Below are 288358 nucleotides of genomic sequence, written 5' to 3' on the forward strand. Positions count from 1 at the left end.
TCGTTTTTGAGCACAGCATCCTCGAAGCTTCCCTGCATCTTTTGGGTCCGTTTACTTTCCACGCATCTCCCAACATGCCGCGTTGTGACACAACCATCATTATTGCCAGCAAACTCTCTTCCCAAATAAAAAGCGAAAATCTCGATTGTTTTTTTTTAATTATCACGCTCGTTTTACTACCTTCTTAAATGACGTCGCAGACAATATCAGAACTGCACAGAAAATGACCAATTAGGTTGTCATGCACGCACAAAAAAAAAAAACGCACACACGTTTAGTGACGAGCAATAAACGCAACAAGACAAAGCGTTTATCCTGACGACGTTGGAGCGCGCCTGCTTTTGCCAAGCATCACGGCCGCGGCAGTGACAGCGTTAAAAAGCGGAGTCTCCACCTCTTATGTAAATACGGGTGACAGATGCGCCTCAAGGCAGGGAGAGCTGCAGCTGAATGAGGGCCACTTGTCGTCCCGGACGTGCGGTCGCGCTCAAGACGAAGGAGGCGTGGGCCGCTCTCGCCTTGTGTTCGCCTCGGATCGAGTGCGGGGAAGGGAGGGTGGCGAGAGGCGGCTGGCTACCTTTGGATGGAATCATGTCGCGAGCGCTCGGCCTTGCGACGCCAGCATCAGTGTAATCCACGGCGGCGATAAGCAGCACAAAGGCACGCAGAAATGGGTGGACAGATAACGCGAAATGCTTTGTACGGTAAGGAATCATCGTTGAGCGCTGCTTTGATGCTATCACGAGAGCGTTTGCTGTCAGGTAGCGCACAAACGCCTTCACCATAACGCTCAAAATGGGGCTCCCGGAGTGGAGATTCCCGTTTGCTATCAAAGGCTGGTAAGGTGATTGAAACTGTTAAATATTGTGTTTGCCAAGTTGTGGTGTTCCCCCTACGCCTTGTGATGGGTATCGAGTTCCCCTTCATAAAGAAGCAAAACCCAGCTGTGCTTTGGGAGCTGAATATTTTTGTATCACAGAATAATAGCGTTAACTCGCGTTAACGTTACGCAAGATTACTAAACTGAACTAGCCTTATTGCAAAATTACAAGTGGAGGGAGGAAAAGCAGAAGTAGCCCCCACCAATGATCCCAAAAAAAAGATATATTTTATGCGAAGTTTTTTTTTTAATTTTTTTTCCAAAGATCACTTCCTCAAAAGCACAAGATTATCAAAGGTTTGGAAAGATATATCACAGATTTCAAACACGTAAGGCTGACAGAAAATACAAAGATGTGCAAAGTTGTCATCTGGACAATTCTAGTATATGCCTGCTTTGAATAATATAAAACGTTCTGTTTAGATAAACCTTTTTTTTAATTTATTTTTAATATTTCTAATATGCCTTAATGTTGATGTAGTAATATGTGGCTGGTCCTGTACATAAGTGACTTGTGGAAGTTAGAATTGTCATAGTAAGCATTTTACATTTTTTTTGCTGGTCTGTCAGTTGTCATCCATTGATGCCCAGCCAATGTTGTTTCTCCTTTTTTTTTTCAAGCCAAACCAAATATCTGTAATCTTCAGTCCACCTTTGTATTTTTTTTTTTTTACATTTATTTATTAATTAATTTTTTTGTCCGCGCTTCCGGCATCCATTCATCTCCATCCACGGGGGCTGGACATATTGTGGCATCATCAAATGCTGTATAACTCAAAACCACAACAATTTTTCCCACATATCTGTGTTTGAATAACATGAATTCAAATGCAAAATAAGCAATATCATGTCATTTACAAAGCTTAAAATGATTATATATACACCTGTAATACAGTATTGTATGCATCTGTTTTAGCGCGTTTGCACTTTTGTCACGCGCCACCTTATTGCCACTTTGTTATCAACAACAAGGTAGTGTGGATAATATTTGTAATTTGTCCAAATTGAAGTAAAAAAGAGGCGGGTCGACTTAGACACAAGGTCGACCTGTACACAGACACTTTGAAGAGTGTAAAATCAAAAACATTTTGGTTTGAGTAACATTTTTCATTTAAGCAAATGATTGCTTGTGTGTTGCTGCCGCGTGACATGAGTATTGATTACCAGAACTGGGCAATCAATCGCCTAATAGCTGAAGGTGGGTGATGGGTTAATTTGGCAGTGGCTTGCCCAGCTCTATTAACTAACTAGTCGGGAAAAAAAAAATAATGAAACCATGGAAATTGAAGGTGTTTCCAAACTTTATACTAATACTTTCATCAAATGTCTAAAAATGTTGTTTTTTAATGTTACAGGAGCATCATAATTTTCACTTTTGTATTCCTGAACTACTGTTTTTGAAATTTAGATAGAATACTTATTTTCCAAATTTACCGAGAGCCACAGCAGAAGGCTGAAAGCGCCACATATGAGTCTGTGCCATGGCTTGCCGACCTCTGGCCTAGCCAGAACCCCTTGTAGCCTTTGAATATTTACAAGACCTAATCATTCTAATTGCAGCCCCAACATTAATCCGATTAGTTAAAGAAGGACAGACTAAGACCGAGGAGGATATAGCACCTTCTCACTGGAATCGAGGTCAAGCACCTGAGTAAAATCCTGTGTCAGTGCTGTATGCAGTGTTGGGCATGTTACTTCAAAACTGTAATGAATTATTTATTACTGATTAGTCATTTCAAAGTAATTAGTTATATTACAATATTACTGTATTTGAAATGTAATGCATTACACTACTATTGCATTACTTATATATGTGTGTGTGTGTGTGTGTGTGTGTGTATATGTATAATGTGTGTTCGTGTGTGTGTAATCCACTAAGCAGGAATTTGCATACACACTTGGAGACTTGTTCGTCACATTGAATGTTATTGTATGATCACATTGTTATGAGATATCAAGGAGGCAAAATCAATGTGAAATTGAAATTATTAGACCCACTAAATAGTCAGTCAAGGAATGTACCTTAGGTTATTGTTCTTGCTTTATGCATCTTTGTCCATCCATTTCCTTGCATTTAGTACGTGAGCAAGAACAAGGAATACAGAAGTTCAATCAGCGTGCAACAGTTGCAGGGGTGTGACAGAAACATATGTCTCAAGGTCAGATGGCGCTTTGGCGAGCAAGTGTCACTGTCATACAAATGTGACTTCTGCCTTTTGGCAGCACATCAACTTTATCAAAGTGTAAATGGAGGATCCCCTCGCAGGATGTAGATATACACACCAATGCGCACTGAAAATAGCACAGACTTACATGTTACCCTTTTGTTTGTTAGACATCTGTGCAAAGTTGTCTTTCGTTTTGAACCTTAGGTCACATTTATGGCAGCACACATTCTTCACAACTGCAAAACCAGCATCATTGTGATACATTGCGTAGCAGAGTCAATGTATTATTGATTATCGTTGTTGTATAATCCAAGTAATGGTGACAGTACTGGAACAGCTGGAGAGCTGTAGCTTTACTTAATGACATCTTATAGACGTCATCATCTCCACTGACTTAACCTTTCCCGACCACATCATGATTTCAATTATTCAAGTCACTCGACAGTTGGATTATCACAATATTCAGGAAGAAAATCACACAATAAGTAATAAATACAATGTATTTATTTTAACAGTGTTCAATTTAAAGATAACCACATGACAAAAAGAATTACATGTATTAGATGCTGACTATAAGCTGCACCTGATTATAAGCCACACCAAGAAAAATTGAACAGAAAATCTACATTTGTCTTGTATAGGTTGCAAAGTAATGTAAACCGCAGGTTGTAACACGGATGTTACATGGAAGTTTTTCAATTTTTTGTTTTTATTGAAAACCTTTTTTCAAACTGCCTGGCTCTAGCAAGATCATGCCTTCAACACAAACGGAACATGACTGCATGTTTAGAAATAAGAGCAGCACCAATATATTTTCGACATAACCCAGGCGCACTCCAATTGTTTGAATACTGGACCAACACAACATTAACATGCCCAATGAAAGCCCACCAGAAGTTAATCATCTTCCTCTTCAATGTCTGCACTAAATCGATTCAAATTGATGTCCAAAAAAACTTTTGTTGCGCGCCCAGGAGTCACAGCTGGTTTTGTTCGTTTTCATAATGGCTGCTTTCACAGAATCCGGTGGAAAGTGCTCCCTGGTGGCTAGTAAAAAAAAAAAAAAAAAAAAAAAAAAAACCTCCAAAAACTGCAGAGTGGAACACGCTTCCTTGTGGCTAGTAAAAAAAAAAAACAAAACTACAGGTACATCGCTAGGTTCAACGCATGCGAGAAGAAATGCCGTGGCTTACAACCCAAATTTGACGGTACATTTTAAAAATGAACACAACAAAAATAATTACAAGCAGTTTTAATGTTGAACCTCATTAAAAGGTGAGTGGTACATTATCTACTTCTGGGAGTGATGTTCCTTCGAATTTCTTATCTTGAATTTTCTCTTGTTACTTGAGACAATATTTTCCCACCGAGGCATTTCATAAGCTGAATTTTTCCTAACAAGGTATTCGTAAGTAGAGGTACCACTGTATTCATGTACAAACCTGCTGGACCACATAGATACAGTTATAACAATGTTCATGCATGCAAAGATAGTACAACATAGTTCCAAAGAGGTCAAATCCAGACAACGCATATCAGCCGCTTCTATTTTTATTGACTGTTTTTGTGGCCTTTATTTTAGTATACTCTTGTTATTCTTTGTTGCTGCCTAAGTGTCTGCTTGTAACGGTTGCCAGATCAACAGATATTTCCATATGATATGGCATGAATTACAATACTCAAGGTCTGAGGTTGAACAATAAATCAAATTAATTGGTATAACCTATTTTACATAAAAATATATTTTTAAAAACATCTTAAAATAAATGTTTGTCGGGTTCATTACTTTGTTGGTACAAATGATAGTTTCCAGAGTCATTGAAAAACAAAATCTTATCATTTTTGGCCAATATCGCCCAGCCCAAGATCAAATAGATATGATAGTTAATCGAGATTCTTCTTTATTGTCTGAATGTGTTCATAGAAGTAACGCAGCAAAGGTGTGGATGCAGCAAAAGAAAAGGCAAGAGGCTTGATATCCATTTATTACAATACATTTTATACTTGACCAAAAAATAGTGTCATAGAATAAAGTGTTCAACATGAAAGGATGAATGCGTAAAAAGCTATGATGCTATATTCAAGTTGTTAAGTTTTGATACTTCAAACAAATATTACATTTTTAAATGAAATAACTCCTTGTCATTAGAATCTAAAACATATTGAAATATTTTTGGGAAATTATTATGTATAATTGCCCAGCCCTAGTACACCATAATGATGAGCAATACAACAGATTGATGGAATGATTATTTTTAATGCATATATATATATATATATATATATATATATATACATGCAAACATACATGTAAACCCGGATAAAAACTTAATATTGGCTTACTGGCTCTTTAAAAGAACAAACATTGTAGTTGTTTAATGTTCCCCTTCACTATCCACCTGGATGGGGAAGAAGCACGTTTTTTTGTCAAATGTGAAAATAGGTTGCACATATACCCAATTGCAGATAAAGATAATGAGAAAGTCGACTTGGTCACCAGTCAGGGCTGTCTATGACTGCTTGACACTGAGGTTACATTCACATTGAAGGATGTGATGTGTTCATACTGCAAATGCAACCCATATTAACATCAGATTTTTGCAGATTTTTATTTATCTGCAAAGAAAGAGGCCCAAATTTGGATTAAAAAAAATCTGAATTGTGCATTCACATCATGGGGAAGATAATCTGATGCGTTGCATATGATTAAAACAAAACAATTGCGCAAAGCCTGTGATAGCTTGCTAAAATAGTCAGCTCATTTATAGTATAAGCTGGCTCTCATTTGCATTCTAAGGCGACCGCCATAGCTACAATCAGTTTTGCAAGTGTCTGAAAAGTCTTGAAAAAATGTTTTTTGACATTACAAAATAGATCAAAACAACAACAAAAGATGTTTGTTTTCAATAGAAGAGCTTGAAAACGTATATTGTTTTTGTCCTGTAATAACAAAAGGCTTGTTTTGACTGGATCCGATTGCGGCACAAGACCTCTAGCTACAAGGGGTTGCTAAGGAACATGAATTCACACATAGCAGCTGCGCCTCTTTCGAACTGGGTAATGCATTCAGCTCAATTTGCCTTGGACCAGGTGCCTCAAATTCAATTGCTCTCCTGTGGCTCTGCCAAAGACAAAAGACCACATTAATGCCTTTTGTGGATACCCGTGCTGGATGAAATAGTGCAAGGGTCCTTACTAAATAAATACAACTAGAAGGACAAGTTTAGAATCAAAGTGAAAGCTTGCCAAGCAATTTGATGGTCATCGGGATATATCAGACATCTGTCCCTGTCACTTTCAGCTGTTTCACGCTCAAAACACACATCTACTGTATATACAAAGTAGGCTCTGTTAAAGTCAGTCCTTAAAAGCCAAACGTAATTTTGGTCCGTATGTTGACCCGTACATGTTAACATTATATTTCATTTCCAAGCGTTTTAAGATTTGATGAAGCGCCATAGTTTATGGCACGCAAAGCGCTTCAAATGTCTTGAGTGGGATAGATCTTGAGCCCTGTAGAAAATTAACCACTCAATGTGAGATCGGGAATTATAATACTGTTGGTAAATATGCAATTAGTTACTGTACGTATCAAAGCAATATGGCTAATAATCTGAAGCTGGGGTGTCAAAGTCAAATGGGCAGGGGATCAAATGGAAACAAATAACTACAAGCAGTTATTTGATGCAGTATAGGTATAAATGTACTACATTGATTTGATTGTTTTGTCTTTTGCCTCCAGAATCCCTCGGAGGCCCCTTCCCTTCAACATCCCACCGCTGTCACCACAAATCCAAGAGATGCCTGCCTATCCAGTGTGGTAGCATTGGTGGGCCCCTTCCAGTCAGCCCACTTCTCTTCCACCCTAATGCTAAGGGTTCCCAAATTGTCATGGACATTGCCCAGAAGATGGTCAAAAGGCAGGGGAGTTTTTGCAATGCCATCACCTTCAGCAACAGGCCCATAGCCCTGTATGAGCAAGTCCGCCTCAAGGTAGTCAGATTCATTCATTATTTAGTTTGATGAGAGGTCTGTTAGCAACTAAGTGGCCTAACGGTAGAGTGTCTGCCCAAATACTGGGAGCTCTAGCCTTCGATCTCTGACAGTTATAGCAAAGACTCTAAAAAAATGGAAACCTTGCCTGACATTCAGCATTAAGGGTTAGAATTGGTGGGTTTGATCACCAAGTAATTTCTGAGTGCAACACTGCTACTGGTAAAATCACATACTATGTGTTGGTGCTCTGGCATCAGAGTTGTCCTTGTTCATTTGAATGTTTCGTTGTATCTAGCTGACGGAACATTCAATAAAAAAAAAAAAAAAAACATCTTTCATTGTTCCTTCTAAGCTGGTATTACAAATATCTGGGAAGCTGGTGTTACAAATGCCAGGGAAAATAACCACTGTTGATTTTAACTTCATTATTATTTTCAGTTAGTTGAAATGCTGTGAAATTAAACTTTTGTAAGTTGTTGTATGAACCTTTTACCAGTAGAGGGTGGTAACTGCACCGCCAATGAGTCAAACGCGACCACACAGAAGTGTGTGTGATAAATCATTGGTACTATAACTGTTATACAATGCTTAATTTCATTGTAATGTTAATTCTGCTACAATTTCTACAGTACCATGGAAGTTACTGTAGAATCAGTAATCACGGGGAACTGGTGCCCTACGTGTTGCTTTACGAAAATAATACACGGAAGCAGAGTTTACACTCAAAGTATTAATTAATTACAAAAGCAGTCTAGGAAACATCTACCCAAACTTCATTTTATAGTTTTCCTCCTCGCTCTCCTTCTGGCCAGGCAATCTCTCAATCAGCTCACGGGCACTCCTACAAGACAAGTGATTGCATGATGATTGAGAGATTGCCTGGCCCGTCTTCTTCAAGAAACTCACGCGCGCATGTGACAACTCGAACGCGGGGCAGAAGAAGAGGAAGGACGGCAAATGAAAGAAAGTGTTGGGGAAAATGTTAACTAGACTGCTTTTGCAATAAATATGAATTTCAAGCGTAAACTCTGATTGTTATCATGTTCGGTCACTGTACCACCCTGACAGATGAAGGGGTGGTGGTGGGGTTCTACCTTGCGGTTTTCAGTTTTTGCGGGGGGATATCCGAACTACGTAGTGCCTTGTTTAGAGTTAGGATTCTGTTCACAACTTCTGATTAAAACAATTTCTTTATGAGTTTCAACATAAATTGTTTAAATGGGCAGATGCCCAAAGTAGTAGTAGTATGTAGGTAATAGTCTTTAGTTTTGAAATTGAATGAAAACATTTTTTTCAAATAACATGGTCAATAATTAAAAGGCATTTAAAAGCATTTTTGTTATGCCACCCTGGTTCTTATTATTCAACACATTGAATTGACCTACCCAGTCGCATTAATGATAATCAGGCTCTCTTGTGGTGTGAATGGTAAAAATGGAATGATAAAGGTTGGCCATTTGTTAAAGACACTCCAATTGAACTCAGACCAAACCAAGATCACCTAATGATATTGGAATGAAACTCATGTCAAACCGCTCAGGTTCAGTTGTCTTCTATTATCTGACTAACTTCGTGGTCCACTTATACACCACTGACTTCAAAACATGTTTTCCCCCCAGATTACTAAAAAACAGTGTTGTTGGAGTGGAGCGCTGCGTCTGGGGTTCACCTCCAAAGATCCCTGCAGGATAAACCCAGACAACCTGCCAAAATATGCCTGCCCAGACTTGGTATCTCAAAGCGGCTTCTGGGCGAAGGCGCTACCTGAAGAGTTTGCTAATGAGGGGAATATTATCGCCTTTTGGGTTGACAAGAAAGGCCGTGTTTTCTACCGCATAAACGAGTCCAGTCCCATGCTGTTTTTCAGCGGAGTCCGAACCACTGATCCCCTCTGGGCTCTAATTGATGTTTATGGTCTGACCCGTGGAGTGCAGCTGCTAGGTAAGATCTGTGTTACCAATAAGAACGTAAGGCCAAAATACTGTACACCAATCCGACGTGGGCCACGTGAAACCGACGCCTACCTTTTGTGGCGTTGGCCTCACCGTCGACACTTGTCACTGCAAAAATTAGGTTAAACGATATCTCTTCTGCGCATGCATGAGAAGTAATACCCCTCCCACAATCGGCCGCATTAGCCACTATTCCTCATTTTTATAAAATGCCAACTGAAGAGGTGTTTATGTGGGCAGAAGAGAAATCTAAAACAATGCATACGTGAAGTCTTACCTGGTTTATTCAGTTGCGTCTTCATGTCTTCCCATAGTGTCACTTAGTAATTTCATAGAATTCCAGGCCAAAATGCACAATAGTTACAGTCATCAACTTGCTCTTCGGTCGAGACAGACATTGTACATCAAATTGAGGAGGAACAGAGCGAAATTTTCATGCTTTGCTTACTGCATTCATCCACTTTGTTTCTTCCCTGTGCACTGATTGACAAGCCAATCAGAATCACCAATTGTCACTACAGTCCGACACTGATTCAATTTCAGTGTTTTTTTGTTTTTGTTTTTGTTTTTGTTTTTTTTAAACTGACAGTTGGTGTGACCGCCCAGACTCTTCCAGATTTTCAACGTCGGATTGGTGTAACAGGGCCCAGATACAAATCGTTTACAAGACTTTTTTTTTTTTTACTTTTTGTACATTTTTGTTGTCTTTCAAAATTTAAAGTTTTATACCTCATCCTGGTGAGATTTGCACTCATCTAAAAAGTAGGCATGCACCAAAATTAAAATGTTTGTTTGAAACCAAAAACCAAAAATGAGAAACACTTGGCTGAAATCTGAAATGCCCAAAGAAATTACAGTAATATTCCAATTTCTAGAACATTGTCATTTTCATGTTTCAAACAATAATTTCTTCAAGAATGATTATGAAAATATTTTTTGCACTGACCAAATGGTGAGCAAGTTAATTGGCATCCAGTACCTGGTAAACTTTTCTGATTCTCAGCCACTTTTTGACGCATACGTAGTCGGCATCATATTTTCCAAGAATAGTCCTAAAAAGCCCCTCTGCAATCTCCTTCATTGGTTATGAAATGGAACACTGGCAGATGAGGCATTCACATTTTGAATGCCATCAAGAAAAAAATATGGCTCTTGCCAGCCAATATGGATCACCTGAGTGCTGAGTGCACCTGAATTCATGCCTCATGCAGCCACAACAGTGTTTACCATCAGTGAAATGAAGTTGTTTGTTAGTGCCTTGAATTGGTGATTGTGATTTCATTGCAATAGAAAGGTTCGGCAAGTCATTACTCCGCAAGTTGACATGATGCAGGGAAAAGCTTAAAATAAGTGTACCCAGGCATTTGTGTCCATATATTATTTGAAAAGGTAAGATTTATTTTCAATTTGGCTATTTCACCGTGTTTTTGGAATGTTTTATTCTCATACAGAGCATCAACAAGAACCAATAGTCTAAATAAGCAGGTATTTGGGACAAGAAAATATTATTTGAGCAGTTTTTTCAACCAAGGTACTTAAATAAGTCGAGGATTCGTATCAACCTTAGTTTACGTTTACGACAGTTGAACTGTACCTGCGTCCAAAAAAAGACGAAATAGGAGTGATCCAGACTGCCCCTAAATGTAAACATTTTTTTGACTACTATAGAATTTGAGAACCTCTGACTAAAGCTTTCATCCACTCAACTAAGTGCGACCAATAACTCTAGCTGTTTTTTTTTCCTCCAATTTTTATTTAAAGCTTATATAGATTATAAAAAGTTACGATCGGCACATTGCCGGACGGGTTAGCACGCCTCACAGTTCAGGGACCTTGGGTTCGATTTCGGCCTTTGTGGAGTTTGCATGTACCCCCTGTGCCTGTATGGGTTTGCTTTGGGTACTCATGTTTCCTCCAACATTCCCCAAAACATGCATGCTAGTTATATTGGCCACTCTAAATTGCCCTTAGGTGTGTTTGTGAGCATGAATGTTTGCTTGCCTCTATATGCACTGCGATCAACCGGCAGCCAGTTCTGTCCCCTGCCTCATGCCCAAATACAGTTGGGATAGGCACCAGCAAGTGAGCGACCCTCGCCAAGTCAAATTTATTTATAAAGCACATTTAAAAAAGACCGTAGTCAACCAAAGTGCTGTACTATAAAATAAAAGTGCAAACAGAAACATAAAAAAAAACACTTAAACACATAACTCACGAACAGGCTAAGACACAGATAAGACAGCACTTCAGGGATGTCAGCTTTCAAGGCGTAATAAAAGCAAGTAAGAAGTGCGTATAGTGAAGTCGTGAGGATAAGTGGCTAAATAAAGTGTCTCAGGTAGATGCCTCAAGCAAGGTGGTTCTCCTCAAGATTATCACAATGCATGAAGATTTGCCGGATATGGGCACAGCTGTCCCTGACTATTTGTTTACACTTGTCACAAAAGTGACACCGACAGCTTGCAAGCCCGGGCCATTCATTATGAACATATCAGATGAGCAAAACCACCTTTGAAGAAAATGTCATTTGTCTTGTATTTCACAGGGCTTTACTCAAAAGCAAAAAAATGCAATTAAGATAGACAAGAATGCTATTCCTAATTTCAGATTTGGATTAAACCAGTGAGCCTTACTCTTTTTTTCAAAAACAAAAAAACAGACTGACATCTATTGACCAACAGCGGGTGAGGTTCGCAACTCAAATTCCATCAGTATACAAAAGCCAAACCATACAAACAAAGAAAAATCAAATGCAGGCTAGTGGTTTGGGACCAGTGGATCAAACCATTTTGAACACAACTAATATCACTGGGAGTTGATCGCAAATGATCACATATGCTCATTAAAATTTACGAGATCTGCACTTTCCAAAAAAAACAAAACAGTTATAAGACTAGATAGACTGTTTGAATCATTTTGGAAGGAGACAATGTTCATGGCACAAAATTTCAAGCATGGTTGAATTGACAAACCGCACGTCTTTTAAATGTTAACTGACCTGTTGAGGCTTCTAAGTGCCCAGAAAAGAAGCAGTGTGAGTAGAAAGCTAAGCGTTATTGAACAATAACTTTCAATCAGGTACGGTCCAGCTACCGAATCTCTTGATACTAATTTTCACAAAAATGAAACACATTAAAGTCACAATTTTCATTTGAAAACCTAAAGCTTAATTTGATTTCGTTAGTGATTTTCTTTCCCCATCATGCTCTTGGTAGAAACCTACAAAAGGGAGTAGAAGCTTCTGGCAACAGCTCCTCTACAGTATACAGGTGATGCAGTAGTAAAAAACAAAAATGAAAAGAAAACAATCTAAAAACAAGGAGAGAATGCACCAGATTGTGTGCATTGCAATCTCATACATACAGTAGATAAGTAATATAAAAACAATGTTATTATACCTGATAGGTGGCTTGGTGGTGCAGTGGTTAGCACGTCCGCCTCACAGTTGAGGGACCCGAGTACAAATCTGCCTCGCTTTGGCCTCCCTGTGGGGAGTTTGCATGTTCCCCCTGAGCCCGTGTGGGCTCCTGCCACTGCACTCCGGCCGGCTTCCTGACACACTTCAAAGACATGCGTGGCAGGTGCGTTGGATGTCCTTTAGTGTGATAGGGTGTGTGAATGGTTGTTTGTCTCTGTGTACCCCGCAATTGGCTGGCAAAGAGTTCAGGATGTTCCCCGCCTACTGCCAAAGTCATCTGGGATAGGCACCGGCAAGCAGGCGACCCTTGTGAGGATACCACTAATCAAAGGATCCCGACCAAGCAATGTTGGACCATGCAGCTCCAGTCGCTGTGCAAGTGGTTTTACATTTTCATGGGTGAATCTCGGCTGTTTTGACCTAGTAAAAATTGGATTAAAAATGATCAAGAATTTGAATTACAGATACAACAAATGCCCACATGTTTGTCAACTATCGAGTCACCATAAAAGGAAGAAAATGATTGGTTATTAGACACTGGTGTACTATTCAAATTTTGGAACTTGTTCTATTACTTGACTTGAAAAAAGTAGTACGTTCTAAGGTTGGCTCTTGTTTGTTTGCTTATTTTGCCTGCACACAAAAATAAAACAAGTCCTGGCATTACATTGGCAAATGACGTCCATTCTCCAGATGACAAATGGGACGGCGTATTTTCCCTCCCTCTTTGTTTGACTATTGTATGTGTGAGAAGCCCAATGCTCAAAAGCCTATAGGTTTCAAAAGCCATCCAACCCGGTGAGGGAATGTGCCAAGAATAAAGAACATCGCAAGCATCTAGGACAAATTCCTCTCTGACAACATCCCTCTTTTTCACTACCCCTCCTCCGCTTGTCATATTCTATCACCTTCTCTCCTGCTATGGTGGGTACATCTAATTCCTAGCCTGGTAAATGGACTAAACGTTGTCTCCAATGTGTTTTTTTGTGTCTTCCCTACAGCTGAGATAAACATAGCTAGGCCATTTCTTCTACATTTGCTCTCTGATGTTGTATGAGCGGTCCTATCTTATTTGAAATCTCCCTATAGCTCCTGTTTTATTTTATCTTCACCTTTTGCTGAGATCAGATAAAACCCTCCTGAGACGTTGGATAAAGATAACCCCATTGTGCATGTTTGCGTGCGCACGTGACACAGTAAATCCCCTCGCTCACCCAGCTCTAACATTGGCTCACACTCCTGGCATGTTTCATCTGCCTTGGCAAGCAGATCTACTAAGCCAACCTCCCGCTCTAACCAACTCATGTTAGCTTGCCATTCCCTAATCAAAAACATTTACAGTGTGAGCCAAAGTGTGTTTGGGCCAAGATCGACATGCTGCATTTTTCCTCCATCAACCTCAACCCTTGTGTCTATGTGTCAATGCTTACAATGGATTTAGCACGCCAGGTGGTTTATTCTTTTAATCAAAGGGGGGCCCGTTAAAAAAAAACAAAAAAAACCACACGTTTAATTCTTATCCCAATGTAAAGCATCCTCCGATTGAACTCGTCAATTCAGTTTTGTTCAATCCATAGTGATACATTAAACTTTAACACCCTAAGTTTATCCCATTTTCTAGATCACATGCTCCTGAAAACAGAACATGTTCACACGATCATGATACTGAGAAGTTGCATAATCCCAACTATTTTTTATTTACAGCTATTAGTTATGTTAATGGTTGATTTAAAAGGAGCCAGAGGCCCATAGTCCAAAGAGATTGTATTGGCTAAAACCGCAGGTGCACCACCATTGATAGGCAGCAGCTGGTGAAGCTACAAAAAAAAAAAAAAAACACACATGTATGCATACATTTCCAAGTGTTTTGTGTTGTTTTAATACTAGTGCATGACATGTCTTTCTTTATACAGTCATTTTTAGTAAACAAAAAAAAACACGCACTCACAAGCAAAGCGAATTACATAGGCAAAGCAGGGTTTTCTTTCTTCCTTTTATGGTGACATCTCAGTTGAGAAACGTGCGCAGGCCACTTCTTTAGGGACAGTGAGGAGGAGATAGAAACACTGCCTGTTAGTTTTCTTCTTTAAAATAAGGTTTTATGCTTCTTCAGTGGAAGAAGATAGTTGATTCCTTTGGCAAGAACCTTAAGGTACTTTTGGAGCAGGACTGAAAGGCGTTCATGATTGAAGACATTTTCGATCTTTTCCATTTTCAACCAAATTTATACTGGATGTCTCCTCAAAAATGTCTTAACGACTTGAAAATGTAATGCAAATCATCAGTCGGGGGGTGAAACGTGGATCACAGGTTTAGGGTGGAACACCTTACATGATTACGTTGATTCATCTTGTAATTTTCTGGCTTTAAGGCAAATATGGCACAGTACGAGACTTAATGATATTTTGTCAGTTATATCAACAAGTCTGGGTAAAGTGCTACACATGCATATTTCGTCAGATTTTGTAAGATGACCTTATTGCTTTGCACTTTTAGAATTGACAATCTAGCAAGTGCATCTCTGTAAAGCTGTCAACAGGCCCCAGTGCCTCGTCTCGAATGTCATTTCACCAATGAGTTAGCATTTATATCGATAAAGCGACCAATAAACGCCATGATGTGACCCTTCAGCACAACATCAAACAGAAGCCATATATATATTTATATATATAGTCGGCCCCCGGCTTACGAGCACCCTGATTTACGAACAATTCGCCTTACGAGTGTGGATCAGGGAGAATTTTGTCCTCCGCTTACGAACAAACCTCTCGCCTTACGAGCAATTCAACATGCCGGCCATTGAGTATATAGATATGTTCTCGTTTAATTGCGTCAGTAAAATCAACAGTAGCGACAGCATTAATCATCAGTAGATGCTTGGGGCAGTAACGTGAACGCTATTGCTCTTACAACGTCACACTGACTGTCTCACTCACGGTGTCTAAATATATTACCATTTAAGTGTAGTGTTTGTACAGCTAAGGGGAAAAACAGCTGACATGAAATTAAATGTGCCGATTGCAGGACAAAGAATTGTCATTGGTTTAAATGTGTGTTTTTTTTAAAATTAATTGTCAATACATTCCAACCGTTTAAAAAAAAAAGTGCGAATAATTATCAGTCAGTCACGGAGATGCGAATATGCTATTGGTCGATTAAGGTCACCCGGTCTCACTCACGGAGATGCTATTGGCCGGCGTCACACGTCAATCACAGAAATGCCGATATGCTATTGGCCGAACGCCTTTATCTAGCTTGATGGGACAGGATGGAAGTAAGGAGAGAAAATTAGTGAAAAACGGAATGTTGTGAAGACTTTGCAAACTTTATCTGTTAGACATAGCTTCTAAAATTACTAGCAGCGGTAAAGAAAGAAATAAGAGGATGATGTTTTAGTATCTGCGTGATTTGCACCCTGACTGAAAGAGTTACTGTAACACTGTAAGAGCAATAGCATTTCTATCGCCGTGTTGACTTTGAGGTAGGGCTCTGTCCCCCTCTGCTTACACCCAGCTCAAGTCTCGTCGTTTTAAAGGTAAAAGCTATTTATCCATTGTAATTATTATGTAATGTAAGTGTACAGCAGATTATGTCACTTGATTTTAATATATGTATACAGTGTGTCGTTTTTACCTAAGGCTTCGGCGCGCGTTGCACGCATTCACTAATTAACATGGGTTTGGATTGCCCGCTATACGAGCAATCCGAGATACGAGCGTAGCCGCTGAACGGATTAAGTTCGTAACCCGGGGGCCCACTGTATATATATATATATATATATATATATATATATATATATATATGTATATATATATATATATATGTATGTATATATGTATATATATATATATATGTATATATATTTGTGTATGTATATATATATATATATATATATGTATATATATATATATATATATATATATATATATATATATATATATATATATATATTTGTGTATGTGTGTATATATATATATATATATATATATATATATGTATACACACAACATAACAAGCAGATTACCATGTCATCCGAACATAGTCAAATAATCCAAATGTAATTCATAATTCATCATCACCTCCAGGGTCTGTTTAGTGAGTCTTTAAGTCTACTGCTGTCTTCCACTGCAGGGGCAACAGCTATTTGTTCAGGATAAACTTTTTTTTTTAGACAAAAAAAGGGTAAATTTTTGAAATGCCTTTTGAGTCATCCTGTATTCTTAATTGGTAATTCAAACAAAAAATGTTTTGCTCACTCAGTGCCATCACGTTTACCTACCGTTGATGACTCGTCACAGTCACGAACATGAAGTCTGCAACATGATAGAGCTGAAATTTCCAATTGCTAATTTGTGAATTAATGTAAATCAAATATGAAAAAGATTAAACCTTAACAGTATCATTGTAAAGTTCTACACATATATTTGCAAGTCCCCCAATGTTAATGTGTTAAGAGAAATAATAGACAAAATTATATTGAACCATTAAATTATCATCAAATTTTTTATTTATCATGCAGCCAAACTTATTTTGAATAGAATATTCAAGATATATATATATATATTTTTTTTTTTCTGGTCACCATGAGGCCATCCATATATGTGTGTGTATATGTGTGTATTCCTCGGATCTTTTTTTTGGGGGGTGTTTTTGACCAAGTAAAGAAAAAATGTTTGGGATTTTACAAATACCACAATACTCAAAAGATGCCCTACATGGGAAATACAGAATGCACTTATTACGTTCAAATCACAACTGGGATTCCCATTCAACAGCAGAGTTTCATGTTATTTGCTGTAGTTCGAAAATGTATTGGGTTCAACTACTTTCAAACAACAATGCCCCATTGGAGTCTGTGTCATTATTGGGGTGGCATGTTTTCGTAGCAGCTGTTTACAGACGAGTGTGTTGCCCCACGACTCTGGTAATTGAAGCCAAGAGCTTTATCTGCAGTCAGACTCTTATGTCCGGGTCAGATAGAGGCACCCAAACCCGGCCAGCAGTGAGAGGCACTCCAGAGACAGACAGGCCTCCTGCCCGTTGACTTGCCTCCGTTGCTCACAGAAGAGGATTCTTCTTCCTATCTACCTATCCTTCAACTAAGATGGGTTAAGAGGTCACCTCTTCTGGTACATACGTAAATAAGCCAAGTTTTCTTTGTCTTTCTCTGTATAGCAGGCTAAGTTTAACTCCACCACTAGAGAGGAAGTAGAGGAGGGTCCATACAGATTGTTATTTTTAGCAATCACGTCACATTCTCGGATGAGCAACTTTATCGCCGCTGGAGTAGTGCCCGTGTGTTTGTGCTTATGTTCTTGGCCACACTAGATGATATTTCGCTTTTTTGTATTTTTGACTAACACAAACACATGCACTCGCTCACGATTGGCATTACAGATTTTTACAGATTCAGCACTACTTAAAGCCATCCATTCATTTATCCATTTTCTACACCACTTGAAATCGTCGGAGTTACTGTTGCGTTTGAGCCTTCTCCATGTGACTTGGGTACTTGAATTGGTATAGAACAATCCCGCAAGGCAAATTTATCTCATCTGCTTTTCCGCTTCTCTTTTCAGACAGTGAGATTGTTCCTCCTGACTGCTTGCGCCCACGCTCTTTCACAACAGTGCGCTCCTCCTCTCTCTGCCGCGAAGCAGATGACTCCCGTCTCTCAGTTAGCCTGTGTGACCTCAACCTTCAGCGGGAGGATGGCGGCAACTCCAATAATCACCCACACCATCACGCGCTCCACCTGGCGTCAACCTCCTCTGCCTGTCCTATCCCTCAGAACTCCCTCAACCTACAGCAATCATCTTTGCTGCCGTCCATCCTAGAGAACGATCTCTATTTTCACCAATTGCGTGGTGCACATATAAAGACTCTGGATGAACAGACTGTGGCGAGATCAGAGCATTCGCGGGAGGAGCGCACCCTAGTTTTTACCAACCGCCCCTTACAAACAGGAGAGTGTGTGTACATCAAAGTAACCAAGTCCAGTCCAGCCCGCTCAGGCTCCTTGTCCTATGGCGTGACGTCATGTGACCCAGCTGTCCTGCGCCCCAGTGATCTGCCATATAATCCAGAGGCTCTAGTTGACAGAAAAGAGTTTTGGGCAGTGTGTCGCGTACCCACCCCTCTGCAAAGCAGTGACATCCTAGGATTCCTGGTCAACCAAGAAGGGGAGGTCATCTTAAGCCACAACGGCACCGATGTTGGCATGCAGGTCTGCGTGGACAACTCGCGCCCACTTTGGATGTTCTTTGGTCTACATGGTGCTGTCACTCAACTGAGAATTCTGGGTAAGTTGCAACCTCTAACATTGGTATACAGGGGTCTTAGTGATGAATGTGCAGACAACGTCACGAACCTTGGAGGACTACTCTGCAGGTTTTTTGTATTGCTGGTCATGGCATTAAACTAGTGATAGCAGTAACCGTGAGGACTTGGCCAATTCGAGTCTAACTGCTGAGAAAAAATGGAAATCAGTGATGCCAGTCTGCTTGTTAACTACTGTTAACAAGTGCCTTGCCCCAGACGAGCCATAATCCCCACCACCCTACCTCAAAAGAACAGTCTATGCTGGGCGAGAAAAAATAAGCAAAAAAAACAAACACAAAAAACCCTTCCCACTCATTCAATGTCTGCCCCACGGGTCAGACTATTGAAATTCACTCCGCTACGCTGTACACTTGTTCAAGCTCCAAACTTGCGCATCATTTATTTACTGCCATTGATTGGGTGCTAAGTGCTGCAGTGACGTTGTGCCAATGCAGACAATCCTAATGACCAGCGGCTATTGGAAAGTCATTTGTAATATGGAAAAGCAAAACCACAGAACGTTTTTACACACAATTATTATTTGTAGAGCAAGCAAGCAGAGATGATGATATGCTGTGGGGGGTGGGGGGGTTACATGCATACATCCATGGGAGAATGTCTCATTTTTGTCTGTGGTGACATCATCTCACCTGTTAAACATGACATGAGCTTTCATCAGTCCCTCTAATTATCCAATGGTACCTCTACTTAGGAATGTCTCGTTAAAAAAAAACAAATCAAGTTATCAAACGCCTCGGTGGAAAAATATTGGCAACATCGTTGGCATATAATATGAGGCACGAGACACCAGCGCTCGCTCCACCAAGACTGTAAACTAATACATTATCACAACCTGTGATGTCTAACGTATTTGTTACAGTTTGTGAACTATTTTTATCATGTATCCTCCGTAACTGCTGCAGTTTGTTTTTTCTCCGTGTCCTCGGCGCTGCCTCTCTTGACCAACGTCATCCACTTTTTCTCTCAGTGGAGTCGATCTTTGAGTCACATTGTAGTCCATGTAGTGTCTAGCCATTTTCGAATCACACACGCAGTTAGCCACGTTCCTTTTGAGCCATTCGGAGTTCAAGATGCGGATTTTGTTCTTTCCTGCTTGAACGATGTTCAAATCCAAGCCAAACGTTTAATTTCTCATTTTTGCCCAAGCGGCCAAATGCTAAATTTACTGTTTATCAAAACTCCATATTAATGAGTTGCTTTATTGTCCCTGAGGTTACAATGAAAACCGAGCAAGCTTGCTGCCACCGTCCACCAAAACTGAAGAAGTTTGTTATGTCTTGAGTCTGACATATGTCACTCCCAATATTTCTGTTGGCTGATTTTGGCCTTGGGCCACATTGACCGGGCCCCATGGCTGTCTACTGAGAGCGCACTACGGTTTTGGTGGCTTGTCACTTAAACGCTCACGGGCCGGCCCTATTTGAGTTGCAGTTAGAGAAATTATGTTGGGCTTTGGCAAAGCTTTTGCATGATGCAAAATGTTAACAACAGAATTGCCTGGGTAACATAATTAGTAGTCATAATCATAATACTATTATTCAGGATATTATTTATAGATTATTATGCTCACAATTATTTTCAGCCTGCAGTGCTCCACTCACGCCAGCAGATGGGCACTGGCCCCAAATGCAGAGAGGCCACTGTTATTTACATATTAAAAAGTGGCTCTTCTTCTGAAACGTTACGAAATGACTAAGTCTGAGGAATCAAGGAAATCCATTATCACTGTAATATACTTTTGTCTTGAGATCCTCCACCTCCCCATGCCAACCAAAGCTAAATGCAAGAATCTAACTATATCGTGACATTTTTTATTAACTAATGGGTTATTCACTTAGGGACATGTTACATTCATCCCAAAAGTTACATTTTTGCTTAAGCACTGGCCATAGCAGCTTGCCAATTTTTTCTGTGTGCATTTCAGTCATTTATTGAAAAAAGAAAAAAAAACTTGGCAAAACACCAAATCAAACACAGAGGGATAATACAGTAGGTCTCTTTTCAGCAATTAGCTTGGACTCCTCAACTAACTACATTCTTTAAATTCCAACATAGAACTTTTCTTGCCTGATGCTGATATATTGCCTTTTGTTGACAGGATCCCAATCAAGATTTCAATAAAGTTGAAATGAAGCCAGATTGAGGGATGCTAATCTTGCTTCTGTATAGGGGACGAAATTAAGTATTCATTACAAAGACTTCATGAAGTCATGCTTTGTCTTATTGCCATAAGCAGATATGCAGTGGGCCCCCATGTTACAAGATTAATCCGTTCTGCGGTTGGGCTCATAAGGCAAACTCAACGCATGGCGGGTCATCCAAACCGATGTTAAATAGCTACTGCATTTAAAACCCCAGGTAAAAACATCAAATTTGTACATACATATTAAAAATTGGTACCAAAATAGTATAGTAAGTGCTAGGTATATATAATATACATGTATACAATCAGAAAACATCCTAAATAAAAAATATAGAAAGGATGTATTTACCTTTTCAGTGCCGCTTGTTATGCCCATATTCCCTCGTGAGAGGAGCCGAGCCTAGCCTAGCCTTCTTCGTATTGATTATCTCCAGTTTCGACCAATAGCATCTCCGTGAGGACCAGCATTGAAGTGAAGCGTTTCATGGAGGCATTGACGGCAAGAGAAAAGAAGTGCAATTACCTGTAAATGCCTGCAGGTGGAGACAAAACAACACAAATACAGCCAACCCACTAGGGTCATGACAGTTGTTTTTGTCGCAAAGCTGGGAAAATACCTTAAAGAGGGGACAAAAAAACTCAGTGTTCCACATCGCAACATGAAAAAAAACATAGGACAGGGACGCTGTTACCGGGATTCCACTGTATTTCGCCCCTACTGTTGCGTTTGTTTTGCCATTGCCACAATTTTGAATAGTTCAACTGACAGTCATGTTTAACAGTGACACAGGAAAAAAACGTCTACAGTGTGCCAAATAAATGCAATTAAGATCTGTGAATGACTGGATGAAGGTAATATTCAGCGATGAATAAAGAATCTTCATCGATGCTGACACTTCCGACACGCAAGGCGTTGCGAGCTCCACATAGCAAATCAGTGTTCATTGTCTTGCTCAAGAACATTTCGACATCATCAGCAGGGTCGGGGATCATACTCATGACGCTCCAATTGGGAGATGAACACTGTATATCACTGCATTTCCACATTGCCACCAGCGCGGAGGATCAAACCCTAGACTGTACCGATGGGAGAGGAACATTCTTCTTGATGAGCCTTGACGCCTCATCTTTATCTTCACATCTTCAACAGACGTTTCTGCTTTACCGCATGCACACATGCACCTTACAACTCCTGCACGCTGCACATTGCAGGAATGCTTCTAACAACATCTGCACTACCTACGAAGGCGTTCGACCGCGTCCCTCGGATAGGTTCTGTGGCGGGTGCTTCGCGAGTACAAGGTACCAAACTACTCAATAAGGGCTGTTCGGTCCCTGTACCACGATGTCACAGTTCAGTCCACATATCTGGCAGCAAGTCGAGTCTGTTGCCAATGGGGGTTAGACCACCCATGGCTGCCCTTTGTAACCGATTGTATTCTTTATCTTTATGGACAGAGTTTCGAGGTGCAGTCAAAATATTGAGGGATTCCTTATCTTTATGGACAGAGTTTCTAGGTGCAGTTGAAACATTGAGGGAGTTTGGTTTGGGAGTCACGTGATGTGATGTGATGTGGTGCTGTTGGCTTCTTCAGGCTGTGACCTCCAGGCAAAGCTCTCCACTGGTCAATCTACCTTCCTGCCCTCACCTAATGTCACGTGCTGTGGTTCATGACCGAAAAACGAGATCCTGGATAGAAGCTGCCGATATAAGCATTCTTCGCAGGTTGTCTGGGCTCTCGCTTAGAGATAGTGTGAGAAGCTCCGTCACCCGGGAGCAACTCAAGTTTGAGTCGCTGCTCCAACACGTTGAGAGGAGCTAGTTGAGGTGTTCCCGGACATGCAGGAGGGACTATGTCTCTCAGCTAGCCTGGGAACGCCTGGGGATCCCCCCGGAGGAGCTGAAGTGGCCGTGGAGAGGAAAGTCTTGATTTCTCTGTTCAGGTTGCTGCCCCTGCGACCCGACCCTGGATAAGCGGAGGATAATGGATAGATGGATGGACTTAAAAAAATGTACGTCCCCTATCTAATCAATTCATGTTTTCCACCCATGTTTTATTGCAAGTCTCACTTGCTAAATTTGGATAATTTTCTGTATTATCCACGAGGAAAGAACTTTTGCTGCATTGTATGTCCCCAATTGTTTCCCCAAAACAACCTTAAATATTACCTATCATTCCTCTGTTAAGACTTGTGCACACTTACTGAGCGGACATGTGATGATAGCAAATCAACAACTTGCATTCTTACTAGTGATCTGGGCAGCAGTCTCATTTTTCTAAGCCACCTATTGCAGCCTTACTGCCTTACGTTTTTTATCTACGCTGTCTCTGATCACCTCAATCAACAGCATTGCTTGTCATTCATGCATTGGTACAAGTGAGAGTTCACTAAGAATCTGTCAGGGTTTGACTCAAGGTTCTGTGTCATGCTCAAGGACAGATTTGACACCATTGGAGAAGGAGGTGTTGAAGATCTTTTTCCATCTGAGTAACTAGCTCTTTCCTTTGTATTGCATTATCTGTTTTGCCAGCAGCAAAATGTCAGTGCACAGGCTGAACTTGTAGTTTCTATAGCAATTTTACTAGGACTACTGGACACTGCTAACATCATCTTATCGTATTCCTTTTATCCTATGTAGGCTCCACTCATGTAGGAGATACACGGGCCGGGTCAAACCTCAGTTCGCCCTCCTCATCACCGCATATTCCAAGTGGCCTCGGCAGCAGCAGCAGCTCGGATCCCGTCCTCAATGGAGGCATGTTTTCGACTGTTAACTGCAGCTCAGCTGGTGGTAGGTCAACCTATAACGGCCGGTACAGAAGCAGGGAGTCATTTGGTGCTTGGGGACCTAGATAAATTCCATATCAAATAGTAAGCAGATGACATTCTGAAGTAGTAAGAAACAAATGTGCTGCTTCATCAACTGTCTGATAAGCGCACTAAACAAACAGGAAACACATTCACCACATTTCATAGTGTCACCAGAGAAAATTGCATGGACAGAATTCAATTTTGAATTTTTTGTTGAGTTTGTTGACAGTTTATCAAGTATAAAGATAGCATTAACATTCATCAAAATGTTAGCACAACGACCAGTCACCAATTGACTTTTTTTCACCAATTGCAATTTTTTTTCTTTGTGTCTGTCAAAGGATTCTCTCCTCAGTTTGGAGCAACTTGACTCACTGACTGAACATAGCATAATAATGCTAAATCTATTGAATAAATATTGAACAATTACAGTAAAAAATGTAACCTAAAACCTGCAAAGATATTTACTTTATAATCGTGTGTGCCCTATTTATGAAAATGTATTAAAATAGACCCATTCACTGGTATTGCGCCTGATAATATGGCAAGCCATTTTGGCCATTTTATTATGGTCCATGTTTTGAAAAGTTTAGCGAAAAACAATTATTGATTTTTGATGAGATACATTGTTAGACACTTCTCAGCCATATCACCCATCTCTACTTGTAATTTTTGAGCTTATGGTCCTCTTTTTTTTTACATCTACAACAATACTGAAATTGAACATATCATACCATATTTCTGCTTTTGCTCAGGAACAACCCCGGATTCTCCAGTTAGCCTGACTAAGTCGCCTACGTTCCCATCAGACCGCGGTCCTCGTTCTGATGAGTGCTCAATCTGTTATGAGAACGCAGTGGACACAGTCATCTATGCCTGTGGGCACATGTGTCTTTGCTATAACTGTGGCCTGAAGCTCAAGAAAATGTCCAACGCCAGCTGTCCCATCTGCAGACGACACATCAAAGACATTATCAAAACCTACCGAAGTACATAAGCGCACACGATGGGACAGCGAAGTCCCCGAGACGAGGGATGTGTTCAAGGGAAAATCGTGATACTTTGATAGTATAGTTCATGTTTTATCGGTTGAGTCTGAATCTTAACTAATTCAGGTACAGCACTGCTCATAGGTGGCTCATGGAGAGGCAGCAGTACATGCCACAAATGCGTCCATTGACCTCAGCAATTGAAAGACCTCATAATCAAGGGGAACCACTTCGATTTTTATCAAAGATTTCATCGTCCAGCCATGCTGCTACGATGCAAGGACTGTGCTGAAACAAGTTTCCCCTGGGCTGAATGTTCCAACAATTCTTTCAGGACATGACACAGAACTCAGTCAACAGCATGTGTACAGTATGTCCCACTGGGCCAGTGAAAAGAAGCACACTCACATTTAAGTCATCTCACTATGGCACAAGTCAACTTAATGTATTGTTTAGCTCCAAGTGGAAATAGATGAGATGAGTAAGTGCAGTACCGCACTGATGAAATCAAAAACCGTTGCTATTGTGCTGCTATTCATTGAATGGCGTGATTATAAACGGTGATGACGAAGTAGAGTCTGCCTCTTGTAACTTGTTAAATCTACTGTAATCTTGTGGTAGTTCTACTTCAAATGTTGGTTGTAAGTCTGGTGGTTGTGCTAGCTAGCTGCTCGCTCTACAATGTAGTCTGTTGCACTGAAATCAGCATCTTCATGGGAATACCCCATTACGGTGAGACGATGAAAGGACAGTCATGGGTCTAAGCAATCAGCAGACTCAGCAGCTCACAATTCATAAAAAAAATATAACAGGGATTAGATTCTCAGGGCCAGTTATTTTTTGGGGTTTTGTTCTATGATGTAAAGACTAGTTTCCCAAACTCTCGTCATAACCATGCCTGATGCACTGTGAGTAATCCTGACATTTACAGCTCTTCAAAAATAGCTCTGGAAGAACACGTGAAGTCAGGGGATTGTTGCCATGGTATTAGAAGGCAGTACAGTTATGACACAGCTGCCTTAACGACCATTTGTTACAAATACATGTATCTACAAGGAAAATGACCAAAAAAACAATCCTGCTGTGTGACACAAAGCGGTCACATTTTTTACTCAGTGGACGGGGATAAAAAAAGCACCCAAAACATTATTTTTATAAATTCCCATGAGTTCCCATATTAACATGTCTTTTCATCTTTCAAACTTTTCATTAGCGGCAAAGAGCCCTTGTAGACATTAAGTTCCCAGACAGGTTGAATCATTTGAATGATTCCTCCCCCACATTTACATCCTGATTTCTCCTTGTCAGATCGTAAATGCCTCTCTAAGCTTTGCTGCTATTGCATTTGTCAGCTGTCCATTATCGCTAAAATTATGTCGATTAGGGTTGGGCACTGACAATTGGGAATTGAGAAGATCGACTTCCAGTTCTCCCTGAACCGTTCAGATTTTGATAACCGGCAGACCGAGCCACGGTAGGGAACGCTCGGGCCGCGGCGCCGACCGAGAGGAGCAGCAAGCGGAGATTAGCTCCGCCGTGCTCGGCTCTGGGCAGCCCACGACAAAGAGCGAAGAAATATATGTGCGCAAAGCTTTTTCCATGGATCTCCCAAAGCGATGACGCTCGCCCAAAACCTGCCATTGTGGCAGTAACCCTTCATGGAGACGTGAGTTGCTGGCCCCGGCTGGCGACTCGCCTAACTGCTGCGGATCAAAGTGAGAATTGGCCAAGTAAATTAAGAAACTCAAATTAAAAATTTTCACTGGAGCACTTTATCCAAACAGCATCTCAAGAGTATGGCAGGACAATGCTGCTTTAATCTCAACTAATCCACTTTAACGGAACTCATGAATTCAACTCTAACGTCTGTATGTTGTTATATCTTTCTTACGAACGTCAAACGATCCGATATAAAATCGCATGGCGATAACTCCTGCCCATGCTTCGCGAAGAAGCGCAACAACATGTCACCTCCCAGGACCCGCTCGGCTGCCCAACAACATGCCTGAGATAAATTAGCGTGCCAGAAAACCTCTTAGCTGCCCACCAAACATGCCTTACATAAAATACATGAATGAGCGTCAGCCTGCATAGATGTTGCAGTAATGAGGAATTTACATTTTATGGTTACATACAGCAGACTGCTTTGATGATTAAATTTCCTTGAATGGCCTTTATATGTAGCTTTATATTTATCAAGTATGATTTGCATGGCTGGCACTGCAGCTTTCGCCCACATACCAAAAACACGCATGTTTGACACTCCAAATCACTCATAAGTGCGATTGTGAGAGTGAATGTTTTTTTCGTGTTCCCTGCGATTGGCTGGCAGCCAGTTCAGGGTGTCCCTGGCAGACTGCTAAAAAGACATGGGATAGGCACCAGCAACCCTAGTGAGGATAGGCGGCTTCTTTTTTTTTATTTAAGTAAAAATAAAATTAAAAAAAGGCCATATAAATATTGCTAGTGGTTTAAAAAATAGGTTTTAACTCCTTTGAGTAGCTTGTAAAGTTTAGATAAAAAGTAAAGTTAATCAAATTAAAGAACATAAAACTTCATATGATTTGTTAAAATACATGATTAGTTCCCTTTTTTCCCCGAAATAATTTAAAATCCTGAAAACCGAAATGGAATAAAAGAATCCGAATTGTCCAAATGCAAACAATGCCCAACCCTATTGATAATCGTTGGCATGGTTCACACATCCCTCCACTCTTTATATTATGTAACTGCTTGAAGTGTTGTATCACATTTGAATGTTAATTTATGTACTTAGAATAAGCAATGACTGTATTTTCTGTTATTTATTTTTTTATTGTTGTGGTCCAATTTTAGAAAAATGTTATTTCTAGGATTGTATGAATGTATTTTTTCATGAATCGTTGGATTAATAGAATAAGCCTTTGTTTTCTTGATTTCAACATGAAATTTTAAATGTATTCTAGTTTTGTAATAGCACAAATGGTTTGCTGTACACTGCCGCATTATAGTACACAGAGTTGCAGGATATAAGATAATAGCTTTTATTATATATACAGTATATTGAATCCATTCTACAGTTCTTAGAAAGCCATCAATGTGTATCACTCGTTTTGTGGCGATAAATGTCAATTTAGTAAGCGCTTTATTGTGAATTTGGAAATGATCAGGCCCGTATTTCCGTCATGGTACATTTTACATTGTGAGCCACGTGTACACTTAGTCATTTGTAAGTTAATTTGCATTGAATTACTATGTTTGTTTTTTTTTGTTTTTTTCAACACATTGAAGCGACTCATTACTTTTGGTACCGTTTTAGCTAGCTAACTTTTTTCAATTTGTATTGACTTTTGAATTCAAAAATTTCAAATGGCTCCTTGATTGTTGCTGACCTTGTAATGTGTTCTTTATCTATCATTGAAGGGAGGGAGAGCTAAATCCTCCGACTTGTTTTCTTGATTATGTTTTGTGGATTTGCAGTATTTTACACAGCTACAACTTTTGTGTTTTGCGCGCACATGCACATATTTTTACAACACCACAATTCGAGATTATTTAGTATAGATTTTGTGTTGTGTGACTGATCTGTTACCTCATGTCAAGTTCAGGACCAATTGTAGTTGAGCAGCCGTAAGTGTGCATCTTTATTCATCTCGGTTTTACCATAGTTATGACAGCGCAGCATTCTGAAGTATTTGGTAAATCTCCAGTTTCCTTCAATTTTAGTTCATATATTGTTAAGATGTATTCTGTGAGTCAGATGATTGTGTTCAATAAACTTTCTGTGTGTGAAAAATGTGTGTTTTGTATGTGTTTGTTGGAAAGGAGTTGAAGTGCAATGCAGTTCTGAGTAGTAGTAGTTCTCTGTCCTAAAACAGACCCAGAATGCATAATTCAATGAAACATTTTGCTGAATTAGTAACTTTCTCTGATTGGCTGTTGGCCAGGAAACGCAAGAATTTTTTTAAGCTAGAACTTTCATAATTCTCTAATTAGAGACGTTTTTTTTACAAATTAAACCTCAGTAAAACTTTGTTTTACTTGTAGTGTATGTGACAGATGAAATTTAGACAAATGTCGATGAAACCGTCTTCTATAGTGGCCAGGCAATTATAAATGAGAATGAACATCAACCCAATTTAATTTCATGTAAAACATGATATTGCCATCCAGTGGACATGATTGTTAAATGCATTTCTGTCCCCTGCATATCTCAAATGTGTAGTATTACACATGATGGTATTATAGCCCAGGATTAAACACCTTAGCTGGTTTTATGTTGTGTTACACTTATATCACTGTGTCGTGTTTCAATTGCAGTGTAACTGGCACCGCAGAAATTGTGTTAACTTTAAATGTCAGTACTAAAACAGAAAAGAACTAGTGTGAGTGTAGACCAAAGTAGTCCAGCACCTGACGGATGACAGACCAGAAAAAAAAGTAAAATGTCACTTTCCAAATGGTGGCAGAAGGTTGGGCAAAAATACACTGACGGACTAATGGTTACTACTTCGTCTGGCCTGAAAAAAATGACGGACCGGCGATGACAGAAAGGGGGCGGCGCTCTGACGAATTACAAATGTTGGACCAGCAAAAAAAAAAAAAAAAAAAGTTGCCCACTTCTGTAAATGACCCTAAAAAATAAATCAAATATAAGAAGGGGATTTTTGCTAATTATTCCCCAGCCCCCGACTACTGATTGCAGCAAGTTACACACAGTGGCGTCCCAGAAAATTTCTCAGTCTTTCATTATTACATATTGTCAATTCACTGACTAACCTCACCATGCAGCAAAGCCTACGGAAACCATGGCACAAGCACAAGAGCAGCGATGTATTCCAAGTCCAGACTTGAGGGACTGTCCTTCTGTTGTCTATTGACAGCAATGGTAGGACTTGGTCACCAAACAAAAAAACTGTATTTATTGCACCCTTTTCTAATGTTCATTAAACTCAAGATGCTTAAATTGTGTGCCACTTTCGCATTACTTGGCATTACTACTATTCAAATTGAGGGTGGACTTGCAGTTTCATTGCGTCCAATGTGATGTGATCAGTTAGTTCATGTATTAGACGTGATGAGACTTTGTGGAAAAACTATTGACAAGCTGAATCTTGTCAGTAAAAATGAAGAGTGCAAACGCAGGGTTCAAAGCATGGGATAAAAGGTAAATAGTATTTACTAAATACTGTATGGTGAATGTGTTTATGTTGTTGAAATGTTTAGTTTTAAGAAAAATATTATAAGGATAAATGTCAACATAAATGCAATCCATACAGTTTATGCACATTTGCCTGACCATTATTAATTAAAAATATCTTGAAAAGTGTGTGTGTGTGTGTGTGTGTGTGTGAGTGTGTATATATATATTTTTCATATATATATATATATATATTTTTTTTTTTTTTTCAGAAAAAAACTAAGGATAAATGTCAACATAAATGCAATACATACAGTTTATGCAGATTTACCTGGCCATTATTAATTAAAAATATCTTGAAAAGTGTGTGTGTGTGTGTATATATATATATATATATATATATATATATATATATATATATATATATATATATATATATATATATATATATATATATATATATATATTTTTTTTTTTTTTTTTTTTTTTGGGGGGGGGGGGGTGACCCTGCCAAATATAAATGAACCAATAGTCATTTGATTTTATATACTGTAGTTGTGGGCTGCGCCATTGGTGAATATGGAATTTGTTGTCCTGCATGTTTTCGATGCTGCTCTCATAAACACACCTGATTCAAATGATCAGGATTGTTTTCAAACTCCAGCAGAGCTTGCTGATGAGCTTATAATTTGAATCAGGTGAGTTTAAGACGGATGCATCGAAAACATTTCAATAGCACTTTGACAAAAACAATATGTTATTGCAGGTTGTATTGCAATCCGTATATCCTCTGCTTCGACCATAGATGCCGAATGGCTTCAAAGTGATTGGCTCGTAGGAAGACACAGTAAACTGATAAATGCTCAGAAGTACATCTGACCTACTTAAAAAATTCAACCAACATGAGGAAGTGGTTTTCGACAGTCTTGTGTGAGGGAAAGAAGTGATTTGAATAATAATCCTGTGAGAAGAGTCATCCAGACAAGTGCTAAAAAGGGTCCTGGAAAAATTCAGTTTTATAACCGTTACATTTACAACATTGATATCCAATCATGAAAAGCTAAGCCGAAATCAGCGGGAAGGTTGTGAAACTTTCACTGGTTCAAGAGAGACATCTACAGGATAACGTTTGACATGGTCACTTTTTAGTGGGCTTGGTTCTGAATCATACTCAACAAAAGAAATTGACGCAACACTTGCACTTGCTTTTGCTCCCATTTTTCATGAGATGAGGACAGACATCCCAGGTTTTTTGTTTTTTAATCCATGAAAACAAAAGAATTTCGGAAACCTTCGCAAACCTGCCAAAATATGTTTGCAAGCACTTCTTTGCTGAGATATTCCACCCGACTCGCAAATTTCAGATTTGTTCCAATGAAGCCCCAGAGCCGCCGACAAGCTGTCACCTTGTTGATGGAAATGAAAACATCTCATATTGTAATATACTACTGTATATACAATTAGATGTATTACAATTGCAATAGATATATAAAACTGTAATTCCCCAAATATAAGACGCACCTGTGTGTAAGACACACCCTTAATTTTGGGGTCAAATTCTGGTATTTTCTATGTTACCATGTATAAGGCGCACCCAAAGTTGAGCAGCATCCGTGTTTTGCCACGTTTATGATTGTGTATTTGTGCCAAAAGACCACAATTAATAAACAAGTCAAGTGGATTACCTTTCCATGGGCTCTAACGCTTAGTTGAATCAGCAGGAGACATCATTGTTTTTCTCTCTGAATTAGTAATATTCATGCGTGTGAAAAAGAATGGACTCGGACCTTGGTTCAGTCTGCTGGCTTCTTTTATTGAAAATAATGCTGTAACAATCTCAGTTAACATGAGCTGCTGTTAGCTGCCACAGGCACTTCCTGTTAACAGTCAATCGACTTCAACCCGAAGCTCGAAATTATTGCAAGTAATAATATGGTCCATATAAAAATGCACATCTTGTGCACCAAAACTCAGCTTATGCGGCTGACAATTCTTCCTTGAATGTTGTTAAAAAAAAACAAAATCTAATTCTTACGTTACAATTTATAAGACACACCCATAGTTTTGACCATTTTTGGGAAAAAAAAAAGTACATCTTATAATTGCGGTATATTTTAATATACTTGAATCGCACATGCCATACTGAACGGAAGAGACTCAGAAAACCAGTCAGCTCCGGCTTTCACCACTTACCATGCAATGCAAAATTCTCCAAGACTTGATCCGTGAACCGTTGGTCCAGTTTTCTTCGATGCAAAACTTCTCTTCTACCAGTGTGGCATTCGCTATGAGAGTCTCCGTTGCCTCAGCTGAAGAAATGAAGCTTCAATATATGACTAACTGCCAAGTTGCTGGCAAGCGGCAGGAACTGGAACATTGCCGTGAATGCTGACCGGGATGTTTTCTCCACCAGATCTACACCCCCAACCCCAATTCATAAACTGCACACAGTTATTATATAGGGATTGCAAATGCACATGCAAAATCAATATGAATCAATCAATAAGCATCTTGGAAAAAGAAAAGTGCTCTCTAACAGATTTAGTCAACTTTGTGAATATAGTAATAAACATACCTTGACTGAAGCTTTGAAGCCAGAATAGACAAGCTATTCTCATGAAACTGCCAGCATAAATACAGCTAATTAGGAAATGATGTCTAATAAAGTTTAATGAACTGGCAACTCTCCTACAAGCCAATTCTGAGTTTGTAACTTTATATAGACAACATTTAGGTGTTACTGATCTAACATCTAAAAACTTCTCAACTGATGAGAATGCGCAACACACTTCAAACACTGTAGTTAGTACCTGCTGCGAATTTGTTGAACATCAAAGGGAATGTTTTCATTTATATCATTATTTATTCATGAGTTCAGCATGCTTTTTTTTTTTTTTGTATTTCCTGGACTGTGATGTGATGAACGTTTGTAGTTTGATTATGAATATTGTCGGCATCTGTACATCTCTTAAACAACTTTTCAGGAAATTTAAAAAAAAAATAAAAAATCATGTTTTTTGAGCTTTTAACATCCTGTGCAAGTAAACTCCACCACTTTAAATTGGTCAAGAAAGAGTAAAAAACAAAAAAAAAATCATGTTTTTTGAGCTTTTAACATCCTGTGCAAGTAAACTCCACCACTTTAAATTGGTCAATAAAGAGTAAAAATAAAAAAGCCACATGGGAGCTGACCCCTCCTGCAGTTAAGGGGGGGGGGGCAAATTCCAAATACCTGAGGTCAAAATGATTCTAAATTTATCAATCCTTCCATTATCTTCCTCTTTATCCTGGGTCAGGTAGCGGGGTCAGCAGCTTGAGCAGGGTAGCCCAGACTTCTCTCTCCCCAGCCACTTGTCCAGCTATTCCGGGAGGATCCCCAGACGTCCCCTGGCCAGCCGAGAGACATAGTCTCTCCAGCGTGTCCTGGGTGGTCCCCGGGGAATCCTCCCTGTGGGACATGCCCGGAACACACAAGGGAGGCGTCTCGGGGGCACCCTAACCAGATGCCTGAACCACCTCAAGCATCTCCTCTCAACGTGGAAGAGCTGCTCGACCTTCGTAGGTCATAGGTGAGGGCAGGAAAGTTGGATCAACCTGTAAATAGAGAGTTTCGCCTTTCGCCTCAGCTCTTTATTCACGACAGACCAGTACAAAGCCGCACTGATCCTCCTGTTGATCTCCCGTTCCATCCTATCCTCATTGATGAACAAGACCTAAGATACTGACACTCCCCCCGAGTGGACCCCGCATCCCCGACCCGGAGAAGGCACCCATTTCCAACTGAGGATCATGGTCTTAGATTTGGAGGTGCTGATCTTCATCCCGGCCACTTGAAGGTCACAGCCTGGGGGATCCAACGGAACCACATATTCCGCAAATCGCAGAGATGCAATTGAGACTCCTAAACCGGACCCCTTCAACGCTTCGGCTGCGTCTAGAGATTCTGTCCATAAAGGTAATGAACAGAGTCGGTGACAAAAGGCAGCCTTGGCAGAGGCCAAGCCCCACTAGAAACGGGTTCCACTTACTGCCGGCAATGTGGACTAAACTGGTGGAATAGGAACCGAACAGTACAGATCAGGGTGTTCTGTACTCCGTACCTCCAAAGTACACCTTATAGGACTCACCGAGGGACGCGGTCAAACGACTTTTCCAAGTCCACACACATGTAGACCGCACCGTCGAGGATTCTGCTGAGGTTGTAAAGCTGGTCCACTGTTCCACAGCCAGGACGAAAACCAAGCTGCTCCTTCAGAGTCCACCACCTAACTATTATAAAAACATTGCCATTGAAAATAACTTTTTGCAACTCCCTGTTCTTCATAGGAAACAAAAAACACAGAAAAATACAGCCCTTAGCCCGATATTTTTTTTTTTCGTGGCGATTTTCCCCGAGCAACCTTCTTCTGTAGATTATGTGTAAAGATGAGACCGAAAAGTACACAGTGCTGCACTGACTTCTGTTAGATGCATACACTGGCCTTCGTTTAACATTGTTACAGTTTTGTATTCAACCAAACCACTTGCAAGCGAACTAAGAGGGATTTGGTTGTTTTTATATCTATACTTTCAATAAATCTACACTTTCAATAGATATACAAGCAGAAGAATTGCGCTACAAAAGTAATGTATGTACTGCAATGCATTACTTTTTGCTGCTACTGTACAAGGTAGTGTAAGGTATTACACACAAAAATCGAGTAATATTCTACCCGGTGAAAATCACAATGTGCATTACAATGCATGATAATAAAACAAACAAAAAAACTCTCCTAAACCCTTTCAATGTATAATATTAATTGAAGCATTTGATAACAAGAATGCAGCTCATTTGGTTGGCTTGAGATATTGTTGGTATGCAGAGAACTTTGTGTACGTTGTTTTATTTGTACGTTTTTATTACTGTATTTTTCGCACTCTAGGGTGCACCTAAAAGCCTTCAATTTTCTCAAAAGCTGACAGTGCGCCTTATAATCCAGTGTGCCTTATACAGCATATAAACTGCGAGTTTTCATTTTTGAGGGACAAAAAAATAATAAAATAACTTAATCACCATGTCAATTCTTCATTTTTTACCAGTTATAAATGTATTTTTTACAATTAATTTTTTTATACCACCATGTGTGAAATTTTTATATGCTATACTGTATATGTTCCATTTATGAAGCAATTTATATGTGGACAAGGCACAAAAACCGCATGTTTCTGTAAAAGAAAGCAATTGATCAATTCCAGGAACTTTTTAAATCAACAAAATAATATATTTGAAGGTTTTTTTTTTGCAATTTGATTAAAAAAAACCTAAAACCACCTAAAAGCCTTCAATTTTCTCAAAAGCTGACAGTGCGCCTTATAATCCAGTGTGCCTTATACAGCATATAAACTGCGAGTTTTCATTTTTGAGGGACAAAAAAATAATAAAATAACTTAATCACCATGTCAATTCTTCATTTTTTACCAGTTATAAATGTATTTTTTACAATTAATTTTTTTATACCACCATGTGTGAAATTTTTATATGCTATACTGTATATGTTCCATTTATGAAGCAATTTATATGTGGACAAGGCACAAAAACCGCATGTTTCTGTAAAAGAAAGCAATTGATCAATTCCAGGAACTTTTTAAATCAACAAAATAATATATTTGAAGGTTTTTTTTTTTGCAATTTGATTAAAAAAAAATTAAGTTTAATATTGAACTGACTCATAATCGAGGTCTTTGAAACTCTTGATTCATCTTGGCACTGATCTAAATGGTCCATTAATATAATCAAGAGGTATTTTTCTCCATTCTTCAGATAGTACTTTCCACAAATCATCTTTATTCTTCATTTCTGATTATCTATTAATAAAGATTGATTGGTTTATCTGATTGATTTCCTTTAGCGCCAGCTCCATCTAGTAGATGCATAACGCAACCCCAGCCACTACTGTAGCTTCTATTCCATGCGCCTTATAATGCGGTGCGCCTTATATGTGAAAACAGCTTAAACTATGCCGTATATCGAAGGTGCGGAAAATATGATACTTAAGTTTAGTTTAAGGTCATTGCACTGGATCTTTAATGAACTACATTGAGATGGCCAAATCCATATTTCCAGGTATGTTGGTGTCATGCTGCAATAAACACAAATGAGTCTATCAGCAACTCTGTCAATAAATATATGAAGGCAACAAACACGTGAAGAAATGCATAAACAATCAAGATAACACGTTTAATCTTTTTGGGGCGATGCAAGATACAATGTAAACATGTACAAGATACAAAAAAGGCAAATGACTTGTCAAAAGTGAAATGGTAGATAAGAAAATGGCATTTTTCAAAGAATTGCGCAAATGCAGAATGTTTCCAATCCCAAGGGGCCACTCTGAGCTTCGTTTTTTATTTATTTATTTATTTTTTATTAATGCCTTTTAGAGGGTTGGACGATCCTCATGACAGACCAAGCTAATTGTTTTGACACCTGATGACTCACTACTGGATGATTCATTGGCATTTACAAAAGCATTTAGTTTTCAGCCAAAATTTTAGGGGTTTAGAACGCAGCTGCATAATTATGCTTAAAACGGCACGCACACACACACACACACACACACACACACACACACACACACACACACACACACACACACACACACACACCAGAACGCACCTGCTGAATCCAACGCAAAGGGCGAGGGTGCATGTTAGTTCGTATCAAAATGTAAGCTTTTTAAAACTGCAAATGCAACAATAGCCTCCACATTCCAGGAGTCACTCAATTTCAGTCACATTTGAGCACTCATTTCTCGCACTAAATAGTTTGTGATGTAGCACCGGCCAAAGGTCACCACACTATTCTTGTGAAGGAACCTTTTACCGCCGAAGAGCATTGTTGATCAAGATAAACTGTAGTGTTCATTCGAGAGTGGAATTTGGGTGTTTAATGCCTGGACACGGCTGCTTTCTGTCACGCAAACATCTCTTTTTTTATGGCTGATGAAGATTTCACACGTGAATCATGCAAGATGGGGTAAAATTCCCCCCCAGCTTTCGTTGGCCCAATTTCCAAGAAACAAAAAATGTTCAACTGTTCAGAACAAAAATAACAATCTGCTATTTACCTCTAATCCAAACTGCCACACTTGTATAACTTCTTAGAACGCTTACGCCTCATACTACTGTCAACAATTTTTTCATTTGATATATTTTGATCCATTTCAGTCTCTTTTCTTGTCTTAACTTTCCTACATGCGAGAACACAAGCTATTCACATGCTAGATTCACCTGTTCTTAAATTCTGTGGTTGGAAAATGAGCGCTGTTGTGTCAGCTCCATCAATCCATTCCTCCAGATCCTTTTCAGGGTCGCAACAGCTCACCAGAAAGCTGGAGCCAACTCCAATTCAACCCATCAGTTGTTTGTATATACCGTAATTCCCCAAATATAAGAGAGGAAAAAAAATAAAGGCCAAAAGTATGGTTGAGTCTTATAAAATGTAACTTAAAAATGTGATTTTTTTTTTTATTTGACACCATCAGCCGAGGTAGCATTATTTTTAATAAAACAAGCAAGAAGAATCAACCAACGTCCGAGTCCATTCTTGTTCACGCACAGGAATATGACTAAAACGGAGAGGCTCATGTAAAAATGAGGATGTAACCAGCTCACTCAATTAAGACTGCACCGGTTAGAAAACACGGAAAGGTATTCCATTTGACTCGTTTATTAATCGCGGTCTTTTGGCATACAGTGTACACACGATCATAAACTTGGTGAAACATAGATGCTTCTCATTTTGGGGTATTTATGGGAACTCGAACCATGTTGCGAGGAAAAGGAATAACAACAGCTGCGAGCGCATTTAAGGTTACACTGACCGCTCACAATGTGGGATATTTGAAACACACTTAACCTAACGCGCAACAGATGTATAACTTACGGATATGAACACAAGAAAATAAGAAGCGTTTGCAAAAGATGATTGATTCTGTCTTGCTATAGTTTTCACATTGCTGCCATAGGGTTGCTGCGTCTTATTCATGGTAACAGAAAATACCAGAATTTGACCCCAAAATTAAGTGTGATTTATACACAGTTGTGTCTTATATTAGGGGAATTATGGTAGTCATAATATTCTTTTTTTTTTCCACAGCTAGCAAAACTGATTATCAATACCACCTTGTTTCTATCCAACTCATATTCTCAAAACTCTACTCGACTCAATGTTCCAATCTTTACAACACAATCCATCTCGTCAGACAAATCTACTCTCTCAAATATCTCAATCATTTTACACCAGGCTAGGCTTGATTGTATCAAAAAGTATGGCACATAAGGAGGAAAACCACAGAGTGGCACGTAACACTGGCCAAATCATCAAATCAGCAGCTAATGGTTGCAAATAAGATGCGCCATCCATTTTGAAACAAACAACAGCCGAGGGAACACGCACGATGATACCAGTGTCAAGCTCAAGAAATATTTTGGGAAACTTATTTACACGGGAAATCGGCAACAAAGACCCATTCTGCCATTGGGATGTGTGCGTCTAACATGTCTTAGTTATATATACGGTGGTATTTCTACTTAGGAATACCTCGTTACGAAAAATTCAGCTTACGAAATGCCTCAGCGGAAAAATAATGTCCAGATACGAAAGGCAACATTGTTGGCTATGAGACACGAGACACCGGTGCTCATGCCAACATGATTGTCATGTAATACGTTATTATAACCTGTGATGTCTACCGTTGTTAGTCTGGCCTATAATTTATAAATATGCCAGTTTGCCCACGAGATGGTTTTTTTTGCATTGACGTTTACTGTGGTCTTTCACTTTTCATTTTTACTCGTTTCATCCATGCTTTCCGCCAACAATTTACACCGTAGAACTGACAAACATAATATTGACTTTAGCTATGGCTAACATCGTACACATTCACATAAAAACATGTGTAAGATACCTTTTTGGGCTGTCGTGGTTGACTTTAGCATTGTTAGCTCGTCAGTAGCACTTTATCATCTCACAGCAAGCACTTTGCATGACCCCAAACCAAACTTAAGTAAACTTACATGCTCAAAGTAATCCAAAAAATACATATTATTACTCCTGTGGACTTGTAAATGATTACTGGATCACTGGAAATGTAAAATAAAAACGTACAAATATAAATGTCCTAAAAGGTGTCTCTCGCTGCACTCATCACCAGCACCACCTCAAGGCAAACAAGTGAACTGCATTCATATTGTCAACTGCTACAATGAATATGATTAATTTAAAGGGATGGTTTAGGAGCGCTTTTTTTCTTCTTAATTCTGTACAAGATACATCTTGATTATTATGCACTAATATAATTCTAACATGTACTCATTGCCGTTTTTGATGCATCTTTATAATGTAATAATTTTCATGAAAAGGATATAGGAGCGTGGGGGCGCGGTGGGGCGGGCTTGGAACGGATTCAGATATTTAAAAACGGCTCTATTTATGAAAGATTAATGTTAAAAATATACTCCCGTAACGAATTAATCTCGTAAGTAGAAGCACCACTGTACTGATTTTGAGCTCAGAACCTTTGTTGTGGTGATTTGAGGAGAAAAATAGTTTTTAGTCTGAGTGAAACACAATCCTCATCACTTTTAGATCATTCTTACTACACTGCAGACCATTTTATATTGGTTAGATTGTATTTGTTTTGCAATTGGTGATCACAAAAACTATTTTGAAATTCAAAATGTTCTAGGACTTTCTTTTCAGAGTCAGGTTTATTTGCCCTCTTCTCCCTAGCGCTAAAATGACAAATACTCGGCTGAAGGTGCTTTGCTTTTACGGGTGCACTGCTGAAAGAATCCAATGTTGGTATGGCTGTTTAGGAACCAACTGTAAATGTCAATTGAGCCATCCACGAATGTAATGAGCAAAAACACAGGAAAAGTTGATGGGTTGGGCGTAACATATGCACAAATATCAAAATTTCATCCAGGCACAAAGTTGACAGCTCAGAGGAAGCCACGAATCTCTATCCCCGGAGAAGACTTAGATGGCAACTACAAAATAATACAATAGCATTCCATCTTATCTTTTTCTCCATTGGCAGTTCCAAGAAAGCTGAGTAGAGACTCTCATATTAATGGTGTAATGTCATCAAGGTACAAGAATATAAGGTGTCACATTTTGCTTTGGTCCAATTAGCATGAGCAAGATTTTTCATTTGATGAGAATGGGATGTTTTTGCCACGTTTGCTATTTTAGACAAAGATTTGATAGTCGGAACTGTGTCCTTCTTGTTGTTATTTTCTAGACCTGTAGTCATTCCTCCACACATTCCTATTGCACATTTTATCTTGACCCCACACACACCAATTACACTAAGTACAAAAACATAAAACAATTCCCCTGCAATCAGCCAAGTAAATTCAAATTAATAAAATAAAAGACAAAAAAATGGCATACATTAGCAAAAATGTTCATGCGTAATGCACATTCACATAATGCCTTCGTCTTGTTATGCTGCCTTATGGCAAGGGAGGATTTGCTTTGAATAATTGGTCCATAAGTTACTTTTTATCCATTGCCACAATGCAAATGAAGCCCCAACCCCAACTTTAGAATGTGTGATTACGTAATTTAGTGTGGCTAATGAAGCTGATTGTCAAACAGACATGAAACAGTTTACAATAAATAAATAGCTCAATCAGGCATTATGTAAATTACAACAAAGATGAAAGAAGTGCCCATGGTTTGTCGTTGTAGCACACAGAAAAACAAAACAAACAAACAAAAAAAGAACATCTCCTGGTTAGTGTGAGGACAAGATTTGAGGAGAAAAAAAAAAAAAAAACTTTTCAATGACACATGAGATCTCCGTTTCACAATGTTACTGCACCTGTACAGCGTATTTATTGTCACAAAGAGGATCTTGTGTTAACACATTTCGAGGCGAGGAAAAACATAAATAATTTCAACTAGTAGCTATGCTGAGTGTTGGCTGCATCTTAAAACGAATGCCCAGTAATAACAAAACCAAACAAAAAAATGCTTTCATGTGCACTCATCAACAAAACAAAACCACTTCAGTCCTCGTTACTGTAAGTGTGCATTCACATTTAAAATAAAATAAAGCATACATCGCATTGCCAAAATAGATAACTGCAATCTAGCAGATGGGTTTTTAATAATACTGTCCCGCAGAATAGAATTAATAATAAAGTTAGCAGTGTTCATTAGAAAATGTATTTCAGCAGTCTTGAACATCAGCCATTTGAGCTGTGAAAACTCTTAAATGCAGAGTCTGAAAATGTTATTTTCCATGTTAGTTTTTTGGAGGGAAGGGCATTACAACTGTAAAAATAGTGAGTGTACCCTACGCTCAACAAATGTGACATCTAAATTGATAGTACTGTTTGGGAATTATTTTTTTGCTGTAACAGTTAGTACACCCATATGTTGAAACTCTGGATAAAATTACACAAATAAATATGATCATAATTTCTTGCTTGCTAATATAGTTATTACATTACCGAATCGAAAAAAAGTTTGGTATACGTTTAGGGTTGAAAAATTAATAATGTGTCAAGAGCTCACTGAAAAAAATGGCATTAAAGCACTTGAGGCAAGTAATGTCAGTGGTCAAATAGTTGTGTTGGAGCACCGTTTATTCTTGTCAGTGATGTCAGTATTTCTTTCCATCATTGACGACTACACAATCTATTTGTATTATCAAGTTGTTCCAGGTTTCTAATGTTTTTCAGTTAAAACAGTTATTTTACGTACTTAGTGGAACACTTTTGATTACTCGTGGCATAAATAAAGAATACGTGGTACGTTCACATTTTGGGCTTAATGCGATGTAAGGGCTCATGTTCTTGGAATTTAATTATTTCACAATAATTCCAGTCTTTAATAAACGCATCCGCAGTAACAGTAGTGTCATCCAGTGAAAGATAGATGAAAAACAGTAAAGCAAATTAATACTTGTAAGCGCTTGGGAAACGATCGGTTCTTGTAAAGCTATAAATTACTCCCCAAAATGGTTATTTCTTTCTACAATGTAAAATACGTTTGTGACCTAACAGATGATTTTTACTGTAACCCATCCATCTGTCCATCCATCCATCTTTCAATCCTCCCTTCCTCATGGGGGCGCTGGAGCCTATCCCAGTTATCTTCGGCCAGTAGGCAGCGTAAACCCTGAACGGTTTGCCAGCCAATCGCAGCGAACACATAGAACAGCAGCCATTCACACTCCTAAAAACTCTCAAAAACTCACCTAAGGGCAGTTTGGAGTGTCCAATACACCTGCCGTGCATGAGTTTGTGAATGTGGCAGGAAACAGGAGTGGCTGGAGAAAACCCAAGCTAGCAAGGCTCACACAGAAAGGCCGGAGCCAAAATCGAAACTTGTGAGGTCTTCCACTTCCACTTTTTTGTTTGTTTGTTTTACCCATTCCACTACGTTTAGCATAAAGACGCAACTGATTATTGGTATGACTATACTTTGCCATGAATTAGATGATTGTGTGTTTTGCAATTGTTTTATAATATAAGCAGTTGGCAGATGAGAGATGTCACAAGAGAGCAGAAATAATTATCTAAGGAAGACATCAAACTAAAGACATTCGCACACAAAAGAACACCAACACATACGATTATTCTTTGCTTGATTAGCAGAACTTGAAATGATGTTGTCGGCCAATCAAATGTGTCAGTTTTTCTTAGGAGCCCAATTCATAACTTGACGTTGGAGCCACTAAGTGGCGGCGTTCCAAGACATATGGCACATTTAAAGATTTGATGGTGCAGCAGTTTTCCATCCACCGTTTAGTACTGCCATTTAAGGTGAAATACAAAAGGCACTTGACCATCACAACCTGTGATAGAAATATAGAAAACCACTTTTCATCTTATGTTTTAAGGTGGTCCTTGACAAATATGGCCAATCCTTCGCTTTGTCTCCCAGGTAAAATACTTTCACACTCCAATTCACATATATTTTAGTAAGCCAGCACTTGTGTCTTTCAGTCTGTTCTTTATAAGTGGCTATATCGAAGAACGTATTGCTTGTGGGAGACCGTTAGAAACATTCTTCGGGGACGACGTCACCCACTTCCTCAGGGACATCAAAAAGAAAAGGGGTGAGTGAAATAGGTGGCCTTTCATTTCTTGCGCTCTAGGTAGTTGGATGGGACCCAGCCTTTACGGGGAAGCAAGCTATCCTGCACCTGGCAGTACCACCAACCATTGGGGTTTCTCTCTAAGACCTCAAGACAGGTGCCCTCGGTGAATCCCATAGTCTCTTCGTCGCCACGGTAATCTGCGATGGAGACGTACAAATCCCTGCCAAGGTTATTTTTGATGAGCTGGCTTTTCTCTATGGGTTTGGGACGAACTGTGGACACGGGAATACCGTTGCGCTGACCAAATCGACCGAGAGGGTCCTGGACATTGCTTGAGCCGAACCCGCTCACGGAGGACCCGAGGTTGGGGCGCTCGGCAGGTCTCGTCTGACTCTCAACCACCACGTGTGGCCGCACGGTGCTGAATGAGGCGTTTCGGTGGACACCGAGTGTGGCGGAACCTGAGCCGTAGTGATCACTCCTGCCCAGGGAGTCGTTTCGTCTCAGAGATCCTGTCATGTAATGCGTGTCCTTAGTTGGCTGCGTTGACGTTACGAATACAGACTGAGGCCTTACTGCCACTTGCCGTACCCCGTTCCTCATCCGTACACTTCCGTTAACCACCCCAGATGGCTTTGAGAAGCCGCCAGGAGGCTTGGAAGGAATGGGTGGAGTGTTCCTCCTCAGTCCTTGATGCTGCTGGGTCAGACCCTGAATATTGACGTTATTTCGAGCCGTGACATGCTTTTCGTTTTTCTCAAGGCTATCGGACTTACTACCACCACTCCCATGTCCTTCTGACTCTCGCCTCGCAGCATCAGCGGCTCGCTTGACGGGTTCCAGAAAGTATGAGGGAGCCCAACCCTCCTCGGAACTCCAGCGCACGTACCACCAACCGCTCTCTTGCTTCTCCAGAACCTCAACCTCCACCCCGGCTGGAAAGCTGATCTCAGACTCTTGGACTTTCTGGTAGGCGTCCACAGAGCGGTAGAGACAGGAGCCCTCTATGTCAGAGTCTCCGTAGCTACTTTTGGAGTACGCAATATCTGATGTACTGCGTGAACACATAGATTCCTCAGATGAAATTACAGAGGCTGTGTCCGAGTCTTCCCCGCGAGGAGGCTTGGATCCATGCCGTAAGTGACTTGTGGGCCTCAACTGCCGTCTTAGCGAACTGATGTCCATCCTCTCAGGACTCTGGGGCTCTGATTTAGTCAGGAGGGGTTTAGGTCTGACAGAAGGCTTAGGCCGAGTAGAAGGGCTCTGACCTATTCGCTGCTCCACATCCTGACATTTCTTGGAACCTCGATTCAAGTCGTCTGATGAAGAATGGGGACTGTTCTCTCGGGACAGGTAGTGAATGTCTCTATTTCTACCAAGAGTCTGACTTCTTCTATTCATCTCTGGGGCCGTTAGTTTTGCAGGGTGACCAGGCAATGGTGAAGACCCAGAGGGCTTGCGTGGAACTGTAGAGGAATGGTAGGTCCTTGGATAGTTGGTCTCGCTTGACACTTCGACTGTTTTCCCTTCTATCCCACTGCTAGGGCGAAAGCCATCGTTTTCATAGATACATTCCTCTTTAGAATCTTCAGCAAGAGATCGAAACGAGGCCCTTCGATGGGTGAAAACTGGTGATTTCTTGCAAACGGGAGGGGAAGCTTTACTTGAAGGTGGGGAACTGCGATACTTGTTGCTGACTACATTGCTGATCTTAACATCCAGGGAACGCTCATCTTTGAGAGAATCTGTATCTGATTCGCCTTCACATCCCACTGCAGGAACATCATATTCAGGTTCCTCGTACACAGATCTTTTCATCGAGTCTGATACTTTAGGAGCGGTTGTGGTATGAGGGGTAGCATCCTCAGAATCGTTCTTTTTCACAGGCGGGGCTGGGGGTGGGACTTTGGGCCTGGTCAAGGTGCTGGTTCGACGGCTGATGTTTGGCTTCTTGCGCTTGTCAATGTAGGAGCATGGTGCCCAGCCCTCCATCTCTCCGATCTGCACATACCACCAACCTCCAGGGTTCTTCTCTATTACCTACAGAACAAGGGAAAAACACTTTATTAGTACTGTACGCCCCGCATGGTAATGTATCCTCTAATGGACCACAGTTTTCCACATTTGCATTGGCACTGTGTGTATGTGCCTGGTGCGTGTTCACCTACAAACACTTGCTTTGAAGTGTGTGAACATAAAACTACTAAAAGATGCACCAGCCTTTTCAAATCTCCAGAACGGATTTCTTTTGTTTTTACCAACGATTACACTGATGAAATGGTGACAATCTTTTGACATTTCATTCTCTGCAAGGCATGTTTGAAAGCGTGTCCTGTGTTTAAGGAAAAAAAGCAATATGACCAAGCTTCTACTATCATCATATCCTGATATAGCAAGTGCTGAATACAATTACTAGAAATGTATTTTCAATCAATAAATAATCTATTGGATCAACAAGATAAAACATTACATCTTGTTCAATCCAGGGACGATCTAATCTAATCTGAGGTTTCTCACCATATACAATCAAACATTTCCAAATTTTTCCCAGTATTTATTTATTCATTTTTTTGGATGGCAGGGGTGTTTTGGTTATGGTTTAATTTTTATGTTGTTTTTTTTTCTCCAGCGCAATGAAAGTCAATTCTAGGCAAATTTTGAAAACTGTATTTGTGTGCCAATCTCTCATGAATAGTGAGGTTTGCAGCACAGTAAATAAACGGGTTGCTTAATTTTCATCTTTTCTTTTCATCTGTTTTTTTTTTTTTTTTTAACTTGCCGATCTGTAATGTGCGCAGAAATCCTGATCTGGCATGATTATTTAGTCAGGGGCAATTTACCCTAGTCAGTACAGTGCAAAATGTGTGTTTTTTTTTTTTTATGACAAACAAAATTTTTCTCTCCATCATTTTGATGGAGAGAAAAACGCTGTTTTCCCTATGCACAAGAACAGAGCGAGGTATGGATTTCACCAGAAAACATTGAACTACAGTACACAATTATCAGTTTATAGATACCCGGTCTACGTTGAATTGATCACTCTTCAAGGTATGTCTTGAAATTAAAATTGTTTAGTGTACCCCCCACCACACACACACAAACGTGCATATGCAATTGATTAAACTACTCTGTCTATAAGTTTAACAACCACCGTATCATCCAAAATCAATGAGCTCATTTGAGTGATATGTGATGTGCCTATGGCCTCTCACATCAGCCTTTTGTCCTCCGCGGAAGCTGATGCCATCAGAAATGGAGGACTGGAAATCTGCGATGGTGTAATACTCCGCTTCCACAGCAGGTGGCTCTGGCGGCTTAGGTAACTGCAACCCCTTGAAAGCAAAGCATAAACTTATCTTTAGAAGAAATAAGACGACACTTCGTTTATTAATGTATTCCAAGTGAATTAAAAAAAAACATAACACGAATATTTTCACTAAGATGACTTGGGGCAGTAGGCAGGGGACACCCTGAACTGGTTGCCAGCCAATTGCAGGGCACACAGAGACAAAAGACCATTCACGCACCAAATTATACCTGAGGACAATTTACTGTGTTTAATACACCTACCATGCAAGTTTTTGGAGTGTGGGTGGAAGCCGGAGTGCCTGGCGGGAACTCATGCGGGCTTGGGGAGAGCAAGCAAACGCCACACAGGAAGGCTGGAGCGAAATCTATTTAAACTCAGGTCCCTGAACTGTGAGTGGGAGGTGCTAACCACTGCACTACTAAGCCACCCACCAAATAACACATTTCCACTTAATTAAGATTTACATTTTTAATCTTTTTTTTTTTTAACCTTAAATTTGAATTGTGCTTACTGAAACATTTTAGACAAATCTCTCAACATAAATGTTGATCTAGAAGATGAATTTGCTGGCTGAAAACACATTTGCATCTGTTTTGTTAAAATGTGATCAGTACAAACAGCAACTATATCAGGCTTTTGGCATCAAATTGTCTAAGCTAATTGATGTCTATTACTTTATGCCGTACTGGATATTATATAATATTTTGAATTTGGCCTTCTTATTGTGTTCCTGGGGTGTTTTATAGTCATGCAGAGCATCAACAATGGCGATTGGCTTATTTCTTGTATGTGTTCATGGAAACAAAATTCGTGGAGACAAAAAAAAAAGAAAAAAAGTGGGATCCAGGTCAGAAAAACATGCCTCCAACATATTTTTTGATCCGATACTTAAATTACTTGATGAATCCTTTCAACCCTACCCTGCACCAAAGACCCAAACCAAATTTCGAACTCTACAGTACGAGGCAGGTGTGTTAGCCAGTACAAGCAAGAATTTAACCCGACAGGAAAGCAAGTTTGTGAGATGCCTTACCAAATTGGTCTCTCTCCTTGGAGGAGGTTTTTGCCTCAAATTGGGAGACCCTAAAAAATATTCAGAATGATTAAAATGACTCAAAGTTCTTAACGCCTTTCACTACCGTTGGCACAATGCATCCCACAGCTTTTCAGAAAGTGGAAGTGGCTTTTCCAAACACAACAAGCAAGCCAGTGCTGGGGCCCATTGTCAAAAAGCTAGCTTGCGTTGTACATTGTTTCCACAATTAACCATGTAGTACTAAGGAAATATAGTGATAGTTTGTGCTATTTATCTGTGTTACTATAGATTACGCTGATTACCTTGTAGGTGTTTGTTAATAATTTTCACCTCACGTTTTCTGTCCAAGTATCGTTGTCTCTGAGATATACAGTGTCTGTTTTATTTCTTGGTGGGAGAATGAATCCCGGTGGTATATATAGGTGTAATGTCTATTTATACGTGCAATTGTTGGGTTTTGGCAACAAAGTAAGTTCCACTTCTATGACACGTTTTTTGTGCAAGTATCAATTTCTATGAGAACTACAGTTCCAATGGTATTTTCATATATATGAATAATATCCTACTATAGACCTAAACTATGGAATTGGGAATTTTTTAACAAATTTTCCAAGTATCCTCGGCTTATAAATAAGTAATACATGCCATAAGTTTTATTTTTTGGGGAAAAAAACCCCCCAAAAGAATCGGTAGTGAAAGGGTTAAACAACATTCACTATAGAAGCAAACATTTAACTTGAATCTATTTTTAGTTGGAGAGCAAAAAGATATCCAGAGCACAAAAGCATTATAATCTCCTAGGTTTTTTTTCATTAGGGAGAGAACAAATATGGCTTACATACATAGTCAAACCCCATAGAGAAAGAAAATGAATTAAGATAAATGCTAATATTCACAAATTCGGACTATCAAATCCCACATTGCAGGGTTTTTGGTTTTTTTTTGGTGAGGGGACAATATTGAACATACTGACCGTGTTCAACTCTGTGCGGCGCTACTCTGGCAATGGCTGGGGAACCCGGTTCGCCTCTCGCTTTGGCTTCATTCCGGGCAGAGCTTGCGGCTGCTATTCCAAGACACGGACTGTTGGTATCGCGGCCCGCGCTCAACCTCCTGCCCGTCTCAGCATTGATCTCAGCGCTAAAGGGCATGGGCAAGCTGATCTCGCTCTTCGAGATGTGGCGCTCTGGTGTGCTGTTACCCTCGCCGTCTGTCTGGATGTCCTTTTCGCTGACGGATTTCTTTTGTAAAAGACTGCTGATCTCCATGATGTTACCAATGATCTCTACAGGGCCTGACAGCGTTTTCTTGCGAGGGGAGAAGTCTTCTTTCAGCTTTTTCAAGTAGGAGGCAGGCGCCCAACCTTCTTTCCCTAAATATCTGAGCACAAAAGTATAGCTTTAGTGCAAGTGAAAGGGCCGCACACAAATAAATAGAGCAAGTTATTGTCTCATAAAAGTGTAATGTTTTGAGAATAAAGTCGAAATATTATTAGACAAAAAAATGAGTATTAAACTAGTGACTAACAGCTGCTGTAATTCTCTGGGCCAGTGATTCTCAAAGTGGGGTTTGTGGCCTGTCCATGAAATAGTTTGGGTGTTTTGGAACTGATTTAGTTTATCTTTTAACAGTTACAGATTTGTGTCTTGTTTGGCTTAGTCTTTGGTTTTTGGCGCTGCCTCTGTCTGCCGTTGAGAATGCATTTTGTGGTGGGGAGGGACGGTGTGGCTTCAGTTGGGAGTAGTTGCTGTCGGTGCGCACGTGTTGTTCCTTCTCTTTGGGACATCTGGCCCACGAATGTCTGTGAGTTGTGTTTTCTTTGATGGAATGTTGTCATTTATGCTAACATGCCCAAAATGTGTCGTTTGTTGGTCCAACTTGTGACTGTAGATGACATGCTAGTTAATGTTAGTTTTTATCTTCGGCATGTAATATAGTGTTGCCTGGTATGTGTTTAGCTCTTTAGCATTTTTGTTTGTGTTAGGTATTTCCTTTTGATAAATGTTAGCATGTGCAAATATTCACAACTCTTCAATAAAGCAATCAATGGAACCACTTTAATAATTTTTTTTAAAATGTAATAATTTTTAAACTTGTCAAAATGCCTTTTGTGCCTAAAATTGCTTGGTAATGAGTCGAACTTGAAAAGCTAGAGCGGCATTTTGTTTTATTTTTGAAATCTCTCCAGATGCTAAGTTTCTATCTAAGCCTGACACAGACTTCAATGCAGACAGTTGCTTGACTCAGAGGTATTGCAGCAACTCCTGAGCATCTGTCTTGTTGCACAAAGCGTGCAGTAAGACATGCAAACAAAAAAGCAGTTTGGAATAGCACTACATACATACTGTCGTTGATTTGCCACATATACGCCCAGAACCTTGTAAATCAGGGGTTTCCAACCACCAGTCCACGACCCGTGGATCAATTGGCACTGGGTCGCATGAGCCGCACCGGAAATAATGAACTATTTCCGTTTGATGTATTATCCGAGCCTATGATTAATTTTGACAAACCGGACATATTCTTTTGGATTCATTTTGGTCACTTGAGCACAAACATTTTACTCACAAAAAAGTACAAATGTAAGAAACAGATGCCTTTGGGAAAGGGAATAAGCTCAGTCAAGAGACAGGTGATGAGCCTACAACTTTGAAGAAAAAGAAAGCTTTTATCAGGGAACACCAGGAGTCCTACTTGAAAGAATGAATACTCGTGGTAAGGAAGTGCTACTTCCCAGCCAAAATGGATCCACAAACTGGCAAGGAATGGATTCACAACCTAATTGTTACCAGGTGAATCTAGCATGGTCGTGCAAGATGATGAGCTCGCAAATGATGGCATACCTTGACGCTATGTTTGAGATGATGTCTTGATGTCCCATCTATGAGAAACAAGCTGAAGCCTCCCATTAATTTGGCGTGTCTGACGAATTCATATTTTATGTGCACATATTTTTTTGTGTGTACGCCATTCCCCGTCGATGCTAAAATTATCATGTGTTGAATGGGCTGTCCCCTTGTTGGCGCTAAAATCCAAAGCGTTGACACCGCCCCCCCTCAATAAAATTTGAACCGGTCTGTGCTGATAAAAAGGTTGGGGACCCCTGTTGTACATTACTATTGTGATGTACATGTACTGTACATGTAGACAACCAAAGTAATGTGAGTATCTATTGCTGCTATTGGACCAACGCGTCACAACTCACAGTTTGGTGATTTTCCAGTATTTTTATTTTTTTTTATCCAATAGTATGAGTGATCAATCCACATATGAAGGTGTCATTTTACAAGTCATTGACAAATCTATGGAAAATTATTTTACGAACCAATACTGATGTTTGAATAAACGGCTCCTCCGTGAGCAGATTCGGCTCATTTGGGAGTCTCTTGAAAAGTGGATATTTTGCAGATAGAAAGAGTCCGACCAATGGCAGCCATATGTGGAAATCTTTTTGCTTACTTTACATTGCCAAGTTGTACTCACCTAATGTACCACCAGCCTTCTAGGTTCTTTTGAATAACCTCCACGGTGACCCCTTTCTCGAAGCTGACTTCATCCTTCCCTTCACTGGTATATGGCTGGACGGTTACATATTTCTCTTCTAAAGACAAATAGACGTGAAGTGAGAAGAGAAAAAAGGGAGAAAGCGAGATAAAATTTTGTATTTAAGGGGGTTTGTCAACCACCATGTTTTCATTACTTAATTAGGTTTTTATGCCCTGACCAAACAGTATTTTGATTAATTTTGGATTTGTGGGATACAAATTAAGCAGTATAATCTATCCGTTTTTATCCATCTTAGGGGTGGCATTTTGCCTTGTATGTGAATATCACATGACCAAACTCAGAAAACAGTGCATAACAAGAGTCCTGAGCAACTGTGATGTGATTTTCAGTCTACAGCACTTGGAAAAATGGCTGCCCGTTGAGATGATATAAAACGAGTGGATTTTGTTGCTTAATTCATATTTCACAAATGCTACCCTAACCCTGTTTAGTTTATTAGGACAGATTATGTTTACCATTTTTCCTTTCTATTTCAACATATTGTGATGACACAATCTATTTTATGCTGTCCTTAAAAAAGGTAAACATACCCTTTCCCAGCAATCACTCCTGTGTCTGACTGATGCAGCACTCGTCTGACCTAATATGAACACATTTTTTTTTTTTTTTATCAGCAAATATTCTATGCTCAGTGTACCCCTAATATTGTTAGAAATCGCCTTGAGACAACACATCTTGCAGCATGACGCTCTTGAAAGGTTTTTTGATGCAATTTGAGATGACAGATGGAAGATTTCTCAGGGAAATAGAACTCATCTCTGAAGGGTGTTTTTCTTGGGTAAGGAATGTAACGACAAATTTATTATTCCTCATCATGTAACTTTGCATGCGGTCAAGTTCAGTAATGCACATCACATCAGACTGGGCATGGAGTTGGGTTCTCAAAGAAAAGCGTGAAGATGAGAAGCATGCAGGGGGATGAAGTATCTGCAGATGAATGGAGAATAATAATTGACATAGCTTCTGCACAAATCTACGTCATCAATATGTAAGTGTGTCTACTATAATTGTGCTTTTTAGGTGAGAGTATACTGCATTTTTATTTTAGGCCTTGTCAGTTGCTCGCTTCCCCATATATAGGTGAGGTTGAGAGACTTTGTTTTGATTTTTGTTTGTCACAATCATGTTTACATGCAGTCATATTCGGAATAAGGTTTTCTTAATGTCAAAATTCGAGATTCTGAAACTTTTGGGATACAGTGTCCCCTCGCTGCTCCGCGTTTCACCTTTTGCACCCTCAGTGCTTCGCGTTTTTTTTTTTTTTCATTTAAAAAAAACAGGTATATTGCGGAGAGATGCTCTGTTCCCTGCATGCCAAACACGAGTTAACTGTAACTGCACATGCCACGACTCTTCGGCCATCGACCTAGAGCAGTACACGTATTTACTTAAGTTCTAAATTATTACACCGTATACAGTAATTGTACAGTTATTCTCATTTCCATCCCTTGTCTGCAGTCACGTAAAATGGAGGGTCAAAGTTGCCCTTGGAGTAATGGCCCTCAGACGTCTAACTTAAGAGGAGCCTATAGCTGACCAAACATGATAACAGGCAGTTTGCACTTGAAATTCCAAATTATTAACAACACTGACCCCGCCTGAGCAGAAAAGACACTGCCCATTCTCTCGGCATTGTGTGTTAAGTCACACTCTGCCTCTCAATCCTATTACTGCTACAACTCTCTGTTGCTGTTGTTGTTTCGTGGTGGTGGCCATCTTGAGAATGACGTTATGAAGGGGGAGTGGCAGACACGGGTAAGAGGTGCAACTTCAGTCAACAAACTTTCACTTCATGGTTAGAAAAGGCGGTGACAAAAAAATCTCACGTTCCATAAGAAATTAAACCCCCAATGCGACAAAGGTGAGATTTCATCATTTATATGCATATATTTAACTATGAAAAGCCTTTAATATCATGATAATGGGCCCCTTAAGCAATCATTTCTCCCCTTGTTCCAAAAGTGTGGCTTTATCCTGGGTCCAGGTGTGTTATTCCTTGAAGAAATCAATATTCAAATTAGGCCAACTAAGTAGCAATGTAATGGGTGTGGATTTTACTATTGCAAGTGTACACCCTCATCCTTCAAATTTTAAAAGGGTTATTGTATTGCATGTAAGCGCAGTAAATAATTACACAAACTCTACGAATGGCTAGATCCCCACACAGAGCAACGGAGAGAGCTGAGTGGGTCCTGACAGGGATTCTATAAATCTGATTAGGAAACTGCGGTCAGTAATGGCTCTCTGTGATTATACAACGCAACTTGCCAAGCACAGGCAGAGTGGCTCTCATTGTACCTTAGAAGCTTGAAGCTTAGAAGCAGGAAGATAAAACAGCTTTATAGATTTACTCAGTAGAAAACCAAGATGCCAATCAAGGTCAATGAACTGGTTTCTGTGCATGTGATCTGGAATAGAATTTTTTTTTTTTTTGTGGGACGAGCTCTTATTTTACTGTCAAGGTTTAAACTTCTTGTCCTATTTGCAGAACAAGTGATTTGTTTTCATGTTTCTTCTTTGTCAGAAGAGCTAAATCAAACTGTGCCTCAAAATGCCAGCAGAGATGTAAAAGTGCATTCACCCATCTTATCACTAACCCTGCAATTCATTATCATACTAAACAGTTGTGCCCCCATTCACAAAGCATAGGCGAGACAAAGAGGTGAAGGACAAGACAATGAATGATCGGAATAACCAATCATCAGAATAATGACTTTGCATTTTTCTGATTTGTCCTTTTTCACAAAATGACTTTTGTTTGCCAAATAGTCACTTCCGTATGCTTTTGGACACACTTAAGGTTTTCCATTCCTTTCCACACATCTTAGCGCGAATTCCCTCTTGATCCCATGTGAATTGAATGTCACATCAGGAGGACTAACTGACCATAAGTGACCTCAATCACACAGAGGGCATGCAATGTCTCTCACAGGTTAATGGTCTGAATTCGTCATCATCGCCTGTCATAATGCTCTTAAATAGGAAAACTCTGATGTTAGCAAGGTGACATTGATGCGTTTCTCAGCAGTCAATGTTTATCAGTGTTTTTATGAGAAAGTGTAGGGTTTCAATGTTATCGTTTTCTTCCCAATGCATTTGAATTGTTGTCAAATATCTGTGGCTACTGATGGGCTGGACGAGTCTCAAGCCCACATGAATAAGATGAGGTTGACTGTAAAGTAAGTAAGAGAGAACCATTGGAGAGGGGAGCAAATTAAGATTAGTATGCTTCTTTCTACACTTTTCAGAACATTATATGTGATTATTTCCACCAGCAGGATCTGTTTATCCTGTACTGATCTGAGGGGTTGCAACTAACAATTATTTTAATAATACATTAATTTGCTGAATATTTTGTAGAGCAATCAATGAATTAAAAAAAAAAAAACATGTATGATTTTCATCCCTTCATTAAAGTATTTTTTTCAAATGGATATTTCTGGGGGTTTTTTTGTATTATTATTTGGTTGCTTGATTGTTCCTTAATGTCAGAAAATCTGAAAAAAAAATACAGATCGTAGTTTTCCAAGGTAAACGCAGACATTTGCAAATGTCCACACTGCTTTCATGTAGGATTAAAGGAATGGAAGGATATTTCTAGTTGAGAGGCTGTAAGACTTTTCAGACAATTTTTGGTCTTCAACGAATGAATTATTATAAACAATGAATTTGGTAATCAATTAGTTATGCCTAAATTGATTAATCTTTACGCCTCTGTTGATTTACATATTTATTAAGGGACGTGGAGAGGGAAGAGTTTGGTACATCAACATTTCTGCACTGATTGTGATGTACAATGCATGTGTACACAAGATTCATACATGTGGTTTTTTTTTTGTGGGTACAATGTTATCTGGATGTAGCCATAAGCTGGGTTTCAGTAATAATGTCTTTGTGCATGAGACTCCAGGTCATAAACCTCAAAAAAAGTCTGCAATCTCTGCTTGTTGGTCGAATTGATAATTAGCATGTCTGATTTTCCATATCAACTCAGACCTTCCTATATAAAGTTTGCATGTTTTTCAAAAGTTGATTTTTTGCAAGCACGTCAGGTTCATTAAAGACTCTAAATTGTGCAATGGTGTGAAGGTGAGTGTGAATGGTTACTTTGTCTCTGCCCTAGGTTTGATTGTTTACCTGTAACAGGTGCTTTGTTGAAAATAAAAACATTTCACAGGAGGTTTGAGAACCACCGATGTACAGCTTGTGTGCTCCGTGGATTTACACAAGTCAGTGTAGCAGTTAAAGCATTTGCATGTGAGTGGCCACTGTGTCTAAAAATTCACCTCTGCTCTGTTGGCGGTTGACAATACCCCCAAGTGTCCATCGACGATCAAGCCTCTTGAGGTGGGCCTTGCGTCTTTTAGTCACTGATGAAGAGGATGGTGATGATGATGATGAGAAAACAAAAGGAGCGGGTAAGGAAACAAAACAAGAAATGTGGTGTTAGTAGGCGGGCAAATCAAGAATGAAGTCAGCTAATCTATTTCAAATCCAAGTTCAAAGTTGTCAGTCAAACGAGGTTAGCAACTGAAATATGTGGTTAACATTTGGGTTCACCCACTGTAAAAACATTTGTATAAAAAAATAACACAAAGTGGGTCTTTTTTTTATTGACCTTACTGTTACGAGAGTTAAGCAGCAGTATTTATACAGCGATTATACAAGCACAACAAATTTCACGATGATTCATATCAATAAAACTGTATTTTATTATCTTCTTATTTTCTCAAAAACTCTACTTTCACTTCAATCAAAATTAAGAAATATGACTAGAGTCAATCTGAAAATAATTCACAATGGTACCTGATTTCAACAGCACAGACAACAATTAATCGAGCTGTATTTGACAGTATAGTAAATTCAAAGTTTTCGTGACAAGAGACGTTCATTAGAAGAGGTACCACTACATATTGTATCCACACATATTGTACAATGCAGTGTGGTGTACAGGATAAACTATGTACCCTATTTTTCGGACTATAAGCCGGGACATTTTCCTCATGTTTTGAGCCCTGCGGTTTATAGTCCAGTGCGGCTTATCTGTGTTTTTTTTTGTTTTGTTTGTTTATTTTTGTTTGTTTTTGCTAGCCAACCAGCAAGCAAATGTGTGTATCTGTTTGAGGTGTCAATTTATGGAACAACTATCAAATATAATCAATGGCTGTGCTCAAAAAGAGTTAAAACAATATATATATATATATATATATATATATATATATATATATATATATATATATATATATATATATATATATATATATACTGTATATATATATAAATTTAATAAGAGAATGTATACAATTGGGGGTAAATTTGTGATGTGTATATTTTACATAGAGTACACAGTATATGTGATTTTATGTATTTATGATGGTATATGATTTGTGTAAAATGTGTTATGTTCACTAAAATAAACTATCAAAAAGGGAGACAAAAAAAGATGCTATTTAAGTATTGATTTTGAACTGATATTTAACAGATCGTTCATCCATCCATTTTCTATAAATATGTTTGGACTAAAATTCAGGCAAGTTCATTCTGTTAAAGAGAAGATGTTGCTGTTTGCAGATAATTACAAAAAAGAAAACAACTAAAAAGTTATAAACTTCATATACTTTATTTTTGTATAAAGATCTGATGTTATTCACTGTGGCTTACAGTCCAGTGCGGCTTATTCGTGACAAAAATCATTTTTTTTGGCTCATATTTTGCTGCCGCGGCTTATATACCGGTGCACCTTATAGTCCGGAAAATACGGTATATTTCACATCCATCCTCACATGCAAATGACTTTCTTTAGATTCAGAGCAAGGGGAACATATGACAGAGTGCATAGCTCATCCCAACATGAGCCCTTTCACGATGATGCAACTGCTGTCATTTTCATGGTTCCTAATTTGCAAATGAAAGTGTGGCTGTGCATTTCGCTGTGTGGTTCAATCTTCCTCTCAACCAAAACTTGAAATGTGAAATAACGTTGCATATTGCTCACAATAAACACAGAATGATTCTTGTCCTCATTGTGTTGTGTTTGTTTCTTTCCACATACCCTCTCCTGTCCTGGAGGTGCCTAAATCCAAATCGTCTCTTGTTCCACTTTGTGAATCAAGATAGGTGGCAGGCACCCAGCCTTGCTCCTCTGCTGTGCTGACAAACCACCAACCTTTATAGAGATGAAAAAAAAAATAATGATGTAATATCTGAAAATGGGATTAATTTGCAATCTCGCTGCATAGTGTGATGGAATCTTCCAGAGGTGGGCACGTCAGCACTGGCGGACTGTCCATCAGTCCGCTGCCAACGGACGCCCGTTTTACCGATCGACAGACAAATGACGGGAAGGCTAAAAAGGAAAAAAAAAAGGGGGCTTAAAAATGTTGGAATTACAATTTTCATCTGTCGTTTTAATCGTCAGGATAAGCATTACATCAGATGTCCGTCAGCCCACCATGTCCCTATTCACTTATTGAAATAATTCAACTGACTTACATGTTTATCGGCAATATTGCTGCATCTTTAGAGTACAAACAGCAATAAGCCTGCGGTCAGTGTGACAATCGTCACTTTACAGAACCACCAAGCCATGGACAAATCCACTGGAATAGACTGGGTTGGTTCAGTTCACTACTGAAAGATGTTGACTTTATTTGAGATTTCTTTGTAGTTGCTCCCTTTCTTAGTCCTGGTCAACTCATACTGTACACAATCTCTCCGATCAAAAAGTTAAAAGTAACATTTAGAATTAAGTGTTAAGAGACTTTTTGTGTTAAATTTGCTTTTTAAATGTATTTTACATAAAGAAATTGCTTAAATGTAGCCTTCTCGTGGTGGCAGAAAGTTAGGTAAAAATACACCGACGGCCTGACAATCACAATTTTGTCTGGCTTGAAAAAATGACACAATGACGATGAGTGAAAGGGGGCGGCGCTTTGGACAAGAAAAACAATGTAAGTTGCCCACCTTTTTTATCCGTCTTAAAGTTTTGTCTGATGGAATTTATGATCTGTATTATTGCAAGTTTGATGCAGGATAAGTATGGCCAGTAATGTGACAATCACAAACAAACTGAGTCTTTTGAACAGTTCTTAACTGTGTATAGTGCCATATACTGGAGGTGTCAGTGTGGTTTTTAGTTCAGGAATAAGCACAAAAAAAGTCACACAGGGACCGAGTGGAGAAAGAAAAGAGGGGCAATGGTGGAGCAGAGTAGCTGCCGAAGAGATGGTGTAGAAAGATGTGTCAAGATTTTGTCAAACCATTTCAGATGCAATGAACACACGTATGCTAGCCAATTTGTGTAAAGTGTTTGTATCTTTATATTTACTTGTGTTTCAGATGCCACTAAACTATTATGCAGAAAACTCATTTTTTCACAAAAAGCATCCCCCCCCCCTTATTTTGTCCAAAATAACTTTTGTGTCACTAAAGTTAGCTACTTTCACATGGTGATTATGAAAGAACGGAATAAGGCAGAATCTTACTTTCTTTTTCTAACTAGAGATTGAATCCATTCTTTATTGAGACATAACAGACAATATTCCGTCGGCCTTGAAAATAGCTCAATTGACAGGCAAATTAAGGTTTGCCTTTTCAGATAACATTTATCACTGAAAGATTTAAACGCAAACCGCCTGCATGTTCCTACTTGAATGCTCTAAGAACTTTGGGTCATGGTGGAGGAACATCAGTTTTTTTCCAAAAGCACTTAAATTACACACAGTGTATATTTGCTATTGATTCTGAGCAAAATTTGCCATATTTGCACATGGCACAAGGACACCCTAGGCTGCAGTTCCATGATTGACTCGGTGGTCATGTCATCAGATTTGCAGCCGCATGTTTTGGTCAGCTGTCATCTGATCACCACATAGTGGTGTGTTGATTCAGATGGTAGAGGAGGATGCGGGTCAGACCTGGCAGACCCAAGCGTATCGTGAGGTTTTGCTGGGAACGTCTGGCAGAGTGCCTGGTCAGAAGGAAATTCAACTTCAATTTCTGCCAATTCCCAGAGAGGTAGGGACAGGCTTAGTCGGAATGGACCATGTTCCGTCCGCGCAACCTTTGTTCAGGCGGCCGACCAGAGTTGTGGCTGTAAGGTGGTCGGTGTCTGCCGTGGCAGTAATCGGCGAACCCACTGGTAGACACCAGTTAACCAACTGGCCAAGCGGAGTGTTTTTGGTGGACGCCGAAGCAAATACTGAGGTGTGGAAAGAGTTCTGAGAAGCAATAGAAATCAACTTCCTATCGGCTGTGAGGAAATTTTGGGCCACCATCTGAATTCTCAGGGGGGGGGAGCCGTGCACCATTAAAACTATGTACAGTGGAGATGGTGAGCTGCTGACCTCAACGCAGGACATTGCGAGCCAGTAAGCAGAATGCTTCAAAGACCTCCTCAGTTCCACTGACACGTCTTCCATTGAGGAAGCAGAGTTTGGAAACTCCGAGGTGGGCTCTCCTATATCTGGGGCTGAAGTCATGAGGTGGTCAAAAACTCCTTGGTGGCAAGGCCCTGGGAGCGGATGAGATGAGTCCGGGGTTCCTAAAGGCAGCTCTAATAAACGTATTAATATGAAGCTAGCCAAGCCAAATATAAATACAAGAAAAAGCTGACTTGGCTCCATCCAGATGCAGTGTTTCACAACAAATGACAACAGCTGTGTCATTCCTTTATCATTCTGCTTATTTGCAATTAAGCTTTTTACCTAAAACCATTAGCTGGACAGTATGGGTAGTGTATTTTTTCCCCTCCGGTTGACCTATATCATCAGTGTGATTTGTATGAACGACCTTCGTCCCACCGTTGCTGGGTGTGAATGCAAACTTGCGGGCTACACGCAAGAATTTAGGATGCGAAACGTTTGACTATTGTAACATTCCTAACATTAGTTATCATCTGGCAGCCCTCATGGGCTACAGGTTGGAAGCTTTAAAATATTATGCGTATCATTACAGGGAGTTTGCAGCCTAAAGCACTTCCACTACATTACCACTAGCAAAAAAAAATAATAGTATAGCGCACATCAAAAACCAAAAGGAGCTAATATACAGTTCTACGCGTTATTATTGCAGACTCGTCTCATGGTGAAGATACAACCACATTGGGGTCATTAAAAATATGAAACCCTACCAATAATAAAGAATGATTTTGACAACCTTATACTAGTGGCAGGATAAGCATACTCAAGGCTCGGGAGTCTCACGATCCCCGTGAGATAGGCTTGAGACTGGATAGCTGGCTTGGTTAAGGAACACAGAGTGGCAAGGGAGTTTCGACAACCAACAACCTGTATTAATTGTAATGGTTCAGCATTGTGTTTCTCCTTTGTAATTTTGTGTCACCAGGAATGCTTAATGGGTTGATTTTTTTCCCCCCTTTTAGGTGCAGAGCACACAAAGAAAACCAAATTTAACATATCTTCACACTGCAATATGTCATACTAATGAGCCCTTTGAGAGAAGCTTTCATCGAGGGGCATCTTCAGGAACTAATAAATGTAGGCCATGCTAATAAGTGTGGGAGACAGCTTTTGTACTAAGCCATTGGAAGGAAAGACAGAAGACCAATGGTGTGCTGGAGCATTACACAGACTTCCCTTCCCATTTGGGGATCATTATCTTGTTTCTTGCTCATGTTTTTCAACAACATATGACAGAAATATGTCACAAGGGAAGACCGAGCGGTGAATATTTCAACTTCTAACTAGGACAAAGTCCTCTAGTGTAATGCAGGCCGTTTTGCAAAGAAAGCAGAAAGGAGAAATAATCGGAACATAGAACATAAACACAGTTTCGTTTTGATGCCAAACATCACATCATATTAGCGACTAAGGAGGCTTCATGTTAAAGAACTGTAATAGTTAGGTATGAAACAGTTTGTTAAAACTCAGTTTGTGAACTGAAACATAAACATATGAGCCACGATTGGTCATTACCTGAGCCTTGCGCCACAGTTACGTCATTTTCAGTCAACAGCAAGTGGTAAAATGGCTACCATCAGAGATGAATAAAAATGGGTTGATTTTGCTGCTTCATTCTCATTCCAAAAACGCAGTGTTAATTACAGTACTGTATTTGGAATACTGAGGTCACATATTATATTAAGAACATATTATTGTAAAGACATTTATTGACTTGACTTTTTTTTTTTTTTTTGCACCAGATCAAATTCAAAGGGCTTTTTTTAAGTTCAGGTTTATAAGACAGAGGTTAACTTTTTTCTGTATTAATAGTAGATCAGAAGAATTAAGAGCAAGCAAAATATATTGCCCATGATATTATTGTGAAAGTTTCTTTTACACAGTGCAGCCTTACATCATTGCAATTCTCTTAAAATCAAAAACAAAAATCTATTGGGCAAATGTGGTCATTCGCTTTCTCTCTGAATCAGAGGATAGGATTCAGTCATGTCTGTGGCTGCATCTGAGGAGACATAACATACAGTCTCCTGTCCCAGCAAGAAATTTATGAGCAAGATGTACTGAAAGTCCATGTCCCGAGCCTGGAAATGATTTGCCGTATGACAAGACTGCCATTGGAGGAGCAGCAATTTAACAAACTATATGTAGGCTTATGCAACTTCGTGACTAAAACATAAGTAAAGTCAAGCAACAACCTCATGACACCGTCAAGTTGAGCGAATGTTCATTGTACTAGTGACAAAATGTTAAACATCACTAATGCCCCAACCACCTACATTACTTGAGAGCTGATAAAAGTTTGCCCAATTTTTGATATTCAACTAAGCATTCAGTTCTTTCATGTTCCTACCCCGCACCAAAGCTACAATAAAGAATTATGAAAATTACACGGTTAGTATTACACAGGCGGTATGTGTAGCAACATTTCAAAAACTGCTGTATCTGCCAAAAGATCATGGCCGCATTTGCAATTGCTTTAAATGTATTTGGATAAGAAGTGCAAACAGCTATACAGTATTTCTTTTAACTGTTTATGAGCGTCTACACATACCATATTCCACGGTGATGATGTCTATCCATAAGTGTTCTGTGATGCAAGTGCAGATTTCTTAGGTTTAAAAAAAAAAAAAAATAGCCCATTGTGCCTACTTTTAGTAAAAATGTTAAAACAGCACTTGAAACATTTACATTCCATTCACATTAGAAGTCAGGTTTGTTTTTGTAGTGTGAATGGCTACATTAAAAGATTGGATTTTACCAATTTGGAAATGGGCATCAAATCGTGTGAATCTAACTTTTAATTAACCCCAGATCATTTATGTGTCTGATTTATGCAAGATTCCAGGTTGCTGTAATTGTTGGGGAGGGAGCAACCATCAAAGTTTGTACAGAAGAAATACTGTAGCAGCAGAAAAAGCAAACATTCCTCAGTTGACAATCCTCACAAAAACTTGACATACATAATTTGCGAAGCAATAAAACATCCCTAAAATAAATCTGGTAGACTGTGGGCAGTTTTTGGGGGATAGCATAAGAGTGGCCTGTCAACACAATTGGTCCAGCCCAGGCTGTTGAATTAAACGACTGTTCTTCAAAGGTTTGTAGCGTGTAGTGTATATTCTTTGCTCTGCAGCAAAAGAAACAATACCATATGTTTTCATCCACAACATACATTCGGGCTGAACAGTGAATTGCATTTGCAAAGTAATCGCAAAGACTGCTCTTTGAGTTGTCAAGAGGTCAAATATTCGTACCAAAAGACAGATGTAAAAATGTTTAATGATGAGACATCCCTGAGTGGTAATGCCCGCTGGTCCCTATTTGTTCTTGAAAAATAGAATGTCATTCGTATGCATTATCTACCTATTAGTGTTTATCTGTCTATATCATAAATTGAGTGAGTAATTAAATCCACATTAACATGTTTCACGAAACAAAATATAGTGTTCCCTCGTTTACCATGGTTAATGGGGACCGACAACCGCCCACGGTGAAATACGTGAATTAGGACACCCCTCCCTCCAGGAATTTTTGTGCGTGTATATGTGGGACTTTTTAAGAAGAGAAATGTATTCATACTTTATATATTTGAGGAAAAGATGACTTGGCGCACACATATTTACTTAAATCTTTAATTATCAAATCTCATACCATAACTGTACTGTTATCCGCTCCCGTTTCCATCCCTTGACCGTAGCTGGGGAACATTGACGTAGGCGATAACATGATAACAGGGAAGCAGAGTTTACATTCCAATTCCAATGTATTCCTATGTCTTTACCTTAGTATCTTATGATGCATAATAGATAAGTTTACTATGTTGTTATGGATGGCATGTTCAATAATATATTCAAAAAGGACCCTGCTAATCAAATCACAATCTTTCAATGTGTGTGTGTGTGTGTGTGTGTGTGTGTATGGGGGGGGGGGGGGGGTAAATCACAACGAGATTATTTAACATAATCGTTCAGCTCTAATCTATATCATGGTTCTATAATCATTCTATCCATCATTCGTTTTGCTCAAGGTCATGGGGAGCAGCAGACTATAGCTGACTATAGCTGAAAGGCAGACAACAACCCAGGATGCTTGCCAAGCAAGCCTTACATTTTTTTTTTTTTTTTTTTAGAGCAGCTCACAAATAATGCGATTCACAGCCAGGAGAGGAGACACAAGCAGACTTTCCTTCTCACCCACAAATTAAACTTCATTCTTTCACTATGTTGTAAGAGTGTGTTGACACTGAACCGAAGCAGCTGTGACTTTTGTCTCAAAACAAAATTAGTTGTTCATCCCAACCCATGTCATTTGTTCCATCTAGCTGTGTTGCATCTAGCAGGGTAAAACGAAAAGACAACAGGGTAAAAATTGATTTTAGCATCGTCTATAGCTGCTTCAAAGATATAACACTCCTTCTCATAACACATTGAAAAACCTAAGCTCTCAGATCAACAAAAAGACTATCAGCACGCATGTACAAATGCCAAAAGATGCAAGGGTCTAAGGATGACGACGGTGCGTTCTTTGAAAGGGGAAAGTGATTGTTTCCCAAATAAATATGCTTGTTTTGAAATTGTGATCAACTCATCATCACCATTCGTGCTCAAGTTCCCAGACAATCACCAAAATTCAGAGATCCACGCTTTGTGAACAGCTGTGGTGCGTGTGTGTGATGGCTCTTTGTCAACGCTGCTTTTAGGATTTAAAATGTGGCGACTAAGATTTGCATCTATGGCCTGAAAAAAATAAAACAAATGATGCAGGCACTCAAATCTCAAGAGAAATCAATCAGAATTTGCACCCCAAAAAACTGCCAAAGATCTACCAGACATATTCATCTTTAAAAACTCTTACAGAAGGAAACTAAAGGAGACAAAGAAATATGATGCCTACATAAATGAAGTCATTCTCGAGAATACATTAACTTCTCCAACAAAGCCACATCAGATGCAGCACTTTCCCGGTGCAGCTGCTTTACTCTGTCAAGTTTCCATCCTCTTATGTGAGTCAAAACAAAAGATAGAAACAACAGAGACTGGGTTCATTGTTCTTCAAACATCACAAGCAGAGGATGACTCAGAATCCTAGATATAAACATCATCACTCAAAAACGGTGATTGTACATCTTGCAGTGAAAAGAAGTGAAAACTATAGATAAAAAATATACAGTAAATTCCTTAATCAAACGGGGCCTTCATCAGGTATCACTCTGTGTCATCCCGCAGTGTTTGACATGATCTGTTAGTGAACCAACCCAAAAAATACGCTATGAAGGTCTGTAAAAACTTCGCTTCCTCTTTCCCAGAGCAATGTCTGCTGGATGTCTTATTTTTTTCCAGTACCGGCATAGTGAGAACTAAAGATTTATTTTCAGGAGGAAAATACAACAGCAGCAGTTGTTTGGAAAATATTTTGGACTTGAGTCAATGGAGTAAGCAAGCCTAATACCAGCCTACAGTAAGACACATTTATGTTTGACCCTGTTGCAGCCAATGTCAGAGGAAGCACACCTGAGAAATCTCATTAAAAAAAAAAAAAAAAGAGACGGATGACACCATGACTAAAGAAAGGGAGGTTTCAGAGGCTCTCAGATCTTTTACTTTCAATGTGCAAAATAGAGTGCATATTTCATGCATGGGCAGATCACCACCAAATAAATTGAGCAATCTTGGTTGAGAAAACGTTCTGCACAGTTTGAAATAAAAACACTACTGGATGACAAAATTATTGACCTTCACAATGGAGAGTAGACTGGAACATATGCGAGGAAGAAAATTCTTATGCCTCACTATACTCTAGACCAGTGGTTCTTAACCTGGGTTCGATCGAACCCTAGGGGCTCGGTGAGTCGGTCTCAGGGGTTCGGTGGAGCCTCCGCCGCAGAGGTCCACCCCTCAGTCTAGTCTGCAGTTAGTGGGCACAGTCATTGAAAGCGTCCTGCTCTGAGATTTGAGTGAGACCACCTCCTCAGTCGGGACCACACACCGGAATTAGCCAGTTATCTCCCGAGCGCCGATCCAGGCAAATAAGCTCCTGCGGCCGGCGATCGACCGGACTCACTCAAATGATATTTTATTTTTTTACTAAAGAAGGGTTCAGTGAATGAGCATATGAAACTGTGGGATTCGGTGCCTCCAACAAGGTTAAGAACCATTGCTCTAGACTATGTAAACACTAACTTCATGTTTAATACCAATAATAATAGCAATTTAGTTGGTTTGCAGTCAAGAAAGAAGCAACATCTACGACTAAATTCTATTAGGCCAATACAGACATTAAATATGAAACACGAGACTGCAACATGACATGGATATATACATTCAAAGTAGAGTACTCACCACTTTCACTCTTCTCAATCACGTCCACCGTCTCACCGGCCTTGAGGCTGATCTCAGAGTTCTCCTGTCGCTCATAGTTGGCCACAGCCACATACTGCTCCAGTACCATAGGCTCCAAGCTGTCAATCCCTGAGTGGAAGAAAGACGCCGTCAACCGCACTCTTCCAATACCCGCTGCGTCCAAATGGACTCCTGCCTCTGTGCACCCGGTGAGCTGCCATCAGCCGACCCCTGCACTCTGTCACCGCGTTTCCTCCCCGGCCGAGCGCAAGATGAGCTTTTGATTGGACCGCATAGTTCCAAATCTTTAGCCATATGGCTGACGCTATCCCCGGCCAATTGCCAAGCACTAAAGTGCATCAGAGGGAATCAAAACAATACGAGCAAATCCAGCGGAGCTGTTTCTACCTGTTGCATCTTGCACCTAGAGTGGACTCATGACCCAAACCGGATTTACACTCAAATCAAGAGGAGAAAATGTAAGCCAAGCGGTCTTGTGGGGAACCCTAACTAGAGAATGGAAAATCAACAGTGCGGTTGCGAGGAAAGGCCTCCCCTCTTCTGCCGTCAGGAGCCAGTCCTGTACAGGGAGGGGAGCGAACAAACCAATCATGTTAGTCGACAATGCTGGCCTTAAATAGAAACATATGAGTGGACTCCGGGCGGGGGAGAGGGACAAGTAAAGAGACTGGGTCTGGGTTTATGTGAAACAAAAGAAAATATTCTTTTGTTTCTGTTTTCAACTATTTGCTAACCTTTTCACTCAGAGTTTACATAAATGATGTTCGTAATGCACTGACGTGTGTTAATGAGTTAAAGAGTTTTCAAAACTAAACATCAGTGATACATGGGTTGTAGTGATGGAGGACAAGTTTATTTTCAATACGTTCTCAAAATGTACACATTGAAACATACAATTCCCACAGGGCTATTTTGCATATATGACAACTTGGTAAGATGTCAAGTAGCAAATCAGTAAAACTGAAATAATTTTGTATTTAGAAATGTATTTCTATATATAATGTTAAGTGTATAGCCATTACATCAATGTTGCTCAAACTACATTAACTTGTGCTTATCAAGTACAATTTCAAATTGTTATAAAAAGTCATCGTTACTAGGAAATATGCTGCTGTCTTTATATGGAAGAGTACATTTGACACACACATTCAACGTCAAGGCTTTTAAATGAGCTTAGCTCAATTTCAAGTGTGATTATCCTGTGAAAAGTTTATAGTGACAATGTGTAAGACCATTTTTCATTAAAAATTAATGAATTAAATTATATTATTTCCAAAACTTACTTTCAAATAAATGTGTTCTTTACAACCAACAGTGTGTTTGAAATTAAACTGTAGGTAGTTATCATTAAATGATATTACATGGGGGGTGGCACTCCTCCGGAGGTCACCATGTCTGTTATAGGTACAGACAGCCGGAGGAGTGTGTGTTGCTACATTTACCGTAATGCCATAAAGCTTTCACGGAGGGTGGCGAAAAATTACACATACTCCCTTGAAAGTAAGCAATTCTTTTAAATTCTTTCAATGCTGAAAGTGTGCCTAAGTTAGGTCAAAGAAATATTTGTCGCTTTTGAGAGAATAAGAATGAGAAGAAATTTGATTGGACAAGAGCGATTAGAAACGAAGGGATGCTGTTTGTTTTAAAGCCTCACGTTGTGATTGTTCACTTGTTTACTAGCTCTCTGTATTATTCACACTATTCCTAAAAAGCTTTTCTCATTGAAACCTATTGGTTGTCATTTCTAGCCATTAATATTTCACTGTTAGGAACAAGGATTCTTGAATATTTTTTTAAACCTTAAGACTAATCCCGAGTTGATCTCTTCCGAGTAAATTTTGGTTTGTACTTTTACCTTTTCTGCACATTTGACCATTTTTGTTGTGACTTTGTTTTCGAGTCGTACTCCAGCTGACTTCACCCCCTTGTTGCCTTGTATTTACTGGGCTAAAGACTCGACACTTTTTGTCTCACTTTGATTTGCACTTTGTGATTTTAGTTGTACTTTGGCATTCTTGGGAGTTTTTGCTCTACACTTGTCGTATGCCTTTTGTTTAATAAAACTTTTGCTACTGAATTCTAGTCGAGTGTCTGGTTTGGGTCCTTATTTCGCTCATGTACCGCGGTTATTTGTGACACGACACGTTTGTTGAGATAGTGACACTGCATCAGCAAAACAGCAAGTCATTTTGAACACTTTAGGTAAAACAATTTTAAAATAAACAGCTCCGAGAGGAATCAATATTATCGGAGGGGCACAAATTGAGTCCAAGAACCGTAGAGCACTCACTACCCCAAATCACAAAACTACAAAACCCGTGAAGAAAATATGCACCCTTGCTATTCAAATACATTTAAAAAATAAAATAAAAGAGCCCGGTCCTTCCAAAGAAAGTCAACAGTTTCAGAATGAAATGCTCCAAGCTGCTGATTGCTTTAAAACTTTAACAATGGGTCGTATGGATGCGAAGGCAGAGGAACACAATAAAAACATGCAGTTAAGAGAGACGTTTTAGATATATGAGACAATAACAATGTCTAGAATGTATGAGCAGAAGCAAAACAGGCCCTGGCGATGCCCTGGCGATGCCTGGGACAAAGAAAATTCAAAAACAACATTCTATGCAGACATTTAGCCAGTTTCTTAATCTATTATCCAACTCTGAGAGTTTCAGTGATTAATGATGAATAATTTATCTATATTGTGGTGACCATAAAAAAGGGTGAACCCAGTAGAGAATATCAATGGGCTTGCTACTCAAAAATACCCTCCTACTGAGAAGACGTAAGATGAAATAGCAACCACCAAGGAACACGTAGCCGCTGACATTTGAATCAGAGTAAGACTTAATTAAAAATCTTTGACTTGACCGGATAGTTTGAATAGTAATTTTTAATGTGCTTGTTTCACTGTATGTTGGTCCTTACAATTGGATGAGAATGGAGATCAACAGAGCCATTCAGCTGGTACTCTTTGGGGGAAAGCTTTGCTGTGTGAAATCAAAAATGCTGTGTGCATGTTTCTTTCCTCTGTTCAGCCAGAATAGTTGGAGTGTCAAAGGTCCCTGACATAGGTGCCTGGCTCAGGATTACATTAATCCTGAAAATGTTTATTAGGGTTTGGGTCAAGTGAATATGCTTTGACAAAATCTTGAACTACACTTTGAAATCAAGTCGGTTTTATTTACGAATGTTGCAGAGGGGGTCTAGTAAAACAATCCTCAGACAACCAGTCAAAGTGAACCCAAGAACTTGCATTGCGCACCAGGGCACATTTATGGCTTCCCGAAACAACGGGGGAAGACGAGTACTGTATAATGGGTAACTAAGGGTCCAGGCCACCCAAATGTAAAAATGAAATGCATAAAATAATTGTGATTTATTTAAATATGCCAAACGCACCCTAAGAAGAGTGAGATCACATACTGTATTGTGCTTGCTGTAGACCAGAGCAGATCTAGACAAATTCGGGTCCGTCCACCACATCCTGCCATTTCATAGCCACCAAGCTGCCCTTGCAGTATCATGAAGTCAAAATAAATACACCAATGTGCTACGGTGTCTATAATGTTGCAAAGTTAGTGATTTTTTTTTTTTCAATTTAGTGACTTTTCTGAGCCCCGCTGCAGCTATTTATCAAAACGAACTAGTGACAACACCAACAGTCCTCATGCTCAACATTCTTAGCGGCAAAATACAATGCAAAAATACAATGCAAAAATTCCATATGATTGTCCTTAGTGGGTGTATTTTATTTCATTGTGCCATGACTGCCAATGATTTTGTATCTACTGTACCAGTTTCTACCTGCTTTGCAATCTGATTATCTGTCTGCCTAATGAGCTACTACTTGATGAACAGATGGTTTGACTAAATGTCAGCACGTTTTAAAAACGTAAATTGTTGATTGAATGATATATATGTATATGCAATGTTAATGACTGCTTCTAACTAAGGCTACACAATTAATCGAGTTTTAATCGCGATCATGATATTGGCTGCCATTAACCTGATCCACTGCGATATTAACATTTAAAAAGTCAAACCAAGAAGACTTGATTATATACTGTTTGTTTTTTTTGAAAAAAGGGCAATAAATAGACATGTTTTACCAAACATGATGAATAATTGTGATTAATAATCGTGATCTCAATACTGACCGAAACAGTTGTGATTATTATTTTGGCCATAATCGTGCAGCCCTACTTCAAACTAATTCCTAATTATAACAATGTATCAGCTTTATACAACAAGACAATTTAACATATTTATTAAAGTGTTCAATTATTTTGAACACAGTTAAAGATTAGCAAGTTGGCATGACCCACAAACATTACAGTTTCTTATGTGACCGTTTGGGGAATTAATTGCACACGCCTATTGTAAAACAAATATATATGCCGAAGTAGCCAACCATTTTGGAGAACTCGTGCATAGGCATGTTTAATTTGACCGGATGAGTGAAAGGAGAGGCTGACCACAGTGCATGTAAAGTGGATGTCTTGAGAAGGCTGAGGACTGAAAAGAAACAGGGGGGAAAAAAAAGTGGGATGCAGCTGACAGGGCACACTCACATAAACACAGTTGAGCATGCGTTCAACAGTCAGTACGTTCACATGCTGATATTTAAATTTGAATTGGGCTTTATTTAGTATTCTCTTCTTGATTCCATTCAATTGAGCAAGGCTGAATTAAATTATTTAAGATGGATGTATACCAACTTTCACTTTGAAACTGGGTGGTGGATTGTAGCTATATATTGTCCGTCACCAATTCTCATTTTTCAGTCGTTATTGTACCATATTTCTTCGTATACAAGTCGAGTTTTCTTTTCCCTCATTTTCAACCCCAGTGTTGCAGGGCTCGACTTATACCTGCATAACTCAAAACCAGACCAATTTTTCCCACATAGCTGTGTTTGAGTAACATTAATCTGAATGTGAAATAAGTAATATATCATATACACCACTAATTCGATATAGTATGTATCCATTTTCGTGCGTTTGTGCTTTAAATTGTACCATCGTCAAGCGCCGCCTGTCTCTTTGTCTAATTGTCTCTTTGTTGTTAACAACGAGACTGTGTGGATAATTTTTCTGGCGGATTTCGACCCATTATGAAAAGGAAAATACGGCTTGGCTTGTGTGTTCAAGACAAAGAATGTGATAGCAGTGGCATGGCACGCGTGGATGTGCATGTGGGAGGAGATACACATTCAAGAGCAACCAATCCACGCGCTGATCTCACCACATTCTTCACTTGGGTAAAGAAGTCATCAGCAAAGCATTTCTGAAGACCTCAATTTCATACAAATTTGACGAGTCTAAAGAATACTACTCATGGGAGAGTCACGAGGATGTTTGTGCAAATATGGGAGGAGCTATTTGGCGTGTCAAATAGTGATGATGACTTTGAGGGCTTTGTGACAAATTCATATTCACTCTGTGAAAAAATAAAGCATTGACACTTCAAATTGTTTAATTTTTGCAACATTATTTCAGCATTTGCGTCTACACGCACATCACCTTGCACTTGTCTCTTTCCACCCCACCTCCTCCATAATTACAACAATATGTTATTCGATATGAAGAAATGCGTCTCAAGTACCATAGTTGTCATTTTAATAACATGCACGCCATGTGTTTTAATTGTTATTTAATTGTTAATTGTTTAATAATTGGAGAGCCAGGATATGTGCAACCACTAAAGTCAGGAGTAGACTTATACTCGTGTTTTTGTAAAATTCACCCAAATTGAAATGAAAAAAAAGAGGGAAGTCGAATTAGACACAAGGTCGAATTGTACACGGAGAAATACGGTACTTTAGCTTACAAGTCCTGAGCCTCTAACTGCTGTAGTGTGAATTCAGTGAGGATCCACAAATGAGTACCTGGAATTTATCTTTAGCCAAGGCCTTGCCAGATCTGTCCTCTTCTCCATTACTTGCTATCGTATTCAAGATGCAATACAAATCCTGCAGTAGAAACTGCAGAATACACAGAGAAAGGCTGTGCCAGATTTATGCAAGTAAAACAAAACAAACAAAAAAAAAATCTACGTTTGTTTGGATTGCGTTTTAATTCCTCACAAAAACTAGACCATTTCAGTAAGAGGTAGTTTTGTGTTAGTTGAATTAAACAGGGATAAAATGCTCACTTGTGTCATGCAAACGTACTGATTTGACAAAGACACACAAAGCTACCTGACGCCTCTTTCCTTGGGCTGTCGGTAATGCCGTACATCCATACTGCAGATGTAAAAGAGAACGGAAAAAAAGCACAGATTATTCAGTGTGACAGAAAGAGGACTGCCATAAAATGGTCAAGCACAAGTTAAGCACACCTATTAAACAAAAGGTCCCTTTGCTTGGACCTCAAGCGAGCTGAGAGTTGGGTGTTTGTTTTGCCCCCCTTACAGAAACTAACAGCATTCTGGAAATGCTGTGCTGACAAATGATTTGTGGTACAGTATATGTCCAAAAACCAAAAAGTTTACAAAAAAAGTATCAGTGCCATTGTGTTATTCCTGTGGGTAATTCAGCAACGTCACTTCAGGTCCAATGGGATAAAGAAAATATGACTGCACTGGGTAAGCAGGCAACTATACAAATGCCGATCAATGGCATATATTAACTAATTAACCATCATTTTTTAGTACACCATAATAGAACGTGTGTATAAATTTGAGTGCAGTATTAGCGAACAAATATAATTCCAATCATTATAAAAAGCCAATGTTGATGTTTGAATTGTGTGTAATCAAATGATTTTCAGTTGTTTTTTTTTCCCCTTTAAACTTCATCTGAGAATATTTTGTAATCAAATTATTATCAACATCTTAATCCAAGAAAGGTCCCACTATGTCACAAAAACTCCTCTCACAGAGAGTTCAGACTAAGACAGGCGGTACTTAACGGCCTAAAATAAATTTCCTTCGGGCCAACTGGGCCATTGCTCTTCTTTGGCCGGTCACGGTTCCACCATTGATTTTCAATGGAGCCAACACAGTGAAGAGGCATGGTGGCCACAAGATGCTCGCATAATTGGCAACAAACCAATCAGAGGATAGATAAAATTTACCTGTCTTAAAGGGGAAGCCAAAGTGCTTGGTTTCTAACAACAAGATTTACCTCTCCAAAGCAGCAATCACCCAACAGGGTGTTGGAGACATTTTCACAAGGTCTAAGATTTACGTTACGTTGTGAGCTGTCCTGGGGGAAGCACTAGCAATTCTTGTTCGCACCAGCAGAAGCCTAATGCATAAATTATTTGTTGCATGTTTTATTCATAACCAGTTTCATTTACTACTGAGTTCCCATGGGTTGACTTGTCAAAAATTAACAAATGAATGAACAAATACATAAATAAAGAAATAAAACTTTCAGAAGCTCTTCACATTTCTGCCAACTTTGGAATGCTGAATTTTGTTAAAACAAGAGTCGAATGTTAGCGTTTTTAATCGTATTTTTTCAGTTGTCTGCGGACAGTGACTAAAACAGTAATAGCAGCCGAACCACTTTTCACAAGCCACCTGAGCCATTAGAGCTTTTGGTTCATGTTAGCAACAGTGGGAGATTATGAAACTGGACTCAGGTCGCTCACTCAATAAAGCCCAAGCATGTTCACAGGCTTGCAGACAAGCTCAATATGTGATTGATATTACTGTATTATTATTCTTATTCAACCCTGCTCACTATGTTTTTGAACTAAATATATACATATGCAGGCATACGCATCGATATTACCGGTACTCACGCTGCCCTTAACTGACAAGTCATTGTTCTCGTCATGCAAGTCATGGTTCCATGAAACCAAAATTCCCTCATTAGCACAAATCATCTGCCACATGCACAACCACAAAGTGCAAAAAAAAAAAGCTTAATTAACTCGATAAGGCCTTTTTTTTTTTGCGATTCCTTGACTTGGAGCTCACACGCTGATTTGCATTTCCTGGCTAAGAGCCAATCAGAGTTACTGACAACACTTGGCATACAGAGGATAGGGACAAACAAAAAGATTGTCTTTGCATCTGCAAGGTTGTGAAGCACTGTTAACATTTGACTTCAATTCCACTTGCAACATTAAGTGGGCATCTGTGGTGAAGGTAATATTTTTGGGACCAGTATTTGGAGTAATACATTACAAAAGTAATGGTATTAGTGTAATGCATTGCTTTTTGATGTAACAAGGTAGGGGTAAGGCATTACACACAAACAGCTAGTAATATGTTACTCAGGACAAATGACAATGCATGTTACAATGTATAGTAATATACAGGCCCAAAAAAAAAATGCTTCTAAACCCTTTAAGTTTCCACTAATAATTGAAGCAGTTGATAACATGAATGCAGTTTATTTGGCTGCCTTAAGATAGCGCTTGTCTGTTGTTGGTATGCAGAGAACTTAGTTTAGGTCGTTTTATTTGTACATATTCATTTTACATTTTCAGCAATCTAAGCATGTAAGTTTACTTAAGTTTAGTTTAAGGTCATTCCACTGGATGTTTAATGAGCATAACAAACTACATTTAGAACGGCAAATTTCAAATACAATAATATTATATAGTAACTCATTTCTTTGGCATGACAGTAATGAGTAATAAAGTCTTTAGCAAAAGTCGATACAGATATGATTATCTTATTTCATTCGAACAAATGTAGAGCCTTTCTCCTCGCTCCTTTGTCCACCTCCCCGCCCTTGATGAAAATTCTGATGGGAGGTTCGAGCATTAAAACAGCGGAGTGAGCATTTCGGAATGTGCAATTAAAAACATGAGATGAGCCCATTGATTGCTTGCGCATATCGTCACTTCCCGTCGGTACACAAGGGTCCTTCCTTGCAATCCCAGAAAGCTTTGCTCCACTATACGCAAGTGATTTATTCATTCAAACGGTATGTAAAATTATGCTTAATTCCGAACTTGTCTTTTTTCTATACACATATCTGCATTTCACTTCATTAAATCATGTTTGTGGACTGTACAACAAACAAAGTGGTCCCAGCCATGTTAGGCAAGCATTAACAGGCAAAAGTGTGGTATGTAAAACTTGCACATTGCAACTTTTTTCAACATCTGATGAAATGGGCATCCAGCGGGGACAGACTGATGGATAGTCCGCCGGTAACAACGAACTTCCCAACCCTGGATAATGTCACTAAACTAAATTGTGCTGTATGAAGTCAGCCAATGTCGCAATATTCTTAACTTCAAAATAAATGATTTTATGTCAAAATACAAGCATTTCTGTCCATATATTATTTGGTATGGTAACGTCTCACCACATTTGGCGGTGTGTTTTACTGCCATGCGGCGCAGTTATGAGCAGTGGAGTGGACAATTCCTGTGCCCTACATTGCCAAAAATAAAACCCAAAAATCTCGTGGTTTTTAAATCTTGCGAGATCTCGCCTTAGCCGTACTGATGAATATTTGATCATAGGGCAGATTTCATTGCTGCCTAAATATCTGCAGGGAAAAAAAAAAATCACGTCAAAAAAGCTGTGGGGGACATATAGGAGCGGCTTATAATCCGCAACATCATGTTTGGGACCTTAAACACAATTCTATTGCTATTTTTAACCAAGCAGGGCAGATCTGTGGAAGAGTGGTTAGCATGCTCGCCTCGCAGTTCTGAGTGCAAAGCCATTTCGCTCAGGCCTTCCTGTGTGTAGTTTGCATGTTCTCCCCGAGCCTGCGCAGTGTGTGACGGGTGCATTGGACAACCTAAATTGTCCTTTGGTGTGAGTGGTTGCCTGAATGCTAGTTCACCCCTCTGTGCCTGCGATTGCGTGACAACCACTTCAGGGTGTCCCGTAGATGGCTGGGATAGGTACCAGCAGTCCTGCGACCTTAATCAGGTGAAGCGGCAAAAATCCAATTCATGGCTTGTCGGCTAACCTTGTCAAGTGATCCAAAAAAAGGAAAAAAAAATAAGATAGCAGATTTGATCAGGCACATATGGAATTTGTTAAAGGTCTTACGACGGGCAGAATCTAATTGAGTGACGAAACAATGTTTAGCTGGTGGAGTCAACAGAGAAAAAAGAATTTATGGCCGAATGTCATACTATAAATGTTCCTGTGACAAATGACATTAGGGTTTAAACACAGAATCAGTGGGCAGACTGGTTGTCTATTGTATGCATCTAATCTATGTGTCCGCCTCTTGCTATGGCAAACAAAGAATGGTTGAAAAGTGTCAACAGTATGGATGCTCACTCTTCCACCATTGTCAACAATATTAGTCATTTTTACGATGTGCACAAACACAAGCATCAATCCATATGTTTGTGCATTTTTGATATCTCTTATCTGGCTCAGTGTCATGTGCAGAGCTGGATCCTATCCCAGCTGATTTGGAGAAACGGCAAATTACACAATGGACCGGTGCCAATCACCAGCCACATACAGCAAAATGCATTCATTTAAAGGTACATATTCCTGCCTCTTGGCCTAGCTAGAATATGCTCTAGCTTCCAGGTGTATCCTGAATGAGATAAGATGTATGGAAAACGGATGGATTCCCCCAGGGTTGCCAAACCCAGATGCTTACATATCTGTTTGTTATTTTTTCCTCCCACTTCATCTGCCTTGACGGGCAACTGCAGCGTGCAGCGGGAACCTTCTCTGACTGTGTCTCTTACGCGAGTTCTCTTCAGCTGCTTCTTTTTTTCTTCCGACTACATAATCCTGCTCCCATCATTTTTTTTGTAATTAATGGTAGACTATGTAGCTACCTCCAAAATGGGAGCAGGGTGGGATGTTTGATTGTTTGTCTTTGTGTGCCCTGCAATTGGATGGTGAGCAGTTCAGGGTGTACCTCACCTACTACCCAAAGCCAACTGGAATAGGCTCCAGCCCGCCTGCAACCCTTGTGAGGACAAAGCGGTTAAGATGATGGATGTATGGATGGATAGATAAAGTCATTTAATGTTAGTAACGCTCGTAGATACTGTTCACTTAGTGGAGGGCAATGTGCAGTCAAATTTGCATCTGACAAATCAGATGAAAGCCTAATAATTCATATGAAACGTATTGCACATCTTTGTGATATAAATATTGTGCACGGCATTACTGCGATATTTTTACAATATATTATGCAACCTAATATACTGCAGGCAGTTTCCAAATCCGGGTAAATACAAAGCGTTGCATGAGGAATACTGTCTGTCTTAAAACTTCGTCAAATGAATAGGAGCATTCATACTGAGAATTTTATACGTGAACAATCCCGACCTGGGTTAACAGTGACTACCAATGTTAACCTACATGACGACGGTGGAAATTCACCTACTGTATTTGTGCAAATCAAGTCACCTCTGTGCCAGCCAGTGGAATCATTACTCATTGTAATAAATTCAATCGGTGGTTTAAAAAAAGTGTATTGCTAAATTTAACTTACTCTACATAAGATATCGTACATTTTCTTATTTAACATGGTGAATTTACTGCATATGGTTTTTGGTAGTAACTCAAAAGATCGCATTGGACTACAATCAGACTTAATTACCATCCAAGACAGGCCGTTCAAATATTCTACAACTAAGCAGTACCTAGAGGGTAACAGAGCGTAAATCAGAAATCATACATCATTTGCCGTTTAACATGGTGAATTTGCGAGTCGTATTGGACATGGCATGAACATGGGTTTCTTATTAACTTACAGATTACACTGGAATTTGTGACAATCCATTAATATTAAAAAGTATAGTTTGAACTTCAAGCTAGGCGGCATAAGAAATGTTATGAAAAAAAATTGAGTCAGGATATGTTCTTTTAAAATCCCACAAGTAATTAAATGATTAGTGTCTCACATGCAGTAGACAGAGTAGATTAAATCAATGATATTTAGAAAATCAATTCACAAGTCCTGATACCACAGTTTCAGCAAATCATGTGTCTGGATTTGAGCAAATGCCAGATTTATTTTTATTTTCAGAATATTTGACTTCTGACATCTGGAAGGGAGCACGAACAGATCAGACAGTCCCCACCCTGGTGTACTGCGCACAACTAGTATTTCCAAAACAAAAACACAAACCCAGTGTCTCACATTGGCATAAATAAAAGCAGTTAAATTTCAAATGACATCATGGATAAAAGACACAAAGCAGATAATCAAGATGCATTTGATCCAGCATATAAAGTTCTTGAATCTGACAGCGCCAAAGAATTGTGACGGAAAACAGGTGACTTACCCGACTTGCGCTTGGAGCCGTAGTCCCTGAAGGAAAAGCAACACAAAAGCGACATGGTTAGTGACAGCAAATGCCGCTTGGTTAACAATTTGTGCTGTCACTTGAAGAGGACATTTCTATAAACAACAAGGATTGATCGTTGGGTTAGCGCACTGTACCAACACATGCATTCACTGTCCTGCATGTATCCAGGGAGAAGGAGGGTGGGGGGGGGGGGGGGGGGGGGGGGGTGACTTGTGCCACCCGCCTGAACTCTTTACAACGTACACGATTAGTCATGTGACACCAAAGCAGTTTCATCCAACATTATGTTCCTTCTCTCGCTGCGTTTCAAAGGAGACAACCCCTCACCACATTAGAAACAAGGAGGACCCATGCTTAATGGCTGCTAATGGGATTACAGCACGTGGATAAGCTACAGACTGAAATGTGTGGCGTTTGCTTTGCTAAGGCTTCCTGCTTCTTGCTTTGTCAATGGTAACTTTTAGACTTGGGCAGCATAATTGAGTTAAGGGATGGAGGAAGTGCGCTTCTATTTATAGAAGCAAAGACCCTGCAATCTGTCTATTGTCACTCCCCATTTACTCAGAGTACATTTCTTTGAAGCAGCCCCCATTGGTCTATCAAAAACCCCATCTCACATTAAAAGAAGTCATGCCATCTTTCTACAGTAAAGATGAATATGTGAAATTAAAGAAGAATGTCAAAACATTTCGGATTAGGCCAACCTCTAATTGGAGTTTTTAGGGGAATCATATCTTAAGATAAGCAAATATTGTGCATTATAGGGACTAAACACATACTTAATATTCCATATGCAAATACTTTAATTCAATTTAATATACAAAAATTTACAGTAAGTACCATATTTCTCACATTACAAGTCAAATTCCCCCCCATTTTCAACCCCAACTTATAACGGCATAACTCGAAACAGACCCATTTTTTTCCACATATCTGTGTTTGAATAACAATGCAAATGCAAAATAATTGCCTCTTTGTTGTCAGCAACGAGGCTGCGTTGACAATTTTTTTCAGCGGACTTTGACGCATTATGAAAAGGAAAAGTCAGAAATAAATATTCAGCTGTGTTAAAAAATAGCTTCAAGTCGTTTTATTGTTGCAAAATTAGTTTCGCACATTGCGTCGCATTTGTCTTGTTTCCGCCCCCCCCAAACCGCATCTATATGTTATTTGATATACAATGAAGAAAACATAGCATGATGTTGTTATTCTAATAACACACACCATGTGTTATAATTGGACAGCCATGATCTATGGTCAGGAGTAGAATTATAATCGCGTTTTTGTAAAATATACCCAAATTGAAGTTAAAAAAAAAACTGGTGGGGGCGGTGCTATTTAAACGTGAGGTGAACTTGTACTCTGAGAAATATGGAGATTTCAAGCAAAAAATAAAAATATAAAATATATTTAAAAAACGAAAAAATTTAAACAAATTCTTGTGAGGAGCTGACTGTACGAAAAAACAATCAGTGATTAATCGGCTATTAAATCATTGTTAGTGGCGGCCAAAATGAGTAACATTTCATGTTTAGCAACACTCCATTCATGAGGAAGCCAACAGAGCACATTGACAGTGACTCATCGATATGGTTACGTAGAAACTCATTAAAGCAAGGATGCATGATGAAAATAAAATAAAATGGCATACTATGGCTCTGAAAATAATTATTGTGTTTTCAGACCAGTTTAAAAATGAGTCATTTACAAATGTTCCATTTTTTTTGTGGCAAATGTTGTTTTATTAAAAAAAAAAAAAGTGTACACTGTATAACAAAGGTAGGTTCTCCCTTCATCCATCATTCTTACCCCACAGCAGAAGAATAGACCCTTTATAGTGACCTCTCCTCCCATCCTTGTGTGCTAGCAACAAGACTATGCTTCATTGTCAGAAAAGAGGGACAAATAGGGATCAGGACATGACCCCTTCCCTCATTCATCCATCTCAAGCCACATTTGACATGTGACCTCAAACCGATGGGTAAGAGCCAGAATTCTTGTAAACTGCTGCAACCTTTGATATACTCCAAGGCAACATGAATTTCAAAATGGAAATTTTAATGTATGAAGAACCCCCCCCTTCCCCATACTGGCATATTCTCTTGTGTAGTACATTAGCTGCTGTTGTTGCAAGTGGCTCAGTCAGGCTTCTACCCCCCAAACGGTGACAGTAAATGGTTTCCTGCATCAACAAGTGGAAGAGTAAATAATATTCTTTCTTTGTTCATATATTATTTATTCTATGAATTGTTCATATTATTACGATGCACCAATCAGAGCAGCACTCTTTGTTGTATACATGAGTACTGGCATTCTGTTCTATTCTATTTTATATAGATAAATATGAAATCTACAGTTTAACACCGAAACTAATCGGCTGCCATCAAATGTTTCAGATTCCTATTCATGTTAAATTTATATGATCATTTTGTCAGTGTCAAGACAGTCAGACGTCGACATGGAAACAAAAAATTTTATATATAATGATGCATACCTAGCACTAAGAAAAAAAGTGGATCTATGGGTTGGTTGTGATTTTTCTGCCATCTGCTGGAAGAGCTTTTAATGTTTCTGTGTGTCCCCATTGAGATATGGGATAGATATTGTACATGAACAAATATATACTGTTTTTAATAAAAAAAAATAATTTAAAAAATCGGATTAAGTCAAGTTGGCTAATAGACCACAGCATTAATGATGATGTTGCTGTACACATGGTATTACAATTTGTAATTTTCAGTTCTAAATGCCTAATTTGTACTCATGAGCATTTTTCAACATAAAATCAAATAAGACTTAAACCATCAATTCGTGAATTCACCATTGTTCCCGCACCCAAAATTTTTTATTTTACCTATGCTGAAAAACTCATATCTGCATGACACCAATTGTAAGAAAAACTACCATTTGAATCATACTTTATTGTTTCACCACTTTTTTATGTAGATATGTAGATATTTTATGTCTTTATGTAGATGTTATGTGGAGGACTGGAGGTCAATACTCTGACACACCACCAAAAGTGAAGGAGGGGCATTGCTCATGAACTAGGCAAACCTCTCTTCCCTAATCAGTGGGGACAAACCATTTTATACCCCTATAGTCCAAAAATTAGCAACCACACAAAGTTACGATTGTCCTCAAAAGCAGGGGTCCCAAACCTTTTTCTCACCACGGACTGGTCAATGATTGAGATTTTTATTGTGGAACGGGAGGTGGTCCTCACCATTATCGACAAGCTAATGGGAGCCCTCAGCTTGCTTGAGGCTCGGAAATACTTTTGAGGCTTCCGCCCCAAAATGTACAAAAATTTAGACAAATTACATTGATTAAATCAATCACATAACTGAAGTATATGATATGGTTCAATATAAAAGGCCACAGACTGGCGGTTGGGCACCTTTGCTCAAACGGCTCGCTGGCAGTGACTTACTTGCCAGTCAAATGCAGGGCACACAAGAGACAATCACTCACACTCATCTAAGGGTGATTTGATGTGTCCAGTTTGTTACACCCAGTTACATCCAGTTTGTTAAATTTGCCCGACACAAAACGTGAACTCGACACATACACAAAAATAACAAAGGACCCACAGGGTCAAAACAAGTTAACCTGCCGTGCATGCATTTTGGGATTATGGGAAGAAACCGGAGTACCCGGAGAAAACCCACATGGGCATGGGGAGAACATGCAAACTCCACCCAGGAAGGCTGGACACAAACGAGAGACCTCAAAACTGTGAGACGGACGAACTAGCCGCTCTTTCATGCGTTGCCCTTCATGATTTAGGAATAATCAGATAATCTTACAGCAGCTTTCTCCTTGAGACACGAACCAAAGTCAAAACCGTGAGTGCGGTGAATGGTAACAATGCATTTCAGGGATGTCTGTGCATAGTTCATGGTTCCATTTGTAAAAGGTAAACGGAGTGGGTTTATACAGTGCTGTTGAAACCATATGGGGTTCAAATTGCAAAGCTTCACTTCCGGTTAAGCTGTAGTATTTTTCTCCGCTGATAGGGGTCGCTTCTGCTCAATGCTGATAGTGAGCTGGAAAGTGTGAATGTCATCTGCAGAGGCATGTTTTGTCCAAGTGGTTAATGGTTTTTAAGTGGCTTCTTGTGTGAATCTGGCACATGACTCCTTTTTTGCAATCATTTCATGCCATGTCATGAAAATGAAATTTATGGGACTCCCAAGGCCTCTTTAAAAATATTCCTGAATGAGGGTATTGTTTGTTTCAGTATGATCTTGTCAGAAAAGTATCCCTGAGTACAAAATTCTTTCATGTGACCATAGTATCACGTCTGAACAGTAAAACTTATTTTTGCATGATTGCACAGTTGGCCTTACTCAAACTGGCTAACTCCTTGAGTAAAACCAGCTACTGGACTCTGATCAGGAGCAGATTTTTTTTTTTTTTTTTTTTAGGATCATAGCATAAAAAGGAAGAATGAAAGGTGAGATTGACACCACAGTAAAGCCCCACGATCAAGGCTAGTGTAAAGTGGAATCATCTAAAAAAAATTGATGATAATAGAACAGTAAAAATAAGTTAACTCACAGGCAAAATGTAAAGATTGTGTCTTGGTCATCGCGTCTTAACGATGGCAAGTGTAAGAAGAAGCTAACCACTGGAAAGCCAGTGGACTTTGCAAAAACATTTCCGCAACTCCCCGACAAAGGCTTAGTACATGTGATAGAACATGTTCTCGGAATTTTACAAAGAAACTTACGTATTACATTTACATGACATATTACCCTTGATGTACAAATTTACAACAGCTGTTTCTTAATTATTGTGAAAACTCATTAGCATGACCATTTACATAAAAAGAAATAACCTTAATTAACCTATAATAATAATATGACATAAACCTTGAGCAAAGGCATCATTTGAGAAGTGCCCTCAAATCATCTTATCTGAAAACAGTTTGAGTATGAGACTTATGAGATATTGTTTTTGTGTTTTGTAGTGTTTTAATGTTTTATGTTATTGATTTCTTGTTTTAACAGTTCTGTATTATTATTAGTATTATTATTATTATTCTGTACTATTTTTCACTCCATACACAGTACTTCATATGCTGCTTTGTCAGTTTTAAAGCACTCTTTAAAAAATGTTGAGTGGAGTAAAGTTCTGGATTTTTTTTTTTTTTTTTTTTTTTGGGACCTAACTCTGATTTGTGCAGAGATTGGTTTCAACTCGCTGTGTTTGTTTAATGTTGCCTCTTGTTTTTTTTTTTTTTTTTTTTTTTTGGATGTTATAGGCTCTGAGCCCTTTCGGAAAAGGTGTTACTTCTACTTACGAAATTAATTTGGTCCCGAATTAATTTCGTAACCTGAATCTTTCATAAATCTATCAGATTAAAAAAAAGAAAGACTAGCCCAGGGAGTGGGTATTTTTTCAAAGCACTAAAGCAATGTTTCTCAGTCTTTTTCAGTGATGTAGCCTTTATGAAATACATTTTCAGCCCAGTACCCCTTGACAAGTGCAAAGCATTTCTCAGTGAAAAAAAGAAAAAAAAAAAAGACTTCAAGCTTGCCATCAGTGTCTGATTTACTAAATTTTATTTTATTTTAAATTTTAAATTTTATTAACTTCATTTGTGATGTTCCACACAAATAAAAGAAATCAAACACAAAGTTTCTTCTTTTGGATCATAGAAGAGATCTGTTATCAAAAAGAAATAACGTAATTATTATTACATATTTGTCCACAAAAAAAAGAAAAAAAATCAACAAAGCGTCAGAGCTGTTCTCAAAAAGAAATCATTATAAATATTTGTCAACAGAAAATTATTTAACAAAGTGTCCTCTTTTGGGATTTCTGTTCACAAAAATAAAACATAAATTTAATTATAAGCAATTGTTCCACAAAAACTAATCAACCTAAAGTGTCAGACCTGTTCTCAAAAAGAAATAACAAGTGTAAAAATAAATATTTGTCCGCAGAAAAATACTCAATATAAAGTGGAGAGATTTGTTGACAAAACTGAACTATGCACTTAATTATTAATAAATATTTGTCTAAAGAAAAATATTAAAGTATCCTCTTTTGGGATTTCTGTTCACAAAAATAAATCTAACGTAATTATTAATACAAATTTGTCCACAGAAAAATATTCAACTTAAAGTGTCCTCTTTTGGGATCATAGCAGAGATCTGTTCACAAAGAGCAATCATTAATTTGACAGGTAACGAGAGGTGGCACATTTTGGGTCGAACCATTCTAGTATGCGGGACAATTTGTTTTTCTTCAATAATGAAATGGAATAACCTACTGAATATAAAATTTGTCTTATGAACTTATATTTTCCCGAAACATTTAATTACTTCAATTTTTAAAGGATTTTTGCATGTTTGCTTGATTTAAAATTGAGTGCCCCCGGGAGTTCCATCAAGTACCCCGTTTGAGAACCACTGCACGATAGAGCCGAGGTTGAAGACAAAGTCCGACACTGAATTGGCGTGAGTAACGAAGAAGCCGCAGCCACTCCACCAAGGCAGAGGAGACCCGTTCCGATCGCTCTCGTTGGCTATCAAACAAAAGTAAATCATTGTAACGGCACCGATCCACAACTGCTCTGACTGAGATGGGTCAATAAATGCTTTCAAGTGAAAGCACACGCATACAAACATATGCTCAAAACACCTCCCCACTCGCCCCGAGCTCTGCTGACCACATACTTTAAGTGTTTAACTCCGTCACCGCCATGCAGGACACTCCTTGTATATGTTGCGCTACAGTTCTCAAGTGAGTGCTATCGATCAGTCTCAGCAGGGGGAATGAAACAGCTTATCCATTAAGGTTGAGTCGGCCTGTCGCCTCTCTGCTACTGACAGCAGATGGAGAGTAACGCATGGATGAAGAATGAGGAAGATGAAGGTAGGAAAATGTTAAAAGGGAATGAGATGTCAGAAGCCCAAAGATATGGTGGAGGATGGGAAAAAAAGAAGAGCGTAACTAATGAATATTGTTTTAGACAGAGACGGCATGCCGAGATCAAAATGTCTGTTATTGACATACAATTAATAAGCTTTTTTTATTTTATTTTTTTTTTTAGATCACAGCTGGGAGTCGACGACAAGAGATGAAAATGCTTTGTCGCAGTTATGTCACGAGTGTGTTGACGCTGTTCTGTTTTTGTTTTGGTTCATTAACTGAACATCAAGAATTTGATGCCAGTAAACTGTTTTCTAATTAACACATGCAGGCACTTTTTTTTTTTCAAATGATCAACATGAAATTTTGTTAGTCAAATAATATGTAGTGGCCAGTGTTGGGGTTACTGTAATGTATTACTTTTTGCTGTAACGCGATACTGTAATGCATCTCACACACACAAAAAAAAACACTAAAATATTTTATTCAGTACAATCGAGAGTAACACAATGCATTTTTAACCTGTAAGTGGTGTTTTTTTTTTCCCTCAAATTCATCAAAAACACCGCAAGATCAGAGGAGAAAAGTCCAGGGCAAAATGTTTACTTTCTGTTATTAGTACCTACTACAGCAGAGACGAGTGTGGCAGCAACAGATCACAGGTTGAAAATGGACAATAGGAACACAAGATGGACATACGCCCGTTACTTTCAGTTCGTCAGAGATAAAGACAAGAAGAACATATAACTCATAGTTAGGTGCATTTTGTGCGTGACACCGAAAGTGTTGTCCACACATTTAGAGCTGTGCCATAGTAACGTCACATTAGCCAAAAGAAAACATGCGAAGGATTGCCAGTGGGGATAAAACAGAGTTCTCTTGCTCGCTGATGCCATTTCCCGCTCAAGACGTTAGGAGATTCGTGGCAGAGTATGTGGTATGTAGAAGATACGCTGGCACTTTCACCAGCATTTGGAAACCTTGTCAGCAAGATCCCTGTCGCAACTAGCAATTATAACAAGTAAGCTAACGTTAATTTTCACTGTACAATTGCTGCTAATAACAGTCCATAAATAGTTGCGGTCAATGTGTATTAAGATGACGCATACAAAAATTCACGTTAAACAGTATGTTACACACAATAACGATGATGTAGCCTAGCTACTAACGTTAGCCCTGCCGAGACCATCTATTTTTTTAAACGTCTGTCCCTAACCTAGTCGACTGGACTCAAATTTGAATATTAGCATTGAAATTGTCGAACGCACTAACAGTTTTTTCTAAAGCATGAACAAAGTATACCTATGCTGTGAAGCTGAGAAAAAGACATTAACACACATAAAAAAGATTCTGTATATTGTCATGCCCAAAAAAGTTTACAATACAATCTAGATCAAATGATTTGTACTGTTTCTTGGCTTAAACCAACCTTCCACTGAATGTGTAACGAGTGTAATGCTACATTTAGATTTTTCCAGTTATGTTGGCGAGAGTAATATAGAAGTAATGAAATAGTAGCGTAATGCCTTGCATTTTAAATACGGTAATATTGTAATGTAATTACTTTGAAGTGACAGTAATAAGTAATAAAAAATGCATTACAGTTTTGAAGTAACTTGCCCACCACTGCTTGTCATTCACAGCTATAACACATCTGACTTTCCCGGAGATTTATTTGTAGGTGCTTCCCTTCTGACTTCAGGTTTATTGCAGGTAAGAGCATTCTGGGAATGCAGAACAAATTTGCATTCTTTCTCTGATGGACTGTTGGCCAGGAAATGCAAGATATATATATATATATATATATATATATATATATATATATATATATATATATATATATATATATATATATATATATATATATATATATATATATATATATTAAGATAGAAATAATATAATTCCCTAATTAAAGACTTTTTAAAATATTTTTTTAGTAAATTCAATCTCAGCAATACTTTGTTTTACCTGCAGTGTATGTGACAGATGAAACAAAAATGTCAATGAAACCGTCTTCTATAGTTGGAGGGCAGGCAGTTATAAATCCCATTTAAAGCATGGTAATACCATCCTGTGGACATGATTGTTGATTATACTCCTGTCCCCTGCATTTCTCAAATTTGGAATATTAAACATGATGGTATTTCCTAGGATTAAACCCCTTAGCTGGTTTTATTTTCGTGTTACACTTATATTACTTGTGTCTTGTGTTTCAATTGCGGTGTAACTGCAGACATGGTGATAATTTTAAGTGTAAGCAATAAAGCAGAAAAATGAATTTGTCTGAGTGCAGACAGGAGTAGTCCGGCACTTGACGAATAAGGGACCAAAAAAAAAAAAAAAGTCAAGAGTCACCATCTATTGGTGGCACAAGGTTGGGCAAAAATACACAGATGGAGTGATGGACCAACGATTACCATTTGGTCTGGCTTGAAAAATTTATGGACAGACGATTACGGAAAGCGGGCGGAGCTCTGACAAATATCGGACCCACCTCTGGATTTGTTTTTTTTTTTTTTCCTTTTTCACCCAGTTTCATTATAAAGTGTGGCGTAATAAAAGTGTTAGCATTGTACATGCAAAGAAATACAGTTTTGGATGAGGCAAAACAGAAAGCCGATGGACACTATATGCTGAGATTTTAACAAGAATGCAAAACTCAATTGTCTTGAGTGGATACAGGAATATTTTATAAATTAACAGTGTGATACTGGTATTCAAGGTAGGAGAGGAGAGAGCAACCGATTAAAAGCTACCCAAAGGGCTTATCTCCAGCTATTATAATGTTGTCCATTTTCATGTACCCAACTCTTTTTCTCCCAACCTTTACACATCTTTAAATGAGCTTGTAACAATTCTGGGGATGGACATTTGGCCTCTTGTGGACTAAAGGCAAAATGTTGGCTGTATCCATCAGCTGATCTTATAAGTGTGCTGAGCTTGCGTAAACTAAGAATATCTTGCACTTGTACAGTATGTACAGTTCAGTTGACTTGACTCAATGCTGAGGTCAACTTTAAAGATCCCTCAAGTAAATTAACACTTAAGATTTTTATTGGTAAGCCCTTTGCCGGAAAATCTGACAAGAAAAAATACAAAAACAGTATTAGACCAAAAAAAAAAAAAAAAAAACTGGTGGCATCATAAAAATATGTTCATGTATTAATGTGTTGTACAACCTGCACTGAATTGACCATTCAGATGGTTTGGTCACTGTCTTTTTTTGTTTGTTTGTTTTTTGCCTGGGAGGACCTCATTGGCATAATGACAAACAAAAAAATGCTGACTTGTATTTAGGTGGGGGAAAAAAATCAATAACACTACAAACGTTTCTGCACCTCAAAGGAGAGGACACATATTTATTCAATGACGCAAGAAGGTAACTGTGATGAAGCCACATCTCAAGGTTTCCAAAAGATCAACATATCTGGATGGCATGAGGTTTGTTTCAGCTGTGCTACCATGTAAACACTTCAACTAAAATCGGAGCCCTTCATGGTAGCATGTATGTAATGTTTGCGTATATGTGCAGTGCGCACTATAAAAGACTTACTCCACAGGGGGGTTGAGGTCCTCTGCCTTTGTCTCAAAGAAGCGTAGCACCTCTTCACTCTGTGAGATTTGAGGGGGTAGCCGCACAAGTGCCTAAAGAGAGAAGGACTAACATTAAGCAATGCAGTTTATTCAATTGAGTCATTGCATTTGAAATATCTCAATGAAAAAGGGCGGGATGGTGGAGGAGTCGTTAGTACGTCCGCCTCTCAGTTAAGGGACCAGGGCTGAAGTCCTGCTACCTCTGAGCCTCCTGTGTGGAGTTTGCATGTTCTCCCCATGCCCAAGGAGGTTCTCTCCGGGCACTCCGGCTTCCTCCCACATTCCAAAAACATGCATGGCAAGTATATTGGACACTCTGAACTAGCCTCTTTCACAGCAACCATTCCAGGAACTCTGAGTTCCTGGTCACGAGGGTTCCGAGTCCTACTTTCCTTGTCTGTGGCCCACGAGTTTGCGTTCATACTGGGGTACAACGGATGGGATAGCTTATTCAAATTGGACTGATGATGTGAGGCTGGGGGGAGAATTTGCACTCCCCCTCCTGTCTAACAATTGGCACTAACTAAAAAGGTGGACGACAAGCAGGACGACGAAATAAAAAGCTGCGGGACTTCTGATCCCTAACATAAGTCTGCGTTAGTCCATCGTGGGCCCGCTCCACCTGCTGCGGGATGCGTGTGAATTTTTGGGAGGTTTTGCTTAGTGGAGGGCATGTTGGGAGGCAAGGAAGCGCTCTGTAAAGGTGGGCACCGGTAAGCGCGTCGGTCAGACACTCAGCTCTGTGTCTACACTTGTATACGAAGTAGAAAGGGGGCAAAGTCACAGATGGACGCTTTTGACGATGCCTGCCTTCAGCTGGCACTTCCGCATTTCCTGGCATGTTGTTTACGACAAAAAGCTAAGAAAAAAATACACAGAGTGAGCACCAACACGAAAATCTGCTTCAGTCAGTGTTCTGTCTCTGTATTTTAAAAATATTTTTAAACAAACGTGCTCGCTCATGGTGGGTGTTCCGTCAACAACTTTTTGCGGATTTGAAGCATATTGGCGCTGGATGTCCTCTTCCCCCGTAAATACTCTGTTCCAGAACACCCATCCACCAATTCATTTTTCTCTCGTTCCATTATTTCGAAATATTAAACTGGCCACAGTGAAAACAAAGTGTAATGGCGGCTGCTGATCCTGCCTACTGCCCATAGACAGCTGGGATAAGCACCACAAGGCCGGCGACTCTAGTGAGGATAAGCAACTGTGGATAATGGTTGGATGTAAAATAAAAATCAATCATTCCACTTTCTTTCAGGACTACAGAAATCAGGACATGATTGCTGAAAGGCTGAAATCAGGACAAATTTTAGTTAAACAATGACGTTAAAAGAAAATGTGATAAATAAAATTGTTGCCAATTTGGCAAGATTAATTGATCAATTTTGACACTTTTAAACGGAATAATTAATCAGGGTGTCCGCCATGTTGGGGAGGATTTCGCTCTGCTGCAAATAAGAAGAAATGTCTGGACAGTTTGCCCAATGACTTGGTGAGACTATTCAAAATACTATAGCCAGATGTCAGATGTGTTCATCCGAACTTTGTGAGTCCTGGCTGATTTGGACATGTCTTGCCTGGAGAAAACCCAGACTGGTACGAGGAGAACAAGCAAACTCCACACAGGAAAGCAGACGACCTCCGCATGTGAGGTGGAAGACCTAACCAGTCTGCTACCATGCCAGCCACCAAACCACAATATAAGATCATATTTCGCAGTAACGATCAATATTTAATGAGCTGGTGCTTTCAAAAAAATACTGTATATTTGACAGTAATATGGTGTTGTACATTAAAACTAAGGAAAGCCACAAACACTGTGCAGAATGCCAAATTCTCATTCAAATTACCTGAGCAAGATTTCTGTTATGTTCATAGTGCTATATATTTTGAAAGACCCTTGTGGTTTTGATTCAACAGCTATAGTATCTCACTGTGAACCCAAGGCTGGATGGACTTACCATCCCACAATCTCTAGAGAGCAGATGCTTTGAGAACAGTGGGTAATTACTTATCCTCTCTGTTGTTTTGCCTCGTGAACAGGATGTAAAATGTAAACAGTGTGACACGCCAGTGCTGTCTGCAAAAAAAATAAAACGCTCACTATAGCAACTCTAAACATAAAAGTGTTCCAGGTTATTTGAATATAAGTGAGGCTATAGCTCCAAATAAAGCTAAACCTGAGCACGAGTTGTAATTTCATATGCACCTGATTGCATCACCGTTGTATTAACTGATTTATTGTACATTTAATATATATATATATATATATATATATATATATATATATATATACACACATATATATATATATATATATATATATATATATATATATATATATATATATATATACATATATATATACAGTATATACACACATATATACATACATATATACATACATATATACATACATATATATATATATATATATATATATATATATATATATATATATACAGTATATACACACATATATATATATACATATATACATACATATATATATATATATATATATATATATATATATATATATATATATATATATGTATATATATATGTGTGTGTGTGTGTGTGTGTGTGTATTTTTTTTTTATATATAGCTATTAATGTCATCAGTGGTTTTAAAGGGTAGCAGGTGCCTAATTCAGAAAATGCCTTGCCACACCAGTTGTCACGCCTACTGGTGGTAATAAATTCATCAATACTAAAATAAAAACATTATTATGAATGTTACAAATAATAGGTACAAACATTTTAATCACTGATTTAGGTCTTGATAATAGACATAAAGATTTGGATCAATGGTTTAGAATTCCGGGGCGGCTTGGTGGCACAGTGGTTAGCACATCCACCTCAGGGCTCCTGAGCTCAAATCCACCTTGCTTCGGCCTTCCTGTGTGGAGTTTACACATTCTCCCCGAGCCGCGTGGGTTCTCTCTGGGCACTCTGGCTTCTTACCATATTCCAAAACCATGCATGGGAGGCGTATCGGGCACACTAAATTGTCCTTGCGTGATGGGGTGCATGAATGGTTATTCGTCTCTGTGTGCCCTGCTATTGGCTGGCCCGAGCCAGCTGAGATAAGCGCCAGCAAGCATGTGACCCTTGTGAGGATAAAAGCTGTATTACCAAATCTAACAAGTGTAAAATATTCTAACTAGCACTCTCTCATCTCTGTATACTCCTTCCGCCCCAAAAACAAGGGATATGCCACTTTGGACATTGTCGGTAAATAAAAACATGACCACAGTTGCAGATGGTGAGCATGTAACACAAAGCTTACCATCACATATCATGATACGTTTGATTAGGTTCAGTTACCCGACATTGACTCCATTTTATTATAGGTCTTCCCATCCACACCGTGCCTGCCGTGGCTAATGTTTTGACACGGTTTTGAAACTCTGTTTTGAAACCCTTACTGGGCATTCGTGGCAATCACTTGTCCTCGTTGTAGTCAAAAAAAGGCTAATGTTGCCATCGGGAACATATTGGAAAATCGAGCCTTATTTGAAGAATAGACAGATGGATGGTTAGATAAATGGTTAAATGTGGCTTACAAATAGTTAGCAAAAAGCCAACTAAATGGTAGGTCATTTAATATTTGCATTATTCATGCTTTATTGATTACTTCGGTGTTGTCACTGCTCACTGCTGACGCTTGTGGAGTTGTTTTATGTGCTCTGTCACTGTAAACACATCCATATTAACATGCACATTTCAAATGAAACATCCATCATTTCATATGTGCATGCTAAAAAAAAGAAGGATATGTACATTAAATCAAACTTAGACAGTTGGGCCCACAGTGTAAATCCAGCCTATATGTCTGAAACATGCAAATTTTCAGTTATTTACATACATAAAACCTAGACTTCATGATTCCAGTGCATCAAATGTAAAAGCAGTGCAAATTATCAAAGCATTTTCAAAAGTTAATATTACTTGCTGTTCAGAGTCCCATAACTACCATGTCTAAACCACATATCCCATGTTTGAAGCATGTGAAAGGACAACAGAGCCATAACCTTTACCCTCACATAGAACGGAGATTTTCCCAAGAGTCAGATGGGGAAGTGAAGGATGTTTACAATAAGGTTTCTTTACCCTGCAGTAGTCATCAATAAAACGCAGTCGCTTCATGGCCACGTCTCGCACATGACTCCTTCGGAAGAGAATTTTGCCTGCATGAGAGCAAAATGAGCAAATTTAGGGCGGATCAAGGAGACAATAGGGATTTTAAGCAAAGAAAGAAAAAGCTTAGTAAAAATGAACAAACGTCTGTCCCAAACAGAACTCCAATATAATCAGGCCTGGCTGAGTGGACGGTTTGAGGTGCATGTAAAACTAAGGCCCACCAGGAGATGTCAGCAAGGTTTGGCTGTGAGCCGCTATGGTCACAGCAGTACAACACATTACAAACGTTATTCCCGCGTGAATGCAACATTATTTCAATACAGCTAATAAATAAAGCTTTTATGAAAGCGCAACTCTGAGGTCTGCAATAATTCATTTTCAAAACCTGTGTAAGTTATTCAAATCATAAAACAAAGTAAGCTGGCATTGTACCAATGCAATTGCTGTCACAACTGAGTTCAAGAGGCTGTAGACTTTATTTATAAAGAGAAAGAATCCCTTAGAACAGGGGTGTCAAACATACCGCATGCGAGCCAGTTCGGGCCCGCAAACGGCTTTAATCTGAGATGATTGTATAAAGTATAAAAATGAGCTGAATATTTTTCAATAAACAAAAAACTTGAACTGTTTCATAATTAATATGAACGTTAATGTTTTATGATTAACCCTATCAGTGCCAAGTGTTTTCCGAAAAGGCAACCCCTACAGTGCAAGCCGATCTTGAGCATTTTGACCCATACTATGTCCGTGTAGAGATAGGTGGTACCATATGAAATATTGGATTCTACTTTTTGCTTAGAAAGTAAGGTTCTACCTTATTCTTATAACCATTGTTTGAAAATAGATCATTTGAGTGACACTAAGCTGTTTTGGACTAAAGGAGATAATTAGCTTTTTGTGAAAATGTGTTTTTTCTTCTGCACATCAATGACTGACTTTGACACTAATATTTTGTGGGGTTAGTGGCATCTGAAACAACTCAACAATCATTCCCTTTGTTGAAAACATGAACAAAAACAATGAAAATATGTTTTTGATGCAAAAAAATTGTTCTGTAATTGGTCGGCACACGGGGTCACACAAATGGCTGCCTAAAGACTTGATCTCATTTGAGAGTGCTTTCACAATGGTATTTATTGTGCATTGTGCTTAATTCAAACTTGAATTGGTTAGCCATGGGTCCCAAGATTGCTAGTGATGTTAGAGAAGTAAGAAGATGATTTATATGAAACTGAAGCAGGAGATAATCAAGAAATATGAAAAAGGCTAAACTAGTCTAGCCTAGACTACGCTCACTAGGGACCATGGCCATAACAAGCTTGTCACGTCGCTCAAAGGTAAATAAATCCTTTATATATTTTTTTTATTTATGATGCTATTTAATTGTATGCATGTATATTATATAAACATAGCACTAAGTGTACTATTTTGATACCAATTTTTAATATGTATAAACAATGTTGATGCTTTTACCTGGGATCTCATAATCTCACAAACCGGGGGCCCACTGTGTATGTGTGTGTGTGTGTGTATATATATATATATATATATATATATATATATATATATATATATATATATATATATATATATATATAAATCCCACTAGTACACTGGCTTCCAACCTTAGTATTTTACGCGAATGAAATTCTCGTCCATGGCAATGAAAGTGTTAATAACGATGGTGTACTTGCACTATTTTGGACATTATTAAAAAAAAGAATAAGAAATTTGAATTTGTTATTTTCAAGTGATCCAAATATTTATCATGATTTTATTGCTCCGGCCCACTTGGGAATCTATTTTCCTCCATGGGGCCCGCAAGCTTAAATGAGTTTGACACCCCCTCCTTAAAGGAAGAGGAGAGTTTGCGTGGAGATGGAAAGAGTTAGAACTGGATCCAAGTATTGACTGCAGGCTTTAATCTCAGTGTTTACCAAAACACACAGGCACAATCATTTGAATTTCCTGATAGTTTAAGAAATCAACAAGATAACATAATGGTAGTTTGCAATTCATCAGTGATAAGCAGGGTCACTGAACTTTTCTGCCCTTATCAATAAAGAGCCAAAACACCACTATTGATCAACGCTACTCTCTTGTGGGTTGGCATGCCTGAATGTCATGCAGTGACTTATAACGGAGGAGACGCGTGTGTGTGGCATGCCTTGGATCAATGCAAGGACGAGGACACAGACAAAGCAAACCATTTAATTAAATGATCCATGCATGCATAAACAGACATGCGTTGACCTAAGTCCATCCCAAAACTGAACAAGAAAATAATACTCAAGATAAGAGTAGAGCTACACTAACACATTTGAGATTATTAGATCATGGACGGCATTCTGACAGCAGTTATTCGTACCTACACGTGTGCAGAGCACACTGGCATCCGTGGCTGGCTCACTGACGCACTGCGCATATATTATTAATATGGGAGTCTGTACAGAGATGAGCTTATTACCTGGGAGAAAGGGGATTATCCTCTTCTTTGGGTCTTTTTGGCCGCCTTCAATTGGAAACTTGTCAAGTATCTGCATCTATAAAAAAAACGAAAGAAAATAAAAGACACATTTTGTAAAATAGCTTCTTTGGGCTGTGACATACAATCTAATCAGGTTCTGCAAAAAGGGAGCAGGTACAAATTACACCTAAATTCAGTTCTATTACATGGTGGATTACTATCACCGAACATAAAATAACAAAATAACTGATACTAAAAGAACATCATTTTCTAGATATGGCTAAGAAAACAAGCGCACATCTCAATGGAGCAAAGTAATGATGAGCAGTGATTATGCCACCATTTGGTTCCTCATTTCAACTGTTTGTGTACTTTTTCGATTGAAAAATGCTTTCGTTATAGACAGCATATTACTATTAGTATTAATTGCCATTACAGTGATCCCTCCTACTTCGCGGTCTCAGATATCGCGGTCTCAGTACTTTGCGGGTTTTTCCAGGAAAAATTAAAAATATTTCAAAATAAAAAATAATTTAAAAAATGCGCAAAAATGGTAAAAAATTGAAAAAAGCAAAAAAGTACATTATACAGTATTGTATTCATCAAACAACTAAGTAATATTAGTTCATAACTATGTTAAGAATTTTTCAAGCAGAGCTCGTGACTTTTTTTATCTTATTTTGAAATGCATGCTTTTAATTTGTCGGGTCGCGTTGCATTGCATTGCACTGCCGATGTTTAGTAAGCGATGAGTGTTTATTCTGTTTATGTGTTCGTTTGTGTAGAGGTTGCACTTTAGTTAGTAGTTATTGCTAACCCGCTAATGTCGGCAAAAAATACAGTAAAGTCATAGATTAAAGTTCGGCAAGTGTTTATATGTTAGTTGACTGACTTTAACGTTGTTGTTGATTTATTATTCAACAGACACTACATGATACACCATACATGAGCCAAAATAAATGTGAAGTTCAATGTGATGACTTGCGTACTCTTTCACCGGAGTCTTGGTGCAGATAACCAGTCCTGAGAACAAATTCTCAACAAACTAAGTAATATTAGTTATTTAATGAATATACAATCATGTTAATAAGGATAATGTCATGTTAAATAATAGGAGAAAGAAAATAAAATACAAAAAAAAGGATTGTTTATGGTTACTGCGGCTATATTGGGGCGTACATAGAAATCTAGGAACTGATACCCTACTTCACGGGTTTCAGACTTCGCGGGGGGTTGACACCCCCCAATTAACCACGAAGTAGGGGGAGTAGGGGGATCACTGTATAGATAGTGTCCAATCCATGCAAATTACTGTGCATCACTTATTAAAACCTATGTACAATTAATTCATTTTATTTACCATCAAATAACCTTGACGAAAATGGAACGAAAATTATATCCTAGTCAACCGTGGAGCATACACATTCATTAAAAGTCCACGTATGTGTTCTTTCACCTTATCAAAGCAAGCATTGGCAAAGGGAGAAGTACCAGAAGTTTGTGGGAGTTAAACAAGCTGTCATTTAATCAAAATGCTCAGCAGCACGGACATGGTGTGAGAAGTGCTGACACTCAAACTGGAGGTTAAGTGAGAAAGACGGGAAATGGCAAGCGACAAGGGACAAAATAGATGCCTGAGGAGTCAATGAGTACAAATGAGTCAGTCAGGCCTTATTGTGTTTACACAGTTTTTACCCAAGATAAGTCATTCAACTGAGGAATGATAAGCAAAGCCAGAGTAACGCACAAGGCAAATAATTAGTACAACAAAAAATGTACATACATTTCAATACATGCTTGAAACTGTATTGAAGAGAAGCCTGACTCTTTTAGTCTGATGCTTTGAGGTTTGTCCTTTACTAAGGTTAATATATGATTTTATCAAATATATTTTTTAATTTGGGCAACAGTTTCTCGCACAATATTTTGGTGTGTGATATATATATATATATATATATATATATATATATATATATATATATATATATATATATATATATATACACACACACACACATATATATATATATATATATATATATATATATATATATATATACACACACACACATATATATATATATATATATATATATATATATATATATATATATATATATATATATACACACACACACATATATATATATATATATATATATATATATATATATATATATATATATATATATACATATACACACACACATATATATATATATATATATATATATATACACACACACATATATATATATATATATATACACACACACATATATATATATATATATATATATATATATATATATATATATATATATATATAAATATGTGTGTGTGTGCATGTGTCCATTAGATTTCGTATGAATCAAATATTTTTCCACCAATTGCATGAAATGAATGGAATAAAATACATTTTGTATAAAAATAAACAGTAATTAAAGATGAATAATAAATAAATGAATGAATAAAATGTAATCCCAATTATCCAGTGTAAGGAAAATTCTAAAATCAAAATATGTGGTTGTGAAGCTTATTTTCAAGTATAGTGAAGTGAAAAAAGTAAATGAATAAAGAGAGTAAAATGTCCATATAGTTTCTCATTCTGGACACTAGGTGACATATATGACAGAAGAAGTTGAAAACTCACCAAAATGAAGTCATGATGACTTGTCAAATACCAAAACACTGTATGCCAACAGCTGAGCTGATAATAAAAATACATATTTACTTTATAAATAAAGTAAATATAAAATACATAAAATATAAGACTTACTCTATGAATAAAGTCAATATAAAAAGAATATTCGAGAATGATTGCATATTATACAACAAAGAATACCTGGCAATGGCCCAGGTGGAGACCACTGCCCATTGTGAATCTCTTCAAGGCGATAGAAGGATTTATCTGTGCTGAGCAGTAGCGCAATGAAGCTAGACGCTAATGCTAACATGAACAGTAGTATAGTATTCCATTTTCTGTAATTGAAGCGATCTGCAAGCTATTTCGCACACGCGTGGCTACTGGTAATGGCCACGTGTACGTTGCACTGGGCACTGGGCACTGCTTATAAAAGTAAGACATTTTTGCTGTTTGATTATAAACAGCAAACTAGTGGGTTCGGGCCTATTGACTTTTTAATGTTTCGCAAAATCATCTTGTAGGTCGCATTAAACCTCCTTCTAAACTTTTATTTCAACTGCAATAAGAAAGGATGAAAGTGGTCCCTAAAAATATTAACCCCTGGGTGTCTGAGGACTTTTGACTAGCATGGCCTTATTATCGCCCAACTTGAGCTGACGTAGAAAGGGTGACGACATCGCCAAATATAAATATACATTTACTTTCAACCCCTCAAAGTGTTCAGTGGCATCAGCCCTGTCCATACATTTATAATGTTTTTTGGGTGGTGGAACCGATAGCCCCTTTATGTACAAAAATGGTAAAAATGTGATAACAGCAAAAGTAACTATACTGTATATTTATATATTTAGGAAATTGAAATAGGAATATTTATAAAAACATTTCAAGATGTCCAAAATTGTGCCAATTGTTCCCGTTTTGAATGGCAGCAAATAAGACCAAGATGGGCTAAATTTGACACCTATAGGGTCTAATTCTCGACCGCCCGTTTGCAAGCATTTAGAATGGATGGCAGCATGGTATAATGAAAATCATCATGTTTTGACAATCTATGCAGTATTTTAGCCTTCTAGTGTTTTTTGTAAGCTTTTCTTTTGATATCACATATCAAAAACAAAAAACTCGAGTTGGGTCAAAATTTCCCCCGGGGGTTAAACATGCATTGATTACATTATAGAGCTGATGTCAAAAGAAGTGTCACAAGTGCATTCTTAGCAGGTGACCACTACCAAAGGTACCACGAGACAATGGCACCTTGACACTGATGAGAAGGCTGCAGCAAAATACTGAATGGACTGCTAATTTGCAAAATCCTCATCATATAAGGTTTTGAACAGAATGCTAGCAGGCAGACATTTGTCTGTCGTGCATTGCTTGACACAGTCAGCCTTATTAGCCCATAACAGCAATATATCATCTGAATTCTTAGTCAACCTCTTATTTCCTTTCTTATGACACGCTAACTTGAAATCTTCAGCTAATTATTCAAAAATAGTCTCAGCCGGTAAGTGCCAGCTTGCCCTCTATACAGTATACCCGTCCCGTCACAGTCGACAGATTTTTGGCAAGAAGAGGAATCTTGCATCCAGCCAAGCATCGTGCAAAAGAACAGGTGGATGGAAAAGAACAGATCTTAGTAGGTCACAAACTCAGACCACTAAGTTTTTACTTTACCGCAAACACACCATGAGCATTAGTACACATGGTGATTTATTATCTCCATCAGCAACTCAAAATTTAATGACAAAAAGAGACATTCTTGCCAAATCATTGCTCTACTTGTAAGAACCCTACTTGGCTGTTTCCTTGGTAACCAGAACAGTGAGGTTGTGAGAAAGAGTTGTGAAGCAATGTGATTGGAGGATGCTGCAGAGCACTGAACCACTCATATAAATGTCGGGAGTCAGGACTTAAAAAAAAAAAGGAATAAGGCTCTTAAATCGTATCAGAGATACTTCATATGAGTTAAATGGCACAATTGTGGGTGTGCGTGTTTTATTCCATACATGTGCACCCACTGATAATATCTCAGCAATTAAGATTAAAGTACTGTAACGATCAAATCAAACAGTAGTTTTTAATTGGTCTTGACATTTACGCCATGTATAACAGTGAGTTCCTTGGGACGACATTTAATTGGGGCAAGATTAAACAACAGATTGCATATTTGATTTTGAAATCTAGTGGTAATCAGTGTTATAAAGAAATGTAAAATTGTCATATTTATCATAATATTCTCCTCACAGTAAGATCATCATTCAGCCTTCCCACACACTAATTTGACGAAAGTCTTGTGCTTGCATGCGATCTAATTATTACTGAATTAAAATAGCATACATCAAGTATAAGAGAATGCCGTCCAATGTAGAGTGACATTCAACCCTACTGTATAGAACTTGGCTCTTCTCAGAGTGAGACAAACAGCAGCTCCTTGTTCATCCCATGCACATGCACTAAGAATAGTGTAGCCATATAAGGAGTTGTGAAAGTCTGTCGGCAACGACTCAGGGATGCCGCACAGTCCTTGGGCAGCGGACTGATTCTTTGACTTCCTGCCGGTGTTCGTTCGCAAGGGCTTACCCCGGGTTTAGCAGTAGCGAGGCAAAATAGAATGCAAATAAGCACGCAAGTGTTCAACCTCTGGAACAACTCATGACCGGCATGACACGGCGCCAATCTGATTTTTTTCAGTAATTCAAAGGGAGTGGAGCCACATACCAAAACTCGATAGGAGGGGCATGGCATAAGGGAGTTTCTCTGGCTGTAAGCAGATACAGCGCACAGTTAATGATAAGTCAATGTGGTTTCCTACGCTATTAAGCCCTTTAATCTGAGCCAAGTATTATTAAAAGGAAAGCTTTGCAGGGCCAAAAATATAGAAAGGGCTATAAAAAGCACACAGGTTCTGAACATGCCTTATTGTCTCGCAGAATTTTATTTGGTTCGTGGGAGATTTACAGTACTGTATCTCTGGGTTGAACTTGAAAGGAGATAAGTCTTTGCTTTCTTCCATAAATATAAACTGGCACCCAAGCAGTTCGTTTGCCCACTGGATTTTGCTTATCAGCTCATGGTATTTGAACAATCCTTTGGCCAACACAAAAATTCTCATTAAAATAAGCTTGGGGCAGTCAGCGAATCATTTTCATTGGTTGTGGTATAAATAATGTACACAAATATGTTTGGTTGGTTACTTCACACTTCATTGTTATGCTTCGGAAAAGATAATCTCAAAGTGTGTGCCACACCACAACATTGGATAGCGCAAAACAAGAGACAAGCACTGCACACGTGCAGCTGTCGAGAGGTCCATATGCCTGAACTCGATGTTTGCAAAGCCGACACGGCATGGAAAATAACATATGACAAAACATTCAACGATATTCAATTTTAACCCTCCCAAAATGTCGGGAATGTATGACTAGAGGAGTCCACTCAAATATAGCTTGTTAATTCTGTTATGCTACAAATGAATGAACTGCAGAATATTTTCCTTGTGAGATATTTGTCATTGGTTGGGGTCATGCAAAAATGATGAGATCTCTTCTGGAGATGTCATCATTGAAGGTTGTTTGGCCACATTTGGTAAGTGAGTTTCAATCATTTCAAAAGACAACAGGTGCAGAAAGTTATGTCTGTCCTCAACCCCTCACTTGTGGTCCAGAATCCAGACAAATGGAATTTGGGGACAGGCTTCAACTGGAAAAGATCCATCATAGAACTAGATCCTGTTTCCCTCCAGGGGCTGATTCCAGCTCAGGTTGAAACCAGCAGATGGTATTTGAAGCCATATGATTGTATAAAATTGGAATGGAAAACAAAACAAAATATTTGAGCAGCAACACAAATTCTTTCTTAAATGATATTCCCTTATTTAAATGGAATCCATGACTGAACCTAATCAAGCCTGCCAGACTACTAGTGTTATAGGGAAAAGCCATCATTTAAATGAAGCTTACATTTTAAAATTTCAGACTAAATCTTCAAAGGCAGATGAGGCAACTGGTAAAGGTTAGAGTGGAAATTTGTCCAAGACCAAAAAACATATTAAAAAAAACATGCATCTTCTGTAAGATCATTTAGGAACACACAGAAACAGCAACATAATCTGCGATTGTCAATGAATATTTCCATAGATCTTTTTTTTATATGAAAACCAGTATACGGATAATCTATACATACGGAACTTTTCTACCGTTTATTCCTGTTCAATGGCACAACACAATGAAAATACAGCAGTCTGTGAACAACACTCAATCCCATGCAAGCTCCTTTTGAAAAAAATAAACAAATAAATCAACCATGTGTGCCACTGCATTATACCACTACTATAATGATATGCCATACATACAATGAAAAGCGTATTTAAAAGACCCTTTAAAAGGTAGAAAAACCTGTTCGACATCTGTATGACTGATTAAACATTGACATTCCATTGGCACGAAAACTAACTGCTTCAATATGTGAAACTGAAGTGTTTCAGCATGAAAAAAGTTATTTTATAATCGCTTTACAGTTTTTCGCACTTAATGGGGACGGGGCCTCAAAGCCACTCCCATGTCTTGTAAGAGTGCCCGTCTCCCTCATGAAATGCAAACCCCTGTTGTATAAGTTACTGTATAAGATTGAATAATTTAGGATTTAGGAAAATATCTGTACTGCTGTAGTTCGACATCCGAGAAGTGCCTGTGGCATGTTTATTTAAAGTTAACTTGTTTGTCTAGCATGCAGGGAAAATTCACAGGGCAACTCATTGCAAAATATACACATTTATATATATATATATATATATATATATATATATATATATATATATATATATATATATATATATATATATATATATGGAAAAAAAAAATCTGCAATGCACAGGGTGTGACAGGGGAGGCGTGAAATAGTGAAGGGTCACTGTAAACAATTTAATTCCAAAGGGAAAGACAAAATAATAGAAACTGCTGACTGAAATGAGGATTGCAGAAATAAAAGGACTTAAAAGAATGTAGGTGTGAACTCTAGTATCAGACCTTGACTATGGACATTAACCGTTGGACAATCACAGATGGACAAATACTCAACACAAACAAACTTTCATGTAGAAATTGGCAGCTTTGGGCCAGCCTCTTCCATTTGTCTCTAAGCATTTTTTTTAACTATGCCTGAATTGAGCTAATGCAAGTAAATGCCAGCATTGAGGACCCTGGGTGACCACATGCTGTCTGTAAACCATATGACATAGGTCGACTTAACCAATGGCAGAGCAGTGTGGTGAGTTTAATTGGTGTCCTGAATTTATAAAATTAATCATAACTACTGTATATAAGATATATGAGTCACTAGAACAGAAAGCATCAGCCTCAGTTTCTCAGTGACTTAACAATTTTTGCCCACCAAGCTCGAAGAGCATCAAATGGTTGTGAGTGTTTTCCTCATTTCAAGTCCACGCGTGTGTCTTCAAATATTTTCATCCGCAGCAGCAGTGATGTCCTCCCATTTTTGCAGTGCCATTCCAAACTCCACTTTCAGGTATTTTGACAACGACTTTCGCTTGCATGACTTTGACTACGCGAGACATCGCTTCATGTCTTTGCATGAATCTCTCTTTCTGATTCGTGGAACTGATCCTTTGCATTCGCGGATCTGGATTTGCAATTTAAGATGATGTCATGCCAAGCTACCAGGCAAAGTCAGTCAATTTGTGAGTCATTCACGCCGCCATTAGTCACGCACGCTTACGTCTTTTTGGCAGAGATCGTACCCCATACATCAACAGTTGATAGTTTGCAACTTGAACGTCGGGTTTACTCATAAATTATTTAATGAAATTGGACTGACAGGCTTGCAAGCGAGTGACTCCAACTCCATATATTGTTTGATAATCATTAATATAAACTATAAAATGGTCTGTCACAATGTTTAAGTGACTATCTGCCACATAACCACAACAATAAATAGGTAAACAAAATAATTACTGAAAATCACTTTTCGTTGCTAATCTTTATTTTGGAACAGATTTCCACTTCAGTGTTCGTGTGCAAGCCAAAGGGGTTTTCCAAATCAAATGCAGTGCTTGTTTGTGCCAGCATGGGCCAGCTTCCCGAAATGATGCCATTTTCCAATAAATTGGCCCTAAATGGCCACAAATGGCTCAAAAAAGCCTCATCTGAGCATTACTAAAAATGTGCACACATTTTCCTTACGATTGAAGCCTGATGAGCTATTGAAAGCTTCTGTTTGGCGTTCTGTTTGTGTTCAATTGTGCCCTTTTTTTCTGCTTCACGCATGTGCTGCGCGAATGACTTGCAGATTGCCTTTGTCTTTGCCTGGTAGCTTGCCGTGATGTCATCTCAATTTGCATATTCAAATCAAATCCAAAGGCTTAGATCCACGAATGCAAAGGATCAGATCCACAAACCCAAAGGAGAGATTCATGCAGATGCGAAGTCGTGTCTCGCGTGGTCATAGTCGTGAAAACGAGAGTTTTGTATTATACCTTGCACTCGAAAGTTTGCAATTTGTAGACTCAACACGAGTTTGAGTCGTACACATATGAATTGTGAAACACGCATACGTCTTTTTGACAGCGATCTTAATCCATAGTGAGGCAGATGCACATTGATTCAAAGGGCTGGTTGGGTCAAAAGCTAACCTAACATGCATGTTTTTGAAATGTGGAAGAAACCCAGGGCACTAGAGAAACCGTAAACCATAATAATTCTAATAATAATAATGAGAAGAAAGAAATTACAACATCCATGAAGTTAATTAAGCTTCATGACGGCAACACTTTGTTTCTCAAATGCATTTATTGAATTTCATTAAGATTGGAAGAGGAAGAATGAGTCGAAAATACAAATGAATTTTGAGACTAATATTAACCTCAATAACCTGCAATCACTGCCCTTCCGAGTGTTGGCAAATTATGGCTGACGTAACTCATCACAGGAGCATGGTGTTGGCAGTGAAGAAGTAAGACGAAACAAAAAAAGATGGACTGGTTTCTAAAATGTGCCAGACAGAAGAGGAGCATATATGATGAGAGAGTGTGATTAAGAGTGAGACATTGCAGGAACAAGATGAATTGAATCGAGTGTGGCGGAGCAGAACGTGAGATGAAATGTGCATACGAGAGGAAGTGAAAAAAACTGGAAGATTATTAGGGAATGCATACATGCTCTGAATTTTCCTTGTTGCCCTCATCCGAGACACACACACGTACACACAAATATTTGAACTGAAAGTTCCCAATGTCATGTCTCCATTGTTGTTTACACAAATGCTAATCATTAACCTAAAGAGAAGTCAACAGTAGCTCATATCGAACATAAGATTTCCACTAATGCTGAGAAGCAGAACCTGATACCTCGACCAAAAAGATTTCACAGGGGTTGAACTGTTTGCACCAAGATTTCTAACTAGAATATCAGGTCTAGAGTCACCAACTTTGTGATTTGTACTGGTCATTGTTTAATAATTTTGGAATGGGTCAGAAAACGGATCCTGGATTTGAGTACAAGGCATCAGAAAAAGCATGGCTCAGATCAGACCGGAGGTTTTTCAGATCAGCCTCAAAAAAACATTAAGGTTGTGTGCTTTAAAACGCAGGGTTCAATAACAAAGAAATGTAAAAAATGCAGATTTTTTATAGGCATTTGCATAGTGAACTGCTATATAGCAACTGTGTATTAGTGATGCTAAGAAGTTACAAACCAAGATAACAGCAATACTACTTTTTTTTTTTTAAACCAACAAAGTGGATATGGTTGTCAATTTGATCATTTCCGTTTAGTAAAACTTGTTCAAAATAAAATGCTTTGCTTTTGGTGAGTGCATCAGAAAGTAGAATTGCTTTATTTTGCTTTGTGGTCTATTATTTGTTTTATAACTGATAACCATAAAAATGTCAACTCTTAAATTACATTATGAAGATGGAAAAATGTGAAATGTTCCAAAACACCGAAGGCAGACGAGCATTGAACTTATAAGGTTAAAAATCCAAAGGCAGGCGACCATGAAAGTAATAAGATAAACTGTCAACCGTTAGGAAAGGCAGCTGTAAAACTGTCCCATTGTCTTTGGTCATTTGACCTTGCAAGCTTACAATGAGGTCAACAATAACCAGGAAGATAAAGCATCGCTGCATACTTTCTGATCAAGATATAGAGCGAGAGTCGGCGACTCTTTTCTCTGTGTGGCCGCACATTCGGAAAGCAAAGGAAAGCATCCTTGAACAAGCGCTTTAATCAAGGCTCAGTGTGAGGCAGCGATGCCAAAGATTTCTTGCGTTCACTGACTCTCCTCCACATTCCGTTCTGTTGGCGAGAACCTTGAACGCAAACATGAGGGCTAATCAACAAAGCAGGCAATATGGAATGTAAAAAAAGCCATGATTGGTGTGCATTGGTAAATATGTCAGCTGCCTTACATACAGTGATGTGGGGATAAATAGGTTCAATATTTAACAGACAAAACTGATTAACACCATTATATCCAAAGATATATGTATTTGGCTCTGCATAAAAACGCAATTGCCACCCCAGGTTGAACCATGAATTATTTACCATATTTTCCAGACTGTAAGCTGCTCCGACATAAATGCCGCAGCAAGATAATTGAGCAAAAATAAATAAATAAATTATCAGGGATAAACGGCACTGGACTATAAGCTGCAGGTCATAACATCAGATATTTTCACTGAAAGATGGTAAATAGATTTTTTTTTTACTTTTTTAATTGCTTGCCTACAGCAACATCCTACAGTATCTTCAAATGACTGAACATGCATATTTGCACAAATTTGCGTATTTATAGAAAATGGATGGATATTTTAAACATTACACCAACAGAATATTGCAGTTAACCAGCAGTTCAAATTCAAAATCAAAAGTTCCACAGAATCTTCTTCTGTCTCCCTTTGTTTAACTGATTGAATATTTCAGTGGATTTATAAACACAGTGCACATAATTCATATATACAATCATAAGTATTTAAATACAATCATATATACTGCATACTGTATATCAAATTTACACATCGCAAACATTTATACAAGAGGTCATTCATTTTTGTATGTGACAAGTCAAATAATACATATTTAGGTAACAATGAACCAGAAAAAAATAAGTTACAACAAAATCCTTCGGAAACCCAAAAAGAAAACAGACAAGTTGAAACCAAACAAACATTTAAAGTAAAAAGTAGCCTTTTTTTTGTTTGTTTGTTTTTTTTAACCAAAATGGAGTGTTATATCAGTGGTTGAAGATGAAGGATGCTACATGTAAATTCATTCTATTTTAATCCATTTGAATGCCGTGTTAATATTTGTTGTTTTTTGCGCATGTCTTATAAATGCAGTTTGAACCCTGGACTTACTTTGTCATTTTTATCGTACATTTGTCGGGACTCCAAACATTTCTGTCAGGACCCATATTTTTTAGGATTGCGAATCCCGGGGAACCAACACTTTTCAGAGGTAAAATGAGCACTGTGAGATGCATACTTTCTATGGTTAAGTTTGCCAGTATTTCCCAACGTTGTGAAATCATGCATGGAGCAGGTAGATTGCAACGACATCCCTCGATCCCTCTCCACTCTCCAGGCATACCCATTCAACATCAAACTCTGACATTTGTCTAACGATTGCGTTGAGTACAAATTGATTAGTCATGTCATGAGAGAAGCACTCACTTGCTATGTTCCTAGGAACAGCGCTAACTAGGGCTGGGCCATTTTGCCTAAAAATAAAAATTTGACCACTCAATAGAGGATTTTAATGTGATTTTAATAAGTCTACTTAGAACCAAGCACATTATTTACATGTAAGCAAATTTTAATTAAGTTACCAGTCAAAATGTCATTTTCGGTCATTTCATTCAATTTATTATCATTTATTATTGGAATTTTCAAAATGAGTCTGAAATCACAGCTTGCACAGTATATAATAGGAATCAAGTGAGAAACTAAATGCCATTTCACACAGGTAAATAATACTGTACACTAGGGTGAAAAAAGTTGATGCTTTTGTCATGCAAACATGAAAAACATTGCCCCCTGCTGGTACGATACAAAGTGCTTGATTTGACTTTTAATCAAAAAAGTGCTTGACTTTGTAAATGTTATTATCGCCGAGGATCACCTTCATTAATCGTGGCAGCCATTATCGTGATCGCGATTAAAATTCGATTAATTGTGCAACCGTGGGTGTGAGTGTGAAGTAAACAAGAGGAACGCAGATGATATGGAAGCTCATGTGGGCCAAACGTGCCACAGCAAACGGAAGGAAAATATAGATTGTTTGATTTTTTAAATCATCCATAACAAAAACTCAAATTAATGGAGACAATCAATATATCACCCAGGCCTAGCGCGAACTCCATGCAAGTAGCGTAGCTTTGGGGTGTTAGTAAGTGAGGCTCAGAGGAGGGCAACCTAATGTTGCCGCCATTACACAAATACCCATTTCACACTTTTTTTTTCTTTTTATAACAAGCGGATGTCGGGCATTGAATTTTTATATAATGCTACAGGACACGTCACAGTATGATCAGACAACACAACATTAGCACAGAAAGGTGAATGTTTCTCGGCCAATTTAAAATAGAATAGAATAGAATAGAATACTTTATAGTCATTTTATTCTTTGTTAGAAACAATATCAGAAGTGGAAGGCGCAAAGTAACAAGAGATGGGTGAGTATGTATGGGAACGATGCATGGCTTTATTTCAAGACATCGGGACTCATGATACAAGTATCAGCAGCTCTCTTGGAGCAGTTGTTCGATCACCGGTCAAAAAATAGAAATTGGAATAGCCAAAATTTCCCATTTATTTCATGAAATAGGAATTTTGTGTGTCTGTACTTGATAATGGTGACTAATAAAGAGTTGAGTGATCATCCCTAAAAATAACATATTGCCGAAATTAGTGACATCTTTATTTGATTAATTTATTCGGGAGCCGCAGAGTGTGGAGCTTATCGATACTGCATTTTCTAAAAATTCAGCATCGAGGCCATTTAAGTACAGGGCCTCAGTACCATCGCTAACTGGAAACAATGTTGAACGTAGAGGGGCTGTGCAACACAAATCACTCTATGATGACTCAGCCGGGTCTACAGGCCTCACTGACATCAGTTAAGGCCAGTTTTATTACTCAAGCACATGAAAGACATTGAACAAAATGGCATCAATGAAATAGTTAAAAGATGAAAAATAATACTGCTGGTAAAGCACACAAACACACAGGAGAGACAGAAAAGATTTGCCTCATATGTGGCAAGAAGCATTTTTATGATCCGAAAGTCCGGCGAAAAAAATAAAAATACATCAAAAACTAAATAGACAAAAGAACTTTGTTTTGGAAACGAACACTCTGCCAACAGTTAAACATGCCGGTGGCAGTGTCATGGTCTGGGTTGCTTTGCTTCTTACCAACCTAGACGAATTGCTGTGGTTAATGGGACAATGAATGTCGTTGTTTGTTGCAAAATTCTGAAGGTGAAAGTGTTTTGTTCTGCCGAATTCAATTACTTTCTATCTGTAGAGTTGATTGTATATAACAAACTGCAACCAAAATCTGATGCAAAATCATTGACTCTTCCCTTGTGGTGCACTATCACATATGTGAGCATCTTTGTTTCAATTACTTTTGCAATTTAAACTTGTATGTATAAAGTCAATGTTGTGATGCTATATGCAGGGGCACATTTTTTTTTTTTTTCAGTGGGTTACTCACATGAGTACCAGGAATAAGTGTTTAGTAAGCACCCTTTCTTTCATTAAAAAGTCTCCCTCAATGTCAGTGTCGCTCCCACATTAAGCACACAGTCTGTGTGCACACAGCGACATCGAGTTATCCAAGCCTGCGTCCTCTAAAGGTTTCTTAAATCCTTCAGTTATGGTTTGCGTGGTTCGTTCGGGACCCAGTTTAATTAGTTCAAGGAAGTTAGAGGTAAGGGTTAGAGTTATTCGTCACTGTTGAGTCACAACGTCACAACGATATCCTTCACACCTTCACGAGAATGATACGCGGCCTTCGCAGCCAATCCAAGCCGCTTCAGTAAACAAACAGATAAATACCTTTAGAATAGGAAAACATGGGGCGCGCATGCTTAGCTTGATGAAAGGCAAGGAAAGCAATAATATGTAGAGATTTCATTGTTCCAGCACTTTGTGTTACCACCTAGCCAGAGGCCATTTATTATTGCTTCTCAATTAGCTTGTTTGTTAGCCATAAGTTGAACTTCGTTCACATGCTCGTAACATACTAGTCAAATAAAGGATGACTGATGGTTTTCGACCCTGTATCCATAGGTGTCGAACTCCAGTCCTCGAGGGCCGGCATCCTGCGTGTTTTCCGGTTTTCTTTCCCCAACACACCTGATTCGAATAAATAGTTCATTAGCAAGCTCTGCAGGAGCTTCGAAATGATCCCAATCATTTGAACCAGGTGTTTTTGAGGGAAAGGGCTTGAAAACATGAAGGATACCGGCCCTCGAGGACTGGAGTTCGACACCTGTGCTGTATCAGAAGCACCTGTTTTTTCTGCGAGCTAATTTCTGTCTCGCATGCGCACCAGTTACAGTATGTACATCTCAGGCTTCCCTTTGACATAGATGTCAAAGTCCAGTTGTCATTGGCCAGTATCATGCACGTTTTCAATGGTTCCCTCCCAAACCCAGCTGGTTCAAACGATTAGGATCATTTTCAAGCTCCTGCAAAGCTTGCTGATTGGCTAAGCATTTGAATCAGGTGTTCTGGGGAGAGAAACCTGTAAAACACGAAGGAGTCCAGCGCTTGAGGACTGGAGCTTTATCATTTTCTTCAGACATTAAGCGAGGAATGTCCAAACCCAGTCCCTGAGGGCTGCCTATCATGCATGTTTCCGTTGTCAAATGCCGCTGATTCATATGATCAGGATCATTATCAGGCTTCCGCTGAGCTTGCTGATGAGCTGATCATTTGAATCATGTGTGTTGGGAGGACAGAAACCTCAAAAACATGCAGGACAGGCAGTCCTCGAAGACCGGGTTTGGACATGCCTGTCTGCGTTAGATCCTCAATAAATATTGCAACAAATAACTACAAATTTCGATGTACAAAAATAAATTTGCAACCACAATGTGTAATCACGAATGTAATATGTAAGGAAAATTAATTATTAATGTTATTATTGGGGATTACTAATTCTTTCACGTTTATTACACATGTGTTTAAGATTGTCAAAATATGACCTATTAAATGATATGGTATTATTGTATGCTGTGGTAAAAAAAAATAAAAAAATAAAAAAATCATTATATTCTGCACTGTAATTAATACGGCGTTACAAACCAAAACTGTCACAACTTTGTCATTGTCCACACCCCCTGGAGTGTGACCTTTATTGCCTCTTACTTGTTTTGCCTGTGAATGTCAGCCCACATTGTGATTATTCTTTTGCAGAGGGTAGTCACATTACCCCACTTATCAATGAGACCTTTCAGCAAAACCCTTTCCTCTAGTGAGTGAAACATCATTTCCTGCTGGGTTTGCACACAGGAGCTACTGAGATGCGCCCCCGTTACTTTCTCTATGAAGTCCTTTCATATTTACGAGAAACCCAGAGAACTCCATTGCAACACATTTGGTATTAGCTTGCAGAGGGGCAGGGGACACAAATGCCTGCACAGAATCACTCTCTGTATGAAAGAGTTGATGTAGAAAACAAAAGGCAGTGTGATGGGACTTTTGCTCAAGATGTTTCAAACGTAACCAGGACCACCATTTAAAAACAATATTCAAAAGGTCTGCCTAGTTCAAAGCATCCCATGCAAAATTATAGACAATGTGCCCCCAAAAAGAACATCACAGAAAACGATTAGTTTTCAGGTAGGTTTCTTGCTTGTATCAACAAAAAAAATGTCATCTCTCTACATTTTAAGGGGAACACCATGACGAAATGAGAAAAAGGAGAAATATGATCAGTTAGGTCCATGAAATGAGTAGAAAAATGCAGAACAATTTTAACGTTCATGTACAAAAAATTTTAAAAAGCCAGCAAATTTTCCTTGGGAGCCGTAAGCGCTTGTTCTATCTCATTTTGTGGCCGGTCCGACTTTTCAAAGAAATTCCCCAAACTCTAGCTTGACCAAAATAAGTCCTTTGACAAAGGCATATGCGGATGCGCCTCATTTTTAAAAACTACTCTTCTTTCAGACTCGGATGACAGATTAAACGTTTTTTCTTCAGTCCATCTATGCAGACCGATAGTTGGAACTTCCAGGTGTAAGCCAAACAAACCATGTTTCCATTGCCTCCTACAAGTTACTTGCACCCTCAGTGATTTATGAATGCAAAACAATGGAAAAGCTTGGACCCACAATCAAAAATCTGCGTTCTTCACTTGTGGTCACGTTAACATGTGGATACCAAATGAATGACATTTATGTACTTCTCCTGTGAATAATAAGAAGTGTGAAAAGTGTAGTGCACTTACGTAATACTCTTATCTACATTATACTAAATTGTGTACAAAGCACTTTACAACCTCGTTTATTCACTTTTTAAAAAACCATAAACCATAATGTACACAGATGAATTGACACAGCAGCATCATTCTGTGGAAAGGGTTCTTTTTTTTGTTGAAATAGATTACTTCAACTTCCAGGATCCATTGTCATACATTGGCCAGCAGAAAATGAGTGTTTTAGGACCTATCTCCATTTTGTCATACCAGCGAGATCGCAAAGAAAGTCAACCTTATGTTTAAAGTCCAGCCAGGATCCATAACGTCAAAAACCCTTTGAAATGCTTGAGATTCTAGCAGTAAAGTAGAAAAGACCCCTACAATGCTTTGCTGAATTGTCTTTGGTCTATGATGCCTATGCGAACTAGAATTCAGGCCACACATGCTCATTTTACCTCTGAAAACTTTATTTGACCCCTATGACTCTAAGCGTCCCAACAGAAATGTTTGGAGTCCCAAAAATCATGCTAAAAAAGGACAACGGCAGGTTCAAATTAAATTGCATTTACAAGTCATGAGCAAAACCAACAACATATATTAACAAATGTCACATAAAAATAATAGAATGAACTTATATGTAGAATGCATCATCATTTTCTTAACATCACTGCCACTGATATAGCTTAGTCCATTTTGTTAGAAAAGTCCACTTTTTTCTTTGAGTGTTTGTTTGTTTAGCTTTAACATGTCTGTTGTGTTCCTCTTCTTGATCTTCCAAAGCATATCGGTTTCACTTATTACTTTCTGGCTAATTGCTACCTGATTGTGTATTATTTGACTTGCCACCAATACTAAAATAAATAAATTAAAAAATGCCAAGTTAATGTCATTTCAGGTCTCAAGATAGCGCTTTTAGGAGCCAATTTTTACTAATGAGATCTTACAGATGAAATCTCACAGATCTATGGTATAATTCAGCATTCAGGCACTTTGAATTAAAATATATATGTCACCATGTCTCAAAGCCCCAAATATCTTGTCACTCAATATTAATACCAATATAAATACCTGTTATGGCTCAATGATTTTAGAAAAACATAAAATTGTCTTTTCGCTGACAAAAATTGCAATTGCGATTTGTATCTCCACCCCCACCCCAAAAATCAAGCTTCAGTGCAATAATCACAAAAAGAATGACATCAAAACATCAAAAGCTAAAACTCAAGAGAAGCTTTTTAAAGGTTTTTCAAATGCTACTTACCGTCATTTACGAATATGCAATTATGTGGCTGTATGTAAAAAACACATTCTTGTTTAAGATTATAGTTTTTTTTCTCCCATAGTCAATGCTAAAGTGCTTCAAACAAAGATCAAGACTTTAGCGAAATGGCCTGAAAGTCATGTTACTGGTATGAAAGGAAGCATTTGGTCTCAACAGTGATGGTCAGTGTAAATGTGTAAAAATTATAATGGGATTAGTTCTATTTAAAACTGCAATATTTGCATGTAAAAAGGTAATTATGTCCTGTTAAGAATGTGTTTCTCCCTTTGATTCAAGTTATCATTTTTATTTTGCATTTGAATGTAAATGTTTGGCTTTTCTTTCGTGATTATATCCCCCTTGGCAAAGCTAAATCGATTAACTATCTAAATCAATTATAACTGGAAATTTGAGATGATTATCGTGTAAACCTCAAAACTCAGTGGACGATAATGATACACCTAAATTTGCTGATATTTAATTGACTTTTGACCACCAGGTCTTGGTCATGGCTGAGTTCAGCCATTAGTACAATTTATATTAAAATTTATAATGTAGCCATTGACTTATTTTACGTCTAGATACATATCAATTGAGATACAAATTTGTTGTTCATAGCTGTTGGCGGTTTTAGCCAGACTTAACTCGAATGCCAATTTTACATCTCTAAGTTTTTGTACACCTAAGTACCGTACTTGTGTTGGGTATTTCCCAACACTGCATCTGACATAAGCGATTAAGTTGGGTAAGTGATCCCTCAATTGCTTTTGGTGAAAGTGTTACTTGTTAGTAGGATAGTTTATTTGTCATCACAAAGGAAAGGATCTGCTTCACGCAGCTAGCGATGTAATAGAATTACATGAATTATGACATATCTGGCATGGGTACAGCTCGGGTGCAAGCTATCTTAGCGCTGAGTATTGCAAAGCTGCTGTAGCAGCATGGGTGAAAAAGTGATGTAGACGTGATGCTTTTTAAACCAGTTTATATTAACCTTTATAAAAACATCTGCGACAATCTCACTATCGCGTGGTCCAAGATGGCAATTTCTGTTCCAAAATAATATATTGTTCAGGCCTAATATCAGTCAAAACCGCTCATGTGAGATTAAAAGCTCAATAATGCTTAGATTTCCTTTATATCTTCTTTTTCACCAATGTGAAGCTGTAATTTTTTTATTCATTCATTCATTGATTCATTCATAATGGGGTAAATACTTCTGCAAGCAAAAAAATGTGGATATGCAGTTTAAAAGAAGACCACTTTTCACTCGATGCATGTGCCACACATACATACATTACACGAACCGAGACATGGGGGACACCGCAATGTTATGATCTCCTTTAGGTCAAATCAGAAAATTGCGATTTGGCGTTTGTTTTTTAACTCATAAATTGCAGTGGAGACATCACCTATTTGTGCACATCGCTAGAGATTACTTAATAAGCGATCTAATATCAACAAACATAAGCATTTTCAAAATAGTCAAGTCGTGAGAGAATTAGGTTTGTCACTTGCAAACATAGCTTCAATTTGCTATTTGGTTGAATTAGAGAGGATTACCTGAAGGTCAAAGAACTTGCTGTATCTTCTGTAAATTATATGAGAGGTATTGTCAGAGTAGGTGACATTGATGAGATATACCTGCCAGGGAAAGAAAAACAGAAGGTCAAGATTAACACAGAATATCTTGCTATTCATTAACTACACTTTAAGGTCCATACATTGTGTTACCCATGTTAAGTCACTCTATTATCACACCATTCGTTTATTTATTTATTTATTTTTCATAAAAGTGATGTCAATGCTTCATTTCCTATTCTGCGTGGCCATTGGCCCTAAATCTGCCCTTCAAAATTGGAAATACTGCATCTACCTCAGTGGTCCCCAACCTTTTGATCACCGCGGACCGGTCAACGCCTTACATACTGTTATGCTATGTGCACACCGAACGGCGAATCATTCGCCGAATCGCGGGGCTCTCTGTTGCTGTTGTACTTTTTGTCCACTTTTTGTTGCGTGAGGAGAGGGGAGTGGAGCGAGCTTGCTGTGCACATTAAGGTAGATCCGGAAAGAAGAGGATTGCTGAGAACTTTCACTTTTCTGGGATGTGACATAGCCAATATTTTCACCAACAGCACCTTTATTCTTTGCAGCAATACTGGCCTACCAAAAAATAAAAGTTTCAATGTCGCAATCGAGTGTCCGAGACCGTGCTAAATATTAGGCTGACAATGCTGCGCTATTGTTAGCTTAGCACTGTAACTACGGTTCAACAGCTGTTAAGTGAAGCAAACGCTGCACATACCAGTTGTCCCAAGTTCTCGCTTCCGCCTTTCGACAAGCCAGGTGAGTGCTCTTGCTTGGCTCTATTTTGTATTGAAAGCTCAGCTGGCCGTGTTGGATCGCTCCCGGTGAACGCAAAGCGGCTGCCATGATTCATTCCTGCCCCCTGCGTGAGCCGTTGAATGTTTCCGAAGTTGATTGGCTGTGGCGACACGAAACGCGGAAGAAGTAAAAAAAATAAAATAACTTCACGCAAAAGGCGAAATTTCGCTTCTCATGACCGCGCGCGGCCATTCGCGTCTCTCCATTCGCGTCCATCGCGTCGCCCGACGTGCATTCGCGCCCAGTCACACGAACTCCATTGACTACAATACAAAACGCCCCGCTTTTTCACCTTGTTCGCGTTCGGTGTGCGCGTACCATTAAATTAAATCATCTCCAAAACATTATTTCGGGTGCAGCCCACGCGGCCCGGTACCAGTACCGATCCGTGGACCGGGGGTTGGGGACCACTGAGCTACCTAACAGTGCGGATTTCATGAGGTAAACGGACACTCTTACATGACGTGATTGGCTCCCAGCGTGACCATCGACCAATGAGGGCAGGAAAAGATACAACTCCTGGCCAGGAGTAGATTACAACCCCTGCCTAGATTGGTTGATGGTCATGCCAGGAGCCAATCACATGTCTTGTAGACACGTTATTAGACACCTCAGATTCAGGAGGAGCAGTGCATATTTCATCCCAGCCGTGGAACAGTGAACCAGCTCTTCACCCTTGGCAGGGTACACACATAAAAACTGAAAGCACGGACACATTCTATACTAAATGTGTATCTTACAACTCGGATGATATAACACATATGACGTGTCACAGTTTGATGATTTACATTTTTCTAACAAAAACAACCTTGATTTTGTTGTTCTCTAGCTCTGTGAATTGAAATAAATGAGTCTGCATCATATATGGTATGCACAGATTGGGGGGAAAAAAAAATCAGTGTTTCCCTGATGAGTAATTCCAGTTTCCCTTCATAACAAAATCTATTTTCCTGATCAAGCCCTTTGTTCCTTATTGAGCTGAGAAGAATAACATTTAATGAAAGACCTTGACTTTGATTGTAGCAATACAAAAGTCATTCCTCTACAAAGTTCAGTGATGAAAGGCTTTGTTGTTGCTGCTGCAGAGCACACCAGGCATGTTTAAGTAGATTGAAATACATAAAATCTTAGGGGTGTTACTTCTAGATAAAACAATATTGTCTTCTGATGTGGTAAATCCTGTTATCTATTTTGTTAACAGAAGTGAAAACACTACATTATCTGATCAATATCATGTGAACAAACACGAGATTATTTGTACAATGATATGTGTTGAGGAATTTTTAAAATATCAATATTCACGTCACAGTTAACCACATGATCTTAAAAAGCAAATCTGAGTTGCAGATTTATTTTTTTGTAAACCTACAATTCGCTACCAAAGCCTGGCATTTTTATAGACAAGGTATGCTAACGGTTAGCATACCCTGGTTAGCAGCTAACCAACCAGCAAAATGATCTTTAGCAATGGTAGCTCCTTTGTTTTGGCAAAACGTTCTTCAGTGTCAAAATCCTATCCGGAATATTTTTTATACAAAGAAAGCATAACTAAGGTCTTATTCAAACCATTTCTTTAAGGGCTTCAACATCTCAAAGAGAAAGAAAAGGATATTGTGCAATTTGTTTCCCAGTGAGAGAGAGAGAAAAAAAAAGTAGAACACGGCATTTTTTTTTGTATTCAACTTCTAAACTTGACATTTTAGACCAGTTGGAATTCTTTTGAAAGGAACATTTGAATTTTGATTGTGGCCATTTAACGCTCAATCAATGAATACTACTCACATTGGAATACAAATTGTTTCTCATAAAAAAAAAAGACAACATGTCTGATACAATGACTAGAATGTATACCATTAAGTATGTAGACCATAAAAACAGAAAAGAAACAACATAACTTACAGTTTTGGAGAAACAAACGGGTACCAGTCATTCAATTCCCAAGTGAAGAAAGCAAAAGGACACAGGACTTGGTGGAGCAGAGAATGTGGGCTAGCCACTAAATGCAGTGAACCCCGCCTAAACTGCTATATTTAAAATAGCGTAAAAAAAGAGCCCCATAATATTCTCCGGCTACGACAGCTTCAATGATTTTATTACATAAGGTCAGATTGGAAATCTTAATTTCGTATTTCAACGGGACATTTTCACATGGAACTTTTCCACCTGGCATCTGTTTGTGTGCGTGTGAGTGTGTATGCATGTGTAACCAGGCGTATGTTGGGGGTTTTAGTTTTGAGTTATTGAGAAAATAGTAGTTTTCCTCAGAAATATCCATTTCCTGGATTTATCCAAAATCAACCTCCGTAGGGTCTCGACTTTCAATTCCCAACATTCAAAAAGTTCAAATTGTTATCAAAGTGCATTAAATTAAGAGATTAGTAGATGATGCGCGGCATTGCTACGTACTTTTTAATCCAACAAGCCCTAATCTAGCTCTCTATCTATCTATCTATCCATCCATCCATCCATCCATCCATCCATCCATCCATCCATCCATCCATCCATAACCATGTGAATGGCATAACCATTCACACTCACAACTACACTTAAAGTAAATATTGAGTGTTTAATTAACCTCGGGCTGCAGGATTATGCAGAAAATAATAATCACGATTATGTTTTTTCAATATTGAAATCACGGTTATTCATCATGTTTGGTCAAATATGTCTATTTAGTGCCCTTTTTTTTAAACAAGCGCTGTATAAACAAGACTTATAATAATAATAATAATAATAATAAAAAATAATAATGAACTAAAATAAATAAGGTAAATAAAAAAACATTCACAAGAAATGGCAAAAACATGGCACACAGGTCAACACAGCTAACTTACTTTCTGAGTGCAAACTAAGAACCAAGCACATTATTTATATTTAAGCAATCTTTACTCAATTAGCAGTCAAAATGTAATTTTGGGTCATTTCAAACCGAATTTATATATATAGGATTTTTGAAAATGGGTCTCAAATGACAGCTAGCACTGCATATATTAGGAATCAGGTGAGAAGCACAATGCCATTTCACACAGGTAAATAACATATTAGAGTGAGAAAAGCTTTTGTCATGCCAACATGTGGGAAACATTGCCCCCTCATGGTAGGATGACAAAATACTTGATTTGACTAAAAAAAAAAAGTGCTTGACTTTTTAAATGTTAATTTTGCCAAGGATGGGCTTAATTAATCGTGGCAGCCAGTATCGTGATCACGATTAAAATTTGATTAATCATGCAGTCCCACCTAGAATGCATGTTTTTGGAATGTAGGAGAAAACCATAATACTTGGAGAAAACCCATGCAGGCACGGGAAGAAAATGCATACTTCGCACAGGAAGTCCAAAGCTTTTAATATTGTTTTTAAAAAAGGCCAGAAAGCCTATAATTTCCGAGTATGTTTCACCGGAACAAACATAGTTCTTGAGCACTTCCAGACAGTCGTCTTCCAAACAACAAAGGACCAGGTTAAAAGGTCTCAATAAAGCCACACAACTTGCTAATGACTATCAAGGCAAGTGTCTGAAAACAGAGAAGCTTTTTACTTAGATATGGCTGATATTTTGAATGAGCAATAAATATTTTAGTGGGAAACAGCCCCCTGAAGAGATGTTGATAGTACAAAATAACATTTCCAAACTGAGCCTTTGTATGGCACTCTTGAAAATGTAATTGGGACTGGGAGTTGTAAGGGAACCAGAAACTGAGATGAAACATTCTTATGATCAAGCCTTCTTATTTCATCGCCTTGTATCCTGCTAAGAAAGCTTCACACATAAAACATTCACAGGCGAAGACACAATTGCAACTTGGTAGTTTCTATGGTACAACAAACACCATACTCTGAACAAAGCCCCCTCCTCTGACAAGATAAGCATTTCCAGCTGTTTTTTTTTTTTTTTTTTTTTGCAAATGAGATTGGATGGACACCACAGATTGTGCCAGGTTTTCCCTTCTTCTCTCTCTATTTTTGCACCATGAATAGCTTTGTCTCATGAGAAATGGTAGCCTGGGAAACTAGGCCACAGATCGGCATGGTAGGAGTCAAATGCACATCTCGGAAAGACAAGCTACACTACACATGCACTAATTATGATTAAAACAATCTTCTGCAAATAAAAGATGGTGGTACTGTAAATATATGTATATTATAGAGTACATTAAAAACGTGTCTAAATATCATTGGGCCTTCCGTTAATTTTCTGATGGAATAATCGAGAGTCTTCCTACAGTAGCAAACTCAGGCCTGACTAATATTATGCAGGAAAAATTCATACAAATCATATCAAATCATATCACCGGCGATCTCCTTCTCTTTAATCCATAATAGAAGAAGCCTCTCCATTTTGTTGTCGACCGAGGTCCGTACCCCGGCAAGGAAAAACTTGCCCTTAGAAGATTGCCGAGCGGTTACGGCCATACTCACGAGCAAGGTTAACTATGCGTGCGCCGCCTCCGTATTTTTTTTTTTATTATTTCCTGCTTCGTTTCTATTGTCATCATTCTCCTACTTCTTCCTTTACCGCCACTAGCAATTTTAGCAGCCACGTCTAACAGATAAAGTTTGCAAAGTCTTCACAACACACCGACCAGCTGTGCCATCAAGCTAGATCCATGTTTTCCAACCGCTGTGATGCCGTGGCACAGCGGCACAGATATTGTCAGTTATGCCGCAGGAAATTATGCCCCCGGTCCGCTGTATACATTTACGGCATTGACTGTGCTGCGGACAGCACCCTCAAGGCTTTAAATGTGACGCGGTGATCAAAAGGTTCGGAAACACAGAGCAAGATGAAGGCTTTAGGCCAAGCATATTGGCATTTCTGTGATTGACGTGACGCCGGCCAATAGTATATCCGCATCTCCGTGAGTGAGACCGGGACTGTGACCTTAATCGACCAATAGCGGCAACTCCATGACTGACTCCGTGACTGACACCGTGACTGAGACAGTGACTGTGATATTGTAAGAGCAATAGCGTTCAGCGTTGCCGTTTTAAGCGTGACCATTTAATTTCGTTGATGCAGCAAAGCGAAAATAATTGTACGAACATATTGACCAGCATGTCGGATTGTTCGTACGACGAAAGATTTGTGCGTAAGAGGGGAACATAAAACTGCGCGGTCCACGCTCGTAAGTCGAAAAGTTCGTAAGAGGGGGAGTTCATAAACCGGGGGCCCACTGTATGTATATATATATATATATATATATATATATACATATATGTATATATGTGTATATATATATACATATATGTATATATGTGTATATATATATATATACACATATATACATATATATATATATATATATATATATATATATATATATATACACATATATACATATATGTATATATATATATACATATATATATATACATATACGTATACATATATATATATATATATATATATATATATATATATATATATATATATATATACATATATATATATATATATATATATATACATATATATATATATACATATATATCAAAATTATGACTATTTTGTTTTTTCTAAAATTGTTAAGTTCAGCACCACTCCTTCAAAACTCTCCTCCCTTTTAAAAAACTTTTTTTTTTTTTAATTGTTGGCAAGTGTCATCCATTTACAGTTCCCAGAACACATGCCCCCAATGTTGAAAAACCTAGCGGATACATTGCATATAGTAATTATGCCTATATGAAACGGATACAAAATTTGCAGGATGTGTTAAATGACCGCTGGAGAGTAAATTCTCAGAGCAGGTAAGGACATCATCTGAGATTTAAGCACTTCAAATCTGACTAGGTTTAGCATCTCAACAGATGAAATTGGGCAAACTGGCCTCAGCCCCAAAATGACTTTTACAATAGATTTACAATTCAGTCCTGAGGCATCATCTGTCAACGTTTGCTTACTTCAATGTTGCTACGTGTGTGTGTGTTTTTATATCTAATTATCACAATGGAAGGTTTGATTTAGGATTTATGTGTTAATCAAAAGATGAATTGCCATATAGTGCAGCCAAGCTGTGATAAGTTTTATCATGGTTATTATATTACAAATGCATTCAACCACATAAAGTAAATTACATTTTGATGACATTTTGAGGGATCAGCACTGTTTTGTTTTAATTTTGTTTCTCTATCTATGTAATAATCAACATTGCACGACTTTCAAGTGTCTCCAAATTGCTTGCATTAATAAATGGGGAGATTGGATTTGCAATGACAAAAGTGATCATCTTTTCATCTTCAGGTTTTATCTTCTTCTCCTGTCTCATATTTGACTCATATTTCAACCCAAATAAACGAGCATCAAAGTTGACATTTTTGGCTACCATGTCCCTGACTGATTCGGCACATACTGTACATACAGTATGCAACATCAGTAGTCGGTAAATGGCACAAGAATGATAACTGAGGAGGGATCAAAACATTAGTGATTTATTTTATTATTAAAGTATACAATTAGTCAAAAGGTATTTCAAAACCTTTTTCGCTTTTGGTTAAAAAATAAAAATAAATTATCCAACGACCTCACGGTTCTCTCCACAGTGGGAGGAGCTGCTTTTATTATAACCAAAAGAAACCAAAACTTGCTTAATTACATTAAGGAAAACTTAATAGACACGTGATCGGATTGAACATTGGCACCTAGGTGATAAATAAGTCAGTACAGTGGGCCCCCGGTTTACAAACTCCCTCTTTTACAAACTTTTCATCTTACGAACGTGGACCGCGGCGTTTTTTGTCCCCCTCTTACGCACAAACCTTTCGTCTTACGAACAATCCAAGATGCCGGTCAGAGTGTCTGCACTAATTTTTTCGCTTTGCTTCATCAACTAAAATAACTATTTTTCCATGTGACAGATAACACCGATATGCTATTGGTCTTATAAAGTCACAGTCACGGTCTCAATCACGGTGTCAGTCACGGAGATGCCGATATGCTATTAGTCGATTAAGTTCACAGTCCCGGTCTCAGTCACGGAGATGCCGATATGCTATTGGCCGGCGTCACGTCAATCACAGAAATGCCGATATGCTATTGGCCAAACGCCCTCATCTAGGTTGATGGCATGAGCTGGTCGGTGTGTTGTGAAGACGTTGCAAACTTTATCTGTTAGACATGGCTTCTATAATTGCAAGTGGCGGTAAAGAAAAAAGTAAGAGGATGATGACAATAGAAACCAAGCAGGAGATAATAAAAAAATAAGAATTAGGCGCACGCATAGTTAACCTTGCTAGTGAGTACGGCCATAACCGTAAGGGCAAGACTTTCCTTGCCAGGGGACGGACCTCGGTCAACAACAAAATGGAGAGCTTCTTCTATTACGGATTAAAGAGAAGGAAATCGCCGGTGATATGTTCTCGTTTAAGAAAAGTTCTCGTTTCAGGAAAAAAAAAAAATTCTGCGGGTTGGTCTCTGCTCCCCTCCGCCTCCACCCACCACCAGCTCAAGTCATGTTGCCCCAAAGGTAAATGTTATTTTTCCTTTGTATATTTATGTTATTTAATTTCACTGTACAGTAGATTATGTTACTAATTTTTAATATGTGTATAAAGTCGGGATGTTTTTACCTAAGGTTTTTGCACGCGTTGCACGCATTCACTAATTAACATAGGTTTGGATTGCCCGTCATACGAGCAATTCGAGTTACGAGCATAGCCGCTGAACAGATTAAGTTCGTAACACGGGGGCCCACTGTATATAAAAATTATGCTTACACAAAATGTCTCCCTCAATATAAACTCAGGAGTGATTGCAGATGTTTTTGGCATCTACTTAAGATTGTTTCTACTTTCAACATGTTCTGGGATCCTCCAAATTTGGGAGGAGGATGATTGATACCTCAACCAGACAACGTCATTTAAGGCAGAGAGACAAAAATTGAACTGCCTCAAATCTGTGATTTTAATAGGGACCCTGATCGGTATATAGTTCAGTGGCCCAGAGGGAATTCGCCATAGTCCAAAGTACTCCAGGCCTGGTCGAAATGTTAAACTACATAAAACTGAGTATTTATATCAATTACAAATAATTAAAAAAAAAATACTGGCTTGTTGAATAAAAATACTTTAGGTGAATTTAAAGGGTACGCTGAGGAAATATGAGTTATGTTTCAAATTCATGTTACTGTATTGTTGATCTTTAAACATTATAATTCAGTTCGCGATTTGTAGGGGGACCAATGAGTTTACTAAATGTGCCCCTGCCGGGAATAAACCTAAGAGATTTGCCTTGCAAATCAGAAAAATCACTGCATGGACTTTTAACATCTGATGGGTACTTCCAAAACATGTCTGGGAGAGGTTTGCCGTGCAATCCAGCAAAAATAGTCAAAGAACTTTGAAAATCTGATAAGGACTTCCAAAATGAGTTACGTGGAAACCAGACGTACAGATGGATGCATCATTGGCTTCCAGCATTGACTCTAAACTGGCTTAATCAATATGCAGTCATACATAGCAGATTGTTGCAATGCGCGGTATCAATTGATGGCACATGGTTATGACAGGGGACCCTAAATTATCTTTGACAAGAAGAGGATTCCCACATTATTTCCGTTTTTGGCATCGATGTCACAACAGCTAGGCTACCCTCATGGCTAGAAGACAGCGTTAAGTAGTTCGGAATAGGATGCTGGTGCATATAGACAAAGATGTGCAAGGCAACTCACGTAGTGTTTGGATGGACTGCGCCTTTTTTCCACGTCCACCACTTTGACGTCCAGCACAGTCCGAACCTGCATCTTGACCCTGCAAAAGCTATACATAAACGCGACTGGCAGGCAGCTGCTGCAGCTCGAATCACGCCGAATAAATCCCCGCATTCATCGCCGATTGTCAGACACTGAGGAGGAAAAAACGTCAGCTCCTTGTCGGCCAGTTTGGCAGTCTTCTCCGCCTTCGCTCAACCACCATCAATCCGATTAGAAACTTGTCGACAGTCCGTTTAAAGCAAAACCTCCGTAACATACGCCGTCCGGGTAATATTGACTCCTCCGCTGTTCACAAGCACGCCGGAAGAAGGCGATCACCCATAATACGGGGGAAATTGAAGATAGTCCCTTTGTGTCGGCCCCGGGATCTTCTGCATACCTGGACGTCAGTCTGCTTGAATGAAGGATAGCCGCTGTACAATCCAGCGCCAAACGCCTCCCAGTTGCCGCAGGGATATATTTATATATATTATTATTTTTTTTAGGGAAAGAGTGGGACGCGCTTCTCATACGTCCACGCGGAGACTTTAATTATTAAATGCTCGTGGAGACAAATCGTTTGACGACAACGCGCTAGGTTGGTGAATCAATGCTGGAACCGACTCGTCTCTAAAATAACTTTTCTTCCAGGCTTGGCGTGAGACTGTTACGTATTGAACGCGGTGCGGATTCATTGAGTTGTTTCTAATAAGGCCGCGTCGGAAGGGTTCCGTTGAACACTGCAGGCACTGAGTCATGAGCTGCTTTCTGGCCGGAGACATGAGCGGCTGCCAGTGTGGCTACAGATGTTTCACTGGCGACCAATCCGATGCAAGCATTGCCAACGTCAACGCGCCCACTGAATGACTGAATGCTGCCCCCTGGACATTTTGCCACGCATGCACATGAAGATGAGAATTTATTTCACTTCCATGCATACATACGCTTTATCAGAACGGCAGTCGGACCTAGCGCGCCAAACTTGAATAAAGACATTTGTTCTCAAGTATTTGTGTATTTATATTTCAATATATTATATATTTGTGTATTATATGAAAATGTTAGGAGTTCAATCTGCTAGGCGTTCACGGAGAGCAGTTGCAGTTACTGGAACTTGTTTGCAGAAGGCATGAATATTGTCAAGCCCTGGTGCTGTCCAGCTCTTCATCTTTGACACTTGTGCTTTCTAACCGCCACTGATATAACAAAATCCTACCTGGGCTGTTGGAGAAGAACATGTTTATTGTTCGGGCCTGCACCTCTCTCATGTACATGTTCAGACGAGTAGCCAAGGTCTTTGCCTGGCAGCCTCAAGTCCCTCTTCTGAGGACATTTTGCTGGTATTTTTTTGACAGTTCTTTCTCAAGTTTCACCCATTTATTCTCTTGTGAAGCTAACTTCTCTGGTCGCCCTCATTTACTTGGAGCCTCTCTTCCATGAAGGATGCCCACGCTCCTTCCAGTTGTTCATCTTGTAGCCAAGCATCCCGAGGATGATCGATGCTGCTGCATAAGATCAGCCAATTGGTCTCAGCGATGTTCTTGGTAAGGATACTTGTCACCGCTGTGTTGACATGATTCAGTTGTGATTCTGATGGTACTCCTTTCTTTCGCCTTGACAAGCAGGAGGCAGTTGAGTTTCCTCAGGACTTAATGATTTCTATATTTTCTTTCGTGCTTTTTGTTTTTTTTTAAATAAATAACTAAGAAACATGACGTTGTAATCACTGGCCTGAGCCTAAAACATAGTGAAATAGTTATCTCTGGTGCTGACAATGTCACTGTTGCACTCCAGTGTTTTAAGGACCAGCTCGAGCACTGCTTTGCTCACGTTCATGCTGTGGCGTTGTCTTACTGAAGAGAGGATATGCAAGATATGGCAACCCTTCTCTCGATCTAAAAAGAAAGAAGCCTTTGTGAGAACACAGGTCACTTAGTGCTCTGAAGACAGTAACCTTGACATGAAATAAAGTCTCATACACTTCTCTCTTTTGGAGTCCTCTCTAATTATGTCCTTAACTGCCATGAGCAGATCTTTATCCTGTGCAGTTACCTTGCAAGGGAAAAAAAACGTGTTATAAGTATCTAGCATGGACCTTCAGTTAATCCGACTCATTTTTTCAGTTACCTACAAAATAGACTTCATCCTGGGATTTGACCCTGCGGTACACAATGCCTCCATCCTGTAAAATCTGCAAGGCCTCTTTAAGGAGAATACTTAATTGCTGGCATGTAGATGTACCCGCAACAGACTCCTAAAGCAGAACAGAATCACAATAGTCACTTCTTAAACATGTTCTTTAGCTAAATCCAATGAATGTGTCAGTGACAGTCAATAGTGTGACTCACCTGGTCTGCAGGTGTTGTTTCTGTACAGCTGGGGATGAGAGGCTGCAGCAGGTCTCGAACATCATAAGGTCTGAACTTGCTCACAGACCTCTTCTCTAAGAAATCTGTGATGATACGTGTGGCCTTACTAATGGTACTGATGGTCGATTCACTAAAATCCAAATTGAAAAAAATAAAGATGAAAATACATTTTATCACTGAAGCCACTTTTCTTCAAAGTTTTGAGAATGGCCTGACAACAAACAGACAGCTTTTGACCTGATTAAAAATATGAATTGTTGTATTGAGTGGTGATGTCACAAACTATGCTCAAAAAATGCAAAGTTGACACACAAACAAAAAAAAAAGACTGTCTCAGCCACGGAACCAGGAAACAAGTTTGAGTGCTCGGGTGTTCCTTTCATTTTCCAAACCCACTGATATGCTGCACAGTAGGTGTCTATTAAGTGAGGCTACTCCCTTTTGCTGGGGCATGCAAATAAATACAGTTTTCTGTTCATTCTAGTTTTGAAATGTTAGCCAACAAATCAAGGCAGAATGCTCTTCCCGCAGTTGGTGCAATGTGGCCTTGTAACTTGAAGCTTGATATTTTACTTTTTCGGGACGTACACCCTGTGAGTGAGGAAGGATTTATGTTAAATAAAAAAATAATTATTAAAAAACAGAAATAATGTCTCCAACGTCACTGCTTACGCAATATAATCTATGTTTCAGCATGTTTTTGTATGTGTGGTTTTCTTTTTGGGCGGCATTGTTACCTTGTCGTGCACTTTTCTAGATGGAAAGGTTGATCATAGAACTCTCTGTACAGTTGTAAAACCTGACTCATCCATTCAATCTGGACTGCCATCACTGGGTCATTCACTTTATCTGGGAACATACACAAACACAGCACATGTGAAGGAAATGTAAGTGGATTCTTATATAAGAACCAGTGTATGGTATGTGTTGTTGGGACATAAAAGAAAGTCAGATATATATGGTTATACCTATCGTGAGGGGCAGTAGTTAAAAAAAATGCATTTTAATTCTGTAATGATAATATTCAGAGCTATAGTGTGCAGTTTTATTTCATTTTCATCACTCGTCTAGAGATTTACTGTATACAGGACGCTGATTGTGACATTCGGGTATGTTCCCGAAATCGTTTGGCTTCCACAAAAAAAACAAAAAACAAACAAAAAAAAAAAGGTTTAATTCTGGGCTTTTTTTTGTCCGGTGTTTCAATCTAGCGTTTCTCATTTACAGTTTTTGATTTTGGCCAAACATGGTCATTTCAGTGCATCCCTAAAAATACATAAATCGAATAAGACCTACAAAAAAAGGGTCCCAAATTTTAGAAAAAAAAATCCAATTTTCATAATCTTTCAGCCCTGGTCATTGTCTATTTGCACCGTGAGTTTGGAACCTACACCCTAAGCTGGTTGCCAGTTAAAAGCAGGAGGCACATATGCTGTAGTGCCTACTAAACGTTGATGTAAATATAATCAATTAAAGCTCACTGTCTGCAGCTACAATACACATCTTGTTCATGTCATTTCAAATCCACTGTGGTGGTGTGTATAGCACACATTGAGAGTTGTGTGTAAGTTCCGATCCTCATGGACTCAACATTCAGAAGTATACTGTCCTTCATGATGGAGATGGACACCCTTACTCCTGTAGGTCTTTTTTCGATAACAGAAGTAACTGATTCGTAAAAGAGTTCATGTAAAGTATCATAGCAAGTCACTCACAGTAGATATGGGCTATAATCTCTCTCTGTTGCCTTGATGTCTTCACTCGTCCTCTGATTCGCAGAAGCTCTCCAATCTCTAGGTGGCAATGGGTCTGCTGGGCCTGTCTCAGCTTTTTCAACTCAACAGCTAGATTAAAGCCTCCCTGAAGGCCACCCTTTGGTTCTCCCATGCCTGAAGTTACAAGATGAGGGTTTGGACAGTTGCACTCAGATATCAATTTATAAATAATCAGTTATTTTTGCTGCTATAATATGAAAAGCAGACAACATCGTAGCGTGATCACCAGTCAGACATTCAACAAACTTACATGTAGAACTGTAGGTAATTAATTTACAAAAGCATGCAGCTTTTAGGACCAACCTAGGGAATCACAGTAAACACATTTAAAGAGACTACAATGAAGTGCATAATCCCAATATTAAACCAAAAACTGACTTGCTGCGAAAGGACAGTGCGAGCTTGCAATTTCAGTTATGTGCCATCAAAAAAAAATGTTGCAAAAAATTTCATCAAAGGCATTTTAAATCTGTGCAAACATTCATTTAAATGTTATCAATTAATTTATGTAGTATACTGGTATTGCTTGTACTGTGACTTTTCCCCCTTTCCAGTACTTATAAAGATTAGGGACTTTTGATAATTCCCTAATCCATTAACCCCCCCAATAAAAAAAAAAAAGGGAGCTTGTCCTTGGTCAAGGTTGAGATGAAAAAAAGTTGTCTCAGAGTTTAATGAGTCAACTTCTTTTCTGCATTTGGACCTGCATATTATAGTGCACTTATTATTTTTTATTTTCATAATATTTATTGCTCTTGGTATATAGGGTGCAGTATACCTGCTTGATTTGCCTTAATATACGATCACTTCATGAATACATTGTCACATTTACCAGAATCCATCTCTTCTTTCATTAGGTCATTTTTCCAACACATGCAGTTTATGACACCTGTGCCATCATCAACTGTAAATGAAGAGAGGGTGGGGGTTAAAAAGTGTGTGATTTAAATGATCACTAAAAACATTCAATACTTGGAATACTGGGATATAAGAAGTATTTTACTGCGCACAGAGAGAGAAAGCAAATTTACCTCCATAACAGAAGAAGTCATCTCTTTCCCTCTTATAAACGACTGTCCCAAGAACGTCAACATTGTTGATCGGATGTGACTTGTAGAAATAAATACCTGATGCGCGAAGAAGGGAGAAAAAGCCGTTTGCCGTTGTTGCTGCTGTCATAGCTTATAATATTGCACTGTCGGCCAAAGCAAGTTTCCCGAAGAGTAGAGCGCATGCAAAAAAAGAAAAAAAAACGTTTACCTGGCACTTGACAGGACTCCCTCATTTGAAGGATATCTTTGATATGTAGCTTGGCGAAAGCAGAAAAGATCGGGTCGAGTCCCCAAAATATGGATGAGATCTCTTCTGCAGGATCCATTGTACCTGTCTAATCCCGAAAGTCCATTTCAACTGATTCTTTATACTTTAGTGTGCTTTCTACGCTGTACTCTGGCAGGAAAAGCAAAAAGCTAGCAATAGCTTTTCATCTCAACGAAAACATTGGTCACGTGACACACGTTGGTATTTTGGGTGTGTTTGCTTGTAAGATAATGAACGGTATTTGTGTGTATTACTATACTTCATTGGGTAGCAAAAAATCGTATAATTTAAATTATGGAAAAAAATCAAACAGCGCGCCTATGAAGAGTACTGATGGCGCATGGGACTTGTAGTTAAATCGCCACACAATGAGTACAATGGAAACAATGCCACATGTCGGGTTAAACTCCGTAAATCGGTTCTCTTCCGAATGGTGCTTTTAGACCGTCAAATATAATGATCTCCGGAACTTCCTATCATGTTGGCCTTTCTTGTAGACATAAGCAACATACGACTTGATTATTGTCCACGTTTACTAGTGTGTATACGAAACATGAGGTCGCGCGCACGCGTGGACGCGCATTGATACTAAATCCGCTAGATTACCAAACACACACTAAGGGAAGGAGGATGAATGTTTTAGCTATTGTACAAGTACGTACTCTCTGTTACATAATCGAACTTTATCTTCAAAGTTTTTAATATTTTTACTCCTCGGAACTACTTGGACATTTGCTGGACTTCTTTTCTATTTTACTTGAGGAAGGAAACCCGCGGGACATTTATTGGTTTTCTCAGTGTAGGTAAAAACCCTTTGCATGAAATGTACGGTGTTGATTGTCTGGATTTCTGATGCCAGCACGAGTCCAGGAAAATCTACAGCATTTGGATGACCCAAGTGACCCACGATGCACAAAAGGAGCACAGAATTCTCTGGACTGGTCTATCGAGAGTCATAGGCTAAGCTAGGTTTTGGACTCTCAAAACTGCGGCGGTAATCAGACTTGCAAAAAAAAAAAAAATCTCTGCTTTCTACATGTTGCTAAATACCACTTTGTAAGTACATTTCCTTTGCTTCAACATGTCATTCTTTAACTTCCGTAAAATATTTAAATTGGGGTCTGAGAAGAAGAAAAAACAATATGAGCATGTCCGAAGAGATGAAAACCCGGAGGAAATATGGACCATTATCGGTGAACTGGGTGATGGAGCCTTTGGAAAAGTGTTCAAGGTAAGTTATGCCGAACTTTGTGTTCTTTTAAAAGCAGACCCGTTTTGTCAGGCTTGTAACACCATGTGTCAGCTGAGACTGATTTTACTGAGACCAACCCGCCGTCCATGAAAGCGAGACACAAGCAAGACTGTGATGGAACTGTGTCTAATATTACTCCCGAGGACCTTCTCACTCCACGTGATTGGCTAAAGCTCATACTGTATATGTGGAACTGTTCTCGCGTTGCTGACAGCAGCAAATCACCGGAGGATATTTAAATCTTTGGATATATTTGCCTGGTGTCTTGCTCGTGTCAGGTGGAAGGAATCACTTTAGATCCAAAATCATCACTTTTCAGGAGACACCTAAATGGCATGTTCGTTCAACTATTAACGTTACACAATCAAAGAGCGCATGTCATTTTTGCAAATACAGTATTGACTTTTTGCATGAACTAAATGCAACCGTCAATAAAAGTCTTTGACACTTAGAGAATGGCAGCAACTATACTTCAATTTATCATAGTATCGGACTAAAAAAATCTAAAAATCCTGAAGCTAACTGTGAAAATCAGCACTTTCACATTCTCAACTTGGCCACAACAGTACTGTATATTCCTCAGATGCTAAAATTGGTTTTCATATTTCTATGGCCAGTTTAAAAAATACAATTGTATTTATGTCCAATTGTCTGTGTTGCATAATAGTGAAATAGTTCAAAATGCACTTGAAAGGATTGAGTGGTTTAATTTGATTTATTTTTCTGCGACAATAGAAGATGGTGAAGACTTAACAGTAAAATTAGCTGAGCAAGAATTTGCTATTATTGTTGTCACTTTGGCTTACTATACTATAGACTTTACATGACGGTCTTGCCCAATAAACACTGTGACAGTTTCATTTTACGTATAAGTAGAAGCACCGTGCACTTTTTATGCAAAACAGATGTGGGGGAAATCAGAAAAATGCATGTCAAGACATCATTCTAATTTGTCACCCATAAACGTTTTTCTTAGCCAAGCTTTTTACCTTGTAACATGTTATGTCATTTCTGCACCATTTTTAATCGAATTGCAATATGACTTTGTCACAAGTTGCCAAAGTTACTACCTTCCTGACCAGCAGAAAGCCGTTCACTAATTGATTAACTGATTACGTTACAATTAGCTTAAACATGAACATTACATTAAAAATCATCATTTACTGTAGTCATACACATGGCAGGTGCAGTCAGCATGCAATTGAATCCGGATCAGTGAGAGGAGGTGTGAATGAGATTACGAATAATTGTCTGTATCTATGTGTGTCATGTGTCTGATGGGAACTAAATCCAGCCAACAGCTTTCATCCAAATTCAGATGGTATATGCTCCAACTCACCTGCTAATCCTAACAGGATAAACGGGACAATACCATACAACCATACATCTTGTCGAGCCAATTATCCTCACAAGGGTCGCAGGCTTGCTGGTGCCTATCCCGGCTGACAACTGGCAGTAGGCGGGGGATATCCTGAACTGGTTGCCAGCCAATTGCAGGGCACACAAAGAGACAAACAAACATTCACGCACCCAATCACACCGAAGGACAATTTAGTATGCCCAATACACCTGCATTGCACCCATCAAGGCTGGAAAGTCAATATTTATGCTTCATTTCAGAGTCATAGTTTTATTTAAATGCCATCCAATGTGGTACTTCCATAAACATGAATGTTAAGTGCGCCAGCTGTGTGTAACGTCACATATAGGTCGCATTTATTTGGGAACGACCTCATGAAGAAATCGTGTTTCACAAAAAAATTGGAATTGAGCATTAAGACCTGCATTGTGAACCTAGCTTTAAATAATTCCCCTTTAAAAACGTGGCAAAGCAAAATATCGAAACCAGTGGGGTTCTACTTGATGTTCAACCTGTGATTTTGTTGGGTCACCCCAAATTCACGCATGTTACGCATTTTAAAAATTAAATTGAATGAAATCAGCACATTATTGCTTTTTAGCTCTTTTTTGAGTTGTATCCACTTAAAGTGATCAATCATTGTGTATCTTTACACTGCTGTTGTGCAGCAGGATGGTTAAGTTGCTCCCTAAAGAATTGCTTGAGCAATGTGTAAAACCTAGAAAATATTGTGTTAGATATTCAGATAAATTCAATACTTCCAAAAAAAAATGTATTGGTTTCTTAAAGTTCGAAATAATTGAATCCAAAGATGCTCAAAATGAAATAATCCTTGCAATGTATTGTATAGCAGTAATTATATCATGAATATATGGGATCAATGTTCGTTTTAGTAGAGCCATCACAACATGGCTCATAGGCCATGACCTGATGTTGAACCATAAGAGGCACAAACATGTCAGGATTAACTTTCATTTCAAATTGTAATTTAAGGCCTTTAACTAAAGAAAGAAATGCTTGCCAACAATTAGTTAAAGCATCTCAGGCCTAAATTTAAGGGAACACTACCCATATGAGGCTAAACTTTAAAAGGGAGGAACAGGTATATTTTGCACATTTCATCTAATGAATGATGAACACCGCAATTTAAATATTGCTCAAGTTCATAATATTGCATTTTCATAATTTGTGTTTTACAGGCTCAGAACAAACAAACAGGTGTCCTTGCTGCTGCCAAAGTGATTGACACAAAGACAGAAGAAGAGTTGGAGGACTATATGGTAGAAATTGACATCCTGGCCTCGTGTGATCACCAAAATATTGTCAAGCTCCTTGATGCTTTCTATTTTGAGGGAAAGCTCTGGGTGAGTAAATGCATGCTGAGTGAACTACAATTAGGAAGCGACATTTTAATGTTTCCTGGATTGATATAAACTGTAGCAACTGCAAAATGTTTAAATGTGAATCAATGCACCTGTAGACTTTTGTTTTTCAAAACAGTAGTTCCCACTTCCTGAATATTACACGTTGAAAGACATTCACAGCACAAAACAATCTCTTACTTGCTGTATGCTTATCAAATTTCAGGGCCAGAGTTCACTAGATGAAATTAATCATCATACAGGTTTATTATAGCTCTGTCAATATTGAACTGTCTTTTTTTTTAACTAGACTGTATTTCACATTCTTAACCTCTGTTGTCACTAAATATAATTATGCTTCAAATATGCTCTGATGTGAATTGAAACTAAACTGAATACAGTATACCCTAAATCATGGCTCACTTATGTTTTTTTTTTAAAAAGACAAAGGCCTATAAACACATGTACTCATATAACCTTAATTAATGCTATTGACTTATGTGAAGACAATTGAGCATCGCAATGATTACCCGCAATAATAATAATAATAATGGTGGATAACCTTATCATGTGCTGTTACCTAAATGATATTTTTTTTGTGAGTGTTATTTATATATCTACGTTCCCTCCATAGATAACTTAAACCTCAAAAGTAAGACATCTGGACGGCCTCTGGCTTACTTGACCATTTGCATATGTCAAACAAACAAGTTTGGGTGGAAGCTGAAGTTCCAGCCCATGAATTATGCCTCTACTCTATGGGATCTATTGTACAACCACAATTCAGTCACTAAAACAACTGTCGCCCACAGAAAATTGTACAATGGTGTGCATGTTGAATGGACCAGACTGTTATGATTCTTCCTGAGTCATTTTAAGTCTTGAGTATTTGCTTTGTTACTATAAGTGGGTCAGCCTTAAAAAAGGTGGTCACGATCTTGGAAAATCAACAAAGTGTCAAATGTTAAGGCTTGTCTTTTCTTACAAGTGTTTCAACGGTTGACTTTGTCTACAAAGTGGGTTTAATTAAAACTACTTCCTCAATGAACATTTAAAAAAATGTAGCTTTCATTGACTTAACCAATGCGCCGTCTTACTTATGTAATTTTGTTCCCAATGTTGCCGGCACAAAGGAACACATTTGCACCATCCTCGGAGGCAAGCTTTGATTTAGCAACAAAAGACAAGCCTTGTTTAGGCTCAAAAGAAAATATTCTCCGGAATCTCCACCTTGCCACATTCCCACTACTTTAAGGCCTGTGTCCATAGAAACTGTAATCCTATTTACAGCAGAAGGCCTAAGGCCTATCATAAGAGGTCTAGCTAGTAGCTGTGTGAAACCGTTTCCACAATGTAGCCCCAACTGGGCCAATCCTCTTATAGCGACAGCCCTATTGAAAGATTCTAAATGGCGTGTAAGAGCTCAGAGTCCTTCATTACTTCATGTAGGCAAAGTTTATGCTGAGATTCTCTTGAGACAAGCTAGTATTTTACATGATGACTTGTGATACATTGTGGTAAATGCACACGCTGCCACCACATACAGTGTGTTGCTTTCCTTCCTGATATAAGAAACATCCAGTGCAATTAACCCCTTTGCATTAACCTGAACTTATTATCACCCAACTTGGGCTGATTTTGAAAGAGTCATAACATTGTCAAATATAAATATATATTTACTTTCAACCCCTCAAAATGTTCACTGGCATCGACCCTGAAATTTAAAAAATGTGATAATAGCAAAAGTAACTATGCTGTATAGTTATATATTTATAAAATTGAAATAGGAATACTTCTTATGTCATAATTAGAATATTATGACTTTGGCAGACTTGCATTATGGGAGTCCAGGCTAAGCTAATCATCAAAGTAATTGAAAAGCATGCAAATGTCATAAGTTTGCTGCTGGCGCCACCTGGTGGTTTTGGGGTGTTATCACAAAAATTTCTATTGCACCTGGTTCTCGGCTAGCTGTATTAGGATTCATGCAAAAAAAGGGAGGAAATGCATGATAAAACATCAGGTGTTTAAATTTGACAAGATTTCCAATTTCGAAGGGCAGTAAATGAGACCGACATGGGCTAAATTTGACACCTATAAAGTGTACCTCTCGGCCTTCCGTTGGCGAGCACTTAGAAGGAACTCTAGCGTGACATATTGAAAGTTGTCATGTTTTGACGATCTACGTAGTCTCCCAGTGTTTTCTTAGTTTGCTTTTCCTTTGATATCACGCAATCAAAAACATGTAAAAGCGTGAGTTTGGTCATAATTTACACCAAGGGGTTGATAAGAACTGGAAGAGCTCTTGATTCAATTTTATTGATCTGATCTCTCTGCGAGTTCTATTATAAATGATCAGCTTTATGTTGCTTGATGCTTCGTTTACTTGTCTAATAACTTAGCCTTAGTTTATGCATTACACATTGTCAGTCACAAATGAATCCCAAAAATAACTTCTGTTTTTCACCATTATTGTTAGATTCTCATCGAGTTCTGTGCGGGAGGTGCGGTAGATGCAGTTATGCTCGGTGAGTCCACTTGTTCACTTTTCTACTCAAGTTTTCACCAGCATAAATTACACCATGATGACCACCATGATTTATTTAATCTCCATCAATGTTGCTATATGTATTTTTTGTGTCCATCATCCCTGCAGAATTGGAGAGACCCCTGACAGAACCACAGATTAAGGTGGTGTGCCGACAGACACTACAGGCCCTCGTCTACCTCCATGACATTAAAATCATCCACAGAGACCTTAAGGCCGGCAACATCCTGCTCACTCTTGATGGCGATGTTAAATTGGGTAAGACCCTTCAAATCTTGTCATATTGACAGGACTTGTTCCATCAAATGCACATTCTTGCAAAAGACCCTTTGAGAAAGGAATCCAATTTGTCTATGTAAAAGTACCATAGTTCTATTTTGTAGTTTTACATTCTTTTCAATATTCAGAATGAATATTTTGATAGTCAAGCAATATGTAAACAGAACCGGTTGCTTTGTGCGCACTTTGTTGTACACTCCAGGTATTTTTCTCAGTGTATGAGATTTCGATTCTGGAAATAGCAACATAAAGCCCAATTGTACCACAATGGAAAGCACTTGCATAATACTGAGTTATGTAGACTTATCTTTTGGGGGGGATTATATGTTCACATGATTCTTCCAGGGCCCTTATACTATTACCATTACTGTAACTAGTATGCATTACCTAAGCCACCACTCTTTTTATACAGATGGTTTCTAAGATATTTCTAGCCATTATTTGAAACATCCTCGAAATATTGTTATAAAGTAATACTAAAATGAAATCAAATAACAAATATTTATATACAAATTTTAAATAATTAAAATGTAAATTGAGTTAAAAAATAAAGATTCTGACTTCAAAACAAGTCTCAAATCTATAAAAAAAAAAAAAAAGATCGCTCATTTTGTTGGCAGTTCAAGCTACAAATCCTAAAATAGTGTCATGTTTTCCCAGCGTTAGCTCCGTGAGAACAGAAGAGAACAGAAAAATCAGTGCAAATACATTTTACTTTGAGCAATATAACCATGGTGAGTAAACTCAGTTCTTCAACAAAAAGATGTTTTTGTCAACTTAATCTCTAAAACACAAACAAATGAAAGAAAAGCCCACCCAACAACCAACTAACCTATATTCATTGAAACACAAAAACATTCATTCATAATTTTACACATTACACTGAGTGTGAGCTGCAGTTGATGGATGAAAAAGACTGAGTGTGTGCGCACGCTGATATGTTTTCAGATGTTTTTTTTTTTTTTTTTTCGGCATTTTCTTTTGGTTGTATGACTACTTTTTTACTTGTGCCAAAGATCTGACTTGATTTTTAACTGCATGTATTCCAGCTGATTTTGGTGTTTCTGCTCGAAACACAAAAACACTGCAGAGGAGAGACTCATTCATTGGGACACCATATTGGTGAGTGTAAAAAAAAAAAAAAATATATATATATATATATATATACAGTGTATGTGTGTGTGTGTGTGTGTATGTATGTATATAATTTTTTTTGAGAGTTCTGGCAAAACAATTATACAAGTACAGTATTGTCTAATTCTGAGTATCAGAAATATTATATACTGTAGTACTCAAAAATAATTTTGTTCTCAACTTGTTTCGTTGGTATTTGTTCTGTTGCAGGATGGCCCCTGAAGTTGTCATGTGTGAAACTTCTAAGGATCGTCCATATGACTACAAAGCAGATATATGGTCACTCGGGGTCACTTTGATTGAGCTGGCACAAATTGAGCCACCCAATCACGAGATGAACCCAATGAGAGTCCTCCTGAAAATTGCCAAGTCGGAACCGCCTACGCTGATGCAGCCATCACGTTGGTGAGTCCCAGCATAAAACCCGCATATTGATTCTGTCAATCAATGATAATATTATGAATGAACACATTCTCCTAAATATGTTTTATATAAGTTAAGACTGACTCATTATTTTTATTGTGTTTATAAGATGTATTCAGTGTGTGTATTCAGGCAGGAGGAGGAGTCGCTATTAGCATGGTTAGCAACTCACTAACCAAACTAATTCTTGACTTTCCACAGAAGTCTGTCTTGAATTGGATTTGGTCATGAGAGCCAACAACACTAAACAGCACATTTTTATTGCAAACAATACGCTTCTAGACACAAAATACTACAGCGGCTACATTACCAATTTACCACAAACATGAACAAAACACAGTCACGGATTATTTCAGATTTTTTTTTTTTCAGGAATATTATTTACACTATTTAGCACCACAGAGTTTTTTTGAGAGTTACTTTCATCTTCTATAGCCGCTTATCCTCACAATGGTCGCGGGCCTGCTGGTGCCTTCAGTCAGTAGGCGGCCGACACCCTGAAATGGTTGCTAGCTAATTGCATCAAAGAAGCACTGTGAGTCAACAACCTGTCGCTGGTCCATTTTTATGCTAAAATTTGTGTATTAAATGATTCTACTAATACATTGTTTTAGTCATGATATTTGTTGGAGGAATTTCTACACTAGAGACGTTTTTCTCCTTTCCTTTTTAATGCTCAGCAAGACCTGCAAGGTGCACTCTGCATCAAACAATTCTGCCCCCTCTGGGTGTTTCCTGGAGGCAAAATGAAGACTGAGTGAGACAGGCTTGAGAGGGAGTGAGAGGGACAAAACTTTTAAACCGGTCCTTCCTTTGATCATTATGGCCGTGAGCCTTTTGTTCCTCGGAGCCTCGGCTTCTTCCTCAGACATGACATGGATTTATCCCTCGTTTCATTGTGCCCTTACATTGTTTTACTTTTCTTTTCTTTTGCTCCCTTGAACCGGCTCACTTGAGGGACTTCAGATCCAACACCCCTGCCCGAACCTCCATCTCCTGAGGCAATGCCTCGGTTTTATGTTTGCTTTGTGTTTTATGTTCAATTCTCTTTGTTGTACTGCACTTTGTTTCAGTCGCAGCTGTTCTAAGTGTTCTATAAATACAGTTGAGTTCATTGTGCATTTTCAGCGCTCTCCCAAATGTTTCATGGTGAAAACCGGCAGTGCTATATCAAGCGCAAACCCTCTTTAAAATTGCAGTCTGTTAGTTTGGGAACATGCAATTTCGCACATGCCATTTGAGACCTCTGTAATTCAAGCCTTTTTTTCCCCATTTTTATATATATAATATATATTTTTCACTTACACTTTTCAAATAAAAAAAAAAAAAAAAAAAAAAATATATATATATATATATATATATATATATATATATATATATATTTTATTTATATATATATATATATATTTTATTTATTTTTTTTAATGTGAAAAGTCTTCATGCTATACATATTATTTAAGACAAATATTACTGCAGTACACATATTTACTTAAATCATAAATGATTAAACCTTATGCACTGTAGGTTAATTGGGGTTACCGTATTTTACACACTATAAAGTGCACCGGGTTATAAGGCGCACCCTCAATAAATGACATATTTTTAAAAATTTACATATATAAGGCGCACCGGATTCTAAGGCGCACCCTCAATTAATGACATATTCTAAAACTTTTTCAATCACAATATAGTAATACTCAAAGTAATAACAATAATAACTCAAATAATAGCTCTAAACTCTCAATAGCATAATAGCTCAATGTCAATATGACCAACCTTGTTCAACTGTTAACACACAGAAGAAACAGGTAAAGTTTACTTTATCACTTCATTCCCCATTTACGAATCACAATCTTAATATATATCCATATATAAGGTGCACCTGATTATAAGGCGCACCATAAGCATTTTTAAAAAATTAAGGCTTTTAGGTGCGCTTTATAGCGCGGAAAATACGGTAATTGATTTTTCAGCTGAACTGACAATTGTTTTGTTTTATCTTGATGCTTTCAGGTCACCAGAATTCAATGATTTCCTAAAGCGTTGTCTGGACAAAAATGTGGACAACAGGTGGAGTGCAGCACAACTTTTGCAGGTGCCCCTTACATTCAATACTCTTATAACTTGTTTCTACTTGATGACTATAAGGCATCGATGCTATCTCTTGAAGGCTGGGGTGTCATTTTTATCATGGGCCATATTGTAGTTATAGTTTCTGTCAAAGAGCCATTGTGACTGTCAAGTCAAATCAATTTTAAGTTTGATCGTCACACATTTACACATTTTGAAATAAGAGGCTGCTAAAAAATGTTCAAAATGGGTATTGGAAACAAAAATGTGTAAAAATTGAAGATAACTTTCAAATTTGGTGTTTTTGCCAGAAACTTGATTAACATTTCGTGGGACACATAAAATGATGTGGCAGGCCAGAACCAGCCCCGTGGCCTTGGGTTTGACACCAGGTCTCTGTTTTCCTTAATTGTATTGGAGTACTGCAGTGTACCTTATTAGGTATTTCAACAATAAATTATCCACCTCATCCAGCCAGGTAAAGAAAATACAATGAAAAAAAACACAAGTATGAAACAACGCAGGTCTATTTTACAACATTGCAACGACATGCAATGACAGCTATAGTTTACTGTTCATCTTAAAAATAAGTATTTTCTTGACAGAATGTAGAGTTGCATTGGATATGTCTTGTTTGCCAATTAAATGAGCTTAGTTTTCATTTTTTTTGTTTTTTGTTTTGGTCTTGTATGCAGCATTCATTTGTGTCCAGTGTGACAGACACCAAGCCATTGAGGGAGTTAATAGCTGAGGCCAAGGCTGAGGTGACTGAGGAAATTGAAGAACACAAAGACGAAGAGGAGGAAGAAGAAATCGAACCAAATATTGTGTGTATACCTGCCAGTTATATTCTTTTATTTATTCATTCATTTATCTTTTTCTTTGTTGTTAGTTTTTGAGAGTGCATCAATTGCACATATGCTGTTCTACTGCTGAGAAATGAAGTAAAAACCGACCCTTCTAATAATCATTTGGCACGGAAATAACAAATGGGACACAATGGCTACTCGTTTTTGTAGACATGTTAGTCTCTTGCCGGGCTACAGTTGAGGTGCCCCTGAGCAAAGCACTGAACTAGCCTGCCCTGTTTGGAAGACCCGTTCAACTCTGACATCTCTTGTTTCCATTCTTCCATGAATGTGATCCTGCTCTCTGTGTAATATGCAGTACAAATTTGCAGCAGAGTATGAGCTAGATTTCTATGAGAGCATTCATTATTGTTTATGCCCACAAGATGGTCAGTAAACCAGATCGTTTCATGTTATCTGGATTCTAAAAAAGTAGGGTTGGGCAAATGGCAATACCAGCCTTATTTTAAGGTATCGGCACTCGCAATGGCAGCCAATAGCAGTATAGCCCGCACACCTGTAGCCATTTTAAGACAAGGAACCAGAAATGAAAATAATAGGTAATTCACAATTCTTGCAGTTTTAAGGAATTCGTATAAATTACTATATTAGTGTACAGTTTCTTGATCTGTCTTTAAAATTATGTCATTTTTTTCCCGGGAAATGTCATCTATCAAAAGTATTAGAACATTACACAAATTGGTGTCAAACATCACCAAAATTAAGTCCTACTTGTTACTTAGTTGAAATTTGTGGAAACAATCATATCTCCCTCTGCTGTAGGGCCATAAGCGTGCTGCCTCTGATGTCAGTGTTGCCAGTTCTGAGGATGAAAAGATTCCGCTTTCTCCAACAACCTTGGAATCTGTCCCAGAGAAGAGTGAACCGAGACAGCCCATCTCTACACCCAATTACATCCCTGTAGTGAACCACGTTTCGGACACTAACTTTGTGGATAAGTCCACTACCCCTGCATCCATAGAGAATGCAGAAAAGATTCTGTTTGACGTTAGAGGAAGGCAAAAGGTGCCGGAGGAGGTAGAACCTGGCAAGGCCGTGTCAATCCCACCTGCAAAGGAAATGGAACAGCTTGAGCTAGCTTCTGAAAAGGAAGCTGACACTGCACAGGTTCCAGCCAATCCGGAGGCTACTGGAGAGCTTCTAAAGGATTCCATTTCTTCAGAAAAGAAAGACTTTACTATCAAGCAATCAGTCACACAAGCAGAAGAAGACTTACACAAACATGTTAAGGTGGATCAAGTCCTCTCAAAGCAGGAAGATGAAGAGAAGCCTATAGTGCAGATGAATACAGAAGATGAGAAAATACCAGACAAGGCAAGAGATGACAGTTCCGACTCTGGTAGGAGCTCAACCACAGAAAATAACAGCGTGGACCTGAATCTGTCTATTTCAAGCTTCCTGTCCAAAACAAAAGAGCCCGGTTCAGTTTCCATTCAGGTACCACAAAGCATATATAATCACATATGTATTGCAAAACTCTTGAATGATCAAACAAAGCCTGGAAGCTTCTTGTCGTGTTTTCCCAGGAGACAAAGCGTCAGAAGAAGACATTGAAGAAGACTCGCAAATTCATTGTGGATGGCGTGGAAGTCAGTGTGACAACGTCAAAGATCATTACAGACAATGACACGAAGAATGAAGAAATGAGATTCCTGAGGTAGAAACCTGCCTTCAGCTATTAGTCCCATAGCCTACAAGTAAAATGTACTTCATAGAAAGCAAGCCATTCCCTACAGAACCTAAGAAAAGAACATGCGTTGTCAACTTGTCTGATTTTCTGTCGCTCCATTCGCTTCTATCTTCCTCCACTTTGCCAGACGGCAGGAACTGAGGGAGTTGCGTCTCCTGCAGAAGGAGGAGCAAAGGGCCCAGCAGCAACTCAGCAATAAGCTACACCAGCAGAAAGAGCAAATTTATCGTCGATTTGAACAGGAGACCACAGTGAGTTACCACAGTGTATGCGTTTACGTGTGTGCGTGTGTGTGGACTATAAGCCTCGACTTTTTTTATGATTTGAGGCCTGTGGCTTTTATATGCGGTGTATCAGCAGTTTCTTTACTAGCCACTAGGGGGCAATCCACCTATAAAGCAAACGTGTGTACAATGTGACCTCTACTTACAAACGCCTCTTGTGAACAAAAAATTCAGGTTACGAAACACCTCGGCGGAAAAATATTGTCTCTAGTAACGAGAGAAAATTCATGATACGAAAGGCGATATTGTTGGCATTTAATATGAGACGTTAGACACAAGCGCTCGATACAACAATGCTGTAATGTAATAAGTTATCACAACCCATGATGTCCACCGTATTTGCTACAGTTTTGATGCATTTTTATCATTTATCAATATGCCGGAATTCCCCACAAATGAAACAATCGCTTTTTGCATTGATGTTTACTGTGGCCTTTCACTTTTTATCTTTACATGCTTCATCCGCACTTCCCACCAACAATTCATCGTAGAAATATGAAACAAAAATTTGACATTAGCTACAGTTAAATTGTACATATTCACATAAAAACACATATGTAAACATACCTCTTTGGTCGCGTCTGACGTTTGCGTTGTTAGCATGTCGTTAACACATTAGCGAATTACCCGAATGACATCACACAGGAAGCACTTTGCATAACCCCAAACTAAACAAGAGAACTGTGTTCATATTGTCAACTCCTTTGATTAAATACCGGTATGATTAAATTTAAAGGGTTTAGAAACGTTTTTCATTTACATGATCTATTTTGATTATTATGAACCAATGTAATCCTCATATGTATTTGGTACCAATTTTCAGGCATTTTTTTAAAATGATTTAATAGTATTCATTTAAAGGGAGTAGTAGTATTTCTGTAACGGATTAGCCTATTTACATGTAAAATTTATGGAACAGCCATGAAATAGAACTGAAAAGATGTGAATCAATGGCTGTGTTCAGAAAGAGTTTTTAAAATATAGTGTTAAAAAATAAATATCGTTTTTTATATATGTATGTTTGTATGTCTGTCTGTCTGGCTGTTTGTTTGTTTGTTTGTCTGTTTATGTGTGTCTCTTCTCACACTAGTCCTGTGTGCTTCCAGAGTAAAAAGCGTCAGTACGACCAAGAGGTCGAAAACCTGGAGAGGCAGCAGAAGCAGACCATTGAGAGGTTGGAACAGGAACACACTAATCGACTTAGGGATGAGGCCAAGCGCATCAAATCTGAGCAAGACAAAGAGTTGTCCAAGTATCAGAACATGCTGAAAAACAAAAAAAAGGTCAGTGTTTTTATTTTCCTACTCTACTTCAGTTCTTGTGTTTTTTTTTAATTCACATGCATACCCCGTTAAGATCACAGTTATTCAAAACCTGACTGAAATTCAAGACAAAATAATATTGGGAATTTATGTTTAATACATAGATACATAGATTTAATACATAGATGTGTGTGCCCACAAGCTATTTCTTTTGAGTGATTTATTGTTTGAAGATTTACTGTGTTATGCATACTATGTATGTGTGTGTGCGCTTGTGCGTGTGTGTGTGTGTGTGTGTGTGTGTAATGAGATTGCTCATCACCCTGTGCTGACAATAGGCTCAGAAAGTACCGAAAAGATGACTTTACATAGTTGCGTTTATAGTCTCCTCCTCCCCCACGACTTAAATAGGTTCTTTTTTTTTTTTTTAGCTCCCAATACACTGTGACACCACTGTCAACATGTCAACAGTAATACTTATTCGAACACAAATAACAATGGCTTCTTCTTTTATACATTGCACTGCAACATTGTTTGGAAATGGGATTGGAAAGTTTTACTCTTTTAGGCTGCAAAACACGATCATTTAATAAAACTAAAAATTAGTTATCGATATCTGTATGGAGAAATTGATCAGTTATCAGTATTGATAGGAGGATTTAAAAAAAAAAAAAAGAAAAAGTTGTCACGCATGCCCAACGGAATGTGTTTCATTGTGCAATGCACAGGAGTGTAATATACAGTACTTTGAGCCCGAGGGAGTGGCTCGTGGTATGATTGGGTCCAATCAATGGCCTTCCTAAACCCTGTGTAACTTTCTTACACATGTAATTGAACACCTCTGTCCATTTTGTTTTGAATAGCGTACATTCTATTTTGGCTTTGTGATAGCTGCAGTTGTGTGTATTATATGAACCACGTGGGCTGGAGTACAGTGGGCTACCAGAAGCTTGTTTGTCTGATTCATCAGTTGAAACAGTCAGGGTTAATCCCTTCCTTTATGTGTAAACAGGCAGTGTACCTTATATTACCTCGCTTTGCGTTTCATTTGACTTTTGCGTATTTGATTTTAAGATTCACCTGCTTTTCCGCCTCCAGGTTACACTAGGAGCATGACCGCATAAAAGAACAATAATTACTAAGTTAGTTTTGTGCTTTCACATAGGAGCAAGAGTTCCTTCAGAAGCAGCAGCAGGATCTTGACAGCGCTTTGAAAAAAATTATCCAGCAACACAAACATGAACTGGCCACCATTGAGAGAGACTGCCTGAACCACAAGCAGCAGCTTCTTCGAGGTAATCATAAGTGCCGTTTATGTCTGCATGTGTGTTTCTTTTTTTTTTTTTTTTAATCCCAGGATCAAATGAAAGATTGTGATTTGTTTTTCAATAGTCGTCTTGGGAAAGGACCATAGGTAATTTGAAAAAAACAATTACTTCGTGTACAAGTCAACGTATGAGTCGACCCCCCCGCTTTTTTTTTTTACTTCAATTAGGGTGAATTAAACGCGGGTAACAAGTCAAACCGTCTTTTATTTTTACATCTGGATCCTGAACAAATCCCTCACACACTAATCTGCCTCATCACCAGTCATTTTACTGCAGGCACAAATGCACCTTTACAACCCTGCACAGTGCAGGTAAGCTGCTAAATACATATTTTGCACTACATGATATTTTGCACTATCTTCCTGATATGTTTACAGTTTTGTCACTCAATCTACTCCATAATATGCTCAGAATGTAAATCTACTCATTTATCAGTGTTTCACTAATGCTGCCCTTATTGCTCAATTCTTCTTTTGTTTTTGTTTTATTTTATTTTGTTTATCTCATTTGCTGGATTATGGAATGTAGTCTGCTCAGGGAAGTGAACAGAATAGAAATTTCATTCTTTTATAAAACTCTTGAAAAATCTTGTAAGGTAACTCTACCCTTTACTTAAGTGGTTACGCGTATCATGGCTGTCCAATGAAAACACACGGTATGTGTTATTAAAATGATGAAATTCCGGTACCATTAGACGCTTTTTTTCATTGTATATCACATAACATACTGTTGCAGTTATGGAGTGAGGGGGTGGGGCGGAAACAAGACAAGTGTGAGGCAATATTCGCATGGGCGCAGACGCAAATGCCAAAATTAATGTTGCAACAATAAAACGATTTGAAGTTTCAATGCTTTATTTTTTTGCCACAGTTGAATGTAAATTTATCTAAAGGCCCTCAAAGTCATCATCACTATCTGACACGCCAAATAGCTCCTCCCATTTAAAGCCCGGACGTGATTTCCTTCCTGTTCATCATTTACGCAAACATCCTCGTTACTCTTCCACGGGTAGTCATCTTCGGACCCGTCCAGTTTGTTTGAAATGGAGGTCTTCGGAAAGGATTTGCTGATCATCTTAATTTGGATGTTCTTTACCCAAGTGATGACTGTTGTGAGATCAGAGCGTGGAAGTTTGCCCTTCGCTGTGTGTCTCCCCACCTGTGGAGATCCATGTTGATTTGTTCAAGGGCTGAAGGACACAATCTGTCTTCTGTCTTTCACTTTTAATAAAGTATATATATATGTATATGAGACGTTTCAAGTAATCCTTCTCTCTTTGGAGGGAGAATGGACCTTTGTGATCACATTGCAGTTAATCGGGTTCCCCCCACCCCTTCACTCCAGGATCTTCTGTGCATTTTTTTGTCTTTTCACAGCAAGGGAGGCTGCCATGTGGGAGCTGGAAGAGAGACATCTGCAGGAGAAACACCAGCTGTTCAAGCAGCAGCTGAAAGACCAGTACTTCATGCAAAGACACCAGCTGCTGAAAAGACATGAAAAGGTGTGCCTCATCATCCCCCTTGCATTTGTTTTTCAAGTAATGTCTTTTGATTTTACAGTGGAACCTTACATAAACGCTATTCATTTCATTGCACTTTCATTGCACCTTCTGACCTCCAATGTTTTCATATTCAAAATCAAAATAAAAAAAATACAGCGCTTCCTTTACTTGTTCGCTGGTTGCCAATGCATGGTCATGACAAAGTGTTATTTGTCAATTACAACAAGAAGGAAAATAATTGTGGTTTTTACTTGGGGGGGGGGGACACACACACACATTTCATCCATCCGTTTTCTATAGCCGCTTAGCCTCACTAGAGTCACTGGGTTGCTGGTGCCTATCCCAGCCGTCCTCGGGCAGTAGCAATTCAGAGTGTGTAATTTTATAGTTTGCTACTCACAAGCATCAAAGGGATGCAAAAAATACTTTCATACGTAGGTTGTATAGAGTGGCTTTCACCTGTTATATAAATTCTGTTTGTTCCGTACTTGTGATATTTTTTATAGATTTTTTTTTAATAGAGTGATGACACTCGTGGCCAGCACTCCTCTTAAGTTCAAGCTTATTGTAGTAACTAAGTGTGACCATTTGATAGGAGTGTTCCTGCACTGAAAGAGTTCATGTCTCACACAACATATTGTTGTTTATTAATGCCATTTTTTTTTCCTCTTCATTTATCCTGTAGGAGATGGAGCAAATGCAGCGCTACAACCAGCGACTGATTGAAGAGATGAAGAACAAGCAGACTCAGGAAAGAGCTCGACTGCCAAAGATTCAGCGCAGTGAGGCCAAGACCCGCATGGCCATGTTCAAGAAAAGTCTTCGCATCACTGGAGCTGCTCTGACCCCAGAACAGGAGAGAGAGAAGGTCAAGCAGGTAAGAACAAGCTTGAGGAAACAAATGCAGTTGCCACATGGTTGGTGGAGGTTTTGCTAACATGTCTCAAATGTGTCAATACTAGGGGTGACCAATTAAAAGATTAATTGCAATCAACCAAATACACTCTTCTAGTGTTATACAGTCCATTTTTTAATTGCGTCGTTTTTTTTTAAATCTCTAATTATGCTTTCGGCGTGGTGATGATGTTTTCATGAATCGGGTTTCTTGTGCTTGAGTTTTTATGGGGTTGGAAAACAAAGGTCGCTCACACTCTCAAGTGGGCACTAATTGACCGTCATTGTGTTTGGCATAACTTGAAGGGCATCTGTTGGGTGTGGGAGCACAAATTCAGGAGCAGAAGACGACTTGAAAATAGAGTAGCACGCAAGAGGGTTTGGTTCAATAAATCGTAAATTTAACTTAAAAACAAAGATGCCCTGACAGCACCTTGAATAAAAGTAGAGAGGGATGCTTTTTTTGTAAGGAGTTTGCTTACCGTAGTTGAAGCAGCTCGAGTTTGACCTACCACCAACGTTCCCTCTCAGCCAGCGGTTCTCAAAGTGGCCTGACTGCAGGGGTCCGTGAAATAATTTGTTAGAAGGAGGCGTGCAATTTGAAATTTTTATTCTCTACACAACAATATAGTTTAAAAGTAACAAATATACTTGTTTTTAAATTGAATATGTTGCTGAATAAAAAGGGCACTTGTGTTTGGCTTAACTGAATTTTTTTGTTTTGTTTCCGCAAAAATTTGCTATGTGGGTCCTTGGAAAATTTACTTTCTAAAAGGGGTCACTGACTCCAAAAAGTTTGAGAACCCCTGCTCTAAGATGCAGGTGTGAACAGTTGCGTACTCCTCTCACCCTCTCAGCGCCCAGGAAATGTATACACCACATCAAAAAAGTTCAGCCAAATCATGCAATGGTATTTTTTTTATGTTCATATTAAACGTTTATCTAGCACCTGGTTGACAGAGTGTAAAGAAAAACTATGTAAGAAATGACAGAAAATGGTGAAACTTTGGGAGCATCGTGTAATCGTTGTCACACTAGCTTCATTTTTGTCACACTTGCATAATTTTCCCACGATTCGGTTCCTAAACACATTTTCTAAATTTACAGTGTTAATGCGTCATGTATGCCACCAACATTACCCTTGGGCAGTGTTCTGTCTCTGTTAATTACTTCAACTGTTGATTTTGAGCTTGTTTGCAGGCTACGCTGTTTAGGCTGCAACACTGGATTCCACATACACCCAGGGGTTAATAATTTTTTTTTTTTTTTAGTTTGCAGCACAAGAAGAAAAGAGACAGAAGAACGAGCGACTCCACCAGCATCAGAAACATGAAAATCAGATGCGAGATTTACAGCTACAGTGTGATGCTAACGTTCGAGAGCTGCAGCAGTTGCAAGTACGGTTTATAAATGGTGCTTTCCGGGTCAAAAATGAAGACTGCAAACAGTACATTGACAGCTCTTGTGTGTGTTCGCAGAATGAGAAGTGTCATTTACTGATCGAACATGAGACGCAGAAGCTGAAGGAGCTGGATGAGGAGCATAGCGTGGAGCTGAAGGAGTGGCGAGAGAAGCTCCGACCCAGAAAGAAGGTAACACTCTCCCACAGATGATTGTTTGACTTTGAAAAGAACAGGTGGGCAACTTAGATTTTTTTTTTTTTTTTTTGCCGGTCTGACATCCCCTACCCCCTTCTCGTCATTGTTAGTCAGTCATTTTTTTTTTCAAGTCAGACGAAATCGTAATCGGCGGTCCATCGGTCTCTTTTTGCCCAGCCTTTCACAACCGCTAGGGGGCGTCAGGCCTCGGTCTACTTCTGTCTGTACTTCTGTCTGCATTTACACGAATTCTTTTTTCTGTTTTAGTACTTACACCTAAAGTTAACACCATGCCCGTGGTTCTGCAGTTACACTGCAATTGAAACATAACACACCAATATAATTGTACGGTGATCCTTCGTTTATGGCACGGGTTACGTTCCAAAAATAACACGCGCAAAGTGAAATCCGTGAAGTAGTCAGCTTTATTTTGTTTATTATTTTACAATGCAATACTGAACTATAGAAGCAGCAGCATTCCTGTCATTGGTCGGTCTGTCCGCAAAACGGGTGTCAGTCAGCGACGGATGACGAACAGTCCGTCAGTGCCCACCTCTGAAAAAGAACATCTGCACGCTCCAAGTCAGACATTGAAGGATCAGATTTTATAACAGCCACTTTGAAAGTATTTCCAGAACTCCAATTTACCAACGTTCTTACATTCCACCATTTTTCCAAATCATTCATTTTCTTCTTCAAGATTCTATGTACATACCACATTCCTTAATGACAACATGAAAAAGTGGCGGGTTTGGGTTTTTGGACTCATAGGGACATTTTAAATCAAAGTGTTTCTCCTCGGCGGCATCACAGGTGTCTTCAAACTTGTAAGTAGTTTGTCTGCCTGTTTAAAGGGTGAGGTGTAGAATTTCGATGTAAGAGGACAGCAGTGACTGCTCTCAATTGAAGCCGCACCGTCCTTCCTCACTACAAAATGTAATATCAAAAGCAGTCAGAGGCGGCACTGAAAAACTAAGATCGAGTCAAAGAAAGCAACAATAAATGGTTATCATTATTTTGAGTATGGCCCGTGCGGCCTGGTACCAGTTGCTCCACGGACCGGTAGCGGGCCGCAGACCAGCATTTGGTGATATTTAACATTTTTATTCATCTTTCTAGGTCGACCGAATATTGTGTGCTATGTTGATGTAAACATGGGTGGTATCATATGAAAGTTTGATTTCCATTCCTTACTTAGAATTACAAGTATGTAAGGTGTGGTCACATTTATCATTACAGTGCTCAATATTAGATAAGCACTAGTCAAGGGTGTCCGCTACCCTCCATAAAAAAGTTTACTATTTTAAAAGCCCATAATTCTTGTCCATGGCACTGAAAGAGTTCATTTAAAATAAAATTGCCAGCAATATTCTTTAATATAATTCTGAATGTCATGCACCAGAAATGCCCACTCTACGACACATCACTTGACAAGAATTATTTTGTTGTCTTCTCTTGGTACAGGCCCTGGAAGAAGAGTTTGCCAGGAAGTTGCAGGAACAGGAAATGTTTTTCAAGATGAGTGGCGAGTCGGAGTGCCTTAATCCATCCGCACAGAGTCGCATTTCTAAATTCTATCCAATCCCCAGCGTCCAGTCGACTGGTTTCTAGGCCAACCCTCCGCTGTCCACACAGCAGATGGACCTACGCCGTTGAGCCTGTGCCTTTCTGTCCGACTTGGGCCACCAGCAGAGGATGTGTGACGTTTCCCCTCGCTGACCATCTACGGCTGCCGCAGCTATTTATGTGGCTTTCATTTTCCCCATCTAGCACTAAAGCGCTGGAATTCTTTTTGGGCTGATCTTAGAATGAAATCTTTTTCACAAACAGTCCACGTTGTGCTGCCCAATTTTTTTCCGGTTTACACTACGTATCAAATTTTTTGAAACCCGCTCGTACATTGTATTAGCAAAGCCTTTGATGAAATAATGAAATGTCTGTTTGTCTTGCAAATCAATGATGATACAGTAAATCCATCCACAGCGGCGAATGATTCAGCCCTTCACAAATGTTTCCTCTCATGCCTTTCTGTCTCCAGGTGTGCGGTTCAGGCAGTTATAATATGTAGTGTCCAATAAATGACAGCACCACTGTGTTTTAGCAATAAACCAGCATTTATTCATCAGTAAGACAGTCAACATATTCCCATTATTCAGTTATGGGTACAAATTGCATAGCTGGACTCATCATTTTATTATTATTATTATGTGTGCATGTTCATCGACAAGAGCATTCATCTGTGATCATAATTATAATCAGCCTCCGCATAAATCATTCCATTCGCAGGCGTTATAAGCCTGAATGACTTTTGTTATCAAAACTTGCCAGTGACAAGTCATAATGCTTTCCAAAGGCTAATTTGAGCTACATTGTATTTGCTCAGACTTTAGTATTTTGAAAGGTTGTTATGATTGGAACGCATACATTTTGTCCGGATTAAAAGAAACGAAAGACAACTTTTATGCATGTTTGTTTTTTACTCGTAAATGTGCCGCGAGTTCATATCGAATGAATTTCATGCAAAATGTGGGCCTGACTGGTTTAGGCTTTTTTGATTCATCAACTCATTTCCTGGTGTCATTCTATGAAGTGTTACGGAAATTATTTAATAGTAACGGGCAAAAACAGAGCAGAGTGCTGTGCACCATTTTACCAAATGGCAACTTATTCGAATTTCTGTTTTAAAATCCTGAAAAATGCTTGCATCTCTCATTTTGCTGCTGAATATTCCAGAGGAACTTAAAACTGTAATTGTGAAATCAAGTCTTGAGTAGGTAAAATGATAAATCCATGTTTAATTTTCAGATGGCCTGTTATGAATTTTCATTTGTCTGTAAATAAAGTTTCCTCTGTACTGGAACTCTGCTTAATATTTCTTTGAGTGTATTCATTGAAAATGACAAAAAGTATACACTTCAGTGTGTGTCTGTATGTATATATATTTGTATGTGTGTATTATTTAAAAGCAGGTTAATGTCGCTGAGATTAGTTTTGAGTTGAGTTAAAATTTGAATTTTCCACAGGTATCCAGCTTGAGATTTCTACAGAAATGACCTCCTTAAGGTCCTAGTTTTCATTTCCCGGTTGCCAAATAGTTCAAGTTGCAATCAAGTGTATGAAAATAAGGGAAGAATGTGCCAAAACTTTGAACGCATTTTTCAATTTAGCAACATGCAAATTGCTGTAACGTTCTCAATTTTTGAGCTACCTCCACGTGTTATAACATTTTAAAGGGAATTAAGTGTAGAATTTGAATGTCGACGTGATTTTGTGAAAGCATCGTGTGTGTGTGTTTATTCATAAAAAAAATGTTTCATTGTAAAAGTTCAAAAATAAAGCCTAGCTTGTAAAGTTAGTCCACTAGATTTGTATCAAGCTACATTCAACTGCACATAAGTACAAAATATATACACGGCGAATATGATAACAGCAGTTGGTTTGATTGTTTCTGTAAGTCTAAATCCATAGTTAAAATGTAACAGTAAGAGTTTTGGGCTTTAAGTTTAAAGTCCATATTCAATATGATCCCCCACAGCAAAGCAGCTAAAGTAATACTAAAATGTAAAAAAATGCACAAACTTAATGTTGCAAAAAGGATAATGTGCATCACAACACCTCTTATCCACATAGTCTTGTGGCTCAGACAGCTACGTGCCTCTTTGATCTCCTTGAATACGTTGAGAAATCTCCTGAAAGAGCAAGACTTTGTTTAGATATCAAATGAAATTGAATATTATTCCATTGTGCTGATAAAAAAAAATAACCTAAAAGGAAGCTACAGTATTACAAACCATTTTATACAGTTTACTATTCTTTTTTTTTCTCAGTCAACATCAAGTGTATTGAGGTTGATAACTCAAAAAACAGAAAAATGCAACTTCAGTATTGAAACTTTGTGTTTGAAAACTACTGTACATAGCAGTACAGTAGTAGCACTAGTTTCTCGTAGCTTCTCTCACAAAATGCAAAAACACTCAGTTCAGTGCATTATTCGGTCTTGACAGTTTGTAGTGTTGTCTTTTAAAATATTTTTCAGAGTAGCAGTTGCTCTTTTTTAAAATGTCAAATGATCCCAAAGGAGGAGAATAGAGATGGGCCGAGATGAGAATGCCGCGAGATTTCCCGTCTGCACAGCACAAGATCTTTTTTTCCACCTTGCTTATTGGGCAAGTAATGCACTGGAAATACAAAAAAGAATGTACTGATCGGTGATGCCTTGTATGACAATAAAACATGGCGAGAAGGCAAGCCAATCCTTCAAAATAAATCTTAGCATAAAAAATTCTGCCCTGAAGCATTTTGTGAAAACAGTTAATGACTCTTTCTACTGCACAAATTATTACCTGGGGGGAAAAAAAAAGGACACCCCCCCCCTTTTTTTTTTTGTTTTATCCCAATCAATAGATGCAGCTCTCCAGCAGAAATGCAGGATGCACTTATTACTTTAATATCAACTGTATGGTGATATTTTATGTTTTTCTTTGTCTAATCTAACAATATTTTGTCATCCTTTTCTTCAAACACTGCAAAAAAATACAATAAACAATATTATTAAGTATCTCACAGCTGAAAAATGAACCTGTAACATAAGCGACTCCTGATTGTTTACATGTTCACGCTAGAATGTTAATTTTCTTGCAGTCTGCTGAATAAAAAAAAAAAAAAAACAATTGTAAAAAGGAATATTGGGCAGTATTTTATTTGACAAATTTTGCAAAAATCTGGGCTCGTTAGGAGAAATCTTGTATTGTGGGATTTGGGTCTCATCCCATTCCAGGAAGACACTTTATCTTAATAAATAGTTTTATGTTCACAAATCCTCATTTATAATTATGTTTATTATTTCTCCAAACTCCGAATAAGTCCAAAGTTTAAAAGATCAGACACTGATGGCACAGCAGTCTGTTCCCACACCCCATTCAAAGATGCAAACAATTGTTGTGTAGTAAGTAGCACATTGTCATACATTCATGGAAGTCAAATAAAACAGAGCCATGAGAGTATGGGTAGTTGAAAAATTGAGATTCTATGCGTCACATAGTGGCAAGAGTCAAGCTGAGCACTCACCGCTTTCTCCCTTGGGACCTTGTATCCCTGGAGGACCACGTTCACCTGCGTCCATACAAACAGTGTTTTCACCAAGGTGACTGTCGTGTTATGTATTTCAAACCCCAAAAGCCATCTGCTTCTCAATTATTATCTCTTGCTCTCCGCAAGGAAAAAGAAAACAACAACTCTATGCTGTGACTTTCTGTAAAATTGTTGTAAGTGCACCTCTGCACAATATTGTATCCTTAATGACATTCATGAAAAGAAACAAAACTGAAATTTGGATCATTTTTCAGAAAAGAATAAGACGAAAGACTAAAACCCAGGGCAATAACATTCAAGGAATGGTTCCCTCATGCAAAAGTGTGGAACTGCCAACGTGGAATAAAATTGTTCGAACATATTTACAAAAACATTCAAACATAAACGCTAAAGACATCCATTTTCTACCGCTGTATTCTGGAGTCAGGTCACGGGGCAGCAGGGTAGCCCAGACTTCCCTCTCCCTGGCCACTTCATCACGCTCCTCCGGGAGGATCCCCAGGCGATCCCAGGCCACCCGAGAGACATAGTCCCCCCAGTGTGTCCTGGGTCATCCCCGGGGCCTCCTCCTTATGGGATGTGCCCGGAACACCTCACCAGGGAGGCGTCTGGGGGCCATCTTAATCAGATGCCCGAACCACCTCAACTGCCTTCTCATCCTGTCTCTAAGGGAGACCCCGAACGCCCTGCGGTGAAAACTCATTTCGGCCGCTTGTATCCAGAATGCCACAAGGTATTGACACGCACTTTTATTAGGCATTTGGCATATCTTCATTATACTTTTATAGGTTAGGGTTTCCGTTTGACATTTCTTCCCATTATGCCACAGGATATATCCAATTGCACATAACCTGAATAATACGCCATATCACGAATCAGGGTTGCAGGCTTGCAGTTGCCTATCCCAGCTGACTTGGAGCAATAGGAGGGAGACACCACCAACTGGTGCACACAGAGACGAAAAACCATTCACGCATCCAATCACACCTAAGGACAATTTAGTATGTCCAATACACCTTCTACGCTAACCCTTTCTCCACCGAGCCACCCGCATTTCCTTCCAAAGTATTTCAATACGGTCAAATGTATCTCAATAGTAAGTTTTGAACATTTTTGCAAATATGTTTGACACGAGTTTGCCAGTCTCTTCTTTACTCAGCATTGATAGGTCCTCACTTCTAAACATTTGGAACAGTATCCGATTGGATGATTTGATTTTAAATTGTGCACAATTGTCCCGTCAGTATTGTTTTGCCTTGACATGTTGGTATTATGTGGAAAAATTAGTTTTTCTTTACATCTACTAATATCATAGTACTGTATCATGATTACGGAATCCAACGTGTACCTCTGTCTCCTTTGGGGCCAGGGAATCCCATTTCCCCTTTTTGTCCTGGTCTGCCTGGCGCTGCAACAATGGCACCGTGTGCTGTTGGAGAAATGTTCACGAGTCAGCTGGCCAAAGTCTCACACTTAATCTTTTTCAACTCTTATCATTTTTGTGTTCCAATTTGGTACCTCTGATGAATTCCACTATATCAGTTGCATTTGCTTGTGAGCCAAACACTCTGCTGTATCCAGGAGGACCTGGAGGCCCAGGTGGTCCTGGTGTCCCTAGAACAGTGCGCTCGTAGTTGTTCCATCTTCCGTCACCAATCAGACCGCGTGCTAGGAAACCAGTTCGTTGTCAAATGTCAACGTTTGGTTTCCTGGGTTTGTGGGCTCGATTGGAAATTGATCGCTTACATTGGAGGTATTCCACAAGATGTGTGTAATTTCCACTGAAGCCATATCCTTGACTTGGGCCCGGAGCACCTGGAGGGCCAGGTGGACCTTGGGGCCCCTGGAAGATATCATTGCTATAATCCCTGATGATGTCATGTAACACACTGTTAGCTGAAATTGAGATAAAGGGGAGAAAGTGGTTTAGTTCGTAAGTATACATTGTACTTTATTGCTTGGTAGGAACTACCATTTAATCCATGTCGAGGGATACTCTTGAGTGTGTTTTGTCGCACCTTATACTGGAAAACACTTACATCTTATGTATTCTATCAAATCCGTTGCGTTTCCTTGAGTACCAAACCAACGGGTGGGCCCTGGAGGTCCTGGAGGTCCAGGTGGTCCTCTGGATCCTTGTCCAGCATAGCCATATTGATCTCTCCCAGAACCATGCAACAGACCTTGGGCTGAGGATTGCAAGTCCAGATGGTATAACTCAGCATCTTCCTGCTAAAGGTTTTTGCCTTTTCTACACTTGGCATCCCCCAAAATAACAAATACTACTGGTACAATAAATATCAATTGAAAAAAGGCACGCCTATTTGAAATACCCAAACTCCCTTTTCCTCTCCTCGGTCATCCTCAATCACAAATGACATTAGCTAAATGAATGAAGTGAATCAGATATAGTTCCAAATCATACAGAAACTTTTGCTTGTTCCGTATCTTATTTGTTCAAAGTCTCGGTATACAGTAGATACTGTTTCAACTGCATCTAACTTTGGGGGGGAAATGCAGCATATGTTTACTCACATTTCATGTATTCCACCACATCCACAATATTATCTTGAGAACTGAACCACTGGCTGTATCCAGGAGCTCCCGGAGGACCGGGAGGTCCCGGAGGCCCTTGGACAGCGCCACCAGATTCCCTCACGGCATCCCGGAGCAGGCCCTGGGCTACATGTGAACAGAGTTGCGAGAACAAAACACATCAATGTCATTCCTTTGCATGGTGAGTGATGTTTTTCTCATGTACCGCTTACATTTGATATAATCAGTCACTCTGAGAGCCATACTGGAGTAGTCTCCATTATCCACATTCCAGTTCCAACCACCAGAAACACCTGAATCACCCTTCTCTCCTGGAGGCCCGGGAGGGCCTGGAGGACCAGGAATACCAAACATACCTCCTCTTGTCCTGTCACCTTAACAAAGACATTTCCAAAATGATCATTCGCAAAGGCATGTTTCCACATGGAAAAAAAAGTGTGTCACAAAGAACGCCAGTTATTTAAACTAATGCTTTTTTGGTACCAGAAATATTTTGTACTCAATGCAGACATATTCACTTCTATCTGCTCTGACAGTCTCACCATTGGCACCACCAATGTAGGAAACTTCAGTGGTCGCACCAGGTGGACCCATGGGTCCAGGGGGGCCTGGTGGACCTGGAAGACCTCTACCGGCAATACCTATGAAAGCACAATATTAGCACATCTTAGTTAAGTATTTCATAGAATAATTTATATAAGAGAGGGAGGCTATTTCTCTGCTCTTTTACATACTTTGTAAGTATTCGCGAACGTCTGAGGTCAAGTAGTTTCCACTTCCTGGTGCTCCAGGTGGTCCTGGTGGACCTGGCACACCGGGTGGTCCCTGTGGCCCCACAGAAGTAAGATATTCACCTGATAAGCCGCAAAAAAACAAAACATTTCTGTTAAGATGAGAAGATTTCATGGATTCATTCTGTATTTATTTTTTCTTACGTGAGAATCCACTTTGTCCAGAAGCACCAAGCATGCCCCTTTCTAATGTCAGAAATGACTCAAGGTTAGACACAATGATGTTATCACAGCATAAATTTTAAATGTCAAATTTTATGTAGTGAAACCTTTAAGAAAAATAAGAAAAAAAAAACAAGCAACAGCTAGCCAATAGGGAAGCTGCCTGTGCAGTCGTATACAGTATCTGTCTTTCTTATACCATTTTCATATTTAACAAGCTTTAATGTATTGGCTTGCTTGATTTTTTTTTTTTTTTTTTTGTAATCAGCAAGGAAGTGTGCTCAAATTAGTTTGTGCTGTTTGTTTAATGCTGTTTTGTACCTTTCATCATAATGAGGACACGCTCTGCCACCTCCTGGATGTCAAACCTATAGCTTCCATGGCCCGGTGCTCCCGGAGGCCCTGGTGGACCAGGTGGACCAGCAACATATCTTTTAACATCTTCTCCTGGAAACAAACACACGCATAGTGTGCTGTCAAACATGGTACGGTATACTGTATTGTGGCTATTTAGCAGGTTTGCCAAAGTGGTTTCCCCTATTTTTGACTATAGAACAGTTTTGTAAGACCTACGCTGTAAAAGGGCGACGAGATCACCAACAGAAATGGAGCCACTTTGAACACCAAGGCCAAGAGAGCCAGAACTCCCACCGAATCCTCTGCCCTGACCTGTATCATTGGACACACTTTAGTTCGAACCACTGGATCACTCAGTCAAAAATCTGCATTACAGCAACCACTGAATGTACTGTTGGTGTCAAGCGTCAACAACTTGGCAATCTTTCGTAGAGCAGTAGTTGAGTTTATGGGAAATGAATGATATGATTAAAAGAAATAGCAAGTAACAGTTTCCCATCCTTACTCTGCATGTAGGCGATGACTCTGTTTGCTACGTCTTCGACCATCTCGGCACCTGAGGCCGCTGAGACGCCTGGAGGCCCAGGAGGTCCCGGAGGTCCCACCAGGTACTGCTTTAAGTTTCCACCTGTAGGACAAAACAGTTTGATTGGATTTGTTTTGAACCACTCTTGTAGTAATAGAGTACCATTGAAAGTAATGAAACAACATCTCACTCTGAATGTACTCTGCAATGTACTGGCCCATGTCACTTGACCCTGAAGCACTCCAACCTCTTCCAGGTGGACCAGGTGGTCCGGGAGGTCCGGGTAGTCCTCGTCTTGATGTGCCATCTTATGCAGACGCAAACATTTTGCTAAGATGCATCGAAATAAAATTTCTGGAAGAGTGCAGCTATGTTCAGGTCAAGCACAAACGTTTTCAGATTGTCGCTCCATAGGAAGTCTGACAATGTCAGACGCATTTGAAACAAGATGGACCTTTTTAGATACTTGTCAAGGCTTTTGTAATATTAAAATGATAAGGACAAGCTGCTAATGGGATGGATGGAGCTGTTCCTGCTCTTTGACACGTTATATTCTGTGGTTGTGGATTTGTTTATTCAGTTTTTTGGGTTGTTTTTTTGTTGATGCCACTACCTCATTTGCTTGAGTCCTCATTCATTTCAACTGTAACATATAAGGACAAAAGTGACACAAGGAAATCATGGCGAAACTAAACTTTAATCAAAAGCAAATTTGACACTTTTTTTTCACATTTTCACAAACATACTGTTTGCCAAGAAGATTTCACTGATTTTGGATGATCTAGGAATTTCTGAGAACTCGTGAAACGTTGCACGCACTTTAAGCCTGTTTGTTGTGCCATTTTCAAAAAAATTCATTCCAATGTGTCAGTACTCCAAAGTGGCCTGGCCTGCAAGGATTCTATGATAGCTGCTTGCACTTTTATTCTTCCTATTAAATTCTAGTATATGGTATATGGTGAGTATTTATTCAATATCCACTTGTGCAATGATTACCACTTTACTAGTACTCTCTTTGTCCTCACATATTTGTGTTAATTTCATTTTATTTTACGTTAAATTGTGAATGTATTCATGACTCTTCAATAAATCAATCAATTCAACCAGTTTAAAATATTTTTTAAAATTGAATAATTTTGTAAAATAGACCCACATAATGCGCGTCATCATCAAAGAGCTTGATTATTTATTCACTAAATATATTGCAGCAACCTGTTGGGCGGATATTGACCAGTTTGTTATTAGGAGGCATGCGATCTGCAATCTTTATTTTGTAAACTTCAGTATAGCTGAAAAGTAACAAATACACTTCTTATCAAATTGAACATATTGGTGAATAAGAAGGGCACTTGTGTTTGGCCTATTTTTTTTGTTTTGTTTCCGCAAACATTTCCAACAGCGGTTCTTGGAAAAAAAGGTTTCCTAAAAAAAGTTTGAGAACCTCTGAGTAAGGGCATGATTCCGAAAAATCTACATATCAGACATGAATTTGAATAAACTTACCGAGGGAGACGCTGGAGAATCTCGAATCACCTGTGAGGAATGCACAATTGTTTTAGTTTTGTTCATCTCTAATTCAGCGTTACAAACTTAATACAATATACTGTAGTACCATATATATATATATATATATATATATATATATATATATATATATATATATATATATATCATGAATATGTATGTAATATGAATATGTAATATATATGAATCATGAATCATTTTTTCATTGCAATGAATTGAAATTAATTCAGTCTACCCTCCTAAAAGAAACAACGCATTTTGAATGTATTTGGTTTCTATGCAAAATCCAGCAGCCAATGTACATAATGTCTTAAGAAACATACATTAATGACATGTTGAAAAGAATGGAAAAAATTATAACATTTTTGTTACACTCTCTCTTTCATTTCAATGCACATTGTGCTGCTGCCCTTCTTTGGCGGTTTATGACTTGTTCCCTGCATTAAACTCAAGGCTCCTCTTTTACAAAAAGCTCTTACAAAAATATGATCCAATGATTATCTCAAAAAAAAAAAGTGTGTGACAATTTATATGTCAAGGCACCACTATATATATATATATATATATATATATATATATATATATATATATAAAAAAAAAAAAACTGTTAATACCAGGTTCTCCTGGAGCTCCTGCCAAACCTGGCTGACCTGGTTCTCCTATAAAAAGTCAAATTGGATGGAAGCTGGATTATTTGAACACATTTTAAGAGTAAAGTTGACATGGACTACATTCAGCATGTTAATCTTCATACCTTGGTAACCTCGGAGTCCTCGCTCACCTGATAAAGATGAAACATGTTACACAGTGATAAAAGTATCCTAGTCTGGTATAAAAGCCATCCATTCACAACAATTCAATGAACAAACTTTGAAACACATTTCAGATGACTCGAATTGTCACTAAGCAGTACAGCTTGGTGTGGTTTCAAAAGTCGAATTGGAACCTAGAAAGTACCATCACTTTTCCTACCTTAGTACTGTAACACATTTGGGAACAGTTATGGGAATGTGGTGCTCTCCAATAACTAATTCGCAGTGACTCTTACTTTGATGGTAACAACATAATTGAAATAGGAAGAAATATTTTCATATTTCATATCATTAGACACACTTATAAAAAAAAAGTTATAATAAAAGTTATAAAAAAAAAGTTATAATAGTTATAAAGTTATAATAGATTACAAGACGACACAGAACTGTGAACTAAACTCTAGTTAATACATCGATTAATTGTTAAGTGTACCCTGTGGGCCCTGCGGTCCAGGAGGTCCTGGTGGTCCTGGTGGTCCAGCAAAGAAGGTTCCTGAGACAAAAAAAAAGTGTCTCATTCAATCATAAGTGAATGTGACAAAAATGTTCAGGTTTTTTTGTTTATTTTTTAATGAATAAATGAAAATAATCCTTCACCAACCTGATGATGGTGCAAAGTTGCCAGGCTCTCCTTTTGGCCCTGGTGGTCCAGGTACTCCGATACCTGTTTACCCCATTTTAGGTCAATAACCAATAAAAAAAAAAATTAAAATACTAGTGTATAAATATTCATCTTTCTGTACCTGGCTCTCCAGGTGGACCTCTACGCCCAGGGGAACCTTGTCTTGTCTCACCTTATAGTTACAACAAAAGAAGAGCAACCATCAGTATGACGTACATTGCTTGAATTTTCTTATAATACCCTCTGAATGTAGTGGAACATCCAAAGTCTGACTGTTATTGATGTTGATCCAGTAAGACTGCAGCTTCAGCAAGACTCTGAGACCCAAAACGAATTACTGGGTGCACTCCCAGCTCTACTGGTTTCCACTAACAGTGTGCGGGAGTAATGCATTACAAAAGTAATGTACTGTAATTACTGTAATGCATTACATTTTGCTGTAATGCATTACACGCAGAATAAAAATAAAATTTTAAATCAGTGAGTAACACAATGTATTACAATGTATTTTTAACCTGAAAGTGGTGTTCCCCAAAATTAGCAAAAAAAACCCACGAGATTGAAAGAGGAAGGTCCGGGACAAAATGTTTACTTTGTTATTAGGACCTACTACAGCAGAGATGAGAAGACGGCAGGTTGAATATGGAAATTACATCCATAAGTCAGACATCCGCCCATTACTTTCAGTTCGTCAGAGATATAGACAAGTGAAATATACAGTAATAGTTCGGTGCACTTTGTGCACGACACCTAAAGAGCTGTCCACTTCGCCAAAGTAGCACCAGTAATTTGACAAACCATTTACAGCGGAGCCTTTAGTAACATGAAGTTGGCGAAAAGAAATCACATGGAGGATTGAGGGTGGGGATAAAAGCAGGCAAAATGATCATTCTCTAGCTCGGGCATGCCACTTTGTCCTCAAGAGGTGAAGAGACTCATTTCGGAGTATGTCGTATGTGGAAAATATGCTGCCGTTTTCATAGTGGATTTGCCAGGATTTTGAAACTAGCAATAATGACACGGTAAGCTAAAACTAATTTTTACTGTACAATCATTATAGTCTATAAAGAGTTCTGTTCAATGTGTATCAAGTAAAAGATACAAAAAACATGCATAGAAAAATCATGTTGAACAGTACATTAACGATGATGTACAATAACAATGATGTAGGGTAGCTGCTAACGTTCGCCCCACCGAAACGTCTGTCCCAAACCTAGCCGACTGAACTTGAATTTGAATATTAAACATTGAAATTGTGGAATTCACTTCCTGTTTCTGCCCAAAGCATAAACAATGGATCACTATGCTGTGAAGCTAAGTAACAAAGGGGTTAAAATGCAAAAAAAGATTTTGTATCTTGTCTTTAAAGGTTAACAGTACAATACAGATTTCTACTGTTTTTCAGCTTGTGTAATGAGCGTATTGAGCTACATTTAAATGGCAAATCCATATTTCCAGTTATGTTAGTGAGAGTAATATAAAGGTAATGCAATAGTAGTAATGTCCACATAGTAGAGGTCCACCCCTCAGTCTAGTCTGCAGTTAGTGGGCGCAGTCATTGAAAGCGTCCTTCTCTGAGATTTCTTACCATGCACTGTTTTGGTTTTGTTATTTGAACCAGGTGATATTAATGCACAATTCATTTCGTGCACCAGTAAAAAAAAAAATCTTATTTTATTTTTTACTAAAGAAGGGTTCGGTGAATGAGCCTATGAAACTGGTGGGGTTCGGTGCCTCCAACAAGGTTAAGAACCACTGCTCTAGACACTGCGATAGGTCAAAGGGAAGACCTGTGAGCGAGAGGGTTCTGCAAAGGATCTTAGCTGTTATCAGTATTGCGCTCTTCTGCATGGAGATGTCAGATGTTGTTCCTGGTGTCTGCTGGAGCCATCCTTCCAGCTTGAGGCTAACCCCCCAGTGTCCCGATCACTACTGGTACCACTGTTGTCTTTACCCTACACATTTTCTCTAATTCTTCCTTCAGCCAGCTTCTGTGTCTCTTGTTGCTATTGAACATAACTACAGGGACCTCTATACTGGGTAGCGGAAGCTTCTGACATTGTTTATGGTTCGGGAGTGGTTTGACACGTGGAAATCTACAGCTTGAGCTCCTGCTTCCCCAGTAAGAGGATCTGTTCTACCTGCTTGACCACGATTCTTCCTAGCCCTGAACGGACTTGCTGCCATGGCTTTGTTCTGTCTTCCTGCTCCCTGGGTCCTGTGCCTTCATGTGCGACTCAACTTCAGTTTCTCCCCAGTCCCCGGAGTGAAGAATCTATCTGCCTATGCCTTGGACTAATCCGCTGATGCACGTTCAAACCCAATGTGCCGCAAAATACACCTTTTTTTTCAGTGGGTGTACAATCTGGTCTACTTTTTGTGCTCGAAGAGTCAGGCAGGGGCAGCACCATCCCAAACATAGTAAACTAAACCTGCTCAGCCACCAAAATCAATATCCCACCTTTTTACGCCTGGTGCAACTTGCAGTCTACCGATATAGAGCCCTATATATTTCAATTTTCTTGTGTTTGTCACCTGTACCTTCTTGAAGCAGTGTCACTAAACTAGCAAGCATTACTCTTGTAGCCTTCCAAGGACCACATGGGTAAAAACTATTACGAAAATCAACAATACTAAAAACAGCAAATTCAAAAGTGTCAAAGTATCAAAAAGTATTCAAAACAAATACGAATAATACACCTCGATGAAAATAAATACAACAAAAGAAAAAAAAATGAACGAAAAAAAAACTGCGTATGATGAAAAATCCCACATTAATGTAACCCTGCGTCTTGCCTGAAATTACCTAGTTCTCAAATGATCATAACATCAATGAATGGATGTTTGGATGGTTACATACTATAGCTGGGGGGATGCATGAAAAAATGGTATGTTAAATTATTGCGGTATTCAATGTCTGAAATTCTGAACCTACCAGGAGGACCTTGACGACCCGGAAGTCCTGGAGGCCCTGGGGGTCCCGGTGGGCCCATAAGTCCACCTGATCCTGATGAAGACAGACCTGTTGGAAAATAATCACAGAAGCGGCTTAGTCGTATAAATGCAACATTTTAATGTTGATGAAGCCTTTGGATAGTACTGGAACCAAAGCAACAGGCATAGTACTTACTACCGGTTCGTGTCGCACTGACAGTTTCTGAACGTGTGACGCTGATTCCAGCTTCTCCTCTCTCACCTCTGTCTCCTTTCTCTCCTCTATCTCCTTTTGGACCTAAAAGATGAGATCAGACTAATTTTATAAGACTGAGCACAGTATACCTTAGGGTAATTAGAGAATGCATGGTGGAATGGTTAGAATTCGTCAGGAAACGCCAAAGTATTTGAGAGAGGAAAAACAGTTGAATGATATAAAGAAGGTGGCAAGGAAACAAATGGGGAAAAAAAGGAAAACAAGTAGTAAACAAGTTCAAATTAAGTTAAAGATTCTGCTCTGAAAAAGATTTCAAGGCTTATATACTGTATGTACAAAGTGGGAGAAAAGTAAGAGAAAAGTTACACAAGCTTATGACGGTAAAGGTTTTCAACATCCCATAATACTAATGAAGACTTGAGCAGGGAAAGATGTCTCTTGTTGCAAGTAACGCTCCTATAGTGCAAATCGCTCACCTCCAGTTGAAACCAAAGGCCCAAATTTTGGGCTTGTACTGTATATCGAAGAGCAAACGTAACAAGCTACTGTATTTTCCGCACTATAAGGCGCACCGGATTATAAGGCGTACCCTCTATTAATGACATATTTTAAAACTTTTTTAATCACAATATAGTAATACTCAAAGTAAAAACAATAATAACTCAAATAATAACTCTAAACTCTCAATAGCATAATAACTCAATGTCAATATGACCAACCTTGTTCAACTGTAAACATACAAAAGAAACGGGTAAAGCTTACTTTATCACTTTATTCCCCATCTTCAAATACCAATCTCAATATTGATCCATATATAAGGCGCACCTGATTATAAGGTGCGCCATCAGTTTTTTTTTTTTTTTTTAAATACGGCTTTTAGGTGCGCCTTATAGTGCAGAAAATACGGTACCTATTTCAAAGACAAAATGGTTTACCAGTATTTCCAGTTGGACCCATGGGACCAGACAACCCAGGAACTCCAGGAGGACCTGGAGGTCCACTTGGTCCTGGTGGTCCTGGGATGGCCACTGTCTCAGAGCCAGCTAGGGACAAATCAAGAGATGAACAACGTTTACAGTCTCCATTTGCAATGTAATATGCGTTACCAAAATCTTACCTGCAGAAATGACTTGACCTCCTCGACCCATTTCACCTAAATGACAAATTTTAAATTTCTTAATAAAAATCACATTTTAATTTTAATACAAAGAAAATGTATATTTGTAATATTTGAAAATAAGGAATGGGCTGAAAAATGTTATATAATGTTGCCTTGCAATCACAGCATAAAAGAGTACGTATTTTTTCATAGAAAGAAGGTAAATTCCTCAGTCGCACTAAGAGTGATGACTTTTGTCTTTTACTGTACCTTTTGCACCAGGAATTCCAGGAATTCCAGGAACACCTGCAGAAATGGGCCATTGTGAATTGTTAACAAATATATAACACATTGAAATTCTTTTGCCGCATGAACAGATTCATTTTTGGATCATCTTCACACCTGGTGGCCCTTGGTTTCCTGGAGCACCTGCACAAAACATGTATTTGTCAAGGCAATGGGAAAAAATGTGATTGTAATAAAAGAGACCAAATATAGTAGATCTGACAGCGTGGGTACCTGGAAGACCATCATCTCCAGGAAGCCCGGCTGGTCCTCTGACGCCAGGAGCTCCCACTGGACCTGCTTCACCTGCAATTTATAAAGAGGCTGTTTGACAAAGGGCTTCATATAAAATAATACAACGACGGAGATTTCTTTGTTCATGAGATTCGATAGAATGGTGCAATATGGTGATGAGGTTTAGACCCGATCCCTGATGTAGCTCACGGAAACTCTAATACCAGTTGAGTCAAATATGAGCCAATTATGGGTTCAAGAAGAACCAACCCAACGTTTCGATCAATTTTAACTAACTTTATGGGCTGTTTAATAAAAAACAACGACTTTTGGGAATGTGTGTAAAATTGGCTAATATCTTGGATTAGTCTTGGATAATCACTGGGTAATTTTTTAAAAATACAATAAGAGGTTAACCTGTTTAGTTGTATGTTGGATAATAACTTTTTATTTGAATGTGTTATTTTTATTACATGAGTGTAGCATCCCCGGTAGTCTTTGAATGATGGTTCACCGTTTTTATTTTTTCCTTCCTTATGTGAAGACACCGTAAGAGCTAAAATACAAACGAACAGGGAATGCAAAAAAAAAAAAAAAATTAAACCTTGCACTATAGCATAGTTAATTGAAGTGCTTTGGCACACTCTAGTGGAATAAAACGGAAAGTACAAATGCTGTTTTACTAAATTGTAAGTCACAGACATGGAAAAAATACGACGATAAGTCTAATGCGCAACTCGTTCCCTTCTCAACCAGGTGCTAGACATTTGTTAACTAAATTAAATGCTAAACCTCCCTTTTGGCTAGGTCTCAAATTGGTGCGCGTTTCTTCAGCTGGAGCTGGCGCTTCTTCTAAATGTACGTCAGTTATTCGTGTCAGTCACTGACAAACTACGGCACGTACCTTTCGCCTTCAAAATAAAGCACCAGCAAAACTATGTTAATGTGAAAAAATATGAACCACAATCGCAAAAAAACACAAAAAAAAACAATAGCAAGGTCATTTACTGAACAATGCATTTTCCACATCACCTGCAGAACATTTTACTTTTTTTTTTCTCACCTGCCATTCCCTTGGAGCCCTTTGGTCCATCTCTTCCAGGTTCACCTTTATAAACACATTAGTCAAAGAACGTTCCTTGGTGTTGAGAGTTATGTTCTGCTCTGTACATTTGCTGACATCAGCTTAACCTCAGATACTGGATCACAGTCAAAATACTTTAGCTCCCGATTAAATTGGTATAAATTAAAGTCTTCCTGAGACACCAAAACTTACATTAATTTACAAGAGAAGGTGCTCTTCACACAAATTACGGACACTGACATGACTGAGATGGTCCATGTATTTTTTTTTTTGTTTTGTTTTGTATATTCAGGTACATACCTGCTGGGCCACGTAGTCCCCTCTCTCCCATGCCCCCTTTGGTTCCTGGCAAACCTGGTGTTCCTAATGTGTAAATTTACATAACACAGTCATCTTTAGTTTTACTCTACACTTTGTCCATCAAATATTCTTGAAACTAACAACAGATTCCCTAGGTTCATATGCAAGTATGACATACAAATTGAAAACAAACGCAATATCATTCCTTAAAGCGAACCTTTTTGTCCTGGATAGCCGCTATCACCCTGGGAACCTTTTGGACCAATGGCACCTGCAGAGAATCATTTTTCTGATCAGTATTCCGTCTGAGTCACATATTACAACAGCATTACACAACGGAAATGAATTGAACAACAAATATACTAATGTCAAATAAATGAAGGCTGATTGACCATCGCGGATTATGAGATCGACCACCTGCGCTCCACCTGGCTGGACTGTGGGGAGCTTCCTGCCCAATGGCTACACCTGCTGTCAAGACATCTTTGCACTGGACGTTTCCTGCCTAATATGGAACAATATGTTTCTGTAATCTGTATTGTGTATCTGTATTTGTCTGTATTTGGCAGAGAGCTCCCTTCCATGCTCAATAGGTTGAAGTGGATGCTGCCACTTCAACCTATTGAGCATGGAAGGGAGCTCTTCCCGCCTGTGGTCCCTTCTGAAGGTTTTTGATTTTCCCCAAATTGGGGTTTTTTAGTTTTTCCTTCCCCTTCTGGGAGCTTTGAGCAGGGGATGCTGTTGTTTACTTATGATGAAAAGAAGTCTCTGTACGACTAATTTTTTTGTAAAAGAAGTCTCGATATGACCTTCTTTTACCTGTGAAGCCCTTAGAGACTTTGGTGATTCAGGGCTATACACATTTTTTTTGAATTGATTTGATTCACGTGACACCCTCCCCAACATTTTTGTCATGGTTAGTTATTAGTTACTTATTATTCCAAGTCAATACATTTGTCACTTCACATACTTAAAGTAAGGCTGCACAGTTATGGAAATAATAATCAAGACCATTTGGAAATACAGTATTTTGTTGTTTGGCATGAAATAAATAAATGAATAAATAAATAAATCTCCTTGGATCTTTGTATTGAATTGTGAGGGAAGTGGCATTCCTTGAAAACCCAACCTCAACTAATAATAAAATAACTAAATGTGTAAAACAAAATAATTAAGAATAACTAATAAAAATAAATACTTTCAAATAACTAAATAATCTAAATAATTATATAAATTAAATCAAATAAACATAGAAAGTAAAATGATGAAAAATAAAGATGAATATATTAAAATAAAAAGCAAAGAAAAAAATCCACACCACATAAAAATAATGGACCTGTGAATCAACGACATAGATCAGCTGTTCCTGCTGTACAGGCAATGCCCTCTTAGAGGCAGTGTGGTGTCATGCATGCATGGAATACACATTTCCAATGAGATAAAGTTGCGATTGTACTCTAGTCATATAGTGTGTGTGTGTGTGTGTGTGTATATATATATATATATATATATATATATGCATTACTCCCAACACTGTGTGTGGTTATGGTTGGTGTTGGGAGTAATGCATTACAAAAGGAAAGTAATAACTGTAATGCATGACGTTACTGTAACTTGGTAATGTACAGTAGTGTTGTACTTGTTGCAAATTAGAGTAAAGTAATGCATTACAATGCATTTTAACCCTGAAAGTGGTGGGTTTTTCGACAAAATTTGCCAAAAACACCACAAGATCAGAGGACAAAAGTCCCGGGCAAAATGTTTACTTGCTGATGATGTTTACTACTAAAGCTGCGATGAAAAGGCACGTTGAATATGGACAAAATATACACAAGGTTGACAGATGACCATTACATTCAGTTTGTCAGAGATAAAGACAAGAAAAATTCAGTCATTCACTTTGTGCGCGACATGCAAAAAGCTGTTCACTTTGTGAAATGGGACCAAACATGTATTGTATTTAAACATGCAATGAGTGAAATTGTATTTGAGTTTAGTTTTGCAGTAAACTCCAAAAGGGATGCAATTAAAGAGCTTAAAGAAAGCATAGTGAACAGAACATTGTGTGTTCAGTTTCCTTTTACAAGTAGAACTTGCACACACAAACATACCGTTCTCCACATTAATAATTTTTCTTCCAATATAACATTTAAAGATCAAGAGGATGGCAAAAAAATTCATAATTTAAATTTTGATTAATCGTCATGGCCTATTTTACAGTACTGCTTACCTTTTGGGCCCACTTGCCCAGTAGCACCAACTGGTCCTGGATCACCACGAGATCCTGTCCAAATTGGGTTTCAATATTAATGATGCCTCAATAAATGTTTCCCTGATTGGGTCTCAATTACCTTTTTCTCCTTTCGGTCCAAAACCAGGAAGTCCAGGCTCTCCTCGGGGACCCATTGCCCCATCCAGACCCTTTTGACCTGGGAATCCCTGAGGACCTGGATCACCTATTCATACAGAATACTTCCAATACATTGTAGGCAAACCTTAGCATGTATGGACATTACATTCCAATCAAAAATACTGTGTGTCTAGTAACTTTTTGGTTTATTTTATTTTTCTCTTGACCTCGTAAAATAAAATAAGAAAAATAACGTGTTGTTGTCATGTTCTGTTGTAGGTTAATGTTCGTTTTCCTGTTTTGTTTTGTAATTTTCAAGATGTGTAGTTTAGTTAGTTCTTGTGACTCATTCCTATTTGGTTTCCCTTGCAGCTGTCCTCCTTAACGTGATTTGTTTTCACCTGCCTGTGTACCTGCCCTCTTCGTATCATCCAATCATCTTCCTCTTGCCTTTTTGTTCCTCTCTAGCTGTTTCGTGTTTCCTCATTGAGAGTGGTTTATTTAAGTCCCCAGTTTGCGTTCAGTTAGTTGTCGGGTCCTTGTCTTTGTCTATGTTGCTGAGTTTTTCTGTTCCGTAGTTCTGCTACCACGTTGTCACTGTTACCCTGTTTCATCTTTGGTTTGTTACTTTGTAGAGTTCTGTTCCAGTTTGTCCTGCCTCAGTTTCGTATTAAATCTTCATTTTATTTGAGCCAGTAAACCTCCATGCTTTTTGGGGTCCACTACCTTAATCTGCGTTACCCAGCCTGTTCGAGCATGACACTTGTAAAATTCAGATGCCGAATATAAGACATCACATACTATCAAAATTACCTGTGCTTCCTTTCGGCCCCCTGGGTCCTTCTGTTCCTGGGTTGCCCACCCGTCCAGGAGGACCTGAGGAATAATACAACATGTTTAATGTATGCACACCATTCACTTTATTAAGACTACCTTGGCATGCTAATCATCTGACACGCCCACTCTGTGACAACAGTATAGAGGTTTGTGATTATTAATTTTGTTTATGATCTCAATTGGGGGAAGGACGTTTCTTACCTGGTAGGCCAGGAAATCCAGGATCACCTACAAGGAATTAGATGTTTTGAACTTACTAATGTGAGGTGCTTACAGAAACAGAATTGACTCCATGAATATTTTAAACTTGAAGGTTCACCTTGAAGTCCGAGTACACCTGGATCACCTGTGAATAAACAGTCACTCGTGATTTATTGAAAAATACACATTTTATGCTTATTTTGTATTTTTTCTAACACACCTTTTATGCCAGGATCTCCTTTAGCTCCTTTCAGTGAGTCTATAATAAATAAATAATAAGTAAATGATGCTTAATTCACATCATACCACAACTGATTACCTCGTCAATTTCACATTAATATGCAGTACTAGTCAAATGTTCAGTGAACACCTTCAAAATGTTGTCAAACACATTGAGAATTATATATATATATATATATATATATATATATATATATATATATATATATATATATATATATATATATATATATGAACACACACACAGGGTTGCACATGCGCGACAGAATTGCGTAACGTTGCATGCTTTACTTCACGGATTTACATAGCCTACCAAACATTTATTTTGGACAACAATTCTTGAGATTAATATTTTTTTCCCTGAAAAGTGGCTCCAAGATGTGACTTGGCTTGAAGCACACTTAAATGTGGTGCATGAATTATCGCTCATGTCCTCAGCTAGCAGAGAAAACAGGTGTGTTGGATAAAGGGTCAAAAATCTTTGTCCATCTTTTATTTGACTTGTGTGAAAAGCACATGAATGTACCAAAACTTATGGCTAACAAACAAGTTAATTGAGAAGAAATAGTTAATCACTCTCTTGCTCTGTTAGAAGAAAAACTACAGGAGGCTTCCTGTGTGTGTGTGTGTGTGTGTGTGTGGGGGGGGGGGGGGGGGGCATTGCTCTGTGATAGAGTGGTCGTCTCCCAGATGAGAGGCTGCGGGTTTAATTCCCCAACCATCGTGACCATGTCGAAGTGTTGCACAAACCATAACTGGTGGACTTTTGAAACGTTTCGAAGACGCAGGCTTGGATAACGGGACATTGCTGAGTGCACACAACCAATGCGCTTAATGTGGGAGTGAGATTTATGTTGAGGAAGGCTTTTTAATGAAATAAAGGGTGTGTGCCAAACACTACGTCCTGGTACTCATGTGAGTAACCCACCCAAAAAATTATGTGCACCCCTGTGTGAATGGACAGGTCATTAATCTTCATCCAATCATAAAGCCGACTGACAAACTACCATGAGGGAGGCGCAGAGCTGTTGTATCGGCAAAAAGTGCCTGCTTTGAAGAACTAAAAGACATGTTCAGTTTTGATTCTCAAATAATTACGTTGATATTCTCTTTCTATAGTATCCTGCCAATTACTGTAGTATTAATGTCCAAATCATGACATTTTAAAATGATAAAAACCACCCTGAATTAGATTGTGTTTCAAACCTTTTGACTGGTACTGCATCAAAAGTATCTGGCACTTTAACTTTATCATCTACATATTCTGACCTCTCAAAGCATCCGAGCGTAGTTCAGTTCTGACCATCTGCTGGACAGCTCTCTGCAAGTCCTCTCCATGTGATGCACCCCCTCTAGCAGTTCCTACATTAATACCATTATCAGAGTGAGTCAGTGTGGACCCAGAATAACTCCTGTCGATGTATCTGGAATCCAGCGGGTCATTAATATTGATGCCAGCAGAGCCAGACAGACGACTAGTCCTTGCTGACGCAGTGCCTGTGATGGCTTCCACAGCTTCAACTCGCTTCTTGAGACGTTTCACTTCCTCACCTGAGAGTAATTCATGACAAATGTATGAATTCTTTCTTTGAAGTCAGCGAGGGTGAAAAATAAGACGCAAACATGCTCTCACTCAAAGCGATGAGTCCGAAGAGGAGACCGAGAAGAAGGAGTAAGCCGAGCAGGATGCCCAGCAGCCACTTCCACCAACTGCAGCGGCAGCAGCGGCTCAAGCCAAAACAAGAGCCATCGTTGCACATGTCTGATGTGTACAAATTGAAAGGAATTCATTTTTTAGGCGATCAAGCAACAATATGATTCTGGACTACTTAACTGTGAGAATACTTTCCCAATTATCTTCCATTTTTCTTTGATTTTTTTTATTTTTTTTTTTTTTTTTTTAGCATTTTCCAAACAGGGTTGATTATCACATTTGTGGGCAGTTGAGTAAATAGTAATTATTGGCAGTATGCAAAAATAAGCCTAACTTTACAAAGCAACGAAATTGAAAATGAGTTTGCATCAACTGGCAGATCGATAGTGTTGCATTTTCTGCGATTTCTATGTATTTTGCATATTCATCACTCCCAAAAGTTTCATCTACTCAAATTGATTTTGATTTCACAGTGAGACAACCCAAGGGTATATAAAATGCGGTTTCTAAGTGATGATTTTATTCATCCAGGGGATGAATAAATGCAAACCTATCCAACTCAATTTGAAAAGGTGTCAAATCTATAAAAGAAGACTAAGACAAGCCCAGCTGCTAAGCAGCAAAATAGTAATTCAGACCAACCAAGATTGACGTTTCTTTGTCGGGAATGGGAAGGGCTTGGCTCTTACTCTCATGTTCGCCAAAGCCGTCCGAGCCCTGCCGTCTCCGCCTGCTTTTTATTCATTCAGCAAAGCATTACACAATACAAGACATAACAAAAAGAGCCAGCCGGGCGCCGAAAACAGCTGGGCCAAGGTCCCGGCTCACACTTTCCTGTGTCAACAGCTTTACCTAAGGACTGGGGCGAGATAAACTAGGACTCCATAGATGGATAGCAATGCATGCTATACGAGACAAGAAATAAACACATAATGATAACAACCTAATATATGATGTCCCTCACAAAAGGTAATTGCCCTTTGTTAAACCATAAAACAGCTGTGACAAAACGCAGTTTTGGGAAAGCTGATTTCAATTTCACAGGCCACACCCACACCTGATTGCCACCACCTTGCTTGAATCAAGAATTTACATAAATAGAATCAGTTAATTATAGGTTATACAATCTTAAGAACAAATGTGTCACGCCAAGAATCCAAAGGAATTACAGAAGAAATGGGGACGAAAAAGTGACTGAAATCTGTCACTATAGGAATAAAAAGGCTGTGGGGCTTCAGCGTACAACTATCAGAGCCAAAAATGGAAAAAACTGGGAACAGAGGCAAACCTTCCCAGAAGGTCAACCATGAAGATTAATCTAAGAATGAAACAACGACTCATCCAGGAGGTCAGATATTAAGTTAGAAAAACTTCCAAAGAACTGCAGGACATAGTTACGGTCATTGTTCACGACTCCACTATCAGAAAGACATTATTATTACTTAAGACTTGTCACTGATTACCATAAACGTTTGAGTTCTGTTATTGCAACCAAAAATGGAACAATAGGTTTTTCTGTTCAGGGATCGAGGTTTGTAACACTCGCCGCTCCACACACATACCTAGCCCTCATAAATAAACAAAATCATCATCAAGAAACTGCATTTTACATGTCCTTGGGTTGTTTCAGTCTCAAATAAATATTGGTTTGATTAAATGAAGCCTTTGTGAGTGATAATTATGCAAAAGACACAGAAATCAGGAAGGGGCCAAATACTTTTTCCCAGCACTATACATAGCTAAATTATGAATATATATTACCTCACTGGTTCCAAAACATAAATTCAATTGTGTGATGTCTTCAGCCAGACGTCTCCTAGTTTACAGTCAGTATATGTCTAATTTTTTTTTTTTTTAGTTCAAATGACCTCTAAACATAACATGAAAAATAGTAAAAGTGATTTGTAAACAAAAATAAAAAGTCAATTTACATACATGTGGATAGTACCAGTTAAAAGTTCAGAAAAACCTTCAAATTCAAATTTTATCAAAAGCATTAAGATGTCAAGAAAATTAAACTATTAACCTGATATAAAGCACTGTTGTCAAGTGCAAGTCATTTCAGGTCATGAAGGATCATCCAAATCAGGGGTCACCACCAGGGGTTTTTCAGTGTAACCCTTCTCCACTGCACGTGATTCACATGAGCTCATCAGTAAGCTCTGCAGGAGCGCGATAACGATTATGATCATTTTAATCGGGTGCAGCGGAAGAGGGGTACACTGGAAAAAAATGCTGGTCAGGTGTCCTCGAGGACCGGAGTAGGTAACTCCTGATCCAAATCATCAAGCTGACCATGGATAGACCAAGATGTGAAGAAGCTATTTTATAAAAAAATGTAAAAAAACATTTTAGTTTAGCAAATAATTCCATCGGAATGTCTTCGACGAATTAAGTATTAATAAAAAAGTCAGCATTAATTATTTAAATACTGAAAATACATTAAATTAAAAGATATTTCCAAACATTTGACTGGTGCTGTTTATGAAGTTTTAAATCAAAAACACAACGATTACGTGACAATGGCACAAGTTACCTGCGCAGCCAACTTTATCTTTTGAGCCAGAACCAAATTTCAGGAGTGCAGCTGTGGGAAGTAAAAAAAAGGAGTTTCTGTAACTAAAATAAACTATGTAAATAAATACATAGATAAATAAATAAATAGTCTCCGGTTTCATAATGCAAAGGTTTCATGGATCATACCTTTAGCATCTCTGTCGTCATTCATTGTGCTCATTGCAAACTTATGTTTCTCTCTCATCAGTGAATCATCAGAGTAGGAAGCTATAAGAGGACACAAATTAGTCGTCCTTCCTCATTTTGCTTTTGCTTTTGAATCGCTTAGCAGTATGTCTCAAGCCGTACCAGAAGACATTGCAGAAGCTGTAGGAGCAGTGGACATGAATTGTTTGCCTGTATCTTTGGTCATGACCAGTCGCTCTGACTCCTTCTTGACAGGTGCATTGTCTTTTTCTATCATCGTGAACTTATAATCTTTGCCCGAAACCTCATCGGTAGGACTGCTGGAGCGCACTGCATGAAACAGGTAAGTCAAAATTACAGCATTACTATCGTACCATAATACATTTTCCTTTCAGTCAGGTAAAGAAATGTTTGACAAAGACAAAATGAAAAGACACTCCAATTGAAGCCAATCACACTTGGCATGCTGACCAGGGCCCAATCATGAGGGAGGAACTACTTTCCCCTTTTTAAAAGGACACCGGGTATGGGGAAGAAGTGGTTGATGGCTGCTGCCTGGGCTGGACATGTGCCCTGACAAAGGACTGCATCGGAACCGGGTGCTGTCTAAGCCTGAGGTGCAAGTGGCGGAGGCCTTTGCTGATCCTTGACTTGACAGTGGTGTTTTGAATGCCTTTCAACATGAGTGGCAGAGGCTGGAGCTTCTGCCACAAAGTTGTGAGTTTTTCTGGGCCAGTGTACAGTGCTTTCCCTTCCCATTGGCGGCTTGCTACTTCTCCTTTGGTTCCTCGACAGGTGTCCCTGGTGTGTGGCCCCGCGACCTGGAATGATGGCGAAGGACTCTTTGGAGCCAAATGGACCGCCGACTGAATGTCATGTTTTAGTTTGGACTTTTAATCTCTGAAAAAGACATTCATTTTTGAAGCTTTGCTGTAGCCCCACCCCCTTTCTGACATAATGAATACCTTCACAATTTAATATATAATAAAATATATATTGAACAAATGTATTTTTTATTAATCACCGAAATGTTCTGTTCTTCATAGATGTTACAAATCATCCCAATAATTCATACAATTTAATATTTACCATAATTTCTTATTTTCACTTCAATATTCCAATATTCATATCCAATGGGAGATTTAACATTTCACATTTTGTGCTTTCTCAACATTTCACATTCACAACATTTAACTCATTTATTTCTCCTTAGGGACAATTTCCATCGTTTCAATAGTTTATACAATTTAATAATTCCCCATAATTCCATATTTTTCAACTAGAATAACTCATATAATTCATTCCCAATGGCATATTTAACATTTCACATTTGAAGCTTCCCCAGGTCACATTTGCATTATTCAATTCATTCCTTTCACATTTTCATCATTACTAATATTCACACATCCCAATAATTCATTAATTTTTGAATATTATTACTAATATTCACACATCCCAATAATTCATAAATATTTGAATATTATTATGTTCCCAAATTCCAATAATTCATAACTATTTTAATATTAGTACCCATACTTCCTCATTCACTCCCACTGTTATCACTAAAACTTTCTAACCTTCCTGCTTCGCCATTTCTTATCCGATTTACACCACTCCAACTTCAATCTATTCCCACCATTCCATAGGTGTATCCATTTTCCTCTTTCTACAATTCAAAATTTTCCCACAATTCCACTTTATTTCAGTTTTTCCTCTTGCATCTTCTACATTATTTGGCCTATACAAACTGATCCAACCATGTAGTATTCAGAGTACTTTCACAGATTCAAGTCATGTGTGTGTGTGTGTGTGTGTGTGTGTGTCTATATATGTATATGTACACGCGCACAGATGAGTATACACTTGTGATGAAAATGTCTTACCTGTGGTTGGACTTATTCCTGAGACATTTTTCTGAACTCCGTAAACTGAAAATAAAATAAGAAAAAGGAAAAAGAGAATAATCCTGTTATAGAAAAGTAGTGTGAATTAAGTATAACTTAAGTAATAATGATTCTTACAACTCTAATTATTGTGTCAAGCTGACAGGGCCTTGAAATCCTCTGAAAACCCTAAAAATAATCAAAAGCACTGCTCTGCATTCAAACCCTTGTATAGATTTGCAAAATATTAAATAACTTTATTTCCAACAGTTCTTTATCTTCATTTAATTGTGTGACTGGGCCGCACCGCCGACAGTGATTGGTGGGTTGACATTATTATCATTGCCGTTAAATGTAATAGAGACACTTTAGGTTTAGTGGTACGCGTTGTGAAAGGAGGTTGGAATGGTTGCCCTGCATTGACTGACAGAGAGCTCAGGGGCTAGTCTGTATTTTGAATAGGGCCCTGAGCAACATTTTACCCTATCTGAGTACGTTAGCTTTTTGGGAAGGGGCTGGAGAGGGTGATTGTATCACCTATTTCAGGATTTGTCCCAGCCGCTGAGACGGCAGTAGAGCTGCTGGTGCTGATCAAGTTATTCTGAACACCGTACACAGGCACTGATAAAAAAAGATATAGAAATAGTAAAAACATTTGGTCTTCTATCTGTAGTCCCTGAATTAGGACATATCTTGGCAGCTTGATAGGAAAGGCTTACCAGTGCTGGTGCTGGATAGTCCACTGTGCACAGGGGGGGAGCTTAGAGCTACATTGTTCTGAACACTTCCTCCTCCACCTCCTCCTCGTACTACTCGTCCTCCTCCTAAATGAAACGACATCAAACAACAGATCAACCACTATTAATACTGCAGTATAGGAAATCAAAACACATGACAGAGTTTCATTTGATGTGTTATGGTTTTAAAAACTATACCTGTAATAAAATAATATACAGTATATTGTATATGATGAACACACGGACCGCTTTATAAAGCAGAAAAGTCTGGTGTAATTAAAAATATCAACAACAACAACAAAAAAAAACGCTGGTTGTGGGAACAGGTTAATTTATAGGTATACCATTATAACATCACAATTTTCTTTCACAGGCAAAACGTGCAGGGGTGGTTGTTACAATCAACTTCTGAAGGGATTGATATATTTGGGTTTTTATGGAGGGGTATAGTGATAATTTGAATTAAAGTAATACCTCTATGGTAATAACTAGTTCGCAGTTATGATGGAGGTCCATTTTTAGCATACTACTATCAGTAATCCCAGTACTGGAGGCAATTACAGCCAGTGCCGTCGCCACCCATTTGTATCCTGTGCTGAAAAGTCAGGTGAGGTTCCAAGAAATTTTGTGACTCTGAGCAGGGTGGAGGGTTAGGAACCAGGTGCTGACAGCTATTTGAACGACATGTGAAATGCATGTCAGAGCATTCACAAATAATGTGCACACTCACTGATGTGACAATGTGTGCCCTTAGGCTAACTGGGGCCTCCCAAGGGACTCCATGAATGATGGGGCCCAAAGCACTGTGCATACAATGCATACCTGCGTGGCATCCCAGATAATAGCATGTATATAAATCACTAATAGAAAATGATTATGACATAATTTGTTAACCAGTTATCCAAAGCTCCGCCCATAAGAATACGATATACAGTATGGTATCATAAGTCATTTGACTGACCTGATTGGTAGATGGTAGATGTGGTGGTTAAGTTGTTGGGGCTTGTATTGTAGCTGTAGCTGCTGTTAACACTTCCAGGCCAAACACCACCATAATGATCTGCAGCTGTGGACAGACCTGAGAATTCATTAACATGAGAACTCCTGATTGTTCTTTTAATCAAGGAAAGTATTTTTGGATATAAAGGAAATGACAAAATGATTGAACAATCTTAATGCTCTTCCCAAGTATCCAACAAAATAAATAAATAAATCAGAATTCTGAAATGAATGCATAATTTCTTATTCACAGTAAACTCAACCTGATTTTGAGTTCTCTTGCCCGATCCTGGTTTCCAAACTGGTGATCTTGGGGATAATCAGTGAGTTATTCGCCGACTGAATAGTGTTGGTAGTCTCAGACAATATCCTAGTGTCCATACTGGTCTTATTGGGAATGACCAGTGAGTTAGGAGAATGAAAGGTGCTGGCGCTCTCAGACAAGGTTCTAGTTTCCACACTGGCCTTAGTGGGAATGGGCAAAGAGATGTTCGGGGACTGAATGGTGCTGGTGCTCTCAGACACGGTTCTGGTTTCCACACTGGCCTTCTTGGGAATGGGCAAAGAGTTGTTTGGGGCCTGAATAGTGCTGGAGCTTTCAGACTGACTTCCTCTCAGTAGACGCTTCACATCACCCAGTTCAGTCCCTGCCAAGCGCATGTTAACAGTTGGTGTTCAGCAAACTAATGCTATAACACATGAAAACAGTAGAACTCACAACTTGCAGATGGAGACGCACTCTGAAGTCTGGCTCGGATCTCACTCTCTGAAAGACAAATTATGAAACATTACATTGCTCGGAGTCTCTTTTCTCTTTTTACTTGGTACAAAGGAGCCTTAAGACTGTCAAAACATACAAAAATATTTTACCCAGTTGTCCTCTGATAAGATGGCTCAGAACATACAGATATTGACAGATGCAAAATTGGGTAACTGACAGAGCTGGGCAATCCGTCAAAAAAAGCGACGAGTAGCAGATGCAACGCTCACGTTCAACAAGTGCTTCCGAACATTACAAAACTTTATGATGTGAAACACCATGAAATATACATAGAGGGAGAATGATTTTCTGTACTGACCCCAATCAATGGATATAGCCTACTTCTTTCGGTGCTCAGTCTGTATTTTTTTCAACGCTTTGCATCATAGGGCACACGCTAAAAATGCGGAAACTCTTTGACGACAGATTGCCCAGCTCCATTGTTATTTACTTTATTTTATGTTAAGGGTATTAGCTCAAGTATTAGTCACAGTGTTGGGAACACGTTATGCATTACAAAGGTAATATAATTGCTGTAACTCGTTACGTATGTTACAGCAAAAAGTAATGCAATGCAAAAACTGAAAAGTCCAAGGCAAAGTGTTTACTTCATATTAATAGTACCTACTACAGCAGAGATGAGTTTGCTGACCCCGACCGAAAGAACAACATCCCAGATTTAAGCGGCTATAATGAGTGATCTCCGTGTGACGGAATGAATTTGAAGTGTATGTCAGCGCCTGTATCTTGAATTCTCCTGAAATTCTAAACCTTGCTGACCAGTGATTATTCTGTGTAGAACGTGCAAAATTTTGTTGTACCCCTATAGTGTAGCCTGCTTTCTAAGGCTTTGTCTACACGTAGTCAGGGTTCTTGCAATTGGGCAGTAAATGTATTTGTTTTGCCCAATTTGCGATACGTGGCTGGTGTTTTTTTTTGTTTGTTTGTTTTTTTCATCAAAAGCGAATGTTTCAAAACCTCTGGCCAAATTGGAGATTTGCCCAAACCTCCCGTTTCGTGGTGGCATGTAACCAGCTTAAACAGAGATCTGCATCATCCCACTACTCTTTTTCCCGCCAAAGACGCGGATAGCGGTGACGTCAAAGGCGGAAGTTCTTTCTTATTGGACACGTTACAGGTGAACGTTCTTTCTTATTGGACAGAATTTGCGACATTACCGGCGCCTAGCGATTTGGCATGCAGTTTTGTACAGGTACGACTTATTTAAATAAACAAACAATGACGACGAGGGGGAGACTATGTGAATTAAAAAAAGCTGGTTACATGTAAATAAGGCCTTATTGTAACATTATTTCCAGTAACCTTAGCAGTAAATACAATCACTACCCCCCAATTTTTTAAGCCTCAGTAGGTTCGGAGACACTCAAGAGCGCAAAACAAAAATCTAGTTTTTAGTCCAACTGTGTTTGACAGCTCTTTAGAAATGACGTATGTATTCCAAAAAATATTAACAATGGAAATCATTTTTAACATAGCCCGTAAAATCTTTGCTCACTGACCTATAAAAGTTAAATCCCTGGTTTTGGGTTATTTTGGGGGGATTGACCATAAGGCCAATAACGGACACTTTGCGTATGTTTACTCTGTTATTTGCCACAAGGTGATGGAACAAGCAAGCACACATTTGTTAATTATGGATCAGCTTTTTTTTTGTAGTTTTAATATTGCTCTCTTCAACGTGATTTAGTGTTTTATTGGGCGATATGACAAAAAAGCATATCACGCACAGAAAGTATGACTTAGGCTATAGATACGGAATACTTCACTGCTAACTCAAGAGTTCGTGCCCACTTTTTTCCATATATAATCCATTCTGTTTTGTTTATTCATTTCAAGTACTCAGGCTTTGCTACTTTTCAGAACTGCAGGTGTACCTCGACTTTGAGATCTCCCTCGTGTGGCGGAACCCGACGCTGCTTTTGAGGAGCCTACGATCAAACAAAAAGATTGTTTGTTTGAATGTATCAGCTCCTGCCTCAGAGTTTTAATTAAGAGATTCACTGTGAGTCACTCACCATACTCCTTCCTGGAATACTCAGGAGACGAGTCTGTGCTTGAATTCCCTGAAACATGACAACACATCAAACGTGTACATTCATCATCTCTCCTTAAATTAAATACCTGATGAACTGATAAATCTTGAAGAGAACCCAAAATATGACTAACCGTCAAAAACATCAGTGTGAGTGGTGGTTATGATCCTTCTCTCCTTCATTATAGGAGACGATGCAACTGCAGATGTTGACCCTCTCGCTGATTGCCCAATTCCATCTGCACTGTAGGTTTTGGACACCTTTGTAAAGGTTACAGTACCCGGACTCCCTTCTTTCTTATCATCAACAGTCACAAAACCAGAAGACATGCTAGAGGACCCTAATCCAGAGCGAAACCCCGCCCCTGAGCTCATTATAGCGTTTGAGGTGACCGGACTCCCACCGCCCGATGAGACAGCAGAGGTCCTTGAGTGGTGATGAGTTTGCTTGTGGTGCCTTGGCAGATCCAGACTAAACTGGTTTTGCTTTAGCAGATTACCTAGAGGGAAAGAGAGGATCCAATGTTCCATCAGGGTATTATAATTTTTATTTTTTTTTAAGTCTTTGATTCCACCTCAGACAAGACACAGCCCTCGGCTTAGGATGACTGGTACTTTAGTTATTTGCTCATTTCAAGTTCAAACCAGCACTGACAAAGTAGTAGCCATGTTTTAGAACATCACCATTTTCTTTATTTTTTCAGAGATGGGAAAACCAGGTCCAAAAAGTCAAAACCCGGCCACAGTTTGGCTTTAGCCACAGGTACTATTCAATCTGCAGTCCAATGAGCTAATTAACCTGCCAGTTAAGTGGAAGCACCTATGGCTAAAGCCAAACTGTTGCAGGGTTTGTACTTTCTGTTTTGTAATTCCCATCTCTGTTTATTTTACAATATGCCTTTAACAATTAAAGCAAAAAACAATCAAACTCTGGAATTTTACTTAGACTGGCATTCGTATGCATCTGTGGAAGGAAGGGTATGCACTGCAAAAAGTCAATTTTAAGAAAGTAAAAATGCCCGATAAGAAATGTTGCATTTTTTTGGTGGGGGGCTAAAAAGAAAAAATACCTTGTGTAGCAAACAAATCATAAGGGGGGGGGGGGGAAATGCTTATTTCAAGTTATTAGAGCTAGCATTATCTTATTAAAATGTCTTTACTCAAAGCATTCATATTTTTTCTCATAAAATAAAAACCTGATTTTGAATGATCAAAAGCTTAAGACCAAGGCCATTTTTCTTAATTTAGGAAGTGCAGGAGTAGCAAAAACAAAATGTTAGTATAAGAACGGACTTAAAAATAAGCATTTAAACATTTACAGCTGTTGTTACTATTTTTCCAATAATTTAAGTTGAATTACATATTAGAATGGTGTTTACTTGAATCCACAGCATTGCAATCATTGCTTTAATTGATTAAAAAACATTAAACAGAGGTGGGAAATCCAGGTCAGAAAGTAAAAACCCTGCCACAATTGGGTATTAGCCACAGGTGCTTCCAATCAACTTGCAATCAAACGAGCTTGTTAACTCACCTGTTGAGATAAAGCACATGTGGTTAAAGTCGAACTGGAATAACCTCTGGATCTGATTCCCCCCCCCCCCCCCCCCCAACTCTGCACTACATATATTTTGGGGGTTGTTTTAGAATTACAATTTTACATGGGTGTAATTTTAAAGTATTTGGACAATATTGCTTACATTTTACAGTACATTAGGACAATTTCCAAAAATCTAAGCACAAACAAGGAAAAAAATCCTTTAAAATGTAGATCGAGCATTTATCAAGAAGATTTTTATTTTAACAGCTTTTTACGATTGGCATGGTTCAGTGGTAGAGTGGTTACCTGCCAACCGATACAAATGTGGGTTCAACCTGTTACTAATGTGAAGTGTCATTGAGCAACAGATCTAGCAGCCAGTTGCTCCGGATGTTGTGGTATCAGTAGAAAAATAGTTGATGCAACTGTGAGTACTAAACTGGGGAAGTCCATTCAAAATAGACATTATTTTAAGTTCGACCTCATACAGAGAACTACAGTATGTGCTTACATTTAATTTGCAGCTTGCCTAAATTAAGAATTTCTGAATAGATTTTTAAACCAAATTATTGTTAAACAAATTAAGAGAGGTTTTCTTGGCCAAAAAAAACAAACTAGTTTTTACCCCATTGGCAGGTTTTTGCTTGTTTGTTTGTTGTTGTTGCTTAAAACAAGAAAATTTGGCAAATGTTTAAGAATCTTTTTTTTGTATTTGGTCCGGTACTTTTTGCAGTGTGCATATATGCACGTGTAGACAGGTAGGCACCCACGTGCCTACCCTCGCAACACACTTTTGTTAAAAAAAAGTTATAGTTTATCATACATACATTTAGCATACGTTCTAGGTGTTACATTTAGCATACATTCTCGGTGTTTCAAGTAATATTATGTAATTCAAGTTGGTTGTTTGCACTATGGTGTGAAAATAATGGACATAATTGACATTAAATGCAAAATCAAATGCACTGCATGGACAAAATATTATTTAAAAAAAAAATCTCACATGGTTGTTTTCCCAGCCAGACAAAATCACACTATTTAACTGTTGTCAAACAAGGAGCTGACAAGCAAAATTCACAACAGGCTTTCATGCACTACAAACCAAGACTTTTTTTCATTAATGACTGTTACATGAAACCTAACGCATGTTTTATTTCAATCCACTTTATCTCTATTTTGTTTACACTGATGCTATTGACATCAGCTGCAACTAAATTGTGAAGCGTCACTAAGTATTTGTTTTGGGATACCACCAATTAATTCCCACAGTTTCCAGTCATTCTAAATGAGGTGTAATGTCTGTTACCAAAATTCTGACCATAATTTGTTCTGTGTATACAGTATAGGATGCATAAACTTAAATAAGACAGAGGTATCATGTCTCATATGATAGGATAACCCACACAAAAAAAATGTCATTGTTTTGTTCTGGAAATTATTCACTTGACTCCATGAGTTGTAATAACAAACACTGTAGAACTATTTCGTCGTGTGTGAAATATCACTACTTGCCGTAATTGGAAAAATGGTTAATCTATATTCGAGTGAGAAAAAATACATTTTAAACTGAATCATACGCCTTGGGCATATTGTTTGACTCACTCTTTTTGAACAATTAATTCTCGTGTCACGATACTTCTTTTGTATATTATGTCTGCAGGGCAAATGTTTTTCAGACCCTAACATGCCACCGATTAAAAGTATTCAACACAAGCTGGAAAAGGGTGTGGCTATTTATTCACTACAGAAAAGTCTTTTACTTTAAACATGATCAGACAGTATTTGGTAATGAAAGAACCTGTCTGACGTTTTATGTTTCTGTCTAACCAAAAACATGACTATCCATGCATTGCTTCACCGTTCAGTTTTGTTTTTTTCAATTTTTACTTTTTCAAAAGGGATTCTCTCGATGTAATGCCATGTGCATGAACCAAATGTAACAGATACAATTACGTTAGTGTTTTTATTTTTGCTAATGCATACATTTTAAACTGTATCCATGGGCATTTTTTTCTTTTTGTTTCAAAAATGTTTTGTTTTTAAACTTCAACTCCATCTTCAAGTACGATACGTATGATTTACACAGTAAGAATATTCATTTTTTATTCATGCAACTTTTCTTTCGACATTTTTTTGTAAAAAAATTTAAATTGCATGACACTTCTCCAGTTTGAATTGAAAAATTGACCTGATCAAATAAAAGATGATCAACTTTGTCCATAACCAAAACACATAGGCATACACCTACACAAATCAGAAAATATTTAAATATACTTGTAAAAGGCAGTTCATGATTTTGATTTAAAGTAAGCTGTAAATCTTTTTGTTTCACATTTTTATCTTACAAGTGTAAGAAGAATACACCTCTTATGAACATGTATGTTAATGTAAATACCGCTGACATCATCAGTATTGTTGAATTAATTTTCGGCAGCGATTTTATCGTAACTTTTTTGGAAATGTCATTTTTTTCCTACTTAAGAAACAGTAGAAACTAAACAGAAAAGTGCATTAACATGTTGAATTAATCTTTAGCATTTTTTTTAACTATTTGAACAGAAAGACACATTTAAAATTCTTTATACTTACCTCTTGAATCATTTTCCCCCACAAATGTAATTTCCTCTAAGTTTGAAATGCAGATGCTAAAGGAATATGTTGTGCTCTTCCTTGCAAATGCTTGGTGATTTTATGTATAAGTGGTGTGACTCATACCTTGAGCTGACAAGTTTGAACAAAGCTGGCAGAGGGGGCGTTTACTTCAACAGTAGAGGAAAAATATCCCGCGGCCTAAAAAGTACTGAGCCCAAAATGCTAGCTACAAGAGAGTGAAAGTGAGTAAACATTGTTCAAATGAATGGTATTGAGTCATTACATAAAAAAGCAAATATTGATGTACATTCTTTATTAATCATGACGAATCAAAGTGGTGCTGCCTTTAAAGGCAAAGGTGGGAAATACTCAGAACGGTGTGTGGAAATAATCAAAATGTGATGACAATCGTAAAATTAAACGGTTCAAAACCAATTGATTTTACATTCCACGGTGTACAAATGTTTACATTTCAAAATTAAAATGATAGTAGGCATTATGTCACACAGCTACAGTACTCCATAACTGACATATTCTGATATTGCTTTCTAAACGGGGATTTTGCATCATGTCCAAGCGTCACACCTTGTGAGAACTTACAGTATTGGTGGATTTGATTTATTTGTCCGTGCCTCAAAACGGTATCGAGGCATGACCTGTATACTCACAGCGCTACACAGCGGAAAGACAACTGCGCTTTTTATTTACTTTTTACAAAATCAGGATCAGTACTTTAAACAAGGAATAAGACTCATCACTTATCATTGAATGAAAATGTCATACCAAAACCATTACATTCATTTAAATTATCCAAAGCAAATAGCACATGTCAATATCTGAGCATAGGCAAATATGAATAGCATTTACTGGATGACACGGACTGCCATGAGTGAATTCTTAAGTCTAAACACTCAATCCAAAGATTTATGACTCCTAAACCTTTTTAATGGGGGAGAAGATTATTTTTTTTTTAAAATGACGTCTTTCAAAATGATTGAAGTCTACACGCCATTGGCTAATAATTATATCTCTGGTATGCTCCTGTGTTTATGCATACTTGTTTTTGAAGCATAAAATACGTAAAGGAGTTTAATGAGAAAACAATACAGGGTGTAAAATTGGAGAGGTATAGCTGTAGTGTGAGCAAACATGTGCAGACTCGTATAAAGCTGTTTTTAGAAACAAATCAAATTCCTGAATCCCGCATGGAGTTTACTGTTGTGAGCTAAAATTAGTGTAACCATTGGAAAATATTCCATTTCATTGCCTCAAGTTACTTTTGCAATTTTCAGGGATGTCAGTTTTACAGCATTCAGAATGTGTTGAGAAAGTCAAGTATTTTACTCTACACTTACCTCCAAAACTACAACAATGTGGCCAGTTCTTTTGTTTTTGATGTAGCCTGAAAACATTTTAGTTTTACAGAAAATGACAAAAACAAGATGTTACCTGAAACAGAGATGGAAAACTGGCAGCCACAAAAGAGAAGAAAAATTACTAGTGACAAAAGAAGACATTTTAATAGATGTTAAAGATGGGGGGATACAAATGAGGGCAGCGTATGTTTATAAATGGTGGGACATAAGAGCAATTTGAAAACATTTTGACTGTATCATCAAACCCTCTAAAAGAAATTCAGAAATTGTATGAGTTTAATATTTAATTCCATAAACTTCTGCATAACAGATTTCTGCTCAAAGTTGAGGATAACAAGGCCAATGGTTGTTGATTTTTCAAGATCCACTGCACATTCAGAACCAAACCAAGCAACCAACCAAACTATTATTTGTTATTATTTTTTGTATTTGGGGGTTAACCCACACAAACTTTATCTTTTTTTTTTGTGTGTGTTTTATTTATTTATTTTTTTTTTAAGCTTGAATGTATTTTAGTTGTTTCGGAGAGTATATTTTGAACTTTCCATTTTGAACATTGCTCAGGTAACAATCTGGATGGATTGAGAATCTCGACGCCCGGACTTGGCCACCCCTGGGTTAGGGAATCCATGGTCTTAAGTGGAACCCTAGTACCGGTGATGACAATTTTTGCTCCCTCCATCATTAAAGTTACCCATTCCTGAATTGTAAGTTGGTACTTTTAGTTTGAATCCAAACTGTGATTGACACGTTGGTTTTCTTGCCTAAAGTTGATTGCTCCTCATCTTTGTCCCCACTGCAGCGTCCCTCGCCTTTTTGCTTCTTCAGTTTTTCTGTGATAGGGCCTCTAGCTGACTGTAGGGTGGGGACTCCTGCTTCGCTCGTGCTTGGGTGGGGCTGGCGTAGGTGTTGACCCACCTGCTGTTGTTCTGGCCAGCCTTTCTTTGATGAATGGATGAGGATGAGTCCGCCTTTACTTGTTATGCCTTCACAGCAATTCCAGTACAAGTCTGATGACTAACGTGCATGTGAGCCGGAGTTGATTCACTAACATGTCTTATTAGACATGTCCACGGGATTGCTTGATGTGTGACCACTCCCTAATCACGACCCACAACTTTTATGACTTCAATTTCCACAGGTCTTTAGTGTCTTAGCTCTCACACTACGCAGTAATAGTTTTACTTAGCTCTCTTCTTTTGCACTGTTCTGCCCGGTCTTGTCCAATTTTCATATCATTGTATCCCGTCCTCATGGGGTGTGGTAGTATTTTCGCAGTTAGTTTTTATTCCCCTCTGTTCTTTCTGTATCTCCTGAGTTCATCGTTATCCCATTGGTAAATACGGTATTCTAATTAAAATTGTGTTTTGGGGGGTATAAGAAATAAGAATTTTCCATCCATTTATTTTTTTTTTAGAGGACTGCCATTTTGGCCAAAACCAACCTGCTTTTATGGCTCATCGGCTTTCTAGGTTTTGTAATCAGGCAAGGGCAGTTTGACACCAATTTCAGTTGATAGCAAAGAGTGGAAAACAATGTAGGAGTTTTGAGAAAAAAAACAAAACAAAAAACAACTGATAATGAGCCCAAGTAAAGATTTTTATATTATTTGATTTGGGTCTTATTTCAGTTTGTTTAATGAGGTGATATCCATTTCAGTTTCTAGCAGGTAAAATAGTCAAAAAATGCTTGATAGTAATTATCCATTTTTCTATAGGGTGTTCTAAAATGTTTGACCCCATCTCGTAAGCCAATAATTTTGTCAATTTACGTTGGAATGACCTCAAATTTTCACAATTTGTGTAGAAATGCTTCATGTTTTTGTGTGTAACGTTTGGAAGTTCTATCTTTTCATTTTAAAAAATGCCGTTCACTTCAAAAGAAAAGGCATTTTACGTGTTACAGTATGCTTGGACTAAGTCACCAAAGGCAGCGCAGCAGGCCTACTTCATAAATTTTGCAGAGAAGGCACCATTTAAAAAACAAATTAAGACATGGCACCATAAATTTTAAGAAATGGGCTGCTTACGCATACCTAAATCGCCAGGACAGCCATCAACATCAGCAGAGACAGTCAAGCAGGTTCATGAAGCCTTCCTGTGTAGTCCTCGGAAGAGTGTCAGAACAGCAAGCGTGGAAACCCACATTCCACAAACAACAGTTTGGCGGATTCTGAGGAAACGATTGTGATTTAAACAGCTGCAGCTACAACGATTTTGGCACGAGCTCGATTACTCAAGTGTGCAGCGTCACTGGCGGCGCTCATATTGAACATTTATGAAAATCTGTCATAGAGCTAACAAATATTTGTAATTTTCCTTGTAAATTTAACCAATCAAACTTCTGACTTTCAACATAATGTGATTTTAGTTTCATTAAGATCAATCAAGTAGTTTCAGAGATATGGGCATCTAGAATGGGGTCAACAATTTTGAAACATCCTGTATTTTCTACAGTTGCTTATCTTCACTAGGGTTGCTGGCGCCTATCCTATCCATGGGCAGTGGGTGGGGAACACTCTGACCTGATTGCTAGCCAGTTGCAGTTAATAGCAATCACTCTCATAAATTAGATAAAAAGTAGCACATACATAAATGTAGCTTTCCCAGTTGATCCCCAATTGACGAACAGTAACAAACAGTGGCATAGTGAGTGGAAGTGATTATGAAAAAGAGGTAAATGTTTTATTATTCAAATGGCCTACTTACAATTCATGTAATTGTACCATTAAATTTAATGTAGGTGATTGGTGGCATCATCTTTTACCATCTAACCCCTCTCCAAACCGGTAGAAGGGGGCAGGAAGGAGAAGAAGAAAGCTGAAATCAGACAGACCCATTAACTAAATGCTTGAGTGTATGAGTGTGTTTTTAGTCAGGGTTCAAAGATTTCTACTGAGGTTGCTACATGGACTTCCATAGGTAAGGCATTCCAGAGTACTGGGGCACGAATGAAAAAAGCTCTTGATCCTGCAGACTTCTTTTTAGCAGGCACTGTCATTAACAAACCAGCATTTTGTGATCAAAGTTGTCGGGACAGAACATGCGGTGATACTAAGTCGACAAAATAGGAAGGAGCTAAACCGTGTAAAACTAATTAAGTAATTAACAACACCTTAAACTAACATCTCAGATGTACTGGAAGCCAATGCAGGTCGGCTAGTATCGGGGTAATATAATTGAACTTTCTCGCCCTTGCCGTCCCTGCTGTATTTTGTACTGACTGCAGACTTTTGATGCAAGACATGGGAAGTACAGATAATAATGTTACGTCCCGGCTTGACTATTGTAACAAACACATTAATTAATGTTTCAGCATCGCTAGGTGACAGAACAGGGTGAATTTTGTCGATAGTGCAAAGGTGAAAAAACACTGTTCTCATCTTGTTTTTAACATGTTTGAAAAGAGAGAGTTGAGTTGAATATCACACAGAGGTTTTTTGATGCGCCACTTTGGACAATAGTACAATTATTCAAGTTCAAAGTGATGTTCTTAAACAATTGCTGATTGTGAGCAAGCCAAGAATTAACTTCTCTGTTTTACTGGGGTTGAGAAGCAGAAAATTAGAAGACATGCATTGTTTATACCCGAAAAGGCAGACCTCCAGGTTACAGCACTTATGCGGATCTGTTATTTCTAAAGGCATGTTTAGTTGGGTATCATCAGCATAGCAATGAACGCGGATAGCCTGTTTACGAAAAATATCAGCAAGAGGGATCATGTAGATGTTAAACAGTAAAGGACCAAGTGTGAACCCCTGTGAGACACCAAATGAAACGAAGAAAGATTCAGAGGTCGCATTGCCATGAGGGACACAATGCGTCCTTTCTGAGATGTATGATCTGAACCAAGAAAGTGCTGACCCCGAGATACCAACACATAATTCAAGACATTCTATGTGTATATGATGATCAATCGTGTCAAAAGCAGGACTAAGGTCAAGTAATAATATTGGAATCCATGGCTAAGAGAAGATCATTCATTGCAGTCTCTGTTGAGTGGTTGGCCCTAAATCCTGACTGAAGAAGTTCAAATCTATTGTTACAGTATCAGCCAGGTAATCCCTAAACTGTTGTGCTACAACTTTCTTGAGAATGTTTGCAATAAACGAAAGATTTGGCACTGGTCTATAATTAGAGAGATTTTCAGGATCGAGGTAAGGTTTCTTAAGTAGTGGTTGAATCATAGCGGTCTTAGAAACTTTTGGTACAGAGCAGAGCGACAAATTGATAATATTCAAGACAGACGATCCAAAAATCGGAAACAAGTCTTTAAGTTTTCCTGGAAGCAAGTCCAGCATGCAGGATGTCGGCTTCGCTGCATTAACCAGGCGTGTAAATCACTCCAGGGATACTAAATCAAACTGGGATATGGTTAACAAGTTTTTATTAGCCTGATCGTCAAACCTAGCATCAGCAATCACAGTACCCAAAGAGGGTATTTGGTACTGCGTCTTTTATTTCGTCCCTTACTAGCTGAACCCACTGGGTAAAAAATTGCATGAAATCGTTTGCTGAATGGAGTCTGCTGTTGTTGTGTCAGCTTCGTTACTGCATCAAATAAATAGTTAGGGTTGTATATATTAAGACCTGTTATTTTGGTGGAAGAATTTGTTTTAGCTAAACTAATGGCTTCTTTATATTTCAGCAGGTTACCGCACCAGGCCTGACAGAAGACCTTGAGTTTGGTTGTCTGCCATTCGCGCTCAAGTTTTTTACTTAACTTTTTGAGCGTGCAGGTTTCATCTGTAAACCACGGAGTATGCCTCTTCCGGCGAGTTTTAAATTTTGACGGTGCTCCGGAGTTTAGGGTTTTTAAAGATTCGTATTAAAATCATTTGTGAGCTTATCCACTGAACCAATAAAAGACGGAAAAGAATTGCCAAAGGCAGTACTTGAGAAAGTACAGCAGTGGTTGATGAGTTCGTTTTACAGCTCTTATAACATTGGTTGCTGTCAATAATGCTACATTCACTCCGAATGCGAAAATGTGTCGTTTACGCTCCACGTGAGGCGTTTTGTCACGGGGTCAAGATGATCACTTTTGTGAAGACACTTTTTGTTGCGCGAGGAGTGGGTAGTGAGCCTTTGTGAGACGTTGAACATTCCCGAAGTTGATTGGCTGTCACGACGTGACAGAAGTTAAACATTTTTAACTTCACGCGCCATGCTAAATTACGTGCCGCTCTATATGGGTCCATGGCGTCACCTGACGCACCATCGCACCCAGTCGCACAAACTCTATTGACTACGATACAAAACTGTCCGCTTTAATGCCTTGATCGCGTTGGTGTGAACGCAGCATAAGACCACACTGAGCTAAGACTTAGCATTCATACACAGCCATATTGTGACATTTGAGGCTGCTGGACCACGGGTTAAAACTAAAACCAAGATATTGCCATTCTGGTGTGTCGCTGCTTCTATTATCTGTGTGAAACCAAATGCATCGATAATTGCTTGAAATGCTACAGTAGGTGCCTCCAATGGGGAATTCATATGAATATTAAAGTAGTAGTATAAGTAATATATTATCTGCACGAGTTACCAAATCAGACAAATGTTCAAGGAATTCATCTAGGAACCCAGTATATGGACCGGGAGGACAGTAAATAATTAACATATAAAATGGTAGTGAGGAGCTGGTTTGAATAACAAGAGCCTCAAATGTCTTGAAGGTATGATTGGTGTTTTGGTTAAGTTTGAGATCAGATTCAGAAATTAGGGTGACACCCCACCTTTTTTACAGGACGGGCAGAACCCTCAAAGTTTAGGGGAGAGGTCTCATTTAACGTGAGGAGTTCATTTGGTTTTAACCAGGTTTCGCAGAGACCAAACACTAAGATTGTGATCTCTGATATAGTCATTTACAACAAGGGCTTTTGAGGAGATTGGCCTAAAATTCATAAAGCCGAATTTAAACCAAGAACGTTTTCACAAACTAATTGTAGTCATAGAATTAGTCGTATTAATGTTAATAATTGTGATGTCTGGGTCCCAGCTTGTATTTTGGGTATTTACAGCCTCATTGTAATCTTAATAATGTAGGAATCTGATTGTTAATGGCTACCACACAAGTACAATTTCATTTTAAATGTATTTTTACTAAATATGTAGCTTTTATTTAAAAATAAATATTCTGCATAATCTGTTCTTTTCGTGTCACATTATATCCAATGGATACACTCCTACAAGTGCTGTCGTTTCCCAGGCAGATTTACAGGCAGATTTCATGTAGCTGGGAGGTGCTCAGGGATTCGCTTGAAGAAGTAGAAGGCCTCTATTTAATGTGCAATGACGTACCGTGTACGGGCCCATATTTATGTTAGACAGCTGCAACAGCCAATCGACTCATAAGATCGCCATCCAGAGAATTGCGTAGAATTTGACGCAATTGGACGCTCATTGCAGGAAGGCGGTGCTATATTGGTCCACCATGTTTAACGGTGGAAGTGGTGAAATAAAGTTATATATATAAAAAAATGTTTTATATTTTCTTTACTTCGACGTAATGTATACTCTAACGTTAGCTGGTTGAGCTAACGTTAGAGTATACATTACGTCGAAGCCAGTCACGCTGACGCTTTTTTTTTCTTCAAAACGGAAATTGGACCGACGGGACTTTCAGCATTGGAAATTGGATTTATTATTGAAAATAAAACGTGAAGACAAACTCTACAAGCAAGTCATGAAAGTCTTTCTGAGGAAAAAAAAAAGAAAATGGATTTTGTACTGAAGTTACTTGGGAACAGCTGTTTTGGGTGAGTTAATTTGTTTTTGTCATTTTATGTCATTCAATTTCAACTGTCACGTTTGGTTGGCTTTTATTGTTGTGGGGTTTTGTTCACTGTTTCTGCCACACTCGCGTCTGCCTTTAGCCTATTGGCTGCGTTCTCATTAGCTTGATTTGGTCCACCTGTCTGGTGATATTAAGTGCATTTAGTCGCGCTCTCGTTCGGTCCTGCCTCATTTACTTGCTACAACCTCCTATTTGAGCCACATATTTCTCAGTTTTCCAGCATTTTTTTTCACCCCCCAACTCATTTCACCAAGCGCAAACGTGACAATTGCAAATTGTAATTTAGCGTACAATTTTGTCAAAGCTTGCCTGCTTTTGGTGGACTTAATAAAACTTCGTGGACAAATGATTTGAAATTATTATGACGTTTTCTAAATTTTGGAACGTATAATGATATGTTTTAATTGCTGATGCCACTTGCGTCTGCCTTTATTTTCTGTGTTCTCGTCAGTTTGATTTCGTCCACCTGTCCGGTGACTCTTAGTCCAGTTTTGCTCCCGGTTTGGTCCTGTAACATTTCCTTCTTAAAACTTTATTTTATGAGACACATTTTATCAGTTTTCATGCATTTTTTTTTTTAGGTCCCCTTCCTTCCTCCTCCCAACTCAACTCCCCATGCCCAGACGTGACACCCATATTAAATTGCCATTTGTTTTTACATTTGTAATGTACAATCTTGTTAAAGCTTGTCTGCTCTTGGTGAACTTCACAAAAATTCGTGGACAAATAATTTGAAATGATGATTTAAGTTTTGGCACGTGTAATAAGTTTTAATCGTTGATGCGAGTTTCATTGATGATTAAATGTTGTGAAAAAAAGCCTGTGTGTGCGTATGGGTGCGAATGAGGGCTCCAATTACTGAAGGCTTAAGTGTAAAATGCACGGAGCGGCACTGGCTTTCTTTCATATTTTTTTCAATACAATGTTTTATTGTACTGACTGAATGTATCCCCTTGGCTGTTGTTATATTATTTGTATTTGTAAGAAAGAATATTACTTTTGAAGTTGTTTTAGAGTTATATAAATCCATCTATCAATTTTCTAGAGCTGCTTATCTTCACAAGGCTCATGGAGAACATGCACTACACATTCATGACATAAATTTCTGACGGAGAGTTTGTTTGAATAGTGACAGATCTGCCTTTACTACAGGACTATTAATCAATTAAGGACAATTAACAGTTCTGACGGACTCTCCATTTAAAGGATTAACAATTCCTGTGGGTCTCACGCTGCTCTAAAGCAATTAGGTTGAGGCAATGGAAGTTTGCTTAAACTGGTGTTAAGAGGAATTTGTCCTGGTACTAACTATCCACATTCAAAGGCGGTCACCCAATTTTAAGATAATCCTTAAATTCATTGAGTTATCTTTTGAAATGAGGTTTAGATGTAAGCCGCCTTTTTAAACAAAGCTTCTCCCTCGAATTTTTGCACTTGGAATGACCAGGATTGAAGTTAGTAGTCTTTTACGACCATTTGGACATGGTCTATACAATTTCTAACTGATTGTGGGTAACTATTTCATTTCAAATGTGGCAATACAGCTGTTATGGGTTAAGTTGCTTATTCACTGAGAAGACTAGGTGGATCATATATCAAGAATGACAAAATAGAGGGTAAACTGCATTTTACGTGGTTTAATTAAACACCCTCTCCTTGTTGCTACCAGGCAGAGCAGACAAGGCCCCCCCCAGATAACCTCAAGTGCGACGTCCAGCCCAATTATGTCCAATCTTGTCAATCAGTGCCCCAAGCCCAGGTTCAGGCAATCCCGACAGGTCAGAGAATATGGCCATTGTGCTGGCCAGCATGTCAGCATGATCTAGTGGGGGCGAGACAATACTCAGACAAGAATCAAGGGAGGAGGGTGGTTGGGTAGGCAGACCCTCCAAGCTCTCATCTTCTAAGGAGACATCATGCACGACAACCATAGGACTAGGAACAGAGTCAATCACTGTAGGCGACACCGGTACCTCAACAGTCCATTCTCGATGCCACAAAATGTAGTCAAAATGACCCAAAGAAGCACACTGTATAATAAAATGTGATATTACAGTGATTGGAACAAACACAGTTAACACATTAGAGATTAAATCTCTTATCGTGTGTTCTTGGGCCAGTTGTGCATCTTGATAGTTAACAGCCTAAAAATAACAGAACACTTCAAAACACTCAACGTGTCACATTATTCATAACAAGGTTCATACTATACTGTCAACGCTGCAAGATGGAGGACCAAAGAGCACGTGCAGACAGTTAAGTTCAGTGAATGAATATTTATTGATTGGAGGATACTAGCTGGCAGGGGTGAGCCACTGTGGGGGAGGCCTTTGGTGCCAGCGGAGCCGGAGCATGGCAGGCGGTCGGGTATGGGGAGCGGGTATGGGGAGCAAATAGGAGGGGATCTCGGGCAGGCTGAGGAGGTCGGCCGGCGAGCGGATAGTCAGGCACAGGCAGGATCAATACACAGAAGATCAAAGGTGATTGGCAGGCTATCGGATAGTCGAGGACAGGCAGGATGGATACACAGGTGGACAAACAGGATGGAGTGCTGGAAAGCCCGGTGTGGCACATAGAGACAATCTAATCATGTGTTCTGGAGGGGAGAGACCCTGACACTGAGCAGGTGATTGGTAGCAGCTGTTGGTGTTTAGGGATTGGCATTAAGGTTGAGCAGGTGTGGTGAAGCAGAGAATGAGGTGACTGAGAGGTAGACTGTGACATATACAAAATCTGCACTGAATGTAATCATAGTTCAGTTGATTGAAGAAATACCTTTGCCACACAACATTGTTCTGATTCACTTACGTCATCTGTCAACCATGGCATATCCATGATTGATTCTTCACCAAGCAATGCATATGGGCAAACACTGTAAATATCCCTTATGGTAGCAGGATATCGTCTTGAGAGTTTACTCAACACCTGACTGACATCCTGAGCCACCCAACAACTTCTGAAGTTTTTCCTCTACAGGAAAAACAAAACAAAAACAAACTTAAAACAATAAATGACTTTAACCAAAATGGTGAGCAATTACCTTGTTAATGTAATAACAGTGCTGAGCTTTGAAAGAAGACCTCACAAAGTTTTGTGGAATGTTTTTCACCTGAAATATGGCAATCTTCTTTCAATTCAGAATTTTAAAAAGTGTTTGATTGTTGAAAGCTTTGTTACATCAACAAGTTCATTTTTACAGATCAGCCACTTCTCTCCACTTTTTATGTATAACATACCGATATACTATATTCAACAAACTTACCAGCTGAATGTAGATTCAGCAATCCATGGAGGTCGACAGCCAAAGGGTTACTGCATAATGCCTCCACGTCTGCTTTAAACTTCGTTTATTTTCTCCATTTATTTTCTCCTTGTGCAGCTCAATGAAAATTTTCAGGGTGTGCTTGAAATGTGACTCCTTAATTTTGCAAAATGAATAGCGAACAGAGGCAAGTTCACATTTAAATAAATCTGTCACAGCATAATTTACCTCTGTCCGCAGACTTGGGCAGATGTTCAAGCTTCTGAGTTTTTCTTGGGGATGTTTGTGATTATTTTCATGGAACCTGCCATACAAGGAATATTGGTCAACTATTCCTGTAGCTGAATGCTGTTTTCATACAGTCACTGGTTGATCTTCACTGTGTAGGCAATGGGGACCGAAGTTTCTTCACCCATTTTTTTCAACGTGCAGCTTTTTACTGGTGACCAATTGGAGATTTTCTCGAGTGGGAGCGCATAACCTGCTATCATGGGGTTGAAAATATTGTTTAGTTCTGTTATTTGTATGCCGAGCAACTTGTCCAGCCACATCCCAAATCGTGCAAGTTGTGAAATACCTGAAACTGAGTAGTCTGTCCGTCCGTTTGGTCCCTTGCAGACTCAGTTCAGAATAATATGTTTACAGAATAAACAATTCCATGTTCACAGGAAAAATGAAACACACCACCTGGAAAAATATTTTGAAAAAAAAAATCACAGGCTACAATATTGTTTAAAAAATATGCTAATATTCTCACCCCCATCTTTTTGCAGCTTTAAAAACACCTTAGGACATATATATATCCTTGAAGTTTAGTAATTCCTGCAGTCTGTTTATAAGGTCTGCAATTGAGCCTTCGTGAGACATTCCTAAGGCATGGCACAGAGGCTACAATAGTCAACAGAAGAGACACAGATGTATTGTCTAACAAATCAATTAAATGAATTAAAAAAAATGTCCTAAGAAACAATAATGTTCACTAATTTAACACAAAGTCTACCTTCGTGGAAGCAATGACGTCAAGTGAAATGTTCTTGACAACTTTTATGGCGGGATATATGCTTTCTTCGTCCTTTCCTTCAGTGCCTTCTTGTATTCAGTTTTTGGGAGTATGTTTACCACCCTGGTGTGCGCAACTGGCCATGAAGCAAAAACGGAGTGCCCAAGGCAGTGGCTATATGGTTGCCATAGATGTTCCTATTTCAGAGAAATACATAGAATACAATTTTACATCCCGTCCCCTTTTCCCTGTTTTCATATTGTTTGCAAAAAATGCTCACGTTTTTTTTTTTTTCCCCCCAAAAAAGGAGTTACACTGTGAAGAAAGACATATTGAATCAAAAATAATTGGTTGGTTAACTTATACGAATGCAGCACAACACCAGTTAATACTAGTTTTTTTTTAAACTAAAGCATTGGGTCTACTCCGAGTCCCTCCCGGTTGTCATGCTTTTCAAAGTCTTACTTGGAACATCAAAGTCAAGCTTCCAGTTTGCATCTGCTAGCACCACAGCCGGATGACGCCCACACTGGTAGCAGTTTTGTAACTTGATTCATTTCATACAAAACGGCTTGCCGTGGGTACTGTTTTGCCTGTGTCTATTGTTGGGGAAGTAGGGCCAGGACAGTAAGGGCAAGTATTTTCATATAGAACAAGGTGGGGTTTGATGCTCCTTACTTTTTAGATCCTTTGGCAAGTCCTGTAAAAGTGGGATGATCTTATGTCTCATTAGATACTCTGTCACAGTGCAGATCTTCTCTATGTTTACATTTTGAGGTTCACTGCTGATGCTTGTTTCATCAATGTGGCTGTGCTGGTCTTCTATGTACTTCATTAAATCAAATGTTACAATTGTCCTGCCAAACTCGTACCAGTTGTCTGTCTGGGAAGTAAAACCCCCCTCGGTGTGGCATATAGAGACAATCTAATGAGTTCTGGAGGGGAGAGACCCTGATAGTGAGCAGGTGATTAGTAGCAGCTGTTGGTGTTTAGGGATTGGCAAGAAGGTTGAGCAGGTGTGGTGAAGCAGAGAATGAGGTGACTGAGCGGTAGACTGTGACATATACAAAATCTGCAGTGAATGTAATCATAGTTCAGAAAACGCAAATGTAGCTCCCATATTTAAGCATTAGGAATTGAGAAAATAGTCCCTTTTGAAACACGTCATGTTTATCTACGGAATTATTTTATTTAAAGCTCTTTGCTTGTGACATAAAAAAACCTCAAAACGAACCTGTATTGGGTGAAGAATTACACCATAGGCTTTTAAACTTTCCATCATTATATGCATCAAATGATGAAATCATAAATATGCCGTTGTAAAGCAGCCTTTACAGAGCATGAATTTGCTGTCTAATTTCAACCGATGCACTAGACTCATTTCGATACAACGAAGGTATTGTGCACTTAGACATTGGACCTCTGTAAATGTTCAGTGTGGTTTCGGCCTATGCATGTGACAGTTCTCTGCAAACTCACTCCCAAACAATTGATACAGATGAAAAGACATACTTTTATCAACAACAAAAAAATCAATCATCTATAGTTACATTTGTACATTGACCATTGGAAAAAGTTAAGTAGAGTGGCAGTCCACCGGAGAGGATTTGGGGAGGCTCCTCAAAGGCATTCTGCCATACCTGCAGCGATATCATCAACGTCTTCCCTCCAGCCTGTACCACCTCCACTTCACTTCCCTCCACGTCCCAGCCAAAAATCGCAGTTTTCTGTGCGCACACATGGCCCTGTTAAGTGGAAAGATGAAATTAAGAATCATGAGCAAAAAACAACCAGTTAAGGAGAATTTGACATTTTAATGCCTTAATACCTAAGCTTGGGATTTAAGGCCATCTTTATCGGGCTAAGAATATACATCTAGCTCAATGATGATGTCTATTAATAGGAAGCCACCGTTTGAATAGAAGTGACACAAAATAGAACGAGTTATCTGCTCATCAATTTCTGTGAACTGTGTGGTGTGAAGGCTCAAACCAAACTCATTTAACTTTGCGGTTATGTGAGTAAAAATATAGGTTCTCCCCAACTACAATTTGAAGAGGTTGGCCTCCCTCCACAGCGTCACCTGGATCACCGCCTCGTCATGTAATAGGTTAAAAAAAAAAAAAATAATAATAATCATATGTTATTTGTGAAGTGTAACAACAAGAAAATTAGAATGGGAGTACTTACTTTTTTTTATTGTGATTTGGCGCATGGGTACCGGCTGTTCCCTGCGGAATCTCACCATGCGTATCGGACGGATCTTAAGTGGACCAAATAAACATAGAAACAAAGTTAAGTGTCACTGAAACAGTACTTTTCTTCCTCCTGTCACCTTTGGGGATGTGTGTATGTATGTACATACATATATATACACACACATATAATATATATATATATATATATATATATATATATATATATATTATAAGTGTGTGTGTGTATTAGAGAGAGAGATAGCTAGATACTGCAGAGAGGGACAGACACAAAAGTAGCATTTACCTCCCAAATGAGAGGCTGTGCAGTATAACTGCTAAATGTGTGGATATTTTTTGTATTCTTGTTTAGATTTACAGAGCTTTCTTTGTGACTTTATGAACAAATGCATGTGTGCCAGTGCGTATAAGTACATGAGTGACTCTAAACTTACATCGTTTATTTGGCCATCCACTGACACCATCCCCTCAGGAAGCCGATGAATAACTTCCTGGGGAGATGATGGAAGTGATGGAGGGGAAGATGAGTTTTTTTTGGCTTCGGCCTCCAATTCAGCGGTTGGGTCTATTTGGGGCCCATTAAATCTTTTTGTGCCCTTCTTGCATAGCAGCACGTTGGGGCTGCTGGGGCTGACTGCACAATTTAGAAAAACATAGCTGTTGCCCTCTGTGATTTTTACAGCCAAATGTTCAAACAAAACTAATATGTAATGTTTTTTCCCCATTACAGAGGGCAACAGCTCTGTTTTTATGGCAGGCTTCCATTTTAAGTGTGCCATTTGGGTACAGGCTCCAGGATGTCGCCGTCGATTTTGGTCTGATGGCTACCACTTTTGCTTGGAGCATCGACATTGCCATTCTGAAAGAGAAATACAATTGAGAGCCTGTTTTTTTTTTTTCTTTTATACATTGTAAATGTGTTGAAAGTTGCTGAAAACAGTACAAAGTAGTACCAAGTCTAGAATAAACAGAAACTCATTAAAAATGTAGTTAAGATGAAAGACACTTTCCACTTAAGCGAATGGCTAAGGGGAAGAACACAAAGCAGCTATTTAAATGACAATTAAGTCATCAGTTTAATGCTACAATAAAATTGTTTGATATTAACATTATAATACATTTTTACTGCAACGAAATAAAATGTCATTTGAGTAGATAGTTGAAGTTGAGAGCAATTATTTTTAATATCCACTCGGTGTCAGTGCTGAGCGACAGAACGCAACAGGTCTGTAGCCAAGATAGCTTAAAGTCGCACTCGCAGAAGCTTCCACGTGTCAATCGCGTTCATTGTGAGTGAAGACGCGCTAAGAACACTTCTTTCGGGCGCATACAAAATAAGTGACCAACATATTCTAGTACTCAGGACTGGTTTATTGTGAATGAATATATAATTGATTCAGAATTAACACCACAACCACAACACACACCCTTGAAAAAAAAAAAAAAAAAAAGACTGGCACATGTTCGACGAAAGATTGAAATTCAGAATAATATAGGTTAAGGAGTGCATTAAATTAATCGGCTTTTCCAATGATTAATTATTCTTAATTATTATTGGGTACTATCAGTCACCAAACACGTGTTAGAATCCTAGGTCATTTTTCCTCCAGCCAAGTTTTTTTTTTTTATATATATATATATATATATATATATATATTTATAAAGCAAACACTACACATTTTGAAATGTGCAACAATGCTTTCTATATGATAATTTTTCAAATTTTGTGTCGCTTTAATACATTTTGAGTCGGCCAGACACCCAAATGTAATTTGCAGAATTTAAAATGTAAATTTCACAAAGAGGTACGTTCACTAGGGAAAACCGAAACACGCAGGACAATAGTTTAGGGAAAGTATGCACCTCTCTGTGTAAGGGTGATTTGCCAAATTGCTTACCTCTCTCTTGCAAAGCCCGTGAAAAGAGAAGTAGTGAGAGGAGAGTCCCTTTTTAAAGCAGTTCCGCCCCTTAAAACGGATAGCGGCAAATTTTCCTTGATTTTAGTGGCTTACTCACCGGGGGGGATTAAAACGGTAAAGGCCGCCAAACTGTGATGGCGGCTGTGCATCCTAACCCAATACCTTCAGTGAATTTTTTAATATTTACCGTAAAAAGCCTAATAGTAACATCAAGAAGCACACGAGGAGTTGACAATCGACACCTGCGCATCCCCCTTAATTAGCTAATAAAGCAGCACATCCTTTTTTCATCAAACGTTTTTTCCGCTATGTCTTAGGGGTTGGCATTTTGAGCGGTCATTGAACGCCTCGCCAGTTTGTGTTAAATGCGCTCCAAGATTTTGCTTCTCCTTTTCTGCGTGACGTGGTTTGAGTTCATTTGATCATGTATACCCAATGTTAAGAAACATCCGTGTTTCACCAAGTTTATGATTGCGTGCGTATTGAAGGAATCTAGAAAAAAGCTTCTTGGCTTAAACTAGTTCCTAGCGTGCTCGTTTTTGTTGAAAGATCGCACATACCACAGCATAGTGAAACAACTGATTTAATCCAGACAGAGAGTGGAAAAGTACACGAGATATCCCGGACCACTGTCGCCAACCACGTGTAGCTGCAACAGTGACAAACTTATCATTCTTTGCATCCTGTTCTTATACACTTTAGGTGATGGGGGTTTGATGAGTCCCAGTGTGTGTGTGTGTGTGTGGGGGGGATGTGTGCGTGCGCGTGAGTGTGGGTGTTTGCGTGCGCGTGAGTGTGGGTGTGTGTATGGGTGTGTGTGGGCAGGTTGGTGCGTGCGTGCGTGGGGGCCTGTTTGTGTGGGGATCAAAGGTCTTTGTTCTTTTGACGCGGGAGGGGGTCTGACCACCATAAACCCCGGCTGGTATCTTCTCCTGAAGATCACACCTGGCCTTTTGTTCCTGAAGGAGTGTTGTCTCGGGGGATGCCCTCTGTTCTTGTTGGAGGAGCCGACTTGTCTTTACTCCCCTTGGGCCAGGATCGTATCTGCTTTATACTGACATTCCATTGTCTCAATCTTTATTAGAATAACACAGTTCAATGTACACACTATTTTATTGATATTGAAATTGGCAAATATGAATTTCCTTCAATCCCCCGATTGACCTCTAATTTATTAGAGGTCATACAGCAAATGGATATACAGTGGGCCCCCGGGTTACGAACTTAATCCGTTCAGCGGCTACGCTCGTATCTCGAATTGCTCGTATAGCGGGCAATCCAAACCCATGTTAATTCGTGAATGCGTGCAACGCGCGCCGAAGCCTTAGGTAAAAACGACACACAGTATACATATATTAAAATTGAGTGACATAATCTGCTGTACACTTGCATTATATAATAAATACAATGGATAAATAGCTTTTACCTTTGAAACGACGAGACTTGAGCTGGGTGTAACCAGAGGGGGACAGAGTCCAACGTTCAAAGTTAATACGGCGATAGATATGCTATTGGTCTTACAGTGTTACAGTAACTCTTTCAGTCAGGGTGCAAATCACGCAGATACTAAAACATCATCCTCTTATTTCTTTCTTTACCGCTGCTAGTAATTTTAGAAGCTATGTCTAACAGATAAAGTTTGCAAAGTCTTCACAACATTCCATTTTTCACTAATTTTCTCTCCTTCCTTCCATCCTGTCCCATCAAGCTAGATAAAGGCGTTCGGCCAATAGCATATCGGCATTTCTGTGATTGACGTGTGACACCGGCCAATAGCATCTCCGTGAGTGAGACCGGGTGACCTTAATCGACCAATAGCATATTCGCATCTCCGTGACTGACTGATAATTATTCGCACTTTTTTTTTTAAACGGTTGGAATGTATTGACAATTAATTTAAAAAAAAAACACACATTTAAACCAATGACAATTCTTTGTCCTGCAATCGGCACATTTAATTTCATGTCAGCTGTTTTTCCCTTTAGCTGTACAAACACTACACTTAAATGGTAATATATTTAGACACCGTGAGTGAGACAGTCAGTGTGACGTTGTAAGTCCAATAGCGTTCACGTTACTGCCACAAGTATCTACTGATTATTGATGACGTCGCTACTGTTGATTTTATTGACGCAATTAAACGAGAACATTTCTACATACTCAATGGCCGGCTTGTCGAATTGCTCGTAAGGCGAGAGGTTTGTTCGTCAGCGGAGGACAAAAATCTCCCTGATCCACGCTCGTAAGGCGAATTGTTCGTAAATCAGGGTGCTCGTAAGCCGGGGGCCGACTGTATTCAGAAGGCAATAGAGTCATAGCTGGGTGGACGTCCGGCGGCCTCCACATCCACTGGGTCAGGCATCAGGGGCACAAGATGGTATTGCCCGAATGGGTCCCTGTCCTCGAAAGCCTTGTGCATGATTCTGAGAACAAGACCCCTGAGACACGGCACAATACAACACCCACACAGTGATAGCATCCCCAAAACAATTAAGATAGTGGATCCCAAAGTGACAACCAAACCCTTCCACTTGCTAAAATACTTTGACAGGACCGAATGGAAGAGGTCGTCCTCCACCCCTGACATAGTTTTTAACTTAACGGACATCGCTTGCAAACCTTTCATGGCTCTGGTGATTTTCCCATCTGGCGCCGTGTTATTCGGGATAATGGTGCAACAATATTCCCCCACGTGAGAACAAGCACCCCCCTCCTCAGCCAACATGCTATCGAGGACTAGGCGGTTCTGGTAAGTCATGATGGAGGTGGCTGACAATTGTTCGTGTACCCCTTCAGCCAACAAGGATGTAAAGTTTACAAGATGCTGAATTTGGTAATGATGGAAATTAATCAAATCTGTATTTTTGTTGGGCGTGATCCAAATAAAAATACTCTCGAACCCAGCGGCTATCTGGCTGCGAGCTTTGTATTCTTCTGGAACCCCGCGGGGGATGCCAATTGCATCCAAATAGGTTGGGTCGTCTGCAGCACTCCAGGCGCTTCCCCCAACATCAAAGCCCGCAATCGCGCGGCGGCTCCGGGTGAGCTCCCCCCACCAATCACCAGCCCAGGAGAACGACCCCATAGACTCCATCTCCTGTTCGAAAAGGGGTTTGACAACTGTGGGGGTGATCATAGATACTAACGCACACGTGCCAGTCCACCCCCACGGCAATCTGTCCCACAGTGAATTGCCACCACACAACCACCACAAATCAGACCTTATCTTATCCAACATAGTCGACTCCTCAGCAGAGATGGGGGCCACAAAAGAACACCTACTGCCATCTAACTGACCCACATTTAGCATTTTAATATGATTCAGCAACAACAAATTGGTGTCATTCTGCTGGAGGCACGGGAGTAGCGGGACAACGCTCGCGTCGAATAAAGGAGCCCCCTTTACTTTCGAAAGCAGGTAAACATGATCCCACCGGGCACACTCCCCCACCAGGTTGTCCCTTGACATAAGCTGGAAAGCACATGTTTTCACGAACGACCCCTCCCGGGAGTAATCTTGTAACACGGCCGGATTCACGATCCAATTTAATTTGTTAGCAGAGGCACACACTAAACAATCTTTCCCATAATTCACTATGGCCTGCGCACCTTCCGAAAACACCGCCTTCATCCACAAATTGTTAGCGTTAATTCCAGCCGCTCTGCCTTTCACCTGCGTATACATGTGCTGGTAAACGGATTCTTTAATGATACCACTATCCAAATTGTACCCAGCCACGTCTTTGTCTAGAAATGTTACCGCCTTTTCCTCCCTAGGCCGGCCCGACTCGTATGACCTGGACCTGGCGGAGGCGAGAGAACTAGTCGGCCGCAACCAATTAATTAAAATAGTCCCCAATGGGTCGGTCTCTTTCGCATCAATCCCCAAAGTCAAAACAGTAAACGCGGGACTGCGCACCCCATTGACGCCCCCCCACATATTAGGCGGCCGATTTTCTTCAATATTCTTCAATGTAAGCAAAACATGGTGTCTAGACCCATCCGGAGTGGGATATATACTACCTCTTTCCAAGCCTATGCGCCCCTTCCACTCCCGATTCCGGGTGAGGGTTGGCTCCCAATAGCCGCGGCGAGAATGAATAATTACCTGGTCCCACCCAAAACAGGGGAACACACGCATGCGCTCCCTCCCACGGTGAAAGTTGTGCGGAACCGGTCGTCTCCTCACACTCCCATCCTCATGAGACAACACGCACAAATACACATCATATCCGGTCGGGTCACCCCACTTAACGCAATCGATAACTTTACACAAGTTGAATTGAAACACGGTATTATCACCGAATGTATAATTCAATACCAGGGCATTGGGGGGCCTCCACGGATACCATACAGCCCTACGCTTCTCCCGGACCTCAGCTTTTAGCTCCACAGCCAGGGTAAAGAAATTGACGACTTTGTGGCTCCTGTGTCGATGAGCATGTAAATGTCCTTTCCATCCACCCTTGCAGGGATCAGGGGTTCTGCCTTACCCCCGTCCCCGGCCCCCGGGCACCCCTATTCTTAATTGTCCTCCTCAGCATAAAACTGGCTGGTGACCGCCTGCTGAAATTGCTGCCGTGCTTGTTGTTGGCGTTGCCAGGGTGCTGGGCCGTACTGTCTCCGTCCTGGACCTCGTGATGATTGACTCCCCCTTACGCCCCAAACGGGAGGTGGGGCCTGGTGCTGGCTCTGGTTTGCCCAAGGAAGCCCGCATTGTCTGTACCAGTGGTCCGTTCCGCCGCATTTGAAACAGCCGTGACTTAGAGCTTGGCAAGAGCCTCCTCGACCGCCGTTGGTGTTTCCCCTTCCACGACTCGCTCCTCTGCCTCTTGTTGACCAACCCTATGCCATCCACATCTGCTGGACGGCCTCCTTCTTTTTCGCCTTCCCATCTTGTTTGTCTTCTGATGCCACTTTGCGTGTTTGCGCCAGTTGTAATTTTAGAAGCTTTTCTTGCATATCCTTTACCTCCTCCCCAGCTTTATCTTGCCTGTAAACATATAGTTTTAAATGGTGAGTCACATGTCGATTATAATATCCCTCATCACCATCCAGGAGATCAGGGTCTTCGCCAAGCTTCTCCCTGATCTCCATAGGAAGTGTGTCTAGAATCGCCATTCTAAATATCACGCGAATGACTTATCACGGCCTGGATGTGAACCGGTCTTATCTGTCCACAGGGTTAGGCAGGCGTCGAGGTGTGCAGCGGGATCCATGGTGGGCTTGAAGTCTGGAAGTTGAGGAACGGTCGGAGCGGAGGCAGAGAAGATGTCTCGGAGCACGGCGAACAGTGGCATGGCAAAAGGAGCAAACAACAGATCAGGTTCAACTACATCAAGACCCGAGCGCTTCATGATTTCATCAGATTGGTGAACTGAGGAATAACATGCCCGGATTAATCTTACCATATCGCCACAAGCCAAATTCATACCATCTGTGTACTTCTTTAATGATTGGATCCACGGCTCACCGCCACCCACCAGCGCAGGGAGCTTCTTCTGAAAAAACTCTGTCTTTTAATGCCAATTCTTGGTATATTAACCCCTGAGGGGCAGGTATCATAGGATAATTTCCCATTGTTGGGGCATATCTGTCTGGTGGTCTAATTGGGAGTCCCGATTTCGATCTGGTCTGGATGCCTCCCTCATGGGGGGGTCGAAAGGCTGTCGTCATTTGTTGCCTGGCTTCCCCAGTTGTCATCTGTTGAGCGCGCGCGCGTCGCAAGCATGTGGCAAGAAGAGAGGTGTCAATTGGAGGGGGCAAGGGGCGCAGTGGGGAGTCAAACAATGGACCTCCCCCCTCCTCTGTGTCATCGTCTGTGTCTACCTCATCCTGCAGCTGGATGTGTTCATTCGCCACATTGGCCCTTAATTCGTCAACTAATGACAACCGCTCTGAACCTCGTGAGGCCCGCTGTCCACACTCAGTCTGTGCCCCTGCGCCGTCGGGTTGTTTGTCATGGTGTCGGCGGGTTGCCTGGTCAGTCATCATGTTTCCCTCATGATTTGCCACCACTATGTCTTCCACCACAAGTCTCTGTTGTTCAGTCATTTCAGTGTTGGCCGTCCCTATTAAATTGACTTCCCCAACTAATTGATACACCGGGGCTTGTAAAGCCACCTTATGATTGTTTGATGGAATTTGGGATGCCTCATCGTATGCGGGTGGTGCCGTGGGGCCGCTTCGCTTCGTCAACCCAGATGGCATTTGGGCTGGCAATATTGGGTACAAAGAAGTTATTGCCGGTCCCTTTTTTGGAATGTCACAAACTGGTGTCGGCGGGTCCAGCTGACCCCTTTTTCCACTTGAACAGCAGCCGCAGCAGTCATTGTCAAACACATTTCATGCAAATGTCGGCGCAGCCTATCATACTCCTCTATTTCCTTTGTCAGATTTCTCTTCTGCAACCATCCACTTCCCTCTATCGTCTCCCTCAAATCTTTACCCAATGCAATTACTTCTCTTTCTTTCATCTGAAAATCTTTAGCCACAAGAGCAAATGTACATTTATCTCTATTAATTTTATTGTCTTCCTTCCATTTCCCCCACACGTTTGTCCATTCAGCTTGTTTTATTTTATGCATCTTCTTTTCCACGCACGACAACAACTGACTTTCTAGTTCCTTCCACAATTCATCCAGGATTTTATGCCACCGTACACCCTGCCTATCACAACCAAATTCACGGCATTCCACCGCCCATTCCTCCTCCTGGTTCACTGGGGTCACACTCATCTCTCGAAATTGTCGTCAATGGAGCTTTTGTCACTAACCTCAACACTGATCCGTGTCCTTTAACGGTTACCACGGTTAAATTAAGCAGGCCGTGTCCTTTGTTACCACGGTTAAACTAAACACCGATCCGTGCCCTCTACTGTTACCACGGTTGAATTAAGCGGGCCGTGTCCTTTGTTACCACGGTTAAACTAAACACCGATCCGTGTCCTCTACAGTTACCACGGTTAAATTAAGCGGGCCGTGTCCTTTGTTACCACGGTTAAACTAAACACCGATCCGTGTCCTTTGTTACCACGGTTGAATTAAGCGAGCTGAGCCGTGTCCTTCGTTACCACGGTTAAATTAAGCGAGCCGTGTCCTTCGTTACCACGGTTAAATTTAGTTAGCCGTGTCCTTCGTTACCACGGTTTAATTTAGCGAGCCGTGTCCTTCGTTACCACGGTTTAATTTAGAGTCAAAAATAAAATGATTGTACTCACAGTAAAATCCCTCACTGTCACCAAACAAAACACAGTACTTACAGAGACATCACCATATCTTCAATCTCACAAAATTTAGAATACTCAATCTAGCAGAATTCGGATATACAACAGGTTTCTGCTTACCTTTCTTTTGGTGCACCAGGGAGACCAAAGTCCGGCAAAATCTCTGCCCACTCCTCTGTCCTTTCAACCTGATCTTCCAAGAATCACGTCGGGGTCACCAACTGAAGGAATCTAGAAAAAAGCTTCTTGGCTTAAACTAGTTCCTAGCGTGCTCGTTTTTGTTGAAAGATCGCACATACCACAGCATAGTGAAACAACTGATTTAATCCAGACAGAGAGTGGAAAAGTACACGAGATATCCCGGACCACTGTCGCCAACCACGTGTAGCTGCAACAGTGACAAACTTATCATTCTTTGCATCCTGTTCTTATACACTTTAGGTGATGGGGGTTTGATGAGGAGTCCCAGTGTGTGTGTGTGTGTGGGAGTGCGTGTGTGTGTGTGTGTGTGTGGGCAGGTTGGTGCGTGCGTGGGGGCCTGTTTGTGTGGGGATCAAAGGTCTTTGTTCTTTTGACGCGGGAGGGGGTCTGACCTCCATAAACCCCGGCTGGTATCTGCTCCTGAAGATCACACCTGGCCTTTTGTTCCTGGAGGAGTGTTGTCTCGGGGGATGCCCTCTGTTCTTGTTGGAGGTGCCGACTTGTCTTTACTCCCCTTGGGCCAGGATCGTATCTGCTTTATACTGACATTACATTGTCTCAATCTTTATTAGAATAACACAGTTCAATGTACACACAATTTTATTGATATTGAAATTGGCAAATATGAATTTCCTTCAGTATGCCAAAAGACAGCAATTAATAAAGTAAAATGGAATACAATTCCGTGTCCTTTAACAGGCGTACTCTTAATTGAATTGGCTAGAGACGTCATAACTTTTACACGATACTCAGTTTCAGTAATATTCCTGCGTGCGAACAAGGACGGACTCGGACATTGGTTAGTCTGACTGCTTCTTTTATTTAAAATAATACCGTAGCAACCTCAGCTAACTCGAGCTATCGTGATTATTGTAAAAATGGGGCCCATTGAAAAACATGTCTACGCGTGAAAAATAGGTTTATGCGGCTGAAGGATCAAACTTCCTCGATTAGATTTGAGCAATTCTTGGGGGAAAAGAGGCAATCGGATATTACTGAAAGGTGCCCATCGGGAGAGATTAGAAGTGGGTATACGCAATACTTATTCTGCATTGAAGTGGGTATACTTAATATGCACTCCACTACACCACTGTGCGCTGACAGTTTGCTTCCCATAATGTGGGATAAAGAAGCTGGTTGCGTACCTGGCTACATTCGTCCAAGTTGAGATGACTTGCTTTTGGTTGCATTCAAATCGGGCAAGGGACACAATACCAATACAGAGGTATCATCCGCTCCACGCGATAAATCACAATATTAATTAGCTAAATACGTATTTTCCTGGAGAGCATTAGGCGTCCCTAACATGTCAACAAATTACCACATTAATTAGCCATGTGCTCATTGATTGCACTTAGTGCCCACAATAGGAAGCCTGTGGCGCTTGTGAAAATGGAAGAATGGATGGAACGAAGTGTTTCATCTGCTGTTCTTTTTCTTGCTTTGTCATCGTAGTACTTTTTTTTTTTAGATTTTTTTTTATATAAATACTGCATTACTGGATTTAAATAAATTTGTTTGATTAAAAAAAGAAAAAACTATAAAAAAGGCGTCTCCTTACATTGCAGTCTCACGTGATGACGGCTCTGAGTGTTAAAACCAGAAAGGGTATGAATTCAACATATTTATGAATTGAAAGACAGACAGTTCAATGGCAGAAAAAACATTTATGACAATGATTGGGAAGCCGTGTATTAAGGGATAAACATAAAACACGTTCTAGGACGGACATCGACATGGCGTAACAGTGAGTTCCCAGCATTTAGTAGTGGTGATGAAGCAAACAGTCAACTACCAGTAGCATCATGCATTGTTTACCAAACTTCAAATTCTATTGGGGGGGGGCGTTTTCCCACATTCCAGACCCAAAGTATGAATTTTTTCAACAAAAGGTTGTCAAGCCGACTGGGGACAAAATGATGGTTATACACAGGTTCACACGTTTGTTTATCACAGTGCCATATATTGTCAGAGGTATGATGTGAATTAGTCACATTGTAGGTGCATTACTTCACAAAAGTGTTGCTAGACTTGTGCGCTGTAATATGATGTCAGAGAAATCTCTAAAAGAAGACTAGGACAAGCCTAGCTGCTAAGTAGCAAAAAGAGTAACTCAGACCAGCCAACAGTGACTTTTCTATGCCAGGCATAGGGAAAAAGCTTGGGCAAATGATCTTGTGGGTTTTCCAACGCTAATTCAACGCCCAAGCGCTCCTGCCTGGTTTTTATTAATCCAGCAAAGCATTGCACATTACAAGACATAACAAAAAGAGCCAGTCGGGCGCCACCAACAGCTGGGCCAAGGTCCCAGCTCACACTTTCCTGCGTCAACAGCTTTATCTAAGGACTGGGGCGAGATGAACTAGGCCTGCACAGATGGATAGCAATGCACACTAGTCTAGCCAGACAAGAAATAAGCACATAATTATAACAACCTAAGATATGATTTCCTTCACATATGAGTAGACTGCAGAGCTTTGAGTGCAGCATACAGTCACTGCTCAGTACTGAAGAGGAAAAGCTGCGAGGCCCCAGTCGGACTGACTCCTTCATCCAAGGTTCTTGGAGTGAGTAGATCAATGTCAGCAGTCCAGGTGTTGTAAAACACTGTAAAACACTCACGTATGCTGGCAGCATAATCAAATTAGATGCTGTATATGTGATTTAAAAAGTAATTACGAGAGCAATATTGATTGGTAGAATATGTTTGAACACAGTGGAAAAAAAGTGAACAATGTTTGTTGTTTTTTAGTGTTGTATAAACAGTTTTGTGACTATGCACTGAAATGCCACCTTGCACATAAAAGAGAAGTGCTGCATTACAGTGTTTTAGAAGGTGCCATATAGTGGAAAGATAGAATTCCATCATACAAACTGTGCTGAAATGTCTTGATAAAGAAACAAGGATAAAATTGTTGATGAATAGAAAAGAAATTTAAATAATTAATAAATAAGTAAATGAACAAGAAGAATATTCGTTCTATAGCAGCAAATGTGTTTCCACTGGATGACACATTTTATTTATTTATTTTTGACTTTGAGGCATTTGAGTATGCTGGCAGCTTAAAACCTTAGTCAAAGTAGGGCTGAATGACGCTCAACTGGATGTTTGATATAAAGGCTGAAAAATAATTGCTAAGAAGGTTTGAAGGAAACTGGTTGGTAGAATAGGTTTAAAAACATTGGAAGACGGTGTGCAGTGTCTTGTTTTCTGTAGTTTCAAGGAGTTTCCAGTTGAATGACTATACATTTAAATATTAAAATGTTTACACCAAAAATGTAAGTGCTGCATCTTAGTCCATTACAATGTTTTAGTCGAGGGTGTATCATACAGTGGAAAGTCATCATCCTAACTGCTGTAAATTTTTTACAATGAAGAATTCATGATATGATAGTACATACATGAGTAGTTTTATATCCTTGAGCTATTGTGTGTCTTTACGATGTTCTTATTGTTTTGTTCAGCACTTTGGTCAGCTGTGGCTGTTTTAAAGTGCTTAACAAATAAAGTTGGATTGGATTGGATGCACAAAGAGTAATAATTAAAAAATGAAGTGAATGGGGACAAATCGGGTCTGAAACCATCACAGTTGTTTCCACTGTATGACACTTTCATTTTTTAACTGTAAACAACTCAAGTACCTTGGCATCATTAAGCCGTAATGGATGCAACACTGAGTGATGCTGAACTGAATGTTGGTAATAGCTGAAAATTAATACTAAGAAGGATCAGAGGAAAATGGTTGGTAGAATAGGCTTGAAAACAGCAGAAGGAGTTGTGCAATGTGTTTTCGTTTTGTGACCGTACATTCAAATGCCACCTTACACCTAAATCAGAAGTGTTCCATCATTGAGTCCATTACAGTGTTTTAGCTGAGGGGGTATCATACCTTGGAAAGACATAATTTCATCTCATAATAACCGCATTAAGATTTCTTAAAAAAAGAAGAAATCATAAAAGTGAACAGGTGCACGAAGACTTAAGTAAACAAAACAAAATTAAATGAATAGAAACAAATCTCTAAGATCAAACAAGCTTGTCAAAAGTTGAAAGTGCAAACCATTGAAAAAAGAGACATTAACAAATATAAATTGTTTAGTGATGTGATACACTACTTGTAGCTTCATGTGTCAGGGTGAGAGATTGTATTTATGTTATGGAATATTAACATGTTAGATGCAATATTGTCTGTATCAACGGCAGTGGTTGGATTTTGGAGCAGATTTGTTCTCATTCCATAATTTGCAAGGGCTGCGATTGGCTGGCAAACAGTTGAGCGTGTCCCACACCCGCTGCCTGAAGACAGCTAGGATAGGCACCAGCATTCCAGCGGTCCACTTGAGCATAAGCGCCAAAAGATAACGGATGAATGGATGGATCGGATTTGCTAGGGTAAACATTGACACAGGCAATGACAAATTGAGGTAGATGTGCCTCCCAGAATGCGTGTTTGATCTCAGAGATTTAACGCAAATTCATGAGTATGGTACATGCAAATTTATGTAAAGGAATGCGTGTTTGATCTCAGAGATTTAACGCAAAATCATGAGTATGGTACATGCAAATTTATGTAAAGAAATGCATGAGTGAATAGGTAATTCATACAGCAACCTTTATAGAGCACACGGACGATGGCAAAAATGTATCTATGGATACAGATCATGTAGGTTGGATCGGGGGACTAGGACTGTTCTTTTCAATGCAGGCACAACAGTGTAAGACCAAAAAAGAGATTGCATCCTCAGGATAAAATGGTGTCATGGACCTTATAGACTCGTCAGCAAGTCGCATGATGAAAACATGAAGAGGGTGGTGAGGACGAAAGCTGTAAAAGACAATGCTGCTTTTAAAACACCGGTTAATGGCAACTTGGCTACTCTAATTGGCTACTTACAAAGTAATCCGCAGAAGTGGTGCTTGGTTGTCTGTGGTCTTCGTGTTGTGGCACCTGCTTTCTTTTACTTTTTTTTTTTTGTCTTTTGGGGGGGAAAAGGAGCTCACCGGACCCGGGCTTACATGGAGCTAACAGTCATCTTGTCATTTTCTACAATACAGTAAATTAGTATATCACACTCATGCCCAATCAAGTAGAGTGAATTGAATAGAAAACACTCACATATTTGTTACTGTGATTCTGCTCCTCTCCTGCTCCTGAACAAAGAGCCTGATAAAAATATAAAGGAAATATATTCACAACATTCACTGGCTTCAGGAAGAAAGATCGGTTTAATGATGAGCTGCTTACCTTGAAGAGAGGAGAAAGCAGACTTGGTTTGTTCCAGAGGAAGACAGGTCCTTGACCAAGCAATACAATAGCTCATGTACTTGGTGGCAAGCTTGCAGCTGTTCTTTGGATGAATGTGACATGCGGAGCCGCAGGCAACAGATGAACAACATCGGTCCAAAAAAAAAAAAAAATAGATGGGGAAAAAATTACTTTTACTGCCTTTTCAAAAGAAGATAGGTTTACTGATGGGCTACTTACTCTTGCCGACTAACAAAAAGAAAATGTCTTGAAGAGAGCAGAAAACAGACTTGGTCTAATCCAGAAGGAAACTGCCACTGGACAAGCCTGATTATGTCTCATCAAACACCTGCACACGGTGTTGATTTTCCAGTTGTTCTTTGGATGAATGCGGATGTGGAGTAACAGACAACAAGTGGACAGCATCGGTCTACAAGAACGAAAAAAAATACTTTAAGGGGGTGACAACAAAAGCTGAGAAAGATATGCCCTATTCTTTTTGTTTTAATTGACGTAAATTATGGCAGCCATTCTTCTACACTGAGAAAAAGGGGAATACAGGACTGTTGAGTGAAAATGTCTGTGCTGCTGCAGAGCTGAGATGGGTTTTGGCTCTAACATTATATTTATATTTCCTAACCACTTCATTTTCTACAATGGCATGACATAAGATTATGTCGCTCATGTACAATCCATCAGTAGACACATACCTATGCTATCCATTCTGAGATGAACAACCATTTCTCTATAATGACAGACCTGTTTTAAGTAGAGAGAGTAAGATTATACCACTTACAATTGACAAATTGTGACCTACAATCGTGACCTACTTACCTTGTCTGTTTTCTGCTCTCACCTCATGCTGGCGAACAAACCAAAAGGTGATAATACCATTAAACCCTCCCATCAACTTAACCCTCCGTCCTCAAAGATCTTTATACTTTCTCTTATGCGTTTTGTCTCTCACCTCCACCTTTCCGCTATTTTTTTACTTTGTCTCAAAATTTGACTCTCACCTCCTACTCACCTTCTCACACACACGCTAGACCATCCTCACCCTGGATTTCATTCCATCACATGTTAACATTAGGGCTCCATAACACAACAGGGACAACTCTTAATGTGCTCATTGGACATGTCTCACCTTTCAGTGTGTAAAACACAGAAGACAGTGATAGCTGTAGTATGTTCGCAGGACACCTGAATGAACAGCGCACTGAGGTCGGGGGACAAAAATGAGGTCAAGCAGTGTGTTCTTGTCAGTGGTACTCGTATTTATGAGCTGTGTGTAACCCTTAGAGACAAACAGTTCCATAACGGGCTTTTGTGAGCCTGACAGCGCATCTTCATTGAAATCTCCGCATACCAGGATCTGATGATGGTCCATCACTTCCAGAGAGTACAACAAATTTTCCAAGTTTGGCAAAAAAGAGCACAGACTCTGTCCCGGAGGCCTGTACACAGCGGCGATGAACATATCGATGGGAGGTGCAAGTTTGACTACAACAAATTCGATATCGGTGACACCCTGGATGGAGCGGAGCAGTGTAGGTCGTAGCCAGCAAAGCTCTGTCCACTTCCGACAGGTCGTGGGACTTCTCCTTGACGCGAAGTCGGTTCAACACTTCGGCGAACGGAACGTCATCCTTCTGCCTCATGATTTCGGTCAGCGTTATCATTTCGAAGCTGTTGCGCCAAAGGTCCAGCCTGGTGGGATCGTAAACACACAAAGGTTTGGACTGTCTCACAGGAGGGAGCTGATAGAAATCCCCGACGACGATAACAGACATGCCACCAAATGGTAAATTCATTCCTTTGATTTGCTTCAACCTGGCGTCGACATACGTAAAGAGGTCTTACGACACCATGGAAATCTCATCGATAATGAGGATTTAAGCGAGCGATAGCTCCGCTCTCGCTTCATCCAGTTTGTTGCCCAGGCCGTGATACGGGGGTTTGAGGCTTCTTGGCAGTTTCAGTAGCCAGTGCAAAGTCGTACCTGAAATGTTGAAGGCCGCGGTGCCGGTGAAGGCTGCGAGAATTACCGTCTGTTTGGAAATGTCCGCTTCCTCAGCAAGGCGCGGCAGTCTGCGTAATATTTTGGTAGTCTCTGCGTGAATGCTTTTAAATAATGTGACTTCCTCGTTCCGGCGCCGCCGTTGACGTAATAGAAGAACTGACTCGGTTTTCAGCCAGGCGTGCGTCGTATGCACCAATCTCTGACCAGGTAGAAGGCACACGCTTGCTTCCGGTTAAGGTTCCGATACATGTCTCGCAATACAGCCGGATCAATGTGAGCGGCTTCCGTCGTGATGGACATTTCCGGTACCTTGGACCTGACGTTGTAGTCTGGTACGTTTTCCTTGGCGTCGCCGGGATCATCTCTTGCGGCGAGTTCCTTGATGCACTCGAGTCTTTGCAGTTCGCTTTCCGGCGCTAGCTGACACCACTCGTTCAAGATGATGCCGCCCTTCCTCCACCTCTTGGATGGCGTTGTCAACATCTTTGCTGTGCTTCTCATACTTCTCTGTTCCGGTCGACAATTTGCACAATGGCCTCTGGATGCTCAGCGGCCGGCAACTGTACAAAGCCATGGTCGTGAAACAACTTGTATGTAGGATAGTGTCTGGACTTTAAGTGGCAGTCTGCATAATAGGGCAGGTAGAGCTTGAGCAACGTGCTGTAAAATTCCTCTGGATTTTTTTCCTGTGAGAATTTACAGTATTTGATGACGGTGTGTTTACCTGTTCTTTTTTGGACATACCTCATGTCGTTCAGCAGGGGGAAAACATTTGTGCCTTTCGCTTGTTTGCCGTACACGATTCTGCAGGTCGCGGCAAAATCAGCCAAGCACATTGCTTCGAATTCCTCCGTTTGAGGTCTGCATTTATACTTTTCCGGCAAGCTGGTCATCCACAGCCTCGAGGTATGAGAGGGGATAACTCATTTTCAGTGTGTTATCGCCGGTTTGTACTAAAACCACACTGCGGGACGCTTGCTTCATGTGTAGGCCGCATACGCGCGCGACACACTCTTGCGCGCTCACCTCTCTTTTCTTGGAATACGCTTGCATGATTTGTTTCATTTCGTTGCTCCCGTTGACATTTTCGCAGCGGGAGTTCTCGATCACCGATTTCAGGTACTGGCTCAGGCCATGTTCAGCTTTGCTGATGTAGCTGCAGATATAGGTAAGGCAGGAACAAGCGTTCAGAATGTACTGAATGTCCATATTCGTGTCCCAAGCAAGAAGCAGATGTCGATTGTAGTTGTTCACCCAGCAGTCTTTGGGCTCTCGCTTGAGCACGACAGAGGTCTTTGCGGCAATCAAGTACAAACTTTCCATGTACTCGTCACCGGTGAGCTGGCACTTAGCCAGTAGCTGCGGCAACGTCAGAGAGGCCGTTTCCGGTTCGTTCAGCAAATTTTGCAAATCGACAAGCTTGGGTTTGGCACCGACATCTTCTCCTTCTCTGGATTTTCTCCATCGCACTCTTCACGTCTCATGATCATGGTTCTCTCGCACGGCAGCTTGGGGAAATCAAAACGGCACTGCGCGCCGGGCACTTTGACGCATGTCTTTGAATGAGACTTACTGTGCATCTGAACCTCTTGACACTTTCCAATGGAGTTCGGGTTCCTTTTCTGGATTTGGCAGCTCGGAGGAAATGTAGCGCAATATGAAATCGCAGATTTCTTGGTTTGAGGCCTGCTCAAAAACGGGGGTGCCTTAAACCCAAATGAGGCAATGGATGTGCAGACTTGCTCTGTGCTGAAACTCCAATCTGTAAAAGTAATCGACCACTCTTCCGATAGGTTGCGCCGGAGAAAGGAGCAGGTCTCTTAACAGAGCTTCTACACGTTTGTGCATCGTTGTCCCCGGATTGCTGCGGAGAATTTCACACTTTGCGGCCCAGTCGAGGTCGGCTAAAATCACCCGTTCACCTTGTTGCGCTTTGATGGTGGTGATGACTTCTTCCCAACTCATTTCGGCAGCCGAGAATGTGCAGAAGAACGTGGGTGTGCCTAGCTGCCGAATCATGGCAAAAAGGTCCTTAAGACATTTCCCCCAATAGGCCGGGGTTCCCCTTAACGGCACCATGAAGCGGACGGCGTCTTTGCTGTGTATCAGTTTTTCAACTTCCCGTTTATCCTGCAACATAGCATTGTTTATCCGTCGACCGTCCCTTGTAAAAGGTTTATCTTTACGTAGTTGTATTCTTATGCTTGATGTGGCCTGGTGGATTTCAGTCACAAACTGAGCAAAGAACAAGTAGTAAGGGTCTCTGGCAAAATGTTCATCCACGCAAGACAGTCGGGTTTTGAAATACTTGCTCGGTGTGAGTTTAATCTCCCTCTCTTCATCGAGAGTGTTTTCCCCGGTCGGGAACTGGACCGGAAAAGCCATGGCCTCAAGTTTGGGAGTCTTGAAAAAGCTTACCAGGCTATTTCTTTCTGCGGGAGCAACGGAGTAAATTCCCTCAGTGAAACTCATAATTTCCTCCGATACATCGTTAGGTTGGAGACATGATTCAAATATTATGCCACCACTGGGTTCATTTCCTTCTTGCACATTTTGGGCATGTTGCTGCGGTTCGTCACACTCACCACTGTCTTTGTCATTGTTTATTTCGCGGAGAACATCACTCTCATCTGTTTATTTGGACCAGATCTTCCTCATCAAAGTCACTCATTCATTCCGTCTTCAGAAGAGCTACTTTCATCATTGGTGCGCGTCGGGTCACAAAGGTCAGGGTCGTCGCGAATGATTGTCGCTGTACTGTGGATGAACCTGCTTCAGTTTAATCAGAGCACGTATTAGGTTAGGCCAAGTGACAGTTTGAAATACATGATGACCTTTGTAGCAAAGCCGTCGCTTCAGTTTCACTCGCAAAACTTGGGATTCTCTCCTGGGTCGTGGCAAGACGTTGACTGTGTCTTGTACTTTCGATGGAATACACACAACATTTCCACAAATGGCTCGTTGCTGCCCTTTTGGAAGGGGAATAATTTAGGTGAAAACTACGTATTTTGATATGAGATGCCTCTCCAATATGTTCAACCCACAAAGTTCATTCGGAATATCTGCCAGTTGGAGATTGTTAGCGACTGCTAGTGCTGGCATTTTGCCACTTTTGAGATGTGCGAAGCAAGTGTGACAAATCCACTCTCGGTTTTTTTCCTCTGGTACTGTGCACGACGGATCACATTCACGATGACAAATATGAACAAATTTTCCTGTGAGGCAGCTTTCAGCAACATGTTTGTTTTACTCAAAAAAGCGATACTGACAAATGTGCACTTGGTTAGCAAATAATGCTCGGTGACAAACAGTGCAGGCAAAAGTGGGTCCAAATGTAATTTGCCTTTTGAAGAGCTCGACAAGCTTTGGTGATTTCACAATTGACTCTGTCATTTGATAGTTGCTTTATCACTTTGTATTTTTTCAAAATTTTAATTGTGCAACACATTAGTTCTTAATGAATCGTACGTTGTTTTCATCGCCCGTCTCATGATTTTGTTATTTGGATCTGAATACAGGATCATTTTGGTAACGGTTTGTGATGTAGGAGCACTGTCGGGCTTTAAATCCGATGTCATCCCGATACCTTTGCTTAATGTAAAAGTGCTGTTTAGCTCAAAACTCAAGGTCATCCCGATACTTTTTTGTAATGTAAGAGTGCTGACGGTCTCGAAACTCAAGTTCATCCCGATAATTTTGTTTGACGTAAAAGCGCTGCCGAGCTTGAAACTCTGGATCAACTCGATATCTTTGTTTCACGTAAAAGCGCTTTTTATCCTGAAAAACAAAATCATTCTGATATCGCTTTGTCATGTAGGAGCGCTGTCTCAACTTAAAGCTATCATCTGTCTTATAGAGATGTGAGAAACGGGAAAGGGTTTTCCTCTTAAAGCCCTCATCAACCAAGTAACGATTTATAACATAAGACCTTTGTTTCAAACGAAAACCTATGTCTTGTCTGTAACAAGTAGTTATATAGCACCTTTTCCTTTATCTTAAGTCTACGTTCTGACAGTAATCTTTACATTTTATGTTTTTGCGTATTCGCTTCAGTTGCTTTTTTTTGTTTGTCTCCGGAGTCAAAGACCATCTTTACTTGTGCCTGCATCTGTCTTTTAAATTTTCTTCTTGCTTTACTCATTTTTGACAAGTCTGGCAGAGGTTTAGACGTTGGGAAAATCAACCCATCAGTGTTATCCGTCAGATCATTACGGCGTGTTGCGACATGTGGCACAGATTCTTTTGAACGTGAACTTGTCGTGGTCTCAACAACCGCTCGGCTTGTGTCGACGCATTCAAACTGCAACGTCAATGGAGGACGCTCTGCACATGGCACAATCTCATGGTCATCAGCAGTAACATCTACAGATGCAAAGCTAAGGGGTATCATCTCATACTGAGAATCACAATTGGCGTTAGACATTGTAAAAGACCTAATCAATGTATCTATCAGGTCATTCAAGCATGTACAAAGCAATCCAACGGCTGTGCCGTTTTGAACAGGTAGTCCGTCACGTCCTCTGCTGTGAGGATCAAAAAACCCAAATCTGGCATCACGATTTCAAAAAACAGCTATGCACAGTGATTGCATAATCAAAAGAGCAAAGTTTACACCTGAAGTCAAGCACTGAAGTCTATCTCGAAGATTTAGATAACCTCTTTCCTTGGTGAAGTGCATTAACATACCACATGAAGGAAGATCCTTTATCAACATGTGCTTTACAAACCCGCTTACAATGCCTGAAAGTTCATCAATTGTCAGGAAACGGTGAACAAAGCACCCTTCTGCTTGCAACGTAGTTATAATACTCACATATAGTTCATGGCTTTGTTTGAGAATAGGTGATCTAACTCCTGCAGGAGTGCCAGAAAAATAACAGAGTTGGTCACACACTGGCTGTTTTTCCATTTGCCATATCTCCAATGCGCTTGGCTGTGAGAAGCCAACACATACATTACCATATATTGCACGGGAGCCATTCCCTCACCACGCTCACCGTGTGCTTCATCGGCACAGTTGTCGTCAATCTTGAACACGGGTGCCTCAGTCGGGCATGTTGCCATCCGAACCTAAAAAACGGGCAGAATAAAAAAAAAATAATAATAAAGGTGAAGAAAAACATAAGTGTGAAAGTTTCACCTTCACACAATTATAGTTTTGGTAGGTTTGAGTTTCCCAATAAGGTCCATTCCCACCAATTCAAAAGGTTCGTTGACCTGCAATACGGCAAGCGTGTGAGGCTATTACTTAATTCCATTGTTCTTTGCAAATGTTTTTTTCAACACACCTTTTATAGGGATGTATGCCTTCTTTTCTTCAAGCCGATTCTGTTTGCCCTAGCATTCAGGACATTCTGAAATCTGAAGGTAATATATTAGTCGACTAAGTAATCTCTTCAGAAACGTGTAATGTATAACCTACATGTAAAAATAACACACAAAAAACAACATACCCATTAACGAATGTCTCTCTGCATTCCAGGCCAATGGAAGCGCTGAATGATAGCAGAATGTGTTTTTTCTACTCCACAGTATCCCCCATGGGCACTTCCATGAAAGTAATTAAGGACATAGCTGGCCTCAATAGGTGTTTCAACCACCTTGGCCCCTTGTGTCTGACCCATGCGGCATCTGCATATGTAATGCAACTGTCCATCTAAATGGAAAAGTGGAATTGTTTAGACAGAATTATAATCATCTAGACATTTTTGTGGTTTTATTTTATGATGATAGGTTATAATTGCTTAGTAAATTACCTACTCATCATGAGAAAACTTTCAGCTTTTCTTTTGATGATTGCTCTTTGCACCTTGGTGCAATCAGCAGGTAGACTTTTGTGAATTAAAAAGTTCTTCATTTGACTAACAAGCTCTGAATTTATCTCTGCCAGTGTCCGTGTAGCTGCCAACGTAAGCCGTGTGTCCATGTCTGTGTGTTCGATTGTCCGTGTGTTATGTTTCTCGCTCTGTTGCTCGCCAAAAACCACCTCAATGTGAAAGGATTTGTTTGACCCTTATATAAGAAATCAGTCCCCTGCAGAGGTGCAAGCAATGGCTATAGCCCTGTCTCCAATCATGAACCTCACCTGTATCTACTTAAACCCTTATACAAAACTAACAGATTGTGAAGTGATTTAGGTTTTGCAAGCAATGGCTATAGCCCCGTCTCCAACCATGAACCTCACCTGTAACTATTTAAACCCTTATACAAAAGTAACATATTGTGAAGTGACTTAGGTTTGTGCCTGAATCTGAAAACGGGGGACTTTACTGGACATAGTGGTTAATGTCTCCTATGACATTCATTCACCTTTGAAAAGTCCTCTCAATAAATTGCATGAAATAGTGGCTCAAATGATCTTACACATTTAATATGCTACCCAAGTGTGTGTGTGTGTGTGTGTGTGTGTGTGTGTGTGTGTGTGTGTGTGTGTGTGTGTGTGTGTGTGTGTGTGTGTTTGTGGTGGGGTGTTTGTGAAGGGAATCATATCTTAGGTTGTTATCATTATGTGCTTATTTCTTGTCTAGAATAGTGTGCATTACTATCCATCTATGCAGTCCTAGTTCATCTCGCCCCAGTCCTTAGATAAAGCTGTTGACACAGGAAAGTGTGAAATCGTTGTCCGAATCGACAATCAAAGCAAATCGGGGATTTGTGAACTTATGATGGAAATCTACTTGAAAGCTCGTAACCATCAGATCACACTTGATCTGATGGTTACGAGCTTACACAGATCACGCCTTGCCGGTGTCGGACGAGCTTCCCAAGGTTTTCTCTATGCCGCAGCGGTGTTTGGCCGGTCGCACACGATAGTCCTGGTAGCTGCGGTTCATCTCACAGGTGTGTCTGTGATCTTTGTCGCAGTACCTGTTTGCCATTTGGATGAAGAGTTTCACACACTCTTCTGCTTCCTGTGGAACAGTGACCAAGGCCATTTTTGAATGTTTGAATATTTGTTTGTCTAGATCAGGGGTCGGCAACCTGCGGCTCTTTCATCCTTCAACTGCGGCTCCGAGAGGCTTGGGAAAATGAATTACTTTTAAAAAGTATGTGTATTTTATTTGTGTTAGTTATCTTTTTAGTGTTTCAGTTCTAAATTGGAAGATCTTGATGCGATCTTGAAATTTTAAATAATAAAATATTAATAAATAAGTATATTTTATTGTTTTTTGTCGCTCAAAAAACACGTCAGACTTGCGAAAGCCGGTATTCCCGCCCGAACGCCATACCAACTTTCAACCCCAACAAGGACAGATATGGAGAAATCTAAGAAAAGAAAAATATCAGCGGAAAAAAGATCGTTCATTGATGCTTGGACAGATTCATCTGCTTTCACCTCTAACGAGAGTGGCCTACCAATATGCCTAATTTGTGGTGAAAAACTGGCCAACAATAAACGGTCAAATGTCGCAAGACATTTCAACAATACACACGCAGCCTTTGCTGAAAAATATCCTGAGGGAGAAGAGAGAAAAAAGGCTGTTAAGGAAGTGGCGCGGAAGGCTGATCTGACCAAAAATCAATTCAAGAGGTGGACAAAGTCTTCAAATTCATCTACACATGCAAGTTTTGTGGCCGCTATGGAAATAGTCAGGCATGGGAAACCGTTCACAGACGGAGAATATACAGTATGAAAGAGTCATTCCTTAAGATTTCAGAACACCTATTTGCGAACTTTAAAAACAAGTCTGAAATTGTGCAGAAAATCAGAGAGATGCCTCTCCCTGCGAAGACCGTCAAAGACAGAACCATAAAAATGGCAGAAAATATCACAAAACAACAAATTAAAGACATCAATTCAGCTGCAGCGTACTCAATCACCTGTGATGTGTCAAAAGACATGAATGATATTGAACAAATAGCGCTGTTCTGCCGATATGTGAACTCCACTGGGCTGCAGGAAGAAATGGTTGAGCTGATACCACTAAGATGCCAGACACGAGGGGAGGATGTCTGTGAGGCTGTTTTTGAGTGTTTACGAACCAAATAAATAAAAACAACCCACCTAGTGTCAGTCGCTACCGATGGGGCACCAAGCATGACTGGAGCACACAGGGGCTTTGCGGCTCTGCTGCAGAAATCACTGTAGAAAGCTTCTGACTTTTCACTGCATCCTGCACCAAGAGGCATTGTGCGCGCAAACATTCCCTCCAGAATGCACAGAGGTCATGAATGTTGTCATTCAAATTGTCAATAAAATATTGGCAAATGGTTCAAATCACCGCCAATTCCGTGCATTATTGGATGAGGTGGAGAGCACGTACTCTGATCTGCTGCTGCACAACAGAGTCCGGTGGCTGTCCAGAGGAGAGATGCTGAAATGCTTTGCTATATGTCTGGAAGAGCTGAAAACTTTCCTGAGAAGCAAAGGACTCTCCTTTCCTGAGCTGGAACCGCCAGAGTGGATGGAAAAGCTGCACTTCATGGTGGACATGACAGCACACCTGAACACGCTGAACACGACTCTTCAGGGGAGAGGAGCCACAGCGCTGAACATGCTGGAGGAGATGTTGGCGTTTGAGTGCAAACTGACAGTTTTATCCAGATATTTGCAGAGAGGCACACTCTCACTTCCCCTCTTTAAGGGAGTTCAAACAAGATCACAAGCTGATCAATTCAGAGTGTTTGCAGTCTGTAATCACCACAATGCAAGCGTCATTTGAAAAACGATTCCGTGAGTTCAGAGAGGAAAAAACAACACTGTCCTTCCCCGTCACTCCCCTAAACATCGATCCATCCCTGCTAAATGTGACTGCATTTCCAGGTGTAAGTCAACCTGAGCTGGAGTTGGCTGACATAGCTGACAAAGACATGTGGGTATCCAAATTCAATTGCTTGACAGGCGATCTAGAAGATGTTGCTCGTCAGAAGGCCACTCTTGCTCAGAATCACAAATGGAGTGATATTGAGAACCTTCCAAGACCGGACAGGCTTGTGTTTGAAACCTGGAATGCCATTCCCGACACCTACATGAACATGAAGAAATATGCCTTTGGAGTCCTGTTGATCTTCGGATCCACATATGCATGTGAGCAGCTATTCTCCACCATGAACTACATTAAAAACAAACACCGTACACGCCTCGCAGATAACAGCTTACAGTCCTGCGTAAAAATGAAAGTGACTTCGTACAGCCCGGATTTGCAGACGCTGAGCGCAGAGGTAAAATAACGAGGTAAAATAAATATTTATGCAGACATTTTACAAATATTTATTTTTCATTGTTTAGTGACACAGTACAGTGCACCGTGCTCGAGTTTGCTGTAAAATTGGTGTAGGAATCTACAATCTGGACTCTGTTCAAGAATGTTCAGAATGTTCAAAATGTGTTCATTAAAAAATATATTTAATTTTTTCTTTTGCACTTTGTGGATTTCTTAAGCAACACTTTTTTAGCCCGTCAAAGCACTAACAAGTTTTCGTTTATTTTTACTTTCTAATAAATGTGTTTTTTTTCCCCATTTTAGATGTCAAAATGTGTTTGCGGCTCTCAGTGTTTTTTTTTTTCTTTGTTTTGTTTTGTGGAAACCCGGTTCAAATGGCTATTTTGGTGTTAGGTGTTTGGTGTCTGGTCTAGCGGTTAACCCCAAAGAGTTTGCGACATTTATTTATTCGTCCGCGCAGGTTCAAATCCCGCTCGTAAGATATGTTTTTATTCGTTTTACATTTTTATTTTGTTTACATGCAGATAATTACGCGTTGTTTCGTGTGTTTATTGATGAACAGGACAGTTATACAGTTGATAATTTTCCACGTAGCTTGTGACGAATCTGCAGTCTGGAAACAGAAAATACATCAACAATCGACCCAAATGTAGAATCGGGAGCCAGTTGAACTGTAACACCGGTTTTACTGTCATGGCTGCTCCCTTTTCGCTTTAGGTCAAGTTAGCCGACCACCTTTCTTTCTGCAACGCAATCGTTTCGAGCGCAGTAATGACATTGAAAGATTTTATAAAGTTGAACAGAACTGCTTCTACGGTTTACTTCTTTGGTGTGTGGACGTTGTTTGGGTCAATGGCATATCTCCATTACACGGGTCGTTTAAAAAACGACACAGGTATGTGATTCAGCTTTTACTGCAGACACGTTTTATCGTTTATGTGCAAATGAAAATGACAACGAATTGAAAAGGAGCGCCCTTAAAAGGATTCTTGGGCTATGCAGATTACATGCATTTTTCTGTTAATGTTTTTTTGGTCCGTTTTTTTTTTTTTTCTCCTTGGTAAAATTCTCTACTTTTGCCTTGTCAGACTCGGATCCAAATGAGAGAGAGGAAATAGAAGTGCCGAAGAATCCAAATGAAGTTGTCTACCAGACCTCTCACAACAAAACTATCCTCATTTACAAGAAAGACTTTGTACCGTACACGACAAGGATTTACAATTTATTTCAGTCATTTACCGGTGGTCCTGGATCTGGAGACAGTTAAAATGAAAATGGGCACTGTGAAGTTGTATTGAGGACACACCTGAGATGGATTGTAAACAAAGACATTTGTGTGAGGATGTGATGAAATCAAATAAACCGTGGTAATGCCCTGCACAACACCAAGGGCGCAATTTTGTATGTTTTGGGGTTGTCATGTCATCTGCTAATAAAACAGACCTACCAAGGAATATTTTGTTCATACCTTTAATGTTCGCCAGCATACTTGTAGCAAAGTAACTATATATAGTACATACAGTGCTCTTGGCATCAATAAAAGAAGCAGGTTTTCCTGTTGTACATAATGAACAAACCATCGGTGTGTTGCTGTTGCTGAAATGAATGAAATGAGCCTCCAGCACAGGTGCTGTCATTTTCAGTCGACAGCAAGTGGCAAAAATGTGTTTTTAAAGGTGTTAATTGCACATGAAAAATGACTCATCAAAGTATTTATTGACAAATTTAGTGGAACGTCTCTTTAATAGTTTCTGTATCCACCAGATAATAATTTTAATGCTGTTTTTCTTTTCAAATTACAGCATGTGACATTAAATGTCAATGTACATCCATATAAATCATAATGAAACAAAGGCATATAATGTTTTACAAAGGAGTCACGATAAAAACATTTGCAAGAAGTTGCTTCATTTTCCAATGAATTGCTCTTTTTTTTTTTTAAGGAAAAATGTTTTTAAAAAATGAAAACTTATTCAATTAGATTTGCTGATAATTAAAGAAACCCTGTTAAAATCTCACATACTCCCTGAACTTTGCATTCCATTTTTCTGAAATTTAATTTCTAGTCATAATAAATGTTATTTAGATGATCCACAGGCAGCAGTGGTTAGCACGCCTGCCTCACAGTTCAAGGACCAGAGTTCAAATCCACCATGCTCTGGCCTTCCTGTGTGGAGTTTGCATGTTCTGGCGTGAGTTCTCACGCCGGGTTCCTCCCACACTCCGAAAACATGCATGCATTGGACACACTAAATTGTCCGTAAGTGTGATTGGGTGTGTGAATGGTTTGTCTCTGTGTGCCCTGCAATTGGCTGGCAGCGAGTTAAGGGTGCCCCCCACCGAGTGCCCAAAGTCAGCTGGGATAGGCACCAACAAGTTTGTGACCCTTGTGAAGATATGTAACTCCAGAAAATGAATGGATAGATTGTCCACTTTTTTTTCTTTGTTTTTGCTTGCACCAGGACAAATGTTAGGTGCACCCAACAGTATAGTTTTATAGGGTCACTTTTAGGTGATATTGATTGGAAATACCTACCTATCTAGTCATTTCTATGTTTTAATCACAATTGCACAAGTCAGGTAACTGTGAAGGGAATCATATATTAGGTTGTTATCATTATGTGCTTATTTCATGTCTAGAATAGTGTGCATTGCTATCCATCTATGCAGTCCTAGTTCATCTCGCCTCAGTCCTTAGATAAAGCTGTTGACGCAGGAAAGTGTGAGCTGGGATCTTGGCCCAGCTGTTTGTGGCGTCCGGCTGGCTCTTTTTGTTATGTCTTGTAATGTGCAATGCTTGAATAAAAAGCAGGCGGGGACGCTTGAGCGACGAAAAACGCTGCTGGCAAGGTGTGAGAGTGTATGCCAAGCTTTTCCCTTTGCCGGCAGAGAAAAGTCCATCTTCTTTGGTCTGAGTTACTATTTTGCTGTTTAGCAGCAGGGCTTGTCTTAGTCTTGTTTTAAAGATAACCCTGACACTAACTTACTCCAAACTCATTGTGCTTAAAATCCTCTGTCAGCGTGTCAATGTGTGGTTATGACATTTGAACTTATTGGGACTTAATTTAACATTTATGAATCAGTAGCTTTTCTCACTATATTTGATGGGCGTAGGTCACAGGTAAATTATTGGTTTTATGCTGATAAAAATAGGATATATTTTTAAAAGAAAATAACTTAAGAATTTTCACTAATTTAATTTAAATTTAGAATAAAATACCTTGGTTAAAAATATACTAGACTCAGGCTCTGTAAAAAAAAAATAATTAAAAAAAAATAAATCACTTAAGCAAATGCTAAATGTTTGGTACAGTGGTGTAGAGTTTGACGAATCTTCCTACTCCAACCCTAAAAGGTCTGGTTAAAAAGGTTGCTTACTGCACGGTAATGTTAGGCTAATAATTAAATGTAAAGTGAAACTCCAAGAGAATCCACTAGAGGGGGATAATGTTCCATTTCACGCTGTTTGTGTTCATACGCTAGCCGTGTCAATGTACAGAGAAACGTCGCTAAAACAATGAAAGCTATCATCCAAAGAGTTACCAGGGCGTCTGTGACAGGTGAACAGTTCCCTTGATTTGGCAGACTGTGCTACTATTTAAATGTTTTGAATGTGTCGGCATATATTTATCAATGTTGTCTGGAATGCACGTTAAGCTAACAGTAGCTAGGTTAGCTTTGTTACAACTTTGTAATATTGTGCTATACAGAATGTCGTTTAAAATTCATATTAACACCACTTCGGAACTAAAGTTTCGGTTTGGAGGCTGAAAGATGAGCTGAATGGCTGCTACACCTACACGCTGGCTCGTTCGCATTCAGAGCTGCACTTGACCCACTCATGAACTTCTTTCCCCTTTTTCCTGCAGTGGGAGAGGATCAGATCAGTTCAATAGGACGGGGCTTGTGTGTGCTACTAGGAATTTCTGTGGAGGACACAAACACAGATGCTGAGTACATGTAAGTGCACGATCGACCCCGAGTAAAACGCCTTTTTCCACAATGATAAACTTGGCTTTGATTTGAATATATTTCCAAGAATCATTTCACGTCAAGTGAACAATTTAATGTTTCCTGACTGCAATTAAGCGTTGAAGAAACAACTTGAGTGTTGTCATATGAGCGGATAGCATAATGAAGTTCTTATTTTTTCCCCATATGACCTTTTTGCTGCTGATTAAAATAAGCGATCCCTTATTTGACACATTGTATATAACACTGGTCAAACGTCTTACATTACAACAAAAAAATTGCAAGAAGTATCAAGAGAATAACAACAACACAAATCGTTTTTAATAAACACGAAGACAGCAAAACAATTCATAAAAAAAGGTACATGTCTGGGCATATTTGTTTCACACGCTTATTTTCTACTACTACTAACAAAGACATTTGCATGTAGTATATTTTCCATGGACAACACCAGTGCCGTTCTTTCAAACTTGGATTATGATACAGTATATCATTTTCTTGACCAGGTCAGGTTCTGTAATGGCACATTTTTCACAGCTTTTTGTACATATATGTTCTTGCATGCAGAATACGCAAGATCCTGAACCTGCGGCTTTTTGAAGATGAAAATGGTCGGGCATGGAGCAAAAGTGTCATGGATCGGGACTATGAGGTGCTCTGTGTGAGCCAGTTCACACTACAGTGCATACTCAAAGGCAACAAGCCAGATTTCCACTCGGCAATGCCCGCAGAATTTGCCCAACCTTTCTATGCCAGCATCATTGAGAACATGAGGAGTTCCTACAAGCCCGAGCTGGTTAAAGGTGGGTCAAATAATGATACATTTAATCGGTATGTTCCCATCTTATTCAATATATTGCTATGCAGATTGACATTAGACAACAGACAATATTTGCCCTAAAGGGAAAATGTGTAACATTTAGACACTTATTAATTTTAAAAACCCACTTTAAATTTCAATAAGGTGTAAACAAATGTGTAAATAAATATGTTCTGTCAAGTTAACATATGTTTTTATATGTAATTGTAGGTCTAGTAATCACTATTTATATTACATGGGGAGCGCCACTCAGTCAGGGGCAGTCATGTTTCTTTTAGTTACACAAAGCAAAGGAGGAAAACTTTAACCAACATAATACAAATCACGCTTTGGATGCTTGTTTGCCCAAGTTTTGTTCTATACAATGTGGCTTTAAAATTTTTAACCACTGGGCATTTATAAATGCTCCTAGTTGACTCAAAATTAGATAACTAGTCTAATTCAATTACAGGCATAAACTTTATAAAAATGTCAAAATATTGCTTTTATGAATTCTAATGATACCAAAATATCAGAAATACTTGTCATTATAATGCATTAGTAGAAGTAGTTCCACACCACAAGTTATCCTACTTCATTCCACCTTAGGAAACATGGATTCATATTTATAGTTTTTTACAAACCTTTACATTAAGTAAAAAAAAAAAAAAAAAAAAATCCTTTTTCTTCCCAGTTTTGATGCATGTTGTCATATTGTTGAAGCACGGAAGAACTTGGTGCATTCAGTTCTATTGATGTTTTGTATTCTGGAAAAAAAATATACAATAAAATGGCACTGGGCCAAAACATTGCTGCATTTCAGAAACTCCTCAAAACAGTACTGTTGAAATAATTGAGCTTTGTCTTTAAAGGAGAAAAATTAACTTCTATCAGTGCACGAAACTGCTGTTAATCAACCAAAATATGAACCTAGAGCTTAGTTAGCCTAATACAGGCTATGAAAAGACCCCAACTTGGGTCAATACAGTGTTCTCTTTCCAGGTAAAGCATTTTTGGTTAAGTTAAGTGTGTTAGAAATGACATTGAACTGGGTCTGACCACCAGGGAGCAGATAGGAAACCTCAGCCTAACCAGATATGAGTGAGGAGTTCTAATTAGCATCAGAGAGGAAGTATGGTTGTATAGCATTCTTCAAGCACAGACCAAATCCTTCATGTGGAGATAGGACCATTATCCTCTCTGACTCAGTGGTAAAACATTTAGCCTATGGTTCATTGAGATTATGCCAAGTGTATGCAAAGCATTAATTTGAGCAAAGGGTGGCTATTTTGAAGAAACTAAAATATCAAACGTGTTCAGAAATTCAGTCATAGTCTTGATGTCTTCAGTGAGAATCTGCATTGTGAAGACAGTAGTTTTGAAAATAAAGACAAAACATTAAATGTTGTCCAAAATGTTGGTCTCGACTGTGTCCAAAACTATTTTAACAGAACATTTAACTCTCTGAAAGCAGTGTAATTAAATGTCACTGAATAATATGTTCTAAAATTTGCACAATTTTAGGACTGCAATCACCACTTGTTGAAAGTATTGTGTGAGCCTCGGTTCACCGCAATAGATCTACAGTTATTTCATCCAGAATCAAACTATATTTGTCTTTTATTTGGTGTGTGTGTGTGTCTATAAGTGTAGGTGTGTGTTTGTGTGTGTGATGATTGATAATTGGTCACTTGAAAGGCGAGTCAGTATTTGCACCTGCAGGAATAGAGTGTTGCTACTTTGTTGTTTTCATCAGATGATTTCATCTGCAGATCATGAATGCTGCCTGCTGTTAAGGTTGACACATTTGCACTATTGGCTGTGTTGAGTGATGTTTACTTTTTTTTTTCAATTACTGTATAACAGTCCTGTGCTATTACGGGGCTGTAAATAGCACCCACCTCTGAGTAATTATATTGTTGTATCCCACACTGCTGTGGAACCATCTTATAACAGCGAGCATAAAGGAGAGATCTCAGTGGAGAATTTTTAATGTCCATTTGAAAATGCTTAGAAATAGCATTTCATTCTTTTAATGCTCCTTGTCCGTACAAACTTGCGTCTCTTCCTTGTGTTTTAGATGGGAAGTTTGGAGCCTTCATGAATTTACACATTCAAAATGATGGTCCTGTTACCATTGAACTGACGTCCCCTCCTGTTTCTTCGGACCCCCGACAGGTACTGAATGTTTAAAGATCCATATTTAATGTTTTATAGGTCTTAACGCTCAATTGCAGATATCTCTTGTTCATACTTCATTTAAACCACTAGGGGGTGATGAATGCACGTTTTTTTGCCTACCCCCTCATTATAGTAGTCATGCTAATAAGAGAAAGCGTTCCCGCCTCAATACACAGCAACAATTGTAGCAGTGGTGTGAAATTAGCAGTCGTGTGAAAAAAGTCCATTGTCACAAATACCATTGGATTACGGACCTCCGAACAGACCAGCAACGGAGATTACTTGCAATTGCAAGAACTGAAGTCACTATTAGCTGTTTATATCACCCAATGTTACAAATATTTTTTTTTTTCTACTGAAAATTTTGATGCACATGTTAATTATGTACCTTCATCTTTTAGAATGGCTGTATGCATACGTAAAACATAAAGTGAAAATATGTTTTTAAAAAAATACGCATCATGAAGAAGAAACAAAAAAACAAGACAAGTCGCTGTACCGGACACACTATTTAAATAAAACCCTGAGATTTATTGTCTGAAAACTGCAATATATATACACGGTCATCATTCTTAACAAAACCACGGTGCAAATTTGAATGAAACAGTCAGTGATAGCTGAAGGTGGATGAACACAAATAATACGACTACTTCCGGAAAGAATTACTGTACCTAACACTATCAAACCTGAATTTGTTACTAACTATTTACAATAAATGGACTATTTCAAACTCCTTCAAACTGCTTAGGCTCAAAATAAATTCCTTGAATCTAAATCATCTAAATTAGCATTTTTGTCTCATCAAAGCACAAAGAAATGCACATAACCACATATTTTTAGGTTGAACCACTTATGTAAATCGTTGATGGCTTGTGGATAGAGGCGAATAGGAACTTGTCTAAACCTTGTCTAAGGTACCACATTGATGAGGGCTTGCTCTGGGTGGTACCATATCATCGCAACACAATTGGTTTCATGCTCATGTTGTCATGCATTTAAACACAAATAACATTTTAAAACTAAAATACCTTAACCTTTAAATAATGTAATATTTTGTGCAATGCAGTTTTGCCAGTCTTCTTTTTTATTTCGCACATGGCATACTTTCTTTTACCCTTATCGGTTTGAGCTTTGAGGAAAGCAAAAGGCACAGCTTTCTTGTATGTGTGCAAACTGCAGAGTGGCAGAGCTGTGCACAGTCACAACAATGCTTTCTGTCACAACAATGCACTCCATTATTGTGATCTTTCGACAACCAAGAATAGCTCAGAAGGACTCTCAAAGATAACTTTTGCCTACGGTTTATAAACATCTACAAGCTCTATCTGCAAATGGACTATTACAATTTTTACCGACTCATTTAGAATCAAGATAAAACAAAAGACATTCAAATGGAGAAAAAAAAACTAAAACATGGACATTATGTTTTTATTCAGTATACAGTGTTGCGGTGAGATACAAGTTGATCGTAATTTTCCCCATTGAAATGGTTATGAATACAATTAATCCATTGTAGCCTCATAAAACATGTTTTAAACAACGTGTAATGTAATGATGGGAGGAAAATAGAAGTGTATAATTTTCTATTTTTTTAGAAAAAACCCACTGTAGTTACTTAATTATACACGTTTTAAACGGGAAGTAAACTCACAGATTTTCTTTGCAATTTGTTCCATGCAGCGCCACTAATCTAAATATTCTGATTAACATTGCGTGGAATATGCAATAAGAAGCAAAATCCACTCTTTCATTTTTACTTAACTATTTTTTGTAAATGCATCTCAGGAGGCGGCCATTCAGCCATTGCCGTTGACTGAAAATGTAATCTCAGCTGATCAGGATTTCTAATCACTGCTTGCCTAATGAACATCACATGATCACACTCAATAAAGAGGGTAATGGTCTTGTGTCACCTGGGATATAAAATCCTGTCTCTAAACAGTGATCATCCAAAAATTGCAATTTTTGACTCATCCATCCACAAAATGTTCCTCCAAACGTCTTGAGTATCATCAAGTTACATTTTAGTCAATTTTATGAGGAGCCTATGCTATATGTTGTTTTGTGACAGCGGTGCTTATGGCCTGGGAGCCCTCCCATTGCTGCCATTTTTAGCCTGTGTCATGCACATTGACCTTAACTAAGGCCAGCGAGGCCTGCAGCTCTTTTTTCAAAGTTCTTTAGAGTCCCCCCGAGATGAGTTGCCATAGCACACTTAGAGTTATCTCCGTCGGTCAACCACTCCTGGGAAGGTTTGCCACTCTTCCCAGTTATCTCCATTTGTTGATAATTGGCTCTGACAGTGTTTCGCTGGAGCATCACAGCCTTGGAAATGGCTTTGTAATTTTTTCAAAACGGATACATTTCAATCACTTTTTTTCTCATTTCTTCTGGGGTGTTTAGGGATCGTGACGTGATGCGTTTATTCTCTGGATTTTATAGTCTCTTTTACTTTGTCAAAAAGATTCGACTGTTATGGTTAGTGATTTATAAAAGCGGGTACATTTTTTCACATAGCCTTGTATAGGTTTGTATTTTGTCCCCTTCCCTGCGAAATTAAAAAAAAAAAAAGAAACTATATATTACACTTCCTTGGGTTTTTCTCTCTGTGACATTGAACTTGGTTTGATGACATGAAACCTTTGCAATTGATAAATATGCAAAAACACACAGAAATTAGCACATTAGAACACATTGTAAAGAATATTTTTGCACTGAGTCTCTTTAAAGGTTAACGGCTACATCATCAGAGATAGATAAACAGTTGGCCTATGTGCTTATCCAATTTGCCATTATTGTAGATATCAGCTTTGCTCCAACATTGACAAAATTGTTGATACCCCTCTATTAATGAAGACAGAAATTATGAAAGTAGAACAAAGAAAAAAATAAATAATGACTAAATCTAATCACCTTAAATTTAGCCAATAAAAATCTCACACCGCTTTTCAATTGTTCAACCAAATTATTTAGATTTTTTTTTAATTATTTGTTTAACTCGTGCAACCCTTGTGGGGATAGTGCCCCTGGTAGATGGATGGATGGATGGATGAAAAAGCACTGTGACTGTGATTGCAGTTGCGCATTCAAAAATTTAAAAGCCTATTGCCACACAGTACCTTGTATCTCACGTTTGTGTTGATAAGTCATAACAAAAACGTGGACGATTGATGCTTCGAATCCCCCAAATTTCACGTCCCCTGGAAAAAAATAAAGGCTCTGTTTTGTGAGATACTGCATAAATATTAAAGAAACAAAACAAAAGAAAATGCAAAGAAATAAATGGGTTTTCAACAGTGCAATTACTGTATGTTGATGGTTACTCACACATTGATTTTGTCTATTGATGTGTGCCTGCAAACAGTCTGACTGACATTGCAATTTTTGCCGGGTTTGCAAGACTTGACTCTTCCACAAAATTCTGTTGCTCTTAATATTTTTTTCTGTTTGTATTGGGGAGTGCTTCTTGGATGGATTCTGTTGCATATCGTCAAACCCTTGACCCTTTATAAATATATATAACAAATATATATAACAACTACTATTTAATACTATTAAACATTTTGACTGCGGGACTGAGGAAACGTAAAAAAATGCTTGCAAATCATTTGAATGATTTTGCTCAGTTTGATGGCAGGCTTTGCAAAAGAGTGGAGAAAGCCCTTAGGATGAATGAACGAAGGAATTTATTTCACGTTATTTTCTCTGCAGTTGTCAAAGCAGGAGAAGCAGCAGCAAAGGAAAGAAAAGGCACGCTCCAAGGGACCCTCAGAGTCAAGTAGGGAAAAGAGTGCCCTACGTTCCAGACAGGATGCTAATGCAAGCAGTGGAGCAGAGGGTGACGTGTCTTCAGAAAGAGAGCCCTAGATCTCTTGACTATGAGGTAGGAAAACACCCTAAACGTATTAGTGTATACATTATTTGTAAGTGACAAAGATTTGAATTTTTCTGTTACAAGTTTTTAAAAACGCGATTATAAGTCGACCTCTGACTAAAGTGTTTACATAGATCATGGCTTTCCAATTGAAACACATGGTGTGTGTTGTTAAAATGACAACATTTCTCTACTTTTAGGCATTTCTACATCGAGTATCGAGTAACATCCTAAAGTGGTTATTGGGGGTGCCAGACCACACAGCGAGGCAATCTACACATGCGCGTACATGCAAATATTGAAAATGATGTCGCAATAACAAAATGATTTCAGGTTTCGATCCTTTAATTTTTTTGATCCATGGACACAATATTAATTAGTCTAAAAGTCAACATCAATATCTGACACGCCAAATAGCTCCTCCCACTTCAATGTATCGACGTGCTCTTCTTCGTCATCATTTGTTCAGTCATCCCCGTTACACTTCCATGGCTAGTCATCTTCGGATTCCATCCAATTTGTTTGAAATGAAGGTTTCCAGAAATTTGCCCTTCACAGTGTTTCCCTCCCAACCTGCTGACATCCATGCGTGCCACTGCTCTCGCATTTTTATCTTGACCAGACAAGTCACGCCGTCTTTTCCTTTTCATAATGCATCAAAGTCCGCCGAAAAAAATGAGCCAAACAGCTTCGTTGTTGACAACAAAGGGGCAATTCGGCGACACTTCACGAAAGTACAACAGAAACATAACATATTATAATATAACATATAACATAATATACATCAGTTTCCCATTTTTATTGTTTTGTGTTCTCTCTTGCAGATAACAAGCATGTCAGTTTCCTCAGGAAGGACTTGATTCTCAAGTCCAAAACCGATCAATTGATGTTGGAAGTAGCAGCGCTCCCTTCCTTTCCAACGATGAAAGTCAATCTTCTGTCACTGTCTTCCTTAAACAGACTGACAAAACCCAGACAACTTTGTGCAAAACCTTCATTCGCTAATCTGGCCACAGATTCCTTGGCTTTTAATGACACCTTGTTTGGTGGGAATTAATGTGTGACAGACTACTCTATGGTCAATTTAATTCTGTATTTAACTTTGTTTCCGCATTGTTTTGTAGCATATTTCAAGATGTCCACAAAGCGCTCCCTGAATTGAAACATATTTAACTGAATTCTTTTACACTTAGAAGCTACAGAAGTATGATTTCATACAGTTTCATGAGATATAGAACAGAATTACATGCTAGGACTGAAATGAGTAATTTGCATACCTCAATAAAAAAAAAAAAGTCCTTGAGGCATCTTTTCTTGCTCCGAATACCCGCTTAACAGTGCACACCCAAAAATAAATGCCATGCTAATGGCAGCAACCATTGTGAATTTTTCCCAAATCAGTTTCAATCAAAAATTCATGCTGTTAACAAACGACTTAATTACTCTGACATTGTCATATGGCACCTGTTGCCAGTGTTTACCAGTCGCTCAAGCTCCATTATAGCTGCATAAGTTAGCTGCTAGCTAGCAGCGCTAAAGTGCTCCATATAGGCTGGTGTCATTGATGTAAAAGACTTTGCACACTGCTGCCGTTTCCACTGATCACATTTGAACAAACCATGCTGACTCAAATATGCTTTTTCAGCCAGAAAATTCACCTTATAGACCCAATATTTATGGGGAGAGATTCAGAGGAGGAAAGTAGTGTGCTTCAACAACAGTGTAAGTCAACAAATGTTGATCACCCAAACTTTATGAAAGTTGGTCATTTATAATTAGGTGGTATTTTGTTATTTGGTATTATGTGTTTATGATAGTTTCTCATTGAACAAAAGAAAAGTTTTTATTTTCCTTCAAAATAATTGATTAAAATTTTCTGAAGGATATCGATAGCTGCAGCCCTATTACAAACACACTGAATTACTTGAATCAATGCTATCATCTAGCTGTGCTCACTTTCGGCAGCATTTCTGGAGTGTGCGGCACATCAATTTGGCAGGTTCTTGTTGACAAATTTGCTTTCCAACATGAAGTTGACAATGACAGTGCACCATTTTGGTAAAAGATCATCGTCATTCGCAGATTATTAAGTGTATTTCCATATAATTAAGGGGAATACGACTGAAAACAAATTCACAATATGGGATGTTTGGCCTTCACCTCCATCAATATATTTGAATTTCTTCAAATATCACCATAAAATCTTGACATTTTGTGAACAGCCTGTAGTACAATTTCAAGTTCTTGAATTGGTGAACATGATTACCATGATTTTCCACTGGTGTAAAATCTCATCATGAATAAATGTAAGGCTTTCTGAAATTCTTATTTTTGCCTGAATTAGTTTTCTTCATGAATCAATCAGAAATTGTCAGACACACAAAATTCAGCTAAATCAAATGAGCCCCATTTTACATTTGAGGCCTGACCCATTAAACGCTTAATAAAAGAAAGCCACGTGCCACTAACTCAGGGAAACCAGAGATAAAGTAATTGAAGATTATCTTGAAAAAAAAATAGAAAAAAGTCCCAAAGGCAAATACTATGTGCCGTTACCACGTAAGTAAGTGACACAAATTTCCTCTGGGTCTCTGAAGCACCAATGTGATTTTGCATGCTAGTTGGACACTGTACTGTACAGTAATGTGCTCGTCATCTAGAACACGTTGAGCTACTCAAAGGCTTGCACTGACATCATCATCCGTAGTAACAATTAGTTCCTGCCTAAAAGCAGAATACAATCCAGTCCAAAAATTGTAATTGTGTCGCATGTGGTACTCAGAACTCCAAATGGACAATACACCCTAAATGTATGATGAAGTATTTTCCAGAATAAAGTTTTGCTTTTGATACAGACTGTCAAGGAATCACAAGCAACTCACAATCAATATGGAAGTGAAACATATCCGCCGGGGTGCACCACCTCAGGCAAGACGAGTAATGTAATACAACTTTTGTTATTTAAAAACTAATTGAGGAATGTTTTTTGTTCAATCGCAAACTATATTCTATAAGACCAATGCCGCATGTGGTACTCAGTGCTCCAATTGGACAATACACACTAAATGCCATTAGACTCACTTTGCACGGGGTCATGACATTATATGGTCAGATTTGCCACTGTTAAGAGCATACAGCATTCTTTGATGCTACCATCCATGAGTTGCTGACGACTGCAGATGTTCATTTGATTTCGATTACAAAATTAAGTCTTAGAAGTTGTATTTTTTTCTATTTTTTTTTCATTGAAAATGATGGTCTTGGCTACTTTGTGACAGCACAGTGACCTATTCTTCCATTGTTTTACATACACAGTGTACGTAATTTTTTTTTTCTTTTTTGAGAGTTTGTTTAGACTAATAAAGACTAAATCTGCTGACAAAATTGAATGAAAACAAGCCATTATTGATCAGTAACCTATTTATTGTGAAAATGAACAATTGTGCAATTCAGGAAGGTCGCAGCTCCACAGCTGTCGGAAGCATGATGTTGTTTGGTCAATTGCTTACAATTTGGCTTTTTAGTTTCTAGCTGTAATTGTGCCCTTCACTGATAATGGCATTAAAAAATCGATTTTGATTTTACAAGAATATAGAGAGGCTTCCGTGCTTGTAGCCCTTCAGGGTCTGAGACAGTCAGGCCGCTGCAGCTCTTGCAACACTTCAGGTAACACAACTGAAGATTTGCTATTCCATTATTGAAAAACACTGCCCTTTTATTTTTAACTGTACTATTCTTATATACTGTAGCAAGAAGCAACCCTGTAGATAAATTGGTATTAGTTTAACAAATTCCTACAATAACGTGAAGGTGCCTGAATGTGTTTGGATGAGTGTGGACTGTATAAAACAAGTAATTTGTTCTTCGCAGCCCCACTAGTTTGAATACGGTATTCTGATTAATGTTGCATTTGTGTAATATTTAATATGCTTGCAAAATCAACCCATTTTTATGCATCTTCGGGGATGGCCATTTTTCCATTTGCTGTCGACTGAAAATGACATCACAGTTGCTCAGGGTTTAGTTAATGACCAATTATACCTCAGTTTGCAAATGTCACATGACCAAACTCACAAAAGGGGTCATCCACTATTGGTCACTATCTAAGCTCGAGCAACTCCTGTCGTTTTCTTTCGACTGCAAGTGGCAAAATGGAAGCCCCCTTTAATTGAGGAATAAAAGGGTGGCTATGGCCAGTTAATTTATGTTCCACAAATATAATATTTATCAAAATGTCGTGTTTAAACTCATGCAGAAGATGTTATTGCAACAAAAGCTTTGGGGTTGACTTTGAGGTTTTTTTTTCCCCTCTCCATCACCACCTCATGTAAACTGAAGTTCTTGTACTTGTGCGGGTGCAATGATTATAAAGGCTATTTATCTATCTACCTACCTATGATTTTTTTCTATATTATTATTCACAGAGATTTCAATCTGGATTAGCGTTTTTCATTAGCCCATCATCATCTGCATTGTCCCCTTTTTTTACATTTTAAGCCTTTTTTGAGGTCACCATGCTATTTCTGCATGCACATCGATAACATACATACCCTTCCCCCATTTTCACTTCCAAGTTATGCTCAGCTGAGCTTTCCTTGCGCTGAGGTGAAACAGCGAGGGGATCGGAAGCAAAGTTGTTCTTGCCGGGATGTAAGAACTGTCGGAAAGAAAAGGCATGACCCAAATATGTCTGGTTGTGATCCAGGCTTTGTTGTACCACTTTAAATTTAGTTGGAACTTGATATTTTCCACTGTGTGGCCACAGCTCTCTGATTTTAATAGCAGACATTCTAATAGCATACATAAAGAAAACACCAACAACAAAGTGGCATTGTGTGTGGATGTATGTAAAAGTGGTTAATATACTCCTGTTCGATATAGTAAGTGAGTGTACAGTATATGGGACATCGGATTATATTCCAAACCTTCTTGCACCTGGAGCAACACTATTTTGCATTTGTCGTGTCTATTACTTATCTTACATCTTGCGAGAAAAAGCGAGTTCTTTGCCAAACCCACTGGCTATGGAAAAACAATTTCCCTACATTTTCATTTGTTGCTCCTCCTCTCTCCATTCCCTCCATTGTTGTCTTTTTTTGTGCCTTGGAGTTTTCATGTCTGAGAATATACTGTAAGTGAGAGTTCACTGGGGTTCAGTCTGAGGTTCGTGTTAGCTGTAAGGCCTCCAGATATGGAACTGGGGTTTGCTCATCTGCACTTGTACTTTTAGTTACTTTTGCGACTATGCATATTTTTGATGTGGAATGAATCATTTTGTCACATTTCGCTCCTGCTCTTCACATCGTTGTGATTTAGGAGTTTAGTATGATACTGAGACCAGTTGCTTGGAGGAAGGAAGCCCTGATCACTTTTTCCACTCTTGATGGAAAGTTTCCAGTCCTATTTATATGAAAGCTTAAGTTTAGTGATCAAAAAGCCAACTTGGCTAGTAAGGACATAGTAATGGACGTAACATCAGTAATGGCAAGGCAGAATAATCTGGAGGCCATCATTCTTTTGTTTGTATACCAATGCAGTAATGTAACAAATTCAGTCCACATGTGCTAACTATTGTTTAGAAAATAATGGGACCAGCTAGATCTGTGGCTTGAGTGTTTTTTTTTTTTTTTTTTTTTTGATAGGGAACATTCTAACCTGTGTAATTCAAATGTTTTATTGGTGTGGATGAGGTTTTGACGTTTCACATAGCATGAATACATTACAGGAATGCTATTACCAAATAGTTTTGCTGAAGTTGAAAGCCAAAATAACATGTAATACAATGATAGATTGTCTACACGTAGCATTGGTAAAGTTGACTTTCTATGTGCTATTTGTCATTCCCCGACCACTGGTACACTCATCTCCAAAAGTATTGGAACCGTGAGGCCAATTCCTTTGCTTGTACTGTAGCTTTTCGGATGAAAAGAATAAAGAATAGAATACGAAAGCAACAGTTCGACATTTTTATCCAAATGTCACCATCTAGGTGTGATACACAATATACAAGATCTTACATTTTGTTCTAATTTACCAATGTTCATGTAAGCAAAAGTATTGGAACATGTGATTGCAAGGTGCGCGTTGCGGGATCGTACCTTGATTCTCCAAACATTGAACGGCACTGAATTTCTAGGCTCAGTATCCATTTTTGGTTGTTGTTTGACAATAATACCCACGTTGCACTGTTTAAAAAAAGTCCAATTTCTTTTCCAACATGGCAGTGCACCAGTGTACAAATGCTAGTTCTGTTAAGGCAGACTTGAGAGAGCTTCGTCTGGGTGACCTTGCCTAAAATCTCTGTTTAAATTTAATTTGAAAACAAATAAATGCCATTCATAATTAAGTGTGATTGTGACATTTGGGTGGTTCGGCACGTCCGCCTCACAGTTCAGGGACTTGTGTTCAAATTCACCTCGCTCTGGCCTTCCTGTCTGGCTATTGCGTTTTCTCCCCCAGCCTGCATGGGTTCTCTACGAGCACTCCGGCTTCCTCCCACACACCAAAACCATGCATGGCAGGTGTATTTGGATATTCTAAATTGTGCGAAGGGTTCTTCGTCTCTGTGTGTCCTGTGATTGGCTGGCAATCGGTTGGGGTGTCCCCCGCCTACTGCCCGAAGCCAGCTGGGATAGACAGGCAATGTGCATGTTGGATTGATTGCTAATTGATTGTTAATTTTCCCGCAATCTGCTCAATAAAGGACGTCTTTCATACATTCGGTTAAATCAAATGAACAATTTTGAAAATTGGAAAATTTATACCGCGCATTAATTAATGACAAATTTTGCAGAAGTTCGCCCGGATCTTGTGGACTCCATCTAGTGCACGGGTGTCAAACTCAAGGCCCGGGGGCCAAATCCGGCCCCCAATTATGTACATTTTAGAATTATGCGGAAATGCCATATTCAGGGAAGACAAAGTGGGCTAACAATTTAAAGCTGTTCTGCAGCAATGAAGGTTGAATCAGGCTTAAAAGCTGGTGCTACTAATTCCTACAGGTGTTCCAACTTTTCTTGAGTACTTATAACCCCCCCTGTCTGCATAAAAGCAGTGATGGGACATTGTGATACCAGAACCTCATGAACATCATGTGAACAGTACCGTACTGCAGACAGTAGTGTGTTGCTACGAAAATGGCGAGAAAAGGGCAATTATCAATGGACGAGAGACAGATCATCATAACACTTAAAAATGTAGGGCTTTCCTACAGAGAAATTGCAAAGAAAATCAAGGTGTCATTGAGTACGGTTTTCTTCATCATCAAAAGGCACTCAGAAACTGGGGGAAACTGACAGGAAGTGGTCCGGCAGACCCAAAGCCAAAATTGAATCAAAGGACAAGTTTCTGAGAGTTAACAGCTTGCGTGATATGTGTGCTCACAGGACAGCAGCTTTAAACCCAGTTTAATAGTGCCCGTAGTAAGCAAGCCTCAGTTTCAAATGTGAAGAGAAGACTTCGAGCTGTAGGTTTGACAGGACGAGTTGCAGCAAGAAAGCCATTGTTAAGACGTCAGAAGAAAACCAAAAAGGCTCTCTTGGGCTATGAAGTACCGTTGGACTACTGAAGTTTGGAAGAAGGAATTATGGGCTGATGAATCAACATTTCAAATCTTCGGTTCATCAAGCAGGATCTTTGTATGCCGCCGAGTAGGTGAGAGGATGCTTCCACAGAATGTGACATCAACTGTCAAACTTGGAGGAGGAAGTGTGATAGTCTGGGGCTGTTTTGCTGGATCCAGGGTCAGTGACTTCTAAAGAGTGAGCGGCACCCTGAACCAAAACGGCAACCGCAGCATTCTACAGCGCCATGCAATACCCTCTGGTATGCACCTAGTTGGTCAGAGGTTCATCCAAAACAAGAAATCCAAAACATGGCATGAACTGGTTTGGGATGAAATGGACAGAAAAGTTAAAACCAAGCAACCTACCTACATGTGCCACACATTTATGAGAACTTCTGCAACAGACCTGGGAAGAACTTTCTGAAGAATATTTGATTTCTATTATAGAAAGAATGCCACGAGTGTGTTCAGCTGTTATATCTGCCAAAGGTGGCTATTTTGTGAGTCAAAACTTAAGAATACATTTTGATTTATGAATGGATTCTATGGTTTATTTTTCCACTCAAATAGCTTATTTGTTCTATCCATTCAGAGTGCAATGACACAATAAACTGAATGATTTTTTATAAAAAACTTGAAAAAGTGGGGTGTTCTAAAGCTTTTTTTTTTTTTAATTCATTAACTCTGCCAACAACACTAGACATCAAAGATCATTTTTTATTGGACTGGGAGTGAATGAGTTAATTATTCTATTTGTCACTTTACACCAATCAAAGAGTAAAGATCCATCACTTGAAACAACGGACAATCATTTCGCAGATGAACTCATTCACTGCTAAAGACGGCAATAGACGTCAAAGATCAATTTTGAACTGGGCTGACAGTGAATGAGTTAATTACCCAAATTATTTCACGGACCCCACTTTGAGAAGCAGTGGTCTAAACACTTGCATACATCTTGAAATGCCAAAAGCGGTTTCTGCACACTGATAGTTAAATAAATGATCAGGACAACGTGCGAACACGCGTGCGTGCGTGCGTGCGCGTCGCGGGTGCACGCACCAAATACGCTTGCTCAACGTTCCGGCTAGAGGATGCACGCATCCCTGCTACCTGACTTAAACCGCCACATTGGAATATAACTCTTAAGAAGAACGAAGCGACCAACTGCTCGTGTTTGTTTTATTGTGTGCGCGCGTGTGTTTCTCTCTCTTTGAACAGTCCTCACTGAGTCACGACACAACGCCGCAGTTGAAATTTCCACTTCTCCCCAAATATCCATCTGAGACTGCAATATTTTACTTGCTCACAACACGAAAAAATCTATTAGGAAGTGGCGGAGATTGGTATTTTTCCTCTTACGCGAATGGATACGATCAACGAGGAGGGCTTCGTGTTTCTTTCGGGTGTCCGACTCCGGAATTGTCCGGCGCAAGTGATGGCCAAGCAGAGGAAGACTAAAGAAAGGCGCAAAAGGAGGAAAGAGTTGCTCATAATTCAGATATGTTTGTTCGGAGGTTTGCTTCTCGTCGTCAAGGGATTGTCTTTAGCCGACGGTTCAGGTGAGGGTGGATTTATTTTTTCTATAGCGCTGAGAGAATTTAAGGTTGTGAGTCTGTATAAATAGAACCCACTTAGCGCCTGTGTGAAGTATGTTTGGAACCGTTGTTACAAAACAACAGTAATTATCATTGTACTCCTGTCAGGGGCGTTACTAGGTTTTATGACGGGGCAGCGTTTGAGCACAACGTTTGAAAGATTCAGAGATTTTATTTACAAGCAGCTCTCAAAAACAGATAATACTTTCAAGAAGTTTAAAGTAAACAAATTAAAGTTGTGATTTGTGTCTGTTTTTGATTCATTACATAACCAAAGTAAATGCGCTAGTAGCATTAACAACCCAAAGAAAAAGAAAATAGGTGCAGTATGTACACAGTGAATGCAAAACCTAATGCAAAAAAGGGTCACCAATTGTTTTGTATATTGAAAATAAACTTATTTAATTTAAATATTATGAGGTCCTTGAACTTTACTGTTTTTAACTGAGAAAAAGGGCATTTGTATGGTCCCAATATCCCACATAAATAATCATTCATATTGCTTTCTTTTGTATTAATTATAATGGTTCAATATTACTCTTCTGTGTATTTCCCCACATCTCTACACAATAGGTTAAATGGGGTGACGTCAGTGAGGAATAGATTATATAAAAAGCCTTCTTATCAATATAATTTTTGGATTTATACATCAAAGCCACACTTTAGCCATTTTGATTGTAACCTTTGTGATGTGCTGTCCCCAAGAAATGTTATCATCAAGGTTTACATCCAGAAATGTGTGTACATGGACTTTTTCAATTTCATCATGTTATCGATCATAATACATGATTATATATTCATATTTTCTTTATCGTATTTCATATTTTCTTTACCAAAGAACATAATCTTGGTTTTTAGTGTATTTTGGGATGATTTATTTCTTGCGAATCAATTTTGTAGCTTGCATAATTCATTTGTAGTTTCTGTAATAAGTTTTTCAAGATTTTTGTAGTAGATTTGTAGTGTAGTGTAGGAGTATATGTTTTAGGCTTACTGTACATTCAGACCTTCAATGGCTCGGCAGGGACTATATAATTGTTACTATCGATTTCAACAGATGTAAAACTGATGCCCTTAATGGCGATTTTATGTTGCCATATGTCCATGCATGGCAGGTCACAGAAAAATCATGGACTGGATTTCTAGCAAATTAGGATAGTTTCCAATCAATTAGGTCAGTGGTTCTCAATGATACTCTACCAAGTTGATTAGAGTCTAATCCGATATAGTATGCATCCATTTTAGTGTTTGCACGTTCAAATGCGCCCCCTTATTTCCTCTTTGTTGTCAACAACGAGGCTGCATGAACAACTTTTCCGGCGGACTTTGACACATTATTAAAACGAAAAGATGGATTGACTTGTCTCCTTCAGCCCTTGAACGTGTGCTTGAACAAGCTCTAGTGTTGGGGGAGAAACAGCAAAGGGCAACCTTTCATGCGCTGATCACACAACAGTCATCAGTTGGGTAAAGAACAACCCAAGTTAGATGATAAGCAAATAATCTCCGAAAACCTCCATTTCAAACAAATTTAGATGATAAGCAAATAATCTCCGAAAACCTCCATTTCAAACAAATTTGGGCCGGGCCGAAGATGACTAAATGTGGAAGAGTAACAAGAATGTTTTCGCAAATGACAAGCAGAAAGGAGAGAACATCCATAAGGTAAATGGGAGGAGCTGTTAACGTGACAGATAGTGATGATGACTTTTAGGGCTTCTCGACAGATTCATATCCAGGTGTGTCAAGATATAAAGCATTGAAACTTCAAAACATTTTATTGTTGCAACATTAGTTTCAGCGTTTACGTCTAAACATACATTCCCTCGTACTTTTGTTTCCACCCCTCTTCCCCTATAACCGCATCAGTATGTTATTTGATATACCATAAAGAAATGCGTCTGAAAGTACTGTAATTTTGTCATTTTGTGAGTATTCTATATTTGAAACGCCAGGCACTATCCCACTTGAGCTCTCCTGTCGATAAATTTTCATTGTAATGTGACTATAGAGTTAATCTCTTAAGAGCATCAATTTAGAGTATATGTCCACAGTCTCTGTGTTGTATTTAAGCAAAAAAATTCACAGAATCCGGGCTGTCATCCATTCGCAGAAAGCTCCAAACTTGTGATAATGCAATTGGTCAATGTTTCTCTCGCTTTCTCTGTATTGATTTTGCTGTAGCAATGTTTATGTCAAGCCATTAATCTCGCTAAAGCACCTTGATGTAATTAAATGAGCCAGTGACGATAGGGCTACTGAGTCCCAGAAAATAAAAACACTTAAATGTAAAAAGTAGAAAAGATCTTCCATATGTTCTGGATATCAGCAATTGTAGTACAAATCATTGTTGTGTAACCCAGCTCAGGTTTAAATTGAGTTAATTCAGATTTATTATATAAAATATGTTATCTTTTTGCAGTGCCCCAAACTCCCGACATTACAATGAGGTGTAGCTGGAACAACACTTTAGTGTTAAATGCATTTCTCTGGTCTCCTTTATGTTCTTGTTAACTCTTAATTACTTAGGTGGAAGATCAATTAAAATGGATTATTTATGATGTGCTTAATGAAGCTCTGCCTAATTGAGCTTGATGTTGCGGAACAGAAAGCAGGGTACTCAACACTTCCTCATAGGGGCCCATTAATCATTTCTACACTCCTTTATTCTTGTGCAGGATGGCAAAGCAGGGCGAGAGGTAGGAAGGGGCAACCAGTTAAGCCCTGGCACAAACTCAAGTCTTTTCCACTGCTGCTGTTTAATGCAGTGAAAGGGAGGCCAGCAGGTATAAGGAGTTCAGTTGGGCCCAGAGGGCATTTTAATAACTGTTTTTTTTTTAACCCCCCCAGAGAGATGAGTTGTGTTTGGCAATGTTGGGGCAGCTCTCTGACTAAGCTCTCATAAGTATGAAGTCAATTCATTCGTTGCTTTTAAAGAAAGTGCAGATGGAGCCACAGTGAAAATCCAGTTGAATGATCAACTATTACTCCACTCACTTATCCCCTTCCTGTTAGTTTACGGAACTCATAATGTGCGATCACTTTTTTGTGTTTCTAAACTATGATCTGTGCCTTTCACTTCCCACCCATTGATTCTTGTTCATTAGATCAATATCAAACCTTGATCTTAACGTGACACATATTCAAACTAGATATTGTGTTCATTGGCATTGTAATCACAAGTCAAAACTTGATCATCTGAATCTAAAGCATGTCCCTTTACAAAATAATTCAGAAAAGAAATACTTACTAATCTTAGGTTTGATACTTCAACGTGTTAAATGGTATACAGTAATGATATAACTCATTGTAAAATCACTGTTGCTCCCAATTGCAGAATTCTGATCAAATTTGAATGAAAACACTTTTGACGAAGCAGCTTCTCATCCCATATATTTCATATATGCAGCGCTGCTTTCAACTTTTCCTTCATGTCAACCTAACTTGCGTGTGTGAGTTTCATGCAAATGCATTTATAGTTAACTGATCTGTCTGGCATGCATGAAACCTTCACAGCACGTCTTTGTGTGTGTGTGTGTGTGTATATGTATATATATATATATATATATATATATATATATATATATATATATATATATATATATATACACATATATCTTCCTTTCTCCATCTCTTGGCCATAGTTGCTTTGCAAGAGTGGAACCCATAGCTGATCATAGATTAATTTTATTACAAAGAAGCAGGTTTTATTCTCGAATTTCCAATTTATTACAACAGCGCTTTGTTTTGTTATTTCTGTATTCACCGTATTGTTGTGGCTGCGCGTGTCAGGTGGAGACTGCCTACTAGTGGTGGCAGTCAACATCTTGGTGTGAGCTTCATGAACAAGATTGGCCAGGCAATCTATCAATCAGCTCAGGGGCATCCTACAAGACACGTGATTGGCGTCGTGTAATCCACTCCTGCCTTCATTGGTCAATTTTGCAATAAAAGATGAAGCGCGAAGTAGCGAGGAAACATATCGTGTTTTTACAAAGTCTGAAAATAATTGAGAAACAGTGTGACCTTGTTTTGGGCGGTAAATGTGGACCGGACAATCGCCTCCGGTTTCTCTTACCATCCCGTCTGTAGTTGGAAGACACGGGATAATGCAGGGAGGAGATAATAGACCCCTTTAGTAATGCTCTGCACCAAACGACACAACCAAAGGCTACTGAACTGGGAAATCATAAATAAATAAGATACATAAATATATTTAAAAAATACAGACTGCGACTCATAACTCTGTTGGGGTAGCGCAGTGCCTCTCAATTATATTTTGCAAAGCCCCCTCACTTATGATTATTATTGAAAAAAATGTCTAAGTATACCTAAACCTGTATCCCTTTTAACATTACCAAAAGGAAAAAAGCAATATTAATCAACCTTCAACAACTGTTCATTATTTTTTACGTTAATACAGGTTACAGCTTCGTCTAAAACAGAAAAAAACAATATCAAAAAAACAATATGCATCAATGTGCCTGAAACTAAAACAAAAAAACATGTGAGTACAAAATGATATGGATTTTAATGTGATATATCCACTAAAATTGTATTAGAACTCAAAATCAATGTAATAAATTCTACCAAAATGCATTTCAAAAAATGTAATTATGATGGTTTTATATGGTCCAAAATTTGGACAATGATTATTTTTGTACACAAAATCTCACACGTCCAGCTGCTGCATAGAAATGTCAGGATTGTTGTTTAAATTTTACACGTTTTAATCATCTGATGGAAATTTCAGCTCTCTAGTCTTTTTTTTCCCTATTGATTCTTTTATGATATCATAAAAAAAATCAAAGGAACTAATTTATAACATAATGCCACAATGGTTAATTGATTGTACATAATACATTTTGTTTATTATATGTGGATTTAATCTAGTAATAACCATTTGAGCGTTTGTCCTTCTTCAGTAGTTGATTCATTTTACTGTGATACAAATCGTGTAGGTTCCAAACACAGTACCAATCGGCAAGAGAGATGGGAGGGAAGAAAGCTTCTGCAGACAGTGGACAACAGCAGCACAGCAGAAGGGGACAGAGAAAGGAATTGCACTTCCCCAGGTAAGGCATGAAACGCTGAAAGAACTCATTTGCATATCTACGAAAGGGAGGAGACAAAGGCAAGCAAATGCTCATCACGCATACATGAACATTAACTCAATGTTGGCTGCCATGGAGCATTCTAACAATATGGAAGGTTCTGTGTGCTTGTCAACAAAGCATTTTAAAAACTTTAAAGGATTATAGCTTTTGCTACCACCCAATGTCACTTCGAGATTATCATAGCCAGGAAGGGGACCCAAGTGCATGCAAAGATAGGTAAGAGTGTAGAACAGATGGTTTATTGTTGAAAAAACACGAGGCAGCTAGGTGACAGCAGCTCGCTTGGAAAGGGAGGCTCAGAAGACAGGAAACAGGCACACGAAGTCCAGCTGGGGCGGAGAGTCAAATCATGGGCAGCCAGCACTGTTAGGCTAATCAGGGACAGGCGATGTCAGAATCCAATGACAGCTAGTCCCCTTGCCTTTGCATTTCTCGGTCAGCTCTGATCGAGCTGCAGTGGCGACATTGGACGCGTGTGGGGCTCTTTCTGGGGATTTCCCCAGCTGCAGAGCCTACAGGAGCCCACTGTGGGAGTGAATCCCAATTCGAAGTGAGAATCTGCGAATCTAACAAGTGTAACGAAGTAAAAAGTGAGTAAACATACAAATGCATAGAACTAGCTAATATTTGACTTATAGCATACACATCTGTAGTATAAGTACATAAACTGTATGGTTAGATACATGATCATGTGACTGTGGCTCAGGTCAGTAGAGTAGGTCGTTCAGTAACCGAAGGGTCGCCCGCTCGAATCCCGCTCTGCCCGAGCCATGCCTCGTTCTGTCCTTAGGGAAGAAACCTCATCCACCTCACCTCCAGTCATTGACCGGAAGGGCCAAAGGACACGCCTCTTCACAGCGTAGTTTACCACCACTGGTGTATGAATGTCTTTGTATGTCCTGAAAAGTGCTATATAAAAGTGATGAGTTATTATGAGTGTGTGATGTGACGTCCATGAACCAACCAAGTGTTTCTAACGGCTATTCACCGTAAACAATGGGACTCAATTCTATGGAGCTGTTCATCCCCCATATTAAACACAATTCCCAACACTCCTAAATGTACTTACTGCTTACAATATTTTAGCGGAAGACAATATTACATGTACCGTCACTTAAACAATTAGCCCTTTTTTAGATCACCATACATCTGTATCTGATGACTTTACACTGATATGGAAAGGCATGTGGGACATAGTTATTTTTTGGTAGGAAATCCAGTCAAAACTTTTCTTTTCGTTTATGTCCAAGCAAACAGAAGCTTATCCGATACTTTCGATCAGCAGTACCTTCATTCTTAAAAGTTCCATGCCGCATAGGTATCCAGTAGAACTCTGTGTACTCCCTTACATGTCCTCTCTCCAGGAGTCCTTCAGTGGGCACTGTTCATCTCCTTATGAAACAATTTTTCTGCTCAGCACATCTCAGCTCAATCCATTTTACAAGAGGAGGCTCGGATGACTTAATCAGGGCTTCCCTGTGAGAAATGTGGTGGCTGCGCACATGCCTGCAGCTGCAAGTTGAACTATTTGCCAAAGTTCCTCGTTAAGAATCTTTCTGATTGATGGGATGGTGGTGACCCCACTATTGAAGTGTGTGTGTGCGTGTGTGTGCATGTGCATGTAGGTTTGCACAGACTTGCAGAATATGTTTCCGTCACTCCTTGCAGGAAGCATTTGTATACATCGGATTAATGAACCTGAATTTGTTCTCAGTCATACCTTTACAATTCAACCTCATTCCTCCTCTTTTTCGGAAATACACACACACTCACTTGCTATTCAAATGTAAAAGTCTCCCATTGAGTGACAGACCATGAAAGAAATGAAGTCATTCTATTTAGAATATTAGCTCCAAGTTGGCTGCTGCTCTTGCAAATTTTGCTACTACCCAATATATATTGTGGTACCCCTTCTTAAAATTTCAGGTTGCAAAACGCCTCGGCAGAAAAATACTGTCTCTCGTAACGAGAGAAAATCAGCATACGAAAGGTGACATTGTTGTTATATGAAACACGAGACAACAGCGCTCGCTCAAACAAGACTGTAATATGTTAAGACAACCTACGATGTTTACCATGTTTATTACCGTTTTTGATGCATTTTTATAATTTATTAATATGTCGACTTGCCCGCAAACGACACACTAGTTTTTCACACTGTGATCTTGCACTTTACATCTTTACTCATTTCAACCACACTTCCCAGTAACAATTTACACCGTAGAACTAACAAACATAAAATTGACATTAGCTACGGCTAACATTGTACATATTCACATAAAAACACATATGCAACATACCCTTTTGGGCTGTTGCTTCTGACGTTAACGTTGTCAGCATGTTGCTAGCACTTTAGCCAGTGGGCTGAAAGACATCACACAGGAAGCGCTTCGCATTACCCCAGACTAAACTTAAGTAAATTTACAAATTTTCAAAATAATCCAAAAATTACTGCTCCTGTGGACTTGTAAACAATTCTTGGTTTACTGGAAATGTGCAAATCAAACTACCTAAAAAGGTTTTTCTCTCTGCACTCATCACCAACACCATCTCAGGGCAAACAAGTGAACTGAATTCATATTGTCAACCGGTGTTGTTTGAGGTGAACTTGTTGGTCCCTCAGGAGTTGATTGAGGTTGATTGAGTTGATTGATCAGCCTTATAAGCCATGTTTGGCAGACTACACATACAACTCTACCCAGGATATTGCACTACCCACCGCAGCTGCTGGTAAAGTGATTCACTACAAATAGGCCAAACAACCATGTACTATTTGTAGTATTTCCAAATGAAAATTTCGGTTGCCCAATTGAGACACAATAGCGAATTTGTCTTCGGGTTAACTATTACTCTTTCTTGTTTTAAATGCATTTATCTTAAAATATTGATAGTAACGTTTCTAAAGTTTATAAAGAAGCAACTAAGAATGTTTTACTGGATTTTAGCATATTAACTCTTTCAGTGCCTTTATTGGAAAAGGCAACCCACTGATCACATCTTTCGTAGCTATCGAGAGGTAAAGAAAAGTGCTTTTTTTTATTATATTGGAACATTTTCAGACTAGGTACTGGAAAACACCTTGACAAAAAAAGAAATTTGAGTTAGGTTCTCAGGTATACTGGTCAGCTAAAACACATTTTGACATAAAATCTCTCTTAGAGATTCAAATCTTCGAGATTCAAAATTGCTTCTCAAACTTATTTGTAATCTCATCGGTGTGGGAGATTTGACCCACCCATGCACCCTTTGTAATATATTGTCGAGTGCGTGAGCAGACTTAAACAGGGCACAATATTCAGGTAAAAAAAAAATCTGCACGACTATGACCTCGCGAGACATGAATTCATGTCTTTGCATGATTCTCACCTTTGCATTCGTGGATCTGATCCTTTGGATTTGAGTTGAATATGCAAATTAAGAGTACATCATGCCAAGCTACCAGGCAGCTGTCGAGCTGAAGGAGTCCTACAGGGCCTAACCCTAGCCAAACTTCTGCTTACGTATAATGATGGAAAGAGCTGTTGTTCTGAGGCCATTGACGTATTACTTTTGAGAGATGTACTCTGTATTTTCCATCCATCCATTTTCTACAGCTGCTTATCCTCACAAGGGTTGCAGGCTTGCTGATGCCTATGCCAGCACTCTTTGAGCAGTAGGCGGGCGACACTCGGAACTGGTTGCCAGCCAATTGCAGGGCACACAGAAACAAACAACAATTCACGTCCCCAATCACACCATCAAGGACAATTTAGTGTGTCCAATACACCGACCGTGCGTGTTTTTGGAATTTGGGAGGAAGGTGGAGTGCCCGGAGAGAACCCACGTGGGCTTGGGGAGAACATGCAAACTCCACACAGGAAGTCCGGAGCCAGGTGGATTTGAACTCGGGTCCCTGAACTGTGAGGAGGACATTCTAACCACTTTTCCACCAAGCCGCCACTCACTCACTGTATTTTGAGAAGCAAAATGATATTGGCAGGTGAACCGTGATGTTTTTCTATTTGTATGAATTGTTTTGAGGTGTGCAAATTTCAATTCGGATTTGAGAACTGTACCTAAGTGATTGAGAACAACTGTAAATAAACCACAAGATTAGTCGGACTAAACAATTAGGTGTCTATTTCACTTAGTTTTTATTTGTTTTCACACAAAACTATGCATCAAAATATACACACTATAGTATTATGTATAGTGAAGTGTGATGAAGACTTCTTCAAACCCCTCATGTCTTCACTGCCTTTTTATTTATTTACTGTATTTATTTTATAACAACTTTTTTATATCTATGTATACAGTTTGTTAGGGCATAGTGTGTTTGTGTAACGGACTGTGCAAAGGCTGGGGAAAAACAGGAGTCCTTAAATGTCACATTACTCAGCACGGTAACTACACTTGCGACATGCAATGTGTCAGACTGCATCATCATCGTCCACTGAGCATGTGCAGAACAGGCCCCCAGCCCTCCACGTGCACTCAGATTATGCATAAGATGTACACGAGATGCGCTTGTTCAAATTCCCTTGGGTGAACAATGCAACTTTAATCAACTTTTTTTGTAAACACAGTGCCAGCATCCCTTGAGTTGTTTCTGTTATTGTTCTTGTTCCTTGCTATTGGCGTGAAATTATTAAAGCATTGGTAGCTTCCTTCATTGGATGGCGAGTAAGTTCGACTTCTGTTTGTAGCACTGCCAAGTTCTATCGCTTCTCACTTGTGTTAACGTCATTACTGTAGCTGTTATTTTTAGCTACTTGAGGTTAAAAATAGATATCACAAAAGAGTACTTTAGTGTCTAATTCCATCGCAGTTCATAAAACAGTAGAAGAAGATGTATTGCAAATTAATAGATGAAGGTATTTGCTCGAGAATGGAATGAAATGTATATATCTAGTGCTGGGCAATACGGCTATATATATCGCTAGGACGATAGAAAACTATTAACTCGTGTCATTCTTTTCCGAGCATATCTATTGCCATTTATACTCCTTTAAACAAAGATTTTCATACTGTATGCATTGTCAGAATGCAGCAGTATTATTTTTGCATCACTCAATTTATCTTAAGTGAAACAAGATTAAGAGAGCAATATTTACGCCTCGTGTTTTTTTTTTTTTTTTTTTCCGGTAGCATCTATGTGATTGTCAATGGCAGCTTGCCTGGCTTTGCAGCTTTATGATAGTCCACACATACACGCTTTTTATTTTTTATTTTTGCATTTTTTGTCAACAATGGAATCTGTTTATATTGATATCTACCTTTGTGCAAAAATATGCAGGCTAATGTTCCTCTTTTGTTTATATTTGTGTTTATAAAGCTAAACCACTGCATTTCTCATTTCACACAGGTCTGTTTAATGTTACTTACAAATAAAGTGGCAAAAGGGAACCGCTAAGCAGTAATCATGTATATTTTTTAATAAAATAGAAAAAAAAGTGAAAATACATTGTAGTATAGCGTTATCATGATATAAAATAGCATAATTCATGATACATCTCCCCGTGGGTTCTCTCCAAGCACTCTGGCTTCCTCCCACATGCCCAAAACATGCATGGCAGGTGAATTGGGTGTACTAAATCTTTGGCGTGATTGGTTGTGTGAATGGTTGTTTACCTCTGTGTGTCCTGTAAGTGGCTGGCAACCAGCTCAGGGTGTCCCCTGCCGCCTGCCCAAAGCCAGCTGGGATAGGCACCAGCAAGCCAGCGAGCCTTGTCAGGATAAGCGGCTATAAAAAATGGATGGATGGATAAATAGATATTTTAAGTTGTATGTGTTTATATTTTCACAATTTTTAATAAGTTAAAACATTACCGATGATACTAAACTGAAAATGTCTCCCTTGTGCTTTAGACCAAGGATGACTATGCAGATATAGTTGAAACAAAAACGCTTCAAACTTTGCCCTTTAAAAAGCAGCTGAAATTGCTTCCCAAATCGGAAGACTGGATAAGAGACGAGAGACAATGGATGGATAGATGGATTGAGAATCGTCATCCAAATGAAACGTGATTGCCCCAACAAATGTAAAAGTATCCCTCATTAGATAATGGCAAATGGCCTCTGGCCGACACCAGCTAAACTATTCCCCTCACAGTAGATATCGTCTCGCTAATTGTACTGTATCTTCTTTCAACCTTTTGTCGATAAAGCCAAAACAGAGAAGCAAAAACAGACTGCAAGTTACTTTAAAACAGTAATTTATTATTTATTACCTCTCACGGTCATTTAAAAGTAATTAGTTACATTACAATATTACTGTATTTGAAATGTAAGACATTACACTACTATTGCATTACTTTTATATTACTCTCACCAACATGACTGGAAATGTGGATTTGCCATTCTAAATGTAGCTCATTACGCTCATTACACAACCAGTAAAATGTTGGCTTAAGCCTAAAAACAGGACAAATCATTAAATCTGTATTGTATTTTAAATCTTTCAAGACATGATCAAATACAAAATCTTTTTTTTGTATTTTAATCCCCTACTTACTTAGCTTCACTGCATAATGCTACATGTTAGTCCTGTCCACAATTTCATTGTTAATATTCAAATTCAAGTTCAGTCGGCTAGGTTAGGCATAGATGTTTCAAAAATACATTGTTTCGGTGGGGCTAACGTTAGCAGCTAGCCTTCAACATTGTTATTGTGTTTAACATACTGTTTAACATGATTTTTCTATGTTTTATCTTGATACCCATTGACAACTATTTATAGACTATAGCAATTGTACAGTAAAAAGAAGTGTTAGCTTATCTTGTCATTATTGCTATTTTCGAAATGCTAGCGATTCCACTGTGGAAAGTGCCAGCCTAGCTTCTAAGTACGACAAACTTCGCCACGATTCTCCTACTGTCACGGTCGGGCGGGGCAGGGAGAAAGGCGGGCGTAATGGCGGTGGCGGAGGACCCAAATGCAGAAAGGCTCTGAGGCGGAAGATGTGTGGGATAGTCCATTTTTTTTCGTGGCAGGGCAGGCAGGAATAAAGACAGGAAATGGCAAAAATATAAACAAGGTGCAAGTTGGCGAGATGGAAAGACACTACGGGGAGGTGGGCACAGGGATACGCAGACTAATTGCGACATACTTGAATTGCGACCAGGAGCCGACTCGAGCTGTAACAAAAACTCTGCTTGAATACACACACGAACTAATGACCGACGCGCAACAGGTGGGGAGGAAACAATAAGCGGGGAAAGTGGATTGGTGGACACACGAGGGACAGGTAAATGCAGACAGGTGGACCAAATCAAAACTAAGGCGGGGGGACACGAGCTTAACAGAAACTATGGAAACAAAAGAACAGAACCCCTCAAAATAAACCCACCAACCAAAATCCAACAGACCCTGACACCTAACCTCTTGAGGTGTAGATGGCATCTCTAATTTTGCCTGCTTTGTTTTATCCCTACTCTCAATCCTTAGCGTGTTTTCTTTTCACTAACTTCACGTAACTGTGGCATCGCTATAAATGGTTAGTGAAATTACTGGTGCTATTTGGCAAAGTGGATAGTTCTTTAGGTGTCGAGAACAAAGTGCACCTAACTATTATTTTTTTCTTGTCTTTATCTCTGACAAACAAAGTAATGGGCGTATGTCTATCTCGTTTGCGTATTGTCCATATTCAACCTGTCGTCTGCTGCTGCTGCACTCATCTCCTGCAATAGATATTAATAACAGAGAGTAAACACTGAATATGGTACTGAAGTTGTGAACAACGATGTGCTTTTTTTGTGTCCCAAAGTTACATCGTTAGCTGGCAATTTGCCATTCTTGCAATGTTTTTGTGATGTAGCAGGAAAAGCATTTGATGAAGTTAGGGAATAGGAGATAAAAGGCGAATGGTAGAATGAATCCGCTTGCGTGACAAGTTTGTATTTTGGAACATGTTCAACAGAGCAGAAAGGCAAAGCAAAGGTGCCACGCTGGGAGAACAAGCCAAACTTAAGGCATGCTACATCTCCAGTCAGAGCCTTTTATGCCAAGAAGTGGCTTCTTCAAAATTCACTTGCAAATTAGACTGGCATGAGATGATGCAGTCAGGCAAGGAAGGCGAGTGGGCAGAAGGCACCTCTAATGCCTCCATGAAGCAAACAGGGACAGAGCCCCCCCCCCCCCCCCCCCCCCCCAAAGAAAATGAAAGCATTTCGATCACCCCCAACTATCTGTGTTGACTATAAAAGAGATAATTGTCTATGACAATTGTATAAGTATTGTGTATCCTTTTTAACATTAACAAAAGATAAAAGGAATATAAATCGACTTTCAGTAACTGTTAACTCTTCTTTAAACAGTGTTTATACAGGTTACAGGTTATTCTGGAACTGAAAATTACAGCAAGCGCTGAAATAAAAAAAAAAAAAAAACATATACCGCTCCTTATTTAAACTAGAAAACATTTTTGACCAACTAAACCTTTTGATGGTGAAAAGAAAAAAAAAATCAATAAATAACAATAAATGTAAATTGATCCGGGATAGCAGCAATACAGAATCTTTTTTTAATAACCCTTCGTTTTTTACCCCTCAAAACCCTGTCAATACACCCCGAGGAGCTAACAGATAAGCAACTGAAGTGAAACAGTTAACAGCAACGTTGCGTATACGTCATGCGTGTGTGCGTGTGTGTGTGTGTGTGTGTGTGTGTGTGTATATATATATATATATATATATATATATATATATATATATATATATATATGTATGCATGCATGCAGTGTTTAGCATGTCCACCTCACAGTCCATTAATACATGCACACAACATATATTGAGTCTGAGACACCAGAGTGCGTGTTGCTGCACATGCTGCACCCCTCTAAATATTACACACTGTGGCTAACTCTTCGGATTTGTTTTTGTTTTTTTTGCAGCTTTGCACGAGTTCCCTTCAGACTTGTTCACACACAAAGAGAGGACAGAGGGAGGAGTGGCTTTGCATGTCTTGTGTGTAAGTTAACCATGTATTTGTACATTTCAAGTGTACTTTTATAATTTATCATTAAAAGCTCAGTATTTTTACATTTCAAGTATTACACCAGGCAAATTGATTTGAGAGACAAGACAAATTGCCATTTGGCTAATCTTCCTATACAGAAGTGATTATTATTATTATCAGTGCTGTTGTGGTTGTTGTTTTTTTTTTTTTTTTGTAATTCTTAAACTGATTTGAGATGGCAGAAAATAATATTTCATTTATAATTATCTTAACACTTCTTTGAACAAACAAACAAACCATCCAATGTATCTTATTGTCTTGATACAAGTAGCAATAACAATATTAAAACAAAAGATTGGCAATATACAATATGTTTCAACAAGTTCTGGCGCTTGCTCAAAAGCTCAAAGGATGACCTTGTGTCATTCACCTTTTTCTTCCGTTTTTTTTTTTTTTTTTTCTGCGCTGAATGCCACAAACTACATCACTGGGATACTCTTGTTGTGAACAATGTCCCTCAAAGATCGACCAAACGTAATAAGCTGATTTTTAAGTCCAGGTAACCCAGATATAACAGTTGTTAACTACTGTTAACAACAAATGAAATCCATCTACTGTCATTATTTATTTAGATCAACTATTAAGTACTGATGAAAAAGCATGTTCATTTTTTTTTTCTTTTGCCAGTATGCCAGTACAAGTGCCGTAGACATAATCTTACCATACTTTCTGAACGGTAATTATCCAGTTAGAATATTCATGTCAATGTAAAGTTAATGATCCATTAATGCACAATGCTACATTTGCATGTAATCAGACCACAAGCTTTTAACGCCATCAATTGCTTCTTGTTTTATTTTTCATGGTGCATATGAACGTAATCATGGGAGATCATTATTTCCTAACCCTTTCATGTCCGAAAGCCTTTGGATTTAGATGCTTAACATTAAAAATGCCATTTTGGAAACATAGTTGCACACAGTGACGCTTTCTTATATCTTCTATACTTTGTTTTCACAGACTATTTACATGTTTTGCGCTCTCGCCGTGGTCTGTGATGACTACTTTGTCCCTTCCCTGGAGAAGATATGTGAGGTATACATAAATGGATAAGCCGCAATGTCAATTTTGTTCATTCTCACTAATCTTGCTATTGCTGAAAATTGCATATCTGACTGTTAATGGTTTGCGAATCACCTTTAACCTTCAATACACATTAAATACTGTTCTGGTTGAATCAGGTTTGAGAATGATTTGATTTCATAAAAAATGTTTGCCACTTTACAAAAATTGATTCTCAGATTTATAACATCATCTGGAGCGAGAATACTATTCGATTGGGATTTGGCCCATGTATAAAATGAACCATATCTCATAAGAATCAGTGAAGGATAAAGTATTTTGTCCTGTCTTGTCCAAAATGTGCTATTTTAAGTAAAGAATGCATGCAAATTGAACATTTGTAATGATAGTATTTATAAATCCTATTATTATATACCTTAGAAATTGTGCATATTCCTTACCTCGGGGCTCTCTATCTCTGTCTTAGCATCTCAAAGCAAAAGACCTTCCTGAGGTTATCCCCATGGCACCTCACAAATCAACATTGTGCTTAATGTTTCTGTGAGAAGATTTGAGAATTGTTTCTATGAGAAAAAAATAAGAAAAAGTCTTGTAAAGATCACTAATTTTTCGTCATCAGTTGTAGTAAAGGATAAGAATATCGTTCGAGGATCCCAAAAAACATTACAACAGAATCAAAATGTACTTTGTATTTGGTTTTACATTAATTGCAAGGTTTTACTCTGCTTTTTTATTTTCAAGATTCACGTAAAAAAAGGGAAAATTTACATTCTACTTGACTCTGAGGGTGTGTAAACTTATGAAAAGCAAATGCTAGGGCAATGGTCACCAACAGGGTGCCCGCGGGCAAGGACCACAACAGTCGCTCGCGGGCCTTTTCTAAAAATAGCACAACTTGCAAGTGAGCTGCATCAATAAGACATTTTTTGTGCTCTTGTCAACAAGCAATTTCTTTATGAAAAATATATTTAAAAAGCAAAATAACACAAAAAATCTCAACATTTAATTCTAAACAATACTTTTAACATTTGCTTGGCGAAATTGTGTGCAGTATGAGTTTTGGTTGATAACAGGCGTAAGAATGGGAGCAACTCCAAATAAATCTCCGTTAAAGTCAGCTGTGTATAGCTGTGAATGACAAGTAGTGAATTGAACCAACCCCGTTTAATCACTCAAGTGAACCCGGTTTCTCTGCTTTGTGGTGCTGTTAAGTGACTATTGTCACATGCAGGCTGATCGCAGTTAGTACTATAAGATTCGTAAGCATCCACTTTACTCTTCCTAGTTCAAATCTCAGTATTCTGCGCATGACAAAGCCACTGCGTTTGTGGAGCGTAAGCTAGCATGCAGTGAAGTTGCTGAACAGAGTACTGTTTCCTACCCCAAAACATAAAAAGAACACAGAAAACATATCTCAAAGTGAATGAGAGGACAAATTCTTTACTTCCATCAAAAAAAGCTGCGTGTGTTTCATTTGCGGGGCAACTGTGGCAAGAGCGAAGAGGCACTTCACCATCGGTTACAACGTTCCCCACGGGTAAACATTCACAATCAGTGAATATCCGTGAGCGAAAGGCAGCTTTGTGGTAGGAGTAGTTTTTTTCCAACCTGAAGAAAACGGTTCGAAAAGCAGCCTCATTTAGAGCTATACATTATGTAGTCAAGAAGAAAACGATTTTTTCAGAAGATGTTTTCAAAGAAGCTATAATGATAGTTCCTCAAACTGTACACAGAAGATGATTAAAAAAAACAGAAGCAATTGAATTTCCACACTCTGATGTCCAATTGGGAAGATCGAGGACGGCTATAACTTGGCCGATTTGCTAGAGCGGGATCTGGACAAGTGCAGGTGGGTTAGCTCTCAGCGCGACGAGCCTGTGGCACTTATCTCTGTGAGTCTGCATTTTCAAATATGACCTTCACCAAAAAACAAACGCGAACCACACCTCATGCAATTTTCTGTGATAGCAACATGACATCATTTAATTTGAATGGACAGTCATTGGTACTCTTTTATGTATACATTTCCAAAGCACTCTTGTCTTCTACATCCTGGGCTTTGCAGCATCTTCATCTCAGTGAGGATGTGGCAGGTGCAACCTTCATGGCAGCAGGCAGCTCAGCTCCTGAGCTCTTCACGTCCATCATTGGTATGAAGAAGATTACTTTGTTCAGATGGAGCATGAAGCGCATGACTAGCGTGTGCATAAAAACAATGCAGAGTGTAACTATGTATTATTTAAATGTGTGAGTGCGTCTGTTTGTGTTTATCTATGTATGGTTGGATGATGGTTGGATGTGTCTAGTATGTACTGTATGTGGGTATGAATGTTTGCAATATGTACTAAACGTGTTTATCTCTTTCTATGCATCGGTGCGTGTATTTATGCGTGTGTCTGCTTTTGTGTCTAACTTCACTCACTTTCTCCCCAGGGGTGTTTGTTACCAAAGGTGACGTGGGTGTGGGCACCATTGTCGGCTCAGCAGTCTTTAACATACTCTGCATCGTCGGCGTGTGTGGCTTCTTTGCAGGACAGGTAAGCTGTCATTGGGGCTGATTCAACAGCTGGAATTAAAACTATTTATTTATTTGCCTTTGCTCCCCATCTTTGTCAAAGTGTTCATATTTAAATCAGTTGTTATATACAGTAAGTACAAGGGAAACATATGGTTGCATTGGACTTCACATACCCAAGCATTTACCTACTCCAGCAGTGTCAAACTCATTTTTCTTGCAGCCACATTGTAATTACGATTTATCTTGGGAGGGCCATTACGATATGAAACCGTATAAATGTTTAATCGCCTCCTCATATCATTTACATATACAGTGCTAGCAATGTCCTGACCCTGTAATCAGGAATCAATCCCGATCATATCTTACCTGAACACAATTGGAGGAAAAAGATCGAGTTTTGAAGAATTTAATGTGTGTGTGTGTGTTTCTTTTAAGTGCTAGAAAGCAATAAAATCATACACAGTTATGCAGACATCACCACAAGACGAGAAACTCTATATACAGTGTACTAATGAGCAACATCACAGCAAAGATGGAAAAACAGACTGATGGGAAAACTGTGGTAGCTGTTCCTGCAAGCTAATGTGATGCTAGCAGCATCTAACAATGATAATGTCTGTTGTATGGGAACATTTTAATGTGGAACATGGAGACAATGCATAGGTGACTTACAATGTGTGCTAAGTGAGCATTTTGCGTAGCTGAAAGTACAGAGCTGTGTTTAACATAACTAATTTAGTACGCTGTCTGAAAAATGTATATGCACCCTACACAGTAAAAATAGATTTAAATGTTTTACTTTGCTCAAACCTCTGCTCCACTAGCTATATAAAACGTGTATTGTTCAGATAGTTTCCATCACATTGCAGGCACTGACTCGTTACTTGGTATCAACAGAATCAAAAATCACCTCACTCAGTCAGACTCAGGTTTTTCATTCCTATACAGTTCACAGAAAATGGATGGATAACTCGTTTTGAAGCTATTGTTGAAGTTACGGCAGTAACATAAAAAATACTTGGAATATCTCAACATTATTCATTATTACATGTGACTGTGAAAATTTGATTTTCTTTCGCCGGCCACATAATGTGGCAGGCCAGATATGGCTCCTCTGCCTTGAGTTTGATCATCTGTGACCTTCTCACTCTTTAAAAAAGTAAATAGTTGTTGTTTTTTGTTAGGGGTATGCTTATGTATTACCATATTTCTCTGCGTACAATTCGACCTTGCTGAGTGCAATTCGAGCCTCTTTTTTTTCTTAATTTTTTTTTTAACTTCAATTTGGCTGAATTTGACAAAAACGTGTCGATAAGTCTATCCCTGACTTTAGTGGTTACATAGATCATTGCTGTCTTGTTATAACACATGGTGTTGTTTTATTAAAATGATGAAATCATGTTACTTTTCGTAGCATTCCTTCATTGTATATAATAACATACTGTTGCGGGTCGGAGGGTGATGGGGTGGGGCAGAAACAAGATAAGTGCAAGGCAATCTGTGTGTGCTCGTAGACACAAATGCTGAAACTATCGTTGCAACAGCAAAATGATTTGATGTTTCAATGCACAGCTGAATATTAATTTATCGAAAAGCCCGAAAAGTCATCATCACTATCTGATAAGCCAAATAGAAAATAGACGTCCTGCTTGTAGTTTGCATAAACATCCTCGTTACCCTGCCACGAGTAGTCATCTTCGGACCCGTCCAATTTGTATGGAATGGAAGTCTTTGCAGATGATTTGCTGATCTTCCTACTTGGGATATTATCCCAAGCTTTCTTTACCCAAGTGACGACTGTTGTGAGATCAGAGCGTGGAAGGTCACCCTTCGCTGTTTGTCCCCCCACCTGCCGACATCCTTGCCGGCTTTGGGCTGAAGGAGACAAGTCAAGCCGTCTTTTCTTTTTCATAATGCGTCAAAGTCCATCGTTGATGACAACAAAGAGTCAATAAGGCGTCGCTTGACGAACGTGCCCTTTTCGACACTCTGTGCAAATGCTCTACAGTAAAACCGATACTATATTGAATTAGAGGTAGATAGAATAATTTTAAGCCTTTTAAAGCCTATTACTTATTTTGCATTCAAATGAATGCTATTCAAACAGTTGTGGTAAAGTAAATTGGACTGTACTCAGAGAAATATGGTGTGTGTTTCATCCCAGACTTCTCTGTTGCAGACTGACTTCTGTTTTGTTTTGTTTTTTTTCTTTTCTGTAGAATAGAAGTTTTATGTATCGCAGAGCATTGTCAGTATCGATTACTAGGTGTCAGTATTGGTGAGTACGTTTGAGTAAGTGTACACGTGCTATAAAACATTCATAATTTAATGGTATTAGTAAATGATATTATATGTCTTCTTGTAATGTTATGTGGCTGTAATTATATTAAATTGCTTTATGTATGAATTGTGTGCTAACATAGATTTGCCTCAAGATAGTTTGCTTTGCTGAACAGCTATGCAGTTGTTTTTTGAGTTGAGTTGATTTTTTACAAATACAAGGAAGCCACGGGATGCAGCATCATGTATTTCAGGAGGGGAGGGTGTTTGTGGGAGGCTTAGCTTTTCAAAGACATAAGATGAAAGACTTGGTTGGGTCTTTTATTTGCAAAGCACAAAAGAAGCCACGTATAGGTAAATATTTTCAAGTGCGGTATTCTTTGATGTTTTACTCTTGCTCCCAGCAGCACTCACAGCATACTGTACAAAGGTGGGAGTGGCTCACTCAAGATGTAGCGTTTGACTCCTGATATCAGCATGACACTTGCTCGGGAAACAAAGTTTCACTGGTTCTTCTTTTGAATCCTGTTTCAAAAATATATCAGCACCATCTTTATGCAGGATGATATACAATGCTGCTGTTTTGTAAGAGGCCGTGCATGTTGTGTAAAAAAACATGAGCTCTTTTACCATATAAGCGTATGTCTCCGTATGTCTTTAGGCTGTGAAGCTCTCTCACTGGGCTCTCCTCCGAGATTCTGTTTACTACACCTTTTCCATCACAGCCCTTATTGCGGTAAGAGACTCATTTTGAGAACTCTTCAAATTTCACCCCTTGGACTTCTAGACCAGTTCCCAACCTTATTTAGGTGACGTCAGCCAAGTGTGTGTGTGTGTGTGTGTGTATGTGTGTGTGTGTGTATATGCCAACTTTTATTTTGCCATCAAAAACACATTTTCATTGTTTTTGTTCACATTTTCAATGCATGGAAGGACTTTTGAGATGTTTCAAATGCCACTAAACCAAAATTATTAGTGTCAAAGTCATTATTGTGCAGAAAGAAAGCGTCTTTTCGCAAAATACTCATCTTCTCCTATAGTCCAAAATAGCTATGTGTCACCCAAATGATTTTTTTTCAAGCAGTGATTACTAAAGAAGAGAATAATGTAGAATCTTACTTTCTTTGTCTAGGTAAAAAAATGGAATCCAATTAATCCAATCATGTGGTACCACCTTTATGTACATAGACATTGCACACAATATTTTCTCGACCTTGAAAGATGCGTCAAAATGCTCAAAATCAGCTGACACTTTAAGGGTTTCCTTTTTGGCACTGAAAGAGTTCAACTTTAGAACATTTCAAACTTCATTTGTATTGGTCCACAAAAAAAATAATCAACATAAAGTGTCCCCTTTTGGATCATAGATAAGATCTGTTATCCAAGTAAAATAGCATAATTATTAAAAAATATTTGCCCACAAAAAAACTTATATAAAGTGTCAGACCTCAAAAAGAAATAATGATAAATACATGTTTGTCTGCAGAAAAATATTAAAACCTATATAAAGTGTCAGACCTCAAAAAGAAATAATTATAAATACATTTTTGTCTGCAGAAAAATACTAAACATTAAGCGTCCACTTTGGGATTACAGTAGAAATCTGTTCGCAAAAATACATCATTAACCTAATTATTAATATTTCTCCACCAATATATACTCAACAACGTGTCAGACCTGTTTTCCAAACAAAATAGTTGAAAAATATTCAACTTAAAATTGAAACATTTTGGGATCATAGTAGAGATCTGTTCACAAAAATAAATCATTAAATTGACAGGTAACGAGGGTTGCCACGTGACAAGTGGGGTCAAATCATTCGAGTATGGGGGAGATTTAGAGTTTTTAGATTAATGAAATTGAATAACTTACCGTATAAACAATGTTTCTGATGAACTTAAATTTTCCTGAAACATAAAATTAATTCTATATTTTTTTAATGGATTTTTTGGCATGTTTACTTGTTTTATTTAAAATCTTGATTACCTCCTTGAGGTCCTTCACGTACACCCAGGGGTACGAAGTCAGCTTGGTGTTTGAGAGCAGCAATTTGTGAAAATGATGCTTATATGTTTAACTGGATCGTCTTGATTGGATTGTACATTCAAATGTTGAGAGAAGGTTAAATCAAGGTTTAAGTTCATCCTGCAATCTCAACCACCGACAACCATTGATTCATTATTTCATCTTCAATTATTTCATGTTGGCTTGAAACACAAAGATATTTCTTACTGTAACGTAAGTGATCAGACCACATCGTTTTGTTGCATGCTCAATTATTAAATCAAAGATCACATTTTTCTGTGTTCTCCTCTAGTTCATCTACGATGAAAAGGTGTGCTGGTGAGAAAAAAAACCCCAACATAAATATTTGTTTATGTTTAATTTAAAATGTTAAAATCTGTGAAAATGCAGTAAAATTACTTGTTTTTTGATGCTTTGAAGGTGGGAGTCTCTTGTTCTGGTTCTGATGTATGCAATCTACATCCTCATCATGAAGTGAGTCACTTTCGGATTGATTTCAATTTGCCAAATAGACTGGGCTCTTTTCTAGCTTGGAAAAATAGCGTATTTTCTACATGCTGTACATCACAAGGTTTTTTTCAGGACTCGATACATTGATTTAAGTCCGTCTTCAAAGCACTAAGCAATGTATTCGAAACGGGCTTTAGTGTGCACCGCTTATTACAGATACGAAAATGAAGATATATATAAGCTAAGCAAAACCTTGCTATGACGAAGCACTGAAATTAATGTAATGTAGGGCTGCTGCCGTTAATTACATTTGCAAATCACCAATCAAAATCAATTGTCATCATTGGATGCAGCATATCTTTGTAATACGAATTAGTGGACTTAAATATTTTCTTTCCATATTTCTATCTTACCTTTCCATTAATGTTTTAGGATGATGTGCACAACTATTTTCAAACACGTACTTGGTTGTTTACTTGAAACTATAATTACATGACAGTAATATTCTGCATATGTATCAGAAGAGGCTAAACCATTTTGTCTGCTATGCACATGACGTGAAGTTAAGCGCAAAGAGCCCTTTCTAGCACGTTCTGTACTCTGCAACTGTATTCATCCATCTGTCACTGTCAGGTTTAACAACAGGGTGCAGAGTTATATCAACCGTCGTAAGAAGAGCTCAGTAAATCTGGTCAATGGGTTAACAGGAAGCACTGATTTGGAAGATGTTACTTGCGATGCTACCGCTGTCCTGCTCAAGAAAGGTAACACCTATCTCTTTCAGCCCTCACCCTCCCAAACTGGTCTTCGTGGGTTTAAGCAACCTATGCTGTGTCATAATTCTGACTGTGTACGCTGATTCTATTAATGGTGTGCCATAAGAATGTAGAATACTGGTACTTAATTGAGTTGAAATACAAGAAGGTAACCCGCCCTTAATAGCAACAAAACTGCAAACTGCTACCACATAAATAATGTTATTTTGTTTGGCAGCAAGTAGTCCCAGCCTCTTGCCCGCAACCAGCTTGGATATGCTACATGAAGCATAGCCGTACAGAAAATGCTTTGATGGATAGTTGGATAAATGGGTAGATGCATAGATGGGTTAATGGCTTAATTTTTTATATACATGCATATATATATATATATATATATATATATATATATATATATATATATATATATATATATATATATATACAGTGGTACCTCGGTACTCGACCGCCTCTATACTCGACCAAATCGGTGCTCGACCAAAAAATTCAAGTAGGTAATGCATCGGACCTCGAACAGATTTTCGGTTCTCGACTAGCCGAGCCGAGCCGAGCCGAGCCGAGCCGAGCCGACCCGAACGCGCTCCTCGGCCCTTCTCGGCCAGCGGGTAAGCGCCAGTTCAACTCAGACCGCCAGCGGAGTAAGACGTTTGTTCGAGTATTTCTTCCCGGATTTAAACTTTTTCGTGTTGCTCTAGCCCTTAATAATGGGTCCAAAGAAAGACAGCGATAAGGGGAAGGCAAAGAGGAAAACAATGAGGACCACTATTGAACCGAAGAAGGAAATTATGGCAAAATATGAACGCGGTGTACCTCGCGTCGCAGTTAGCTAGCGTCATCATGGAAGGAGTAACTCCCTCCCGTCCTCTCCACATCCATTCCTGTATGCCATCAACCACTCTCCAAAACGTAAGTAAATTATACAAAATGGTTTATAATGCTTTATTTATCTTTATCTTTATCATGTACTGCTTGTGCACATTTACTTGTGCACACATACTTTCCATTATTTCTTATGGGAAAAATGGTTTCGGTGTTCGAACAAATCGGTGCTCGACCACCACCTCAGAACGGATTATGGTCGAGTACCGAGGTACCACTGTATATATATATATATATATATATATATATATATATATATATATATTATATATATATATATATATATATATATATATATATATATATATATATATACACACACACATTTTCCATTGATCTATCTACAACTTTATCGCTAGTCGGTTTGCGAGGCGGCGGCTCGGCGCAGTGAATAGCACGTCCGCCTCACAGTTCAAAGGTTCAAATCCACCTGGCACCGGCCTTCCTGTGTGGAGTTTGCATGTTCTCTCCGGGCACTCCGGCTTCCTCCCACTCCCCAAAAACATGCATGGCAGGTGAATTGGACATACTAAATTGTCCTTAGGTGTGATTGGGTGCGTGATTGGTCGTTCGTCTCTGTGTGCCCTGCGATTGGGTGGCAACCAGTTCAGGGTGTCCCCCGCCTACTGCCCAAAGCCAGCTGAGATAGGCGCCAGCAAGCCTGCGACCCCTGTGGGGATAAGCGGCTATAGAAAATGGATGGATGGATGGGTTTGCGAGGCAGCAGCTTCATTTGGGAAGCCCAGAATTCCTCCTCCCCTGCCACTTTATCCAGCTCCTCCATGGGAATACCCAGGTGTTCCCAAGGCAGCTGAGAGACCCAGTCCTGGGTCATCCATCAGGACATCCTCCCAGTGAGACATGCCTGGAACATCTCACCCTGGAGGTGTCCAGGATCTCCCTGACCCGATGCCTGAGTGACCTCAACTGGTTCCTCACGATGTTCCTCTACTCCCAAGTCCTTCCTTTTTCCTCTCTAAACAAGAACCGGACATCTTACAGAGGAAAAACTCATCTTGTCCGCTTGCATCCAGGATCTCGTTCTTTGGGTCACGACCCACAGCTCGTGGCCAGAGGTAAGGCTAGGAACATCTGCAAACAGAGCACTGAGCCTTTTGGCTCAGCTCCTTCTTTACCATGACAGGCCGATACAGAATCTGCATCACAGCACACGCTGCACCGATCTGCCTATCGATCGATCCTACCCCCAGTCTTGAACAAGATCCCCGGATACTTGAACTTCTCCTCTTGGGGCAGGACCTCAAACCCGAACCGAAGCGGGCACTCCAACTGAGGACCATGGTCTCAAATATGGAGATGCTAATTTTTATCCCAGCCACTCAGCTGCGAACCACTCCAGTGAGTGTTAGAGATCACGACCTGAAGAAGCCAACAGCACCATATCATCCACAAAAAGCAGACATGCAATGGTGAGGCCCCAAACCGGACGCTCTTAATGCTCCAGCTGTGCCTAGATATTCTGCTCATGAAGGTAATTAACAGAACGGGTTACAAAGGGCAGCCTTGGCATAGTCCAACCTTCACTGACAACGAATTCACTGAAAGAATTCAATGCAGAGCAAACTCTTGACACCGGTGGTACAAGGAACCAACTGCCCATATCACGGGGGTTGGTACCCTGTACTCCCGAAGCACAACACAGAAGTTCCAGGGGAACACATTCAAACGGCTTTTGGAAGTCCACAAAACACATGTCGAGTGGTTGAGCGAACTCCCATTGACTCGAGGATTTTGCAGAGGGTTTAGTGCACTCAGATAACATGGTTTTGTTTCATCTCTTTCCAGCTAACTTCCAATACAAACCATCTGTACTGATGGTAGATGAGCTTCTCTCTGCATACCCACACCAGCTGACTTTCTCTGAAGCCGGCATGAGGATCATGATAACAAATCATTTCTCTCCAAGAACCCGCCTAACCATGGCCTCCCGGATGCTTATCAATGAGGTTATTTATTGATTTAAATATTTATTACAACACATTTTGGATTACAGTTAAATGCGGGTTTTAGATTATTCAATAATACAGCTAACATTTTTCCTATCTCTCTGTCTGAGTAGCCAGGTTTTGTACTGAACTCTAGATACATATTAGTAATCTCACATCATGTCATGTGATTAAAAAAAACAACAACATGTTTTCTAATCACTGCCAGAGACAAAGGGTGATCAACACCACCGAGACCCGAGTCCACCGCGTCACCAAAGGCGCATCCGATTCAGCAGCCAGGGCCAGGGGAAGACGAAGCTTAGAGAAAGGTGCTGCCGAGCTAGGCCTGAATGGGAGGTACACGATTGAATGGCTGGAGTCCGAGATGGAGAATGATAATGAGGATAATGAGAATAATGAGAATGATGAGGAAAGAGAGGGAGAAGATGTCAACGAAGGCCCATTGGTGCCTTTTAAAGCCCCAGGTATTGATTTGGAATCAAATGCTAATTGTTCATTTAGTTTTATTAGTTTGCTACTACTGATGCCATCTGCTCTTTTCCTGTCTTCTGCCAGCGGGTGTGTGTAATAAGCTCAAGTGGTTAACCATGTGGCCGTTGTCTTTGCTCCTATTCTTCACCGTGCCCAACTGTGGCAAGCGGCGTTGGGAGAAATGGTTCATGGTCACTTTCTTCACTGCTACCATCTGGATCGCTGGACTTTCCTACATCATGGTCTGGATGGTCAGTCCACTGTCACTCCCAACACCAGTATTTTCAATTGTGAAAGGATAGCTTTCCCATCCCGTCTTTGTATATATAACATTGTATTTTAGCATTTTAACTGAAGAACATCTTTCAGTGGCTGTCACTAACGTTTTCAGGTGACTGTGATTGGCTTCACGCTCGGCATCCCAGATGTTATTATGGGAATCACCTTTTTAGCAGCAGGCACCAGCGTCCCGGACTGCATGGCCAGTGTTATAGTTGCCAGGCAGGGTATGTCTGTTCAAAAACACTACAAAAAAAAAAGATATAAATACATAACTTTCACCATGTATTCCAGTTCCTGATGGGAATGTAAACTGGCAGTGCATGAGGTGTAAGGACAACAGTTAAAATAAGCTATTACATTACTGCTGAGTGGTTACTATAAGACTTACAAAAACAACTTTCCTCTGCGTACTGAGAATTTTACTTAAGTTTGTTGGTTGAGCTGCTACAAAGTGTCAACACACTAATACAGCGGTGTGAAAATGTGGTTGTCTTCTTCCAGATTTCTGTCTTTTTTGCATCAAATTGTCATCAACCCGAGAATAGATAAGATACAGTTTATAAATGATGATAATACAAATATTTCTTCACAGCATGTATGTACTGTATGTACCGTATGTTGACTGCATATAACGAAAGAAATGGCATGAATAAAGTATAAAGCGGACTGGCTCACAGACCTTGACAGTGTTGTTCTCCTTGCCACAGGTCTGGGGGATATGGCCATCTCCAATTCTATCGGCAGTAATGTGTTTGACATCCTGGTGGGTCTGGGCCTGCCGTGGGCACTGCAAACACTCTGCATAGACTACGGCTCCATAGTGAGTGCTTGTTAGCATCCCAGAGGAACTATGCTGGTCTTTGACTAGAATAGAAACAGAGCTAAGTTTGTCAAGGATATGAACAATTGTTTACAGTGAAGTGCGTTACAAAAATATACTTTCACTTCTGCAGTGGGCATTGCCCTTGCTCTTTATGATGAGGTTAAAATGACTGAAAGGATTTTAAAGCTTTGAGGATTATTTGGAATAACCTGACGATTATTTAAATTGAATACATATTGTGATTATTTCAGAAACATTACTGCAGTTTGCTTTGAATTGCTCTCTGTTGTTTTTTTCAGGTGCATATTAACAGCAGGGGACTCATTTTCTCAGTTGGACTCTTACTGGCCTCGGTCTTCTTCACTGTGAGTGTGGCACATCAGTCAGGCAACGTTAGCTTTATTGTCATTGTCTTCACACGTGTGGACGTTCAGTACAGGCCAAACGTTTCGACACGCTTTCTCATTCAATTTCTTAATGATTGCCAGCTCATTTGTTCTTGCCAAAAACGTGAAGGTTTAACGGTATCGAATACTGTATTCCAAACTGTCCGAATTGTGACTGGTTGTTCATCTGTTTGTGCCCTGCGATTGGCTGGCAACCAGTTCATGGTATACATTTCCTACTGTCTTGAATAGGCTACAGCGGCCCTGCAAACCTCAAAAGGACAAGCGTTGAAGATAATGAATGGATGAATGAGTGTTTATCAATGCAAAACCTTTGCATATGCTAACATATACCCAAGGGTAATACCTGGCACAAACAAAAATGCGAACGAGCTAAATGTATACAAGGCAGTACTATATAACATGCTGAAGATTAGAACTAACATTAGCTAGCATATTATCCACAGTCATAAGTTGTTGGATCAACAAGCAAAACATTCTTACAAAGAAGGTACAACTTACGGACGCTAGTGGAGAGACAGAACAATGTGTGCGTCATCGATAGTGACGCCTCTCAATTGAAGCCACACTGTCCTTCCTCACTACAAAAAAAAAAAAACAAAAAAAAACGAGATTAATCCGTTCCGCGGTTGGGATCGTAACGCGCATTCGCTGTATTGCGGGCAATCCAAACCAATGTTAATTAGCTAATGTGTGGAAAACCCCAGGAAAAACATAAAAATTGTATATACATATTATACAATACACATACAGTATACAGTACATATCTGGTATCAAAAGTACAGTAAGTGCTACTTATATGTAATACACATGCATACAATTAAATAATATCATAACCTCATCACGGCGTATTTATAGTGCATTTTACTGCTTCATTCAAAGTTTAATTGGTTAGCCATGGGTCCCAAGATTGCTAATGATTTTAAAGAGAGAAGTAAGAAGATGATTTATATGGAAACCATGCTGGCGATAACCCTTATTTGGGAATATGGGCATAACAAGCGGCACACAAAGGTAAATAAATCCTTTTATATTTTTTATTTATGGTGTGTTCTGATTGTATAGATGTATATTATTTATATCTAGCACTTACTATACTGTTTTGGTACCAATTTTTAATATGTATGTACAATTTTGATGTTTTTACCTGAGGTAGCATTAGCTATTTAATGTTGGATTGGATTGCCTGCCATTAGGCGAATTCCCTTTACGACCCTAACCACGGAACGGATTAATCTCGTAACGCTGGGGCCCACTGTAAATATATAAAATGTATGTTGCTATTGTACACACATGCACACATACACACAAACACATACACGCACACCATCACCAGTCATCAGGTGTTTCTATAAGGTGCGTCGTAATATTCATGCCTGGATAGATAGTTACTATATATGGGTTTTGCAGTTAGTAGTGGCATGAAACTGAGACGTTGCTAATTTCATAAATATATTTCTTTCAGGTTGGCTCTTCAAAGCAGTTGATTCTTTAATTCCATTTGGTTCTTTCTTCCCTGCAGGTCTTGGGTGTCCATTTAAACAAATGGACTTTGGACTGGAAATTGGGTTTGGTCTGCCTCATCATGTACGCCATCTTCCTCTGTTTCTCCATCCTCATCGAATTCAACGTCTTCATCTTTGTCAACCTCCCAATGTGTCGCGACATCCACTGACTTTGCTCGTCCTCTGCTTTTTTTTTTTTCCTCTGGCAAAGGGAATCAGAGTACTCCTTTTGCTCTTGGCGCAAACAATTGTGCTACCAATGATTTATCTTTGGTGCAATGCGCACCATAGAGGTGAGTGGCGCGTTGCGTATAAGTCTCACAATCAGGGTTTGTTGCAAATCACTTTTTAATGCGTCAAATCTTAACATGACGTGGAAACTGTAGCTTCACTGAGTTAGCCTAGCACTGGTAAAGAAGCTGACCTGGAAGTAAAACGTGATGTTTTAGCAAAAAAACATATTTCTTTTTATCTATATTAAAACTGACTGGAACTGGAAATCTCTTATGCTCAGATTGGTAATCCAATTGTAGAAATCGTTTTCAACTGGAGCACACGTGCTTTTTTTTTTTTTTTTTTTTACAACATAGCATGCTGTCATCTCCCGCTTTGCACGGGGACTGTTGATGTTTAAGATTGTTTGCAATTTTTTCAAAATGATCTACATCCGTGTTTTTCAAATTTTTTGAGCCAAGGCATGTTTTTCTTTTCCCTTTGGAAAAATGTCATGGCACACCACCAGCCGAAAATGTTCCTTTTTTTTCTCTGTAGACTATGTTCACAATATAAAGTCATTCAATGAAAGTTATTCAACAGTAATGAAACACTGTTTAACTCCCCTTAAGGTCTTCTCTCAAAGTACTATGCTGCCACCTCTTGGTGAAGAGTATTTACTACATAATTATGCTGAACACACTAGTCTAAGAGCCATGTGTACTTTTCCAAAAATTAGTGGTTATATAGTTATATAATAGTGGTTGTTTTTATTAGAATCATTGGTTAATTTCCTTGTCACATTTGACTATATCTCGGGGAACTAGTGATTGGAAAACATTGCTCTATGCAAATCTTTGGATTTTTCGTTGTACCATATTTTATGAAATCCACTTATAAAAGGGGATTCCCCCTGCAAGTGGCATCTTGCACTGACACTTTATTTACTGGCTGTTAGTGATTCTGTCACTGGCAGGCACTGGACTGAAAAATGCTTTCTGTGGAGAAGCCAACGTTGTGTAAGGATTGTTCCTGTAAAAAACAAAAAAATGTGCCTGTTGGTTTTGGGCTTTGAACTTGTGTGTGTGCATAAAGAGAAGTCAACTGTATTGCTTATTCTCACTGGTGAGAGCTAATCATAATTTATTGCTTCATTAATTTATTTATGTCCACCACCAGTTTCAGCTTTGGGTCAGAGTGCTATCGGCAGTGCTGGTTATGTTGCACTGTACCTAAAATGCATTTGCGGAAAATAACCTGGTTTATATTTAAGAATAGAACTTTTTACTGTAAATGTTTTGTTGAACTTGGAAATATATTGCCACAGAAGTATCATTGTACTCAGAATGGAAAACGCAATCATGTTGAAGCATTTATTTTGAAAGGATAAGTGGAAGCAAATCTTGTCTGGCATCATTTGGTACAGCGCTGATCCAGAATATATATAACTGACGACACTGATGTTTTATCTTTCACATTATATTGTCTCTTTAATTCAGTGTTACTTATCAAAGTCTTGTATTATGGCATTCCTTATAATTTATGATAACAATAGAAAAATGGTTCTGGCTATTTTGCATGACAACATGTTTTTGTGTACATTATTGACACTGTCAGCATAACTTTAAATCACAAGTGCAAGATGTGGCATTCTTAACCTTGAGAAAAAAAGGACATTTTCTTGCCAAGTTATGAACCAGCCGTAGCATTAACACTCCTTTTTTTTTTATTTCTCTTGTACAGCAGAAATGTTTAGAAGAAAACACAATTAACCAATATACATACATGCTGCTCAGTTCGCATGCCTTTCTTTTTCAAAACAAACAAAATTGTGACTCAATTTGATGTATTTTCAGCACTGTTACTGTTCTGTACATTTCAAAGGGACATGCTAACAAGAAAATGTTGGAAGAATGTCAAATGTTTAGATGCAAGTTCATTTCTAGGTAATTAATATTGCCATATCTTCAATGCTCATTGCTTGTGTATTCAAATATGTTGTCAATTTGGGTCATAGCCGGTAAGACGCTTTACAAAAGTCATCTTGCAATAAACAGACTTATGAATAGACACACTTGAGCCACTTAAAAGGTGGTTTTGCTTTCCTTCATTTCTTTGTGAAGAAAACATACAATTTGCAAAACATTTGCAATCCTTTCAAAATATGTCCAAAGGAAAATACACACTCAAGATAATAAAGTGGACTCACTTTATTTTTATTTCACATCTTAAAAAAAATGCACATGTATTTTCTCACTGACCTATCAATGAAAAAAATGACAACGATCAAAATGTTATAAATATTAATTACTGTGTTTTGTGTTACATTTGTTTCGATTGAAGCAAGAGCAATGCCAAGGTGGATTTTTATTTTTTTTTTATATTGCACATAATTGCCAAGTTTGTGCGTTTCAAAATGACGTGTGGTAGGAGGCATCTTCCACAGGAAAGCCGAATGGCGACCTGTTGTCTCATATTCGTCTTTTGGATCAAAATTAAAATTGATTTAGGGACTAATACGCTATGTATTTACTGTGTACCGTTTTTTAACCACTAGAGGGTAGAATATGACAAAATATAGTACAATAGTAATGCATAGCACAAAACGTGGATTGGGGAAAAAATGAATTGGAGGATATAAGTGAGTGGTGATGCGAGAGAAAGCATCACATTTTCTTTGTGCAATGCGTGAACATCACATTCGTTAGTAATTACGCCACACTGACAACGTATGTAGCCGCTACTACTTCCATTGTCAACTGAAAAAAAAATGACGACGTCGGCAGGAAAGTATGCAAGAGTATGCGCGAGCGCGTGTGCAAACAGTTCTGGTGAAGTTCTTAGACGTCCGTTACCTGCTTCATGAAAAAAGGAGACACGAAAACAATCTGCACTGGCAGACAATTGTGGAGAAATGAACGTTTGAGGACCCTTTGAAAAGGTGAGTAACGTTTTTTAAAATACAATATGGAGCGATGGCGACCGTGACTTTTATTGTCCAGTCCTTTTTTACTGTATAAAATAAAGCTCAAATGTTTGTTTTTTTCTGATCAGGGATATCTCTCTTACTGGATTTTGGCATCATATTTCAAACACGTGCGTGTTAAAATATGACGTAACTTAAAAATGATCAGTTTAAATTAGTGCATTTGATCATTTGCTAAAAAGGGCTTACGGATCTGATGAGTACTGTAGCTAATGCATGTGGCCCTGACGTGTTATAACTGCTCCCCTTCGTTCCAATCCACTCCATGAACTTTTTATCAACGTATTTAAGACTTGTCTCAACTTGCCCTGAACATTCTGTAAATGCCCCTTGCTTTTGTGAATCAGCGCAGTCAGCTGATTTCTCATTTAAACTTCTTTGGAATGGGCTACGCATGTATTAGAGGTTTGGCCCACAATAACATGTTTACATGTCCCCTAGATCAGTGGTTGTCTAATGGGTGTACTGGTACCCAAGGGGTACTTGATGGAACTTCAGGGGGTACTCCAACCAACCAAACAAACAAACATATAAAAATTCTTTAAAAATAAAGATTTAATTACTTTTTTCAGGAAAATATAAGTTAATCAATCAATTTGTTATGTTCAACAGGTTGTTCAATTTATTTATTGTAAAAAGTCAGATTCTCCCTCCATACTAGAATGGTTCGACCCAACTTGTCACGTGTCACCACTCGTTACCTGTCAAGTTAAGGATTTATTTTTGTGAACACATCTGTAAGCCAAAGATTACTGCATTACACATACTTAAATCTTAAATCTTAAATCTTAAATTATTAAGATTAAGATTAGGAGCCTTTCATGTGTCATGTTGGAGTGCCCAAGAGCTTCCTCATGAAACTCACAGCCGCGATGTCAGACGCAGGAAATAGCAAGACAGCCCTGGCCACAAAAGGAAGCTTTGTAAATCTGGTACCTTTCTTTAGTCATACATTTGAATTTCACTTGTCATATCTGATTGTTATCATGTTTGGTCAGCTACAAGCTTAATGCTAATAAACTTCCAGGTTCTGCTAATAAAACCAAAGCGCAAGAAGACTTATTCCGTGCTTTTAGCACCGCCTCTGGCGGTCTGGAGGGGCGAAATAGAACCACGGCACTCTGTGAGACTACAGCCAAATGGATGGGACAACAGTACAGTTACTTTTTAAGGTTTAATGATTTGAGATTTAAGTAAATATATGTAATGCAGTAGTAGTTCAATATCCAAGGAGTGTCCTCGTAGCAAGTGCATATATAGTTAAGTTGCCTGTCTGACATGCAAGAAACCTTCACAGTGCATCTCTCTGCTATATAGTTTTCTTTTTTTTAAACCAAAAATAAAGTCCGCGATGCACTGATAGGTGAGGCGCCAAGTAGTGAGGCATCACTGTATGTATGTATATATATATATATATATATATATATATATATATATATATATATATATATATATATATATATATATATCACACACACAAAAACACGGCCAGCTTTTTCTTTAGACCAAACCATGAACATTGACTGGAGAGGATCATGAGAATGCAAACATGTTATCCTCCTTGTTCTTGAAAGAAGAAAACAGTCAAATTCCTCTGCATTCCCAAAAAAGGAAAACCGTTTCCTGTCTAACCAATACAACATGGGCCAGGCCGTTCAGCTGAAGTAAGGCATAACCACTGACCCAGTTTCTGCTCTGTGGTCTCCCAAAGTGGTGCTTGAGCAAGGATTAATTTGCCATTCCCGCAGATGTGCTTTGCCAAACTATGTTGCTTTAAAGGCCTCTCTGACCTTTTCTTTCTGCCATGTTGGTGTGCGCACACGGCCATGATTGAATCACACATTTGTGTCGGAACTGAAATGATTTTTGTCTTGAGCTTCGTTCAAAAGTGAATCTGTTCCCAACTGCAATGAAAGCAAATTTGAGATTAGAAATAATGATAGCACACTGTTAATCCTGCTTGGTGAGTGTTAATAGCAAAACACAATAACATTTGGGTAAAAGGGAAATGGTGTCTTGTTTCACTTTTTGTGTTCAGGCACTTATTATGACTCCACTGTTAAAATACACTCTGCTGTGGAAATAAGTCTACACACCTCTTTGCAAATACCATTTTTTCCCCCCTACAATGATGCCAAGTGAAATAATTTCAATACTTTTTAACCATTATTTTGACTTGGTGGATAACTAGTTGGGACATCTGCCTCACAGTGTTCCTGTTTGGATTTTGCATGTTGTGCCCGTACCTGGGTTTTCTCTTCCCATGTAACAAAAACATGCACGCTAGTTTGATTGAGCACTCTAAATTGTCTCCAGGTGTGAGTGTTTGTTTGTCTCAGTTTTGCCTGCGATTGGCTAGCAAGCAGCTCAGTGTATACCCCACATACTCCCTAAGACAGACTTTTGGTGGCGACTGTGCACCGTTGTTGATGACAACTGAATGTGACAGATTAAGCCAGGAAAAACTACAATGCTTGCCTTTTCCCTTAATGATGTTGTCAGGTATTGCGCTGTCTCCATATTTTCGGGACGTCCCAGAATCTGTTGAAAGTCAACACAAAAAACCCAATCCTTTAGGTGCAAGTCTTTCTTTGTTTGTTTGTTTTTTTTTCAGTGAAATACTTTTGTTTGTATAACTATTTCAAAAGGTTGTAGCTTGAAAATGGTTAGTGATGAAGGGTCACTGTGAAAGTTGCTTTGTGCAATATTGATACTTCAGCGCAGAAAGGGTTATTGTTATGAGTGACAATGTTCAACCCACTTAACTCTTTCCGTGCCAGCAACAAGAATTCTTGTCATGTAAAACATTTGTTGTCTGCCAGTGACTACGTGTTATTTTCTTTAATGAATTGAGTGATTACTCATGGCCAGCGCTTCTCTTAATTTTAAACTTAGTGAGCACTGTAGTCATTAGGTGTGACCATTTGATGGGAGTGTTACTCTCGATAGCTACGAAATATGTTATCCTTTTCCAATAGCCAAAGAGTTAGGTGGCTAATTAATGTCATGAAGCAATTCATTTCCATTTAAAATAAAATGGAACAAGCCAAAAGTCATGCTATGTATTCAGGTAAAAAGTCATGCTATGTATTCAGGTAAAACAAATGTACAGTTTAACCCCTGGGGTAAATTTTGACCCAACTTGTTCTTTTAGATGTTTTTCTTCTGTGATATCATAGGAAAACCATACAAAAAAAACACTAGAAGGCTAAATTACCACACACAATTGTCAAAACATGTCAACTTTTAATATGTCGTCCTGCCATCCCTTCAAAATGCTTGCAAATGGGAGGTGGAGAGGTACACCCTGCAAAATGTCAAATTTAGCCCATGTTGGTCTCATTTACTGCCAATAAAAATGAGAAATATTGCCAATTATGGACATATTGAAAACCTGATGTTTTATCGTGTATTTTCCCAGATTTTTCTGTAAATCCTTTCAACGGCAAGTCGCAAACAGGGTGCAGTAGAAATGTTTGCGTTAGGACCCCAAAACCACCGTACAACGTATGAAATTTGCAACCCTTTCAATGACATCTCTGAGTGGCTTAGCCTGACTACCATAATGCAAACTTCTTGCTATTCATTGTGGGACTTGTAGTTGACAAAAGGCTTCGATCCAAGAACTAAACGTTGCATAAAATATTTTATTTTGCTGCAGGGAAGCAATTTATTTCATGCAACGCACAACATTTTATCTGCATATTCTCGTGTGTGAAATCTGCAGTATTGAATACATAGTTGTTAATGTTTTTATTTTCTTCTCACAAAATGAACATTCTTTGAAACGAGACAACCTTTGGAGTATCAAATTTAGCCCAAATTGGGTGATACTAAGGCCAGGTTCGAGAAAGATATCCGGACACCCTGGGGTTAAAAAAGATCAACCTGATGTCACGTTTGCCAACTATAATACCGACACACACACACACACATGCACACACATGGAAAATGCATCCTATTAGGAAATTACTTAAATGTGTGGTTGTCTTGTGTCTGGCATCTGAAATATTTCTACTTGTTTATATTGGATTCCAGAAACTAAGACACACAACTTTCCTATAGCACATTCCTCTGTGGGGATGAATGCTACCCTAGTCCTTAGTTATTGTTTTTTTTATTTTTTATTGTAGTTACAAGCCGAAGGTTGAGTACAACAAAATTAAAATGAGTCCATCTTAACACTTGAGAAGCTGTGTCCAGGTAACGAAACAAAATTATTGTTTTGTTTCCTTGCAAAATTTGTTGTGATAACATGTTGCAACATTGTTGAGGGTTCTGGCCACTTTTGCTGTTTGTCTCAGTGCAGACATGTTAACTTTTTCTTTATTTTTTACTGACGTTTCATGTTGCTGTTTCACGTTGGTGAACTAAGACATTCGTTGCTTCCCTTCAGCCTGGAATGGTGGGAGTGGGCGCTTCCTGTGTGAGTCACGTGCATATCTGGTTCACAGAGATGTCTCTGCCAGTATTGGAAGGAGTGACCTAATGATTTCAACCTGGCTAGAGAGAAGGAGGTGGGGTGAGATATGAAAGAAGAGAAGGGATGGCAAAATGGGGGAGGGGGCACAAATAGCAAAACACACAGATAAAGAAGTCACATGCTAAAAGAAGGGGTTATACACAGTGTCTTTAAAACACCAAAATCAAAGTATCAGTCAAAGGTTTTCCAACACCCTTTTGAATTCAGTGTTTTTTTCTCATCATGCAAAAAATTTCCACATTTTGATGAAATTATTTGGTTTAACATAAAATGATCAGGTGGCTCGGTGGAGCAGTGGTTAGCACGTCACGGTTCAGAGACCTAAGTTCAAATCCAGTTTGCTCTGGCCTTCCTGTGTGGAGTTTGCATGTTCTCCCTGAGCCTGCGTAGGTTCTCGCCGTGCCCTGCAATTGGCTGGCAAGTGGTTCAAGGTGTCCCCCACCTACTGGCTGAAGTCAGCTGGGATAGGCACCAGTAAGTTCGCTACCCTCGTGAGGATAAGTGGCTACAGATAATGGATGGATGGATAAAATTGTCATTCAAAACAGAATGCTTAATATTCAGCTTATTAGAGCAAGTTCGTTTTTGCCCAGAAAGCAGCTCTATACATCTTGGTATTAACTAAGTCATCTTTATAATGCGAATTATGTTTAATAACCTGAAATGGCATTTTGCGTCATGGTTGAGCATTAGTCAATAGCTTCAATTTCTTGACCTTTTAATGTGTTTGAGCAGTCAAAGAGTTCATTGCTTGCATGTCTGCCTCGTAGCCAAAGGTTCTTGGTTTGAAACCATTGAAGAAAGTGTTTTTTGTGTTCCCCAAAATAAGCAGGAAAGACTCTCAAGCATGACTGAACAACTATCTAAGTGTAGATGTTCATGGATCTTCCCTTATGCGGAAAGTATTTCAAGGAATAGAAGGAAAGGCCTTGCCATAAACTGTACCCTGATCACATTCAGGTAAAGAGACTTGGGTAAAAAAATAACAAAAAACAGCTGTACAGGAAGTGGTCCGCTCAGGAAATGGAAAATCACTTTTTTATTTATAGCAAAAGTGTAGAAAAGTACCCTTGAATGTGTGCATAAAAACATTGAATAACGAGTGAATTCATCATAGTGGCGGGGAGGGTGGAGACACTAAAGAGAAGGAAAAATGAGGAGAATAATTACAGGGAGTCAAAGGCAAATTCAGACTGACTTCAGAACTGTCATAAGTGGAAACCTCTTCCCTCTTCACCACATTTAAATGTGTGGACTGATGTTTATGTTTGACCCTCAGAGCTCCGGCCTGCTCATTGAGGCAGCACCTCAAAGGGACAACAAAATGGCCTCAAACACACCAAGTGACCACCCAAAAGAGGGTCCCATGATTAGAAGCGGCAGCTTTTTCAAGGTATGTGACACTATGGCAGAAGACGACTTTACTGAGCATGTGTCCAAAAATCATTTTATAGCTTTTCTAACAAAACTTCTACTGTGATAGGAGTCGGGTGGGGGATGGGCACTCTTGAATTTTTCTAAGTAGGTTTTGGTGGTATATTAATAAACAACCAGTGATGCAAATACACCTCAGCACCAAAATAAATGATTGTCCCCTCTTATGCAATCATATTACTAAACTGTTTAGTAATATAATAGTTTAGTGAGCATCATGTGAGCGTGTCACTCACATCAGTAGATTTGTCCAATTGCAGTGGGAGACAAGCTGATTGGCTCAGCTCACGTCGGGTTGCAGTACTCATCACTTCTCCTTTCAGGCAGGGAAGAGTAAAATGACCCAGGCAGGATAGACACATTTACCGGGCAGTAACTATGGGACGAGATCTGTTTTTTTTCTTTTTTTAGCTTGTTTTTTTTTTTTTTTTTTCGTTTTTAGCTTGCCAGAGGTGCAATGAGACATATGGAGAATGCGCTGCCTGTCTAGCCACTGTATAATTGTATAAATAAAGTGTATGATATCAAGTACAGTGGACCCCTGGTTTACGACGTCCCTGCCTTATGTTTTTTTTCACCTTATGACTTGGAGGCAACGTTTTTTTTGGCCCCTCTTTACGCCATTTTTTTCGCCTTACAACATAAAGGGAAAAAAAAAAAGATCTTCTCAAACAGTGTTCGTGCCTGACAGAGACACATGCCAGGCATATGTCACTACACGCGTCACTGCTTACGTCACTACAATGCCGGTCTGCTATTGGTCCGCGTCAAGGCTCTCACGAAGAGGCTGGTCTGCTAACATGGCTACCTAAAGACTTGAGTGAGGCAGTGCTTACGATATCGTATTTATTGTGCATTTTATTGCTTAATTCAAATTTGAATTAGTTAGCCATGGGTCCCAAGATTGCTAGTGATGTTAAAGAGACAAGTAAGAAGATGATTAGTATGGAAACGAAGCTAGTGATAATCAAGAAATACGAAGGAGGCTAGGCTAGGCTAGGCTAGGCTACCGTCACTAGGAAATATGCCCAAAACAAGTTTGTCACGTCACTCAAAGGTAAATAAATCCTTTTTAATTTTTTTTTATATATGATGTTTATTAATTGTATACATGTATATTATTTATACCATACTATTTTGTGACCAATTTTTAATATGTATATACAATTTTGATGTGCTTACCTGGGGTTTTACACACATTACTTGACATAGGTTGTTTGGATCGTCCGCCATACGGCGAATTCGCATTACGATCCCAACCACGGAACGGATTAATCTCGTAAACCAGGGGCCCATTGTAATGTATAAAACAAAACGGTTTTGGTACACTTTTATTTTGAGGATCTCCCCTTAAGCAAGGTCATGACAATGGTCTAATAATTGATCATCTTTACGTCCTAGTGTGAGCAGCATTCAATGTAAACAAAACTGTGTTTTTTTTTTCTCGACTCATGTACTTTTTTTCGGCTGGGTTTTTTTTCCATATGTCATGCGGGCGGCCGCGGGCAACCGCGATCAACTCAATAAACACCCCTGATTTAGTGTTAGTGTAGAGTGTCAAATATACTTACCATGCATGTCTTTAGAATGAGGGAGGAACCAGAGTGGCCATGGAAAGTCTACGCTGCCACACGATGGTAAAATCCCTCCCACCTGCGGCCATGTTCCTGACAAAATTGTAAAAATACTAAAATTAGTTTGATCTTTATCCACGTTTCAATGTTGATTTCTCACCCTAAAGATCCATAAAGAGTTTTTTCCCTTCACTGGTGGATTTCTAAGCATTCTTTGCTTATTCTGCATGCTCGGCAGCTGCCCCATCCAGGCAGATATGACATGCGAGAGGCCTGATTACGATAAAAAGCGCTCATACCACCTTTGCGAGAATTTATACACAACCTTATCCATGTCTTTTAGTTGTGTGCAAAAAAACGTTTGGGCACTCCTGCTTTAAGGGGTATGTATATCTCAACAACATTTCTTAAGTTTCCTCAAGTTGTTTAAAAGACAAAATGTTGAACTAACTTGGACGAAAAAAACCGTGACCCCCAAACCTAAGGTAAGTACCAAATTGTGACTTTTATGAGATAGTAACGGAAACATCAAACCTTTTGCAAACTTTACAAAACAGTTTTATGATCTGACCTTCCTTAATTATAGTGTATCTTAATACATGGTGAGCAAGCAACACTATATTACAAGAAAACATTTCAGGATACATGGAGGTCAAACTACACAGGTCCCGATTCTTCAATTTGTTCGCGTACATTTTCGCTCATTGGTTCACAGAAAGGTTAATCAGTGCTAAAGTGGGAATTACCATCACAGACACCACTGAGACTCTGAGAAGTCCAGAGATAAAGGCTTGAGAAGCTTTTGCTAAACGAGATGGAATGTTTGGAGGAAGGTACAGTGTTTGAGAATACTGCACTCTACTGGTCAAAGTGTGTCAAATTTTAAAACGGTGAAACCATACGTTCAATTGCT

At 39.0% G+C, this 288358-nt stretch overlaps 10 protein-coding genes, 1 long non-coding RNA gene and 1 pseudogene across 17 annotated transcripts in view; 7 read left to right on the plus strand and 5 right to left on the minus strand.

The window, feature by feature from the left end:
- The first annotated feature begins 341 nt into the window (after nucleotides 1–341).
- On the plus strand, nucleotides 342–28477 carry neurl1aa (neuralized E3 ubiquitin protein ligase 1Aa). Its single transcript, XM_088419695.1, has 6 exons — nucleotides 342–704; nucleotides 6791–7041; nucleotides 8664–8985; nucleotides 17994–18716; nucleotides 23541–23693; nucleotides 24469–28477. Exons 1-6 carry the CDS (start codon nucleotides 671–673, stop codon nucleotides 24708–24710), a joined length of 1725 nt encoding a protein of 574 aa, XP_088275821.1. The 5' UTR covers nucleotides 342–670; the 3' UTR covers nucleotides 24711–28477.
- A 7547-nt stretch (nucleotides 28478–36024) lies between these two features.
- Nucleotides 36025–125185, minus strand: sh3pxd2aa (SH3 and PX domains 2Aa). Of its 2 annotated transcripts, none has more exons than XM_088419341.1 (14): nucleotides 124339–125185; nucleotides 114847–114927; nucleotides 94933–95008; nucleotides 92436–92512; nucleotides 88273–88364; nucleotides 77808–77833; nucleotides 65593–65721; nucleotides 56887–57000; nucleotides 55121–55204; nucleotides 50751–50868; nucleotides 48241–48647; nucleotides 47265–47314; nucleotides 46134–46253; nucleotides 36025–44961 (listed from the first exon to the last, which is right to left on the minus strand). In XM_088419341.1, the coding sequence occupies exons 1-14, from the start codon at nucleotides 124489–124491 to the stop codon at nucleotides 42961–42963; spliced, it is 3528 nt and encodes a 1175-aa protein (XP_088275467.1). In that variant the 5' UTR covers nucleotides 124492–125185; the 3' UTR covers nucleotides 36025–42960. The 2 variants fall into 2 exon arrangements, with proteins under 2 accessions (XP_088275467.1, XP_088275468.1); XM_088419342.1 differs by lacking the exon at nucleotides 124339–125185 and adding an exon at nucleotides 117571–117658.
- Nucleotides 125186–125286: 101 nt separating this feature from the next.
- On the minus strand, nucleotides 125287–129979 carry stn1 (STN1 subunit of CST complex). 2 transcript variants are annotated; one of them, XM_088419343.1, is made up of 9 exons: nucleotides 129764–129979; nucleotides 129535–129630; nucleotides 129336–129407; nucleotides 128444–128617; nucleotides 127466–127577; nucleotides 126708–126858; nucleotides 126491–126613; nucleotides 126339–126411; nucleotides 125287–126254 (listed from the first exon to the last, which is right to left on the minus strand). In XM_088419343.1, exons 1-9 carry the CDS (start codon nucleotides 129879–129881, stop codon nucleotides 126097–126099), a joined length of 1077 nt encoding a protein of 358 aa, XP_088275469.1. In that variant the 5' UTR covers nucleotides 129882–129979; the 3' UTR covers nucleotides 125287–126096. The 2 variants fall into 2 exon arrangements, 1 of the variants encoding a protein (XP_088275469.1); XR_015866127.1 differs by having other exon boundaries at nucleotides 126108–126254; nucleotides 126487–126613.
- Nucleotides 129980–130424: 445 nt separating this feature from the next.
- LOC148420760 (STE20-like serine/threonine-protein kinase) lies at nucleotides 130425–152536 on the plus strand. The gene is made up of 18 exons (XM_088419418.1): nucleotides 130425–131054; nucleotides 133635–133799; nucleotides 136276–136324; nucleotides 136453–136602; nucleotides 137673–137745; nucleotides 137968–138162; nucleotides 140194–140275; nucleotides 140946–141077; nucleotides 141882–142556; nucleotides 142646–142776; nucleotides 142937–143060; nucleotides 144200–144376; nucleotides 145521–145650; nucleotides 147060–147184; nucleotides 147870–148061; nucleotides 149350–149475; nucleotides 149557–149670; nucleotides 151141–152536. Exons 1-18 carry the CDS (start codon nucleotides 130905–130907, stop codon nucleotides 151285–151287), a joined length of 2937 nt encoding a protein of 978 aa, XP_088275544.1. The 5' UTR covers nucleotides 130425–130904; the 3' UTR covers nucleotides 151288–152536.
- On the minus strand, nucleotides 151772–186941 carry LOC148420761 (uncharacterized). 3 transcript variants are annotated; one of them, XM_088419416.1, is made up of 52 exons: nucleotides 186817–186941; nucleotides 182822–183187; nucleotides 182671–182718; nucleotides 182530–182583; nucleotides 180593–180640; nucleotides 180138–180521; nucleotides 179837–179941; nucleotides 178858–178962; nucleotides 178676–178759; nucleotides 178139–178183; nucleotides 176418–176585; nucleotides 176256–176336; nucleotides 176089–176139; nucleotides 173532–173660; nucleotides 173168–173449; nucleotides 171879–171917; nucleotides 171777–171803; nucleotides 171659–171685; nucleotides 171434–171496; nucleotides 170622–170726; nucleotides 170501–170554; nucleotides 168488–168541; nucleotides 168271–168333; nucleotides 167950–167994; nucleotides 166887–166958; nucleotides 166770–166796; nucleotides 166638–166673; nucleotides 166386–166421; nucleotides 166204–166311; nucleotides 165248–165349; nucleotides 165053–165139; nucleotides 162239–162289; nucleotides 162097–162159; nucleotides 161929–161988; nucleotides 161438–161464; nucleotides 161298–161342; nucleotides 160663–160692; nucleotides 159350–159466; nucleotides 159139–159261; nucleotides 158850–158945; nucleotides 158598–158723; nucleotides 158259–158300; nucleotides 158058–158177; nucleotides 157866–157964; nucleotides 157536–157697; nucleotides 157303–157449; nucleotides 156807–156956; nucleotides 156514–156663; nucleotides 156286–156435; nucleotides 156116–156196; nucleotides 154744–154788; nucleotides 151772–153365 (listed from the first exon to the last, which is right to left on the minus strand). In XM_088419416.1, exons 2-52 carry the CDS (start codon nucleotides 183060–183062, stop codon nucleotides 153316–153318), a joined length of 4704 nt encoding a protein of 1567 aa, XP_088275542.1. In that variant the 5' UTR covers nucleotides 183063–183187; nucleotides 186817–186941; the 3' UTR covers nucleotides 151772–153315. The 3 variants fall into 3 exon arrangements, with proteins under 3 accessions (XP_088275542.1, XP_088275541.1, XP_088275543.1); XM_088419415.1 differs by having other exon boundaries at nucleotides 179837–179953; XM_088419417.1 differs by lacking the exon at nucleotides 165248–165349 and having other exon boundaries at nucleotides 165053–165079; nucleotides 166258–166311; nucleotides 179837–179953.
- A 20973-nt stretch (nucleotides 186942–207914) lies between these two features.
- On the minus strand, nucleotides 207915–208822 carry LOC148420762 (uncharacterized; annotated as a pseudogene).
- A 17428-nt stretch (nucleotides 208823–226250) lies between these two features.
- LOC148420763 (general transcription factor II-I repeat domain-containing protein 2A-like) lies at nucleotides 226251–227253 on the plus strand. Its single transcript, XM_088419135.1, has 2 exons — nucleotides 226251–226591; nucleotides 226668–227253. Exons 1-2 carry the CDS (start codon nucleotides 226251–226253, stop codon nucleotides 227251–227253), a joined length of 927 nt encoding a protein of 308 aa, XP_088275261.1.
- Nucleotides 227254–227892: 639 nt separating this feature from the next.
- Nucleotides 227893–228700, plus strand: LOC148420764 (small integral membrane protein 26-like). Its single transcript, XM_088420482.1, has 2 exons — nucleotides 227893–228141; nucleotides 228335–228700. Exons 1-2 carry the CDS (start codon nucleotides 228018–228020, stop codon nucleotides 228511–228513), a joined length of 303 nt encoding a protein of 100 aa, XP_088276608.1. The 5' UTR covers nucleotides 227893–228017; the 3' UTR covers nucleotides 228514–228700.
- A 1941-nt stretch (nucleotides 228701–230641) lies between these two features.
- dtd1 (D-aminoacyl-tRNA deacylase 1) lies at nucleotides 230642–241384 on the plus strand. The gene is made up of 6 exons (XM_088420481.1): nucleotides 230642–230806; nucleotides 231116–231206; nucleotides 231786–232021; nucleotides 234098–234195; nucleotides 237910–238081; nucleotides 238897–241384. Exons 1-5 carry the CDS (start codon nucleotides 230764–230766, stop codon nucleotides 238063–238065), a joined length of 624 nt encoding a protein of 207 aa, XP_088276607.1. The 5' UTR covers nucleotides 230642–230763; the 3' UTR covers nucleotides 238066–238081; nucleotides 238897–241384.
- Nucleotides 241385–246697: 5313 nt separating this feature from the next.
- Nucleotides 246698–277082, plus strand: LOC148420766 (sodium/potassium/calcium exchanger 3-like). Its single transcript, XM_088419830.1, has 17 exons — nucleotides 246698–247198; nucleotides 252196–252309; nucleotides 261222–261298; nucleotides 262307–262381; nucleotides 264435–264519; nucleotides 264803–264906; nucleotides 267829–267903; nucleotides 269485–269510; nucleotides 269613–269666; nucleotides 270276–270406; nucleotides 273104–273264; nucleotides 273473–273731; nucleotides 273823–273989; nucleotides 274130–274244; nucleotides 274728–274840; nucleotides 275143–275208; nucleotides 276773–277082. Exons 1-17 carry the CDS (start codon nucleotides 247003–247005, stop codon nucleotides 276923–276925), a joined length of 1971 nt encoding a protein of 656 aa, XP_088275956.1. The 5' UTR covers nucleotides 246698–247002; the 3' UTR covers nucleotides 276926–277082.
- A 2539-nt stretch (nucleotides 277083–279621) lies between these two features.
- Nucleotides 279622–288358, plus strand: part of LOC148420767 (ras and Rab interactor 2-like) — a 30837-nt gene continuing 22100 nt past the window's right edge. For 2 of the 3 annotated variants that reach the window (XM_088419768.1, XM_088419770.1), the window contains exons 1-2: nucleotides 279622–279909; nucleotides 285717–285830. In XM_088419768.1, the coding sequence (XP_088275894.1) occupies nucleotides 285762–285830 (69 nt within the window). In that variant the 5' untranslated portion in view covers nucleotides 279622–279909; nucleotides 285717–285761. The remainder of the gene's footprint in view (nucleotides 279910–285716; nucleotides 285831–288358) is intronic. The other variant, XM_088419769.1, reaches the window with a different exon arrangement.
- On the minus strand, nucleotides 281464–284490 carry LOC148420768 (uncharacterized). The gene is made up of 3 exons (XR_015866180.1): nucleotides 284296–284490; nucleotides 282433–282495; nucleotides 281464–281858 (listed from the first exon to the last, which is right to left on the minus strand). It is a non-coding gene; the product is annotated as an uncharacterized LOC148420768 (long non-coding RNA).

Source organism: Hippichthys cyanospilos, chromosome 7 (assembly GCF_059441005.1).
Source record: "Hippichthys cyanospilos isolate Australia breed blue-spotted pipefish chromosome 7, RoL_Hcya_1.0, whole genome shotgun sequence".
Classification (NCBI taxonomy): Eukaryota; Metazoa; Chordata; class Actinopteri; order Syngnathiformes; family Syngnathidae; genus Hippichthys; species Hippichthys cyanospilos.

Excerpts from the sequence above, each read along its gene's own strand:
- LOC148420763 (XM_088419135.1), top strand. The coding sequence starts at position 226,251 with ATGAATGTTGTCATTCAAATTGTCAATAAAATATTGGCAAATGGTTCA. Across the intron at positions 226,592-226,667 it reads CTGAACATGCTGGAGGAGAT|GGAGTTCAAACAAGATCACA; the intron begins GTTGGCGTTTGA and ends CCCCTCTTTAAG.
- LOC148420761 (XM_088419415.1), bottom strand. The coding sequence starts at position 183,062 with ATGAGCTCAGGGGCGGGGTTTCGCTCTGGATTAGGGTCCTCTAGCATG. Across the intron at positions 182,584-182,670 it reads GTATTCCAGGAAGGAGTATG|GCTCCTCAAAAGCAGCGTCG; the intron begins GTGAGTGACTCA and ends GTTTGATCGTAG. Across the intron at positions 153,366-154,743 it reads AGGTCCCAAGGGAGAAAGCG|GAGATTTCTCAACGTATTCA; the intron begins GTGAGTGCTCAG and ends TTGCTCTTTCAG.
- sh3pxd2aa (XM_088419341.1), bottom strand. The coding sequence starts at position 124,491 with ATGCGGGGATTTATTCGGCGTGATTCGAGCTGCAGCAGCTGCCTGCCA. Across the intron at positions 46,254-47,264 it reads CAAGGAGAGAGACCAATTTG|GGGTTGCAGTTACCTAAGCC; the intron begins GTAAGGCATCTC and ends TTTGCTTTCAAG. Across the intron at positions 44,962-46,133 it reads GCGGAGGACAAAAGGCTGAT|GTAATAGAGAAGAACCCTGG; the intron begins GTGAGAGGCCAT and ends CTTGTTCTGTAG.
- neurl1aa (XM_088419695.1), top strand. The coding sequence starts at position 671 with ATGGGTGGACAGATAACGCGAAATGCTTTGTACG. Across the intron at positions 705-6,790 it reads AACGCGAAATGCTTTGTACG|AATCCCTCGGAGGCCCCTTC; the intron begins GTAAGGAATCAT and ends TTTTGCCTCCAG. Across the intron at positions 18,717-23,540 it reads CACTCAACTGAGAATTCTGG|GCTCCACTCATGTAGGAGAT; the intron begins GTAAGTTGCAAC and ends TATCCTATGTAG.
- LOC148420764 (XM_088420482.1), top strand. The coding sequence starts at position 228,018 with ATGACATTGAAAGATTTTATAAAGTTGAACAGAACTGCTTCTACGGTT. Across the intron at positions 228,142-228,334 it reads TCGTTTAAAAAACGACACAG|ACTCGGATCCAAATGAGAGA; the intron begins GTATGTGATTCA and ends TTGCCTTGTCAG.
- LOC148420760 (XM_088419418.1), top strand. The coding sequence starts at position 130,905 with ATGTCATTCTTTAACTTCCGTAAAATATTTAAATTGGGGTCTGAGAAG. Across the intron at positions 137,746-137,967 it reads TTCATTGGGACACCATATTG|GATGGCCCCTGAAGTTGTCA; the intron begins GTGAGTGTAAAA and ends GTTCTGTTGCAG. Across the intron at positions 141,078-141,881 it reads AAGAAATCGAACCAAATATT|GGCCATAAGCGTGCTGCCTC; the intron begins GTGTGTATACCT and ends CCTCTGCTGTAG.
- dtd1 (XM_088420481.1), top strand. The coding sequence starts at position 230,764 with ATGAAAGCTATCATCCAAAGAGTTACCAGGGCGTCTGTGACAG. Across the intron at positions 231,207-231,785 it reads AACACAGATGCTGAGTACAT|AATACGCAAGATCCTGAACC; the intron begins GTAAGTGCACGA and ends TCTTGCATGCAG. Across the intron at positions 232,022-234,097 it reads CAAGCCCGAGCTGGTTAAAG|ATGGGAAGTTTGGAGCCTTC; the intron begins GTGGGTCAAATA and ends CTTGTGTTTTAG.
- stn1 (XM_088419343.1), bottom strand. The coding sequence starts at position 129,881 with ATGGATCCTGCAGAAGAGATCTCATCCATATTTTGGGGACTCGACCCG. Across the intron at positions 129,408-129,534 it reads TGACTTCTTCTGTTATGGAG|TTGATGATGGCACAGGTGTC; the intron begins GTAAATTTGCTT and ends CTTCATTTACAG. Across the intron at positions 126,859-127,465 it reads CTAGAAAAGTGCACGACAAG|TGAATCGACCATCAGTACCA; the intron begins GTAACAATGCCG and ends TTTGGATTTTAG.
- LOC148420766 (XM_088419830.1), top strand. The coding sequence starts at position 247,003 with ATGGATACGATCAACGAGGAGGGCTTCGTGTTTCTTTCGGGTGTCCGA. Across the intron at positions 264,520-264,802 it reads GCTCTTCACGTCCATCATTG|GGGTGTTTGTTACCAAAGGT; the intron begins GTATGAAGAAGA and ends CTTTCTCCCCAG. Across the intron at positions 264,907-267,828 it reads GTGGCTTCTTTGCAGGACAG|GCTGTGAAGCTCTCTCACTG; the intron begins GTAAGCTGTCAT and ends GTATGTCTTTAG.